We start from the raw sequence: 288,358 nt of genomic DNA, 5'->3' as shown, positions 1-288,358 counted from the left end.
AATAACACATATGGAATCATGTAGTAACCAAAAAAGTGTCAAATAGCCACCCTTTGCCTTGACAGCTTTGCACACTCTTGGCATTCTCTCAACCAGCTTCACCTGGAATGCTTTTCCAACAGTCTTGAAGGAATTCCCACATATGCTGAGCACTTGTTGGTGACTTTTCCTTCACTCTGCGGTCCGACTCATCCCAAACTATCTCAATTTGCTTGAGGTCAGGGGATTGTGGAGGTCAGGTCATCAGATGCACTACTCCATCACTCTACTTCTTGGTAAAATAGCCCTTACACAGCCTGGAGGTGTGTTGGGTCATTGTCCTGTTGAAAAACAAATGATAGTCCCACTAAGCCCAAACCAGAAGGGATGGCGTATCGCTGCAGAATGCTGTGGTAGCCATGCTGGTTAAGTGTGCCTTGAATTCTAAATAAATCACTGACAGTGCCACCACCAAAGCACCCCCACACCATAACACCTCCTTCTCCATGCTTTACGATGGGAAATACACATGCGGAGATTGTAACGTGTATGCTGGGAGTTGGGAACCAAGTAAAGGGAGGGCAAATGTAATAATAAATAAAACATAGTACAAAACACGAACAGTGTACAGACATGAAACAGAAACAGAGTCAATATTGCCTGAGGAAAGAACCAGGGGGAGTGACAAATATAGGGGAGGTAATCAGGAAGGTGATAGAGTCCAGGTGAGTGTCATGAGGTGCAGGTGCTGATGAGACAACTGGTGACGTTGAGCGCTGGAGAGGGGAAGCGTGAGTAAATGTGACAGAAATCACCCGTTCACCCACACCGCGTCTCACAAAGACACAGCAGTTGGAACCAAAAATGTGGACTCCAGACCAAAGGACAAATTTCCGCCGGTCTAATGTCCCATTGCTTGTGTTTCTTGGCCCAAGCAAGTCTCTTCTTCTATTGGTGTCCTTTAGTAGTGGTTTCTTTGCAGCAATTTGACCATGAAGGCCTGATTCACACAGTCTCCTCTGAACAGTTGATGTTGAGATGTGTCTGTTACTTGAACACTGTGAAGCATTTATTTGGGCTGACATTTCTGAGGCTGGTTACTCTAATGAACGTATCTTCTGCAGCAGAGAAAGCTCTGGGTCTTCCATTCCTGTGGTGGTCCTCATGAGAGCCAGTTTCATCATAGTGCTTGATGGTTTCTGCCACAGCACTTGAAGAAACTTTCAAAGTTCTTGATTTTTTTCTGTATTGACTGACCTTCATGTCTTAGTAATGACGGACTGTCATTTCTCTTTGCTTATTTGAGCTGTTTTACCAAATAGGGATATCTTCTGTATACCCCCCACCTTGTCACAACACAACTGATTGGCTCAAACGCCTTAATTTGTGGAATTTCTTTCCTTCTTAACTTTTAACAAGGCACACCTTTTAATTGAAATGCATTCCAGGTGACTACTTCATGAAGCTGGTTGAGAGAATGCCAAGAGTGTGCAAAACTGTCATCAAGGCAAAGGGTGGCTACTTTGAAGAATCTCAAATATACTATATATTTTGATTTGTTTAACACTTTTTTGATTACTTCATGATTCCATATGTGTTATTTCATAATTTTGATGTCTTCAGTATTATTCTACAATGTAGAAAATAGTAAAAATAAAGAAAAACCCTTGAATGAGTAGGTGTTCTAAAACTTTGGACCGGTAGTGTCCATCTGATATCCCCCACATTTGGTAATTATTGCTTGAGGACTCATATTAATACAATGATAAAAAGTAATCACTGTTTTCTTATCATTACCACTCTGACAATGGATTGTGTTCATTGCGGATATTAACATTTTTCAATTTCCGTCAGGTAGTATGTGTTGAATGCCCCTGCTCTGCCCGGTTTAATAGATCTCCAGGGGAAATTATACACAACAAAACAGCCATAGGGTGATGATTATACTCATTTGAGAAGCTCTCACCCTTTTTCTCTTCCTCACCACCCGCAGAATGAGAGCTCAGTGGGGGAAACCATTCAGAAATCATTCAGAGGCTGTGGTGTTTGTATCAACACTCAGAATTCTGCCAGTGCTCTTTTCCCGAAAATGCACAAAAGGAGGCAGGTTTGACATCCTTTGTTACTTCGGAGGCAAAGCAAGAAATGTATGGTTTTCTCGCTGTGATGATGTTTCCCAGAAGGCTTTGCAGGCGGCGAGAATGGGAGACGAGGTGTGACATTTGTTTATCAGTGACCTCTTGGCTTTTGTTACAGCTTGATTGTCAGAGTAGGCAGGTGGTGGTTGAGATGCTGCCACAGATACAGGCTTTTCTATCTTATCAGTGGTGAGTGTGTGGTGGGGGCGAGCGGGGTAGGCAGTAGTGCAGTCAGCTTGATCGGCACCGACGCTGTTGGTACAGTATGGCTGGTTTGGTACAGCGGGTCTTGTTACCTTTAGGACCAGACTGCCAGGCATGTTTTTGACCATTCTCTTTCGTGTGTAGTTTTGACACATACATCAGCATGCACACACATGCACGGTGTCAGATTTGTTTTTATTTCGAGACTTTGGGTTTGTTGAACATCATTGATTCGCAAAGGATATGGAGTGTGGTATGTACTTGTACTGCGCTCGTCATGCTTCAACGGAGGAGAGAACGGTGGAGAGACCAGCTCTCAAACTCTCAAAGTCAAATCAAATGTTATTTTTCACATGCACCTAGTACAACAATTGTAGACTTTACAGTGAAGTGCTTACTTCCGAACCCTTGTCCAACAACGCAGTTAAAAAGTAATAAATCAAAATAGGAAAAAAAGTAACAATATAACACTAACAGCAGTTAGGAGTGTTGGGCCAGTAACGAAAGGTTGCTGGTTCGAATCACCGAGCCGACTAGTAAACAAATCTGCCGATGTGCCCTTGAACAAGGCACTTATCCCTAATTGCTCCTGTATGTCGCTATGTATAAGAGTGTCTGCTAAATTACTAAAATGTCATGTAAATATATATACATGTAGGCATTGATCTGAAGCCGAAAAATAAATGAAATTCACAAGCACCACAATGCCTACTTCACTCATGCTTTTCCAACACACATCTTTGACCTACTACAGTAGCTATGTTGGTCTATTGTACTTCCAACAATGTGTAGGCAGGTTGCTTAGGATTCAAACCTTCTCAAACAGCCAAATACATATTCTTCATAGGGACAATGAACTTTACAGTGTCCTGCTATTAACTATCACGACTCAGGATATGACCCAGATGCAGACGAGGGAGGCGGATAGTACAGTTCTCAGATGATTTATTAGAAACACGGGGCAGGCAAAGGGCAGGTCGAGGGCAGGCAGAGGTTCGTGATCAGGTCAGAGTCAGGCAGGATACATTTTTGGAAAAAGCTGCATTCGACAGGATTACCAACACAGACTGACCAGCTCAAATAGACAGCAGCCTTCTATATGGCAGACCAATTCGAACTCCTCTCTCGGCCTGTCCAGCCCAGTAATTATCTCAGCCAATCATGGCAAGTGGGAAGGTTGCTGTCTTTTCAGTGGCTTAACCAACAAGGCTCATAATTTAACAATTGTATTAATATTTACAGATGGCATACACGTTTATTATGAAGGTACATGAAAGTTCACATGTTCCAGATGCCATTTCTGATAATTAAAAAAAAAAAAAATGTTCAAATGGCTCTCCTGTGAAGTCGTGACTTGCAACATACCCCTAGTTTCCTGAAACGGGTCACATTTAACCCCTTAGTTTCGTTGGCACAAAACTACCTCCATACTTCCATTAATTTGTATAGGTTACCTTCAGACGAGTCTTGTGACACTTGCGGGGTAGTGGAAAAAAAAAAGTGCAGAGCAAAACGTGAGCGTCTCATCTTTCCACTTTGGTCATATTAGTTTGTAGCCCAGACGGTTCGGACGCTACAGATGTTTTCATGAGAAGACTGATTTTCGGGATGTATCATGATCTGACAAACACCACTGTAGCTTGGCAACCTTCCATCGCAGCCCATGCAACAACAAAAAATATCTGTAGCTTAAACTGACGGATTTTGCTGTGTTTATTTTTTATTATGTTACTTAGATTCATGCACGTGTGCGTCAATAGACACCTTAATTTTAATCCTTGTATATACAGTATCATTAGGCTATGTATTTGTTAGATATAGGCCTATTGTAAATGTATATTATTGTAGCATCATCATCATCATCATCATCATCATAATTGCAAAAACAAATACATAGTAATTTGACAGAAGAATTGCAATTGATAAAACAGGACCATGTTTGCAAAACAAGTGGTTCTGAGCTTATGAAATGGTTCCAACTGTAAGTATGCATTTCACTCCCTGTTGTATTCAGCACATTTGACAAATACATTCGATTTTCATTTTATGTCAATATTACACAGGTAAGCTAATGGTTACATAAATCAGATATGCAGACCTCTATCTATATGAGTGACTGTCTCCAACACACCTCCACCTGTTTTTATGTTGGGCACCTACTGACCCAAAAATATGTTATGAATATTTATTTCTTATTTACATGTATTGTTAAAAAAAGGTTTAAGGAAATACAAGCAGGCAGCACATTACTAAAAGACAAAACAGCTCACTCAATCAAGCCAGACGGTCTTGTAAGTATAAAGGCAAAGCTTGGTTTCATATAGTTAAGATAAAGCTTAATGTGTAGAATGGGATAATGGCTTAGTGTGTGGTTAGAAGAATGCAATACCTTACCTTGTATGCAGTACAAATCACGTTATTGTGGGAGCACCTCCTCTCAGAGTATGAGTTATGCTGTTTGGTTAGGATTCAAACCTTCTCAATCTGTCTACACATTGTTGGAAGTACATAGACCAACATAGCAACTCTAGTAAGACGAAGCTGTGTGCTGGAAAACCTTGGTAGAGCATGGGTGAAGTAGGCATTGTGGTGCTCATCTGAATTTCCATAATTTTTTCAGCTTCAGACCAATACATACATTGAACAGCCCATTGTAACAGCCTGTAAGTGCCTTTACATGCATTCATAATGCATCACACATGCGTGGCTCCTAGAAAGTGTTACCCTTGTATGACGGCATCACCCACTTTGAGTCACTATGGTATCACTGACATTCCTTGAGTATTGGTACACACAAGGGTGGACTCATCGCTTCCAATAACTTTAAAGTAGAAGTGGATATCATCGTTGATGAAAAGGTGCAAGAGCAGGTGGAGAGAGAGCATTTCAAGAGAAAGGCAGAGAGGTTGTTAAGGCCAAGGTAATATATCTCGATACGAAGGCACTAGAAGCTCTCTCTCTCGCTCTCTCTCTCACTCTCCCTTCCTTTATTGAACGTGCTGGCTTGCCTTGAATGACTTGTCAGATTCACTAGCAAGTAACGCCTTAGCTCTATGTGAGTAAAACTGTAGTAGGCCACCAGGTATCTCCAGAGCCATACTGCAGTGTCCATGTCCACATTTTCACTAGCTACCTCATTGGAACTTGTTAGTGAGCCAAATATGTGGAAATAGCTTCTTTAGGCCATAACCCACCCACTACGGATCTACAGAGATAAAGCTTACATATCCATGCTTTTTTTTGTCCTGTCACACACACTTAGGCTGACTGATGAGACTTACTGAATCATGGATTAATTAAATTAGCATACATCTGTTACTTGGCCTCCATACCTGGCCATTCCATCTCTTGTTGACCGAGAGGTTGGAGGGAGGGAAAAACAGAGGGTGGAGGAGAGAAGAAAGCACACCCAATCCCAAATAGAACCCTAAACTCTACGCCCTATGCACTTGTGTAGATCTACAGTGAGAGGATTGGATTCGTGTAAGGAATATGGTGAAACTTCAACCTAGCCTATCAGAGGACAAGATTGCACCTGTCAAATCCTCTCAGATCTCCACAAGTGCATAGGGTGTACGGTTTAGTGGTCCGATTGGGACACTTAGTTTTTTGGCTGAAACTCTCAGACCCTTATGGCCCTGGCCTCACCTCATTGGCTGTTCGGAAGCCAAAAGGATTTCAGCACCACATTCACTGCTCTGTTTGAGGAGATGCTAGTCTGACACATCTATTTCTCAAGGTGATAAGCCAAGTAGCTAGCTAGCTAGCTAGCTAGCTAGTTATCGCAGCAGACACAGGACTGAAATTCTGGGTCTGTGAGGGTGTTCCAATTCGTATTTTGGTCTTCTGTTGGAGGGCAGCCTTTTTACGAGGGCTAATACACTCCATTTAGACACCTCTCAATTTGGAGAAAGTGCTCCACTGTGTGTTGGCCTATTTGCGTTCACATGTTGCAGTGAGAGAGAAAGAGAGAGAAATTGGGAGGTTGTGAAGTGAGGCTGAGAGACCGAGGGAGAAAGAGAGCAAGGCATGATACTGAGAGATTAGGAGAGAGAATGAGTGTTTGATGAGTCTGCGAGAGAGAGAATGAAAAAGAGAATAAAGGGAGCGGTAACAAGTGAAAGTAAAATGGAAGGGTGAAAATGAGAAGAGAAATAGAGAAAGGGACCTGGTTTGAAGACAGTTCATTCCACTAATCTACCGATTTTAATCAACTAATATTTTTCGGTCGACTGACAGCTTTACAACATTACTTATATCTACTCAGTCCTCTCTGATCTGTGAGCACCAAATGGGTAGGGGGCTAGCTGAAAAGGGCTTGTTTGGACTGGCCGAGGGACAACGAGAGGGGGATGAGGAGAGGTTATGTCCAGTCCAGAGGACCGAGCCGCTTTCGCTCTGCCAAATCACTCTCACTGCACCTGTGGGATCATGGTTAGTGGCTAAGTTCGTTCCAGTCTCGGTTCTGCAAACTGTTGGCTCTATCTGGATACTCTTCTTGATCATCATTCCTCCAGATTTAGGTTCGGAGAAAGCATACTAAATAGTTTCTTCTATTGACAATGATTCTATAAATGATTTACTAAACAGGTGCTACCTCTGTTACTGAAATGATCTACTTGGAGCTACTGTAATAAAGTATACATGTAGACTTCTGAAAGTGCAAATGCTTAGTACATCTATCACTATGAGGCACTAGGCGACACACATACTGCATAGCACTACCAAAATAATGTTAAATAAATTATAGTGTACGATAAACACATATATTTCATGCACAGTGTATGTAAATAGAATATGATTGACATGCTTCACACGGAAGCCTCACCAGGAGGGATAGCACAGGATTAAGGAACCACTGTTCCAGGGAAAATGTTCCTTTAGAGGTGTGTGTGTGTGCGCGCGCAGTGGGAAAAAGTACTCAATTGTCATACTTGAGTAAAAGTAAAGATACCTTAATTGAAAATGACTCAATTTAAAAGTGAATGTCACCCAGTAAAATCCTACTTGAGTAAAAGTCTAAAGGTATTTAAATATACTTAAGTATAAAAAGTAAATGTATTTTCTAAAATATACTTAGCCCTTGTTGTCTTAACCTGTTAGGGCTAGGGGGCAGTATAAAAAGTAAATGTATTTGCTAAAATATACTTAGCCCTTGTTGTCTTAACCTGTTAGGGCTAGGGGGCAGTATTGACACGGCCGGATAAAAAACGTACCCGATTTAATCTGGTTACTACTCCTGCCCAGTAACTAGAATATGCATATAATTATTGGCTTTGGATAGAAAACACCCTAAAGTTTCTAAAACTGTTTGAATGGTGTCTGTGAGTATAACAGAACTCATATGGCAGGCCAAAACCTGAGAAGATTCCATGCAGGAAGTGGCCTGTCTGAAAAGTTGTGTTTCATCTTGGCTCTTTTTATTGAAGACTGAGGATCTTTGCAATAACGTGACACTTCCTACGGCTCCCATAGGCTCTCAGAGCCCGGGAAAAAGCTGAACGATATCGAGGCAGGCTCTGGCTGAAACACTTTATCGCGTTTGGCAAGTGGCCGATCAGAGTACTATGGGCTTAGGCGCGTGCCCGAGTCGACCGAATGCTTTATTTTCTTTCGTCTGTTTACCTAAACGCAGATTCCCGGTCGGAATATTATCGCTTTTTTATGAGAAAAATGTCATAAAAATTGATTTTAACCTCTCTGGGCCAGTGGGACGCTTGTCCCACCCTAATCAACAGCCAGTGGAATCGCGTCATGCTAAATGCAAAACCTCATAAATGCTATAACTTCAATTTCTCAAACATATGACTATTTTACACCGTTTTATAGATACACCTCTCCTGAATCGAACCACGTTGTCCGATTTCAAAAAGGCTTTACAGCAAAAGCAAAACATTAGATTATGTCAGCAGAGTACCCAGCCAGAAATAATCACACAGCCATTTTCAAAGCAACTAGCATGCATCACAAATACCCAAAACACAGCTAAATGCAGCACTAACCTTTGACAACCTTCATCAGATGACACTCCTAGGACATCATGTTACACAACACATGCATTTTTTGTTCGATAAAGTTCATATTTATATATAAAAACAGCATTTTACATCGGCGCATGACGTTCAGAAATTATTTTGCCTCAAATGCTTCCGGTTTATTAGCGCTACAATTTACAAAATTACTATTCGAAAACATTGTTAAAATATAATATTGTCAGTCAAAGACTTATAGATTAACATGTCTTGAATGCCATCTCTTTGCCAGATTTAAAAATAACTTTACTGGGAAATCACACTTTGCAATAAACGACGTGGTATGCCCAGAAAAATAGTCTAGGCTATACATGTTTTGAGCCATCTTGGAACGATCAACCATCAAAAATACTATTGTAAATAATCCCTTACCTTTGATTATCTTTATCAGAAGGCACTTCTAGGAATCCCAGGTCCATAACAAATGTAGTTTTGTTCAAAGAAGTTAATAATTTATGTCCCAATAGCGTTAGCGCGCTCCGAAGGCTAGTGAAAATGAAACGTGTGCGTCTGACTTGTCGTCAGGAATGAGCAAAAAAAATATATAAGTTCGTTCAAACATGTCAAACATTGTATAACATAAATCTTTAGGGGCTTTTTCAACCAGGGCTTCAATAATATTCCATTGAGATGGTTGCATTGTCTTTCAAAACGTTTCGAAAAGGGAGAGTACCCATGGGCGCCGACGTCACAATGGTAATGGCCCATTTCCTGTGACCAAGGTAAACATCCTCTCTTTCAGTCAATTTTGATGGTAGCAGGCTCAAAACACTTTGTAAAGACTGGGGACATCTAGTGGAAGCTTTAGGAAGTGCTAAATGAATCGCAATCCACTGTGTGTTTCAATGGCAAATGTTTGAAGTGATATCCACACATCAGATTTCAGTTTCCTGTCAGGATTTGTCTCAGGGTTTTGACTATACTTTTGTTATACTCACAGACACCATTCAAACAGTTTTAGAAACTTTAGGGTGTTTTCTATCCAAAGCCAATAATTATATGCATATTCTAGTTTCTGGGCAGTAGTAATAACCAGATTAAATCGGGTACGTTTTTTTATGCGGCCGTGCAAATACTGCCCCTTAGCCCTAACAGGTTAAACAGCGGTTGACATGCTTCGAAGTACGGTAATGGAATATTTAGAAATGTTTTGTCACGAATTGCGCCATGCTCGTCACCCTTATTTACCCTTTCGGATAGTGTCTTGAACGCACGAACAAAACGCCGCTGTTTGGATATAACTATGGATTATTTTGAACCAAACCAACATTTGTTATTGAAGTAGAAGTCCTGGGAGTGCATTCTGATGAAGACAGCAAAGGTAATAACATTTTTCTTATAGTAAATCTGATTTTGGTGAGTGCTAAACTTGCTGGGTGTCTAAATAGCTAGCCCTGTGATGCCGGGCTATCTACTGAGAATATTGCAAAATGTGCTTTCACCGAAAAGCTATTTTAAAATCGGACATATCGAGTGCATAGAGGAGTTCTGTATCTATAATTCTTAAAATAATTTATGCTTTTTGTGAACGTTTATCGTGAGTAATTTAGTAAATTCACCGGCAGTGTTCGGTGGGAATGCTAGTCGCATGCTAGTCACATGCTAATGTAAAAAGCTGGTTTTTGATATAAATATGAACTTGATTGAACAAAACATGCATGTATTGTATAACATGATGTCCTAGGGTTGTCATCTGATGAAGATCATCAAAGGTTAGTGCTACATTTAGTTGTGGTTTGGTTACATTTAGTTAATGTTTTGCTTTCGTTGTAAAGCCTTTTTGAAATCGGACAGTGTGGTTAGATTAACGAGAGTCTTATCTTTAAAATGGTGTAAAATAGTCATATGTTTGAAAAATTGAAGTTTTTGCAAGCGTCCCACCTAGCCCATAGAGGTTAAGGGTAAAAAATGTCCTGCCACTATGTTTAACAGCAGAGAAAACACCCTAAATGATATTTTTTCAACTTGAAATTTGATGACTTTTCCTAAAGTGACCCCAACACTTTAGTGAAACATCGCCTTTGTTCATATTTCCATGAAAGCTGTATAGCACCAGGGTACAAAGATTGTCTTAGGGTCATTTTTGACCTGGCAGTTATAAAATCATTTACACACCACAAAAACACACACACACTCAATGAGAAATTTAGATTATGTTTGCTACTCATTGAACTCAGACAAAACTAAAACTTTCTTGTGCATGTGCAGCATCTCCACTCCAAGACCCCACACATGACTCAAGTTCACAGATCAGATTTTTTTCAGATGTCCAGGAGGAAAAAGAGAACAATGATTTAGAAGAGGAGGAGGTATCTGAAGAAGAACATGGGGAAGAATACAACCCAGAGCACGATGCATCATCTTCAGATGAAGAAGAACTCCCCCAAGCTGAAAGATACATTTTTGTCAAAGAACAGCAAAATAACATGGTCCTTGTCACCATATGACAACCAGGGCAGGATGGCAGCACAAAATGTCATAAGGATGACCCCAGGGCCCACAAGACATGCAGTTGCCCATGGCCAGGACATCGCTTCAGCATTCTACATGTTCATCACACCAGCCATTGAAAAAATCATCCTGGAGATGACAAATTTGGAGGGTTTCCGTAAATATGGAGACATCTGGAAAAGGATGGATGAGGTTGACCTGCGTGCCTACATAAGGCTGCTAATCAAAGCGGGTGTGTATAGGTCCCGAGGCGAGGCTACATGTAGTCTCTGGGATGCAGAGAGTAGAAGGGCGATTTTTCATGCCACGATGCCACTGAACGTCTTTCACACTTTCTCAAGAATGCTACGATTTGATAACCGTGAGTCAAGACCTGCAAGACGTGTGAGAGACAAATTGGTGGCCATAAGAGAGGTCTGGGAGAAGTGGGTGGCGCGTCTGCCATACCTACACAACCCTGGGCCTGAAGTAACAGTGGATGAGCAACTGGTTCCATTCAGAGGTACATTTTTATTTTCATATCTGTAATGTAAGTGATTTTCACTGTTACACAATACAATTATTGCTGTAATATCATTTATGTGATTGTTTTCTGTGACACTGATAGTAATTATTGATGAATTATTGATCTCTTTTTGTCAAAAGGTTGCTGTCCTTTCTGGCAGTATATGCCCAGCAAGCAGGCAAAGTATGGCATCAAGATATGGGTAGCTTGTGACGCACAATCCAGCTATGCTTGGAAGATGAAAGTCCACACAGGGAAGCCGACCAGTGGAGGCCCGGAGGAGAACCAGGGGATGCGGGTTGTGCTTGATGTGACAGATGGACTGAGGGGGCACAATGTCACGTGTGACAATTTCTTCACCTTTTATGAACTCAGCCAGCAACTACTGAAGAGGAAGATCACCATGGTTGGCACAGTTAGAAAGAACAAGCCTGAGCTCCCCCCTGCACTCCTCGCAACAAGGGGGCGAGAAGCCTTCTCATCAAAGTTTGCCTTCACCCCCACCACCACTCTAGTTTATTACTTCCCAAAGAGAAACAAGAATATGGTCCTCCTGAGCACACTGCACAAAATGGCTGAGATCAGTGATCGTGAGAACAGGAAGCTAGCCATCATCCTGGACTATAACCACAACAAATGAGGCGTGGACAACCTGGACAAGGTGATTGGAACTTACAGCTGTAGGAGGATGACTGCCCGCTGGCCCCTGGTCATCTTCCATAACATCATTGATGTGTCCTCATAACAATGCCGTCGTGATATGGAACAAGATCAACCCTACCTGGATGCCTGACAAGCAGAACAAGAGGAGGGTGTTCCTGGAGCAGCTGGGAAAGGCACCCCACACATTCAAATAATGGAGCTCCTCCCCCGTACAGCAGCCTCTGCAGCGCTTGTGAAAGCCGTTCGGGGGGCTGAATCTTGTCCTGATCCACATTGTTTCCTTTCAATAAAATGCATTCAAAACTACTTTCTGCACATTTCTGCTACTTTCTTAGGCTATACAAGTGCTATCTCTTGCAAAAAGGTATGTTTACACCTATGCAGTACCTTTAGCAATAATAATAATAATAAAAGACCTCTATTTTCTTTACTAAAGCATTAATGACAGGTGTGTTGTAATAAAAACGAGTGGTGTCCACTGATTAAATGCAGTCTTTCTGCATTGTGAAGATGCAAAACCCAGATATTCACAAAGTTTGTGATGAATGACAGGTTGTTTCTAAATGCAAAATAGATTTGGCGTTCAAAATTCAATTAAGCTGCTTTATTTTAGGGGTTTAGTGAAGGGGGGTCATTTTTGACCCTTAGGACAAGGGGAATATACAGAATGGCTACACAAGGGTTAAGTATTGAAAGTAAAAGTGTGAATCATTCAAAATTCCTTATAAACCAGACGGCACCATTTGTGTTTTTTCCATTTATGGATAGCCAGGGGTACGCTCTAACACTCAGACATGATTTACAAACGAAGCATGTGTTTACTGAGTCCGCCAGATCAGGCATCATTTACAAACGAAGCATGTGTTTAGTGAGTTCCCCAGATCAGAGGCAGTAGGGATGCCCAGGGATGTTCTCTTGATGTGTGTGAATTTGACAATTTTCCTGTCCTGCCAAGCATTCAAAATGTAATGAGTACTTTTGGGTGTCGGGGAAAATGTATGGAGTAAAAAGTACATTATTTTCTTTAGGAATGTAGTGAAGTAAAAGTTGTCAAAAATATAAATAGTAAAGTACAGATACTCCCAAAAGTTACTTAAGTATTACTTTCAAGTCATTTTACTTAAGTACTTTACACCACTGTGTGTACGTGTGTAAGAGAGAAGAAGAGAGAGAGAGAGAAGGAAAGAAAAAGAACGAGAGAGAGAGGGGGATACTTGGGAGACAGAAGTTTATCCCAAGTTGTTCTCCAACTGAAAGTTTTCTCACCGTTCTAAACAAATTAGATTTCACATTCAGAGAACACAGTGGCCATCTTACTAGCATAGAGATATCTAATAAGCTTACTCATTCAAAACAACCCTTGAAGAAGCGATTTCACAATGACAGCTGCTTTGATGTGTGTGTGTCTCGGTGTGTGTGTGTTTGGGACCCCTTCCGTTATTACATTTAGGTAACAATGCTGTTTATATTGGATTTGTACTATTCCAGACAATTTCTACTTTAACAAGACTTACAACCCCTGTCACTTAAGCAACGGCAGGACCCAACAACAATCCCCGTGTCAGTTGAACACGGGCAGGACATGCTAATGACTCCGAGAACACTCACCCAAAAAAGGTTACTTTGGACAATGACAGAAATCACGGCACAAGTCCTTTATCATTCTGTTCACACTTGCTTACTCCGGTCTCTCCTGCTACAATTTTTTTATCCTGATCCTCACCCGCTTTACCCCTGATTTGTATGCATATAACTACCTCAACTATCACTGATATTGTTATTGATATTGTTCGTGTACATACTGTATATTATTTTATTTATATTGACACTATCTATTTCTGATATTGCTACTATGTATGTAACCATTTGGCTGTACTGTTTACACCTTCTGTAGAGACCCATCCACTTAGCAAGATGTAGCTGGGGGTTATAGCATTTCTTTCGCATGACCCATCAATTTAGTCAAGTGTGTAAGCATACCTATGTTAGCAATTTCGTATACAAAAATAAAGTTAAACATCACACACAATGTAGAAACCTATTACAACTTGAGCAGGCCAACCCTGCTGAAGGTCTGATGGGTGTGTAGGGTTCCCAGAAATAATTATATGCATGTCAATCTCTCCTGGCTCAAAGTAGAGGAGAGATTAACTTCATCACTACTTGTATTTGTGAGAGGTATTGACATGTTGAAAGCACCGAGCTGTCTCTTTATACGACTAGCACACAGCTCAGACACCCATGCATACCCCACAGGACATGCCACCAGAGGCCTCTTCATAATCCCAAGTCCAGAACAGACTATGGGAGGCGCACAATACTACATAGAGCCATGACCACATGGAACTCTATTCCACATCAGGTAACTGATAAAAGCAGTAGAGTCAGATTAAAAAAAAAAAAAACATAAATATACTTTATTGAACAGCGGGGACTGTGAAGCAACACAAACATAGGCTCAGACACATGCATTCACACATACGATAACATAGGCACTATACACACACGTATACATGGATGACATAGACTGACCAGGTGAATCCAGATGAAAGTTACGATCCCTTTATTGATGTCACTTGTTAATCCACTTCCATCAGTGTAGATGAAAGGGAGGAGACCGGTTAAAGAAGGATTTTTAAGCCTTGAGACAATTGACACATGATTTGTGAATGTGTGCCATTCAGAGGGTGACTACAAAAGATTGAAGTGCCTTTGCATGGGGTGTGGTAATAGGTTCCAGGCACACCGGTTTGATTTCAAGAACTGCAACGCTGCTGGGTTTTTCAGGAAATTCACACACTCAAGAGAACATCCCCGGTCATCCCTGCTGCATCAGAACTGGCGGACTAACTAAACACAAATGCTTTGCTTGTAAATTATGTGTGTTGGATTGTGCACAACTGAGCAAGAGGACAAGTACGTTAGAGTTTCTAGTTTGAGAAACAGATGCCTCACAAGTCCTCAACTGGCAGCTTCATTAAACAGTACCCGCAAAACACCAGTCTCAACGTCAACAGTGAAGAGGTGACCCCAGGATGCTGGTCTTCTAGAGCCACCTTAAAAAAAAATCACATATACAGTGGCTTGCAAAAGTATTCACCCCCTTGGCATTTTTCCTATTTTGTTGCCTTACAACTTGGAATTAAAATGGATTTTGGGGGGTTTGTATTATTTGATTTACACAACATGCCTACCACTTTGAAGATGCAAAATATATTGTTTTGTGAAACAAACAAAAAAGACAAAAAACAGGAAATTTGAGCGTGCATAACCCCCCCCCCCCCCCCCAAAAGTCAATACTTTGTAGAGCCACCTTTTGCAGCAATTACAGCTGTAAGTCTCTTAGGGTATGTCTCTATAAGCTTCTCAATTGTATTGCGGTCTGGGCTTTGACTAGGCCATTCCAATACATTTAAACGTTTCCTCTTAAACCACTCCAGTGTTGCTTTAGCAGTATTCTTAGGATCATTGTCCTGCTGGAAGGTGAACCTCCATCCCAGTCTCAAATCTCTGGAAGATTGAAACAGGTTTCCCTCAAGAATTTCCCTGTATTTAGCCCCATCCATCATTCCTTAAATTCTGACCAGTTTCCCAGTCCCTGCCAATGAAAAACATCCCCACAGCATGATGCTGCCACCACCATGGTTCACCTTGGGGATGGTGTCTCGGGGTGATGAGAGGTTTTGGGTTTGAGCCAGACATAGCATTTTCCTTGATGGCCAAAAAGCAACATTTTAGTCTCGTCATCTGACCAGAGTACCTTCTTCCATATGTTTGGGGAGTCTTCCACATGCCGTGTTTGCTTATTTTTTTTCTTTAAGCAATGGCTTTTTTTCTGGCCAATCTTCTGTAATGCCCAGCTCTGTGGAGTGTACCGATTTAAAGTGGTCCTATGGACTGATACTCCAATCTCCACAGTGGAGCTTTGTAGCTCCTTCAGGGTTATCTTTGGTCTCTTTGTTGCCTCTCTGATTAATGCCCTCCATGCCTGGTTTGTGAATTTTGGTGGGCGGCCCTCTCTTGGCAGGTTTGTTGTGGTGCCATATTCTTGACATTTTTTAATAATGGGTTTAATGGTGCTCCGTGGGATGTTCAAAGTTTTAGATATTTTTTTTATAACCCAACCCTGATCTGTACTTCTCCACGACTTTGTCCCTGACCTGTTTGGAAAGCTCCTTGATCTTCATAGTGCTGCTTGCTTGGTGGTGCACCTTGCTTAGTGGTGTGGAAGACTGGGGCCTTTCAGAACAGCTGTATATATACTGAGATCACTTAGATTGCACAGAGGTGAACTTTATGTATCTAATTATGTGACTTCTGAAGGTTATTGGTTGCACCAGATCTTATTTAGGGGCTTCATAGCAATGTGGATGAATACATATGCACATGCCACTTTTCAGTTTTTTATCTTTTAGTATTTTTTGAAACAAGTCATTTTTTTCATTTCACTTCACCAATTTGGACTATTTTATGTATGTCCATTACATGAAATCCAAATAAAAATCTATTTAAGTTACAGGTTGTAATGCAACAAAATAGGAAAAATGCCAAGGGGGTGATTACTTTTGCAAGGCACTGTAGCTTAGTAGAACCCCCTACCCCAGCTTAGACAGGGCTTAGACTCTGATGGGTTGTTCAATTCAATCCAATTTTTCCACATTAAACCTTTTTAAAGTAATGTCCAGTCATTAACAAAAAATGATCATGTTTCTAATGTACATACTGGAGATGTGATTTTCTGTAGAAAAAAGGGGAAAACTTGCAACACAGTCATGCTTGATGTTGTACAAAGTAACACTATGTTAAAACCATCATAATGCTTGATAGGATCCCGTTACAAACAAACATAAGTGTACTTCAGAAACTACAAAAAACGGTTTCTCATTGTGTATATGGCATCAAGTGACTGTGAATTTTATCTTTTAAATAGATGCTAACGATGGTGGGCCTTTGTTAAACAAAACTTTGCCATTCACATACTTTAAATCCTTATACAATTTACATCCCTCTCCTCATTCCTCTGTTGCTAGGTGATGGGAAAACTGCAGTGGTTATAGATCAAGTCTGTGTGAATTTTACAGAGAAAATGAAAGGAAACATGCCTACAAATATAATAATGCACACACATTTGCACACCAGTGGAGGCACCTCAGAGCAGGAAGGGTAGGACCCTCCTCCTCAGTGAAAAATAAAAATAGTGAAACATAAAAAAAAGTGATAATTTTTAGATATTAGGTTTCCTCTGGTGGTGGTATCCTACAGAGTGCTGTTGAGGCTACTGTAGACCTTCATTGCAAAACAGTTTGTTGGCATCAATGAATTTACTGAGTTACAGTTATTATAAGGAAATCAGTCAATTGAAATACATTCATTATAACCTAAGGAAGGAAGGGGCGCAGCCATGGGTGGGCCTGGGAGGGTATAGGCCAACCCACTTGGGAGCCAGGCCCACCCACTGGGGAGCCAAGCCCAGCCCAGCCAATCAGAATTAGTTTTTCCCCACAAAAGGTATTTATTACAGACAGAAATACTCCTCAGTTTCATCAGCTGTCCAGGTGGTTGTGAGGCCGGTTGGATGTACTGCCAAATTCTCTAAAACGAAGTTGGATGCGGCTTAGGGTAGAGAAATTAACATTAACATTAAATGATCTGGCAACAACTCTGGTGGACATTCCTGCAGTGAGCATGTCAATTGCACGCTCCCTCAAAAACTTTAGACATCTGTGGCATTGTGTTGTGTGACAAAACTGCACATTTTAGAGTGGCCTTTTATTGTCCCCAGTACAAGGTGCACCTGTGTAATCATCTTCTTGATATGCCACACTTGTCAGGTGGATGGATTATTTTGGCAAAGGAGAAATGCTCACTAACAGGGATGTAAACAAATTTGAGCACAACATTTTAAAGAAATAAGCTTTTTGTACAAATGGAAAATTTCTGGGATCTTTTATTTCAGCTCATGAAACATGGGACCAACACTTTACATGTTGCGTTTATATTTTTGTTCAATATAATTTGTCACCGTGGCCGCTGGTGTAACTGCTTGCTAACTGTACATTGTACTGCATGATTGTAGCGGGTTTACTAACGCATTAGTTCTAGTAGCTACAGTATGTTGTTGACTTGAAGTTAGCTAATATGGTGACAATGATGAAGGCTGTATTTAGCGGTTATGATAGGAAGGTTTGGCTTGGAAAGGTTTTTTCACCGGCTCACAGACACCTTGATTTTTCAAATATCTCTTGACCTGTGCACCCTATGTTGTAAACTTTCATTCATAGGCTAGGTTGCAGCATCTTCATGATACAGTTGGAGTCAGAAGTTTACATACACCTTAGCCAAATTTATATTTAAACTCAGTTTTTCACAATTCCTGACGTTTAATCCTAGTAAAACATTCCCTGTTTTAGATCAGTTAGTATCACCACTTTATTTTAAGAATGTGAAATGTCAGAATAATAGCAGAGATAATTATTTATTTCAGCTTTTATTTATTTTAATCACATTCCCACTGGGTCAGAAGTTTACATACACTCAATTAGTATTTGGTAGCACTGCCTTTAAATTGTTTAACTTGGGTTAAACGTTTCGGTTTGTGAGCATCAGAGGTGAACCAGTTGCATACACAGCTCGAGCAAGACATTCATCAGCATTTCTCTGACTACGTTCCTCCATTGAGTCAAAAAGACTTCTGATTCCAGGAGGACCGTGAGCTGTTGCTATCGATAAGGTGTTTGATTCATCATTTTCACCTCGAATAGAAGTAGAGGGACTTTTGTCAGAGGTTGCTTGTTGTGAGCGCTGAGGGAACTTTATGCACTTGGCCAGATGATTCTGCATCTTTGTTGCATTCTTCACATATGATTTGGCACAGTATTTGCAAATGTACACAGCTTTTCCTTCTACATTAGCTGCAGTGAAACGTCTCCCCACATCAGATTGTGCCCGTGGCATTTTCCTGTCAAGATAATATTATTTTTTTTTTAAATAAATAAATACAATTCCATCTACTGGTAAATAGTTAGAATAAACAACTCCTTTGTACGATACATGTTTTAAAATGAAACCTGTATGGAAACAGGTGAATTAACACTCCTCAGTTAGGAGGCTGAAGCAAGCTAAAACCCATATGATAGCAAAAACTAACTAGCAGAAATTGTTAACAAGTTAGAAATGATTTAAACACACTTTGCTGTAGGCTACTATTTACTAATTAACAACAAATCATGGGTGTCATATAAAATATATTCACCCCACCCAGTATTGTAATCAAAACTTACCAGAAAGCATGTAGTCCTTGGCTCAGACAGTGTAGTAGTGTGGGCTCAATAGCATCTTATTAGTGTGCAAGATCTTGAGAATCAGCTGTACATGTGATGGAAGAGTGCACTGCAAATGTGATCGAAGAATGCACTGTGCATGCAGAGGGTTGCAATTCCATTGAATTGGGGAAAGTTTAACCAAAATATGCCACAAAACCTAGAATTGCCTTGTGTGTATCCCACGATAATGGTTTACTGTTATAAGCTAACTTCTTTGATGAATTTAAACAATATTCCCGGGCTTAACATCCCAGAATTTCCAGCAATTTACCGCATAGTTTTCCACCTGCACCGTACCATCCTCCGGGCCAACTAGCTGTGGGATGTTTACTCATGTCACAGTTCTGTCCTTCGCAACACCAGTAATCTCAGATAAAACGCTGCTTGATGAGGCCGAAGTACCAGTCGGGGGCAAACTTGGTGTGGACTGTGATCAGGAAGTGAAGGTCGAGACTGTGGTGCAGCTTGTGCATGGTCCGCCAGGCTCTAGCATCCATGGGAACAGAGAGGAGTTGAGTGGGGATACCTAATTCAGAAACTAGGGTAGTGTCCATAAAACTTTCATCCGCCCCAGAGTCAATGAGCACCCGGAGAGACTTAAACTGGTCTCCTCACAGCAGTACACAAAAAAGGGAGTGTGGGTGATGGGAATTAAAGGATTCCCAGTCTGGCTCACCAGAGTACTTGTACCTACTAAAGAAATAGGTGGCTATATAATGCCCCACAGTACAGACAACAGTTGGCGCTCAGCCTACAGGGACGTTCCCTAGGCGATAGTTCAGCTCTGTACAGTTGCATAGGCTCAGGGGTAAACGACTCACTCGTCGCCGATGATTCTTGAGGGAACTTGGGTGGCTTCGGCTCTCCTCGGAAGTGCACACTTCAGGGACTTCCGGATTCCTTCAGAGGTGAGCAGGCAGCAGCTGATGAACGAATGTTCCCGAGACCCGACCTCCTCTCACTCCAGCGTTCTCGTAGATGCATATCAATCCTAATCGTGAGGGCGATGAGGGAATCGAGGTCCAATGGTAACTCCCGCTCTGCAAGCTCATCTTCAATTTCCTCCGAAAGCCCGTGAAGAAAGGTATCAAATAGAGCCTCCGGATTCCAACCACTCTCGGCGGCCAATGTGCGAAACTCTACCGCGTAGTCTGCCACACTACCGGTGTTCTGATATATCTTCAGTAGTTTTTGGGCCGCCTCTCTCCCGGGCACCGGAGAATCGAATACCTTCCTCACCTCCGCCATGAAATCTTCCAGGTTATGGCAAATGGCGGATAGTGTTTCCCAAACGGCCGTCGCCTAGGAGAGCGCCCTTCCGGACATTAGCGTAATTAGTTACGCTATCTTCGATCGATCTGAAAGGAACGAAGATGGCTGTAGTTCAAACATGAAGGAGCACTGGGAAATAAATGCCCGGCAGGTTCCAGGATCGCCAGCATATCGCTCTGGAGGAGGTAAGCGAGGTTCTCGGGGAGCCAGGCTAGGCTGAACAAACCCACCACTAGTAGGGAAGTTTCTGAGTGGCTGGGAGGTCTCAGATGTGGCGTGCTGCTTGCGAGCTAATTCACAGAATTGCTCAGTCAACGCCGTGAACCACAGGTCGTGGCGTTCCGCCAGAGATCGGAACCCCTCCATCAGGTTCTGAAGTAGCTCCTCCTCTCTCTTAATGGTAGCTCCCTGCAGGGAGACAGTGTGACGTAGTTGGTCCAAGTCTGCTGAGTCACTCATGGCCAGATCGTACTATCATGACACAAGGCGAGACCCAGATGGAGGCAGATGGTTTGAGCTTTAGTATGTATTATAATCCAAGGGATAGACAAAAGGCAGGTTGGGGACAGGCAAGCTTTCATAGCCAGGGCGGAGTGCAAAACGGTACAGGGCGGCAGGCAGGCTCGAGGTCAGGGGCAGGCAGAGTGGTCAGGCAGGCGGGCTCAGAGTCAGGACAGGCAAGGAACAAAACCAGGAGGACGAGAAAGAGAGAGACTGGGAAAAATAGGAGCTGAGAGAAAAACGCTGGTTGACTTGACAAACTGGCACAGGCAGACAGAAAACACAGGTATAAATACCCAGGGGATAAGTGGGGAATATGGGCGACACCTGGAGGGGGGTGGAGCAAAGCACAAGGACAAGTGGAACAGATCAGTGTGTGACATAGGGTAAGGACTATGGTAAGGTTTAGGGCTAGGGTTAGGGTAAGGGTTAAATTTAGGGTAAGGATAAGGGTTAGGTCCAGGATGGTAAATGTTAATGTTGTTGACGGTTATTTTACGTCTACTGAACATCTACAAACCATCTACTTGGGACTATCCAAATAAAGTGTTACCTTATTTTCTCTCTCATTTATGCTATTTCATGTTTGTTGGATTCTCAATTAAGTTTCAATACATCTACTGTATTTGTCTTCAACCAAATACACCCCTTTCCTTACACTACGAGACTTCACATCTGTACAGGGCATGTAAAAGCCATGAATACACAAAGACATTACTCGCCAGGACCTTCGATATCTATGTAGAAATGCCATTACATTTTCATGCGATGTTTCAATAATGCACATACGAACCAGTTCTGTCTATCACCAACATCTGGAGCTTACATCCAGTGCTTGCTGAATATGCATGACAAGCTATACAGAAGGCAGAGTGGGAAAAACAACACTCCTAACAATCTAAAGTGCTTTGGAAATGAGGCGGTTGTGAGGCAGTCCTGACCGCACTATATGAGTGAAGTAATCAGCCAGGACTGTCGGTTACCAAGAGAGAGGTGACGAGAATCTCTCACCATTAGATTCTCTTTCACAAAGCCTCTGGCTGCTCCTGGCATGCTGGCAAGAACCGCAGTTAGGTTGTAGTATCTTTAGCAAGGTAGTTGGGCTTGGGAGTCAATGTGAGGTCAACGTGATGAGCTTTTAAAACTCGAGTAGAGTAACAAACATATAGTCTCTTCAAAGAATATAGCTAAACAATTAAGGTCAAAAAACAGATTACCACAAACAGAGCAATGTGCTTATTGCTTGTTGTATTGCTTATACCTATTCAATTTGTTCATATAGACAAGTGTGGGTGTATGTAGGGTTTCTAATAAGTAAGGCGACGTAAAACTTATCCAGATTAGCATTCAGACAGGAAGTGTCTTAATGCTAATCTTACCTAAACCTTCACTCTTCAGAACACATCATTAGTCAGTACAACGCAATTCCAAACAATTATTCAAATCATGGTGGCAATTTTAATAACTGAATGCTTACAGTATTTCTATGCTGAGTGAGAGAAATTATGAAAATGCACTTTAAAGACCGAAAATTGTTAAAATGCAATTTACGGACCATTCACAAGTTCAACCAAGTTAACACACTCTAACAGACAACTCTGCTGAGCATAAGGACCACTTACCAGCAGAATGGATATGAGAGGAATACAAAGTGATGTTTCTGCTTTCTTGGTTTTGAAAAACATCTAGTCCACACACTGTTGTTTCCACTTTTGTCCAAATCATATCCCTCTCTCTTTTATAGTTTGTGGTTGCTCTTTGGATGGGTGGTGATCGTTTGTGTGCAATAGATCAGTTGGAGCAAATGGATTGATTCATCCCCAGGTCTCGCCTAATGGGACATGGGACAAAGATGTAGTTGATTGGTTACTCTTTGATGGTGGCAAGGAAAACTCTCTAGAGTAAACCATTGCCCATTACATGGTTATGTGCGCTCTTTTGGTGTTTTTAGGCCAGGCTACAGTTCAATACTTTGTAATAAACTAAATCCCACTATCTCTGAATCTCACTTAGATAATACCTTTTGGATGATACCAGTGGTAGCAATACATAGTTATACCATCTACAGAAAAGACAGAAATGCCAATGGGGATGGTGTTGCGGTCTATATTCAGAACCACATTCCTGTAAAGCTTAGAGAGGGTCTCATGTTAAATTCTGTTGAAGTAATACGGCTACAGGTTAATCTGCCTCATCTAAATAAATTATTGTGGGAAGCTGCTACAGACCACCAAGTGCTAACAGTCAGTATCTGGATAATATGTGTGAAATTACTGATTGTCATTTGTGCTCCCTCTCCGGCCTCTAGGTCACCAGGCTGCTCATTATGGCGCACACCTGTCACCATCGTTACGCGCACCTGCGTGTCGTCAGACTCACCTGACTCCATCACTTCCCTGATTACCTTCCCTATATATGTCACTCCCTTTGGTTCCTTCCCCGGGCGTCATTGTTTCAGTTTCATGTCTGTGCGTTGTCCGTGTTTCGTATTATGTTTTGTTTATTTATTAAAACACTCACTTCCTAACTCTCAGCGCATGTCGTTACATTGATAATGTATGCGATATCAACAGAGAGGTATAATTTCTTGTTGATTCCAATATTGACTGGCTTTCATTAAGCTGCCCACTCAAGAAAAAGCTTCAAACTGTAACCAGTGCCTGCAACCTGGTTCAGGTTATCAGTCAACCTAGCAGGGTAGCTACAAACAGCAAAGGAATGAAATCAACATGTATTGATCACGTCTTTACTAATGCTGCAGAAATTGACTTTAAGGTGGTATCCAAGTCCATTGGATGTAGTGATCAAAATATAGTAGCCATATCTAGGAGTTCCAAAGTCTGGGCCTAATATAGTGTATAAGATGTCATAAAATAGGTTTTGTAGTGATTCCTATGTTGATGATGTAAAGAATATTTATAGGTCTGTGGTGTGTAATGAGGAGCAAACAGACAATGCACTTGACACATTTCTGAAATTGCTTATTCCAGTTACTAATAAGCATGCACCCATTAATAAAATGGTAAAACCTGTTAAATCCCCTTGGATTGATCAGGAATTTAAAAATGTAATGGGTGAGACGGATGAGGCAAAAGGAATGGCAAATAAGTCTGGCTGCAGAAGCGATTGGCAAACTACTATGAAACAAAGAATGATAGTAAAAAGCTTTGGAGCACCTTAAATTATGTTTTGGGCAAAAACGCAAACCTAGCTCCATCATTCATTGAATCAGATGGCGCATTCATCACAAAACTCACTGATATTGTAAACTACTTTAATGATTTTTTATTGGTAAAATTAGCAAACCAGCTGGCTGGTGTGTTTACGGACATATTCAATCAATCCCAATCCCAGCCTGCTGTTCCCACATGCTTCAAGAGGGCCACCATTGTTCCTGTTCCCAAGAAAGCTAAGGTAACTGAGCTAAACGAATATCGCCCCGTAGCACTCACTTCCGTCATCATGAAGTGCTTTGAGAGGCTACTCAAGGATCATATCACCTCCACCCTACCTGACACCCTAGACCCACTCCAATTTGCTTACCGCCCCAATAGGTCCACAGATGACTGCGTGGCCATGCACGCCTCCAACTCAATCATCAAGTTTGCAGACGACACTACAGTGGTAGGCTTTATTACCAACAATGACGAGACGGCCTACAGGGCGGAGGTAAGGGCCCTCGGAGTGTGGTGTCAGTAAAATAACCTTACACTCAACGTCAACCAAACAAAGGAGATGATCGTGGACTTCAGGAAACAGCAGAGGGAGCACCCCCCCTATCCACATCGACGGGACAGTAGTGTAGAAGGTGGAAAGTTTTAAGTTCCTCTGCGTACACATCACGGACAAACTGAAATGGTCCACCCACACAGACAGCGTGGTGAAGAAGGCGCAACAGCGCCTCTTCAACCTCAGGAGACTGAAGAAATTTGGCTTGTCACCAAAAACACTCAAACTTTTACAGATGCACAATCGAGAGCATCCTGTCGGGATGTATCACCGCCTGGTACGACAACTGCTCCGCCCACAACTGCAAGGTTCTCCAGAGGGTAGTGAGGTCTGCACAACGCATCACCGGGGGCAAACTACCTGCCCTCCAGGACACCTACACCCCCCGATGTCACAGGAAGGCCAAAAAGATCATCAAGGACAACAACCACACGAGCCACTGCCTGTTCACCCCGCTATCATCCAGAAGGCGAGGTCAGTACAGGTGCATCAAAGCTGGGACCGAGAGACTGCCTTGGCAGTAGCTAATTGGGATCCCTAATAAATACAAATATTTTTGGAAAAAAGGGTTCCAAAAAGGTTCTTCATCTGTCCTCATAGGAGAACCCTTTTTGGTTCTATGTAGAACCCTCTATGTAAAGGGTTCAACATGTAACTCAAAAGGGTTCTATCTGGAACCAAAAAGGGTTCTTCAAAGAGTTATCCTATGGGGACAGCCGAAGAACCCTTTTAGGTTTCAAAGAATGTAAACTACTATAACCAACACCTCTTTGGTCTGAGCACATACACGTTTCTCCATAGGAAGCCAATCTGGTCATCTTGTCCGTCTTCAGTAATGTTTTAGGTTATGGAAGAGATTAACTGGAAGAGATGAACTGAACTCCCACCCTCTCGTAGGCCTCTTTACCCTCTCCCTTCCCCTGTCTTGGTGTAGAGAAAAGTAGGATGAGAGAGAGGGGGGATGAGACATGCCCTTGTGTTCCTCAGCTCAGCCAGTGATAATCTCACATGATTTAACAAAATCCCCACTTCCAGTATGAGCGAGAGAAGAAAAAGTGAGGGAGGGAGAGAGAGATGCCAAAAACCGAACTATTTCACAGCTAAAGTAACACAAAAGTTAAGCTACTTAAAGCAGTTCCTATTGGAGTGAATGTGGGGGTTAGTGAGAAGTATATTGCTATTAAATTAGTCAATGGAAAATAAAAACTTTAGTTTAGACTGGTGCAGCAGTATCTTCACGTGGGGAATGGGGACTCTGGAGAGAGTCTTGGGAAAAAAATACACTGTATTGAACAGTGGGGACTGTGAAGAGACACAGACACACGCTTACACATACACATGATAAGACACACACTGTACACACACATGGATTTTGTATTGTAGATATGTGGTAGTATAGTAGTGGCCTAAGGGTACACACTTAATGTTTTGTGAAAAGTGTTATGAAATGTCATGTAATATTTTAAATTGTATATAACTGCCTTAATGTTGCCAAGGCAGCAGCTAATGGAGATCTTTAATAAATACAAATATGGCGCTGACTCTGCTAAATTGACTCTTTGCCGGGGCTGTTTTTGCCAGATTGGAAGAGATACAGCAGCTTCCCTAATGCTTGGTGTAATCCTTTCGGGGGGTTTGGAGAAATCTCTGCGTTTAAACAAATCGGTGTCTGTCTGCAGCAAATGTGTAAGTGTTGTTGGGGTGGAGTGTCCTGAGGCGAGAATGGAGAGCGAGAGAATAATTTAGATTTTTTTTTTTGAAAACTGTTTATTCAGTTTACACACATCACACACACTTAGATAACACAATATAAATAATATACTCAAAAAACAAATAAAAAATAAGACAAAAAAAACTATAAAGATACTATTCTTTAGACAAGTTAAATACACACTGGGCAAAAGGGTACAAAGGGCCATCTGTAGTTGAAACAATCAGCCGAGGGGTGGGGTGGAGAAATGCAACCACTCTCACATTCACAGACATTCATGGCCACAAAGACTGACCATCCACTGGACCAAAATGAAAGTTGACTTTTTTTTTTAAAGATTACATTGTTGACAAACAACGGAGCAAAACAAGCTCACGTGTTATGCTCTGAAGGGATACGAGGGCTAAGGCTTTCACAAGTAATATTCTTAAAGCATCAATGGGCACACATCAAAAATCTCAATGCCCCCACCTCCAAAAAACACTGAAAAAATATGTCCCCTCCAAGCAGTAAGTCACAGGGATGTAAAATACAGATTTATTTTTGTTTTAATAAGAATACCATCAGAGGGTGGACTGTTCAGAGTAAGACCGGTATGGAGCTCAAGTTTCATAAAACAGTTTGAAGTTCCCACGTGTACTGAATTACATTTTCTCTCATTTCAGAGAACACAACACATCTCCCACCCAATATGTATAATATGGGGGAACCATTTCTGGAGTATTGTAAGGGGAGACAGCCCTATGACAGTGCCATATACTGTATATCAGAGAAGCATTTAAATATGAATTCCCAGAAACCCAACAGTTTATTACAGTTCCAAAACATATGGAATAGTGTGGCTACTTGTTCAAACACAAGAAGAATCAAAATCAGAGAATATTATCCCAAATGTAGCCCTGGACCAGTGATCCACCTTGAATTGGATCTGGCTGTGTCTAGCTAAAAGAGGAAGAATGTTTCCTGTGCATCACAGATTCCCAGGTGTCATCCCCAAGTTCCTACCCCAAAATAATTTTCCCATAGTCTTTAAAGGCAAAAAAGATGGGTTCTGTAAGTAATTTATGATATGTCTGAAATTGCACCCTTAGGAAGCTTGTTTAATTCAAAAAAGCTCTCCATAGCTGTACTTGTATTCCTAATGGGAAATTGAAATGTGTTAGCTCTAACAAAGTTCCTTGTCTAGAGGGAGGAAGAAGTTGGATTGGGGGTGGTCGAAATTTTCCTGTAGCTGAGCAAAAGAGGCTAATTTATTATCAATGAATAATTGGGCTACTGAGGAGAGGCCAAGTGAATGCCTGATGCCAAAAGGCCCATAATTTAAAGATGGAGGAAATAAAATGTTCTGATTGATTGGACCTGACAGAGAAAAGCCTTTAAGGCTAAATGGAACTGATTCCAAATTTTAAGAGACTGTTTCACAATTGGGTTGACACACCTTTTGCCTAGGGCCACTGGGAGAGATGAGCACATGACAGAGGAAAGTGTAGCAGGTTTACATGAATCAGACTCGATCTGGACCAAGAGTGGTCTTAGGCCAGTAGGATCAGTCTGTAGCCAGTACAGAAGGACTCTGAAATGCAGCCCAATAGTATGTCTGAAAATCTTCTAGAGCTAAACCACCCAGTGCCTTAGGCTTCTGTAAATTGATGTTCTATCAATCCTTGGTAACTTGCCATTCCAAATAAAATACTGTACATTCATGTTTGATCCAGTAAATGAAAAAATTGTTTGGAATATAAATGGGGAAACAAAAAGAAAGAAGGACAAAGGCACTCTTAATATAATTAATGAAAATATCAAAGGAATCAAAGTTTAAAAACTGCAGCCGAATCGTGTCAGAGTTTTTAAACTTTGTTTCCATTGAACATGCCATACAAATAAAGGTATATGAATAAATGAAGAGTGCCTAGGTTCTCCTTTCTTTTTGATGACCAATTTACCCCTTTTACCAAAGAGCACCTTCTGTCTACCAAAATCTACTATGGTGTACCTTAGCAGCGCTTCCCTTCCACATTTTTTACTATAAATGGGTAAACATTGAAATAAAGATGAACATGTTGGCAACACATACATTTGAATGACATTAACCCTTCCAATAAGAGAAAGAGGGAGAGACTTCAAAAAGTAAAAGACTGTTTCAAACTATCTGCTAGAGCAACAATGTTTTCCTTAAACATATTGGAATATTTCCTTGTCACTTTAACTCCCATGTAAGTGTATTGATCCTGGACAACCCTAAACTCAAAGTTTGTTAAAGAGCACTTTAAAGCAGCCTGATTTACAGGACAAAGTTCACTCTTGCTTTTGTGCACTGAGATTGCTCCAAATTGCTTAACTTCTTCGGGCTAGGGGGCAGTATTCGGAAGTTTGGATGAATGAGGTGCCCAAAGTAAACTGCCTGTTACTCAGGCCCAGAAGCTAGGATATGCATATAATTGGTAGTATTGGATAGAAAACACTCTAAAAAACTGTTAAAATAATGTAACAGAACTGATATGGCAGGCGAAAACCCGAGGACAATCCATCCAGAATTTGTTTTGTTCCGCTCACCACTGATTACAATGGCTGGGAATGGGAATATAAAAGGAAGACCTCCCAGATTGCAGTTCCTAGGGCTTCCACTAGATGTCAACCGTCTTTAGAAAAAGTTTCAGGCTTGTTTTTTGAAAAATTAGCTAGAATTTGTAGTTTTTCTAAGTGGCTCCCATTTTGGCTGTAGTGTTTGTTGCGCGCTCCGGTGAGGGCGTGCACTTCGTTATTTATCTCCGGTAATGGTCTCCGGTATTCTCTGTCTAAAATGTTATCGTTTATTTACATATTAGTGTACCTGAGGATTGATTAGGAATGTTTTTGGAAGAACTTTATTGGTAACTTACAAGATTCATTTGTATGCATTTTGAACGAGGGAAACCGGTGGATTACTGAGTCAAGCGCGCCAATGAAAATTAATTTTTTGGGGATATAAAGAAGGACTTTATCGAACAAAAGGACCATTTGTTATGTAGCTGGGACCCTTGTGATTGCAACCAGATGAAGATCTTCAAAGGTAAGTGATTTATTTTATCGCTATTTCAGACTTTCGTGACGCCTCTGCTTGGTTGGAAATGTATGTAATGCTTTTGTGTGCGGGGCGCTGTCCTCAGATAATCGCATGGTGTGCTTTTTGAAATCTGACAAAGCGGCTGGATTAACAAGAAGTTAAGCTTTTAACTGATGTATAACACGTGTATTTTCATGAATGTTTAATATTACGATTTTTGTAATTTGAATTTGGCGCTCTGCAATTTCACCGGATGTTGGCCAGGTGGCACGGTAGTGTCCCAATGATCCGCAAGAAGTTAAGAATAGATAAGGCATGTAATAAGGAAGTTGGAAATAAACAAAAGAAGGTTGTCCACATAAAACAACGGCTACCCTGAGTATAACTTGATTAGCATCATTAGAGCGCAGTGTGATAGCGAGCGATAGCGGGAGAGTGGACAACCCTGTCTCGATCCGCAGTGCAAGGGAAAATAACCAGAGGACAAGTTGTTAGTCCGTACTGAAGCCATGGGAGATAAATAAATAATATTTTTCCACGCAATGAATTTAGGACTGAAGCCAAATCTATGAAGTGCGGCTGTTAGGTAGTCCCACTCAACGTGTTCAAAAGCTTTGCCAAGAATGTGCAAAGCTGTCATCAAGGCAAAGGGTGGCTACTTTGAAGAATCTCAAATATAACATATATTTTGATTTGTTTAACACTTTTGGTTATTTCATAGTTGTGATGTCTTCACTATTATTCTACAATGTAGAAAATAGTAAAAAATTAAGAAAAACCCTTGAATGAATATGTGTCCAAACTTTTGACTGGTACTGTATGTGCTTATCATAAACCATTAACCGTTTACAATGTCTGATTGATATAAGGCATGTGTTTACATTATGTGACGGAGATCATTGGCTGATTGTCACATTTCCTCCCATTTTACCTGATCAGAGTACTAACATTGCATTGCAGTAGGCCTACACAGGTAGAACACAAGAAGGAACAACATCACCTGAAACAATCAGAACTTGAATTCTGTATGATTGTTCATCTTGAACTTCACAGAACTTTACAGAAAACAGACCTTCACTGACATGCTTGGATGTTAAGGGTGTGTCCACCTTTTTTTGCATTGTCATCATTTGTAGCGCATGTGAGTCAGGTAAGCAATGTTCAGTTTCTACTTCCAGTACCCCAGCAGAACCCAGGACAGAGTCGGAGCCCTCTCCAGTGCAGTAAAGGCCATGGGAAGCTGGATAGCCATCATCTCCTCAACAGCATCAGAACCCTGCAGCTCCTCCATAGTCTTGGGCACCCCAGCCTGCAGCACTGCTGGTGTAGAACAAGGAAGCTCTGTGCACTCCTTTCCTTCAGTGGAAAGAAACACCGGAACCATCACCGGCTCAGGAACAGGCCCCTCCATTGGTAGCTCAGCAACATCACAGCACTGCAGCTCAGACTCACCACCAGCAGTGAACGGTAGATCATGGACAAGTAGACCAGGGACAGGTAGATCAGGGAACTCCCCAGTAGAAAGGGAAAGCTCATTCTCTCCTCCAGGAGTGGACAGCAGCACAGGGAACTCTGGAACCCACTCAGGAGAAGGCCAAGAGGGAAGCTCGGACATCGGAACAGCCTACGGCTCAGGAACAGCCCCCTCCAGCACCTCCACTAGGAATTGCTCGGACCTGGCCCAGCCTTGCCAATGGATTACTGGCTAGGTAGGCATCAGCCCAGCGCTTCCACAGCTGTGGGAAGTCTCTGATGATGCACTCCACGAGCTTAGCAGCCGCCCAGATCTGGTCATCTTCGGCGTTCAGTCAGCACAACCAGTAATTAGCCGCATCCTGCAACTCCTCTGTCACGTTGTCAACCTCCATCTTGTAGAATTTGCCTGCACTCACTGTGACAGTTTTTTCTGTAACTTCTGACACCATTTGTGAGTTTGACCATGCGGTTAGATTGGAACAGGAGGCATACAAGGTGTTTTATCTTGCCAAAGTGAGGCTTTTTATTAGCAGGTGAATAATTAATATAGCCGGCGACTGTACAAGTATTTACAAAAACAAGTAAACAGGACGATAAACAAAAAGTAGGCCTAATCGACTCAAACAAAAAGCCAGGCTTCGATCATTCCTGCACCTGACAGCATGCTGATCTTACCCTGTCTTGTCCCTATCTGTCTCTCAAACACAGAAATGACAGGGTTTGAATACCAATACCCATCATGCATTTGGCCATTGGGAAGAAGCCCTTTCACATCCTTTTCAATTAACATTTAACAGCATGAATTAACATCTAAACATCTTCAGATTCTACACACACATGAATAACCTTGAGCACACATATCAATAATGGTGCAAACATGCTTAGAGTAAATACAATCTGGCATATGAACATGTACGTCCACCCGGGATACGAAACTTCCTTTATCCCCGTACACTGAATAAATCATGCGCTCTTGAACACATCCCATTGCCTGTCAATTCTCTGACCAGGAAATTAACAGATAACCCTCTACAATCAATGAAGAAATACCAGGTAATAATTGACCAAAAGGACATCGCTAACCCCAGGTTATACCATATATAAATATGTGCTTATCATAAACCATTAACATTTTAAATGTCTGATTATTGAGAAAAGGAATGTCTTTAGATTATGTAACGTAGATCATAGGATGATCGTCACAGCCCCTTTGATGTTCCATGAAATGTACTTGATGATATTATATCGGCCACCCTGAGCACCCCTGTTATACACCCCTGTCATTAGAGCACAGAGTGAAAAAGCAATGAATACCCAAAACCCTCATGATAACTTGTCCCAGAGTAATAATGTAAGATACTTGGGAAAGTATGGAAAAAGAAACAAAAAAAAGGACAGAATGACAATATTAGAAATGAACAATTCACTCTCCAGTAAAATTACCAAAATCAAATTAGTTGGATGTTGCGTCAACATACAGCCAAAAACATGTCTGTGCAACGTTGAAAGTTTTCTGGGTATAAATGACGTTCAAACTGTACAACGTTGAAGTAAAGAATAAACAAAAAAATTTAGCCTCAGCACATTTTAAAACTGGAATATACTATCCTTCTCGGAGTTAAGGACATGGACAATATACATCTAGCTGGTTTTTCTATGCGTCGGCAGGACAGAACAGCAGAGTCTGGTAAAATGAGGGGTGGTGGTGAGCAATCTCTAATATTAGAATACTTCATGATAAGCTATAGACCATACTATTTACCAAGAGAGTTTTCATCTGTATTTTTCGTAGCTGTCAATTACTAAGAACGCACTCAACGAGTTGTATAGGATCATAAGCAAACAATAAAAAGCGGCGCCTCAGAAGCGGAGCTCCTAGTGGACATTGATTTTAATGCAGGAAAACTGCAATCCATTTTATCTAATTTCTACCAGCATGTCACCTGTATACAGTGCCTTGCAAAAGTATTCATCCCCCTTGGTGTTTTTCCTATTTTGTTGCACTACAACCTGTAATTTAAATTTATATTTATTTGGATTTCATGTAATGGACATACACAAAATAGTCCAAATTGGTGAAGTGAAATGAAAAAAACACTTGTGAATAGTTATGCACCCTCAAGTTTTCTGTTTTTTTGTCTTATTTCTTGTTTGTTTCACAATAAAAAAAAAAGTCATCTTCAAAGTGGTAGGCATGTTGGGTAAATCAAATGATACAAACCCCCCAGAAAACAATTTTAATTACAGGTTGTAAGGCAACAAAATAGGAAAAGTGCCAAAGTGGTGAATACTTTCACTAGCCACTGTTTCTAAAGGGATATAAACTCTAGATCACCCTTTCTCCACACACAGAGACGCATACAGAACTCTATCCTCCTGCTTACAAACAAAAACTCAAACATGAAGTACCAGTGACAGGCTCAATACGAAAGTGATGGTACGATGAATCGGATGGTAAGCTAAAGGACCACTTTGCTAGCAGAGACTGGAATATGTTCCGGGATTCACCCGATGGCATTGAGGAGTTTACCACACCAGTCACCGGCTTCATTAATAATGTGCATCGATGACGTTGTCCCCACAGTGACCATATGTACATATCCCAACCAGAAGCCATGGATTAAAAGCAACATCTTTCAAGGAGCATAACACTAATCCGGATGCTTATAAGAAATCCCGCTATTCCCTCCGACGAACCATCAAAAAGTCTAAATGCCAATACAGAATTAAGATCGAAACCTACTACAACGGCTCTGACACTCGTCGGATGTGTCAGGGCTTGCAAACTATCATGGTTTACAAAGGGAAACCCAGCTGAGAGCTGCCCAGTAACGCAAGCCTACCAGACGAGCAAAATGCCTTCTATGCTCGCTTTGAGGCAAGAAACACTGAACCATGCATGAGAGCACCAGCTGCTCCAGACGACTGTATGATCACGCTCTCCGTAGCTGATGTGAGTAAGACCTTTAAACAGGTTAACATTCTCACAAGACCGCAGGGCTAGATGGATTACCAGGACGCGTACTCAGATCATGCACTGACCAGCAAGTGTCTTCATTGACATTTTCAAACCTTTCTCTGACACAGTCTGTAATATCTACATGTTTCAAGCAAACCACTATAATCCCTGTGCCTACTAATGCCAAGGTAACCTGTCTAAATGACTCCCGCCCCATAGCACTCACATCTGTAGCCATTAAATGCTTTGAAAGGCTGGTTATGGCTCACATCAACACCATCATCCCAGAAACCCTAGACCCATTCCAATTCGTATACCGCCCCAACAGATCCACAGATGACACAATCTCTATTGCACTCCACACTGTCCTTTCCCACCTAGAAAAAAGGAACACCTGCGTGAGAATGCTGTTCATTGACTACAGCTCAGCATTCAACTCCATACTGCACTCCAAGCTCATAACTAAGTTAAGAACCCTGGGACTGAACACCTCCCTCTGCAACTGCATCCTGGACTTCATGATGGGCTGCCCCCAGGTGGTGGGTGTAGGCAACAACATATCCCCATGCTGATGCTCAACACGGGGGCCCCTCAGGGGTGTGTGCTCAGTCCCCTCATGTACTCCCTGTTCACCCACGAAGTCGGAAGTTCACATACACCTGAGCCAAATACATTTAAACTCAGTTTTTCACAATTCCTGACCTTTTAATCCTAGTAAAACTTCCCTGTCTTAGGTCAGTTAGGAATACCACTTTCTTTTAAGAATGTGAAATGTCAGAATAATAGTAGAGAGAATGATTTATTTAATATTTTATTTCTTTCATCACATTCCCAGTGGGTCAGAAGTTTACATACACTCAATTAGTATTTGGTAGCAGTGCCTTAAACAATTTAAACTTGGGTCAAACATTTCGGGTAGCCTTTCACAAGCTTCCCACAATAAGTTGGGTGAATTTTGGCACATTCCTCCTGACAGAGCTGGTGTAACTGAGTCAGGTTTGTAGGCCTCCTTGCTCACACATGCTTTTTCAGTTCTGCCCACAAAGTTTCTATAGGATTGAGGTCAGGGCTTTGTGATGGCCACTCCAATACCTTGACTTTGTTGTCCTTAAGCCATTTTGCCACAACTTTGGAAGTATGCTTGGGGTCATTGTCCATTTGGAAGACCCATTTGCGACCAAGCTTTAACTTCCTGACTGATGTCTTGAGATGTTGCTTCAATATATCCACATAATTTTCCGTCCTCATGATGTCATCTATTTTGTGAAGTGCACCAGCAGCAAAGCACCCCCAAAACATGATGCTGCCACCCCCATGCTTCATGGTTGGGATGGTGTTCTTCGGCTTGTAAGCCTCCCCCTTTTTCCTCCAAACACAACAATGGTCATTATGGCCAAACAGTTATATTTTTGTTTCATCAGACCATCAGACCAGAGGACATTTCTCCAAAAAGTACGATCTTTGTCTCCATGTGCAGTTGCAAACCGTAGTCTGGCTTTTTTATGGCGGTTTTGGAGCAGTGACTTCTTCCTTGCTGAGCAGCCTTTCAGGTTATGTCAATTGTTCAGCTATTAGCCCTCCTCCCAAACTTGCAACAAATAGCTGTTCCCATCTCATTCCTTTCCCTCTTCCACGCGTCATCATTCTGCTCCTGAGTGGCTCGCTTGTGGGTGTGCTGGCAGGATATGGCAGCATCTTCGGTTGTGCGTCAAGAATTCTGCATACAGTAGCACATTTGTATGAAGATGTAGTTATTCACAGGCAAATTGTTATATGCTATGGAGGTACATTTGTGTCTTTTAGTCGAGAGCAAAACCTTTTTTATTTTCAATCAAAAATAATTGTTCTGAAAGCAACTTTTTCCGACACAAAGGAAGTCAAAGCGGACACCTACGAAGATGGCATCTCAGGTAAGCAGCACTGGGCTGTATTGACGTATCCTAAAAATGACATCTGCTGCTTTTGATTGAACGGTCATATCTCAGTTTTTGCTTTCATATCCATAAAAAATAAGCTGTTTTCTTTACTTTCAAAGAGCGAGCTGATCAAGGGGTCGAACATTTAGATATTGCCAGATGTTCACTGTCCGAGAAACAGGCTTTGGAAGCTTTATTGCTGGCAAAAGTGTCCATAACCAGAGGTAATTAAACTGATCTGTGTTCTTTTTCTCCATCTCTGCCTGTCTTGTTGTACATGGAACCTGTCTCACATGCATTAATTAAAAAACCCTTAAGATGTCAGCTGCTAATTTTCAGATTTACACCACATGAACACAGTCATTTTCACTGGACTATCTGTTGCTGCCAAGTCACGATTTGGTGGTGAGACACATAGCCCTCTATATTTAAATGTTTCAGGTACACTCTGATAGGTGTCTGCGTCACATACAGTATCTTCTATTGACATTATGTTCTATTGTTTGTACTCGTGTCTGTTTTTCAGCATAAAGTACTCTGTAGCCATTTAGTGTGGACACCACACACACACAATAACAGTCTCTCTTCTTCACTTCATCCCTCTCCCCCTTCTCTTTAAATCCTCTAGGTTATATCAGCTGTTTTGGTGAACCCTTCCCGCGTCTGAACTGGCTGACAAAGAGGGCACAGCATGATCATAGGTGAGATGTCACTTGGTCGGGTCAACAGGAAGTATTATTAAAGAGATGCTTTACATTAAAATACAGACAGAGATGTAGTAGTCCTAGAGTTAATGATCCAAGGTCAGTTTTGCATTTCCATCCTGATTTAAGATGACTGACTGTGTTAGATTAAAAAAAACAAGGCTTAATCATGCTCTCTCATCTGCAGGTATGTTTTGATGTGAGAGAGGAAGCCAGTCCCGTCATCGCCACCTCACCCGCTCTTAAAATAACCTTCGGGCCAACTGGGGGTCTAAGGCTGGTTAGGAGATACCGCAATTGTGATGAACTGAGAGAATATTAGGGTAGCACTGTAATTCATGAATCATATGCTGTCTGCCGCTGTTCTTACCTCTTTCCCTTTCTGTCTTCTACACCTCTCTCCCCACCTCATCTTTCTTCCTCGTTTCATAATGCACACCATATGTGCATTGAAGTACAGATTGAACTTGTATTTATAATATTACAATTATCATAATTATAATGAATTTATGTATGTATAACACCTGGATAATGCGTTCAATAAAGCGTTTTACATTCTCCTCTGGTTGAAATTTAGTGTCTCATTGAAATACTATCCTGTGTCCTCAGATTAATGCAGATGAAGGGAGTTAGATATGCATCTTTTTTTTTCTGTATATATGAATTACAAATCAATCATGTTTCTAGTCTATTGCATAGTTACAATGTGTAATCATTGATGTCCCAGGAGCAGGATTGGTAAACACTGTTGAAGTGTATAATTGTAATACATACATGCAGACACACAGTTTAATATGACTGAAAAAGAATGTCTCAGAGATTCATACCTGAACCGCACCTTTATTTGCCAAGGAAGAGTACATGATCAGTGAATCTACACATCCATAGGCATACAGTTATTTTTATCCTCCACTGCACAATAAGCAAGTAAATAGTTAGCTAGCTATGTTACTTCATCTGCATTGCAAGGCAAGCTTATACAATTGTACATTCAATTTGCAGTAAATGCTTTAGCTTGCTAGATTCTTTACAGCCACTGTTTCACAAGACTACAGCCTGGTTTGCTGGTTTTCTCAGGAGTCCCTAAACATTAAACAACACGAATTACAAATTAATTCTCCTAACACTAGCTAGCTGGCTAATGTTAGCTAGTCAGATAACTTGCTAAATAGCGATTTTTGTAAATTAACTTCATGACAAAAAAATATGCACAAACGTTTGCCTCTACATTAACTAACATATTCCTCTCAATTGTACATTTTTTGCTTGACTCGTTATGACGTTATAACAACTGACATCTGGTTCCACCGTAATATTTTGTCAGCCATCTTTGTCAGCCACAAGGCAAGGGTGGCTCGAGGCAAAATTTGTCATTGGAACCACTCGATATGATTGGTCATATAAAAACCTTGGGACCCAAATGCATAATGAGTGCTCTAACTCCTCCTTGTGGTTGCAAGCTCGCAACTTTTAAAGGAGGAACCACTGTATATAGAGCATTATTAGAGCTTATATTAGAGCTTATCTTCTAACGTCATATTTTCACTTAGTCATGTATTGATGTCAATGGGAGAGAGACTAAGTGAAAATGTAGGATTCGTCTCAGTTGTTTTTTCTAAGTTGTTTACTCATAGTTTTTTACTCCTCCAAAGCTGAATTCGTCTGGCCTACTGACTATGCCCCGGAGTCCCACGTCCAGTGAGGATGAGATGGCCCAGAGCTGTTCTGACTACTCCGAGGACTCCGCCTCTGACAGCTCCCGTGAGGAGACCATCTACGAGACCATAAGTGCCACCGCTGAGCCGACCCCCAGACGCATGGACGACATACACACTCACTCCCTGGTTGTCCGCGTCCTCATCCCTGACCTGCAACAGACAGTGAGTGTGTGTGTGTGCGGGTGTGTGTGTGTGCGCGGGTGTGCTTGCCTATGTTTAATCAGGAACATGCAAAGGAGTTGTATGTTAATTTGAGTCAGAAGGTTACCTTTGGAGGGTTTTTTACACCCATTTTTCTTTTTAAAGGATAGAACTGTTTAATCCTAGATTCATAGACTGACTCAAAGGGTTTTAATGTCTGGATTGCAAAAGAAGTTCAAGTGATGAAGTCTTAGATTACACTTGTTAGCATCCTCGCTCTCATTTCCCTTTGATATAATACCTTTGATTTAAGCCAGCTCTGGCCATTCATTATCCTGGCTGTGTTGCATCCTTTCGCCTGGCGGAGAACACACGCTGTGTGAATGATCTGTGGGTGTTGACGTATAGACTTTTTCCTATAGGGGAAGCTTCTATCAACCCTTGTTTTGTAATAGAAAATATAAGGCACTGGGGTGTGTGTATCTTGCAAATTTATAGGGACATGCATATCGCTTTGCATTCCTCTCTTATTACCAGACCTGGGTTCAAATACTATTTGAAATAATTTCAAATACTTGAGCTGAGATTGATTGACATGCCTGTTGCAATGGAACCAATAGAATAACTGCAAAACTATAAGTCTGGCACTCCAGGCAGGTTAAAGCAAACGCTAAAAGTATTTTAAAGATTTCAAATAGCATTTGAAGCCAGTTCTGCTTAATATCTGCTTAATTATAGTTGTGTTTTTGTATTTTTGTGTTTCTTGTGCTCCCTCCTTTGATTTATGTAATTCTATCACTAACTCCTTATTTGCTGCTTTTTAAAAAAATCAATCTCTTTTTGACAGCATCCCTTTTGATAAAAAATTAATAATCCATACATGTTTGCCCATGAAGTGGTCGGAAATTGACTTTTTGGACATGAATGCCCAAAACTTAAGGAGATAAAGGTGCTCAAAGTTTACCCATTTTTCAACACTGGGAAATAAAAATGGATGAGTTTGATATCATTTAAAAGCTTATCAACAGGGTTGTCAAACTATTGTCTTGAAAAATAAGTAATGATTTGTTTTACCTTTAACCCTTTCACACGTACCATCACACGGGTGTGATCGTTCTACAGTGGTCCCTGAAGCGTACGATCACACCCGTGTGATTAGAACGCTCATTTAGAACAGCCAGTTTCGAATGACACAACAATCAGTATTTGAGCTGGCCACACTTTTTCAGAAACTATTTACACAAATACAGTCCTTACAAAGTTATGTCCAGAATGTGAGCAGTTTATTTTTGGATGCAATGTTCAGATATTCACAGAAGTATCTATAGCATAACACAATCATCCTAACCGGAAAAATGTAGGCTACATTTGTCCTAGCACTGAGGAAAGATTGACGCAACACAAGCGGTCATATTTTCTAACTCTCGGCTGACAAACTACATTATGAACTAGCTAATAGCAATTACTATGTATAATTAATCACATCACAGGTGAGCTCACCGTTGATCAAAATAATTGAGTAAAACACTTTCTAGAAATCGAAAGTAATCCGACGATGATTAGTTTCAGTGCGCAGCCAGGCTTTTTTCCCCTCACAGAAACCAGAGATAATAAGAGAAGACAAGATGAGTTTGGTCTGTTTATAGTATGCATGTTGAAGGGGTGTGTCGTCTACCATCGTTCATATCCCACATTCACTTCCTGAAGTTCTCAAAAATGAGTGAACCCATACTCACCTCATTTTGTTATAGCATCTTTGGTTCGACAGACGATCAAGTGAAACCCAGAATGCATTGTATGTCAACAAACATGGCTCCATATGTAAGTGTAAGTTCCGTCCCTCTCTTCGCCCCAACCTGGGCTCGAACCAAGGACCCTTGCGCACATCAACAACTGACACCCCATGAAGCATCGTTACCCATCGCGCCACAAAAGCCACGGCCCTTGCAACGCAAGGGGAAACCCTACTTCAAGTCTCAGAGCGAGTGACGTCACTGATTGAAACACTATTAGCGCACACCACCGCTAACTAACTAGCCATTTCACATCGGTTACACTCACCCCCCTTTTTGACCTCCTCCTTTTCCGCAGCAACCAATGATCCGGGTCACGGCACCCATGTAACAGTGTAGGTTCTGTCCCTCTCTTCGCCCCAACCTGGGCTCGAACCAGGGACCCTTGCACACATCAACAACTGACACCCACGAAGCATCGTTACCCATCGCGCCACAAAAGCCGCGGCCCTTGCAACGCAAGGGGAAACCCTACTTCAAGTCTCAGAGCGAGTGACGTCACTGATTGAAACACTATTAGCGCGCACCACCGCTAACTAACTAGCCATTTCACATCGGTTACATACACACACACAGCTGGAATTAGCTTAGCTCATCATAATCAGTACAACCTTCAAAAAAATATTTTACACACATACTATGTGCCCATTACAATCTATGCAAAAATCGGAATGCATATCACCGGTAATTGAAAAACATGAATAAAATAGTAAATATATCAATAATACCACACAAAACATTTCTGATAGTGATTTATTGATACAAATGGTGCGTGCAGGCAGTCACACGTAACCTCTCATTCCCACTCTGAGCCATTCAGTGTTGTTGTATATGTATGTAGCTAATGAGCTAAGCTGTAGCATTAGCAATGTTTTTCAAAAGGAGACAACTCAGAAATGCGGAAATTCTGGAGATTTAAAAAAATTCTAACAATGAGTCTGAAAGTCAGGAATCAGATTCTGACAGTGACTGAGGACCCCTTGTCCACTGACAAAGTCCCAGTTCCCTTTGAAGGTGGTGATGGAGGCAGACCGATAGTGGATGAAGTACAGGAGTTCTGTGGTAGCTGGAAGGCTGCCAGCCATTTCACCCCTCCTGGCCCTGCTGTTTGCTTTGATGAGTCCCAGTCTGGAGTGCAACGCCCCTTGCCATTTACATCTGAGGCAGAGTGCTTCAAGTTGTTTCTGACAGAGGAGCTGGTGGGAGACATTGTAGAGACCAACTTTGCCACCCTCTTTTCCCAAGACTGCTTTCTAGTTCTGCTGCTATGACTGCATTTCATCAACAACGCTACTGCCATCCTAAATGACCAAATGATACAAAATAAGAAATGTCAACAACTGGCAGTAAAGTGCCATGACAAACGAGACGTCCATGTCCTCTCCGCTGTCCATACAGCAACCATGTCGGCCACAGGGAAGGTGGACCACCTGACGGGAGAGAGAAACAAACCAGACAGAGAAACATCAAATTAGACTGCGTGCTTGACTATAACCTCAAAATGGGGGCAGTGGATAAGGCTGACATGATAAACAGCTTTGTGGAATGCACTCAGAAAACGCCCAAGTGGTAGAAGATATTTCTAAATTTTTCCAGGGTAGCTTCAAAATACAACATGCCAATACTTCTGATGCAATTAGCATTGTTTTACAGAGCTAATAGAATAATGTAGCTAGCTACATAAGGACGATTGAATATAACACCATAAAAGGTTATGACATGAGTAACGTTACCTCGCGTGTCCGCGGTTATAAGGAATATACACAAATAGAGTATGCTCCATACACACAGTTGGCTACAGTATAAACGGTATAACACGACATACAGAAACTATCATAACGTAATAAGGCACTTACTTTGATATAAACACAGTCTGGATTTGAAGATGGGTGTCTGTAGTGACACCTCTAGCACTGAGACGCTGTGCCACTTGGGAGTCATAAGGCCAGGGTAGTTTCAAAATACAACACATGCTAATACTTCCCTGACGCAATTAGCATTGTTTTCCAGAGCTAATAGAAGAATGTAGCTAGCTACCTAAGCATTGAGTATAACACCATAAATGTTATGAAATGAGTAACGTTATAAGGAATATACACAAAAACATTATTCTACAATAGAAACGACATGCAGAAACTATTAGAATGTAATAAGGCACTTACTTTGATAGAAACGCACACATTTCCAAAGTTATTATTGGTAATGAAAACAACTTTGATTGCGATGCTGGCAACAGATGGAAAATATGGACACGTGTATGCAGGACGGCAGATGAGCAAATGTCTGCAGACTTGAACTGCACAAACAATTGAGAAGTGTTTGGGGAATTCTGGCCGGGTCAGGAATGTCAGAAAAATTAATTGGTCCGCAAAAGTAAAAATGACTACTTTTATGTGAATGAATGACACGGAACACACCTCAATTCAAACTGTTATTAGAAAATAAAAAACTTGTTAGAAAATTTAAAATGGCCAAGTTGAAAACAGCCTATAAATAAAAACAGGCTGCGTGCCTTGGTTTTAGGGCAGCGCAGATTAAATGTACTGTTACGTAACAATCACATTCTGGAATGGAGAGAACGTTCTAATATCACGTGCATTAAAAATCTCCCGATGGGGCAACCGTTAGAGATATTTGGAACTCACGGAACTAACGTCAATTATCTAAAAACACATCAATTTAGATTTTTTTTCATATTTGCATATGTTGTAGTTTAGACCATACTTTTCATCATCTGACATTTTTGTGTTGTGGCCGCCATCGGTTGAGACACAACATGCTCTTAAATACAGTGTGGGTATAATTTTTGTACATTTATCAGCCAAAACATGACACCCACCCTGTATTCAAACGCATGTTGTCTCTCAACTGATAGCGGGCACAACACAAAAACCTCAAACGATGTAAAATAGGTTTTAAGCTACAACATATGCAACAACAAAAAAAGAGTTTGCCCGTTTTTAGATAATTTACTTTTAAATGTAAAAAAATGACATAGAAAAAGATAGTTTGGACAGCCCTATTTGTAAGCTTTTAAATTATATCAATCTCCACCATTTATCTTTTCCAGTCATGAAGACATGGATGTCTTCTGGCATGGTGGGGTTTGCAAAATAGGTCAACATTGAGCACCTTTATCTCTTGAGTGTTTTGGAATTCAGGTCCAAAAAGTAACTTTCTGAGTACCTCTACAATGGGCAAATATTTATGGAAGGTTTGTTCAAATCAAAAGGGGTGCTCTCAAAAAGTAATTGAATTAAAATGGATTTACCCAAAAGAGATAGTGATCTCAATGGGACTTCCCTGCTTAAAAATAAAGTTTAATTATTATTATACATTTTTTAATCAATGTAGGCATTAGCTCTTCTACTGGTCCAATGAAAGTAGTGGGGTAGGGAGATGGAAGTGATATACAGTACATGAGCAGAGAGATTGCATATTGAATTGAATGATTTTTAAGGCTAACTGTACGTCAAACCCTTAGTTGAACCCACACTGTCATAGAAAGCATGACATAACATATGAACTTAGATTACATTGGATTGTTAATCTTTAAATCTTACTGTATGTTAAATACTACGCTTTCATAACACATGACATTATATGATGACATTTCAAACTGGTATCTCATGGATCTAGAAGCGCTATTGAATGTTGGTGTCTTTCAAAGCAGATAGATTGAGTTTTTAGATGATATTTGTTGGTCGAAGTATTTGGGGGGTTCCAGTGATATTTGTGATTGTATATTCCCTTCAATATTCATCATAATTATGTAATAGATATTTCATACATGTCATACAAATTCATTGTAAATAATATGTATGTATGTGAAACACTGAACTATATATATTTGGAAGGAATTTGCTATATAAAAAAGTGAGTTTATTTGACTTGATTCCCTAGTCCTAAGGCATATTGTTGTCAAATTGTGAATGTTTTTTATTTATTTAGTGGCTAAGTGTTTTTTTATTTATTTTTTAACCACAGCAATGTGAATTGGAACAGTTCTCCGTAACAGACTATGTGTCCAGGATAGTGGGTATTCCTTTGATGGGTTTGAGAATTTCCTTGACAGGCAGGATAAAAGGCAAGCATTAGGCTACGTATTGATAGAGAGAGAAAGTGGGCACAGCAGGAAAGGGTGGCCACAGCACTCAAGGGAGTGATTGAAAAATCTTCATCCACTTTCCCCAACGCACAAGTGCTTATCGCCACCCTGCTACCACGAAAGACGTTCACCCTGCTACCATACAGAGGGTAAACGCAAGCATTTCCTGTGACTGTGCCTCAAAACCAAATGTTTACCTGGCCCACCATACCCCACCCTGGACTTGAACAGCCTTTATGACCAGGTCCACCTCTACAAACCAGCAGTCCCTACTTTTGCAAGGACCCTAAAAGACATTGCCCACAAACGCAGCCCCAGCACCTCACACAGGAGCAACAGAGCATCGGACAGCCCGCCCAGACCAGCGAGGCCCCCCCACCTGCACCTAGAGGACCCACACCAAGAGGACCTACATCCAGACCACAGCACCACCAATGACTTATCAGGGACCCAAGCCCTGCTCATATAATCCCTACCATTGTGTCACTGAGTTGTCGTAGTGCTGCTGCAAATGTACATTGGCTCAGGGGCATTGGCAGTCATAATGTAAATAACCTAATTTATGTTCCTCTAACTTCCCTGAATGCCCCTGTCAATCGTACAGCTATTGTATGCTGTTATCATGCGCCTATGAACCTAAGTTATACTGCAGAATACCTGACCACTGTGACTTACCCAAAATTAAGAAAATCCTTGACCATGTGCAGACTCAGTGAGCATAGTCTTGCTATTGAGAGAGGTCGCCACATGATAGGGTCACACATCAGACCTGGCTTTCGAGAGAAGACAGGCCATGTGCCCACTGCCCACAAAATGAGGTGGAAACTTAACTGCACTTGCTAACCTCCTGCCAAATGTATGACCACATTAGAGATACATAGTTCCCACAAATCACACAGACCACAAACAATTTGAAAACAAATCAAACATTTGTTCTCCCATCTCCTCTGTGGACATGGGAGAACCTTCCAGAAGGACAACTATCTCTGCAGCACTCCACTAAATCAAGCCTTTATGATAGAGTGGCCAGACAGAAGCCAATCCTCAGTAAAAGGCACATGACAGCCCGATTGGAGTTTGCAAAAAGGCACCTAAAGGACACTCAGACCATGAGAAACAAGATTCTCTGGTCTGATGAAACCAAGATTGAACACTTTGGCCTGTATGCCAAGCATCACGTCTGGAGGAAACCTTGCACCATCCCTACTGTGAAGCATGTTGGTGGCAGCATTGTGCTGTGGGGATGTTTTTCAGCTGCAGCGATTGGGAGACGAGTGAAAGGTGAACGGAGAAAAGTGCAGAGAGATTCTTGATGAAACCTCGGTCCAGAGTGCTTAGGACCTCAGACTGGGGCGAAAGTTCACCTTCCAACAGGGCAACGACCCTAAGCACATAGCCAAGACAACGCAGGAGTGGCTTCGGGACAAGTCTCTGAATGTCTTTGAGTGGCCCAGGCAGAGTCCGGACTTGGACCCGATCAAACATTTCTGGAGAGTCATGAAATTAGCTGTGCAGTGACCCTCCCAATCCAACCTGACAGCGCTTGAGAGGATCTACAGAGAAGAATGGGAAAAACTCCCCAAATACAGGTGTGCCAAGCTTGTAGCTTCATACCCAAGAAGACTTGAGGCTGTTAAGGCTGCCAAAGGTGCTTCAACAAAGTACTGAGTAAAGTGTCTGAATACTTATGTAAATGTTATTTTTCAGTTTTTAATTTGTATTAAATGTGCCAAAAAAATCGAAAAGCCTGTTTTTGTTTAATCATTATGGGATATTGTGTGTAGATTGATGAGGGAAAAAAATATATTTAATCTATTTTAGAAAAAGCCTGTAATGTAACAAAATGTGGAAAAAGTCAAGGGGTCTGAATACTTTCCGAATGCACTGTACACTCCCATATCTGTTAGGCTAAATACTGGAGTGTGCAATCACAGCACACTAGTGGAACACAAACAACATTGTCAATACTACCAATATTTGAATGTCTTTATATATTTTTTAAACCTTTTTGAGTGCAACGTTTACTGTTAAATTATAATATTTTTTGGTAGTGTTTTGTTTCTTCTCACTTTTGTTTCTTGTTTATTTCACTTGTGTTGGCAATGTAAATACATGTTTCCCATGCCAATAAATCCCCTTTGAATTGGAGGGAGAGAGAGAGAGAACAGCTACAATGAACAACTGTTTTTATGTCCCTCCACTACTCCACACTCTCTTGCATTTTCTTTGTTAGTCTCTTTGTAATCTTCTAAACTGTTTCTTTGTCTCCCTTTCTCCCTCTGTCTCTCCTCTTTATCTTTTCTCTATCTCTTTGTTCATTGCTATAAATGGGAAACGTGGTTGAACTATGGAACGGTTATGACTCTTTATGGTTAGGGATAGGTATAGAGTGGAGGGTTTATGGTAGGGGGTGAGTGGGCCACATAGTGGGTGGAAATCTTTGGGGTCAATTTGTGTTGACCTACATCAGAGCCTGATGCAATTGTGATGTAATTAACTTACAGTACAAGACCACCCACATAAGTACAGTACAAGACCAGCCACATAAGTACAGTACAGTACAAGACCACCCACATAAGTACAGTACAAGACCACCCACATAAGTACAGTACAAGACCACCCACATAAGTACAGTACAAGACCACCCACATAAGAGCTTCTGAAAGGAGGCGGTTTTGTACCCCATAGTGTTGAATAAATCAAAGTACTGGGATTAACTGTTCCTCCTCTCATATATATTCAAATGACTTAACTTACTTATTAGGTTGAATTACCATTCGTTCATTTTGAGTCATTATTTACTCATCATATTAGAATGGGCTTGTGGTGGCACTGGAGGATTTCGTTAGATCGGTTTACCGCTTGGTGACTGTAGTTGTAACATCAGTGGGCTGTGTGTGTGTTTTCGTGTTTGAGAGAGAGAGAGACAGAGAAGAAAAAGGCAACCAGTGAAGAACAAACACCATTGTAAAAACAACCCATATTTATGTTTATTTATTTTCCCTTTTGTACTTTAACTAATTTCCACATCGTTACAACACTGTATATAGCGATAATATGCCATTTGAAATGTCTCTATTCTTTTGGAACTTTTGTGAGTGTAATGTTTACTGTACATTTTTTGTTGTTTATTTCACTATTGTTTATTATCTATTACACTTGTTTTGGCAATGTAAACATTTGTTTCCCATCCCATTTAAGCCCTTAGAATTGAAGAGAGGATTACATGTATGTTGATGTATTTCCCAGTGACAAACAGCCTCTGTTCTTTCTTTCACTTCTTCCATCCCTGCTCGGGTTGCACTTCAAACCCATTTCAGCCATTTCACTGTCAGAGAGGCTTTCAAATAGCTACTTCACTGTTTCATAAAGTTTCCCGTTTCATTACATTTTTGTCATTTAGCATTCATCTTATCCAGAGTGACACAGTATTGAGTTCATGCTTTTTTTGGTACTGGTCTCTCGTGGGAATCGAACTTGTGGGAATTTTTTTTGACTTGATTTTTGATTTGAACCCACAACCCTGGCGTTGCAAGCGCCATGTTCTACCAACTGAGCCACACGGGACCACATAACAAAGTTTCTCCTGAAACTCAACCTTTCCATTTACTGCTCTGAGATGCACTCATGATGAAGCTGGAGCATAATGTAACATGATGGGAGATTTACTATTGAAGTAACATACTGTACTTGTTGGAATGGTCCTCAGCCAGGTGGAAACAGCCCATTATCTCTCCACAGACAGATGCCAGACATCTGTTCCTGTACACTATCCTTCCCTCCATCCCTCCATCTCCTCCTCACCTACTCGCTGCCAGCCAGGGGGTGTTATGGGTAGAGTTCAGAGTGTTCATCAGCCTCAGTCTTTATCACAGGCACAGGTCCACTATCACCAGCTGAGCAGCAGATCCGGAGGTAAACACACACACACACACACACACACACAAACAAACAAATACTGAATGCCACGGCCCGTGGCCCATAATCCTCTCTGATTCAGTCAGGTCTGGCAGATGCTGCTGTATTGTTTGTTTGTTCAGCTCGGAGGTAATCTGGCTGGGTGCAGGAGAGGGGTCAGTGGGGTGGTGTGGTGTGACTGTCATGCTGTACCTGCTCCATAGCTGAGGTTGTGGCACTGTGTGGCACTTAGAGAAGATGTGGGAAATGTGTTCGTATGGGCAAGTGTTTGTATGGGCAATGTTTTTTAAAGGGATAGTTCACCCAAATTACAAAATGATATTGGTTTCCTTACCCTATAAGCAGTCTATGGACAAGGTATGATAGCAATCCATACTTTGCTTTAGTTTCCCTGGCACTGTTTCCACATGCTAATGTTTTAGCATTTGTGGCACAAATCCCATTCAAGTTATGATATTAGCATTTTTTCAAATCGTCTATAAGTGAGTTTGTTGAGCTTCACAAACAATGTTAGATACTTTCGGATGATTTGGACATGATGAGCAAAAAATGCTAAGATCGGTCCCATGACTTGAATGGGATTTGTGCCACAAATGCTAAAATGTTAGCATGTGGAAACAGTTTCAGGGGAACTAAACCAAAGCATAGATTGCTGTCATACCTTGTCCATAGACTGCTTACAGGTTAAGGAAACAAATGTGTATTTTTTTTACTTGGGTGAACTATCCCTTTAAGTGTTTGTATGTATAAGTGTTTGTAGGGTAATGTTTGTAAGTGTTTGTAGAGGAAATGTTGGTGACGGTTTTGCCTGTGAATGCTCAAGCCCAGGCTCTTGGGCTACAACTGAAAGTCTGTGACCCGTTTTCTTTTACCATGATTCTCACTTTTCCCCTCTCTAACCCTACCCCTTTCAACACCCCTATTCCCAACCCCAACCCAAACCCCTCACGCAGAAATGTATGCGGTTCAACCCTAACGCGACTGTGTGGGTTGCCAAGCAGAGGATCCTGTGCACGTTGAGCCAGAGTCTGAAGGATGTGCTGAACTACGGCCTCTTCCAGCCCGCCATGAATGGACGTGATGGGAAGTTCCTGGATGAGGAACGCCTCCTCCTGGAATACCCACAGCCAATCAGCAAAGGAGTTCCAACTCTTGAGGTAGAGCGTCAGCCAATCACTGAACTTGTTACGTATTTAAAAAGGTGTGGTATTTCTATTTCTATGTATTATGGATCCCCATTAGCTGCGGCCAAGGCAGTATAATATCACCATACAAAAGTATAAAAAATATACGTGTGTGTAGAAGAAGTGTGTTAGTATGCGTGTGTCTCTTCGCAGTCCGCGTTGTTCCATAAGGTGTAGTTTATCAATTTTTTAAGTCTGATTTTATTGCTTGCATGAGTTACTTGATGTGGAATAGAGTTCCATGTAGTCATGGCTCTGTGTAGTATTGTGCATTTTCCAGAGTCTGTCCTGGACTTGGGCACTATGAAGAGACCCCAGGTAGCATGTCTTGCGGAGTATGCATGTGTGTCCGAGCTGTGTGCTAGTCGTACAAACAGACAGTTTGTTGCGTTTAACATGTCAATACCTCTCACAAAGACAAGTAGTGGTGCAGGCAATCTCTACTTTGAGCCAGGAGAGATTAGGGCTATAGCGGTATTGATGCACGGACCGGTTTAGGTTTTTACTTTACCTTCTATAAGCATATTTGAAAGTTTGGTTTATTAAATGCGATATGCCGTGTATAAGGTACATTTTTATAGTTTACTTCGCTACTTGAGTCATATCTCTCCACTTTCTCTCTTCATTGTAATTTGCCTATGTCCCTCTTTGTGGCACTTGACCATATGACTGGGCAGTAGTCCAGGTGTGACAAAACAAGGACCTGTTTTGTTGATAGCAAAGTCAAGAAATCAGCAGCACTTTATTACGGACAGACCTCTCCCCATCTTCGCTACCGTTGCATCAATATGTTTTGACCATGGCAGTTTAAAATCCAGGGTTACACCAAGCAGTTTAGTCTGCTCAACTTGTTCAATGTCCACATTATTCATTACAAGATTTAGTTGAAGTTTAGGGCTTAGTGAATGGTTTGTCCCAAATACAAGGCTTTTTTGTTTATATTTAGTTTATTACTTGCCACCCATTCCAAAACTGACTGTAGCTCTTTGCTAAGTGTTGCAGTGATTTAAATTGCTGTGGTAGAGTCATCAGCATACATACTGTAGATACACAGGCTTTACTCAGTGCCAGTGGCAGGTCATTAGTAAAGATTGAAAAAAGTAAGGGGCCCAGACAACTGGATTAGGTTGGAGAGGCTCCCATTAAAGAATACCCTCTGTGTTTTGTTAGACAGGTAACTCTCGATCCACGATATAGCAAGAGAGGTAAAGCCATAACACGTATGTTTTTCCAGCAGCAGATTCTAATCGATAATGTCAAAAGCTGCACTGAAGTCTAACAAAACAGCTCCCACAGTCTTCTTATTATCAGCCAATCATCAGTCATTTGTGTAAGTGCTGTACATGTTGAGTGCCCCTCCCTATAAGCATGCTGAAAGACAATTGTTAATTTGTGTACTGTGAAATAGCATTGTATCTGGTCAAAAACAATTTTTTCAAGAAGTTCACTAAGGGTTGGTAGCAGGCGGATTGGTCGGCTGTTAGAGCCAGTAAAGGGTGCTTTGCTATTCTTGGGTAGCAGAATTACCTTTGCTTCCCTCCAGGCCTGAGGGCACACACTTCCTGTAGGCTTAGATTGATGAGATGGCAAATAGGAGTGGCAATATCGTCCGCTATCATCCTCAGTCATTTTCCATCCAAGTTGTCAGACCCAGGTGGCTTGTCATTGTTGATAGACAACAATTATTATTTCACCTCTTCCACACTCACTTTACGGAATACAAAATTACATTGCTTGTCTTTCATAATTTGTTCAGTTATGCATGGATGTGTATGTTCAGAATTTGTTGTTTGTATGTCATGCCTACATTTGCTAATCTTGCCAATAAAAAAGACTATATCAGTGGGTTTTGTGATGAATGAGCCATTTGATTCAATGAAAGATGGAGCCAAGTTCGCCTTTTTGGTCAAAATCATTTAAGGTGCTCCAAAGCGTTTTATTATCATTATTTATATAATTTATCTTTGTTTCATAGTACAGTTTCTTCTTTTTGTTCAGTTTAGTCACATGATTGCTCAATTTACAGTACATTTGCCAATCGGTTGTGCAGCCAGACTTATTTTCCATTCATTTTGCCTCATCCCTCTCAATCATCCAATTTTTTATTCCTCATCAATCCACAGGGATTTAACAGTTTTTACAGACATTTTCTTAATTGGTGCATGCTTATTAGTAACTGGAAAAAGCAATTTCAGAAATGTGTCAAGTGGAGCGTCTGGTTGCTCCTCATTACACACCACGGACCAACAAATATTCTTTACATCAAAACATAGGAATCACTACAAAAGTTATTGTATGACCTACACTATATTAAGCCCATCCTTTGGAACTTTAGTTTTCCTAGATACAGTGGGGGAAAAAAGTATTTGATCCCCTGCTGATTTTGTACGTTTGCCCACTTACAAAGAAATTATCAGTCTATAATTTTAATAGTAGGTTTATTTGAACAGTGAGAGACAGAATAACAACCAAAAAATCCAGAAAAACGCATGTCAAAAATGTTATAAAATTATTTGCATTTTAATGAGGGAAATAAGTATTTGACCCCTCTGCAAAACATGACTTAGTACTTGGTGGCAAAACCCTTGTTGGCAATCACAGAGGTCAGACATTTCTTGTAGTTGGCCACCAGGTTTGCACACATCTCAGGAGGTATTTTGTCCCACTCCTCTTTGCAGATCTTCTCCATGTCATTAAGGTTTCGAGGCTGACGTTTGGCAACTCGAACCTTCAACTCCATCCACAGATTTTCTATGGGATTAAGGTCTGGAGACTGGCTAGGCCACTCCAGGACCTTAATGTGCTTCTTCTTGAGCCACTCCTTTGTTGCCTTGGCCGTGTGTTTTGGGTCATTGTCATGCTGGAATACCCATCCACGACCCATTTTCAATGCCCTGGCTGAGGGAAGGAGGTTCTCACCCAAGATTTGACAGTACATGGCCCCGTTCATCGTCCCTTTGATGCAGTGAAATTGTCCTGTCCCCTTAGCAGAAAAACACCCCCAAAGCATAATGTTTCTACCTCCATGTTTGACGGTGGAGATGGTGTTTTTTTGCCATCATTGTAATCCTGCCACAAACACACTATACGAAACATTTATTAAACATGAGAATGAGTGTGAGTTTTTGTCACAACCCGGCTCGTGGGAAGTGACAAAGAGCTCTTATAGGACCAGGGCACAAATAATAATATAATAATAATAATCAATAATTTTGCTCTTTATTTAGCCATCTTACATATGAAACCTTATTTGTTCATCAAAAATTGTGAATAACTCACCACAGTTATTCCAATGCAACCCAACTCTGCAATGTTGGGTTGCATTGGAGAGCGTCTCAGTCTTAAATAATTTTCCACACACAGTCTGTGCCTGTATTTAGTTGTCATGCTAGTGAGGGCCGAGAATCCACTCTCTTATAGGTATGTGGTTGCAAAGGGCATCAGTGTCTTAACAGCGCGATTTGCCAAGGCAAGAAACACTGAGGGCAGCCCTATCCAGAAATCTGGCAGTGGCTTCTGATTAAATCGATAAATCAATAAATAAAGAGGTGACTTTTTGAAAGAGTTTTACTTCCGAGTCCCAACCAATTAGCATGGCGTCTCTAGGGAGACTATTACCTTCTCATCCAATAAGAACAACTGTCATTGCTACATGACACCATGTCATGCATATCTGACTGGCCCAAATCCTATTTTTTTTCTCTATCCTCTTTTCCACAGTTCCGCTACAAGAGACGAGTCTACAGGCAGACCCATGTGGAAGAGAAGCAGATTGCCAAACTTCACACCAAGGTGAGTGGTGTGGACAAACTTCACACTCTCTCCTAACAAACAGCTGGGGTCTTACTGCACACATGCACTCACACAAACACAAACACACACTGTTGGGAGCAACAGAGATGCTGGAGTGTCACTTTATCTCACTGTCAGCACACAGGCCCACAAACATCTTCAGTTATGTCAGCTGTTATCACTGTGAGCCTCTGTAGTCTCTCTCTAGTATCCTGTCTGCATGTCTCTCTCTACTCTATACTCTCCTGTCCGCATGTTTACTCTTTACTTTCTGTAAGAGTTAAGGAAGCGAAAATATGGTGATATGGAGAGAGGAAGTTGGTAGTTATTTGCTCCACAGTAGTCAACCACAGAGAGCCTGATAATAGTAAAACCCTTGTGCAGTTCAATCATGTACTGTATGGAGTTAAATTACTGCCACCTACAGTACACTCTCATTTTTCAGAATAAATTATTAGGTTTGATTGTGTTGGGCTGGAGCATAAATGTGTAGCCTGAGAAGGCCCATATCTGGAACTGAAAACCCCTGTTTTAGGGGATGTTTGTCAAGGTGTGTGGCTCTAAGAGCCCTTGTTGTGGGGGACCAGTCCACCTGGGCTCTCTCTCTCTCTCTCTGCCTCCTGACAGGTGACATTTCTGGGTTAGGACTGGAGCAGCTCACCCCTAATGGTGTGTGTTAGAGAGAGAGAGCGAGAGAGAGCACCTATTGGAGTTAGGGATTAGCATGAGAGAGACACAGTGAAGGGAACCTGTCTCGTACCTTTTAAATGCCACGTCCAACACTGGCATTTCACACCTTATAACCACACTTAATTACACAAGGTTTTGCAGCAGTCTGAAATTGAACCAGTAGAAGGTGGAAGAAAGCCCCAAAAAATGTGGATATAAATCTAAGGTGCTGTTACGAAGGTCGTGGGTGGCATTATACAAGTCCATTAGGCCAACAAGCTTCTGAGGAAGTGTGAGAGACAAGTTCGTAATTGTGGTCCATTATCTGTTGGCGAGTTGAGTCAGGATGCCATGGCAAAGGTGGAATTGGCCTGTAAATTATTCAATGGACGTATATTTCATGTCTCGCCTGTGCCCACTTAACCTGGATCACTGTGCATGTGCTCACACATGCACGAACACACATAAGCACACAAAATACGCACTTTCCATATCTGCCGCTGGTAAATGTTCACTGACTGTATGAGGAAAAAATTATGAATACATGACATGTAATAATAATTAGTAAATGATAACTTGATGGTGTGTCATATTCCTTTCTAATTATGTCATTATAAATACATTTATGCTAAGGCAATACACACCTTTTTATTATGTGCCAATAAAGCATCACTGAATTGAGAGAGCAGTATCTGATCGAAAATGAAGGGAGGGTGATATAAAGAGAGTGTGGGAAGTGAGCACATGCTGGTTTCCATACTGGTGTACAGTTCCATGTACTGTATTTCTGACACATATAGATTGACTCTGATGGCGCAGATGAGGTCCACCCCCTACTATGTTCTGCTCTTTCCTCCTCCCTACATTTCTCTCTTTACCTCCGTCTCTTCAAAGATTCAAATTTTTGTCCCCTCCCTCCCTCCCTCCCTCCCTCCCTCCCTCCCTCCCTCCCTCCCTCCCTCCCTCCCTCCCTCCCTCCCTCCCTCCCTCCCTCCCTCCCTCCCTCCCTCCCTCCCTCCCTCCCTCCCTCCTCTACTTCTCCATATGTTCATCATCATTCTCTTCTCCTCTCTCTTCCTCCTCCCTTCCTCCTCTCCTCTCTTCCTATAGTGTTTAGGGAGCTGTTCTCTTATCTATTTATATCTGCCCTGGAAAGCAGATGAGAACACTCATCCCATCGTGCACTCTATGCTCCAATCAGCACACCCCAATCATTCAATCTATCTCTCTTTCTTTTGTTCTCTCTTCCCCTCTTGTGTCCCTGTTTTTCTCTGTCCTCTCTTTTTTCTAACCTTCTCCCCTTCATATCTCTGCCCTGCTCTCACACACACACACACACACACACACACACACACACACACACACACACACACACACACACACACACACACACACACACACACACACACACACACACACTCTCTCTCTCTCTCTCTCTACACTCTCTCTCTCTCCACTCTCTCTCTCTAACTCTCCTTTTTGTCTTGCTCTCCATCTCCAGGCCAACTTGAGAAAGTTTATGGACCTCATCCAGCACCATCAGGTGGAGAAAGTATCTAGGCTGCTGGAGAGAGGGCTGGACCCCAACTACCAGGATACAGAGACCGGTGGTAATACTACACACACACACACGCATGCACAAACACACACATCATGAACACGTGGTTTGACATAATCACAGAGCTAACAAGATAGATACTGCTGAGAAATACCCCCTTGGCACCTCACATTTAAATCCTGTCTGATAATTTCTCCCACCCACTACCAAGACAGCACAACCTAGCCCCGTGATCAATCCCATTGGTTTTTAAATTAACACACAGATCAATGGCAACTCTACTCAACTCTACTCAGAGATCCGTATCATTAGCATCGGGGAGAGTGGCCATAAGCCTCCCTGTGTGGTGTACACAGAGTTAGCAACAAGGGATAAGAACAGGGTAAGAGGGAGCAGGGATGAACATACAGAGCTTAGAAATATGTATATATACTCTATTAGAACTGCGCAAACTATTTTTGCTATTAGTCAAACCCAATGTACTCATGCTCCTATGAAGCATCATTGAACTGGCATTATGTACTGCCAGAATGTACTCCAACGCTCTGAGCATCAATTAACAAACACAGGAGGGTATTTGGAGGCTAAGAGGGGGGTTAATTGATGTGTTAAGGCAATCAATGAAGCTATTAGGGGTATTAGGGCTGTAAGGGTTCTAAAGATTTTCATGAGTTAGTTAGAGGTATTACGGCATTTTAAGAGCTGGGGACACAGTCAGCATTGTGTGAATAAAGTACTGGACAACCTGGATAAATGCAGAGCAAATGCAGCCTTGCAGTTAAGGCTTATAAAGAAGTACCTAAAGGAAAGGGCTCGTAGCAGAGAAATTGAGGGGGTATTAATGGGATATAAGGGTAATGGTAGATTAAGCCTTATTGCTGGGAGACTGAGGGATAAGAGCAGCTTGTAGAATAGCGCTCAATTATAGAACTCTGGCTCACTATTGATTTTGGTTGTAGAAGTGCACACACAGACATGGACATAGGCATAGTCAGGCACACACACACACACACACACACGTTCTGTTCTAAATCCCAAGCTAATTACATCACAATTACATAGGGCTCAGATGTAGGCTGACACAAATTGACCCCGAATATTTCCACCAACTGTGTCGCCCAGAATGTAGTCTCATACAACTATGTTCTATTCCATATTAATTTGAATTGTTTGAATTAATTTCAAGATCTCACAGAGGAATTGGTATCTTTGTATACCTGTCTTAGAAGTGCAATGTGTTATTGCTACATAAATTTTTTTTACTTTTGAATGATTGATATATAGCCATTGATTCTTGAAGAACCCCATCAGAACCCACAATATAACCCTGTTTTACTCCATTGTTTGTAAGAATGTAATTGTAAACAAACACTGTTATATATATTTTATATATATATATATTAAAAACTATCATTTTGATCTCATCGATGGTCAATCCTTGCATCCATAGCTCTGTCCATTCATTTGAGAGTGGTTACATTTCTCCAGCCATTCCTCAGGTTTTTACCAAAACAAGTGGCGGGGTGCCTGCTTTGTTGTTGTTTGTTTTGCAGATTGCCCCTTTAAATGAACACACTTTGCCATGATGACACTTTCATGAGTGCTGCAATATCATTCATAACAACCTTCTAATGCTGTACAGTAGAACATGGTCAAAGGCTGCTATATGGTTTTTCTATATTGTTAAGGTCTGTTAATAATACAGTAGAGTATGTTAAAGTCCAAGTGCAGTCAAAAACATGATTTATCTGTGTTTTACAGTGGAGGAAAAAAGTATTTGATCCCCTGCTGATTTTGTACGTTTGCCCACTGATAAAGAAAGGATCAGTCTATAATTTTAATGGTAGGTTTATTTGAACAGTGAGAGACAGAATAACAACAAAAAAATCCAGAAAAACGCATGTCAAAAATGTTATAAATTGATTTGCATTTTAATGAGGGAAATAAGTATTTGACCCCCTCTCAATCAGAAAGATTTCTGGCTCCCAGGTGTCTTTTATACAGGTAACGAGCTGAGATTAGGAGCACACTCTTAAAGGGAGTGATCCTAACCGCAGCTTGTTACCTGTAAAAAAGACACCTGTCCACAGAAGCAATCAATCAATCAGATTCCAAACTCTCCACCATGGCCAAGACCAAAGAGCTCTCCAAGGATATCAGGGACTAGATTGTAGACCTACACAAGGCTGGAATGGGCTACAAGACCATCGCCAAGCAGCTTGGTGAGAAGGTGACAACATTTGGTGCGATTATTTGCAAATGGAAGAAACACAAAAGAACTGTCAATATCCCTCGGCCTGGGGCTCCATGCAAGATCTCACCACGTGGAGTTGCAATGATCATGAGAACGGTGAGGAATCAGCCCAGAACTACACGGGAGGATCTTGTCAATGAGCTCAAGGCAGCTGGGACCATAGTCACCAAGAAAACAATTGGTAACACACTACGCCGTGAAGGACTTAAATCCTGCAGCGCCCGCAAGGTCCCCTTGATCAAGAATACATATACATGCCCGTCTGAAGTTTGCCAATGAACATCTGAATGATTCAGAGGACAACTGGGTGAAATTGTTGTGGTCAGATGAGACCAAAATGGAGCTCTTTGGCATCAACTCAACTCGCCATGTTTGGAGGAGGAGGAATGCTGCCTATGACCCCAACAACACCATCTCCACCGTCAAACACGGAGGTGGAAACATTATGATTTGGGGGTGTTTTTCTGCTAAGGGGACAGGACAACTTCACCGCATCATTTGACGGGGCCATGTACTGTCAAATCTTGGGTGAGAACCTCCTTCCCTCAGCCAGGGCATTGAAAATGGGTCATGGATGGGTATTCCAGCATGACAATGACCCAAAACACACGGCCAAGGCAACAAAGGGGTGGCTCAAGAAGAAGCACATTAAGGTCCTGGAGTGGCCTAGCCAGTCTCTAGACCTTAATCCCATAGAAAATCTGTGGAGGGAGCTGAAGGTTCGAGTTGCCAAACGTCAGCCTCGAAACCTTAATGACTTGGAGAAGATCTGCAAAAGGAGTGGGACAAAATCCCTCCTGAGATGTGTGTAAACCTGGTGGCCAACTACAAGAAATGTCTGACCTCTGTGATTGCCAACAAGGGTTTTGCCACCAAGTACTAAGTCATGTTTTGCAGAGGGGTCAAATACTTATTTCCCTCATTAAAATGCAAATCCTTTTATAACATTTTTGACATGCGTTTTTCTGGATTTTTTGTTGTTGTTATTCTGTCTCTCACTGTTCAAATAAACCTACCATTAAAATTATAGACTGATCATTTCTTTGTAAGTGGGCAAACGTACAAAATCAGCAGGAGATCAAATACTTTTTTCCCCCACTGTATATATATTTCCACACCATGAGGTTGGAATAATACTGTGAAATTGTGAAAAAGAGGATAATGCCATTTTAGTGTAAGAGCTATTTGAAAAAGACTGCCTGAAATGTTAGCCTGTTTTGGTGGGAGGGAGTTCTGGCCTACCTGGTGAAATCAAATTGGTTAATAGACCAATAAGACAGATATTTCCAAACCTCTGCCAATAACAGCTAGTTTTCAGTTTTCCCCACCCCCCTCAGACCACTCCAAGACAGTCCTAGCAAAATTCTTGCTTGAGAAATTGCTCTTTGCTAAGAAGCTATTTTTGTGTCTTTTTGACCATTTTAATCGAAAACAATCACAGGTTTCCATCCAATTTGTGACAGATTTTCAAGCAAATATAAAAAAATCTGCATAAAACAATAGGTGCATTCTCCTCCAGAAATGTGTTTTCATCAAACTGACTTTTTGCGGATCAAAGGCTGTGCGTATAAGTAGTGCACATAGAAATAACTTTTGCCGTTAAATTCCATGCCTTGAATGAAAAATACAAGTTAAATAGGTTTCCATCACATTTTCAATTCTGCTGATTGTTTTGTCACAAAAAATTATTGCATTATATAGCAAATGTTCCCACTCTGGTCTTGGCACATCCGCTTTAGTCAACAGCTCACAGATACAGTGCGGGGAGGCTACCTAAGTTATGAGATTATTATAAATAAAAGCGATATTATTTGTATTTGTCAAAAGGCAGCCAAGCATTGATCATCATTTCACCAGAATAAGACCCTCGATATTTATTTATTGGAAAGGAGCATCAAGCTCATCACCTTGCACATTCACCATCTTTTGAAGTTAATCATAACTTATTTAATCTGTAGTCTAATTAACCGAGTCGTAGTGGGAGCATATATCATGTATCACACAACATATCATGTGACTCCAAGTTTACTTTGATATGATGGTTATTATATCAATATTTGAGGCTAAAGCCTTTTCCACAAACATTTGTCGCATTATTCATTTCACCGTCACAAAAAGATCTCACCGTGTCGAACTAACAAATGATCTATCTGCATCTATCAAATTGTACCAGCATTTCATGTTTCCATCAGACCAGTCGTGACTTTTTTCATGCGTCAGGTAATTCATCCTCATGAAATGGTTGGAGGGAAACGTGGTTAGTAAGGTACTTAATTGTTACCCGGAAATGGTATTGAGATAAATAAAAATGGCTACATTGGATCTTTAACCAATGTGTCACTGCCACTGCCAGTATAAATCCACTTATTGACCAATGGACGGACATCAGTGTAGACGGATGAGTGGCCGAGTGTGGATGAATTTCGTGTGACTGCGGTGGTTGGATGATGAATGACACTGACAGCGGAGAGAAAAGTGAAGATGGACAATAGAGTGATGGGAGAACCCCATCACTGTTCTGTTCTTTTCTGTTCTGTTGTCTGTTCTCTTGTCTGTTCTGTCTTGTCCTGTTCTGTTCTGTTGGCTGTTCTGATCCTTTCTGTTGGCTGTTCTTTTCTGTTCTGTTGTCTGTTGTGTCTGTGTTGTGGTTCCTCTATGCAGTGGTGTAAAGTACTTAAGTACAAATATTTGGAAGTACTACTTAAGTAGTTTTTTGGGGTATTTGTACTTTACTTTGCTATTCATATTTTTGACAACTTTTACTTTTAATTCACTACATTCCTAAAGGAAAGTATGTACTTTTTACTCCATATGTTTTCCCTGACACCCAAAAGTATTCGTTACACTTCGAATGCTTAGCAGGACAGGAGAATTGTCTAATTCACACACTTATCAAGAGAACATCCCTGGTCATCCTTACTGCCTCTGATCTGGTGGACTCACTAAACACATGCTTCATTTGTAAATGATGTCTGAGTGTTGGAGTGTGCCCCTGGCTATCCGTAAAAAAAAAAGAATGGTGCGTCAGGTTTGCTGAATATAAGGAATTTGAAATAATTTATATTTTTACTTTTACTTTTGATACTTAAGGATATTTTAGCAATTACATTTACTTTTGATACTTAAGTATGTTTAAAACCAAATACTTATAGACTTTTACTCAAGTAGGAATTTACTGCGTGACTTTCACTTTTACTTGAGTCATTTTCTATTAAGGTATCTTTATTTTTACTCAAGTATGACAATTTGGTACTTTTTCCACCACTACCTCTATGCCCTATAATTCCTTTATGGTTCCATTTTGTCTGTTTTCTGTTCTTTTTCTGTTCCATTCTGACTGTGTTCCTATGTTATGTTGCATTCTGTGCTCTGATCCATCTTTGGTCCCTTCTCTGTTCTGTTCTCTTCTAATTTGTCTGTGGTGTTCTAACAGTACTCACAAACAGTTTGTTCACTGTGTCCATCCCGTTCAGAATCACCAAAATGAAAGCTGCTGTAGACAGGCAAGGAACATCGTAATTGTTGATAAAATGATGGATCGAGAGAATGTTAACCTCGTTCAACCATCGTAAACGAGCAAGCTTCCATTCTGAAACTAAATGAGAGTGCAGCAGTCAACATGGTGAATCAGTCTAACAGAATGTGGCCTCAGGCAAAATAAGGTAGAGACCCATGGTCTACACTTTATCCTGTCTATGTCATTCTACAGAGACCCCCCTGACATTTGCGGCCCACCTGGATAACGTGGTGGAGATTATAAAGGTTCTGAAGAACGGAGGGGCTCACCTGGACTTCAGGGCCAAAGATGGCATGACGGCCCTACACAAAGCTGCTAGGTCCAAGAACCAGGTTACTCTGACGGTACGGACACGCACACGTTGGTGTGGTACGGACACACACACACCAACTCACGCATGCGTACTCACATGCACATGAACACACACAACATTAACCCTGCCACTCTTAAGCTTACCCATATGTTGTATTGATAAGTATTGTATTTATTATGGATCTCCATTAGCTGCTACTCTTCCTGGGATCCAGCAAAATTAAGGCAGTTTATACAATTTTAAAAACATTACAATATATTTACAACAGATTTTACATCACATTAAGTGTGTGCCCGCAGGCTCCTACTCTACTACCACATATCTACAACACAAAATGCATGTTTACGTGTGTGTACAATGCATATATTATCGTGTGTGTGTCTGTGCCTGTGTTTGTGTCTCTTCACAGTCCCGCTGTTCCATAAGGTGTATTTTGATCTGTATTTTAAATCTAATGTCAATGTGTGTGTGCCTGCCTGCGTCTGTGTATGTGTGTGTGTGTGTTACAGACCCTGTTGGAGCTTGGTTTGTCTCCAGACTATAAGGACAGTCGGGGTCTGACTGCGCTCTATCACACAGCCATGGTGGGTGGAGATCCGTTCTGCTGTGAGTTGCTGCTACATGAACACGCCACCGTTTGCTGCCAGGACGAAAACGGCTGGCACGAAGTCCACCAGGTACACACACACACACACACACACACACACACACACACACACACACACACACACACACACACACACACACACACACACACACACACACACACACACACCCGCAGAGGCTGAGGAAAAACACACACACAGGCACACGCATGTACACACACATACTTTTTCCCTGTACGTGTGTGTACATGCGCGTGCATGTGTGTGTACTGATGGTTGATAGCTCTCCTAGACCCTCTCCCTTCCTGTTTTACTCTGATTGCTATCAGCTCTAGCCAGCAGTAATTCCTGACGTACTGACGTACTGTATTGTCTCTCCTCTAGAACACGGCACTGTCAGCATATCAAACACAACTCTTCTCTAGGTTAGCCTATCAGTTAACTATCATCAAAACGCATTCATTTTCATCCTCCGAAAACGAGCCTTGCCCATGGGCTACGGAAATGCCTCTTTCCTTTGCTCTCTCCTCCCTCGCTCCCTCACTGACTCTCTTTCACTCACTCTCTGTCAACCTGATACTATAAATGACTTTGGATCTATGTAGGTTTTCAAATTATACTTTGATACATGTTTCCTTATTTAGCACTGGTGTCTTTCTACATCTGTTCACTACACCCCCCTAGAATTGATTCTTCCATCTGATGACTGGGTTCAAACTAAGGGCGTAATATCACAAACTCCAAGGCCTCAGTGCTGCCTCTTCTGCCGAACACTGACATCTACTGGACGTGTCATGTAACTGCAGCCTGAATCTAGGGAAAAGTTATATACAGTCGTATGAAAAAGTTTGGGCACCCCTGACAATTTCCATGATTTCCATTTATAAATAATTGGGTGTTTGGATCAGCAATTTCATTTTGATCTATCAAATAACTGATGGACACAGTAATATTTCAGTAGTGAAATGAGGTTTATTGGATTAACAGAAAATGTGCAATACGCATCAAAACAAAATTAGACAGGTGCATAAATGTAGGCACCCCAATAGAAAAATCACATCAATATTTAGTAGAGCCTCCTTTTGCTAAAATAACAGCCTCTAGACGCTTCCCATAGCCTCTAATGAGTGTGTGGATTCTGGATGAAGGTATTTTGGACCATTCCTCCTTACAAAACATCTCCAGTTCAGTTAGGTTTGATGGTTGCCGAGCATGGACAGCCCGCTTCAAATCATCCCACAGATTCTCAATGATATTCAGGTCTGGGGACTGGGATGGCCATTCCAGAGCATTGTACTTGTTCCTCTGCATAAATGCCCGGGTAGATTTTGAGCAGTGTTTTGGGTCGTTGTCTTGTTGAAATATCCAGCCCCGGTGTAACTTCAACTTTGTGACTGATTCTTCAACATTATTCCCAAGAATCTGCTGATTTTGAGTGGAATCCATGCGACCCTCAACTTTAACAAGATTCCCACTACCGGCACTGGCCACACAGCCCCACAGCATGATGGAACCCCCACCAAATTTTACTGTGGGTAGCAAGTGTTTTTCTTGGAACGCTGTGTTCTTTTGCCGCCATGCATAACGTCCCCTGTTATGACCAAATAACTCAATCTTTGTTTCATCAGTCCACAGCACCTTATTCCAAAATAAAGCTGGCTTGTCCAAATGTGCGTTTGCATACCTCAAGCGACTCTGTTTATGGCGTGTGTGCAGAAAAGGCTTCTTCCGCATCACTCTCCCATACAGCTTCTCCTTGTGCAAAGTGCGCTGAATTGTTGAACGATGCACAGTGACACCATCTGCAGCAAGATGAGGTTGTAGGTCTTTGGAGGTGGTCTGTGGGCTGTTTTTGACCGTTCTCACCATCCTTCGCCTTTGCCTCTCCAATATTTTACTTGGCCTGCCACTTCTGGCCTTAACAAGAACTGTGCCTGTGGCCTTCCATTTCCTCACTATGTTCCTCACAGTGGACACTGACAGCTTACATCTCTGCGATAGCTTTTTGTAGCCTTCCTCTAAACCATAATGTTGAACAATCTTTGTTTTCAGGTAATTTGAGAGTTGTTTTGAGGCCCCCCATGTTGCCACTCTTCAGAGGAGACTCAAAGAGAACAACAACTTGCAATTGGCCACCTTAAATACCTTTTCTCATGATTGGATGCACTTGTCTATGAAGTTCAAGGCTTAATGAGCTCACCAAACCAATTGTGTGTTCCAATTAATCAGTGCTAAGTAGTTACAGGTATTCAAATCAACAGAATGACAAGGGTGCCCACATTTTTGCATAGCCTATTTTTCAAATCTGATTTAATTTCATACAACTTAATATTGCTACACTAAAAATATGTGTCTGGACAATACCCCAGAACTCAGCTTTTATTAGAAAATGAATGGCATGCCACTGTGATCATTTTCTGTGACGACAGAGTAAATTATTATGCAGCCTCAGAGGGGTGCACAAACTTTTTCATACGACTGTACCTTGTTTCACCATGTGTATCATATGTGGTATATTTAACCAATAAGGCACGAGGGAGTGTGGTATATGGCCAATAGACCACACTAAGGGCTGTTCTTACAGACAACGCAACGCGACCTGGATACAGTCCTTAGCCATGGTATATTGGCCATATTGCACAAACCCCTGAGGTGCCTTATTGCAATTCTAAACTGGTTACCAACATAATTAGACCAGTAAATAGTAATTTTTTGTCATACCCGTGGTATCTGTTTATAATTATAAAAAGGGTGGTTCGAGCCCTGAATGCTGATTGGCTGAACGCTGTGTTATATCAGACAGTATATCAAGGGTATGACAAAACACATATTTTTACTGCTCTAATTATGTTGGTAAGTATTCAGACCCTTTGCTATGAGGTTTAAAATTGAGCTCAGGTGTATCCTGTTTCCATTGATAATCCTTGAGACCTTTCTAGAACTTGATTGGAGTCCACGTGTAGTAAATTCAATTGATTGGACATTATTTGGAAAGGCACACATCTGTCTATATAAGGTCCCACAGTTGACAATGCATGTCAGAGAAAAAACCAAGCCATGAGGTCGAAGGAATTGTCCATAGTGCTCTGAGACAGGATTTTGTTGAGGCTCAGATCTGGAGAAGGGTACCAAAACATTTCTGCAGCATTGAAGGTCCCCAAGAACACAGTGGCCTCCATCATTATTAAATAGAAGAAGTTTGGAACCGCAAAGACTCTTCCTAGAGCAAACTGAGCAATCGGGTGAGAAGGGCCTTGGTCAGGGAGGTGACCAAGAACCCGATGGTCACTCTGACAGAGTTCCAGAGTTCCTCTGTGGAGATGGGAGAACCTTCCAGAAGTACAACCATCACTGCAGCACTCCACAATTACATTTACATTACATTTAAGTCATTTAGCAGACGCTCTTATCCAGAGCGACTTACAAATTGGTGCATTCACCTTATGATATCCAGTGGAACAACCACTTTACAATAGTGCATCTAAATCTTTTAAGGGGGGGGGGGGGGGTTAGAAGGATTACTTTATCCTATCCTAGGTTTTCCTTAAAGAGGTGGGGTTTCAGGTGTCTCCGGAAGGTGGTGATTGACTCCGCTGTCCTGGCGTCGTGAGGGAGCTTATTCCACCATTGGGGTGCCAGAGCAGCGAACAGTTTTGACTGGGCTGAGTGGGAACTGTGCTTCCTCAGAGGTAGGGGGGCCAGCAGGCCAGAGGTGGATGAACGCAGTGCCCTTGTTTGGGTGTAGGGCCTGATCAGAGCCTGAAGGTATGGAGGTGCCGTTCCCTTCACAGCTCCGTAGGCAATCACCATGGTCTTGTAGCGGATGCGAGCTTCAACTGGAAGCCAGTGGAGAGAGCGGAGGAGCGGGGTGACGTGAGAGAACTTGGGAAGGTTGAACACCAGACGGGCTGCGGCGTTCTGGATGAGTTGTAGGGGTTTAATGGCACAGGCAGGGAGCCCAGCCAACAGCGAGTTGCAGTAATCCAGACGGGAGATGACAAGTGCCTGGATTAGGACCTGCGCCGCTTCCTGTGTGAGGCAGGGTCGTACTCTGCGAATGTTGTAGAGCATGAACCTACAGGATCGGGTCACCGCCTTGATGTTAGTGGAGAACGACAGGGTGTTGTCCAGGATCACGCCAAGGTTCTTAGCACTCTGGGAGGAGGACACAAGGGAGTTGTCAACCGTGATGGCGAGATCATGGAACGGGCAGTCCTTCCCCGGGAGGAAGAGCAGCTCCGTCTTGCCGAGGTTCAGCTTGAGGTGGTGATCCGTCATCCACACTGATATGTCTGACAGACATGCAGAGATGCGATTCGCCGCCTGGTTATCAGAAGGGGGAAAGGAGAAGATTAATTGTGTGTCGTCTGCATAGCAATGATAGGAGAGACCATGTGAGGATATGACAGAGCCAAGTGACTTGGTATATAGCGAGAATAGGAGAGGGCCTAGAACAGAGCCCTGGGGGACACCAGTGGTGAGAGCGCATGGTGCGGAGACAGATTCTCGCCACGCCACCTGGTAGGAGCGACCTGTCAGGTAGGACGCAATCCAAGCGTGGGCCGCGCCGGAGATGCCCAACTCGGAGAGGGTGGAGAGGAGGATCTGATGGTTCACAGTATCAAAGGCAGCAGATAGGTCTAGAAGGATGAGAGCAGAGGAGAGAGAGTTAGCTTTAGCAGTGCGGAGAGCCTCCGTGACATAGAGAAGAGCAGTCTCAGTTGAATGCCCAGTCTTGAAACCTGACTGATTAGGATCAAGAAGGTCATTCTGAGAGATATAGCAGGAGAGCTGGCCAAGGACGGCACGTTCAAGAGTTTTGGAGAGAAAAGAAAGAAGGGATACTGGTCTGTAGTTGTTGACATCGGAGGGATCGAGTGTAGGTTTTTTCAGAAGGGGTGCAACTCTCGCTCTCTTGAAGACGGAAGGGACGTAGCCAGCGGTCAAGGATGAGTTGATGAGCGAGGTGAGGAAGGGGAGAAGGTCTCTGGAAATGGTCTGGAGAAGAGAGGAGGGGATAGGGTCAAGTGGGCAGGTTGTTGGGCGGCCGGCCGTCACAAGACGCGAGATTTCATCTGGAGAGAGAGGGGAGAAAGAGGTCAAAGCACAGGGTAGGGCAGTGTGAGCAGGACCAGCGGTGTCGACGAGGATCGGATATCGCCAACCATCCGCAGAGAGGGAGGAGGGGGGGGAGGGGGAGGAGGATTCAGGAGGGAGGAGAAGGTAGCAAAGAGCTTCCTAGGGTTAGAGGTAGATGCTTGGAATTTAGAGTGGTAGAAAGTGGCTTTAGCAGCAGAGATAGAAGAGGAGAATGTAGAGAGGAGGGAGTGAAAGGATGCCAGGTCCGCAGGGAGGCGAGTTTTCCTCCATTTCCGCTCGGCTGCCCGGAGCCCTGTTCTGTGAGCTCGTAGTGAGTCGTCGAGCCACGGAGCAGGAGGGGAGGACCGAGCCGGCCTGGAGGATAGGGGACAGAGAAAATCAAAGGATGCAGAAAGGGAGGAGAGGAGGGTTGAGGAGGCAGAATCAGGAGATAGGTTGGAGAAGGTTTGAGCAGAGGGAAGAGATGATAGGATGGAAGAGGAGAGAGTAGCGGGAGAGAGAGAGCGAAGGTTGGGACGGCGCAATACCATCCGAGTAGGGGCAGAGTGAGAAGTGTTGGATGAGAGCAAGAGGGAAAAGGATACAAGGTAGTGGTCGGAGATTTGGAGGGGAGTTGCAATGAGATTAGTGGAAGAACAGCATCTAGTAAAGATGAGGTCAAGCGTATTGCCTGCCTTGTGAGTAGGGGGGGGAGGTGAGAGGGTGAGGTCAAAAGAGGAGAGGAGTGGAAAGAAGGAGGCAGAGAGGAATGAGTCAAAGGTAGACGTGGGGAGGTTAAAGTCACCCAGAACTGTGAGAGGTGAGCCATCCTCAGGAAAGGAACTTATCAAGGCATCACGCTCATTGATGAACTCTCCAAGGGAACCTGGAGTGTGATACATGATAAGGATGTTAAGCTTGAAAGGGCTGGTAACTGTGACAGCATGGAATTCAAATGAGGAGATAGACAGATGGGTCAGGGGAGAAAGAGAGAATGTCCACTTGGGAGAGATGAGGATTCCAGTGCCACCACCCCGCTGGCTCGATGCTCTAGGGGTATGCGAGAACACATGGGCAGACGAAGAGAGAGCAGTAGGAGTAGCAGTGTTATCTGTGGTAATCCATGTTTCCGTCAGCGCCAGGAAGTCTAGGGACTGGAGGGTAGCATAGGCTGAGATGAACTCAGCCTTGTTGGCTGCAGACCGGCAGTTCCAGAGGCTGCCGGAGACCTGGAACTCCACGTGGGTCGTGCGCGCTGGGACCACCAGGTTAGAGTGGCAGCAGCCACGCGGTGTGAAGCGTTTGTATGGCCTGTGCAGAGAGGAGAGAACAGGGATAGACAGACACATAGTTGACAAGCTACAGAAGTGTTGTTTCTTGTATTATTGTCTCTTGTGTCTTTAGAGAACTGTTTCACTTTGATATCCTTTTTCTTCTGTCCTGATTTTCTCTTTCTTTTCTTCTGTTAACTAGATATTCTTTGTTGTTCTTCGTTAGCTAGCTAGCTTCAATTCAGACCTTTATGGTAGAGTGGCCAGACGGAAGCCACTCCTCAGTAAAAGGCACATGACAGCCTGCTTGGAGTTTGCCAAAAGGCACCTAAAGGACTCTCAGACCATGAGAAACAAGATTCTCTGTTCGGATGAAACCAAGATTGAATTCTTTGTCCTGAATGCCAAGCATCACGTCTGGAGGAAACCTGGCACCATCCCTACGGTGAAGCATGTTGGTGGCAGCATCATGCTGTGGAGATGTTTTTTATTGGCATTGACTGGTAGACTAGTCAGGATCGAGAGAAAGATGAACAGAGCAAATTACAGAGAGCTCCTCGATGAAAACCTGCTCCAGAGCACCCAGGACCTCATACCTGGGCAAAAGTTCACCTTCCAACAGGACAACAACCCTAAGCACACAACCAAGACAACGCAGGAGTGGCTTCGGGACAAGTCTCTGAATGTCCTTGAGTAGCCCAGCCAGAGCCCGGACTTGAACCTGATCGAACATCTCTAGAGAGATCTGAAAATAGCTGTGCAGCGATGCTCCCTATCCAACCTGACAGAACTTGAAATAATCTGCAGAGAAGAATGAGAAACTCCCCAAATAGAGGTGTGCCAAGCTTATTGCGTCATACCCAAGAAGACTCGAGGCAGTAATCACTGCCAAAATTGCTTCAACAAAGTACTGAGTAAAGTGTCTGAATACTTATGTAAATGTGATATTTCAGTTTAAACTGTTAATTAAATGTGAAAAAAAGAAAGACAAATGTTTTGCTTTATCATTATGGGGTATTGTGTGTAGATTGATGAGGGAAACATTTTTAAATACATTTTAGAATAAGGCTGTAACGTAACAAAATGTGGAAAAAGTCAAGGGGTCTGAATACTGTATATATACTGTATATGTGTATCTAAAAGTGATTAAATTGTATTTTTTTCCTACAGATCTACACAACCTGCTCCACATTTTCGAAGTGAAAGAAAAAGTATAGAACATTTTCTAAATGAATAATATATATTTTTAAACGAACATGTCTTGATTGCGTATGACTCTACCAGCTCAAGACAACTCTTAGGGCAACATATATCCATTGTTTTTGGCAAAATTGCTCGAGCTCAGTAAATTTGGTTGGGAATCATTGATGGAAAGTGATATTCAAACCTTGTCTCGGATTTTCAATCAGATTTAAGTCAGGACTGAGACTTAGGAACACTGAACTCCTCTTGGAAAGCCAATCTGGTGTGTCATTGGCATTAAAATTGCGACAAGCATACACACATACCATGACGATGCCCAACCACATTACTTGAAAATACAGATGGTTTCACTCTGTGTGTTTTATTGGATTGGAAGTTTTTATTTTAAGCCAAAAAGTTAATTTCCTTCTCATTTTGTCTTGCAATATTACTTAAGGACCTTTTTGCAAACATAATGGAGGATTTAAAATAAATGTTTTAACACAGACTTCCTTTTTTTCACTTTGTCATACAGGCCAGTAACGTGGAGAGAATGCAATGTTGTGAAACCCATTTTCTAGTATTTTTGTTTTTGTATTTATTAGGGATCCCCATTAGTTCCTGCCAAGGCAGCAACTACTCTTCCTGGGGTCCAAACACATTAAGGCACTTACATTACATATAAAACAGTACATCATATAACATTATTACACCACTACATATCTACAATACAAAATGTATAATACCACCATACAACAATATCACAATGTATGTGTGTGTAGAGTGCGTGTGCTAGCGCTTGTGTGTGTATGCGTGTGTCTGTACCTTTGTGCGCGTCTCTTCACAGTCCCCACTGTTCCATAAGGTGTATTTGTACCTGTTTTTTAAAATATGATTCTACTGCTTGCGTGTGTTACCTGATGTTGAATAGAGTTCCATTTAGTCATGGGTCTACTGTATGTAGTACTGTGCGCCTCCCATAGTCTGTTCTGGACTTGGGGATTGTGAAGAGACCTCTGGTGGCATTTCTTGTGGGGTATGCATGGGTGACCGAGCTGTGTGCTAGTAGTTTAAACAGACAGCTTGGTACATTCAGCTTGTCAACACTTCTTACAAAAACAAGTAGTGATGAAGTCAATCTCTCTTCCACTTTAAGCCATGAGAGATTGACATGCATATCATTGTTAGCTCTCTGTGTACTTTTAAGGTCCAGCCATACTGCCCTGCTCTGAGCCAATTGTCCCTCTTTGTGGCACCTGATCACACTACTGAACAGTAGTCCAGGTGCGACCAGACTAGGGCCTGTTGGACCTGCATTGTTGATAGTGTTGTTAAGAAGGCAGACCAGGACTTTATTATGGACAGACTTCTCCCCATCCTAGCTACTGTTGTATCAACATGTTTTGACCATGGCAGTTTACAATCCAGGTTTACTCCAAGCAGTTTAGTCTCCTCAACTTGCTCAATTTCCACATTATTAATTACAAGATTTAGTTGAGGTTTAGGGTTTAGTGACTGATTTGTCCCAAATAAAATGGTTTTAGTTTTTGAAATATTTAGGACTAACTTATTCCTTGCCACCCATTCTGAAACTAACTGCAGTTCTTTGTTAAGTGTTGTAGTCATTTCAGTCACTGTGGTAGCTGACGTGTATAGTGTTGAGTCATCCGCATACATAGACACACTGGCTTTACTCAAAGCCAGTGGCATGTCGTTAGTAAAGATTTTAAAAAAGTAAGGGGCCTAAACAGCTGCCCTGGCGAATTCCTGATTCTGCATGGATTATGTTGGAGAGGCTTCCATTAAAGAACACCCTCTGTGTTCTTTTAGACAGGTAACTCTTTATCCACAATATAGCAGGGGATGTAAAGCCATAACACATACATCTTTCCAGCAGCAGACTATGATCGATAATGTCAAAACAGCCCTCACAATCTTTTTATTATCAATTTCTCTCAGCCAATCATCAGTCATTTGTGTAAGTGCTGTGCTTGTTGAATGTCGTTCCCTATAAGCGTGCTGAAAGTCTGTTGTCAATTTGTTTACTGTAAAATATCATTGTATCTGGTTAAACACAATTTTTGGTGGTGGCAACATCATTTTATGGGTATGCTTGTCATCACCAGCAGGGACCGGGGAGTTTGTCAGGTTGAAAAGAATTACAGTTAAAATGTTAAAGGAAAACCTGCCTCAGTCTTCTGAATACCTAACCCTGCGATAGAGTTTTATTTTTCAGTGGAACAGTAACACAAATATTAATGAACACACATAATGCCTTTTCAGTAGGTGTGGTGTGTTCCCAATGGGTCCAGTCTCAGTCCTGACTTTAAATCTGCTTGACAAGGTCTGAATATTGCTGTCAATCCATAATTCCCAACCAAATTTACTGAGCTCGAGCAATTTTGCCAAAAACAATGGATATATGTTGCCCTAAGAGTTGTCTTGAGCTGGTAGAATCATCCAAACAATGATTTACAGTTGTAATTGCTGACAAAGGTGATTCCACCAAGTATTAAGTCTGGGGTGTGAAGACATACGCGATCTTCATTTTAAATGTTCGATACTTTTTCTTTCAAATTGAAAATGTGCAGCAGGTTGTGTAGCTCTGTAGGGGGAAAAAAATGTAATGTAATCCTTTTTTCGATTTAGAATGTGACAACTGTGAAAGCGGTGTGTTGACTTTCACTAGGCACTGTATAATAAATATAGAATTTATAATAAACATTTATTGTTTTCTCTGTGTGTGTGTGTGTGTTTGTGTGTGCATCTGTACAGGCTTGTCGGAATGGCTATGTCCAGCACCTGGAGCATCTGCTGTTCTACGGGGCGGACATGAGCGCACAGAACGCCTCAGGGAACACAGCGCTGCACATTTGTGCTCTCTACAACCAGGTGAGGTGTGTGTGCGTGTGTTTGTTTGTTTGTTCATACAAGTATAACTGCCCTTCTTCCATCTGGTTTGATTGTGTAGGCCTGGAGGTCTCCCTGATGTCTCTCTGTTAACCTATTCTACTTGTGGTAAAGTCTGTAAGTGTCTGAGTGAATGAACTGAACACACCACCACTCATCATTGACCTTACACACATACACACACACACACATCTGCTTCTCGTTCCGTTCGTATGAGATTTAAGTAAATCTACAATTAAACGGCAGTTATTCTCATTTACATAATTATTTTCCCGCAATTAAGAGAAATTGGAGGAGAGGATCATGGTGGATAATGAGTGACAGGGGGTTAAGTCTGTCTCTCATTCCCACCATTCAGCTCTCCTCCTACTCTAGACTCAATGAGACCCCAGATTTGTACATGTTCATTAGCTAAATGTATTCTATTGAACATCAAATCTTACATCGTAGCATTTCTTAAATGCATTTGAGTCCTGACCCCGCTCTTGCTTGAAAAGCTTTTCACATCTCAACCCACTTGTTTCTCAACTCTCCCACTGTATCCTTATTCAGAATCATCTGACTCAATTAGCACTATGGTCTAGAATAGAATAGATGTTGCACACACTGAAAACATAGAGGACATTAACACATTCACTTACAACCGACCTCTGTCCCAACTGCACTGGATAGATAAGACATATACCGATAAAATTTACTTTGCATTTAGTAGTCCAGCACAAGGAACGAACGAATGAACAGCACAAGGAACGAATGAATGTTTCTGTCTCTGTCTCTTCTTCTCTCTCTTTCTCTTCATCCCTTTCACATTTGGGGATTTTTCTGCAAACTGTTGAGGCGGAATCCCCATGTCTCCTAATGTTCGGTAGTTTAGTGTCTGTACACATACACTGTTCCCCTGGTATTTAAACCTTCATGTCGTATTATCCTGTGACAGGGCTACAATTAGAGATGGGGGGGAGGGGTCAGAGTGAGAGAGACAGTGGGAGAGAAAGAGGACGGGCAGAATGAGAGAGAGAGGGGGGTTTACACGTCATCCATTTCTATTTACAAATAAGCTTCAAAGCAAATGGAGGGTATAAAATGCCAATACATGGGATTGTTAGTTTGTGGAACGTGTCAAAATATAGAGAGCATATTATGCACTCTACAAATGCCAGAATTCCCATCCTTCATGTTAGTTACTTTGCAAACTTGCAAAAGTACAGAATTGATTGTGTGTGTGTTAATGTGTGTGTTTCTGTATACAATACTGTTCATGCGTGGTTGAGCACTCTGTGGGCGAGTTGTGCTGCACATTCAGACCCTTTAACTGTCTCTCTCTTTCACACTCTTTCTGTTCCACAGCTTTTTTCCTTTCCTTCACACAGAATCTCCCTTCATACAGGTAGCAGTCTCTCTCTCTCTCTCTCTCTCTCTCTCTCTCTCTCTCTCTCCTCTCTCCTTTTTGTTTTTAAAAGTTGGGAGTTCAAAGGAGGACCTATGTTGCTTTTTTCCACTCTACTTGTTACTGCTAGTTCAAATAATCGAAAACTGGCTTCTGGACTATTCTGGTTACTGTACAAGTGTTCTGTCTAGTCTTTGTGATACAGGGTGTCGTATGGGAAGCATGGGACTAATAGAGATTGATCATTCCCAAGAAATTCAGAGCCTTTCCTCAAATTCAGAGCCTTTTCCCAGGATAACTGTGCCAGGGTGCTGCTGGTCCGTGGAGCCAACAAAGAGGTGAAGAATTACAACAGCCAGAGTCCCTTTCAGGTGAGACCCGTAATACATCCTTACTTCCTTCATGGGCTACATAGTTTATCCAATATACAGAATATATACTGAATGTGTTTTCAGTAAGTCACCCACTGGGAATAAAAATGTCAGCTAAAATGGCCATAATCACCGCCATCGTAACCGTGTCAACTAGGATAGGTCAGGGTCATTTTCTGCCTGTTAGCTAACGGCTTAAATGTCCTCCAATGTTCCTTCTACATTCAGCTAATGCGCTCATAGTCTTATGACGTTGGTTCAGATGGAGAGAGAGAATGAGTACCGTCTCACACTTCTTCCATGTGCTGCTGTGGGGAAGTTTTCTTGTCAGCAGGTGAAACCTGGGTCAGAGATGGCAGTGTGAATGGGACTCTGTTGATCAAAACACACATTTCAAGTCCCAAGTAATACCAAGGATGCATCTCAATAGTCTGAAGTGGCTTCCTCTACTGTACCTAACTCCTCTACTTGACTCCTCTCCTGTATCTGCATCTGAAAAGCAAGTGCTGAAGGGAATGGGTTGAGTCTTACTAGGCTACATAGTTGTGTGTTTGACGCAGTTGTAGACATCTTACAAAGTTGCGTATGTCCATGGGTTAGCTAGATATTTTGCGTGTGTCTTGCAGAGATAATATGTAATTGCTTGAATACACAGAAGGCAGTGCAGCTGACATTATTGATTCCAATGAGAGTCCTGCATGAGTCACGTCTGAGTCACAACGGAGCGTTTTGAAACAGGCTTTTATGTACAGTAAGGCAGTCCTCGGATCCTCGATGGCCCTCCACAGGCACTTCAGTGGCCCTCTTAATTACTCTGGCCTTCATCAGTGGGGTTGGCCCCAAAAGTTTAACTTGTCTAATTGTCTCCTATTCTTTTCCAATTGCACTGGTCTTTTATACTTGAAAGATCTAGAGGAGAGAAGGAAAAGACACAAGCAGAGGATGGCTCAGTGGATTAGAACATGGTGCTCCCTATACCATGGTTGTGGGTAAAATTCCCGTATGGGTCCCAGAAACTGAATATAGGTGTCTCTGCCAATGTTGCCAGTTAATTGATCAAGTATTGTCCCTTATTGGGGCAGAGTTCAACGGAGTGGAAATGATACTGTGTGTCTCCACTGCTCTGCCTGCGTATCTGTAGCTAAAAATAGCAGCACAATGAGATCATCAATTAGAGCTCTGCTGAGTGACTCAAAATCCCTCCCACTCCTCTGTTGGCCCTAGACTCTGTATATAGGTGTTTCACAAGATTCTTATATTCAGCGTTTGCCAATTTCAACCTTACTCTCTATCTCCCCCGTTCCCTCTCTTGCTCCCTTCTTCCCAGATGTGTCCTTTATCCCTTTCACATTTTTTCCTCCCTCTCTCTCTCTCTCTCTCTCTCTGTCTCTCTCTGTCTCTCTCTGTCTCTCTCTCTCTCTCTCTCTCTCTCTCTCTCTCTCTCTCTCTCTCTCTCTCTCTCTCTCTCTCTCTCTCTCTCTCTCTCTCTCTCTCTCTCTCTCTCTCTCTCTCTCTCTCTCTCTCATTTGATTCTTTCTTCACTATTCCCTTTCTCCTTTATTCCTTTTCTTTCTCATTTCCTCTCCCTCAGCTTCATTCTCTTTAAATGTTCTGCTTCCTTGTCTTTTCTTTCTCCCATTTATTTTCCCCTTCTCTCTCTTTCCATCTCTCCCTCTTTCTTTCTGTCAGCAGTGGAAAGTGAGTCAGTTTCTTTCACTGTGTTGCATTCAGATGAGATTGGAATCCCACTGGGCACACACTGGTTGAATCAACTTTGTTTCCATGTAATTTAATGTAAATTACGTTGAACTGTCTGTGCCCAGTGGGATGTGGAATAAGAAACTGGAATGAGATGAAACACTGGAATCAGTGAAACATGCAGAAGTGTTCAACACTATACTGAAGCTCCAATCGCTATTTGTCTCTCAGCGAAAGTCTACCCTTTTAGCCCAGGGTATGGGCTGATGTTTATCAGTATTGAGAAACTCATGATGAGAAACAAGAACATGCAAATTCAAGAGCGAGGGGAACGGAAAGAGAGTATTTCTGCTCTCTGTCTCTGTATCTCTAACAATCCCTCCTTTCCCATCTCCTTTCCAATCTCCTCCTGTCTTCTCCATCTTCCCTACTCGCGTTCTCCTATGTGCCTGGCCCTTTAAGGATTCTCTCTGGTCTTGAATCAGAATGAATTTCCTCCCTGAGTTGTTGGATGTAGTTTCAGGCACAATTCTCCACCCATTCCTCCTCCCCTACCTCATTCGCTTCCTCCTCCTCCTCTCATCCACCACCATAGAAAACAATGTGTCTTCATGGAAACAAGGGGTCATTCCCAGCATGTTTATGCTGTGGGAACATGAGGGAGTGAAGGAGGGGGTGGCAATCAAGGCATTAGTGGGCTGTTTTCCCCTATACAAGGCTGTGCACTACACTACAGCCGTGTGGGTTAGATGTGGTGTTTAGACTTTAAACTACGCTACAGCTATACACTGAGAAAAAGGTTTCAAAAAGAGTTCTGCAGTTGTCCCCATAGGAGAACCCTTTTTGGTTCCAGGTAGAACTCTTTTGGGTTCCATGTATAACCCTCTTTGGAAAGGGATCTACATGGAACGCAAAAGGGGTTCTTCAAAGGGTTCTCATATGGGGACAGCCGAAGAACCATTTTTGGTTTAGATAGCACCTTTTTTTATCAGGTGTAGGCTTCATTCTGTACCTTCCATCGCCTCAGTGCTATCGCTCTCAGTTTACCAGTGTTCAGTTATGATACCCAGTGACCTGAAATCGGTGTTATACCTATCACAACGGCTCATAAGAAATGAGGGCATGTTATGTTTAAGCGTAGAATGTTTGTATTTTGTTATTAAGTGTCGTTCAAAAAGACTGCAGTAAACCCCCCACTTACCCTCCTCCTCCTCCCCACTCTCCCCCCTACTCCCCCCTACACCCTCTCCCAGGAATGAGTTCTCCTGTATGGAATCAAAGCGCTGTCCCTCTCACTGTACACTATATGTACATCCACTGCACCCTGGGGATACTATGATATTGCGCCCTTTCCTCCAGTGGGTGAGACTGAGGGTGACTTGTCACCAACCCATAGATGCCCATGCTGCCATGTTGACCAGCTGACAGTGGCGCCGTGGTGCCAAAAGCCTTAAAAACTGTCATGGCTGCTTGCTGCTATATTTACATTTGTTTTTGTCCTCTGATGGAGAAGTGGTAAGGTAATGAAGAGAAAGGGAAGAGAGAAGGGGAGAACAATGCACGTGTGTGTGTGTGTGTGTGTGTGTGTGTGTGTGTGTGTGTGTGTGTGTGTGTGTGTGTGTGTGTGTGTGTGTGTGTGTGTTCCGGTCATGCTAAAAGGTCAGGATTTGTAACAGGTTGCAGATGGTTAAATCCAGATAAGAATTTAGTGGAATCATGTCCAGATTACTACACAGACAGACACACACACACACAATGAATTGTTTGAATTTGTAGGGCAATGCAAAGGCTGTTTTGCAGAAAACTTAATGGGGCCCTCAAATTGCAATCCTCCTGATCCCCCCTCTCTCTCACAGGTGGCCATCATTTCGGGGAACTTTGAACTGGCCGAACTGGTCAAGAACCACAAAGAGACAGATATAGGTGAGTAACCATGGTTACCCTCCTCTTTTACACCTCCCTTCCCAATGTCTGAAATGGAGATATTATTGGATAATAGGTTGTTCATCTTTTCTTGTGTCTGTATGTGTGTGCGTCTGCCCTTCTGCAAGTACGCTCGCCATCATTTTTATTTTATTTTTCCTTTATTTAACTAGGCAGGTCAGTTAAGAACAATCCCCCCCCCCCCCCCCCCCCCCCCGTGGGATTACCCTATCACACTGGGGAATCCAGGATCCCTCAGGTGGCATACGAGAGAAGGGTTAGGGAGGGATAGAATGGGGGAGAGATATTTCCACAGACTCTCTACTAAATCCCCGCCAAAAAAAGGGTTTCTTTCTTCCAAAGGAATTTAAAAACAGATTTCTACTTTCTCTGTGGGTTTATCTGCCATGCACCCCACACCCCCCACGGCCCGACAACAGCATCATCTTTCTTAATTAAACTATTTCACATGGAGGGAAAAAGGTTAAGCGGGAGGGATTACCATCCCCAGACAAATGAAATAAAAATGTAATAAATAAATAGAAAAAGAGTGAATAGATAAATAAATAAAATAATCTAAAAATGTAATCCACGATTGTTGTCCCCCGAGCGAGATTCCCGAGGCCTCACAGCTGCAGCGAGGGCTAGATGAAATGCAGCGCTGCAGGATTACCCCGCGTCTCTCACATCTGCTGCCATCGTTCCCGCTCCCCCTCTCAGACCCCCCATCCCGCTCCCCACGTTCAACATGGACCCTCTCACACCGGGACGCCGTCGCACCTCAACTCTGGTGGGGCCATGAGAGCCTGCCACGCCCGAACTCTGCCATTGACCATTAGATGTTGCTAATGGAATGAAAAGTCCCGGATAACTGTCCTCTGTTACAGTCCTCGTTGCTTTTTCTTTCTCTCTATCTTTCGGCTCACTGTCAGTTTGTGATGGGATATTGGCGATGCTGGATTATCGGCGATGGGTTCTGCATGTTGCAAAGCAAAGAAAGGTGGGTGCTCTGAAGCTCAACCACCCCCCTCCTACCTCCTCTACCCTCCTACCCTCTGCCCTGTCCAGCCATCCCTAGTCCCCTTCTCATCCGCTCCAGGTGGGTGGTAGCTTGCTATGTTGGGATACAGGTAGAATTGTGTTTCTGCGGTATGGTGGGTAGTTGTCTATCCTGCCTGAGCTGAGGCATTACCCTGGCATGAGTACAGAATTGATTGTGTGTGTGTGTGTGTGTGTGTGTGTGTGTGTGTGTGTGTGTGTGTGTGTGTGTGTGTGTGTGTGTGTGTGTGTGTGTGTGTGTGTGTGTGTGTGTGTGTGTGTGTGTGTGTGTCTGTACAGTATTTAGAATGTGCACTAAAGAGCATTAGCCCATAAAGAGTAATGAGTCAGTAGCACTATGGGTCATTAAGACTCACACACCTTCTCTCCCTCTTTCTCCCTACATCCTTCTAGCTCCCTTGTTCCCAGATGTGTGATGGACACTGTCAGTGACTTTATGGTCTATCTCTCTCTCTGTCTTTCTTTGTGTTGGAGTTTGATTAGAAGATAGGCATGAATTTAATCCTGTACAAGAGAGCACAGAGCACTTCAGCTAACCCTGACACTGCCTAGCCTTGTAACCCAACTCAAGGTTCTCATGAATCAGTGTATTATTTATTTATTATCATGGTATGTCCCAACACTCATATTCAATTAACTAGACTGTTATTCAATCTCTGTATTAGACCCATAGAAGATACCAGAGAATCAGACCAAAGCAGTAGAAATGATTGGATAGATTATGGTGGATGGGTTATATTGCCATATAATGTATGTTTAGGTTTTTGGACTGGGTTAGCGAACACAAGGCTAATATATGAATAATAAAGTAGATGAATTAGGGATGGATAGAGCGGAAATGAATCTCCTCGGAGGACGAGGCGTCATTCTCTAGCTCAGCCTATAGTGAGAATTCCCGTGTGTGTGTGTGTGTGTGTGTGTGTGTGTGTGTGTGTGTGTGTGTGTGTGTGTGTGTGTGTGTGTGTGTGTGTGTGTGTGTGTGTGTGTGTGTGTGTGTGTGTGTGTGTGTGTGTGTGTGTGTGTGTGTGTGTGTGTGTGTGTGTGTGTGTGATCTACATCCATAGTAATGACACAGATAATGGCGGGAGTGATGAGAGGTGAGTCTCGCTGTGTTCATCTCTTTGAGTCAGCTGACTCTTGCTCCTAGTGAAAGCAACACACTCCTGACCAGCAAACAGGTTACCATGGCATCAGAGCCTGTGTGCTAATCATTAAAAGACTATGGCATCTGGCTGATGCCCCAAATGGTAAGGGAACTTTGGGCAGAGGTACAATTCCCAGTTTGAAGGAAAGTTATAGAGAGGGGATAATTGGAGATAAAGGAGGGGTGGTGGAGAGATGTTGTAGAAAGAGAAGTATAGTTGGAAAGGGGTAATACTGTACAAGGGGAAAAAATCTCTCCATGCGCCCTTGAGCAAGGCACTTAACACTAATTGCCCCAGGGTCGCTGGATAATGAGCACTCTGGCTGTGACCCCATTCTCAGAGGGTTTCTAAGGGAGAGTTGGGATATGCCAAAAACACATTTAGGACAAAGTTAAGCACCCATCCATATCCTTATATCACTCTGACACAGCAACATGGTCAGCCACAGAGCAAGCACCCCAGGAGAAGTTTAGCAGAGAGGGGTGGCAAATAAAGATGGTGAGGGCTATAAGTAGATATAGGGGGTAGTAAGTAGACGTTAAATTGACATAGGAGTTAGTGTGCAATGTGTCCAATCGATCAGTGCTTTAGTAACTAGGCGTGACTGAATGTGTCCAGACACTCTGCTTTGGTAGATAGGCTAGTAAATCTGTTTCTTAAATCCAGTTAGTTTTTTCCCATTCTGCCGGTAAGCCTCTCTAAGAATGATTGGCAGATGTGTGTATTAGACATCACGCTGCAAGAGCGTGATAATCCGACATGGGGGCCAAATCAAACACACAGATACACAATGTGCGCACCATACACAAACATGCACACAGAGACACGTGCACGCAAACACTCAACACACTCAACTTAGCACACAAATGGCCATCCAAAACAAACACTACACTAAACACCCAGACAACCAAACACCCACTCGACCAATGCTCAGCGACAACATGGCATACTCTTGCAGGACTATGACATAATTTAATAAGGCACTTTTTAGCAGTTCAAATAAGTCATATGTCTCCTCCTTAGTGTACCATGGTAATGAATTATTGTCTTAATGTCACTGACTAGCTAATCCAGTCTGCCTAATAAAAGAACAAACGCAGCCTGCGTGGCTCTGAGTAGCTGGTCACACGGTTCACTGCAGCCTGTTCTACACAGCTTTTGATGAGACAGCCAGAGAGCACCCTTTAGTGATGGGATTTAGAGGAGACTAAAAACAGGCAGCCAGCGGAAGATGAAAAGAAGTGAGGGAGCGACTTCCTGCTGTTGAGGGGAAGGTTGAGTAGTGTTGTGGCATATATTGTGTGTCCTAGTTTGCTGCGGTGGAACGTGTGTGGTGGGTGTGGATTAGGGTTTAATGGCGGAAACAGGGTTACCGAGATTTACCGGGATTTCCCGCCAAAACCCATTCACTTTTCCCAATAAAGTAAAATGTAAATTTAAATAAACATTTACCTGTTGCATTTGTTACCATTCATTAGCATTAGTTAGCCAAAACAATCTATGGTAAGCCTATTTCTAGCAATAAAGTAACACTTTAATTTAAATAAATATTTTAAAACAAAACATGGAGAAATCATAATCAACCAATTTTCCTTCCCGAGAAAATAGCAAGAAATTAACGGTCTTTCCAGTAATCCCATTCAAACCGGAAGTGCTATTTAAAAGCAAATAATTCCATTGAAAATGGAATCACCGGGAGCACACTGCCTGCCCTCCAGGCCACCTACAGCACCCGATGTCACAGGAAGGCCAAAAAGATCATCAAGGACATCAACACACCGAGCCACGGCAATAGGTAAAAGCGAACATTTACCTATTGCATTCATTAGCATTAGTTAGCCAAAAAAATCTATGGTAATCCCATTTCTAGCAATAAAACACAATTTAGATTTCCATTTTAAAACTAATGTTTTAACATTAGTATTTACAGTTGAAGTTGGAAGTTTACATAAATTTAGGTTGGAGTCATTAAAACTCGTTTTTCAACCACTCCACAAATGTCTTACTATAGTTTTGGCAAGTTGGTTAGGACATCTACTTTGTGCATGACACAAGTCATTTTTCCAACAACTGTTTACAGACAGATTATTTCACTTATAATTCACTGTATCACAGTTCCAGTGGGTCAGAAGTTTACATACACTAAGTTGACTGTGCCTTTAAACAGCTTGGAAAATTCCAGAAAATTATGTCATGGCTTTAGACGATTCTGATAGGCTAATTGACATAATTTGATTCAATTGGAGGTGTACCTGTGGATGTATTTCAAGGCCTACCTTCAAACTCAGTGCCTCTTTTCTTGACATCATGGGAAAATCAAAATAAATCAGCCAAGACCTCAGAAAAAAAAATTGTAGACCTCCACAAGTCTGGTTCATCCTTGGGAGCAATTTCCAAATGCCTGAAGGTACCACGTTCATCTGTACAAACAATAGTACGCAAGTATAAACACCATGGGACCACGCAGCCGTCATACTGCTCAGGAAGGAGACACGTTCTGTCTCCTAGAGATGAAGGTACTTTGGTGCGAAAAGTGCAAATCAATCCCAGAACAACAGCAAAGGACCTTGTGAAGATGCTGGAGGAAACAGGTACAAAAGTATCTATATCCACAGTAAAACGAGTCCTATATCGACATAACCTGAAAGGCCGCTCAGCAAGGAAGTAGCCACTGCTCCAAACCGCCATAAAAAAGCCAGACAATGGTTTGCAACTGCACATGGGGACAAAGATTGTACTTTTTAGAGAAATGTCCTCTGGTCTGATGAAACAAAAATAGAACTGTTTGGCCATAATGACCATTGTTGTGTTTGGAGGAAAAAGGGGGAGGCTTGCAAGCCGAAGATCACCATCCCAACCGTGAAGCACAGGGGTCGCATCATCATGTTGTGGGGGTGCTTTGCTGCAGGAGGGACTGGTGCACTTCACAAAATAGATGGCATCATGAGGAAGTAAAATTATGTGGATATATTGAAGCAACATCTCAAGACATCAGTGAGGAAGTAAAAGCTTAGTCGCAAATGGGTCTTCCAAATGGAAAATGACCCCAAGTGTACTTCCAAAGTTGTGGCAAAATGGCTTAAGGACAACAAAGTCAAGGTATTGGAGTGGCCATCACAAAGCCCTGACCTCAATCCCATAGAAAATTTGTGGGCAGAACTGAAAAAGCGTGCGTGAGCAAGGAGGCCTAGAAACCTGAGTCAGTTACACCAGCTCTGTCAGGAGGAATGGACCAAAATGCACCCAACTTATTGTGGGAAGCTTGTGGAAGGCTACCCAAAACGTTTTACCCAAGTTAAACAATTTAAATGCAATGTTACCAAATACACATTGAGTGTATGTATACTTCTGACCCACTGGGAATGTGATGAAAGAAACAAAAGCTGAAATAAATCATTCTCTCTACTATTATTCTGACATTTCACATTCTTAAAATAAAGTGTTGATCCTAACTGACCTAAGATAGGGAATTTCTACTAGGATTAAATGTCAGGAATTGTGAAAACTGAGTTTAAATGTATTTGGCTAAGGTGTATGTAAACTTCTGACTTCAACTGTACCTTTAAATGTTATTTTATTGCTATAAATAGGCTTACCATAGATTTCTTTGGGCTAACTAACGAATGCAATAGGTAAATGTTCACTTTTATGTCAAATATAACCTACCTTAGAATGGCATATGATTTATGGCGGGTTTCGATTCATGTACAATTGATCAACCACAGCGCTATCCATGGTATTGAGTATTTTTGATTAGCAGAAAATTGGATATGTTCCTTCTGACAAGATCACCACAATAAAAAAATGTCAAACAGCAACAACCTTCCCAATTCCCTCGATGGCCAGGTGCAAGGGGAGAAAAAAGGACAAAGCTGCATCTTTCAGTAAGCTAAAATGAATGTAATTTTCAATAGACTCTAAACTCATAATAGTTTAGCAATTGGCCAACAGTGCTTCATAGGCCAGTTTAAAACTAGACTACATCAACAAAATAGTGCAGTGACTTTGAGAGAACTTTGACTTGATTAATTTGCAAGAAATACAACAAGAAACCGTTCGATTCATGTGTATATTTCTCCATTTACATATCAAATCATATGTTATTGTTCACAAACACACATTTAGCAGTTGTTTTTGTGGGTGTAGTTAAATGCTTGTCTTCCTAGCTCCAGCAGTGCAGTAGTATCAAAAAATACAACAATACACACAACTCTTAGAGTAAAATAATGGAATTAAGAAATATAAAAATATTAGGATAAGCAATGTTGGAGTGACAATGACTAAAATACAGTAGTTTAGAATACAGTATATACATATGTAACGAGTAAACCAGTATGCAAACATTATTAAAGTGACTAGTGTTCCATTATTAAAGTGACCAGTGATTCCAGGTCTATGTACATGGGGCAGCAGCCTCTGAGGTGCAGGGTTGAGTAACTGGGTGATACCCAGTTATTAACAGTCTGATGGCCTTGAGCTAGAAGCTGTTTTTCAGCCTCTCGGTCTCAGCTTTGATGCACCTGTACTGACCTTGCCTTTTGGATGGTAGCGGGGTGAACAGGCCATGGCTCGGGTGGTTGATGTCCTTGATGATCTTTTTGGCCTTCCTGTGACATCGGGTGCTGTAGGTGTCCTGGAGGGCAGAAAGTGTGCTCCCGGTGATGCGTTGGGCAGTCCGGACCACCATCTGGAGAGCCCCCCAGTGGTTTAATCATGTCAGATTTTTTTCGCTGGTATTATTTGCTTTTAGATAGCATTTCCAGTTTGAACGGGAATACTGGAAAGACCGTTCATTTCTTGCTATTTCTCGGGAGGAAAATTGGTCGATTCTGCAGAAAATATTGAACCCAAGTGTGTAAGTGTCGGAGTCTGTAAATGGTAGTGTTGGAAAAAATACTCAAATGTCATACTTTAGTAAAAGTAAAGATACCTTAATAGAAATGACTGGAGTAAAAGTTAGTCACCCAGTAACATACTAAGTCTAAAAGTATTTGGTTTTATATATATAAAGTATGTAATTGCTAAAATATACTTAAGTTTCAAAAGTAAAAGCATAAATAATTTAAAATTCCTTATATTACGCAAACCAGAAAGCACAATTAAAAAAATAAAAAATTCCGGATAGCCAGGGGCACACTCCAACACAGACATAATTTACAAGTCCGCCAGATCAAAGACAGTAGGGATGACCAGGGATGTTCTCTTAATAAGTGCGTGAATTTGTCTATTTTCCTGTCCTGCTAAGCATAAAAATGTAATGAGTATTTTTGGGTGTCAGGGAAAACGTATGGCGTAAAAAATACAATATTCTTTTTATGAATGTTGTGAGGCTAAATCTGATTATTTTGTAACCGCTCTTTCAGATTGTAATGGGAACCCAATTCAATTCAGGGAAAACTGTCAAATTCCTAAAGTGTTCTTCTTCCTCCTCTCTGCCACTGCTAAAGTGTGCAAAGCTGCAATCAAGGCTTTAATCAAGGCAAAGGGTTGCTACTTTGAAGAATCCTAGATATAAAATATATTTTGATTTGTTTAACACTTTTTTGGTTACTACATGATTCCATATGTGTTATTTCATAGTTTTGATGTCTCCACTATTATTCTACAATGTAGAAAATAGTACAAATAAAGAAAAACCCTAGAATGAGTAGGTGTGTCCTAAGTTTTGACTGGTACTGTATGTTATAATATCGTCTTCGTATCTCAAAAGCATTGTAATGTGGTTAACATTAAAAATAGAAATGAAAATTATTAAAATCTAAAAGATCAAATTTAACCAGAGAGCACCCTTAGATCATGACGAAAGGCCGTACTCCACACTCTTGCACTCCAGATTGAATTTACATACACACTCTAGATCTACAGCTCTCCGACCTAAGGATCACTGGCGTCATGATTTGACCTCGTATTTTCAGAGTTCCCAGTCTTGAAAGCGCTATAAATCTCATGGTAGGCTACCCTTCGTCAGCTCATATCTGTGTGAAGCTGGATTCAGTGCTCTTGTCTGCATTAAAACCAAATATCGATCCAGGTTGGATGTGACAGCAGCGGCGCACTGTCGACCACACCCCCTGACTTTGAAAAGCTCCAACGCGACGTATCAAGCAGTGGAGGCTGGTGACTTGAAAAATTTAAGAGGATGTGAGACCCACGGTATAGGCGCGGAACACACGGAGACGACAAAGTGTTTCAAAAATCGTCAAAGACTAATTATTTTAACCTAAAGCATTTAATAAAGACATTTCTAGTACAATATTATGGGGAATGGGAGGGCTACTTACACCGTGTTGGAAAGGGATCACAGCAGTGATTGAATGAGGGTATGAGGCATGAGTTGAAGTGTTCAGAGGATTGACCAGTGCAGGACAGGATTTGACTGGGAAGACAAAAAACAATAACACAACACACTGCACAGTTAGACAAAATAGCTAAGAATTACTTAGTCTTAGCAAGGAGTAAAATCAGTGATGTGTAATAATGTGATTGTGTATGTGATTGACTCTAAATACAGTAATGAGAGACAATTGACAGGGGTACACACAGTGCTTGGAGGGAAAACATTCAATGTGCCAGTGGATGAGCGGGCACATGAGATGTGGCTTCAGTTCATGTCAGGAGAAAGTTGACAATGGTAGTGGAATGGAGTAGTCATCACCTCTTAATCAGGGAACAGGAGGTGACTTAGCTGTAAATACAAATAGCAGATACGTTTCATTATAGCTGCACCATCATAGGTTTGGACAATGAGTTTCTCTATGAACTTAAACTGAGACATCTCAAAATTCATGAAGTCAAACACAGACTGCGCATCTCGCCCTCTTAACACATCAAAGTATCCCAAGAAACGTTCCTGAATAAAGCCCTGATCATCCACATACCTGACAACTGCAAGCAGACTGGTGGCACCATAGGTCCCAGAGCAGTGGGGCAATTTTTACCCCCTGGGGCCTGGTTTTTCCTTATATGTTAACCTAACTAGGAAAACTCTGGACCCTATAAGCTATGACAGTGATTAATCAGTTGTAAAAAGGTTTGATATGGGCTATGATGGGACCAGTTTTTCCTAATCAGGTCACATGGTTTTAAAAAAACTCCTGAAAAACTCCTGGCCCTGGGTGGGATGAAAACCCTTTCAAACTGCAGCTACCTTATATTTGTTGATATACATTATATTTAGACTAGATTATGAGTGGGATTTCCTCTAACCATTCATATAGACAACAACTGATAGTAGAGCTCACAGGGCAGAGCTCGCTTTATGCATGTTAGCATCATGCAGGCCTATGCAACTGTAGACCTTATAAAAAATGTACTCAATTTTGAATATATTTAGAATATTTCTCCTGACACACAAATAGACTATAAATACATAACGTTACCAATTAGTTTACCCTGACCAGATGGACAGGGCGCATAGGCTGTACGCAGCTGCTCTTATTAGTAGCCTATGTGTTATCATCTTTGCTAAATAAATACTGGAGGAAAGTGAAAAGCCTACTTGAGGGGATGCAAAAAAATGCACTGGTCAACCTCTTTAATCATTTAATGGATGATGTGATGGAAGCTATCAAATCATTCAGAATTGACAGTCGATAGTTTGAAATGTTCAGCAAGTAAAGCATCGTAACGTGCAATTACCTCTGCAACCTCCTTGTAGTTGCCCTTGTCGGTGGAACTTTCCCTCTCGTCGTGTCCTCTAAAAGCAAATTATTGCATGCCCAAAAACGCAGTGCTGTTGATACAGTGGCTTGCGAAAGTATTCACCCCTTGGCATTTTTCCTATTTTGTTGCCTTACAACCTGGAATTAAAATGGATTTTTGGGGGGTTTGTATCATTTGATTTACACAACATGCCTACAACTTTGAAGATGCAAAATAAGACAAAAAAATTGAAAACTTGACTGTGCATAACCCCCCCCCCCCCAAAGTCAATACTTTATAGACCCACCTTTTGCACCAATTACAGCTGCACGTCTCTTGGGGTATGTCTCTATAAGCTTGGCACATCTAGACACTGAGATTTTTGTCTTTTCTTCAAGGCAAAACTGCTCCAGCTCCTTCAAGTTGGATAGGTTCCGCTGGTGTACAGCAATCTTTAAGTCATACCATGGATTGAGGTCTGGGCTTTGACTAGGCCATTCCAAGACATTTAAATGTTCCCCCTAAAGCCACTCGAGTGTTGCTTTAGCAGTATGCTTAGGGTCATTGTCCTGCTGGAAGGTGAACCTCCGTCCCAGTCTCAAATCTCTGGAAGACTGAAACAGGTTTCGCTCAAGAATTTCCCTGTATTTAGCGCCATCCATCATTCCTTCAATTCTGACCAGTTTCCCAGTCCCTGCCGATGAAAAGCATTCCCACAGCATGATGCTGCCACCACGCTTCACTGTTGGGACGGTGTTCTTGGGTGATGAGAGGTGTTGGGTTTGTGCCAGACATAGTGTTTTTCTTTATGGCCAAAAAGCTTGATTTTAGTCTCATCTGACCAGAGTACCTTCTTCCATATGTTTGGGGAGTCTCCCACATGCCTTTTGGCGAACACCAAACCTATTTACTTTTTTTTTCTTTAAGCAATGGCTTTTTTTCTGGCCACTCTTCTGTAAAGCCCAATTCTGTGGAGTGTACAGCTTAAAGTGGTCCTATGGACAGATGCTCCAAACCCTGAAGGAGCTGCAAAGCTCCACAGCAGAGATATCTTTGGTCTCTTTGTTGCCTCTCTGATTAATGCCATCCTTGCCTGGTCTGTGAGTTTTGATGGGCAGCCCTCTCTTGGCAGGTTTGTTGTGGTGCCATATTCTTTCAGTTTTTAATAATGGATTGAATAGTGCTCCGTGGGATGTTCAAAGTTTCTTCTGTACTTCTTCACAACTTTGTCCCTGACCTGTTTAGAGAGCTCCTTGGTCTTCATGGTGTCGCTTGCTTGGTGGTGCCCCTTGCCTAGTGGTGATGCAGACTCTGGAGCTTTTCAGAACAGGTGTACATATACTTCGGCAGCGTTGTCCATTCTATCATTTTGGCAGAGAAAACTGCACACTCGTGCTGGTAGCTAGCTACCTATTGAAGTTAGCAAGGCACATCTAAATAAATTGCACTGACTGGACACAAAAATGAAGTTCTAAAACCAAGAAACAATTTATAATATACCTCCTCCATCTCCTGTAATTTGAAAAACTAATTTGAATTGAATAATATCCCAAAAATGCTCAACTATCACTTTTAACTCTTAATCTCTATCCAACAATGTCACCAAGCTTCTCAACACATCGAACCCCCATAATGCTCTGTGGCACGATCCCAATACAACTCACTAGGTTCATTCTCTGATCCTAATTCCATGATTGGATGGATAACATGTTAGTTCATGCTGAAAAAGCTTTGATTGGTTGGAGGACGTCCTCTTGAAGTGGTCATAATTACTATGGAAGGGGGTGAGGCCTACGAGCCTCCTAGGTTTTGTATTGAAGTCATTGTAGCCAGACTGGGGTAGCACCATGGGGTAGCACCATGGTGCTACCCCAGACAGTGCTATTGAAGTTACTGTAGACCGGTGTATTTTAATCAATTATTTGGTGACATATGAATGTATTTAATATAGTTTTATCTAAAAAGATTAACTTTTTTAATGTTTGGTCCTGCCCTTCCTGCTCTGAGGAGCCTCCACTGGTATCAAGCACACCCATTAATGTTGGTGAGACATTACGTCAGACTAATTTGCAATTGACTGTCATAGTCCCACATTAAAAGTATGTGATGGTGAGTTGAGAAGACAATCAGAAATAGTGTTAGAATGTTTTTCAATTGACTGCCAAAGCCCCAAATAAAAAAGTAAACATTTGCTGTTAATTACATCATTTTTTTCACATGGATGGGGTCGAGAAAATTTTCAGATATCAAAATGGGTCTTGGGCCCAAAAAGTTTGGGAACCCCTAGCCTAAGCCTTGTACTTGGCAGGGTGAATGAGTTGAGCAATTAACAGTATATTAGTTGATAAACAGTAAATGAACAGATAAGTTGTGTTTATGGTCGTTCCATATGATTTCAATCACTTTCTGACTGCACCCCTTTTTATTTTAACGAAATCTTCCATACATGTTTGCCCATGGTAGAAGTGGTCAGAAAGGGAATTTTTGGACCTGAATGCCAAAATATTCAGGAGACAGGGGTGGTCAAAGTTGACCCATTTTGCATACCCCACCCTACCATGTCGTCACCCAAAAAGCTCTCACAGTCTCACACAAGAATAAGACATTCATCCATGTTTCTCAAACGTAAAATTTCGAAGTTGTTCCAAATGTCAAATGTTAAAATGTTTGGTTACTTTTCTGTATCATTCCAAGGTTACATTTAGGAATTAACTCCAAATTCTTAAGGTTAGGCATTAACTCAGAATGGTTAAGGTAAGGGTTAAGGTTTGGGATAGGCTTAAAGGGATACTTCAGGATTTTGGCAATGAGGCTCTTTATCCACTTCCCCAGAGTCAGATGAACTCGTGGATTCAATTTATATGTCTCTGTGTCCAGTATGAAGGAAGTTAAAGGTAGTTTTGCCAGCCAATTCTAACTAGCGTTAGCGCAATGGCTGGAAGTCTATGGGTGTCTGCTAGCATTTGTGCAACTACCTCTAACTTCCTTCATACTGGACACAGAGACATAAAAATGGTATCATGGAGCTTATCTGCCTCTGGGGATGTAGATAAAGGCATTGCTAAAATCCGGAAGTATCCCTTTAAAACAAAAATGTATAAAAAAATATATATTGCTGGATAGACAACTTTGATATTTTTGTTTTGAAGGGATACTTCAGGATTTTGTCAATGAGGCATTTTATCAACTTCCCCAGAGTCAGATAAACTCGTGGATACCATGTTTATGTCTCTGTGTCCGGTATGACAGAAGTTAAATGTAGTTGCACAAGCATGCTAGCAGATACTCATAGACTTCCAGTAAGCGTCTGCCTCTGGTTCCAAAGGTTGCATGTTCAAATTGTTGGGTTCTAAGGTTCTGATAATATGAAATATACTTATTCATGCCACTGAGGGAGTGCTGAGGTTTAGAGGGTCTACACCAGAAGTTAATGGTTATCTGCAGGGAGAAGGTATATAGTGTGGGCAATTAAGCTTGGAATGTGTTGAGTGCAGGCAAGCAATCACATGTGGCAGGAATTGATAAGGGGAGAGAGCCATGGATTAGTGATGAAGGGGGGTTGAGATCAGGTCAGGTCACGTTAAGGGAGAAATAAAAGTTTATGGCCCGTATCACTTAGTGTCCTGTCTAGCAGTAAAGATACAATGTTTGTACAGATGTGTAGGAGGAGACTCGGAGGAAGGGTTAAATATCAGTGCTTGTGTGAAAATGTTTTTGTCTAATGCAGCTGTATTGACCCTCTCGGAAGAATAAACTTGGTTAAACTTTCATAGTGTTGATTCGTTTTTTTACTCTGAGAATTAGAACCTAACAGAATCCAGTGATAAAAAGTTGTTTTGGATATTTTTGTTTTAAAGGGATACTTCAGACTTTCCCATTTCAAGTTGACATTCGACAGTGGGTGGACCGGCGGCCATCTTTCTGGTAGTAATTGGAAGTTAAAGTTTCAATTCAATTTAAATGTTAATGGTGTACCCGCTGAATTGCAGGGCTCTGAAGCGATAGGTCCATTCTATGAATTATATTTCTATGATTGAAATGACACCCACCATGTATTCAAGAGGATACTGTGTCTCAACCAATGACTGGCACAACACAAACACTTCAGATGATGTAAAATAGAGTCTAAGCTACAACAAGCTTAAGAAATTAAGTAGTTGTTTAATTAAAATAATATAATAGTTTGACAACCCTGTTTGTAAGCTTTCACATTATATCAAGCTCAACCGCATATATTTTTCAGTGATGAAGACATGGATGTCTCATGGTAGGATAGGGTATGCACAATGGGTCAACTTTGAGCACCTCTATCTCCTGAATGTTTTGTCATTCAGGTAACCTTCTGGCCACTTCCACCATGGGCAATTATGTATGAAAGGTTTCGTTCAAATCAGGAGTGCAGTCCGAAAATGATTGAAATCATGTGGGATGATCTTTTAATGAATTAACAACATCAGTCAATTTAACATTGTCAAGTTCACCTTAAAATCCTTATATTTCCAACTAGTCTTAGAGAGAGAGAGAGATGGATGAGTGGCGGTATGGCAGTGAGTGTGCTTTCACACCTCTGCCAGGTGGGGTCATGTGCGCTGTGCTCGGGCTCCCAATTTCCAGCAAGCTAAACTCCATCGGTCGCTGTCCGTCGTACCTGCCGCTACATTCTTCAATTACCACAGTGAAAGTCTTCATTTTTTCCGTGCTGTTTTAAAAGGTGCACTGATTATGCAGGTATTGTGAACATTGGAGTAACATAAAAAGGGGTGAAAATGAAGTCTTTTCTCAATGCCTTAAAAAAGGAAGGTAGGTCTATCATCTTTACGAGTCTGGGTCCAAGTTTTATTTGCTTTTGACTCATAAATAGATGTAATTCTCTACCTTTGCTACTGCGTGTTCATTTTCAACTTTCTCAGGGGGTATTTTTATCCCTGCGTGGCACAAGTTCAATTATTTCATCTGCTCCAGAAAGTAATTCTACATGGGTTTTTTTGAATGTGACGAATATAGCTAGGTCTTTGCGTTGTGGATTCATGCATGCAATTGTCGTCCTAATTTAAACTAGCAGTACCTATAAAAGGAGATGGTTTTACATGGGTCGTTCTTTTTGGGCTAGAGGTTCTTTAACATGCAGGATAGATTGTAGGTTATGTCATAGATTAAATGTTGGCACACATTTGAATAGTTTCCAAATAAATGTGTTATGATTCAGTCTTCTACAAAAGGTATTTATAGTCTCCTTCACCAATCACCTACCGTATGTAGATTTTAGCCAGCGAGAGGGCACACGGTGTATCTGTCGTTCTCCTGGTCCACGGGGGAGAAAACACACCCACCAAAATGAGTGGATGACTTACGTCACCAAAATGGCTCTGCCGGGTGCATTATGGATCCATCTGACTGTGTGTGAAAACAGTTGATTCCTTAACCCTTTACTTCCAACTGAGAGACTACTTCTCAATGAGATTTATTCAAAATGGATATATGAGTACAGCATTTTTTACTTTTATTTCAAAGCTTGGTATAGTTCCATTGGTAGGCTACATGATGTCAAATCCCTTGGTTGCAAGACACTGACCAGAGCTGATCACTCATTGCCCTTTGACATTACTTCTCTTAGTATTAGGGAGCAGCAGTAAATTATATAGATCACACTTATTGCTTTCCTCTCTTATATAAGACAGCTCTGGCTGTTTGTCATCTTCTTTTCCTTGCTTCTCTATTCCTGCAGAGGGAATGTGTGCTTATTACATGCCACAATTGAGAGCACAATTAACCTCTCTGGGCCAGTGGGACGTTTGCGTCCCACTCTATTCAACAGCCAGTGGAATCTCGTGGCGCGAAATACAAATACCTCAAAAATGCTATAACTTCAATTTCTCAAACATATGACTATTTTACACCATTTGAAAGATAAGACTCTCGTTAATCCAACCACGTTGTCCGATTTCAAAAAGGCTTTACAGCGAAAGCAAAACATTAATTATGTCAGGAGAGTACCCTGCCAAACATAATCACACAGCCATTTTCAAAGCAAGCATATATGTCACAAAAACCAAAACCACAGCTAAATGCAGCACTAACCTTTGATGATCTTCATCAGATGACACTCCTAGGACATTATGTTATACAATACATGCATGTTTTGTTCAATCAAGTTCATATTTATATTAAAAAACAGCTTTTTACATTAGCATGTGATGTTCAGAACTAGCATACCCACCGAAAACTTCCGGTGAATTTACTAAATTACTCATGATAAACGTTGACAAAATACATAACAATTATTTTAAGAATTATAGATACAGAACTCCTTTATGCAAACACTATGTCAGATTTTAAAATAGCTTTTCGGCGAAAGCACATTTTGCAATATTCTGAGTACATAGCTCGGCTATCACAGGCTAGCTAATTTGACACCCACCAAGTTTGGGGCAACCTAAACTCAGAATTACTATTAGAAAAATTGGATTACCTTTGCTGTTCTTCGTCAGAATGCACTCCCAGGACTTCTACTTCAACAACAAATGTTGTTTTGGTTCCAAATAATCCATAGTTATATCCAAATACCTCCGTTTTGTTCGTGCGTTCAGGTCACTATCCGAAAGGTAACGCGCGAGTGCATTTCGTGACAAAAAAATTCAAAATATTCCATTACCGTACTTAGAAGCATGTCAAACGCTGTTTAAAATCAATTTTTTGCTATTTTTCTCGTAAAATAGCGATAATATTCCAACCGAACAACGTTGTATTCATTCAAAGACTGAAAGAAAAAAATTGAGAAGTCTCGTGAACGCGCATCTCAGTCTCACTGTCCCCAGGCATGCCACTTACAAACTCTGCTGCTGTACTTTGCCCAGAGACAGGAGACACGTCATTCCGCTTTCTGAACGCTTTAGAGAGCCAATGGAAGCCTTAGAAAGTGTCATGTAACAGCACAGATGCTGTAATTTCGATAGAGATGCAACAGAAGGACTACAAATTGTCAGACAGGCCACTTCCTGCATGGAATCTTCTCAGGTTTTTGCCTGCCATATGAGTTCTGTTATACTCACAGACACCATTCAAACAGTTTTAGAAACTTTAGAGTGTTTTCTATCCAAATCTACTAATTATATGCATATTCTCATTTCTGGGCAAGAGTAGTAACCAGTTTAAATCGGGTATGTTTTTTATCCGGCCGTGAAAATACTGCCCCCTAGTCCCAACAGGTTAAGAGCTGTATGTGTGTGCATGTTCGTGTGTGTATGTGTGCATGTGTGCACGCATATGTCTGCATACTTGCATGTATAGTGCCTTGCAAAAATATTCATCCCCCTTGCTGTTTTTCCTATTTTGTTGCATTACAACCTGTAATTTAAATAGATTTTTATTTGGATTTCTTGTACCGGACATACACAAAATAGTCCAAATTGGTGAAGTGAAATGAAAAAAATAACTTGTTTTTAAAAAATGCTAAAACATTTAAAACAGAAAAGTGGTCCGTGCATATGTATACACCCGCTTTGCTATGAAGCCCCTAAATAAGATCTGGTGCAACCAGTTACCTTTAGAAGTCACATAATTAGTTAAATAAAGTCCACCTGTGTGCAATCTAAGTGTCACATGATCTGTCACATGATCTCAGTATATATACACCTGTTCTGAAAGGCCCCAGAGTCTGCAACACCACTAAGCAAGGGGCATCACCAAGCAAGCGGAACCATAAAGACCAAGGAACAGGTCAGGGACAAAGTTGTGGAGAAGTACAGATCAGGGTTGGGTTATAAAAAAATATCCAAAACTTTCAACATCCCACGGCACACCATTAAATCCATTATTAAAAAATGGAGAGAATATGTAACCACAATTAACCTGCCAAGAGAGGGCCGCCCACCAAAACTCACAGACCAGGCAAGGAGGGCATTAATCAGAGAGGCAACAAAGAGACCAAAGATAACCCTGAAGGAGCTGCAAAGCTCCACAGCAGAGATTGGAGTACCTGTCCATAGGACCACTTTAAACCTCTTACATCTAGACGTTCCGCTAGCGGAACATCTGCTCCAATGTCCAATGATAGGTGTGGCGCGAAATACAAACTCCTCGAAAATCCGAAAACTTCAATTTTTCAAACATATGACTATTTTACATCATTTTAAAGACAAGACTCTCCTTTATCTAACCACACTGTCCGATTTCAAAAAGGCTTTACAGCGAAAGCAAAACATTAGATTATGTCAGCAGAGTACCCAGCCAGAAATAATCAGACACCCATTTTTCAAGCTAGCATATAATGTCACAAAAAACAAAACCACAGCTAAATGCAGCACTAACCTTTGATGATCTTCATCAGATGACACTCCTAGGACATTATGTTATACAATACATGCATGTTTTGTTCAATCAAGTTCATATTTATATCAAAAAACAGCTTTTTACATTAGCATGTGACGTTCAGAACTAGCATTCCCACTGAACACTTCCGGTGAATTTACTAAATTACGTTCACAAAAAACATAACAATTATTTTAAGAATTATAGATACAGAACTCCTTTATGCAATCGCGGTGTCCGATTTTAAAATAGCTTTTCGGTGAAAGCACATTTTGCAATATTCTGAGTAGATAGCCCGGCCATCATGGCTAGCTATTTTGACACCCACCAAGTTTGGTACTCACCAAACTCAGATTTACTATAAGAAAAATTGGATTACCTTTGCTGTTCTTCGTCAGAATGCACTCCCAGGACTTCTACTTCAATAACAAATGTTGGTTTGGTTCAAAATAATCCATAGTTATATCCAAATAGCGGCGTTTTGTTGTGCGTTCAAGACACTATCCAAGGGTAAAGAAGGGTGACGCGCTCGGCGCGTTTCGTGACAAAAAAATTCAAAATACTTCGAAGCATGTCAAACGCTGTTTAAAATCAATTTTTATGCGATTTTTCTCGTAAAAAAGCGATAATATTCCGACTGGGAGTCGTTGTTTTCGTTGAAAGACTGAAAATAAAAACATGGAGTCGTCTCATGCACGCGTGCGCCAGTCTCATTGTTCTCAGATCGACCATCTACCAAATGCGCTACTGTTTTTCAGCCATGGCCTGCAAAGTCATCATTCAACGTTCTGGCGCCTTCTGAGAGCCTATGGGTGCGTTAGAAAATGTCACGTTATAGCAGAGATCCCCTGTTTTGGATAGAGATGATCAAGAAGGCCAAGAAATGGTCAGAGAGGGCGCTTCATGTTTGGAATCTTCTCAGGTTTATGCCTGCCAAATGAGTTCTGTTATACTCACAGACACCATTCAAACAGTTTTAGAAACTTTGGAGTGTTTTCTATCCAAAGCTAATAATTATATGCATATTCTAGTTTCTGGGCAGGAGTAATAGTCAGATTAAATCGGGTACGTTTTTTATCCGGCCGTGAAAATACTGTCCCCTATCCATAACAAGTTAAGCCATACACTCCACAGAGCTGGGCTTTACGTTAAAGTGGCCAGACAAAAGCCATTGCTTAAAGAAAAAAATAAGCAAGCATGTTTGGTGTTCGCCAAAAGGCATGTGGGAGACTCGCCAAACATATGGAAGAAGGTACTCTGGTCAGATGAGCCTAAAATGTAGCTTTTTGGCCATTAAGGAAAACGCTATGTCTGGCACAAACGCAGCACCTCTCATCACCCGAGAACACCATCGGGCAGGGACTGGGAACCTGGTCAGAATTGAAGGAATGATGGATGGCTCTAAATAAAGGGACATTCTTGAGGGAAACCTGTTTCAGTCTTCCAGAGATTTGATACTGGGACAGAGGTTCACCTTCCAGCAGGACAATGACCCTAAGCATACTGCTAAAGCAACACTGGAGTGGTTTAAGGGGAAACATTTAAATCTTGGAATGGCCTAGTCAAAGCCCAGACCTCAATCCAATTGAGAATCTGTAGTATGACTTAAAGATTGCTGTACACACTGATCCCTATGTTTTTCCAGAATAGTAACTTTAGACCATGGTCTGATAAGGGGATCACTCTTCTGGAACACTGTTATGAGGAGGGAGTTCTTATGTCTTTTGATCAGCTGAAACAGAAATACCACTTGTCTAACAGGGACTTCTTTAGCTACCTACAGCTACGAAACTTTATTAGGGTGACTCTCAAGGGACAATGGAACCTACATAAGATGTCACCTATTGAACAACTCTGCCATGCAGACCAACCACTATTCAAGACCATTTCCCGTGTTTACGATGCTCTTATGTCAGGACTAACGCTGCCTGAGCTAGATAAACCCCGACGTAGATGGGAAAAAGATCTGGGTATTGATCTTGATGAGGGTCTATAGAGTGACCTATGCAGGGATGGTGTTACATCCACATTGAACTCCAGATACAGACTTATCCAGTTTAATTTCCTCCATCAGCTCTATATCACCCCATCTAGACTGCACAAGTTCAACCCTGATATCTCCTCCCCATGTTTTAGATGTGGCTCAGATGAAGGAACATTCCTCCATTCCACTTGGCAGTGTTCAAAACTACACGGTTTCTGGCAGGGAGTATGCGATACCATATCCTCAATTCACGGGGTTGCATTCCCTTTAGACCCGGAGGTCTGTCTACTGGGTAACTTTACTAACACCAATCTTAGGCAAAGCCATACTATAAAGCTAACATAAATATTGCTAGCGATTGCCAAGAAATGTATTGCCTTGAAATGGAAATCGGATTCCTCCCTGCCAGTTGCAATGTGGCTATCGGAAGTTAATAGTTGTATCCCACTGGAGAAAATCACTTACTGCTTGAGGAATAAGTTAAAGACATTTTACAGAATTTGGCAACCTTTTATTGACTATATGGAGAATCTCCCCCCACATCACATTGATTGAATCTCTAGATAATCCTTATATAATGTTTCACACGTAATGTATAATATGTAGCTTACGACAGGTGATCCAATGTCTCATTATTATTATTTTAATTTTACTCTTTATTATGACTTTTATGTATTATGTATGGTTGTATATCTAAAAACAAATTACGCTCGTCTGTTACCGTCACTTTGTCCTATTGTTGTCTAATATCTTTTCACTTTTGTTTTGAGTGTGCTTAATTGGAAAATGCAAAAATAAAATATATTTTAAAAAAAGATTGCTGTACACCAGCAGAACCCATCCAACTTGAAGGAGCTGAAGCAGTTTTGCCTTGAAGAATGGGCAAAAATCCCAGTGGCTAGATGTGCCAAGCTTGTAGAGACATAGCCCAAGAGTCTTGCAGCTGTAATTGCTGCAAAAGGTGGCTCGACAAAGTATTGACTTTGGGGTGGTGAATAGTTATGCACACTCAAGTTTTCTTTTTTTGTTTTGTCTTATTTCTTGGCTCCTTCCTGCTACTTCCTCCACTGCTTTAATTTCGAGTGGAGACGAAAGTGCCGCAGTTGCCCACTTGTCAGTGTGATATTATACTCTAATGCTGAAACTCCACTGGGAAATAAGCCCTGCCCTCCATTATGGTTCAATCACACCATTGCTAGAGGGGCAGAGGAGCTCAGCTGTACTTGGTGCAATAATCATCATCATACTGGGATCATAATGACTTGGATTTTTATGAGAGGGCCAGACAGGGCCATCAAATAATGCAGAGCAGACATCCCCCAGGCAAGGGTGTGTGTGTGTGTATGTGTGTGTGTGTGTGTGTACGTGCATGCAAGTGTGTGTGTTTCAACTGTTTTACAATAAGGGATAGATGAACGCCTTTGGGAAAAATATTGTTCTTGACTGATTCCCATCAAGAAAATCAATCAGACACATCGCCCTACAGGTAGTGATTGATATTCTATGTTCATGTGTCCGCGTGCTCGTTAGTAAGCAAGTAAGTGCATAAGTACGAACATGCTTGTATCTGTGCTTGTGTGAATTTGAGTTAATCGCAGGGCAATAAATTAATTATTGAAGGTTATCTCTTGGAGTGCTCTCCATTTCATTCTCTACCTATCAGGTAGGCTAGTCCCAGAACAGTAGATGGAAAGGAAAGGGAGGAGTGCTACTCTTGTTCCTCACGTGTCTCTCCACCACAAAGTCTAGCTCTCTAAGACATGAACATGAACAGAGAGTGAAATCAGACACAGACACCTATTTGCAAGGGTCAGGTAGAACTGGTTTATCAGATAATCAATGAATGGCCCTCTCTCTTGCTCTTTCTTTCTGTCTCTCATACCTAGTGCCTTTCCACGAGGCCCCGGAATACTCCAAGCGGCGTCGGGTCCCTCCCTCTACCAGCAGCAGCGGTAGCTCCCTGGCGGCCGCCCAGGTCCTGCTGCGCTCCAACAGTGATAACAACCTCACAGTGAGCCAGGGGCCTCCCCAGGACTGGTCCCAGCCCCAGGGACCCCCCCAGCACCACGGATCCCAACACAGAGGGGTCGAACCCCCAACTTCCACCTCTCACCGTAGCCTCTCTCCACAGCTGCTCCAGCAGATGCAGGGGAACCCCAATGGCACTGTGAGGACCATGGGCCAGAGGTCCCGCAGTACCAGCGTGGGGGTGGTCCCGCGGAGTCGGTCCCCGTCCCTCAACCGGCTGGGAGAGGAGGCCTGCAGGCCACAACCGCAGACACATGTACAGACACAGCAGACTCAGCACAGACAGCCCAGGTCAGTAGGAGGAGGAGAAGCAGCAGAGAGACAGAGACACACAGCCATGTACGTAGGCACACACTCTTTACCCACACATGCATGCATATGTACATATGTGTGTGGCTGTATGTTTGTTTGTGTGTGTGTGCGTGCGTGTGTGTGCGCCCTGCGGATTAGACACTGAAGGCTTTATATTGCTGGTGACGTAACCTTGGATCTGCACAGTACTGATTAAGACACCATGCTCCCTGTCCTCCTTGACAGATTAATACAGACATATGGCACTGTCTTTCATCCACACACTGTCGATCACACTCCTTCTTTCTGGGAGGGAGGGAGGGAGGGAGGGAGGGAGGGAGGGAGGGAGGGAGCGATAGAGCGAGACAGAAGGAAAGGGTGAAAGAATGAGAACAATTAAGAGCTTGACAAAGAGAAACAATGGCCGAGAGGGGGGAATATAGGGAGGAGAAAAAACTTACTGAGTGAAGGAAAACAAAGGAAAGTAAAAAGGGAATGAGGGGATAAGTGTGTCTTTTGCCCTTACATGATGACAGCCATGTCATTTTCCTATTTTGGATGTTTAACACTGCAACCCAGGATGGGTTGGACATTGGAGTTTCACTTCATCCTCCCCTCCAAATCCTTCCCAATCCCATGTCCATCTCGCCTCTGGTCCTCTCCACTTCTTCATCTCCTTCAATCCCTTCTTCTTCCATCCATCAGCTTTCCCTCCTTCTTTCTTCCCTCTTACCACTCATTCCATCACTTTCCTCTCTGCTCTCAGTCCATCCTCCACCTCCATTTCCCCTTAAGGCGTCAGCATGCTTCAGTTCGGCTGACACCTAGCCGAACCGATCGACTGTGCTCGAATACTCCCTTAAAGACCTTAGATTGAAAAACAAGAAAAAAGCGAAAATAGTACAATTTGTCAATTGTAAGACACCGTACCAAGTATACAGTTCCTCAAAATAGTCCGAATTTAACTAAAATAACTCATTAAACTCATTCATCTTTAATTTTAACGTTTTTTGCCAAAGAGATCTTAGTCACGCAATTAACTAAGCTGTTTGGTGTAGTATTTTTCTAGGATTTTTATTCATGAAAACGAGTAGTATCTTGTTGAATGACAACAAAGACTTTATTGAAGAATCCCTACTGTTGACCAGTCACCGACGAAGGGGCGTAGACTTCGGCTCCAAACTTCAGCTTGCCTCCAGAAACATGTTTGTGTGCCCGAACAGACGGGGAAAAAAACTCACCGAAGTTCAAAACGAACAAAAACGTCACAAAATCTCATGGTAATATATGCACAAACTCTACCAAACTGTTTCGGCAGGGAAGCATTTATTCTGTCCTCTGCCCATTCCCTCCATCCTACCTCTTCCCCTATTTTCATCAACTCCCTCCCTCGTTTCTCTTCTCCCTCTCCTCTCCCCTTTTGTTAACCCTCCTCTATCTTTCCATCCATCCTCTCACCTCTATTTTTCCCCTTTCCCTCTCTCCTCTGACTTTTTTGCTCTAGAAAGAAAACTCAACGCATAGCTGAATCAGAAACTATGGCGACGGGTCCTCTTCCTATAGCCTGAGTTTGTGCCTAATTCACATACTCTCCAGAGAGTCTAGACAAATCCAATCAGATTCCCTCTCTCCTGCAAGAATTTTCTTACCCAAGACTTTCCAATACAGAAATACGATGTGGACTAAAAGATAAAATAAGATCAGTATTTGCTTAGTATGGTGTGTGTTGTAACCTTAACTGAAACCTGAAGATGCATATTAGCTGCCTTGGGCTATGGCTTGGAAGGCTAAGGTAGTCTTCAGCCACCAAAATGACCCAGAATCGTTTCTGCAATCAATTGGGACAAAAAAGGAGCAGCCAACTCTGTTGAACATAACCAACGATGATTTAATCAGGTAAGGTTTTATTTTGTGTGGACGATCCCTTTATACTGAAAATCAGTGTCAATCTGTGTCAAGACAAGTCTCTCTCTCTCTCTCTCACTTTTTCTCTCTCTCTGAGGGCATCATTGACTAACAGAGTGAACTTACACAGGAGGTTTTAGTCAACACTGATTATGTGCCCAATCATCTGGAGGAGACACTCCTTCGTTTTTTCTCTTTTTCCTGTCCTTTCCCATTGTTGTTACTGATCTAGAGGGATCAATGGAGTTGGTGAAAGCAATATGATGGACCCTTCTTGGCCCATATTTCCCAAATGTAGCGTTTAGAACTGACGCCATTTGGAAGTCTTTGCATTTGATCGGTACATTCTTTATTTCTATTTATGGTTTGGAAAGTCATGCCCCCTATTTTCTTTATACAACCCTGGCTTTCCCCTAAGTGTGTGTGTGTGTGTGTGTGTGTGTGTGTGTGTGTGTGTGTACTTCTTTTTCTTCCCGATCAGCACCCCAATTTCCTAACAATTCACTCTCATTCTATCCCACCCTCTCACTGTCTCTTTCTCTCTGTATGGCTGTTTGAATACTTACAATGCTGCTGTTGCTGGAGCTTACCACCAAGTGGCGCTCCAATACAATACTCTAACAGATCAACCCAGACGCCAATGGATACACAACATTAGGTCCATCTCAGTAGTGTAGTAAACTTATGTTTTCATCTGTAGTTGGACTCAAGCAAATGTACACGTGTGCTTGTTCTTCTCCTTTGGTTATGCTGGTGGGGTTTTGGCGGGTACACTCGCAAAAAAAGAAAGATCTGAGACTTTCTGTAGGAAATGTCAATTGCGTCTCAGAAAGGTAAGGACAGACTCACTCTCTCTTTTCCCTGTGTTGGGATGTCTTTCTGCTTGTGTGGTGGGTGAACCCAATGTCCTCTCTTCCCTACTCAGAGGACACTGCAGGGATCCGCGATACTTTATGTGTCAGCTTCCATCCTGCCCCATTTACAAGCTCCATAAATCAGACACTTCCGTTTCTGTTAAGGACAGCGGTGTAACTTAAGAGTTTGCAGTATATACTGTGTATACTGTGGTACTCTGTCAAATGTGGCATGTACTAATATGCACTACTCCTCTATCTACCTAGTTAAATAAATGTTAAATAAAATAAATACAAATAAAATATACCTCCTATCTCCTCTTCTCTCTCACCCCTCTTCCATCTCCTCTCCTCTCTTCCCTCTCCTCTCGTCCCTCCTTCCCACCTCTCTGTCCCCACCCTCAGCCCCAGTGGTAGTGTGAAGGTGGTGGTGCAGCGGAGGAAGCTGTACAGTGCTGTGCCAGGTAGGCACTTTGTGGTGGTCCATTCCTACCATCCACAGGCCGAGGGAGAGATCACCCTCTACAAGAACGACAGGGTTAAAGGTGAGACATTAGGGAGTGTTAAGGAGAGAACATACAGATACAATTGTATTATGCTTAACACTGCTCTACCATTGGATACATTTGTGACACAAATGGAAATGAGCTGTGTATGTAGCTAAATCTGGTTCAACATTTGTTGCACATGTGGTCCCTGAGAAATAAACTAACAGAGAGCAATAATAATGGGATCTTTTTGTAAGCACTAACTCCACCATGGCTTGTTGGCCAAAGCATATGGGGGGGGGGGGGGGGGGGGGGGGGGGTTGGAGGGGTTTTTGGAACACGTTTTGTTCAATGAGATCATCTTCATCAGCTGAAGCATTTATGTATTGTAACAATGGCGTAACAATGGCGCCGGAGAAGAAGGCTGACGCTTTAAGTGTCCCCAACCGATTGTGTTTTTTGTTTGTTTATTTGCATTGTTTGTAACTTATTTTTTTACTTATTTTGTACATAATGTTGCCGCTACAGTCTCTTATGACCGAAAATAACTTCTGGACATCAGGACTGCGATTACTCACCATGGACTGGCAGAATCCTTTTTTTCCTTTAACGAGGCTGATGAACCCGACGCGAAAGATATACTGTTTTCTCAGGAACAGACCCAGATCCCCGTGATTTGCGTGAAGAGGAGGTGGAGAAAAAGGGGCCAGAGGGCGGGCTGCCTTCTGAGAATTCGTAGGCAATCGAATAAACCCCCACTTCCTTCCATTCTGCTAGCAAACATGCAATCTTTGGAGAATAAAATCGATGATTTTGGAGAATAAAATCGAGATTAAACTACCAACGGGACATTCAAAACTGTTATATCTTATGCTTCACGGAGTCGTGGCTGAACGATGACACTATCAACATACAGCTGGCGGGTTATACGCTGTACCGGAAGGGTAGAACAGCGCCGTTTGGTAAGACAAGGGGCGGCAGACTATGTATTTTTGTAAATAACAGCTGGTGCACGATATCTAAGGAAGTCTCGAGCAATTGTTCGCTTGAGGTAGAGTATCTCATGATAAGCTGTCAATACAGGACTAAGATCGAATCGTACTACACTGTTTCTGACGCTCGTTGGATGTGGCAGGGCTTGCAAATTACAGACTACAAAGGGAAGCACAGCCGAGAGCTGCCCAGTGACATAAGCCTACCAGACAAGCTAAACTACTTCTATGCTCGCTTCGAGGCAAATAACACTGAAACATGCATGAGAGCACCAGCTGTTCCGGGAAGACTGTGTGATCACGCTCTCCGCAGCCAATGTGAGTATGACCTTTAAACAGGTCAACATTCACAAGGCAGCAGGGCCAGATGGATTACCAGGATGTGTAATGCGAGCATGCGCTGACCAACTGGCAAGTGTCTTCACTGACATTTTCAACCTCTCCCTGTCCAAGTCTGTAATACCAACATGTTTTAAGCAGACCACCATAGTGCCTGTGCCCAAGAACACTTAGGTAACCTGCCTAAATGACTACCGATCCGTAGCACTCACGTCTGTAGCCATAAAGTGCTTTGAAAGGCTGGTCATGGCTCACATCAACACCATTATCCCAGAAACCCTAGACCCACTCCAATTTGCATACCGCCCCAACAGATCCACAGATGATGCAATTTCTATTGCACTCCACACTGCCCTTTCCCACCTGGACAAAAGGAACACCTATGTGAGAATGCTATTCATTGACCACAGCACAGCATTCAACACCAAAGCTCATCAATAAGCTAAGGACCCTGGGACTAAACACCTCCCTCTGCAACTGGATCCTGGACTTCCTGACGGGCCGTCTCCAGGTGGTAAGAGTAGGCCACACTGATCCTCAACACTGGGGCCCCTCAGGGGTGCATGCTCAGTCCCCTCCTGTACTCCCTGTTCACTCATGACTGCACGGCCAGGCACAACTTCAACACCATCATTAAATTTGTCAATGACACAACAGTGGTAGGCCTGATTACTGACAACGACGAGACAGCCTATAGGGAGGAGGTCAGAGACCTGGCCGTGTGGTGCCAGGACAACAACCTCTCCCTCAACGTGATCAAGACAAAGGAGATGATTGTGGACTACAGGAAAAAGGGGACTGAGCACGCCCCCATTCTCATCGACGGGGCTGCAGTGGAGCAGGTTGAGAGCTTCAAGTTCCTTGGTGTCCACATCACCAACAAATTAACATGGTATAAGCACACTAAGACAGTCTTGATGAGGGCACGTCAAAACCTATTCCCCATCAGGAGACTTGGCATGGGTCCTCAGATTTGGCATGGGTCCTCAGATCCTCAAAAGGTTCTACAGCTGCACCCTCGAGAGCATCCTGACTGGTTGCATCACTGCCTGGTATTGCTCGGCCTCCGACCGCAAGGCACTACAGAGGGTAGTGCGAACGGCCCAGTACATCACTTGCGGTGTCAGAGGAAGGGCCTAAAAATTGTCTCCAGCCTCCCTAGTCATAGACTGTTCTCTCTGCTACCACATGGCAAGCGGTACTGGAGCACCAAGTCTAGGTCCAAGAGGCTTCTAAACAGCTTCTACTCCCAAGCCATAGGACTCCTGAACAGCATTGCCCCCCTCCCCTCCCCCTCTTTTACACCACTGCTACTCTCTGTTGTTATCATCTATGCATAGTCACTTTAACCTCTTACATCTAGACGTTCCGCTAGCGGAACACCTGCTCCAATATCCAATGATAGGCGTGGCGCGAATGACAAATTCCTCAAAAATACAAAAACTTCAATTTTTCAAACATATGACTATTTCACAGCATTTTAAAGACAAGACTCTCCTTTATCTAACCACACTGTCCGATTTCAAAAAGGCTTTACAGCGAAAGCAAAACATTAGATTATGTCAGCAGAGTACCAAGCCAGAAATAATCAGACACCCATTTTTCAAGCTAGCATATAATATCACAAAAACCCAGAAGACAGCTAAATGCAGCACTAACCTTTGATGATCTTCATCAGATGACACACCTAGGACATTATGTTATACAATACATGCATGTTTTGTTCAATCAAGTTCATATTTATATCAAAAAACAGCTTTTTACATTAGCATGTGACGTTCAGAACTAGCATACCCCCCGCAAACTTCCGGGGAATTTGCTAACAATTTACTAAATTACTCACGATAAACGTTCACAAAAAGCATAACAATTATTTTAAGAATTATAGATACAGAACTCCTCTATGCACTCGATATGTCCGATTTTAAAATAGCTTTTTGGTGAAAGCACATTTTGCAATATTCTAAGTACATAGCCCATGCATCACGGGCTAGCTATTTAGACACCCGGCAAGTTTAGCACTCACCAATATCAGATTTACTATTATAAAAGTTTGATTACCTTTTGTTGTCTTCGTCAGAATGCACTCCCAGGACTGCTACTTCAATAACAAATGTTGGTTTGGTCCAAAATAATCCATCGTTATATCCGAATAGCGGCGTTTTGTTCGTGCGTCCCAGACACTATCCGAATGGTAAAGAAGGGTCGCGCACATGGCGCAATTCGTGACAAAAAAAATCTAAATATTCCATTACCGTACTTCGAAGCATGTCAACCGCTGTTTAAAATCCATTTTTATGCCATTTTTCTCGTAAAAAAGCGATAATATTCCGACCGGGAATGTCCATTTAGCTAAACAGAGGAAAGAAAACAAAGCTTTCGGTCGACGCGGGCACGAGCCTGAGTCTCACAGTACTGTAACCAGCCAATACCCAAACTCGCTATTTTGTTTCAGCCAGAGCCTGCAAAGCCACGATTCAGTATTTTGCCGCCTTCTGAGAGCCTATGGCAGCCGTAGGAAGTGTCACGGGACAGCTAAGATCCTCACTCTTCAATAAACAGAGACAAGAAGAACGACACCTTGTCAGACAGGCCACTTCCTGCATGAAATCTTCTCAGGTTTTTGCCTGCCATATGAGTTCTGTTATACTCACAGACACCATTCAAACAGTTTTAGAAACTTTAGGGTGTTTTCTATCCAAAGCCAATAATTATATGCATATTCTAGTTACTGGGCAGGCGTAGTAACCAGATTAAATCGGGTACGTTTTTTATCCAGCCGGAAAATACTGCCCCCTAGCCATAACAGGTTAATACCTCTACCTACATGAGAGCTTCAAGTTCCTTGGTGTCCACATCACCAACAAACTAGAATGGTCCAAACACACCAAGACAGTCGTGAAGAGGGCACGCCAAAGCCTATTCCCCCTCATGAAACTAAAAAGATTTGGCATGGGTCCTGAGATCCTCAAAAGATTCTACAGCTGCAACATCGAGAGCATCCTGACTGGCTGCATCACTGCCTGGTACGGCAATTGCTCAGCCTCCGAGCACAAGGCACTACAGAGGGTACTGCGTACGGCCCAGTACATCACTGGGGCTAAGCTGCCTGCCATCCAGGACCTCTACACCAGGCGATGTCAGAGGAAGGCCCTAAAAATTGTTTAAGACCCCAGCCACCCCAGTCATAGACTGTTCTCTCTACTACTGCATGGCAAGCGGTACCGGAGTGCCAAGTCTAGGACAAAAAGGCTTTTCAACAGTTTTTACCCCCAAGCCATAAGACTTCTGAACGGGTAATCAAATGGCTACCCGGACTATTTGCATTGTGTGCCCCCCCACCCCTCTTTTACGCTGCTGCTACTCTCTGTTTATTATATACGCACAGTCACTTTAACTATACATTCATGTACATATGTACATACTACCTCAATTGGCCCGACCAACCAGTGCCCCCGCACATTGGCTAACCGGGCTATCTGCATTGTGTCCCGCCACCCGCCACCCACCACCCGCTAACCCCTCTTTACGCTACTGCTCTCTGTTCATCATATATGCATAGTCACTTTAACCATATCTACATGTACATACTACCTCAATCAGCCTGACTAACCGGTGTCTGTATGTAGCCTCGCTACTTTTATAGCCTCACTACTGTATATAGCCTCGCTACTGTTTTTCACTGTCTTTTTACTGTTGTTTTTATTTCTTTACTTACCTATTGTTCACCTAATACCTTTTTTGCACTATTTGTTAGAGCCTGTAAGTAAGCATTTCACTGTAAGGTCTACCTACACCTGCTGTATTGGGCGCACGTGACTAATACAATTTGATTTGATTTATTCAAAACAAGCACATAAACCACATGAAGGCTTCATAATTCTTAAACATAATGTTAACTGGCTGATATTATCTCATACAACAAAACGTATAAGCCTAAACCTGTGTTAACCTCAGATCTTATTTTTGGCATTTATCCCAAAACCCCATTCTTTCCCTATTCATAGGAATGGCTGAACGAACCAGAGGTAATTAATTTTAAAGAATTAGGACTACAAGCTGGCGAGCTCTATAAACACAGGTACCATGCGTTCCGCGAGTGACATTTATTACAGTACATGTGCTGCGTATAATGATTCGCTCTCTCTCTCTCTCTCTCTCTCTCTCTCTCTCTCACCACACTCCCCCTCCCCTCTCTCCAGTTCTGAGTATCGGAGAAGGGGGGTTCTGGGAAGGCAGTGCCCGGGGCCAGGTGGGCTGGTTTCCTGCGGAGTGCGTGGAGGAGATTCCTGCCAAGCCCAGCGAGGAGAGGACGCGTAAGTCATTAAGCATGCTGACCCAGATATTTGGGAATTTGGGAATAGGAGAGTTGGAAAGAGTGGTTGGGGAGCTCTGTGGAGGAGGAGGGATGATTTCTGATGGCATCCTAGGGCACTGAGACCCAGTTTTCCACCCAGTAGATGGGCTCAGCACAGAGACTGATCCGTGTGTACAGATCCAAAATATTTGGATTGGTGTAATGTGGAGGAATATGGAGGAAAGTCCCCTAAGCCCAATTAACACACTAGGTGGAGCCATCAGCATTTGACTGCCTACCAAAGGTGTGTAGGGGCTCGGGCAGACCTAGGCAATTCCAGTCCTCGGGGGCCTGATTGGTGTCACACGTTTACCCCATCCTTAGCAAACACAGCTGATTTAAACTTAATTGCATTTTTAATTGAAGATCATGATTGTTGATTATTGGAGTCAGGTGTGTTACCTCGGGCTGGGGAAAAAGTGTGACACCAATCAGGCCCCCGAGGACTGAAGTTGCCCAGCCCTTGGCTAAGGGGTCTTTCCAGGCTGACAGGTAAGATGAAAGGGAAGAAAGAGAGGTAGAGAGCGAGAGACGGAGGAGGGAGGGAGTTGTCTGGTCAAAAAGACTAAGACATTGTTGCCGCCCGTAGCATTGAATGCAAGGGAAGCCAGTGAGCATTTGGCATCTCTTTATATTTTTTTTAATAAAACAATAGCTAATCAGCGTTGAGCTAAACTGAGTGAGCTTAATTGTGAATGGTCCTGGTGCACCAAAAAAAAGTGTCAAGGGAAGTCAGTTTGGATTTGGCTTCACACCAACGACATCACATCAAAAGCAAAACTTAATTTACAAAATAAAACTTGAATTGTAGCATTTCGTTGTGTTTTTGTTCTCTGGTGGCTAGATAGCTAGCTAAAATCGTCCCTTTCTTAAATTAACTATGGAGGGAGATAGGGATTTGGACTTTACTTTTACTTAATTCTAGATACTAGCCAATGATTATAATGGCGATTCTGATCCAACCATAAATGCATACATTGTGCCCCTGGCCTGAGAGGAGGTAAGTTCAATGTAGCTAGCTAGATGTAATAGGCTAATGTTAACTTGCTGGGCTTGCACATCGTTGCCCATGAAAGGAAGTTAGGATAGCAAGCAAGCATTTTAGCCAGGTAGCCTAGGATAACAAAAACTTAAAGTGTGTACTGTATGACAGACAGACAGTTTCGGCAACATGAAAGAGAGGAGGATGTCATTGGTGTTTCTCTAGAAGTAGGGTGAGTCAACATGTTTTTTCTACTGGCACGCATGGACACACACACACACACAAATCAGTAACATGGACAGCCACATCATATTTAGCTTACGTTGATTGGACTAAATAGTTTTTGGTGTCTTTTAGTTGTCACTGTATTAGACCAAGCATAGGTGATTTGATGATGAATTTGAAATGGTGTTGGAATACACGAGGCAGCTACTGTTTTCTTTTCGACTTGCGGTAACTCTCTGTGGTTCTAAATCAATGGTTGTTTATTAGTCCAAAAATGTTATAAAAATGAACTTTCTGGACCATGCTATAGGTCATGTAACTGTTTGCTACATGCAATATGCTTTGTGGACTTCAGAGGTTGCTCTCTGGTTTTGTGATGAAACAAAGGTGTGGTTGACTTTATTCTGCCATTGTCTTCTTATTGTCTAGGCTTATATACCACGGTAGCAAGGCATATGAACCAGTGGAGGCTGCTGAGGGGCGGACGGCTCTTAATAGTGGATGGAATGGAGCCAATGGAATGGCATCAACCACATGGAAACCATGTGTTTGATGTGTTTAATATAATTCCATTGACTCCATTCCAGCAATTATTATGAGCCGTCCTCCCCTCAGCAGCCTCCACTGGTATTAACTAACAGGTTATAGAGCAAACAATGCAATTATCACAACACATAGGTTGTAATATGGCTTTCTTTCCCTGACTTGGCTTCCCCAGTGATTTTATCTATGCACCGCTACTAGGCTTTGAGCTAGGGTGTTCACTGCTGTGTCATCAAAGGCCCTTGAATATATTTGCCAGCTTTGTAATGTATGATCTGCCTCATGCCCTTTAAAGCAAGTGGTCTTCTGGGGATTATACACTGGCATGCTGGCACAAGTGTGACATCACTCATGTATGTCATGGTTGTCATTCTATTGCTGATAACCATAATAATTTCTGGAGGCATAGCTTGGGTTCCTTCCCATTCCCATGCTATTGGTCAATAACCAAGTTAGGCTCCAGAGTGGCGCAGCGGTCTACCCTGGCGGCTCCGGTGGCTCCGGGCTGGCGGGCGGCTCCGGCGGCTCTGGGCTGGCGGGCGGCCTCGGCGGCTCCGGGCTGGCGGGCGGCCTCGGCGGCTCCGGGCTGGCGAGCGGCCCTGTCGGCTCCGGGCTGGCGGAAGGCCCTGGCGGCTCCGGACAGGCGGGCGGCTCTGGCGGCTCTGGCACAGGACTCACCAGGCTGGGGAGACATGAAGGAGGCCTGGCCCTGGGTGCAGGCACATGACTCACCAGGCTGGCGGGCGGCTCTGGCTGCTCCGGGCCGGCGGGCGGCTCTGGCGGCTCCGGACAGGCGGCGGCTCTGGCAGCTCCGAACTGGCAGGATGCTCTGGCGGCTCCGGACAGGCGGGCGGCTCTGGCGGCTCCGGACAGGCGGGCGGCTCTGGCGGCTCTGGCACAGGATTCACCAGGCTGGGGAGACATGAAGGAGGCCTGGCCCTGGGCGCAGGCACAGGACTCACCAGGCTGGCGGGCGGCTCTGGCTGCTCCGGGCCGGCGGGCGGCTCCGGACAGGCGGGCGGCTCTGGCGGCTCTGGCACAGGATTCACCAGGCTGGGGAGACATGAAGGAGGCCTGGCCCTGGGCGCAGGCACAGGACTCACCAGGCTGGCGGGCGGCTCTGGCTGCTCCGGGCCGGCGGGCGGCTCTGGCGGCTCCGGACAGGCGGGCGGCTCTGGCGGCTCCGAACTGGCGGGCGGCTCTGGCGGCTCCGAACTGGCAGGATGCTCTGGCGACTCTGGACAGGCGGGCGGCTCTGGCGGCTCCGGACAGGCGGGCAGCTCTGGCGGCTCTGGCCCAGGATTCACCAGGCTGGGGAGACATGAAGGAGACCTGGCCCTGGGCGCAGGCACAGGACTCACCAGGCTGGGGAGACATGAAGGAGGCCTGGCCCTGGGCGCAGGCACAGGACTCACCAGGCTGGGGAGACCCACAGGAGGCCTGGTCCTGGGAGGAGTCACAGGACAGACCAGGCTGGAGAGATTCACTGGAGGCCTGGTCCTGGGAGGAGGCACAGGATAAACCAGGCAGGAGAGACCCACTGGAGGCTCCGGGCTGAGGAGCGTCTCTGTCGGCTCCGGACTGTCGGCCGTCTCTGTCGGCTCCGGACTGTCGGTCGTCTCTGTCGGCTCCGGACTGTAAACTGTCGCCGGAAGCTCAGGACGGGGAACTGTTGCCGGAAGCTCAGGACGGGGAACTGTCGCCGGAAGCTCAGGACGGGGAACTGTCGCCGGAAGCTCAGGACGGGGAACTGTCGTCGGAAGCTCTGGACGGGGAATGCGCACTGTAGGCCTGATGCGTGGGACTGGCTTTGGAGACGCCAGACTAGTAACACACACCTTCAGGCTAGTGCGGGGAGCAGGAACAGGACGTACTGGAGAGAGAGAGTGCGAGAGGCAGGCACCTGAAAAGCATGGGTAGTTGACTCAGGCCTCACCCCTGGTCCAGCCGAACTACCCGTGTGCCCCCCCCCCAAAAAAAATGTTGGGGCTGCCTCTCGTTCTTCCCGGGTAGGCTCCGATATCTTTCGATCACCTGGCCCCATGTCCAGTCTTTCCTCCCCAGCCACTCCTGACGAGACCAGGTGTCCATCTCCTCCCAACCACGCTGCTTGATCCAGTTGTGGTGGGTAGTTCTGTAACGATCGTCTGGAAGAGGGGACCAAGATGTAGCGTGGTAAGTGGTCATAATGATTTTTAATGAGACACTTCAAAAACAAACAGGGAAAACGAAAGCCAACAGTTCTGCTAGGTGAACACACACAAGACAGAAAACAACTACCCACAAAACCCCAAAGGAAAACAGGCTGCCTAAGTATGATTCCTAATCTGAGACAACGATAGACAGCTGCCTCTGATTAGGAACCCTACTCGGCCCAAAACAAAGAAATACAAAAACATAGAAAAAGGAACATAGAACGCCCACCCAATGTAATACCCTGGCCTAACCAAAATGAAGAACAAAAAACCCCTCTCTATGGCCAGGGCGTTACAGCTACCCATAGCACTGGAATGGTCTTAGCAAGAGCTAACTTGCAATCCTACTTCTGTTAGCCATAGCAAAGGATCACTAACATTACAATTACAATTTTCAGACTCAGTGTAGGCTAAATGTACTAGCTAAAGGTGAAGTGATGTCAAGGAAGGCAGTGATAGTGTGTGTTAGCCTCTCTCTGTATCTCTGTCTCCCTCTCTTTCTACATGTACATGTGCTCCACGTGAATGGGCCCTGTCTCTCTGTTCTCTCTTCTCTCTGCTACGCTAGGCTAAGTGCTACACTGCGCTGCTAAATCAGCTGTGTTCTAATGTCCTCTGGGCTGCAGGGGAATGAACACATCATACTCCATCCCCTTCTCTCTCTCTTTCTCAAGCTCTCTTTCAAATGGACCATTTATTCTATCTATGCCCACTTTCTCTCTCTCTCACTTTCTGTCACCTTACTCTCTCTGTCTATGTCAATATTCCTCTGTTGTTTTCTTTTATCTACTCTCTCTCGCTCTCAATTAAATTCTATTAAATTGTGCTTTGTTGGCATAATTGCATAATACAATATGCATTATCTCTTACCCTTCCTAGCTACTTCTCTCTCTTTGTCTGTGTGTGTGTGTGTGTATATATATATATATATATATATATATATATAGTCACGTGTGCTCCCTCTCCGGCCTTTAGGTCACCAGACTGCTGATTATTGCGCCCACCTGTCACCATCGTCACACGCATCAGCGCCTAATGACACTCACCTGGACTCCATCACCTCCTTGATTATCTGCCCTATTTATGTCACTCCCTTTGGTTCCTTCCCCAGGCGTTATTGTTTCTGTTTCATGTCTGTGCGCTGTTCGTGTTTTGTATTATGTTTCGTTAATTTATTAAATTATTCACTCCCTGAACTTGCTTCCTGGCTCCCAGCGCACACGTTATAGAATAACGCCTCATCAAAGGGAAGCATCAGGGAGTGTTTTTTTGTTTTTGTGTTGGAGGTGATGTCGGGTCCGGGTGTCGGTACAGCAGCTACCAGGGAGGCCTCAGCCGGTTTTGTCGGACTCTCATGCCTCAGCTGGCTTGACATGTTCCCATGCCTCAGCGGGTTTGACGGGTTCCCCTGCCTCAGCTCGCGCTGCCCGCCCAGCGGGGACGGGCTCCCTGCCTCAGCGGCCGACAGTCGCCTCATCGGGTTCGATAGGCTCTCATGCCTCAACTGGTTCGATAGGCTCCCATGCCTCAGCTGGCTTGATAGGCTCTCATGCCTCAGCGGGTTTGATAGGCTCCCATGCCTCAGCGGGTTCGATAGGCTCCCATGCCTCAGCGGGTTCAATAGGCTCCCATGCCTCAGCTGGGTGAACAGGTTCCTGTGCCTCGGCCGAAGCAACCGGGGAGGTCTCAGCTGGCTCATCAGGCTCTCACACCTCAGCCGGTTCGTCAGGTTTCTGCGCCTCAGCGGAGATGACCGGTCTGCTCCTGATCCCCAGGATCGTCCCTTTGGTTGGCGTCCTGCGGCTGGAGCTGCGCACCGTGGAGGGGGTACTGTCACATATGCTCTCTCTCCGGCGCTCTGGGTCGCCATGCTCCCATGCCTCAGCCATATCGACATGTTCCCGTGCCTCAGCAGAGGTGACCGGTCCACTCCTGATCCCCCGGGATCGTCATTTTGGTCGGCGTCCTGCGGCTGGAGCCACGCGTTGGGGAGGGGGTACTGTCACGTGTGCTCCCTCTCCGGCCTCTAGGTCACCAGACTGCTGATTATTGAGCACACCTGTCGCCATCGTCACGCACATCAGCGCCTAATTACACTCACCTGGACTCCATCACCTCCTTGATTATCTGCCCTATTTATGTCACTCCCTTTGGTTCCTTCCCCAGGCGTTATTGTTTCAGTTTCATGTCTGTGCATTGTTCGTGTTTCTTGTTTTGTATTATGTTTAATTAATTTATTAAATTATTCACTCCCTGAATTGCTTCCTGTCTCCCAGCGCACACATTACATATATATACAGTAACAGTCAAAAGTTTGGACACACCTACTCATTCAAGAGTTTTTCTTTATTTTTACTATTTTCTACATTGTAGAATAATAGTGCAGACATCAAAACTATGAAATAGCACATATGGAATCATGTAGTAACCAACAAAGTGTGAAACAAATCAAAATATATCTGAGATTCTTGAAAGTAGCCACCCATTGCCTTGATGACAGCTTTTGCACACTCTTGGCATTCTCTCAACCAGCTTCATGAGGTAGTCACCTGGAAGGAATTTCAATTAACAGGTGTGCCTTGTGAAAAGTTAATTTGTGGAATTTCTTTCCTTAATGGGTTTTTACCAATCAGTTTTGTTGTGACAAGGTAGGGTTGATAGTCCTATTTGGTAAAAAACAAAGTGCCTATTACGGCAAGAACAGCTCAAATAAGCAAAGACAGTCCATCATTAGTTTAAGATATGAAGGTCAGTCAATCCGGAAAATGAACAGATCTCTGCATGTGTGGTTCCCACCGTGAAGCATGGAGTAAGAGGTGTGATGGTGTGGGGGTGCTTTGCTGGTGACACTGTCAGTGATTTATTTAGATTCCAAGGCACACTTAACGAGCATGGCTACCACACCATTCTGCAGCGATACCGCATCCCATCTGGTTTGCACTTAGTGGGATTTTCATTTGTTTTTCAACAGGACAATGACCCAACACACCTCCAGGCTGTGTAAGGGCTATTTGACCAAGAAGGAGAGTGATGGAGTGCTGCATTAGATGACCTGGCCTCCACAATCACCCGACCTCAACCCAATTGAAATGGTTTGGGATGACTTGGACCGCAGAGTGAAGGAAAAGCAGCCAACAAGTGTTCAGCATATGTGGGAACTCCTTCAAGACTGTTGGAAAAGCATTCCAGGTGAAGCTGGTTGAGAGAATGCCAAGAGTGTGCAAAGCTGTCATCAGGGCAAAGGGTGGCTACTTTGTAGAATCTAAAATCTAAAATATATTTTGATTTGTTTGGTTACTTTTTTAGTTACTACATGATTCCATATGTGGTATTTCATAGTTTTAATGTATTAACTATTATTCTACAATGTAGAAGAAATAGTAAAAATAAAGAAAAACCCTTGAATGAGTAGGTGTGTCCAAACTTTTGACTGGTACTATATATATATGTATATATATATATATATGTATATATATATATATATATATATATATATATATATATATATATATATATATATATATATATATATATATATATATATATATATATATATATATGGGCAGTAAGGGGGCAGATGGGGCACAGCATACCCTTATTTCCTGTCTGGCTGTTCTCACCCCATCCCGCTGACACCCCTTTTGAACCAGCACTGGAGCAGAGAGATCTTGTCTCACACATTGCCAGATCAGAAGTACCTTAGGGTTGCCCCAAGAATGCCTGTCAGAAAAGGGGAACACAGTATGGTAGTAGCTAGCTAGCACAAACCCTTGCAAGTGCGGGCCTTGGCCTTTCATGTGTTCATTGCGAATGCATGGATAGCAGGACTTGTAAGTGTGAAGATTGGGCCTGATTGTTTACCTTACATGTACTTACTTATTACTCTTCTTTATTTTTAAAGGCAACACTTTTTATATTGGAAAATCATTAACTACCCAGCTTAAAATTCTAGGGAGAGAGAATATTTTTGTAATGTTTCCCTTAATGTTCCCTAATGTTTGAGTTTCCAGTTTTTCGTTAGTTAGAGGAACATTCTATCTATGTGAGCAAAAACCTTCTGTGTAACACCTTGATCTGTTTCACCTGTCTTTGTGCTTGTCTCCACCCCCCTCCAGGTGTCGCCCATCTTCCCCATTATCCCCAGTGTATTTATACCTGTATTCTATGTTTGTCGGTTGCCCTTTCGTTTTGTTCGTCAAGCCTACCAGCATTTTTTCCCCTTGCTCCTGACTGTTTCTAGTTCCTGTTTTCTAGTTTTCCCGGTTTTGACCAATACTGCCTGCCCTGACCCTGAGCCTGCCTGCCGTTCTGTACCTTGTCACATCACACTGGATTATTGACCTCTGCCTGCCCTGACCCTGAGACTGCCTGCCGTTCTGCACCTTTTGGACTCTGATCTGGATTACCAACCTCTGCAACGCCATCTCCTCCCAAGGAACCACCATTGGAAGGCACGTGGAGTTGCTTCGTGGTCTGATGAAAGGGTTCCAGACCTTGGCCGAACGCCATGACAGAGCATTGAACACATTGCTGGAGCAATTCTGCGAGTTGTCTGTTAGGCAGCCTACCACGACGGTAACCTCCCCGGACCCTAAGTAACCCAGCTGATAGTAGCGCCGCCACGCCGGGTTTCCCCGAGAACCCCGCTTACCTCCCTCGGAGCGCTTCGATGGAGAGTCGGGCACCTGTTGGGCATTTCTCGCTCAGTGTTCAAGCTGCATCATCGAGCTGCAGCCCTCCTCCTTCCCCTCGGACCGCTCAAAGATAGCGTACCTCATCACGCTAATGTCCAGGGCTACGGCAGTAGCTAACGCCTGGGCTACGGCAGTATGGGAACAACAGCCGCCGTATGCTTCAGTCTGGAGGAGTTTGTGGCAGAGGTATAGAACGTCTTTGATGCTCCATTGTCCATGAGAGAGGCTGCCCGGAAGTTACTCCAGCTTCGGGCAAGACTCCCGCAGTGTGGCAGACTATGCGGTGGATTTCTGTACGTTGGCAGCTGAGAGTGCCTGGAACCCGGAAGCGCTGTTTGACATGTTCCTGTACGGAGTTTTTGAGGAAGTAAAGGACGAGCTGGGCATCCCCACTCAGCCCCTCTCCATTCCCATGGACGTTAGAGCTCTGGACGAGCGCTCTATAGGCTGGGTCACCCACTATACCACCCCCATCAACCTACGTGTGTCAGGGAACCACAGCGAGATGATCCAATTCCTGCTCATTAAGTCTCCTCAGGTTCCCGTGGTATTGGGATTCTCTTGGCTCCAGTGACACAATCCCCTTATTGACTGGTCTGCTGGTGCCATCATGGGCTGGAGCCCATTCTGCCACGCTCATTGCCTGAAGTCAGTGCAGCCTGCCCCGGGATGTCTTCCTGGGGGCTTGGAAGTTGTCCCGGACCTCTCCGCCATTCCCATGGAGTACCAGGACCTCCTGGAGGTGTTCAGTAAGGCCCTGGCCACTTTGCTTCCGCCGCACAGACACTATGACTGCGGGATTGAGCTTCTCCTAGGCACCACTCTGCTGTACTCTCTGTCGCGTGACTGTACTCTCTATTGGGTCCAGAGACCAAGGCTATGGAGACCTATACTACCGTTCAAAAGTTAGGGGTCACTTATGTCCTTGTTTTTGAAAGAAAAGCAAATGTTTTGTCCATTTAACATAACATCCAATTGATCAGAAATACCGAGTAGACATTGTTAATGTTGTAAATTACTATTGTAGCTGGAAACGGCAGATTTTTTTTCATGGAAAATCTACATAGGCGTACAGAGGCCCATTATCACCAATCATCACTCCTGTGTTCCAATGGCACATTGTGTTAGCTAATCCAAGTTTATAATTTTAAAAGGCTAATTGATCATCAGAAAATCCTTTTGCAATTATGTTAGCACAGCTGAAAACTGTTGTTCTGATTAACCTCCCTGGGCAAGGTGGGACATTTCAATTATTGTGTTAAAGAAGCAATAAAACTGGCCTTTTTTATTCTAGCTGAGTATCTGGAGCATCATCATTTGTGGTTTCGATTACAGGCTCAAAATGGCCAGAAACAAAGGACTTTCTTCTGAAACTCGTCAGTCTATTCTTGTTCGGAGAAATTAAGGCTATTCCATGCGAGAAATTGCCAAGAAACTGAAGATCTCTTACAACGCTGTGTACTACTCCCTTCACAGAACAACGCAAACTGGCTCTAACCAGAATAGAAAGAGGAGTGGGAGGCCCTGCTGCACAACTGAGCAAGAGGACAAGCATATTAGAGTGTCTAGTTTGAGAAACAGACGCCTCACAAGTCCACAACTGGCAGCTTCTTTAAATTGTACCCGCAAAACACCAGTCTCAACGTCAACAGTGAAGAGGCGACTCCGGGATGCTGGCCTTCTAGGCAGAGGTCCTCTGTCCAGTATCTGTTCTTTTGCCCATCTCAATCTTTTCTTTTTATTAGCCTGTCTGAGATAGGTTTTTTTCTCTGCAACTCTGCCTAGAAGGCCAGCATCCCAGATGCCAGCATCTCTTCACTGTTGACATTTGGGATTTTTTTTGTGCAGTTTTCCTAAAATGGCCTTATAAATAAGAATGTACCAGTGTTTGAGCCTGTGTGTTGCTAGTGATGTCCACCCAATAGTATTGTAGAGATCACAATGGTGAATTAGACGTCTGATTGGTGACAGAACGACTGGCTGCATGATACAGAGTATCATTAGTATCACCGTAGTCCAACACAGAGAGAAAAGTACAACAAATCAACTCTTTTCTGGCAGCAAAGGAAAAACAAGCTTTGTGCCGGTAATAAAACCCAATACACAGCTTCAATTTCCTGACAAGGTACTCTACATGGTTCAGTGTCGCTTCGAGGCATGACAGCACCAACTGTGCCGGAGGACTGTGTGACCACGCTCTCCTTAGCCTCTGCAAGTAAGACCTTTAAACAGGTTAACATTCATAAGGCCGCATGGCCATACAGATTATCAGGATGCGTACTAAGACCATGCGCGTCCTCAGACCGTACTCAGACCATTGACATTTTCAACCTCTCCCTGACCCAGTCTGTAAAGCCTACATGTTGTAAGCAGACCACCATAGTCCCTGTGCCCAAGAATGGCAAGATAACCTTTCTAAATTACTATCGCCCATAGCACTCACATTTGTAGCCATGAAATGCTTTGAAATGCTGGTCATGGCTCACATCAACACCATCATCCCAGACACCCTGGACCCACTCTAATTCACATACCGCCCCAACAAATCCACAGAATATCTATTGCACTCCACACTGTCCTCTCTCACCTGGACAAGAGGAATACCTATGTGAGAATGTTGTTCATTGACTATTGCTCACCTTTCAACACCATAGTGCCCTCCAAGCTCATCACTAAGCTAAGGACCCTGGGACTGAACAGCTCCCTCTGCAACTGGAGCCTGGACTTCCTGACGGGCCACCCCCAGGTGGTGAGGGTAGGCAACAACACATCCGCCAAGCTGACCCTCAACACTGGGGCCCCTCAGGGGTGTGTGCTTAGTTCCCTCCTGTATTGCCTGTTCACCCACGACTGCGTGGTGGTGCACGACTCCAACGCCATCATTAAGTTTGCTGATGACACGACGGTGGTAGGCCTGATCACTGACGACGATGAGGCAGCCTATAGGGAGGAGGTCAGAGACCTGGCTGTGTGGTGCCAGGACAACAACCTCTCCCTCAACGTCAGCAAGGCAAAGGAGCTGAGTGTGGACTACAGGAAATGGAGGGTCGAGCACTCCCCCATTCACATCGACGGGGCTATAGTGGAGCGAGTCGAGACCTTCACGTTCCTTGGTGTTCACATCACGAAGGATCTATCATGGTCCACATACACCAAAACAGTCGTGATGAGGGCACGACAATGCCTCTTCCCCCTCAGTAGACTGAAAAGATTTGGCATGGGCCCTCAGATCCTCAAAAGTTGTACAGCTGCACCATTGCGAGCATCTTGGCTGGCTGCATCACCGCTTGTTATGGCAACTCCTTGGCATCTACATAGGGTAGTCCATACAGCCCAGTACATCACTGGGGCTGAGCACCCTGCAATCCAGGACCTCCATACTAGGCGGGGTCAGATGAAGGCCCTAAAAATTGTCCAGCCACCCAAGTCATAGACTTTTCTCTCTGCTACCACACGGCAAGTGTTAGTTACATTGTTAGTTAAATATTTAGTCTGTGTAGCTATTTGATTAACTATTTAACTATCTGTATTGACCCTTTTTTGACTCATCACATATGCTGCAGCTGCTGTTTATTATCTATCCTGTTGCCTAGTTACTTTATTCCTAGTTATATGTACATAATTTAAGTAGATATGTACGTACCTTGTACCCCTGCACATCGACCCGGTACTGGTACCCCGTGTATATAGCCAAATTTTCGTTTCTCATTGTGTATTTATTATTACTTTTATTATGTGTTATTGCTTTTCTATTATTTCTCTATTTTCTGTCTCTCAGAATTTTTGGGAAGGGCCCGTAAGTAAGCACGTCACTGTTAGTCTACACCTGTTGTTTATGAAGCGTGTGACAATTCTTTTGGGATTTGATACATAGGTGGGGAAGCTCAACTTCTCATGCTCTTTGCATACATCCTGGAATGCTTTATGGAAGTAAGAAAATACTAATTCAACATCAGGGATGATTTCAACTCATCAATGTTAAGAACATAATGTAAAGAACCCTGAGTATCAAACTGCTTCTAGCATGAAATTATCCCCAATTTGGTAGTGGGTGGATACACACAGACACACACACACACACACACACCCACACACACACACACACACACACACACACACACACACACACAAAGCCATAGTAAAACTGAAATGTTAGTAGATCACTACCTGTGACAATGAACTCTTAAATTCTGGTTCCTGGAAAGAGGGACATTTCATGGAATCATCTGAAGTGGGGTTAGCACTTAATGCCATCATCAGTAGCAAACTTACCATCAGGCAGAAGAGCCAATTGCCTCAGGCCTCACATCTTCAAGGGGCCTCATGAGCTGTGTATAATTAAATAAATAAATAATACTCGTAATCATTTTTAATATATGTATTTTCTAATAGTATTAACAAGTGTCATTAATCACCCACAGACTGGTTCATAATAAAGGACTATTCAACCCTGACAAAGTTCCTGTGCATTGTTTCACGCGATATGATTGCAAACGTGACTTTCATTGAAATGAAGTTGCAGCAATGAGGCACTTTCAGATCGGGGTAGAGAAACGAAAAAGAAAGAAGATTACATTTGAACAGAAAAATGGCCTACACTACCAGTCAAAAGTTTTAGAACACTTACTCATTCAAGGGTTTTTCTTTATTTTTACTATTTTCTACACTGTACACATCAAAACTATGAAATAACACATATGGAATCATGTAGTAACCAAAAAAGTGAATATTATATATTTGAGATTGTTCAAATAACCACCCTTTGCCTTGTTGACAGCTTTGCACACTCTTGGCATTCCCTCAACCAGCTTCATAAGGTAGTCACCTGGAATCCCTTTCAATTAACAGGTGTCTTGTTAAAAGTTAATTTGTGTAATTTCTTTCCTTCTTAATGCGAGAGAGAAAGACACACACACATGCAGGTGTTTCTTTGAGAAGGAGAATGCCGCACAGACAAAGGTCCTTATTCTCTATTTTATATTTCAATTGTTTGGATGGGTTATTTTCATTTTCTCCTCTATTTGCAAGACAGTTAAATATAGTATTGGCATGTCTGTGTTTCTGTTTGTTTCAGAACTTCAATCATATAGTTGTTGTGCCTTTGCTGTATAAGCCCTCAAATACTTTAAACCCTGCTAAGTTTATTTATTACTCATAAGTCATTTTTTATTTGTCTTGCTCATTTTGTGTCCTTTTCATTCCCCCAAACTATGTAAGTTGAGTGTCAGTAGGAGGGAGGGAACAAAGGAGGGAGAGATGTGGGGGGAAAAGTAGAAAATAGGGAAATGCAGGTCAACAAAGACCCCCCTTCACATTGAACTGTAACCAAATCAGTAACCGCCCCCCCTCTTCCACACACACACACACACACACACACACACATGCACGCACACCCTTCAATTATTCTACCACTCCCCCTGCACACCCACACATTCAGATGTAGACACACACACACACTAAGGAAAACTTCACAGCGACCACACATGCACGTCATGTACCTTCTCCATTGATCGGTGGTCATGGAAACAAACTCCATACAGTACACCGGTGGTTGCTATGGAGTGGGCCTGTTGTGATGTAGTATGTATCTCTTTCACCTCCCTCCTCTCTTTATTCTCGCTCTTCTCCTTTACATTATGTTCTCTTCTCAGCAGTAACCACAGAGCTTAACCCAGATTATATCCTTAACGCTCAGTGGGACTGCCTGTCTGGTTTTCGGGCTTTTCTCTAGACACTGTGGATTTGGGCATTTCTGGACATTCCAGGCATGTCCCTGCCACTGATTGCATCTGAAAGAAAGGGAGAGAGAGAAAGAGGAAGAGTGAGGGAAAGACAGAGAAAGAGTGTCTGAAAGAATGAGAGTGATAGAAAGACGGTGTATGTGAAAGACATAAATTGAGGGAAAGAGAGGTAAGAGACATTTAGGAATGCAAATGGAGAAAACTGGCTCTATCGGGAGGAAAGTTTGTTTTGGAGGTAACTGTGTGTGTGTGTGTGTGTGTGTGTGTGTGTGTGTGTGTGTGTGTGTGTGTGTGTGTGTGTGTGTGTGTGTGTGTGTGTGTGTGTGTGTATAGATCTGGAATGGGGTAGATCTCCATAGGCTCAGGTTGCTTGAGTTGATTTATTGCTTAAGTGTTGTTGTTTTTTACCAAAGGAGATTGTAGTTATTTGCGTTACAGTGGCGCACACTTCTGCAACTTGTTGTTGTCATTGTCACCTTATCCAATCCTTTCAGTTACATACTTGAAGTGCCTATAGGGTGGTAGGGGTTGGGGTTCGATTTGTAATTCGTTCTGTACCCTTAGAATGAAAACTGGAGCATGTCCATATGTCTATGGTTGTTTGCACAGTTGACTGGATTGCAGAGCTGCACTTTCTTGTACAGGAGTTTCACAGTTTGCATGTTGCTGTTGTTTGTTTATCTCTTTCTATTAGGGATGATGAATTGATTTCTGTAGCCATGCATGCGGTCGGTGACTGGTGTGGCCAATGACTGTTGGTCCTCCTGTTCTTCCACAGACACAAGAGCTGACCGCTCGGACAGGAGGAAACTCTTCAGACACTACACTGTGGGGTCCTACGATAGCTTTGATGCCTCCAGGTAAGGTTACTCAGATGCCTGTATACAAACACACACACGCATACACACACAAACACACAGGGTGATAAGCTAAGTGGAAGTTTATGTGAAGTGGTAGCTTTACATGTAATGTAATGTAATGTAATGTTGTCTCAGAGCAGTGTTTTGTTTCTGCTCTAGTTTTCAGTTGTTATCATTACATTTTTCTCCTCTTCTTCTTCTCTCTCATTGTCTTATCCACTCCCAGTCACAGGCTTACTTTCCAAGGTGTTGGATATGACCACTAGGCAATTTTAGACCACTAATCACAGCATGTAGTGTAATATAGGCATATCTCCCATAAGGGGCCGTTCGAAAATGACTGTGGAGGACAGAGATAGGAGAGGGGGGTGCAAATCTTTTCTTTGGGGAGGGTTGTGTAGTTTTTTATTGGGCACACTACAGTGGAGGGTATAGTGCATTTTCTCCTATTTACATTCACTGTTTTGGCAGGTTTTCCTATATTCCATCCTAGCCAACTTTCCCATCTAATTACATATGCCTCCACTATGGAACCTGTGGTTCAACCAATAGAACATGTTCTATGGGACACCTGTTTTGCCACTGACAGGCCGTGCACTGCAAGCCACAGGTTCGTTGTGTGAATGAATTAATGGATTTCCCTCTGTTCTGTATAGGCTACGTTTATAATGCATCAATGCTGCAATATATCAATTTCTCACCGCCAGATCACATCCCACCAGAGCTACATGTAGCCTACGCTCTCGCCATTCAATCTTCCCCACCAGTTCATTTTGATTGCCTATTTTATATTCAGCAAGCAAGAGTGCTTCTTCTCCTCAAATAAAAATAAAAAATGCTCAAAATTCTTTTTTTTATTTAAAAACATATTACAGACTAAACTATAGGGCTATGTTGCTATTCTTGGACTCGCATTGGGCTAGGCTAGTCATTGAATTGCCCATTCATAGACGCTAACTACCTTTAGCGCCTATTGATGATAGTAACTTCTGGCCGGGAGAGTTTTATTAAGAGCCCGACGTTTGCTCTAAACGTTAAGACGTTGGTAGCTAGCTGTTGCTAAATATCTCAAACTAAAAATATAATTTTTGGAACAAATCAGTCCCTCAAGCCTTATCCTTATCTGGATCTATTATTTAATAATTTGGCTATTGAGCATGTTGAAGAGACTAAACTGCTGGGTGTCACCTTAGATAGCAAGCTATCATGGACGTGACCCGCCAAACTGCGCTTCTTATCACCCGCCTGCTTAACCAGGAAGCCAGCTGCACCAGTGTGTCAGAGCCTGCAGGTCCCCGGACCACCCCAAGGAGTCGCTAGAGCCCCCCCGGCCAAACCCTCCCCTAACCCGGACGACTTTGGGTCAATTGTGCGCCACCCTATGGGACTCCCGATCACGGCTGGTTGTGATACAGCCCAGGATCGAACCCAGGTCTGTAGTGATGCCTCTAGCACTGCGATGCAATGCCCTAGACCGCTGCGCCACTCGGGAGGCCCTAGGAAAGTATCTTTCATAATTATTTTCTAAAAACGAAAGGTTAAATTACTACACACCTTTATCGGGTTAGGGTTCCCACACGCACCATATTTCCATGTCACAGCGCTTGTTTACGGAAAACAGACGTTAGACAAAGTCTACTACCTATGCTGATTAGCTATATGTGTCTCTGAACACCTGTGTGTAAATGGAAGACGGACGCAACAAACGTGTTGTCACTGAAAAATACTGTTGGCTGCAACTGTGTTAAAACAGCATAAAACAGTATACAGTAAGTGTATATTTTGCATTTGTCAAACTGTCAAATTATTTTGATGTGATATGAAAGTAGAGGGCTTAATATATCTAGAACCGCATCACCATTGAGAATCGATTCACGTTTAGATGGAGTATATGGCTGTTTTGGCTGCCAGAGCCAATTTGCCTATAAACAGAACGTGTAAGGTCCTTGGACTATAAGGAGTAACGTAAGCTCCTTTAGTCCATCATTGGCCTAGTCGTTCAAGAGCAATAAAGAATAGAGAAAGGAGAGGGTGAGAGGAGAGTCTGTGGAGATGCCAGCGGAGAATTGCACAAGAAGGGAACAGTGAAGTCAGAAAGATATATAGACTAAATTAGAAGTTAAGCTAATTAATATAGGCCTATTAATGCATAATTAGTATGATAGCCTATATATACTGCTCAAAAAAATAAAGGGAACACTTAAACAACACAATGTAACTCCAAGTCAATCACACTTCTGTGAAATCAAACTGTCCACTTAGGAAACAACACTGATTGACAATAAATTTCACATGCTGTTGTGCAAATGGTATAGACAACAGGTGGAAATTATAGGCAATTAGCAAGACACCCCCAATAAAGGAGTGGTTCTGCAGGTGGTGACCACAGACCACTTCTTAGTTCCTATGCTTCCTGGCTGATGTTTGGTCACTTTTGAATGCTGGCAGTGCTTTCACTCTAGTGGTAGCATGAGAAGTGGCTCAGGTAGTGCAGGTAGTGCAGCTCATCCAGGATGGCACAACAATGCGAGCTGTGGCAAGAACGTTTGCTGTGTCTGTCAGCGTAGTGTCCAGAGCATGGAGGCGCTACCAGGAGACAGGCCAGTACATCAGGAGACGTGGAGGAGGCCGTAGGAGGGCAACAACTCAGCAGCAGGACCGCTACCTCCGCATTTGTGCAAGGAGGAGCAGGAGGAGCACTGCCAGAGCCCTGCAAAATGATCTCCAGCAGGCCACAAATGTGCATGTGTCTGCTCAAACGGTCAGAAACAGACTCCATGAGGGTGGTATGAGGGCCCGACGTCCACAGGTGGGGGTTGTGCTTACAGCCCAACACCGTGCAGGACGTTTGGCATTTACCAGAGAACACCAAGATTGGCAAATTTGCCACTGGTGCCCTGTGCTCTTCACAGATGAAAGCAGGTTCACACTGAGCACGTGACAGACGTGACAGAGTCTGGAGATGCCATGGAGAACGTTCTGCTGCCTGCAACATCCTCCAGCATGACCGGTTTGGTGGTGGGTCAGTCATGGTGTGGGGTGGCATTTCTTTGGGGGGCCGCACAGCCCTCCATGTGCTCGCCAGAGGTAGCCTGACTGCCATTAGGTACCGAGATGAGATCCTCAGACACCTTGTGAGACCATATGCTGGTGCGGTTGGCCCTGGGTTCCTCCTAATGCAAGACAATGCTAGACCTCATGTGGCTGGAGTGTGTCAGCAGTTCCTGCAAGAGGAAGGCATTGATGCTATGGACTGGCCCGCCCGTTCCCCAGACCTGAATCCAATTGAGCACATCTGGGACATCATGTTTCGCTCCATCCACCAACGCCACGTTGCACCACAGACTGTCCAGGAGTTGGCGGATGCTTTAGTCCAGGTCTGGGAGGAGATCCCTCAGGAGACCATCCGCCACCTCATCAGGAGCCTGCCCAGGCGTTGTAGGGAGGTCATACAGGCACGTGGAGGCCACACACACTACTGAGCCTCATTTTGACTTGTTTTAAGGACATTACATCAAAGTTGGATCAGCCTGTAGTGTGGTTTTCCACTTTAATTTGGAGTGTGACTCCAAATCCAGACCTCCATGGGTTGATAAATTGGATTTCCATTGATTATTTTTGTGTGATTTTGTTGTCAGCACATTCAACTATGTAAAGAAAAAAGTATTTAATAAGATTATTTCATTCATTCAGATCTAGGATGTGTTATTTTAGTGTTCCCTTTATTTTTTTGAGCAGTGTATTTGGCTTTGATAAACTACCACAAGGAATTTAGGCAACCACCTGTGATATGCAAGACAGACAAAAAAACATTTGAACATATCAATAAGTGGTTACACAGACTTAGATATTGTATAAGTCTACACTCATTCAGATTTAAATGTGGTGTCAATTGAAGCACCAATTGCTTCACAAAAACTAGGATATGGACAGGTTGCATGTTGTTTCTATTTATCTTATGGTTGTCAATTTCGTCTTCATAGACAATTATTGTATAAATGTCTCTCTCCCAATCCCCTTCAAACTTGCCTTGTCAATTGAGATGAGCTGATAGCTTAGATTGATGTGTCCTTTTGATGGGTGTGTGTGTGAGTTCGCTAATTCTCTCTATGTCCATTCAAAAATGTAGGTATGTCATGATGATCAGCATATACAGTACCAGTCAAATGTTTGGACAAACTTACTCATTCAAGGGTTTTTCTTTATTTCAATATTTTCTACACTGTAGAATAATAGTGAAGACATCAACACTATGATATAACACATATGGAATCATGTAGTAACCAAAAAAGTGTTAAACAAATGAAAATATATTTTGGATTTGAGGTTCTTCAAAGTAGCCACCCTTTGCCTTGATGGCAGCTTTGCACACTCTTGGCATTCTCTTAACCAGCTTCAACTGGAATGCTTTTCCAACAGTCTTGAAGGTGTTCCCACATATGCTAAGCACTTGTTGGCTGATTTTCCTTCACTCTGTGGTCCAACTCATCCCAAACCATCTCAATTGCGTTGAGGTCAGGTTTTTGTGGAGGCCAGGTCATCTGATGCAGCTCTCCATCACTCTCCTTCTTGGTCAAATAGCCCTTACACAGCCTGGAAGTATGGGGTCATTGTCCTGTTGAAAAACAAATGATAGTCCCACTATGGATGGCGTATCGCTGCAGAATGCTGTGGTAGCCATGCTGGTTAAGTGTTCCTTGAATTCTAAATAAATCACTGACAGTGTCTCCAGCAAAGCACCCCCACACCATCACACCTCCTCCTCCATGCTTCACGGTGATAATCCATTCACGTACTCTGAGTCTCACAAAGAGACAGCGGTTGGAACCAAAAATCTAAATTTCGGACTCATCAGACCAAAGGACAGATTTCCACCGGTCTAATGTCCATTGCTCGTGTTTCTTGGCCCAAGCAAGTCTCTTCTTATTATTGGTGTCCTTTAGTAGTGGTTTCTTTGTAGCAATTTGACCATGAAGGCCTGATGCACGCAGTCTCCTCTGAACAGTTGATGTCTCTTTGCTTATTTGAGCTGTTCTTGCCATACTATGGACGTGGTATTTTACCAAATAGGGCTATCTTCTGTATACCAACCCTACCTTGTCACAACACAACTGATTGGCTCAAATGCATTAAGAAGGAAAGAAATTCCACCAATTTACTTTTAACAAGGCACACCTGTTAATTGAAATTCATTCCAGGTGACTACCTCATGAAGCTGGTTGAGAGAATGCCAAGAGTGTGCAAAGCAGTCATCAAGGCCAAGGGTGGCTACTTTGAAGAATCTCAAATATAAAATATATTTTGATTTGTTGAACACTTTTTTGGTTACTACATGATTCCATATGTGTTATTTCATAGTTTTGATGTCTTAACTATTATTCAACTTCTGACTGGTACTGTATGTGTGAGGACTGATGACAGGTGCCAGTTTTGTATTTCCTCTCTTATTAAATGGGAGGAAGTGAAGCAAACGCTCCTGTCATAATTTAATAATCTTGTAATATTTTTTGTAACCTCCATTATTTCTCTCCATTAGCCTCTCTAACCACTTTAAACAACATATTGTAATGAAAATAGTAGGGAGAGTGAGCTCGCCCGCCGAAGTGGTGGGTGGACCCTCAACTTTCTATCCCATAGCCCAGCATGGCATCAACTGTGCCACAAAACCAAGCTTAAGTGTCAGAGTCGATATCCGCGCTTAGAAACACAGGATTGCTACACTATTGCCAAGGCAGTTACTGTTGTCTTAATCATTATTAAGTTAATTAAACAAAAGTGGAGGGTAATATAATTTTTTTCAAGTATAAGGTGAGGGTCAGGTGAAAATATTTTTTGATGTTGGGCAGGGAGGTAAAAAAAATCATGACAACTCGAGTTGGACCCCTCCTCCCCCCTAATCATTTTTGAATGGTCCCTAACTCGACCAGATAGTCAGACCCTTTGACTTTTTCCACATTTAGTTACGTTACAGCCTTATTCTAAAATGTATTAAATACATTTAAATCCTCATCAATCTACACACAATACCCCATAATTATAAAGTGAAACAGGTTTTAAAAATGTATGCACATTTATGAAATATAAAAAAATAATGGACCTTATTTAAATTAGTATTCAGACCCTTTGCTATGAGACTCGATATTGAGCTCAGGTTCATCCTGTTTCCATTGATCATCCTTGAGATGTTTTTACAACTTGTTTGGAGTCTACCTGTGGTAAATTCAATTGTTTGGACATGATTTGGAAAGGCACACACCTGTCTATATAAGGTCCCACAGTTGACAGTGAATGTCAGAGCAAAAATCAAGCCATAAGGTCAAAGGAATTGTCCGTAGAGCCCAGAGACAGGATTGTGTCGAGGCTCAGATCTGGGGAAGGGTACCAAAACATTTATGCAGCATTGAAGGTCCCCAAGAACACAGTGGCCTCCATCATTCTTAAAGGCACAGTCAACTTAGTGTATGTAAACTTCTGAACTGCTGGAATTGTGATACAGTGAATTATAAGTGAAATAATCTGTCTGTAAACAATTGTTGGAAAAATGTTGTGTGTCATGCACAAAGTAGATGTCCTAACCGACTTGCCAAAACTATAGTTTGTTAACAAGACATTTGTGGAGTGGTTGAAAAACAAGTTTTAATGACTCCAAACTAAGTGTATGTAAACTTCCGACTTCAACTGTAAATGGCTCTGCCTGTAACAAGAAAGGACAATTTAGGTATTTTGGTATTTGGTATTTTATTAGGATCCCCATTAGCTGTTGCAAAAGCAGCAGCTATTCTTACTGGGGTCCACACAAAACATGACATAATACAGAACATTAATAGACAAGAGCAGCTCAAGGACAGAACTACATCAATAAAAAATCAACTTAAAAAAGGCATACGTAGCCTACATATCAATACCGGTCATTTGGTTCGACATTTGAATTAGTGCAGTGGTCACATCACCAGGACTACAATGTGTTGATATCCCACAGAAGCCTATTGCGGGATTGGGTTCTGGCCTCATAATGTATACGTTTTGACACTTGTATCTGTTATTGTCACTCGGGTGGTTGGATAGAGATGATTCAATCGATAACATGCAAACTCTCCTCTGTCAAACCATAGGAAGTTGTTAAATCAACAAAGCGGCGATGTTTCAGGTGATAACGGTGCGATTAATGTCATTGACCACTGGACTCCATGTCTGACAGTTCATGGGCGATAACCTCATGGGCTATTTTTAATGTGTGATCGTATTGCTTTTGATCTTGCTGATTATCCTGACAAGTTAAAGTGACTAGGTGTTTTGAATAAAAGTTATTTAAATAAAAAGATGTATTATTACTATAATAATAATACCAAAAATAATATAACCAGTATTTTGTCATTTTTTTCTAAACAGATTGCGTTGCTTAGGAAACTCTGCATTTGCTGCTCTGTTGCTAGGAAGGCAGTTGCAGCTCTCTATCTCTCCTCTCATCCCTCACCATGCCTATTTAATGTGTCTCATATCTCATCCACTGTCTGGGTGAATTTTACTGTTTTTTTACCCCTCATTTGCAATTGTAGAGTACACACACACACACACACACACACACACACACACACACGCACACACACGCACACACACGCACACACGCACACACAGAGCTTCTTGGGAGCCATGGTGTGAAGGAAGGATAAAATGAGGGAGATTGTGAGATTTACTGCCAATTGAAAGTTCAATAGGTGCCTTTCATTCCCCCCTAATCCCAGCTCTTATGGCAGATAAACGTTAGCAAATGTGTATGCCACACTAGTCACACTGTCTATGTGCCTATATATACTGCTCAAAAAAATAAAGGGAACACTTAAACAACACATCCTAGATCTGAATGAAAGAAATAATCTTATTAAATACTTTTTTCTTTACATAGTTGAATGTGCTGACAACAAAATCACACAAAAATAATCAATGGAAATCCAATTTATCAACCCATGGAGGTCTGGATTTGGAGTCACATTCAACATTAAAGTGGAAAACCACACTACAGGCTGATCCAACTTTGATGTAATGTACTTAAAACAAGTCAGAATGAGGCTCAGTAGTGTGTGTGGCCTCCACGTGCCTGTATGACCTCCCTACAACGCCTGGGCATGCTCCTGATGAGGTGCCGGATGGTATCCTGAGGGATCTCCTCCCAGACCTGGACTAAAGCATCCGCCAACTCCTGGACAGTCTGTGGTGCAACGTGGCGTTGGTGGATGGAGCGAGACATGATGTCCCAGATGTGCTCAATTGGATTCAGGTCTGGGGAACGGGCGGGCCAGTCCATAGCATCAATGCCTTCCTCTTGCAGGAACTGCTGACACACTCCAGCCACATGAGGTCTAGCATTGTCTTGCATTAGGAGGAACCCAGGACCAACCGCACCAGCATATGGTCTCACAAGGGGTCTGAGGATCTCATCTCGGTACCTAATGGCAGTCAGGCAACCTCTGGCGAGCACATAGAGGGCTGTGCGGCCCCCTAAAGAAATGCCACCCCACACCATGACTGACCCACCGCCAAACCGGTCATGCTGGAGGATGTTGCAGGCAGCAATTCTCCACGGCGTCTCCAGACTCTGTCACGTCTGTCACATGTGCTCAGTGTGAACCTGCTTCATCTGTGAAGAGCACAGGGCGCCAGTGGCGAATTTGCCAATCTTGGTGTTCTCTGGCAAATGCCAAACGTCCTGCACGGTGTTGGGCTGTAAGCCCAACCCCCACCTGTGGACGTCGGGCCCTTATACCACCCTCATGGAGTCTGTTTCTGACCGTTTGAGCAGACACATGCACATTTGTGGCCTGTTGGAGGTCATGGCAGTGCTTCTCCTGCTCCTCCTTGCACAAAGGCGGAGGTAGCGGTCCTGCTGCTGGGTTGTTGCCCTCCTACGGCCTCCTCCACATCTCCTGATGTACTGGCCTGTCTCCTGGTAGCGCCTCCATGCTCTGGACACTACGTTGACAGACACAGCAAACCTTCTTGCCACAGCTCGCATTGATGTGCCATCCTGGATGAGCTGCACTACCTGAGCCACTTGTGTGGGTTGTAGACTCCGTCTCATGCTACCACTAGAGTGAAAGCACCGCCAGCATTCAAAAGTGACCAAAACATCAGCCAGGAAGCATAGGAACTGAGAAGTTGTCTGTGGACCCACCTGCAGAACCACTCCTTTATTGGGGGTGTCTTGCTAATTGCCTATAATTTCCACCTGTTGTCTATTCCATTTGCACAACAGCATGTGAAATTTATTGTCAATCAGTGTTGCTTCCTAAGTGGACAGTTTGATTTCACAGAAGTGTGATTGACTTGGAGTTACATTGTGTTGTTTAAGTGTTCCCTTTATTTTTTTGAGCAGTGTATATATATGCAATATATATACACAATATATATAAACGCAATATATATATACACTACCGTTCAAAAGTTTGGGTTCACTTAGAAATGTCCTTGTTTTTGAAAGAAAAGCACAGTTTTTGTCCATTAAAATCACATCAAATTGATCAGAAACACAGTGTAGACATTGTTAATATTGTAAATGACTATTGTAGCTGGAAACGGCTGGAAACACCAGACTTAACGGCAACAGTGAAGAGGCGACTCTGGGATGCTGGCCTTCTTGGCAGAGTTGCAAAGAAAAAGCCCTATCTCAGACTGGCCAATAAAAAGAAAAGATTAAGATGGGCAAAATAACATAGACACTGGACAGAGAAACTCTGCCTAGGCCAGCATCTCGGAGTCGCCTCTTCACTGTTGAAGTTGAGACTGGTGTTTTGTGGGTACTATTTAATGAAGCTGCCAGTTGAGGACTAGACACTCTAATGTACTTGTCCTCTTGCTCAGTTGTGCACCTGGGCCTCCCACTCCTCTTTCTATTCTGGTTAGAGCCAGTTTGGGCTGTTCTGTGAAGGGAGTAGTACACAGCGTTGTACGAGATCTTCAGTTTATTGGCAATTTCTCGCATGGAATAGCCTTCATTTCTCAGAACAAGTATAGACTGACGAGTTTCAGAAGAAAGTTATTTGTGTCTGTCTCTTTGCTTGACATCATGGGAAAATCAAAAGAAATCAGCCAAGACCTCAGAAAGAAAAATTGTAGACGTCCACAAGTCTAGTTCATCCTTGGGAGCAATTTCCAAACGCCTGAAGGTACCACATTCATCTGTACAAACAATAGTACACAAGTATAAACACGATGGGACCACGCAGCCGTCATACCGCTCAGGAAGGAGACATGTTCTGTCTCCTAGAGATGAATGTACTTTGGTGCGAAAAGTGCAAATCAATCCCTGAACAACAGCAAAGGTCCTTGTGAAGATGCTGGAGAAAACAGGTACAAAAGTATCTATATCCACAGTAAAACGAGTCCTGTATTGACATAACCTGAAGGCCACTCAGCAAGGAAGAAGCCACTGCTCCAAAACCGCCATAAAAAAGCCAGACTAGGGTTTGCAACTGCACATGGGGACAAAGATCGTACTTTTTGGAGAAATGTCCTCTGGTCTGATGAAACAAAAATAGAACTGTTGGCCATAATGACCATCGAAATGCTAGGAGGAAAAATGGAGATGCTTGCAAGCCAAAGAACACCATCCCAACCGTGAAGCACGGGGGTGGCAGCATCATGTTGTGGGGGTGCTTTGCTGCAGGAGGGTCTGGTGCACTTCACAAAATAGATGGCAACATGAGGAAGGAAAATTATGTGGATATATTGAAGCAACATCTCAAGTCATCAGTCAGGAAGTTAAAGCTCCTCTTGCCGCTCACATCCCGTTAGAGGGATCAACAGCCAGTGAAAAAATCAGAGCGTCATATTCAAAACCAAATCTAATAATTTCTATTATAGGACTAAACATAGGACTATTTTACACCATTTTATAGATACACTTCTCCTGAATCGAACCACGTTGTCCGATTTCAAAAAGACTTTACAGCGAAAGCAAAATATTAGATTATGTTAGGAGAGTACATCGACAAAAACAACCACACAGCCATTTTCCAAGCAACTAGCATGCATCACAAATACCCAAAACACAGCTAAATGCAGCACTAACCTTTGACGATCTTCATCAGATGACACTCCTAGGACATCATGTTACACAATACATGCATTTTTTGTTCGATAAAGTTCATATTTATATATAAAAACAGCATTTTACATCGGCGCGTGACGTTCAGAAAATATTTACCCTCAAATACTGCCGGTGAATCAGCGCCACAATTTACAAAAATACTTGTCATAAACATTGATACAAAATTAAACTGTCATTCAAGGAATTATTGATGAACATCTCCTTTATGCAAACGCTATGAAAGATTTCAAAAAAGCTTCACGAGGAAAGCACTCTTTGCAATAATCTGAGTACTGAGCTCAGAAAAATACACTAGGCTATACAGATAGCCGCCATCTTGGAGTCATCTAAAATCATACATTGCATTAGAAATATTCCCTTACCTTTGATGATCTTCATCAGAAGGCACTTCCAGAAATCCCAGGTCCACAACAACTGTTGTTTTGTTCGATAAAGTCCATAATTTATGTCCAAATAACTCCTTGTTGTTCGTGCGTCCAGTAAGCTACTCCAAGTGTAGAAAGCACGCGGACGATGTTGCGACGAAAAGTTAAAAAAAGTTGTATTTACGTTTGTTCAAACATGTCAAACGTTGTAAAACATCAATCTTTAGGGCCTTCAGAACGTGAAGATTCAGTAATATTTCAACCGGACAGTTCCTGTGTCTTGAAAAAGGTTTTGGAACGGGAGGATCCATCCTCATGAACGCGCGCCAAGAAGTGATGTCACCCCCTGCCTCAACAACTTCCCCTCCTTGTCATTCGGTCTCTGTTCATCGTAGACGCTTCAAACAACTTTGTAAAGACTGTCGACATCTAGTGGAAGCCGTAGGAAGTGCACAATTATTACTACCTCACTGTGTATTCAATAGGAAACGACTTGAAGAGAGCCCATGCATCCAGATTTCCACTTCCTGGTAGGATTTCTCAAGGTTTTTGCTTGCCATATGAGTTCTGTTATACTCACAGACACCATTCAAACGGTTTTAGAAACTTCAGAGTGTTTTCTATCCAAATCTACGAATTATATGCATATCCTAGCTTCTGAGTTTGAGTAGGAGGAAGTTTAATATGGGCACATATTTTTTCCGAAATTGTCAATACTGCCCCCTATCCTTAAGGAGCTGTAAGATATATTATTAATTAAAGCTTGGTCGCAAATGGGTCTTCCAAATGAACAATGACCCCAAGCATACTTCCAAAGTTGTGGCAAAATTACTTAAGGACAACAAAGTCACGGTATTGGAGTGGCCATCACAAAGCCCTGACATCAATCCCATAGAAAATTTGTGGGCAGAACTGAAAAAGTGTGTGCTAGCAAGGAGGCCTACAAACCTGACTCAGTTACACCAGCTCTGTCAGGAGGAATGGGCCAACATTCACCCAACTTATTGTGGGAAGGATGTGGAAAGCTATCTGAAAAGTTTGACCAAAGTTAAACAATTTAAAGGCAATGCTACCAAATACTAATTGAGTGTATGTAAACTTCTGACCAACTGGGAATGTGGTGAAAGAAATAAAAGCTGAAATAAATTATTCTCTCTACTATTATTCTGACATTTCACATTCTTAAAATAAAGTGGTGATCCTAACTGACCTAAGACAGGGAATTTTTACTAGGATTAAATGTCAGGAATTTAAATGTAAATGTATTAGTTTAAATGTATTTGGCTAACTGTATGTATGTGTATATATATATATATATATATATATATATATATATATATATATATATATATATATATATATATATATATATATATATATATGCACATAGACAGTATGACTAGTGTGGCATACTAATTTGCTAAAGTTTATCTTGTAGAGAACTAGGAATAGATATAGCCCTTGGTTCACTCCAGACTTTACTTGCACTTGACCAGCACAAATACATCCTGTGGTGTACTGCATTAGCATCGAATAGCCCCCGTGATATTAAACTTTTCAGGGAAGTTAGGAACCAATATACACAGTCAGTTAGGGAAGCAAAGACTAGCTTTTTCAAACAGAAATTTGCATCCTGTAGCACAAATTCCAAAAAGTTTTGGGACACTGTGAAGTCCATGGAGAATAAGAGCACCTCCTCCCAGCTGCCCGCTACAATGAGGCTAGGAAACTCTGTCACCACCGATAAATCCACGATTATCGAGAATTTCAATAAGCATTTTTCTACGGCTGGCCATGCTTTCCACCTGGCTACCCCTACCCCGGCCAACAGCTCTGCACCCCCCTCGGCAACTTGCCCAATAGATTAGATGTGGTCTATCACAGTGCCATCCGTTTTATCACCAAAGCCCCATATACTACCCACCACTGCGACCTGTATGCTCTCGTTGGCTGGCCCTCGCTTCATATTCGTTGCCAAACCCACTGGCTCCAGGTCATCTACAAGTCTTTGCTAGGTAAAGCCCCACCTTTTCTCAGCTCACTGGTCACCATAGCAACACCCACCCGTAGCACGTGCTACAGCAGGTATATTTTACTGGTAATTTCCAAAGCCAATTCCTCCTTTGGCTGCCTTTCCTTCCAGTACTCTGCTGCCAATGACTAGAACAAATTGCAAAAATCACTGAAGCTGGAGACTTATATCTCCCTCACTAACTTTAAGCATCAGCTGTCAGAGCAGCTTACCGATCACTGCACCTGTACACAGCCCATCTGTAAATAGCCCACCCAACTACCTCATCCGCATATTGTTATTTATTTTGCTCTTTTGCACCCCACTATCTCTACTTGCACATCATCACCTGCACATTTATCACTCCAGTGTTAATGCTAAATTGTAGTTATTTTGCCACTATGGCCTATTTATTGCCTTACCTCCCTAATCGTACTACATTTGCACACGCTGTATATAGATTTTTCTATTGTGTTATTGACTGAACGTTTGTTTATCCCATGTGTAACTCTGTGTTGTTGTTTTTGTCGCATTGCTTTGCTTTATCTTGGCCAGGTCGCAGTTGTAAATGAGAACTTGTTCTCAACTGGCCTATCTGGTTAAATAATGGTGATTTTTTTTATTTTTATAAAGATAATACATCTGCCATAAGAGCTGGGATTAGGGTGGAATGAAAGGCACTAGACACTTATCTCACAATCTCCCTCATTTTATCCTTATATATAGTATATAGATAGACTGAATGGTTCCAGCAGCAGATGTGGCAGGTAAAGGGTCTATAGCAGTACTGCTGGTAGCCTGGTAGCCCTACTGTGGCGTTGATGGGGCTGTATTGCTTGGACCACGTCATTGCTGCTGGTAGATGTTTTTTTTTTCTGGAAGTTATAGAGGTGAAGAGATGTCTGAGAATTGAATAGCCTGATTGAATGTGGCTGTGACTGACGTGGTGGCATTCTGTTTTTGGAGTATGAGTGCACAGGTTGGAGTTATCACCTTTGTTCCCAATCGCATTTGGAGTCAGGCTGAGGAAAGAGTATCCAACAAAAATCTATTTTATAAAAACTATATCAACGCCCCATCCGTTATTTTAAACCACGACAATCAAAATGAAAGAAACATAATTACCTGAATATCTTTCCCTCCCTGTCTGTTTCGCTCATCACGTTGCTTGGGCGCATCTGTCGCTTTGGATTACATGAATGAAAAATGTCATGCAATCGCATGCGGGCTGCGCCCCTCTCTGTGTCATCCACCGCCACCCCACGCCACTGAGTGAGAGGACACCCACCTCTCGACTTGCGTGAAAGGGTCAATCACTCACGCATGGCCTCCTGTCATCGTGCCCGCGCACTGCCATGATGGTCACACTCTCTCTTTTCTCTCATCCGTTGCGCGCACTCCTCGCCTAGGACTATTTTAACTGCCTGCCACCCTCCGTTCCGTTTCTCTCCCCCTCCTCCGCGCCAAGCCACGCTTTCGTCATCATTTATTTAGTCGGTAATGCTGCTTCTATCCGACGTCACGCTTCGACTTAGTCGCCAGCTCTGGCCCCCGCTTGTCGCTCCCCCGAGTGGTTTTTGGCGGCAGAGGATAGGAGAGGAGCGGCGGCGGCTTTTCTGGAGATGCGGGCGCCGGACTGCCACTGCCAGCGTTGTCGCGCACTTCATTTGAGCTAAAAGGGGCCGAGGCAAGGAGCCCCTCCATCGGGGGCTGCCCAGAGTAGCTTACCGCGATGAACCTGCACTCGGTGCGGGCGGCTGTGGCCATGATGCGGATGATGGGCTGTAATAACGGGCGCTTTGCGCGGCATTTTCTCCACAGCGACTGCGTGGTCGACGAGAAGACGGTGGTCTTGACCAAGAAGGAGAATGAAGGCTTCGGCTTCGTGCTGCGAGGGGCCAAAGGTAAGAGGCTACCCTGGTGTCTCCCACCTTCTCCTTATCCCTTTCTCATGGTCACTGTATATGTAGGCACTGCACATTTAAATAAGATAATATAGCAGCCTATGTATTTGAGCTATGTCTCTATATGATAAAACGTTAATGAGATTAAAATGGTTTTGCCCACCTGATGTAACCACAGGAACCCCTCCACTCTGTATGGCGGTCACCTATAGCCTAGTGTATAATGTAAACAACTCTGTCTGTCTGTCTGTCTGTCTGTCTGTCTGTCTGTCTGTCTGGCTGTCTGTGTATGTGACCAATAAAATGTGATTTGATTTAAAGCGCAAGGAAGAGGGGGTAGAGAGAGGTGACGCTCTAGCAGGGGCCGTTCTGTGTGTGTAGGCTACTTTGAGTGTGAGTGAGTGACATGGGAACAGGGAGGAGGGAGGGGGAGACAGCAACCAACTAAGCCGTGTGCTGTAGTAAACTAATTGCTGCCATAGCTAAGTTATTTATCATCCAATATGATTCTGAGTACCTGTCTTGACTGCATTAAACTGGGTGAATCTACTTAAGCTTGCTAGCTAGCTAGTCTAATTGAGGCTTCAAGCACTTTCTCATTTTACACAGTTACAAACAACAACAACTCCATTCAGAATATAAAGTAGTAGCCTACCTGTTGGCTCTTGGTAATTGTAACCTATTCTTCTCCTTTAACTTTTAATTCCATCACTTTAATTGCATCTTCCATTGATTAATATCTCATAACTTATGGCCCACATGGAGGCTCTATGACTGTAGCCTATTGCCGCGTTGATGACTTATGATTGGCCAACAGTTGCTACATGCGCCACTCTGGTGAAAATCAAAGAGCAGAAGGATAAATTATACAAAATGTCTCTCTCTCTACTGCAGCAGTCACATTCAGATCTATATGGGTCCTTCCTGACAAGTCTGTCAAAATTACACATACCCGAGACCCGTGACAATCATATCAGATCCTACCAGACCCTTGACATTATTTAGAATTCTGGATCTCGGGTGTTCGGGTACAGGTGGATCTGTGAAGACCTCTAATCTAGAGCACACACTCGCAAATGCACATAATTGCAAATGCACACACACACACACACACACACACACACACACACACACACACACACACACACACACACACACACACACATCAATATCAGCCTGCGTTTAGGACATGTTGTCAGGACATTAGTGCGATTGTCCACACATAATTTGATATTCCACCCCTCATGTGATGCTGTCTAAAAATAGCCCGCTGAGCGGCTGTTTTGGTTTCTATGACGATTACAGCCATGTCATAATCCACACTGTCAAATGCTGCGAGGTGGCATATTCTCATTGGTCTGCACTGTCGAGAGGTACATTTTATTTTTTAGAGACATGGATAGAGGAAGAAAGTGACAGAGAGAGGAAGAGAGAGAGGAGAGTAATTTAGCATAAAAAAAACAACAAGCCGAATGTACTAGAGTTGTTCTGACACTGCCATCACCCAAGGGAACTGAGCCAGCCCTCTTTATCCTCTGGCACTGTGCACTTCACACACTCTGATGCTCACAAACACACACACACAGACACACAATGCACCCACTCTCACATAAAATCACAAATGAATGCTTGCGCATACACGCAGGGTGATGATAGGGAGATGGGGAGAGAAAATAGACAGGAGTATAGGAGATGGGAGAAAGAGATCTTACTGGCCCCTACCACCAGAGCAAACCTTGTGTCTAGACACACACACACACACTGCCATGCATAGACATTAGGACAGCAGTAATCTAATCTGGCTGTAATGATGACAGCACAGTGTCTGCAGCCTTCCACCTTATTGAATTGGCAATGACCTTTGTGGGTTTATTGGTGATGAATGGATTCTCTCTGCTTGTCTCTGGTGAACATTAAGATGTTTGTTTTGTTTGTTTGTATGTTTGTCTGCCGACCACAAAGCCAATGCTAAACCCTGTCATTTTGTCTCCCCATCCACCCTAAAAATGTCATGTAAATAAAGGTGTGTGTGTGTGTGTGTGGATCTGGAATGGGGCTAGATCTCCATAGGCTCAGGGTTGAGGAAGGGAGTGGTGTCCAGGATAAGGTGACCCACTTACCTTCTCTTTCTCGCTTTCTCTCCCATAGCGGACACGCCCATCGAGGAGTTTACTCCCACCCCTGCCTTCCCAGCCCTCCAATACCTGGAGTCGGTGGATGAGGGAGGAGTGGCCTGGCAGGCGGGGCTTAGGACCGGGGACTTCCTCATCGAGGTAAGTGTGTGTGTGTGCGCATGCATGCATGTGTGTTCATGTATGCGCTTTTATGTGAGAGTGTGTGTGTGTGTGTGTGTGTGTGTGTGTGTGTGTGTGTGTCATACTACTCTTCACTTCCTGTCTCAAACAGAGTTCTTTCTTCCTGCTGCTAGAAGCAATGAGATTAGTTGTAGAGATCCTTTTTGGGATGAGTGAGAGCTGATTGGTGATATTTGTTGGCACTTGATCTTAGGTCCCTCTTTATTTTTCAGACCGCTATTTACCTGGCATTTACTTACAAAGAACACGATGGTATGATAAGTATGCAATAATAATGTTATAATTAAATGTTGTTTCTTTAGGATTAATTACAACAAGCCCAACTTTGCAGCTTTTGATACCAGGTAGTTACCACTTGTCCTGTTTCTGCTCAATTCTTTGAGTTTTGGAGTGCTTTTGGATCAGATCAGTGATTCCCAAACTCTGGGTCAGGATCCACCACTAAGTCAAGGGTAGTTCCATGTCTGGTGGCAGATGAAGATGTGATTGTGTCCAGTAGCATTGGTTTGATTATTTGTGGTGAAAAGCTACATCCAGGTAGTGATAGCCAGCTTAGGCTATCATCACACAATAACATTCCTGAGACCCGAAGTACTGTTTTTGTGGGTACTTTTTGTGTTCTGTTTTTGTGGGATAGTGGTTATGATGGTGCTGTTTGATAATTGTTATGAACATGGTTGTGAATCCCCGTTGGGCTGCATGCACTCTGTATGTGTGTGTAACGAGTGCAAACAGTGCAACTGTAATCAGTGCAGTGCTGTGGTTGGGGTTTGTCTTGGCTCTTGCTAAATGGAGCAGCAAATGATGAGAGAAAACTGCATCTATTTGCAACTCTCCCTCGCTCTCTGCCTCCATCTCTAGCTTTCTCTCCTCTCTCTCCCTCACTCCTCTCTCATGAGCTGTTACACACACTGCCCCCTCTCTTTCCCCTCATCTCTCTATTACAGCATCTTAAAACACAGATTACCCACTAGGCAAAAACTGGTTGAATCAACATTATTTCCACATCATTTCAAAAAATCAATGTAAGGATGTTGTGATTAGATTTGCAAAAAGTCATCAATGTTAGGGCATTTCATATTTTTTTTAACCTAAATCCAATGACATGGTGATATTTTATTATTATAATTTTTTATAACTGGTTGACCAGGCTGTGAAAGTCGGCGATGAGGGCCAGGTCCAGGATGTCCTTAGCAAGGACCCAGCACCTCTCCTCCGGGCCATAACCCTCCCAGTCAACCAGGTACTGGAAACCCCTGCCCCGACGTTGAACCCTCAGGAGACGTCTCACCGTGTACGCCGGATGGCCATCGATGAGACGGGAGGTGGGGTGGGCCTGGAAACAGGAGACAAAGGACAGTGAGACAAGGCTTAATCCTGGACACATGAAAAGTGGGATGTATACTAAGGGTATGGGGCAACAGAAGACGAACAGCAGTGGGACTAAGGACTTTAGAGATGGGGAAAGGACCAATAAAACGGGGGGAAAGTTTACAGGACTCCACCCGGAGGGGCAGGTGCCGCGTAGACAGCCATACCCTCTGCCCGAGATGATAGTTGGGAGCCGGAGTCCAGTGGCAGTCAGCTTGTCGACGATACCTGGAGGTGGCCTTGAGAAGAGCAGACCGGGCTCTCTTCCAGGTACATCGACGGTGGTGGATGAACATCTGGACCGAGGGTATGTTGACCTCTTCTTCTTGCTCTGGGAAGAGCGGGGGCAGATATCCCATGGAACACTCAAAGGGCAAAAGCCCAGTGGCTGGGCAGGGAAAAGTGTTCCGGCGTACTCCACCCACACAAGTTGCCGGCTCCAGGTGGTGGGGTTGGTTGAGACAAGGCACCTAAGCTCAGTCTCCAGGTTTTGATTGGCTCGCTCCGCCTGGCCGTTGGACTGGGGATGAAACCTGGAGGACAGGCTGGCCGATGACCCAATGAGGCTGCAGAACGCCTTCCAGAATCTGGATGAGAATTGAGGACCAGCATCAGAGACAATGTCAACAAGGAGTCCATGGATTCAGAAGACGTGCTGCACCATGAGCTGGGCCATCTCCTTGGCTGAAGGTAACTTGGGGAGAGAGATGAAATGGGCGACTTTAGAGAAACTATCCACTACTGTCAGGATAGTGGTGTTGCCATCAGACGGAGGAAGCCCAGTGACAAAATCCAGGGATATATGGGACCAGGGGCGATGAGGAACAGGCAGTGTGCTGAAGGAGGCCAGCCGGAGCCTGCTGCAGAGTCTTATTCTGAGCACACAGCGTTCATGTGGTGACGAAGGCTGAGATGTCAGAAACCATAGTGGGCCACCAGAAGCGTTGTCAGAGGAAGGCCAGAGTTTGACAGGAGCCGGGATGGTGAGCTTGGAGGAATGAGCCCATTCCAGGACCTATGCTCGGGCCGAATCAGGGACAAACATTCGTACTCCTCCATGACCTTGGTCTCAGGGCCAGACGGAATATAGCCACCCACGAGGCAGTGTTGTGCCCGGGAGCAGATTAATAGCGCAATCGTAGGGACGATGCGGAGAGAGAGAGGGAGGTGGTGCGAGCCTTGCTGAACACCTCCAGGAGGTCCTGGGATTCCGTGGGAACAGCGGAGAAATCCGAGGTTTTACCAGAGCCTGCAGGAGGATATCCCAGGACAGGCTGAGCCGCCTTCAGGCAATGTGAGTGGCAGAACGGGCTCCAAACCAGGATAGAACCAGTGGTCCAGTCAATAACGGGATTGTGTCTCTGGAGTCATGAAAATCCCAAAACAACAGGAACATTGGGAGATTCAATGAGAAGAAGCTGTATGGACTCACTGTGATTGCCCGACACACAGGTTAATGGGCACCGTACTGACCCTGCCTATGGTGTTTCCGTCCAGTGCTCTGGAGCCATAGGAAGGGAGAGGGGTTGTGTGGAGATACCAAGCTCTGATACCAGAGTAGCGTCCATTAAACGCTCATCAGCTCCAGAGTCAATGAGCCCTCGGAGAGATTTAGACCGGTCACCCCACAGCAGGATAACATGGAAGAGAGAATGAGTAATGTGAGTTAGAAAACTCCCATTATGACCCTCCATGGTACTCTTACCTAGCTGATGAGTCTGGTCTTTTACTGGACAGACGGATTTGTAATGCCCTCTAGCACCACAATACAGGCAATTGTTGGAGTTAAGCCTCTGTCGTCGTTCCTGAGGTGACAATCTAGCTCTACCCCATTGGGTAAGCACTGTAGAAAATGAGTCGCTCATTCCCGATGATTCCCAAGGGGACTCAGGTGACTTCGTATCCTGTCAATGTCAAAGGTTAAAGGTGGCAGATTTACTGCAGGCTGCTGGTGACATGAAATACACACAGTTCACCAGGGCCGAGTTCACCAAGCTGCTTTTGGAGATGAGGGATCTCCTCCCCTCTCTTCTCCTCCCCTCTCCTCTGTTAAACTGTCTGTAATGGCGAGACCCCTTGCTGTTAGAACACTGTTTATGTCTGACCTCTTGTTCCTCAGACACTGCAGTTTTTGGCAAATGACTGTGCCCTTAGTTGATGGGCTGGACTGCATCCAAAATGGAACCCTATTACCTTTTATAGTGCACTAACTTTTACCAGGGTCTTGAACAGGATGCGCAATATTCCAAAACACACTTTTTATCCCCAAAATGATTTGGCAGTTAATGCCAAAAGCATATTTTTCATTGAACTTCCATTTCTTTCCAAGAGGCTGAATGTCTCTTGCCTATTCAGTCTATAAAGACTACGGCTTAGGAACCAGTGGCTTACTAATTTTAAGTGGAGTGTATGGCCCAAAGTATGGAGTGATTTCAGTGCCAACGGAAATTGTATTTCATTTCCATAATTTAGAAGTTGTATTATATTGAATTTTAATTTTATATTTTTTTATTTGTAATACACAAATGAAATCATTGAATTCATAAACTGAACTTGTATTTAATGATTTGAAACTAATTTCAATGAATATTGCATTCTGTTTTTTACATTTCTTGAATATTCAAATTCAATATTTACATATTTATTTTCAATATGGTAGCTATTGCATTCAATGTCTGTGAATCGAGTTTACAAACTATAATTTCAAGTTTATCAAAGTTTAAAATATTCAAGTTCTCAGATGCATTCAGATTCCGTTTTCAATTTCAGTTCTCCAAATTCTGATTCAAAACCAGAGACAACATCCTGGTACTTTGCCAGCCAGGAACGGAGGAGAACAAATAGAAGCAAATGCTCTCTGTGGTAAAATAACATTTTAAGGAGAGAAATTGTTGAAATAGGCAGGGTTTATGAATTTGTGGTTGTGGTAACTACTGAAATCGCTAAAATACAAGTTTAGTATTTTGGGTATACTGTACTGTAAGTGACTGCCACAGCAGTTTGAGGACCATAGTTATCTACAGGGGTGCTGACTAAGTAAGATTGTGGTGGTTAGCCCAGATCAAGACTGTTAGCAGATTGCTACAGTACATAGTAATTTCTCAAATGTAGCAGCTCCCCCCTCTCACTTTCTCGCTCTCTCTTCCTCTCTAACTCTCCTACAGCAGTTCAAGGAGATCTCTGGCATCTGTGGTGGCTAATTTCTGCATTACCAAATGAGGAGAGTTACAAACTTCACACACAAGTCAGAGTTATACTTAAAACTACATCTTTAATAATTAAGATTATTTTCCAAAAGCACTTGACCTTCAATGAACCATTGAAAAGTGATTACACAAAAGTACAAAGATCTTTTATACCCAAGACCCACCCCTCTCAACGTACATGACGAACAACAGATCTTAGGAACAGTTCACAAAGGTTAAGTTTTGTATGAAAGATATCTATAAAACATAGCAGACAGCAACTGCTGTATCAACAGTGTTCATTGTATAGACCAGTATCTGGTCCTCCTACCCCAAACTGGAACCGTCTCTCCCTGGTACGGTATAGAACAGAACCATTAGCTCATCCAATGGCATAAATCAATTGACAACTCAAGATACTCCCATCTCAAGTAAACCCCCTCTTGACTCCACTCCTGGACAAGCTCACTGAGGGGAGTGACTTGCACACAGACATTGTGGAGACAAATAATTGGTTCCCCATTAATCACGCCATCCCTTCACATGGTTTAACAATACATTCACATATGACAAGTATCTCACATAAGCATATTATGCAAATAAAACATCTTAATTATCTATGTTACCCAACTAATTCTGATTCATCCACCACATTCCCCTCTCAAGGGACACAGAATCAGAACAGTAACGTTACAGGAGAACCAGTGTCTAAACACAGGCTTCATCACAACAGAAAAGACAGTCATCTCTCTGTGTCCCCTCTCAACTTAAATGAAAATCACAAGATTTAAGAACATTCATTCACATAGAAAATACATATATTCTACATAAAACAATAAGTTAATGCATGGGGTTCCTCCACATGACCAGCTTCCACAACACTAACTCAGCCTCATTCAAACCCCCAACACATTTTCTAAACACTCTAGCAATTTGTCTGGGAAGGTTATGATAACATTCACCTGCACGAACCCATGAAGAAAAACAAAAAATGCATACAGTTTATGAGATTCAAAGCTATATTTTCCATAGACAGTGAAAAGCACATAATTCATGCATAATGCAGTGCATGCAATAATGGAGTTTAATAAAATAATCTTTAGTTATCTATCACACTCCAATGGATCAGCATAGTATGTTGGACATGACTATTTCCATCCCAGAAACTAAAATTAGCATATCTTGTTGTACAAATCCAGGTAGTGACTCCTAGTTAAAATAAAATGTATCCCCTTGGTGCCTAATGAACATGACCCAAGACAAGCATCATGATTCCACTATTTATAAGGCAATGCCTATAGATCAAATAGATTAGAATCATTTACACTCTCCAGATCAGAGTTCACCCATGGCAGTCACCATGGCATGCTTATAATTGCGTAAACATCCTTAGTTCATAACAACAATCAAAACAATCAATCCCTAATACATTAATTTCTTCACTCATATAGATATTAACATACTCAAATCAATCCTTCAGTTTTAAAAATCATTCAATTTCCAAATAAAATCATAATTAGAACCCAGTTAATTATCCAACCAAAATTTTAGAATGACAGTACCAATTTGAATCACTGAGCAATATCACTTAAAGTAAAAAACTACATTTAACAAACATCAACATTAGCAGAATGTACATTTATATTAACATCCAGTATAATGATCCCATAATTCTACTATTAACTTTTTTATCACAATTATTATACAGATCAGTATCTCAATGCATTCTTAATCTAAATTACTATAATTTTAAGTGGTGTAGACCTCTACAATCAACCTCATACCCCAAAAGTCTAAACAGTTTTGGGCACAGTTGACCAACCCCTCCTCCAGGCACTGATTCTTATGGCATCCTTTTCGTTCTTCTTCAGATAGCTTTACAGTTCGAAGTGAATGTCCCATTATAATGTCCCAATTTCAATGTTTCACCTTAGACGCCCATTATGTCTTGTCCATTCGTCAACCAGTATACCAGCAACATAAGAGAAGTTTAGAACAGCACCTTTCCCCATGCTCACTCCACGTGCACTCCTCTCACAAACATGAGAGAAAAGCAGTTGATAGCTTAGATCGGATACTGTACACCGGTTGCTGGCTCGGCCATTTTTCTCGGTAGAAATGGTACGGACAGGGCCATATTCAACGCCTGTCACGTCCTGACCAGTAAGAGGGGTTATTTGTTATTGTAATTTGGTCAGGACGTGGCAGGGGGTGTTTGTTTTATGTGTTTCGGTTTTTTTTTGGTTAATGTTCTATGTTAGTATATTTCTATGTTCGTTCTAGTTTTTCTATTTCTATGTTTAGTTTATTGGGTTGCCCTTCAATTGGAGGCAGCTGTTCCTCATTGCCTCTAATTGAAGATCCTATTTAATAGGGGTGTTTTTTCCATTGGTTTTTGTGGGTAGTTGTTCCATGTATAGCGTGTTGCCTTACAGGACTGTCCTTCGTCAATTGTTTGTTATTTTGTTAAGTGTTCACGTTTCCTTCTAAATAAAAGAAGATGAGTATACACATTCCCGCTGCGTTTTGGTCCACTCAATCCGACGAACGTTACAACGCCTTTGTCACTCTTCTTCAGCCAGTGAGAGGGGATTTGAGGTACACACACTGTTCGGTCCAATTATCTCTTCCATGCATTAAGATACTGTCTGATGTCACTTTTCATGATAACCTCGATAGAACAGATCAGAACAACAGTTCAGTTCATTAACTACATGATAAATTACTTTTACCAATTATTCTTAATACAAATGTCTAAACATATTTCAAAGAGAATAACACATTCTTATTGAAACTATTCTTTCAAAATTGGCTTATACTTCCCATCACAATTTCAACTTCATCGCCGAGCCAAAAGATCAGGAAGTTAGACCTATAACCTATCTGGAATAGAACAGAACAAACAACACAACAATACACTCCTTCACATATCACTCAAGGTGTGTAAACTTCAATCCAAAACGTCAAAGAACTGTATCCTCCCCCATTTTGAACACATAACTCTCCATGAGAGTAATGTATAAAAAAAAAACACTACTACTGGTCAAAAGATAAAACAAAATTTCAAATAACATAATCAAATGAAAATCACAACTCTGAAAACCTCCACAAAGAACAATTATTGTACCCATTTAGTCATAGGAAAATAGACTTAAAGCAGCCTACCCTTAGTTAAAGGCAATGCCCTCTATCACATAGGTCCAAATTACAAATATGTCTAAGAACTTTAAACTCCATCATAATTATCAATTTCACGAATTACCTTGAAATCAGTATAACAAATGACCTAAAATTCATTATCCAAATGGCTTTCCAATGAGGGTGATCAGGCCACAAGGAAAAGTCATGATACGGGTCATAGGTCATACAAACCCTTCACGGAAATGTTTCTTACTATTTTAGACAAATTAAAGAAAATAGTCAAACAGTTCCTTAATGTTGTATCTCAGGTTTCCAGAACATTTTTTTATCAAAAGAATACACATGTTTAATTAAAACTCAGAAAATAAAAACTTCAAAAAATTCCATGTGTGCATACCCCTTTAAGATATCTTAGCACTAAGTGAAATGGAAAACTTACTAAACCCAAAGGAAATTAGAAAAATAAATCAAACATACTATTTTAAAAACACCAACAAATAGTAATAACAAATGTGTTGTGTGTGGGTATTTGCAAACCTTAAGGTAAAAACAAACAAAAGGGGGGAACAAAATGGCGCCCTAGAGAGAACACGGTGTTTCAGCGAGCTCACGCGGTATTCGTAAATTTATATTCTTACATTAATCTCCTAGCTTGAAAAAGCGGTAGAATTGGCTAAATAAGTTACCCTACAATGAGTCTTGGCGACTATTTCTCAAAAATCTCCGACAACATGCCCAACAGAGCTACTAAGAAGTCGACCAAAACCGCCATCCCTGTAGATGTGCAGGAGGAGCTAGCTAACGTTAGCGAATCTAACAACATTGCGGATCCAGGCACAATGGACCTGGTGATTCAAAGGATGACGGATAACATTACTAAAGTGATCGATGTTAAGATAAGAACGGTCCTGGAAGCAATAGCAGGCTATTCAGCTGAACTACAGAGGGTTGTCAAACGTGTTGATGAGGCGGAAGGAAGAATTGCTACTGTGGAAACTTCAACTACATCCATGGACACTAAGATAAAAGCACTTGAGAAACAGGTGCGCGAAATGGCGGAACACATTGACGACTTGGATAATCGAGGACGCAGATGCAATATCCGTGTTGTGGGACTCCCGGAAAATTCTGAAGGGACGCATTCAGTAACATTTTTGGAGGAATGGATCCCTGGCTACCTACAAATGGACACTAAGGCTGGTCGTGTGAAGCTAGACAGAGCACATCGCTCTCATGCACCGATACCCGGTCCCAATCAGCGCCCACGACCAGTGGTTATAAAGTTCCACAACTTTACCGACAAGCAGCGCGTCTCATTCTTCAATGATTATTCCACAGCGGTTGTAAGAAGGCGCAAAGTGTTTGATGAGGTGAAGGCTCGACTCAAGAGAATGAAGATCGACTACGCACTGCTGTACCCGGCCACATTGAAGATTATGGTCAACGGATCGCCTAAAAAAAACTCTACACACCTGAAGAGGCTGCTGCGTTTATTGACTCTCTCGGGTAAATAACCTTAAGCTGCACCTCCGCAGCATTGGATAACGTCTTATTTTATTTTGAATCTGATCATGAAACAGTGGTGTAAGTACTCATGTGCTCCTGTTCAGTAATATTCGTATCGTTATTATTTTTCTTGCTAAAGTAACTGCCGCCGTAGCTCAGACTGAGATATGTGTGAACCTATAGTGGTGCCCAGGCTTGGTTTTAGGTGGAAGAGCCTCAATCTTCTTCTATTGATTTTAATTTCCACATATATAAAGGATGAGGCTATTGAGTGGCAATGCGGACTTAAGAGTCTACATTGGAAAGTTGAAATCCCCTGCATGTTAGCTAGTGGGAAAACCCCCTTTTGGATCTTTACATGTTTAATTTTTGGGTTTAGTATAGTTCGAGTTCAGGGTTCATATCGTTTGTTTACGCTCAGTGAGATAGAGGAGAGTTCAACACATGGAAAAAGGTACCACCCCATTTTTACAGTAGGATTCAGTCTGGATATTGAATGGTCAAAGCGCAATGGCAGGTAACAGACTACGTGTATGTACATGGAACATTAGAGTGAGCCATAACCCCATTAAAAGGAAGAAGGTACTGTCCTTTTTGAAAAAAGAAAAAGAAAATATTGATATTGCCCTGTTACAAGAAACTCATTTGAATGATAAGGAGCATCTGAAATTACAACAAGGGGGGTTTAGTCAAGTGTTTTTCTCATCATTTACATCCAGAAGTAGAGGTGTAGCAATTCTTGTGAAAAAGAACCTACCACTTAAGGTCTTGAAGTGTGTGAAAGATAAATTGGGTCGCTTTGTTATAATTAATGGTACTTTACAAGGGCAGAGCATTTCCATAATGAATATTTACTTCCCCCCTGCCCACCCCCCTGACTTCCTCACTAAGGTATTTCTAGACTTTTCAGAATTAAACTCAGACACTGCAGTGGTTGGAGGAGATTTTAATTGTTTGTTGAACCCCCTTATTGATAAGCTTCCCAGTGGGATAGCCTCACTCTCTCCTCAAGCTAAGTCACTTATAGCTATTTGTGATGATCTGGGGTATGCTGATGTTTGGAGAGCTTTTCATCCCTCCAACAGAGAGTTCACTTTTTTCTCTGCACCTCATGGATGTCAGACTAGAATAGATTACTTTTTTATGCCCAGGACGTCGCTGCAGTCTGTTTTATCCGCTAGGATAGGAAGCATAGTCATATCTGATCATGCGGAGGTGATCCTGGACATAAAACTCAACGGGGCATTCAATCAGTCAAGACATTGGAGGTTGAATACAACCATTCTTAAAGACCATACATTCACATCATATTTTATTACAGAGTTTAAAGCATTTTTCTCTATTAACTCTCAATCAACAGATAACCCCTCACTCCTTTGGGAAACCTGTAAGGCGTACGCCAGGGGTCTGATTATGTCATACACAGCCACTAAGAGGCGGAAAAGGCGTGAAAAGCAAAAAACACTAGAGGGTGAATTAGGAACTAAAGAGAAGGACTACATTAAAACTCCCACTCCTGCCCTATTAAAGGAAATATCAGTCATTAGATCAACGTTGGACTCCCTCCTAACACAGGACGCTGAAAAGAAAATTAGATTTGTCAAGCAAAAGCTATATGAACATGGCGATAAGCCAGGAAAGTACTTGGCGTACCTAGCTAAAAAGAGAGCTGACTCACAGTCAATTGCAGCTATTACTGATTCTGATGGCAATCATTTATATGAAAATAAATTGATAAATGACTCATTTAAAAAAAATTATGCAAATCTTTACGCCAAATGACGCACCCAAGTTAATGGAGAACTTATTTTCTAAGATTGAGCTCCCTACTATCTCCGAAGAACAGAAGTCTCTCCTTAATGCCCCTTTTACTGAGGAAGAGATAATGTCCGCAATTAAGAATCTGCAAAATGGTAAGGCCCCAGGACCAGACGGGTTTTGTAGTGAGTTCTATAAAGAGTTCCATGGCCTGATCCTTGAGCCATTGCGTGATATGTTTAACCACTCATTTTCAAATGACCAGCTCCCCCAAACGCTGCGAGAAGCCAACATATCACTTATTCTCAAAAATGGAAAATGTCCGGAGTCTTGTTCCTCGTACAGACCAATTTCCCTTCTGAATGTGGATAGAAAATTGCTTTCTAAAATTCTAGCCACAAGATTAGAGGACTCACTGCCACTAATTGTGAAAGGAGACCAAACTGGCTTCATTAAGGGACGTAGGTCATGTAACAATGTCAGACGGCTTCTTAATGTAATTGAAGTCTACCAACGAAGTGCTATGGATGGTCTTGTGCTCTCCCTAGATGCTGAGAAAGCATTTGATCGTGTGGAGTGGTCTTACCTATTCTTTGCTCTAAATAAATTTGGTCTGGGGGACAACTTTATAAAATGGGTGAAAGTTTTATATGATGATCCTCAGGCTGCTGTCCTTACTAATGGACTACGGTCAAATAGCTTCTCTATACACAGAGGTACCAGACAGGGCTGTCCTTTGTCCCCCCTCCTATTTGCACTTGTTATGGAACCACTGGCCGAGGCCATCAGGGTAACGCCTGCTATACAGGGGCTGCTCATTGGTGATGTTCACCATAAAATAAGCTTGTATGCTGATGATGTCCTGATATTCATTTCTAATCCCGAGACTTCAATCACATCTCTTATTAATATTATTGAGTTATTCAGCGAATTCTCAGGCTACAAGATTAACCTAACTAAATCAGAGGCTATGCCACTTGGTAACCTTCACTCTGTACCTAATACTTCTCCCCCATTCCCTTTTAAATGGTCTCCCTCAGGTTTTATCTATCTGGGTATATTTGTAACTCCTAAATTCCAACAAATGTACAAAGCCAATTTTGTTCCCTTGTTCGACACAATAAGACAGGATCTGGAGCACTGGAACTCTCTTCCGATTTCATGGTTGGGTAGAATATCCCTCTTGAAAATGAACATTTTACCTAGGCTACTTTACCCAATCCAAATGATCCCAGTATTACTCTCCAATAAGGTAGTAAAGGATGTAAATGGATGGCTAAGTTCCTTTATATGGAGTAAACGCAAGCCAAGACTTAAGATGGCAATATTGCAGCTGCCAAGTTCTATGGGTGGCTTGGATCTGCCCAATATCAGGTTCTATCAGTGGTGTGCCCACCTATGTTATATTTCAGACTGGATCACAAACGATGACTCCTATTTGGTTAGACATTGAGACTTCTCTTTCAAAATACCCTTTACAGGATCTTTTGTTTTTCACAAGTTTCAAGTCTGTAAAAGATCACTGTAACAACCCCATTACACTTAACACACTCAAAGTATGGAGGTCAGTTCAACGTTTCCTGGGAAGGTCCAAACTAACCTCTGCTCTTACCCCAATTCTTAACAACCCAGATTTTGCCCTAGGATTGCTGGATGCTGGCTTTAACGTTTGGCTTAATAAGGGCATACGCAGACTAAATGACTTATTTGCGGATAAGATTTTATTGTCATTTGAGCAGATGGTCGAGAAATATCAACTCCCAAAGCAGGACTTTTTCCATTTCCTACAAGTAAGACATTATATTCTGAAGAGCACCACCTTAATTGGCAACCCTGATATGTCTGTCATTGAAAGAATGCTTTTTTCCCCATAAAAGAAAATGTCTGTAAGTCTGTTTTATGATGCTTTAAGGTCCTTTTCCGCTGTCGACACACAGAGGGTGAAACAAGTGTGGGAGAAAGAACTGTCTGTTACTATTGACGAAGAGATGTGGGAGGACATTTGGAAATATGCAAAAACAATATCTATATGTAATTGTACTAGAGCAATTCAATTAAGAATAATACACAGATTGCATATATCCCCAAATCGCAGACATGCTTTTAGCCCCTCTTCCTCCTCTCCTCAGTGTCTTTAATGTAAAACTGATACAGGCACCCTAACACATTGTTTATGGTCATGTTCCAAAATACAAAGATATTGGTCTGGTGTTCTGCAAGAAATTGAAAAGATCCTAGGGGTCGATCTAGAATTGGACCCAGTTTCTCTACTGTTAGGTCTCCCTAGTAGGCATGTAACTTCTGTGGGTAAGAGGAGGCTTTACAACATCCTCACCTTCGCAGCGAGGAAAAACATACTTTTACAGTGGATTAGTGATAAGGTTCCCTCTATTAAAGATTGGCATAAGATACTATTTGAATGTGTGCCGCTGGAATATCTGACATGTACATTGCATTCTAAGACAGATCAGTTCTACAAAGTATGGGAACCTTACCTAAATTACCTAGAACCTGAAGTATCAGCTATTATTCTGCAAGGATTCTCTTAGAATGGTGATCCTATGTATTTCAGAATTATACTGTACGGTCCATGTGGGGAACTCAACTTCTTGGTTAAACTGAGCTTTTTATTTTTTATTTTTTTAATTTCTGTTTATGTTTGTTTAAAATGTATGTATTGAGAGACGCAATGAGGGGGATGGGGTGAGAGAAGCGCTGAGCGGGGAGAGGAAAATGGTGTGTGTGTGTGTACGTGCGTGCATACATACATATGGATATGTGTAAGTGAGTGCTGTTTTTTTTGCCTTGTCTTTGTTGTTGTATCTCTTAAACCTCTTACATCTAGACGTTCCGCTAGCGGAACACCTGCTCCAATATCCAATGATAGGCGTGGCGCGAATGACAAATTCCTAAAAAATACAAAAACTTCAATTTTTCAAACATATGACTATTTCACAGCATTTTAAAGACAAGACTCTCCTTTATCTAACCACACTGTCCGATTTCAAAAAGGCTTTACAGCGAAAGCAAAACATTAGATTATGTCAGCAGAGTACCAAGCCAGAAATAATCAGACACCCATTTTTCAAGCTAGCATATAATGTCACAAAAACCCAGAAGACAGCTAAATGCAGCACTAACCTTTGATGATCTTCATCAGATGACACACCTAGGACATTATGTTATACAATACATGCATGTTTTGTTCAATCAAGTTCATATTTATATAAAAAAACAGCTTTTTACATTAGCATGTGACGTTCAGAACTAGCATACCCCTCGCAAACTTCCAGAGGAATTTGCTAACAATTTACTAAATTACTCACGATAAACGTTCACAAAAAGCATAACAATTATTTAAAGAATTATAGATACAGAACTCCTCTATGCACTCGATATGTCCGATTTTAAAATAGCTTTTTGGTGAAAGCACATTTTGCAATATTCTAAGTACATAGCCCAGCCATCACGGGCTAGCTATTTAGTCACCCGGCAAGTTTAGCACTCACCAATATCAGATTTACTATTATAAAAGTTTGATTACCTTTTGTTGTCTTCGTTAGAATGCACTCCCAGGACTGCTACTTCAATAACAAATGTTGGTTTGGTCCAAAATAATCCATCGTTATATCCGAATAGCGGCGTTTTGCTCGTGCGTCCCAGACACTATCCGAAATGGTAAATCAGGGTCGTGCGCATGGCGCAATTCGTGACAAAAAAAATCTAAATATTCCATTACCGTACTTCGAAGCATGTCAACCGCTGTTTAAAATCCATTTTTATGCCATTTTTCTCGTAAAAAAGCGATAATATTCCGACCGGGAATGTCCATTTAGCTAAACAGAGGAAAGAAAACAAAGCTTTCGGTCGACGTGGGCACGAGCCTGAGTCTCACAGTACTGTAACCAGCCACTACCCAAACGCGCTACTTTGTTTCAGCCAGAGCCTGCAAAGCCACGATTCAGTATTTTGCCGCCTTCTGAGAGCCTATGGCAGCCGTAGGAAGTGTCACGGGACAGCTAAGATCCTCACTCTTCAATAAACAGAGACAAGAAGAACGACACCTTGTCAGACAGGCCACTTCCTGCATGAAATCTTCTCAGGTTTTTGCCTGCCATATGAGTTCTGTTATACTCACAGACACCATTCAAACAGTTTTAGAAACTTTGGAGTGTTTTCTATCCAAAGCCAATAATTATATGCATATTCTAGTTACTGGGCAGGAGTAGAAACCAGATTAAATCGGGTACGTTTTTTATCCAGCCGTGAAAATACTGCCCCCTAGCCATAACAGGTTAATATGGGTGAAAATTGTGAAACTCCAATAAAAAATACTGGTACAAAAAACAAACAAAAATGTGCCATGCCTTTTCCATTTTGGTCGTTTACAGCCTCAATCTCACTCACCCAAGATTATAGCTCCAGGAAACATTCAAAAGAGAGACAATGAAATCCCCATTCTCCCAAAGAAAAAACACAAAACACTTCGTTAGCATTCATTATACTACACCAATTCAGAAACCCAAAAGTTAACTACAAACAAAACCTAATAATAATTCCACTGTACTCCCTCAACTCATTAATCATTAGTTTTCATCTACATCAATGTATATGCATGCTTAATTGAACATGCATTACCCTTAGATACAATTATCCTGGTATCATTACTAGACCAATATCCAACAAATATGTGATAGCTTTTTCTCCTTTGGATTGTTCCTGTTACCCCACTAAATGTAAAAACAATTCTGTAAAAAATGTAGTACATTTCTCAGCGTAAGGAATCAGCAATATTTAATCCCAGGCATTAAATAAAATGTTGTATGAGACGTGTGCTCCCATGTCTCTTTTAACATACATACTTTAGTTGACTTCCATCCGTCCCCGAAAGAACGAATCCTACTCAAACACATCAGATAATACAATGTTTAATGAAGTGAAATCAACACCCAAAATAAACAATAAACAGTAAACAATAAACAAACCCATAACCTCTTTCCAGCAATCAAATCATTTCAACCTGTTGCATAAATTTAGTAAAAACAAACCTTGTCGTTTAACAAATCTAAAACCTTAAAAAAGTTTGTGCTGTCTCATCACCGTACGAATCAAAACGAACTTTTATCCACTCATAATATACAATGTTTTCATTCCCCAAAGGTCAATACTGTTCAGCTCGTACATTAATGATCTTCCTTCTGTCTGTACAGGGTCTGATGTTCCAATGTATGCAGATGATACAGTGATCAATGCATGCAAATAACAAACAACAAGCTACACAAGAACTCACTACTGTAATGGTTCAGATGACAAAGTTGCTCAGAGACTCATGTTTGCATCTCAATAAAAAAAAACACAGTCTGCATGTTCCTCACAAAGAAAACAACTGATGCCCCTGAGACAGATGTCTATGTATCAGGGGAAAAGCTCCAGGTGATATATGATTTTAAGTTCCACAGCATCATACTTGATTCCAACCTCTCTTTTAAAAACAAATGAAAAAGGTCATTCAAATAACCAAATTCAACCTAGCTAATTTCCAAAACATATGAAATTGTTTAACCATAGAGGTAACAAAACTATACTTCAAATCTATGGTACACACTGTTTGGGGAATTAACATACTACTTTACTAGTTTGGCCCAAGCTTGCTTTGCAACATTAAAACCCATTCATTCTGTCAGCAAACAGGCTCTCCTTCCACTCAGTACTTTTGTTAAACAGAAAACCCAAACCTTATGGCAGCAGAAGGTCCGCCATGAGCGATGACTGTATAGTTCCCATAAGGAAAAGCACCTTTAGTCAATCTGCTTTCAGTGTGAGAGCTTCCCATGTCTGGAATACCCTGCCATTAGACACACACACAACTGTGATGAATTCGCACTGTCCCTGTAAAATAAAATTAACTCTACCTGCAATTCACTTTACTGACCTGCCATTGTTCCACGTAATGGAAACAGATTATAATGTATTAACTTCCTGTTCAAATTCACTGGTGTTACCTAAACATTCAAACCAAGAATCAATAACCAGAAACTATCACAAACCTTTTACGATTCAACTATCCAGACCTGAATAGCTTACCGCCTAATATAGCACAGCGCTCACAACCAACTCTCCTATTTCTTTACCCGTAAGCAAAAATATGTATCGTAAGATTAAAACCAAACTTTACAACTTCCTCTTCTCTTTTGGCTTCACACTTATGAAATGTCCAAGACTGTAAAAATAACATGTATATCGCCAAATTTATAAAATACTTCATTCAACTCTTTTAAACTAAAAAACACTTTTCGGTTGGCCCAACTCTTGCAATTACCTCTCCGCTCATTATAATTCATTAGATTTAGGTAACTGTCTCTTCCTTGATTCAGTTATTTAAATACGACTCCATACTCTATATGTTATTCCAGCAACAGACAACGTATTATATAAAAATTGCCTCGCTATTATTTTGAATGAATTAGTCTTTCAATTTAAACTAAACAAACTATCAACATTTTCAGTTTATATCTTCAACAAACACTAGTGACCGTATCTTTCCAGGCAAAACATATCAATAGTTGAATTACAATCAGAAACACAGATTTTAGTCCATTACCGCATTCGCCGGGAAACGAACCCAGGCCTCCTGCATGGCAGGCGAGAATTCTACCACTGAACCACTAATGCTATTTAAATGAACAAGACTTCCCGCAAATAAACCCACTTTACAATTGTCCGTAGTCGTAAAATCAGGCACGTACTACCGAGACAATTCCCAGAAAATAGCCCTAATTTAAAGGTCCAAGCTTTACTCCGGCGATGATTCTCACATGCCAAATGAATAGATTTGCAGTCAAAGGGTAAAATCGACATTCATAGACTAGGAAACAGATCTTGCGCCTTTTAATAAAAGTAGATTGTTTTCTCAACTTATTTCAATTACTTTACTACATCACATCAATCACGCAATGATAATTAGTTTGATGGATACCCTAGACTTTGTACGACATTATAAATTACATCGAGATTCAATCTTAATTCGCTCTAACTTTATGTAAAAAACAGTTTGTTTCAATAAATCCAGCAACTCCTCTCATACTGGGAGGAAAAAATAAAACAGTTACAGACCTTAAGGACAGTTTTATTTCAACTGTTGTACCCAGACGGAAATAATCCAATATGCATTTATAGTTACATCGTTAGGGTAAGATAACCAAAAGTGGACACACTCCAATCAGTTTCTAGAGCACAATTTCCCAAACATTGTAGACAGTTTAATATCGCTTAAAACCTCATCTTTATCAAATTATCCATTAAAGATACCAACTCAAAACCTACGTACGTCTACGAATGGGTGGTTTAAATTGTATCTAATTATATTCTCAGCATTACTTTATCAAATCTCTAGTAATCGATTATACACACACATACAATTTATCATATTTTCATATATTCACAGAATCCATATAAAACGTTAGAAATTCTTAGGTACTCACACAGAACTTTAAGGATCACCCACACAGGATTGGCCAAATACTCACACAGAACTGGTCAGATGTCCACACAGAACCTCAGAACATAATTGAAAGGTTACCCACACAGAGTAAACCTACCCCGCTCACACAAAACGCTCCTACAAAGATTACCTAGTGGTAACTTTAACAAAATACTCACACAGAGTAACCCAGGGCATACCTGGCTAGCACATTTTAAATAATTGGAATTCACCACTTCTGAGGGTCACTTAGACAGTCACACAGACAATTTCAGAATGGTTCTTATTCCAACAGGGCTTCACCAAGTACCATGTTTCACACAGAACACACAGTCACCCTGGCCCAAGATGTGGTATCCACTCGGCTCGCTGCCTCTCAGATCAAAGATGGGTCCATCTGCTTCGTTCCCGAAGTGTGGTTTCCCTGAGATCCCAAGTTTGAGGGATCCCTCGTGCACGATTTGCCCAGATCGTCAGGCGCGGTCACTGAGTGAAGATTCACATCCCATCCTCGTCGCCAAATGTGGTGGCTAATTTCTGCATTACCAAATGAGGAGAGTTACAAACTTCACACACAAGTCAGAGTTATACTTAAAACTACATCTTTAATAATTAAGATTCTTTTGCAAAAGCACTTGACCTTCAATGAACCATTGAAAAGTGATTACACAAAAGTACAAAGATCTTTTATACCCAAGACCCACCCCTCTCAACGTACATGACGAACAACAGATCTTAGGAACAGTTCACAAAGGTTAAGTTTTGCATGAAAAATATCTATAAAACATAGCAGACAGCAACTGCTGTATCAACAGTGTTCATTGTATAGACCAGTATCTGGTCCTCCTACCCCAAACTGGAACCGTCTCTCCCTGGTACGGTATAGAACAGAACCATTAGCTCATTCAATGGCATAAATCAATTGACAACTCAAGATACTCCCATCTCAAGTAAACCCCCTCTTGACTCCACTCCTGGACAAGCTCACTGAGGGGAGTGACTTGCGCACAGACATTGTGGAGACAAATAATTGGTTCCCCATTAATCACACCATCCCTTCACATGGTTTAACAATACATTTACATATGACAAGTATCTCACATAAGCATATTATGCAAATAAAACATCTTAATTATCTATGTTACCCAACTAATTCTGATTCATCCACCACACATCCAAGACAATGAATATGGTACAGTACAGTACATGGATGTTCTTGCTGTATCTCTCTGCCTGAGTGTGTTTGACTAGAGATTGCGAGATCGGGAGGAAGACTGTTATATAACGCTCCTCTTTCCCGGGTCAGGAGAGTGCTGTGTGTGACCACTGTATGTATGCAAAGGCAGCTGCTCCCCTCAACCCCCAGGTGTGTGTGTTTGTTTGTGTGTGTGCGCGTGACAGTCAGCTCTCTTCCCCACTGCTGCATATTCTGAGCATTTTACTGTCAATCTAGTGGTACACAAATACAGCAGATGCAAATACAAAGTCTCCTACCAAACCATAATTCTACCAGTGGACTGATAATGCTCTCTCTTTCCCCAGTTAGTTACAACAAACCAGTAAAGCTAAGTCTTCGTCATTTTAGCGCATTGCTAATAAACACATTGCTGTGTGATATTCTAGCACTGTAAAAATGCTACGTTGCTAGCTAGCTCAGTTCCATGCTATTATAGCAGTCAACCATGCTTTCCCAACACCCCCAGGTCTGTGCTCAGTGATATTGATGGGATTACAACCATTGCCCTTGACCCCATTATGCCTGAGTGTGTGGCCAATTTTCTCTCTGACAAGCAGTATTGTGTTGATAGCTAGAGGTTCTGTAATAACTAGCGCTGCAACCTGTTAACTTGTAATCTGCATCCACTTAAGCGCTATGGATATGCAGTGTTCAGCAGACTATGTTGGAGATTTAGAATGCTAGAAGAAGGCACTATAGCCCTATTCAGGCGGGATTAGTTTGACTTTGGGAGGTCAGGTAATGTATTACATGCACGAGCACAAAACACCACATCTGTAATTTTTGTCCCGTCTTAATCTGCCATGTCAGTAATTTTCACATGGTGGGAGAGTTTATTTGTTTATTCACATTCCCATTAGATTTTGTCGAAGCAAAAGTGGTCCACACAAAAACATAAAACACGACAAGTAACAAAACACTGATAGACTAGAACAGTCACACAAATTTAAAATGCAACGATATACAAACAATACAACTAAAGAATAACGTGTGTGTACTGTAGATTGTGTGTGTTTTTGTGTAATTTCACAGCCCCTATTGTGCCATGAGATGTTGTTTTATAAAAAGAAATGAGGGAAATAATGCTGTTTGCGTGATTAATTGGATCATGGCTCTGTATATAATACTGTGCGTTGCCGTGAATTCGTTTGGAGACTGTGAAAAGACCCCTGGTGGGATTTCTTGTGGGGTATATATGGATGTCTGAGCTGTATGTTATTTAATTATGCAAACAATCTGGAATTTTCCTCACAGTAATATTTCTCATAAAAACTAGAAGAGAAGCAGTTAATCCCTCATCAACCCTTAACCAGGAAAGACTGGCATGCAAGTTGTTGATGTTGCTTCTGTATGTGCAGGTAAAGGCATGGTGTGCTTTTTTTTTGAGCCAGCTGCAGCTTTGCTAGGTCTTTCTTTGCTGCAATTGACTATATTACCAGACAGTAATCAAGATGGGACAAGACCAGAGCCTGAACAATTAGTACAGTTGATTTCTGTCAAAAACGCAGGACATCTGTTTATAACAGACGTACCTCTCCCCATCTTCACACCAACTTTATGAATTAGAATTTTATTTAATAGGGATCCCCATTTGCTGCTTCCAAGGCAGCAGCTACTATTCCTGGGGTTCAAACTCATTAAGGCACTTACCCATAAAACAAGATAAGAAGGTACATCATATAACATTTTTGCAACACAACATACAGTGCCTTGCAAAAGTATTCATCCCCCTTGGAGTTTTTCCTATTTTGTTGCATTACAACCTGTAATTGAAATAGATTTGTATTTCATGTAATGGACATACACAAAATAGTCCAAATTGGTGAAGTGAAATATTTTTTTTTACTTGTTTTAAAAAATAGGAAAAGTGGTGCGTGCATATAAACTCAGCAAAAAAAGAGACATCTTCTCACTGTCAACTGCGTTTATTTTCAGCAAAGTTAACATGTAAATATTTGTATGAACATAACAAGATTCAACAACTGAGACATAAGCTGAACAACTCCTACAGACATGTGACTAACAGAAATGGAATAATGTGTCCCTGAGCAAAGGGGGGGGGGGGGGGTCAAAATCTAAAGTAACAGTCAGTATCTGGTGTGGCCACCAGCTGCATTAAGTACTGCAGTGCATCTCCTCCTCATGGACTGCACCAGATTTGCCAGTTCTTGCTGTGAGATGTTACCCCACTCTTCCACCAAGGCACCTGCAAGTTCCTGGACATTTCTGGGGGGAATGGCCCTAGCCCTCACCCTCCGATCCAACAGGTCTCAATGGGATTGAGATCCGGGCTCTTCGCTGGCTATGGCAGAACACTGACATTCCTGTCTTGCAGGAAATCATGCACAGAACGAGCAGTATGGCTGGTGGCATTGTCATGCTGGAAGGCCATGTTAGGATGAGTCTGGAGGAAGGGTACCACATGAGGCGAGAGGGTGTCTTCCCTGTAACGCACAGCATTGAGATTGCCTGCAATGACAACAAGCTCAGTCCGATGATGCTGTGACACACTGCCCCAGACCATGACGGACCCTCCACCTCCAAATCGATCCCGCTCCAGAGTACAAGCCTCGGTGTAACGCTCATTCCTTCGACGATAAACGCGAATCCGACCATCACCCCTGGTGAGACAAAATCGCGACTCATCAGTGAAGAGTACTTTTTGCCAGTCCTGTCTGCTCCAGCAACGGTGGGTTTGTGCCCATATGCGACATTGTTGCCGGTGATGTCTGGTAAGGACCTGCCTTACAACAGGCCTACAAGTCCTCAGTCCAGCTTCTGTCAGCCTATTGCGGACAGTCTGAACACTGATGGAGGGATTGGGCATTCCTGGTGTAACTCGGGCAGTTGTTGTTGACATCGTGTACCTGTCCCGCAGGTGTGATGTCCGGATGTACCGATCCTGTGCAGGTGTTGTTACACGTGGTCTGCCACTGCGAGGATGATCAGCTGTCCGTCCTGTCTCCCTGTAGCGCTGTCTTAGACGTCTCACAGTACGAACATTGCAATTTATTGCCCTGGCCACATCTGTGGTCCTCATGCCTCCTTGCAGCATGCCTAAGGCACATTCACACAGATGAGCAGGGACCCTGGGCATCTTTCTTTTGGTGTTTTTCAGAGTCAGTAGAAAGGCCTCTTTAGTGTCCTACGTTTTCATAACTGTGACCTTAATTGCCAACCGTCTGTAAGCTGTTGAGTGTCTCAATGACCGTTCCAAAGGTGCATGTTCATTAACCTCTATGGGCTAGGTGGGACGCTAGCGTGCCACCCGTGGTGCACTCCATCAACAGCAGGTGCATTTCAAGAGCGGCAAATTTGAATCCAAATAAATGTCAAAATTCAAATTTTTCAAAAATACAACTATTTTACACCATTTGAAAGATAAACATCTCCTTAATCTAACCACGTTTTACGATTTCAAAAAGGTTTTACGGCGAAAGCATAAATTTAGAGTATGTTAGGACAGTACATTTACAAGAGTTGTGTGTAATGTTTTGTCAAGTCAAAGACAGGGTCACCAAAACCATAAAACCAGCTAAAATGATGCACTAACCTTTTACAATCTCCATCAGATGACACTCCTAGGACATTATGTTAGACAATGCATGCATTTTTAGTTCTATCAAGTTCATATTTATATCCAAAACAGCGTTTTACTATGGCATTGATGTTGAGGAAATCGTTTCCCTCCAATAACCGGCAGTCAAGTCAGCGTCACAAATTAAATAATTAAAATTAGAAAACATTGGTAAAATATTATATTGTCATTTAAAGAATTATAGATTTACATCTCTTGAACGCAATCAACTTGCCAGATTTAAAAATAACCTTACTGGGAAATCACACTTTGCAATAATCTGAGCACTGCGATACAGACTAGACGTCATGTTGGGGAGATCTAAAATCGAAAATACTATGTAAATAATCCATTACCTTTGATTCTCTTCATCAGATGTCACTTCCAGGTATCACAGGTCCATAACGAATGTAGTTTTGTTCAAAAAAGCTCATCATTTATGTCCAAAAATCTCCGTCTTGTTAGCACATGATCTAAGCCAGCCGGACTTCTCGTCATGAACGAGGGGAAAAAATATATTTACGTTCGTTCAAACATGTCAAACGTTGTATAGCATAAATCATTAGGGCCTTTTTTAACCAGAACATGAATAATATTCAAGGTGGACGAATGCATACTCTTTTATAACGTATTGGAACGAGGGTACCCAACATGAACTCGCGCGCCAGGTGTCTAATGGGACATCATCGTTCCATGGCTCTTGTTCGGTCAGATCTCCCTCCAGAAGACTCAAAACACTTTGTAAAGGCTGGTGACATCTAGTGGAAGCAATAGGAAGTGCCAAAATATTCCTCAGCCCCTGTGTTTTTCAATGGGATAGGTTTAAAGTCAATACAACACATCAGGTATCCACTTCCTGTCAGAAAATGTCTCAGGGTTTTGCCTGCCAAATGAGTTCTGTTATACTCACAGACACCATTCAAACAGTTTTAGAAACTTTAGAGTGTTTTCTATCCATATATAATAAGTATATGCATATTCTAGTTACTGGGTAGGATTAGTAACCAGATTAAATCGGGTACATTTTTTTATCCAGACGTGCAAATGCTGCCCCCTAGCCCTAACAGGTTAATTGTTTATGGTTCATTGAAGCATGGGAAACAGTGTTTAACCTCTTGAGGATACCCTAGGATAGGGGGCGCCACAGCGCATTTTGAAAAAAAATCGTTCCCATTTTCAACGGCCTACTAATCAAACTCAGAAGATAGGGCATGCATATACTTATTATATATGGATAGAAAACACTCTAAAGTTTCTAAAACTGTTTGAATGGTGTCTGTGAGTATAACAGAACTCATTTGGCAGGCAAAACCCTGAGACATTTTCTGACAGGAAGTGGATACCTGATGTGTTGTATTGAGTTTAAACCTATCCCATTGAAAAACACAGGGGTTTAGGAATATTTTGGCACTTCCTATTGCTTCCACTAGATGTCGCCAGTCCTTTCACAGTGGTTTGAGCCTTATAGAGTCAAAACTCAGTGAATGACAGGAGTTTGAAATTGGTCACAGGGGATGGGCCATCACCATTATGACGCCGGCAGCCATGTCTGCCCCCACCTTTGGAAACGGTTTTAACCTGTTAGGGCTAGGGGGCAGCATTGACACGGCTGGATAAAAAACATACCCGATTTAATCTGGTTACCACTCCTACTCAGTAACTAGAATATGCATATACTTATTACATATGGATAGAAAACACCCTAAATTTTCTAAAACTGTTTGAATGGTGTCTGTGAGTATAACAGAACTCAAATGGCAGGTCAAAACCTGAGAGATTCCTTTACAGGAAGTGGCCTGTCTGACCATTTCTGGAACTTCTTTGCCATCTCTATCATTTACTAAGGATCTCTGCTCTAACGTGACACTTCCCACGTCGTCCATAGGCTCTCAGAGCCCGGGAAAAAAGAGAATGTCGTCATTCCAGCCCCAGGCTGAAACACATTATCGCCTTTCTCAAGTGGCCCATCAAGAGACACTAGCTTATGCGCGTGACCCCGACCGCCCCCGCCTTTGGGATTTTTTCCTCTGTTTGCCGAAAAGGAGATTCCCTGTCGGAATTTTATCGCTTTTCTACGAGAAAAATGACGTAAAAATTGATTTTAAACAGCGGTTGACATGCTTCGACGTACGGCAATGGAATACTTTGAATTTTATTGTCAGGAATTGCGCCAAGCGCGCGACACTTCTTTACTATTTCGGATAGTGTCTGGAACGCACGAACAAAACGCCGCTATTCGGATATAACGATGGATTATTTTGGACCAAACCAACATTTGTTATTGAAGTAGACGTCCTGGGTGTGCATTCTGACGAAGACAACAAAAGGTAATGACATTTTTATAATAGTAAATATGATTATGGTGAGTGCTAAACTTGCCGGGTGTCTAAATAGCGAGCCCGTGATGCCTGGGCTATGTACTTAGAATATTGCAAAATGTGCTTTCACCAAAAAGCTATTTTAAAATCGGACATATCGAGTGCATAGAGGAGGTCTGTATCTATAATTCTTAAAATAATTGTTATGCTTTTTGTGAACGTTTATCGTGAGTAATTTAGTGAAATGTTAGCGAATTCCCCGTAAGTTTGCGGGGGGTATGCTAGTTCTGAACGTCACATGCTAATGTAAAAAGCTGGTTTTTGATATAAATATGAACTTGATTGAACAAAACATGCATGTATTGTATAACATAATGTCCTAGGGTTGTCATCTGATGAAGATCATCAAAGGTGAGTGCTGCATTTAGCTGTCTTCTGGGTTTTGGTGACATTATATGCTGGCTTGAAAAATGGGTGTCTGATTATTTCTGGCTTGGTACTCTGCTGACATAATCTAATGTTTTGCTTTCGTTGTAAAGCCTTTTTGAAATCGGACAGTGTGGTTAGATTAACGAGAGTCTTATCCTTAAATGGCTGTAAAATAGTCATATGTTTGAGAAATTGAAGTAATAGGATTTTGAAGATTTTGAAAATCGCGCCACAGGCTGGCAGTGGCTGTTACGTAGGTGGGACGAATTCGTCCCGCCGGTCCCATAGAGGTTAAAGGCAATGAAATCATCCCCCTCGAATCTTATTGGCTCTCTTGGTGTTAGAGGCCCTGAACATTTATTTTATACAACGTTTGACATGTTTGAACGAACCTACATGCGCGAGGATTGCTTTCAGTATGAAGTGCAGAGCTGCGTTTGGAGAGAGCCATAGGACGCGCTACCAACATCAGGCTAATGGAACGTGAAGTATGGACTTTTTGACCGAAAATACATCTGTTGTGGACCTGGGATGCTTTCTGATGAAGACAACTAAAGGTAGGCGATTATTGACAATATTATTGAAGATGAGATGGTTCATACTGTTGCGTCCAAGATGGCGCCGAGCACTGTATATTAGCTGATTTTCTGAGTATCGCATCTCCTTTTATCGCAAAGTGTGATTACCCAGTAAAGTTAATTTAAAATCTGGTATGACGGGTGTTCTCAAGAGATATTCATCTATAAATGTTAGATTGACAATATACATTTAAAAAATCGTTATAGTATAGCAATTTATTGAAACGTAGCATTGTTTACCGGGACGCTTTTGAGGGGAAATTAGGTAGTCAACGTCAGACAGAGATGTAAAATGCTGTTTTTATATATAAATATGACCTTTATTGAACAAAAGAATGCATGCATTGTATAACATGATGTCCTAGGGGTGCCATCTGATGAAGTTTGTAAAAGGTTAGTGCTACATTTAGCTGTTTATTGATAATATGTGATGGAAGTGGTTGGTCGGAAAATGGCTATGAAGCTGCTTTTTACGATGGACTCATCTAATATAATCTAATGATTTGCTTTTCCTGTAAAACCTTTTTGAAATCGGACGACGTGGGTCGATTCAGGAGAGGTGTATCTATAAAAAAAAAAAATATATATTTTTTATTTTTGTAAAAAATTATGCTAATTTTTTAATGCTAATTGGCGATATGATTTTTCGCTGGATTTTGATCCCGCTAACGGGATCAGATGCTCAAGAGGTTAAATCCTTTACAATGAAGATCTGTGAAGTTATTTGGATTTTTACGAATTATCTTTGAAAGACAGGGTCCTGAAAAAGGGACGTTTCTTTTTTTGCTGAGTTTATATTCACCCCCTTTGCTATGAAATCCCTAAATAAGATCTGGTGCAACCAATTACCTTCAGAAGTCACATAAATACAGTCCACGTGTGTGCAATCTAAGTGTCACATGATCTGTCCCATGACCTCAGTAAATATACAACTGTTCTAAAAGGCCCAGAGTCTGCAACACCACTAAGCAAGGGGCATCACCAAGCAAGCGGAACCATGAAGACCAAGGAGCTCTCCAAACAGGTCAGGGACAAAGTTGTGGAGAAGTACAGATCAGGGTTGGGTTATAAAAACATATCCAAAACTTTCAACATCCCACGGAGCACCATTAAATCCATTATTAAAAACTGGAAAGAATATGGCACCACAACAAACCTGCTAAGAGAGGGCCGCCCACCAATACTCACGGACCAGGCAATGAGGGAATTAATCAGAGAGGCAGCAAAGAGACCAAAGATAACCCTGAAGGAGCTGCAAAGCTCCACATCGGAGATTGGAGTATCTGTCCATAGGACAACTTCTAGCCGTACACTCCACAGAGGTGGGCTTTACGGAAGAGTGGCCAGAAAAAAGCCATTGCTTAAAGAAATAAATGAGCAAACACGTTTGGTGTTCGCCAAAAGGCATGTGGGAGACTCCCCAAACATATGGAAGAAGGTTCTCTGGTCAGATGAGCCTAAAATGGAGCTTTTTGGCCGTTAAGGAAAACGCTATGTCTGGCACAAACCTAGAACCTCTCATCACCCGAGAACACCAGTGAAGCATGGGGGTGGCAGCATCATGCTGTGGGGATGTTTTTCATTGGCAGAGACTGGGAAACTGGTCAGAATTGAAGGAATGGTGGATGGCACTAAATACATGGAAATTCTTGAGGGAAACCTGTTTCAGTCTTCCAGAGATTTGAGACTGGGACGGAGGTTCACCTTCCAGCAGGACAATGACCCTAAGCATACTGCTAAAGCAACACTGGAGTGGTTTTAGGGGAAATATTTAAATGTCTTGGAATCCAATTGAGAATCTGTGGTATGACTTAAAGATTGCTGTACACCAGCGGATCCCATCCAACTTGAAGCAGCTGGAGCAGTTTTGCCTTGAAGAGTGGGCAATAATCCCAGTGGCTAGATGTGCCAAGCTTATACGTAGAGACATACCCCAAAGACTTGCAGCTGCAATTGCTGCAAAAGGTGGCTCTACAAAGTATTGGCTTTGGGGGAGTGAATAGTTATGCACACTCAAGTTTTCAGTTTTTTGTCTTATTTCTTGTTTGTTTCACAATAACAAATATTTTGCATCTTCAATGTGGTAGGCATGTTGTGTAAATCAAATGATACAAACCCCCCAAAATTCCATTTTAATTCCAGGTTGTAAGGCAACAAAATAGGACAAATGCTAATGGGGGTGAATACTTTCGCAAGCCACTGTATCTGCAATACAAAATGTATAATACCACCATACAACAATATTACAATGTACATGTGTGTGTGCTAATGCGTGTGTGCATGTGCATCTCTGTACCTGTGTGTATCTCTTCACAGTCCCCGCTGTTCCATAAGGTGTATTCTTTTTTTGTTTGTTGATCTGATTCTACTGCTTGGATCAGTTACCTGATGTGGAATAGAGTTCCATATTGTCATGGCTCTGTGTAGTACTGTGAGCCTTCCATAGTGTGTTCTTGACTAGGGGATTGTGAAGAGACCTCTGGTGGCACGTCTTGTGGGGTATGCATGGGTGTCCAAGCTGTGTGCTACTAGTTTAAACAGACAGCTCGGTGCATTTAGCATGTCTACACTTACGAAAACAAGTAGTGATGAAGTCAATCTCTCCTCCACTTTGAGCCATGAGAGATTTACATGCATATGATTAACGTTAGCTCTCCATGTACAATTTAAGGGCCAACCGTGCTGTGCTGTTCTGAGCCAATTGTAATATTCCAAGGTCCCTCTTTGTGGCACCTGACCACACATCTGAACAGTAGTCCAGGTGCGACAAAACTAGGGCCTGTAGGACCTGCCTTGTTGATCGTGTTGCTAAGAAGGCAGAGCAGCGCTTTATTATGGACAGACTTCTTCCCATCTTAGCTAATGTTGTATCAACATGTTTTGACCATGACAGTTAACATTATTCCACATCTGTTGTTTTTATAAAAATAGATTTCATTAAATAGTTTTTAACTCCAGTCACGAACTCAGATACCTCCTGCGCCTCGACCTGTTGTTTCGGCCTGTTGTTTCCGAAGTTTTATTAGGTTTATTTTTATTTTGTTCATAAGTACACCAGCGGATCCCATAAGTACACCTGCTACCAACTAGCCAGCTAGCTAGCTAGCTAGATTGCAATGGAGCCCGCTTTGCCTGGATACCTAACAACTGTTTCGAGCGCTGTAGAAGCTGTGTTTATTACTCTCTGATCCAGGACAATATTGACAATCTGGAGTTCAAATGTGGCAATTGTTGGCTTGCGGAGGATTACAGGAATAAGGTGGCTATCCTTAGCAAGCACATTTCAATTCTGTGCGAACTAATGGGGAAAACGTAAATTGGAACTTTCTGGTTCTCAACTCCTGTGGCTGGACGCCGCTCGTGTCTGATGGGTGTATCCCCACCTTGTCATCTGTCCCTATCCGAATGGCCTGTGCTACCTGGAACGTGCCTGCCGAGGAAGTCGTCTCCATCTGCTTTTCCTCCTCCATCTTGTAGTGGAGTAGACGGAGAACAGCAAGAGAATTATCCCAGTCAGTGCTGGTCCCATGTCACAAGTCGTGTTTGACACAAGGAATAGCTTCGCCGCACTGGTACCTGATCTTCCTGCGCCTTCATCGCTGGGATTGCCTGTGTCTGCGATGACTGTGCAATTACGCTTACTCCAGCAGTGGCTTCGTCGTTGAGTTCGGCTCCTTTCCCTCTCTCAAGATCTGACGGGGCACTGCCTGCTGTGGGAGGTCTGGACCATCGCCGAGAGCAGCGGGCATATGCTATGCTGCTCCTCGGGGGCCTGTGAAAGATTCAACGAATTGTGTGAGGTGTAGGAATGGGCAGATTTCTCCATCCCCTTCTCCGGCCATTGTATTGGGCAGATCAGTGGTGAGAAATGTCTCAGTCCCTGGAGCAAAAACCTTGTGCTATCCAGGATCACGAGTACATGAAATCAATAAGCTGCTCACAAACATTTTAATTGAGCATCAGGAAATGTAGTCTAGCATAGTTCATATGGGATTCAATTACATTATGAAAGGCAGCTCAGAACAGCTGAAGATGGATTTGAAAGAACTGATTGAGTCTCTGCTTGACACCAACAAACACCCTCCATTTTTACATTTGAGTCATTTAGCAGACGCTCTTATCCAGAGCGACTTACAGTAGTGAATGCATACATTGCATACATTTCATTATTATTTTTTTTGTACTGGCCCCCCGTGGGAATCGAACCCACAACCCTGGCGTTGCACACACCATCCTCGCGTTGCAAACACCATGCTCTACCAACTGAGCCACAGGGAAGACCATGGCTACAGACTATTGCAGGTCTGGGGTTGTAACATTTAATTACAATTAATTACAATTTTGATACCTTTTGGAAACAAAGCTCATTTTATAAGGAGGTTGAGATCCACCCAAATCATGTTGAGGATGGGATCAACTAATTTATGTCCCCCTAACTGTATGCAGTAATCTTGTGCCTATGAACCAAAGTTATACTATTAGCCCTGTGGCGGTGTGCTCTAGTAGGAAGTCCACTGTGTGCAGCTCACCCTGCATGAATATAAATAACATGAGCATGTCTACTTCTGCTAAGCTTCCCAGTAAAGCAATGACAACAATCAAGCATCCCTGAAAAGTGTTAAAAATAGCCCACGTTAACATATGTAGCTTAAGAAACAAGGTTCATGAAATCAATAATTTGCTCGTTACAGATGACATTCATATTATGACAATCTCTGAAACTCACTTAGATAATATATTTGATGATTCAGTGGTAGCAATACATGGTTATAAGATTTACAGAAAATACAGAAATGCTAAAGGTGGTGTGGCTGTTTATATTTAGAACCACATTCCTGTAAAGCTTAGAGAGGATCTCATGATCTTCCCTGTGGCTCAGTTGGTAGAGCATGGTGTTTGCAATGCCAGCATGGTGTGTGCAACGCCAGTACAAAAACAAAAAAAAGAATGAAATGAAATGTATGCATTCACTAATGTAATTCGCTCTGGATAAGAGCGTCTGCTAAATGACTCAAATGTAAATGTAATGATAAATACTGTTGAAGTAATATGACTACAGGGTCATCTGCCTCACCTAAAGCCCATTCTGGTGAGAAGCTGCTTTAGACCACCAAGTGCTTACAGTCAGTATCTGGATAACATGTGTGAAATGCTTGATAATGTGTGTGATATAAAGAAAGAGGTATATTTTCTGGGTGATTTAAATATTGCCTGGCTTTCATCAAGCTGCCAACTCAAGAAAAAGCCTCATGGTTCATATATACATTTATTGAACATTGTTTCTTAGGCTACATATGATAATGTGGGCTATTTTTAGCACTTTTCTGGGATGCTTCATTGTTTTTATTGCTTTACTAGGAAGCTTAGCAGAAGTAAACATGCTCATGTTATTTATGTTTGAGTTGATAGTGCAGGCTCAGCTGCACACAGTGGACTTCCTACTAGGACACACCGCCTCAGTGCTAACAGTATAACTCTGGTTCATAGGCAAATGATTACTGCATACAATAGCTGTAGGATCAACAGAGGCATTCAGGGCAGTTAGAGGTACATAAATTTGGTTATTTTCATTGTGTCTGCCAATGCCCCTGGGATAATGTACATTTGCTGCAGTATTATGACACCTCAGCGACACAATGGTAGGGATTAACTGAGTTGGGCTTGGGTCATTAATAAGTCATTGTCTTAACACAGAGTTGAAATGCATGGACAGAGTCCAGGAGCCAAGATAATTCAGATGGACCATTATTCCTATAGAGCATCTTCTGTTTCCAGAAGGTTTCAACGTTATCTATAAAAGTGATTCCAACAGAGCTACTGTAATCTTTTAGCCAGGTGTGTAATGCCGGTAGCCTGAATCTTTCACACCCGCGGCCCAACAATGGTACCAGACCTGAAATAATTGGCCGCTTTTTGGATTCTTTCAGTGCTAGAATCAGCTCTTTAAAATACATTTTTAGAAGTACCGAGCTAGCCCTCCTAATGTCGTTTGACCCCACATGGACGACGACAGCGTCAGCTCCCTGCAGCTGTCATAGAATAGTCAGAAGCAGCCTTTTAATGTCCTGTACTCGTGCTCCAGGATATCACAAGGTTTTTGCCCCGGGAACCAATGATGTCTCATCATTGAGCAGCTCATTATAGACTCTTGCGAGAGAAAAAAGGGGCGAATTTGTGAAAACTCCATTGACGAAAAACCCAGATTGTCAACCCAACCCCTTTAATAATAAATGGTACTTGCCCTTTTTTCATACAGCAACACCGCACTCCCACATAGAACGGTTACGCAGTACAGCAGTCATCTAGCAACCATCGGTGCATTGTGCCTGCATTAATAATGCTGATGATAGTGATGCACACAGAGGGAGAAGCCTTCTGAGCATGTGCGTCAGACAGACACTCTGGTATCGGCAGAGAGCACAGGAATCAAACCTTATTGGTCAGGTCTGAAACCCTGGGTTCAGAGGAAGGAAATAATGGCGGAGTAGGCAAAAGTTATGTCACGTCAGTCCAAACTTTGTTTGTTGTGTATCACTACACCTTTTATTCACAGGAAGTTGGTGGCACCTTAAATTCGGGAGAAGAGGGTTGTGCTAATGACTGGAGCGGAATAAGTGGAATAGTATCAAATACATTAAACACATGTTTTCCAGGTGTTTGATGCCATTCCATTTGCTCCGTTCTGGACATTATTATGAGCCGTTCTCCCCTCAGCAGGCTCCTGTGCTTTTATTATAGATAATTGTTGGCTGATAGTTCAATAACTTATTATCATTACAGAAGGTATGGTCTTTGCTTTGGTACCTGATACCTGATGTATTTTAATGAATAAGTACAAATCTGTAAGAATTCTAAAGCATTGATTAAAATCCATATTAAAGGCATCCTGATGTATAGTGTAATGAAACTACAATGTTTCACCCTCATCACGATGTTCCTTCCTCAAGAATATTGAAAGTGTGTGTATATATATATAGTTGAAGTCGGACGTTTACCTACACCTTAGCCAAATGTATTTAAACCCAGTTTTTTACAATTCCGAACATTTAATCTGAGAACAATTCCCTGTCTTAGGTCAGTTAGGATCATCACTTTATTTTAAGAACATGAAATGTCAGAATAATAGTAGAGAGAATGATTTATTTCAGCTTTTATTTCTTTCATCACATTCCCAGTGGGTCAGAAGTTTATATACACTCAATTAGTATTTGGTAGCATTGCCTTTAAATTGTTTAACTTGGGTCAAACGTTTTGGGCAGCCTTTCACAAGCTTCCCACAACAAGTTGGATGAATTTTGGCCCATTCTTTCTGACAGAGCTGGTGTAACTGAGTCAGGTTTCTAGGCCTCCTTGCTTGCACACGCTTTTTCAGTTCTGCCCACAAATGTTCTATAGGATTGAGGTCAGGGCTTTGTGATGGCCACTCCAATACCTTGACTTTGTTGTCCTTAAGCCATTTTGCTACAACTTTGGAAGTATGCTTGGGGTCATTGTCCATTTGGAAGACTCATTTGCGACCAAGCTTTAACTTCCTGTCTGATGTCTTGCGATGTTGCTTCAATATATCCACATAATTTTCCTTCCTCATGTTGCCATCTATTTTGTGAATTACACCAGACCCTCCTGCAGCAAAGCACCCCCACAACATGATGCTGCCACCCCCGTGCTTCACAGTTGGGATGGTGTTCTTCCCCATTTTTCCTCCAAACGTAATGATGGTCATTATGGCCAACAGTTCTATTTTGGTTTTATCAGACCAGAGGACATTTCTCCAAAAAGTATGATCTTTGTCCCCATGTGCAGTTGCAAACCCTAGTCTGGCTTTTTTAATGGCGATTTTGGAGCAGTGGCTTCTTCCTTGCTGGGTGGCCTTTCAGGTTATGTCGATATAGGACTCGTTTTTACTGTGGATATAGATACTTTTGTACCTGTTTCCTCCAGCATCTTCACAATGTCCTTTGCTGTTGTTCTGGAATTGATTTGCACTTTTCACACCAAAGTACATTCATCTCTAGGAGACAGAACGAGTCTCCTTCCTGAGCGATATGACGGCTGCGTGGTCCCATGGTGTTTATACTTGCGTACTATTGTTTGTACAGATGAATGTGGTACCTTCAGGCGTTTGGAAATTGCTCCCAAGGATGAACCAGACTTGTGGAGGTCTACATTTTTTTCTGAGGTCTTTGCTGATTTCTTTTTATTTTCCCATGATGTCAAGTAAAGATGCACTGAGTTTGAAGGTAGGCCTTGAAATACATCCACAGGTACACCTCCAATTGATTCAAATGATGTCAATTAGCCTATCAGAAGCTTCTAAAGGCATTACATAATTTTGGGAATTTTCCAATCAAAGGCACAGTCAACTTAGTGTATGTAAACTTCTGACCCACTGGAATTGTGATACAGTGAATTATAAGTGGTCCCGTGTGGCTCAGTTGGTAGAACATGGTGTTTGCAACGCCAGGGTTGTGGGTTTGATTCCCACGGGGGACCAGTACGGGGGGGAAATGTATGAAATGTATGCATTCACTACTGTAAGTCGCTCTGGATAAGAGCGTCTGCTAAATGACTAAAATGTAAAAATGAAATAATCTGTCTGTAAACAATTGTTAGAAGAATTACTTGTAGATGTCCTAACTGACTTGCCAAAACTATAGTTTGTTAACAAGAAATTTGTGGAGTGGTTGAAAAATGATTTTTAATGACTCCAACCTAAGTGTATGTAAACCTCCGACTTCAACTGTGTGTGTGTGTGTGTGTGTGTGTGTGTGTGTGTGTGTGTGTGTGTGTGTGTGTGTGTGTGTGTGTGTGTGTGTGTGTGTGTGTACTCATCCTTTGATAGTTCCGTGCTCAGCAGCATGATTCATCAGAATCCAGATTCTTCTATCTGGAGATGTGCGTCATCACTACAAGCACACTCATTCAGACACAGAAAGGTCCCCATAAATACACAAACAAATAAACCACGATGCATACTCACCAAACATTTACACACATAATTTCTCTCCCTTATGCACACAAACACACACTGATGCACTCGCACACGGTGGAGAGCAGGTAACGTTTAATGAGCCTGCTTTGAAGTTTCCCTGTTCGCACTTTCATCAAGGGAATACACACAAACACACACCACAAGACAAGAGGCTGTGCTTCTAATCTTCCACAAATGTACAGCCCCTCCACTGTGGGATTAACAAGTAACCTGCCTGCGTTCAACATAAAAGCCCCTCTTACACGACACACTCATATATTCACACACACACACACACACACACACACACGCACACACACACACTCTCTCTTTCTCCCTCCCTCCCTCACACACACACACACACAGCTCCCTCACTTGTTATCCAAAGCCAGTTCTGTAGTGTGTATGCTTTTCTGTACGCTCTCATTGACTACGAGTACTCGAGTACTCGAACGGACGTTAAAACTAGATCTTTAACCAGAGATCCCTTTTTTTGTATACTGTAAAACTGTTTAGTGGAATGTGATTTGTTGCTGCTTGAACGGGTAAGTTACATTTTGTCCACAAAATAAAAATAAATGTTGTCTTGAAGACATTGTTAATTTGCTTTTACTCTAGGTTTCCATTTGTACATGTGCATTTGCAGGGCACAACAAAAAATAAACCAATCCAAGCACTAAACAGTTGTTCTCCCTAAATTCCCTTTCCCGTCTGTGTCTTACTCACTCCATCGCGTTCCAACCGCTCCCTCTACACACACGCGTGTGCTGAGTGTGCACACAAGCTCCCATTTGGCCTACAGAAATAAATGCCAATAAAATGTACCTGATGGGATACTACACAAGCTACATTCCTTGACAATGATGTCAGTTTTATCACATTCAAAATGTATTGGTTGATTGAAGTAGGGAAATACAGTATGTGTTCTAACAACGATCTGCAGTTTGGAAATAATTAAGTCCCGTCTATTTTCCTCTTAGGCTACTTTGCGAACTGCTAGTGTCATTTAGAATTGGTTAGCCTTGGCCAGGGATGGGCAACTGGTGGCCCCTTTGTAGGCCTGCAGACCAATTTAAAACATAAAAATATATTTATTTATTTTAATTGGGGGGTGGACTCAGTCGGGGTCTCAACTTACTGTTGAGAGTTAGAATAATAGAATACACAAGGTGCAATTTCGAAGTTTGGTTGTGCATCAGCAGTCACTCAATTATCCAATGTCAGCAAAAAAATCTTTAGATTGGTAAATTAGTCTAGCGGCCAGCTATTGAAACTTTTAGTAAGCATGGTCAATTTATTGACCGGGGTGGGGCTCATTGATCATCAGTTATCATATTAAAAACTGCAAACATTTGCCTCCACCTTTTGAATAAATCTGTAAAATTGCAGGAAATTATCTGTAAAACTGCTAATTTTTCTCTACGCCCCATGACAAAATGAGCAGAATTGCATGAAATGAGTTATAAAACTGCTAAATCTTCTCTCAGACCCATGGAAAAATGTGTAGAATTGCACAAATGTGCTTTAAAATGACAATATTTTCTCTATGCCCAATGGCAAAATTTGCATAATTGCAGGAAATTCACTTTAAAAATATATTTTTTGTCTTCGCTGTCACGACGGGCCACTAAAATGTTTTGGCACTGTGGCCCCTCGTAATAAGGCCTCCACCTCCATCAGAGTTGCCCATCTCTAGCCTAGGCTATAACCCCCTAAATATAAACAGGTTCCACGCTGAAAAAATGCAAAAACATTGGTTTGATAAAGGCAAAGAGCGTATTTTCATGAGAATCATTAAGCCTAGGCCTCCCGAGCTGCGTGATTGGGAGTCCCGTAGGGCAGCCCACAATTGGCCCAGCATCGTCCAGGTTTGTCCGGGGTAGGCCGTTATTGTGAATAAGAATTTGTTCCTAACTGACTTGCCTAGTTAAATAAATGATAAATAAAAAAAATAGACCTTCTCACCAAACTGATGTTGTGGCTGTAATACATCACCATGCAGTGTTTAATGTGGAATTGTTAATCCATTTGGAAAATTCAAAAGAACAGGCAGAATAAACTAAGTCAATATTTTTTATTTAGTTTATTCTGTATATCGAAAAGAATACCCCCCCAAAAAAGTTAGCTTGCCAAATTGAGCCCTGTTTCAAATTATCACTGTTCCAGACACGAAATGCGCATCACTTCGCACTGGCAACTTTATACATTTAGAAAAATATTCTGTTATATTTTATTCTGTTACATTACATTATGTTTTTTACTATAACATAGTTGTGTCTTAACTGTGATAAGGGCTCTGGAAATAAGAGTATCCTGTCTGCTAAATTAACAAATCAAGGCTGTCATTGCACAGCCATAGGCTTCTACAAGCAAGCCCCACTGCTGAGGTTACTGCTGAGGTTACTGCCTTTTTGAAGATTGTGTTCTATGATATAGTATAACCAGTTGATATTACGGTTTCAATAAATTTATCTTAAATGGCACTTGTTTTTTTATTGACTGAATATATATATATGGGACAATTTAGCAATTAGAATTTGTTATCTGTAATGGTTATGATAAATTAGGCATTGCTGTGCACTGTTGGCATATAGATAAATGCGAGATAAAAAAATTCCAGAGCAAACCTTGTGTTAAAAAAAATTATAATGCGAGTACTCAAATTGTCCCTATGCCCCCGCCCTGTTCTTCATTTACAATTGGTGATTACATAATTATGCATTGTTCGCTTCCCCGCGTTCATCAACTCACCTATTCTCCCCCATAAAGTCCAGGACCCAGTTGCACAGGGCGGGGTTCAGACCCAGGGCTCCGAGCTTAAAGCTTGGAGGGTACTATGGTGTTGAATGCTGAGCTATAGTCAATGAACAGCATTCTTACGTAGGTATTCCTCTTGTCCAGATGGGATAGGGCAGTGTGCTTTGCAATGACTATTATTATTATGACTATGATTTCTTTCCTGGGCTGTTTGTAAATACCCTGGTAGGTTGACTGATAACCTGAACCAGGTGACAGGCACTGGTTACAGCCCAACACGGGCCAGCCCATACCAAGCCCACACCAGCCCAACACAGGATAGCGTACACCAACCCATCACAGGATAGCCCACACCAGCCCAAGATGGGCCAGCCTACACCAAGCCCAATGCGGGTTAGCCCACACCAAGCTCACACCAGCCCGACACGGGTTAGCCTAGAATAGCCAGACACAGGCTAGCCCATATCAGCCCTACACAAGCCAGCCCACACCAAGCCCAACAGGCGTTAGCCCACACCAAGCCCAGCACAGGATAGCCCACACCAAGCCCAGCTAGAGGTGGGCGCTCATTCTAATATTTGGGGTCGTGGTTTGCACACAGTTCTTCTTGTGCAACCGTTACTGAGAATGTTGTTCCAGTTTTAGTATTTTGTGATCCCCATTTGTTTAAATTTTGAAAAACGCAACAGTTTCTCTTGTAAAAATATATGTATGATAGTAACAACTTCCCTAAATACCACTCTTTCTCTCTCTCTCTCTGTGTGTGTGTGTGTGTGTGTGTGTGCGTGCGTGTGTGTGCGTGTGTGTGTGTGTGTGTGTGTGTGTGTGTGTGTGTGTGTGTGTGTGTGTGTGTGTGTGTGTGTGTGTGTGCTCTGGCATTACATGATTTCACTCTGGAATATCTGAATGGATTAGGTTCCTTGGTTACTGGACCAAATTCACACTGTCATAACTGTAGTGTGTGTGTGTGTGTGTGTGTGTGTGTGTGTGTGTGTGTGGGGGGGGGGGCTTAGTATCACATGTGGTCTGTGCTCTGGCATTACATGATTTCACTCTGGAATATCTGAATGGATTAGGTTCCTTGGTTACTGGACCAAATTCACACCGTCATAACTGTATTGTGTTATACTGTTGTGTGTGTGTGTGTGTGTGTGTGTGTGTGTGTGTGTGTGTGTGTGTGTGTGTGTGTGTGTGTGTGTGTGTGTGTGTGTGTGTGTGGGGGGGAGAGCACAGATATATAAATATGTGTATTGTAAGAGTGTGTGTTGTGTGTGTTGTTAGGTGAACCAAGAGAATGTGGTGAAGGTGGGCCACAGGCAGGTGGTCAACATGATCCGTCATGCAGGGAACAGCCTCATCATCAAAGTGGTAACGGTCAGCAGGAATATGGACCCTGAGGATACCGCACGTAAAAAAGGTACTACACCCCTACACCACTTCATGTTATGGTAGAAAAAGGTACGCACCACCTCAGTAGCAGCACAATGCTGTCCCAACAACCATCGCTCATGCAAAATGTATTTTGGGTGTTGAAATGTGCCAATAAAGGCCAAATTCCAAATGTATTTTTCTCTCGGCCTCTCTCTCTTCCTCTTAGCCCCCCCACCGCCAAAGAGAGCCCCCACCACCGCCCTGTCTATGCGCTCCAAGTCTATGACCTCTGAACTGGAAGAACTAGGTAAGGGGCAATCTGATAGGCTCTCACAAAGGAGTCACTGAGACGAGACTCTCTAACCACGCCCTCTTTTCGATCTTTCCCTTCTGTCCCAATTGGTTTGTTATTTATCTCCCATTAGTGGAAATCAGTAAAGGTAAGGAGTGGAGCTGAACATACACTATGTTGCATACTGGTGTGGGAAGTGCATCTAATATTCAACATATTCAACATGCTGATTCATTGACGTTTTATTCATCTTTTGAACCTGTGAAGCTAAGCTGTAGTGTCAAGCCCATCGGTTCAAACCAAAACATGCCGTTAATTATGTTAACCATGTATTATTTTAGATTGTAATATTTTTGCTATTATTTATCACTGGGATTTCTCAGTGATTTTCTGCATCATTTCATGAGAAGCGGTCGTTTGTGAAAATACCTCCACAGATTTGTTTTGTGTAACTACCATGGGAACGAGAAGCTGGCATGTTGTAAAGATGGCATTAGAGTTGCATTAGTGTCTTTGAGTGGAAGCGAGATGGGGCCGACAGAGATGGTCGCCTCGCTTCGCGTTCTTAGGAAACGATGCAGTATTTTGTTTTTTAGGTGTTATTTCTTACATTGTTACCCTAGGAAATCTTAAGTATTTATATGTACATATTATTATTCATCCCTTTACACTTGTGTGTATGAGGTAGTTGTGAAATTGTTAGATTACTTGTTAGATATTACTGCACTGTCGGAACTAGAAGCACAAGCATTTCGCTACACTCGCATTAACATCTGCTAACCATGTGTATGTGACCAATACAATTTGATTTGAGTAAGAAACACAGACACGGTTGTGAATGTGTGTCTGTGTGTGAGAGCGTGCATCTGCTTCTGTGATTATGCTTCTCCGTTTGTGAGTGTGTGTATGCACATGTGAATGGGTGTATGTGTGTTGGGCCAAGATCTCATTTGAGGGCCCGTGTGTGCAATGGGAGCGCAGTGTGGTGGTAATGTGTTCTGACAGAGGGAACAGTCAGCGCTTCTGAGAAGGGTTGCTCTAGACCACCGGTGAGAGGAGGAGGAACTGGTGGGTAGCTAGGGACGCACGCTACGCTATAGCACCACCATTCTATCTCAGGTAGGGGAAGGAGAGATGAAGAGAGATCAAATACAAGGAATAGGGAGAAAGAGAGAAACAGAGAGAGAAAATGGGAGGGAACCAGGGAGAGAGAAAAGAGAGAGAAGACTGGGAGGAAAGACAGGGAATAGGGAGAGGAAGTGAGAGAAACAGAGAGAGGGTGAATGGGGATGAAACTTGTGGTGTTAATTTTGGCTTCTATTTTCAATGTATTTTTAGTCTTAGTCACATTTTAGTAATTTCATCCTTTGATAGTTTTAGTTAAATTTGGGACAATTTGTGTGTAGTTTTAGTCATAGCCATTTTAGTCACATAATAGTCAGTGCATTTTTTTTCTATTAAAGCTGCAATATGTAATTTCTTCGGTTACCTGACCAAATTCACATAGAAATGTGAGTTATAGATTGTTCAGTCGCTTTGAAAGCAAGTTTAAGAAGCAGTAGATATGTTCTATGTTGGCTATTTCTATGCTTCCCGTTCTTAAGTTTAGTTTTTGCATATTTTACTTAAAGTTTTGTACACCAGCTTCAAACAGTAGAAAATACAATATTTTTGGTTATGGAAAAGATATTTCACAGCGTTTTAGATGATACAATGATTCTCTACACTATGCTTGTTTTTGCAACCAGGAAATGGCATACAGTGGTTACTCCTTTAAAAGTTGCGTCATACTGCAGGAGACCTTGTGGGCTGCTGCAGCATTCTGTGGCACATTATCTAATTGTCACCCATTGTTTCTGTGCAAGTTATTGCTAGTTTGACCACCAGAGGGCATCTTTGATAAGCATTTGATAGTCTTCCATATTGACATTACCAGAGAATTTAAAAACTTTTTTTGTAATAACAACATAGTATATGGGATTGATTTTAAGAAATTTGGCTTAATTAATTTGATTAATATTATGGTGTTTTATTCCGAGAAAAACGAAACCCTCTAGGTTTCCATTAGGATGAAATGGCAAATATGGCACTGTAAAACGTGACGGTCGGGAGTAGGCTACAGCATAACTATTCTAAATTGTTTGCCTTCATTAGACAACTTTGTTCCAATATTTCTGTAAATCAGTGATATTTATTCCCATAGTAATTCGTTACGGATTCATAACTAAATTAACATCTGTATTTTGAAAAAGTATTTTTTTTCATTATTTTGTTAACCTGTCTGGGCCAGTGGGACGCTTGCGTCCCACCCTAATCAACAGCCAGTGGAATCGCGTCGCGCGAAATGCAAAACCTCATAAATGCTATAACTTCAATTTCTCAAACATATGACTATTTTACACCGTTTTATAGATACACCTCTCCTGAATCGAACCACGTTGTCCGATTTCAAAAAGGCTTTACAGCAAAAGCAAGACATTAGATTATGTTAGGAGAGAACCCAGCCAGAAATAATCACACAGCCATTTTCAAAGCAACTAGCATGCATCACAAATACCCAAAACACAGCTAAATGCAGCACTAACATTTGACAATCTTCATCAGATGACAATCTTAGGACATAATGTTACACAATACATGCATTTTTTGTTCGATAAAGTTCATATTTATATATAAAAACAGCATTTTACATCGGCGCGTGAGATTCAGAAAATCTTTTCCCTCAAATGCTTCCGATGAATCAGCGCTACAATTTACAAAATTACTATTCGAAAACATTGTTAAAATGTAATATTGTCATTCAAAGACTTATAGATTAACATGTCTTGAATGCCACTGCTTTGCCAGATTTAAAAATAACTTTACTGGGAAATCACACTTTGCAATAAACGACGTGGTATACCCAGAAAAATAGGCTAGGCTATACATGTTGGAGCCATCTTGGAATGATCAACCTTAAAAAATACTATTGTAAATAAAACCTTACCTTTGATTATCTTTATCAGAAAGCACTTCCAGGAATCCCAGGTCCATAACAAATGTAGTTTTGTTTGAAAAAGTTAATAATTTATGTCCCAATTGTTAGTGCGCTCCGAAGGCTACTGAAAATGTACCGTGCTGAGTAGGACTTGTCGTCACGAATGTACCAAAAAAATAATATTTAAGTTCGTTCAAACATGTCAAACGTTGTATAACATAAATCTTTCGGGCCTTTTTCAACCAGAGCTTCAGTAATATTCCATGGGGACGTTTGCATTGTCTTTCAAAACGTTTCGAAAGGGGAGGGTAGCCATGGGCGGCGGCGTCATAATGGTAAATGGCCCTCCACCTGTGACCACTTTCCACAGCCTCTCTTTCAGTCAGTTTTGATAGTAGGAGACTCAAACCACTTTGTAAAGACTGGGGACATCTAGTGGAAGCCTTAGGAAATGCTAAATGATTCATAAGCCCCTGTGTGTTTCAATGGCAAATGTTTGAAGTGATATCCACACATCAGATTTCAGTTTCCTGTCAGGATTTGTCTCAGGGTTTTGACTGCCATATGAGTTCTGTTATACTCACAGACACCATTCAAACAGTTTTAGAAACTTTAGGGTGTTTTCTATCCAAATCAAGTTACTGGGCATATTCTAGTTACTGGGCAGGAGTAGTAACCAGATTAAATCGGGTACGTTTTTTATCCGGCCGTGCAAATACTGCCCCCTATCCCCAACAGGTTAACGAAAGCATAAAGATGCTGATGAAGAAATACAGTATTGTACAGTATATGCTTTTACATTTGAATAATAAAGCATTTAATGCATTTTGAAGATATAAGCCACCTGCATTTGTTTATTAGGTTACTGTTCAGTCTGACAAGTAAACATAGCCTACAATGCATACTGTAGTAAACATGGGAAAGTGCCTAATTCCTTACATAAGGGGGAGCAGGCCATGTCTGTACTACAGAATGCGGGAGAGCGGGGTTCAATTCCCCGATGGAGAGGAAGGAGTAGGCTGTCCTTGTAAATGTTCTTAACCTGTTAGGGCTAGGGGGCAGCATTTGCACGTCTGGATAAAAAAATGTACCCGATTTAATCTGGTTACTAATCCTACCCAGTAACTAGAATATGCATATACTTATTATATATGGATAGAAAACACTCTAAAGTTTCTAAAACTGTTTGAATGGTGTCTGTGAGTATAACAGAACTCATTTGGCAGGCAAAACCCTGAGACATTTTCTGACAGGAAGTGGATACCTGATGTGTTGTATTACCTTTAAACCTATCCCATTGAAAAACACAGGGGCTGAGGAATATTTTGGCACTTCCTATTGCTTCCACTAGATGTCACCAGCCTTTACAAAGTGTTTTGAGTCTTCTGGAGGGAGATCTGACCGAACAAGAGCCATGGAACGATGATGTCCCATTAGACACCTGGCGCGCGAGTTCATGTTGGGTACCCTCGTTCCAATACGTTATAAAAGAGTATGCATTCGTCCACCTTGAATATTATTCATGTTCTGGTTAAAAAAGGCCCTAATGATTTATGCTATACCACGTTTGACATGTTTGAACGAACGTAAATATATTTTTTCCCCTCGTTCATGACGAGAAGTCCGGCTGGCTTAGATCATGTGCTAACAAGACGGAGATTTTTGGACATAAATGATGAGCTTTTTTGAACAAAACTACATTCGTTATGGACCTGTGATACCTGGAAGTGACATCTGATGAAGAGAATCAAAGGTAATGGATTATTTACATAGTATTTTTGATTTTAGATCTCCCCAACATGACGTCTAGTCTGTATCGCAACGCGTATTTTTCTGGGCGCAGTGCTCAGATTATTGCAAAGTGTGATTTCCCAGTAAGGTTATTTTTAAATCTGGCAAGTTGATTGCGTTCAAGAGATGTAAATCTATAATTCTTTAAATGACAATATAATATTTTACCAATGTTTTCTAATTTTAATTATTTAATTTGTGACGCTGACTTGACTGCCGGTTATTGGAGGGAAACGATTTCCTCAACATCAATGCCATAGTAAAACGCTGTTTTTGGATATAAAAATGAACTTGATAGAACTAAAAATGCATGCATTGTCTAACATAATGTCCTAGGAGTGTCATCTGATGGAGATTGTAAAAGGTTAGTGCATCATTTTAGCTGGTTTTATGGTTTTGGTGACCCTGTCTTTGAATTGACAAAACATTACACACAACTCTTGTAAATGTACTGTCCTAACTTACTCTAAATTTATGCTTTCGCCGTAAAACCTTTTTGAAATCGTAAAACGTGGTTAGATTAAGGAGATGTTTATCTTTCAAAGGGTGTAAAATAGTTGTATGTTTGAAAAATTTGAATTTTGACATTTATTTGGATTCAAATTTGCCGCTCTTGAAATGCACCTGCTGTTGATGGAGTGCACCACGGGTGGCACGCTAGCGTCCCACCTAGCCCATAGAGGTTAACTGTTTTCGTATGTGTTATTTCATAGTTGTGATGTCTTCACTATTGTTATACAATGTAGAAAATATTTAAAAAATAAAGAAATCCAGGAATGAGTAGGTGTGTCCAAACTTTTTACTGGTACTTGCTTAATTAATTTGATTAATATTATGGTGTTTCTATTCCAATAAAAACCCTCTGGGTTTCCGTTAGGATGAAACGGAAATATGGCGCTGTACAACGTGGCGGTCAGCAGTACAGTACTGGGCTATTTAGCTAAAGAATCTGTGTCATGCGGGCAAGGCACGCAGGAGACCGGAGCTCAATTCCCGGACGAGGAGGAAGGAGTAGGCTGTCCTTGTAAATAAGAATATGTTCTTAACTGTCTTGCCTAGTTAAATAAAGGTTACACTAAGAGCATAACATTTCTGCACCCTAATTTTCTAATTCTAGTCAAACCAATACCCAAATGGAGATTAAGTGAAAATAAAAATGTCATTGATTTATCAAGACCAGTACCCATGCTTCTCTCAGAGCAGCGCGAAACGGTGCTAAAATAGCTGTAGGCTTTTGCTTCAAATCCTATTGCTTCTAACTTCAGTATGCTCTTTAAATAAATAAGACACACCACTTTTAACAGCACATTACTCAACACTAGTGAGACTCATTTTGCCTATGGTAGGCCTACAGTATATCTAAATATATTTTTTTTCAATGACTTGACTCTCTGCCAATAATTACATTTAGAGGATTGGAGGATTCTAAATGAATATCTAATGGGCATTTCCCGTTAGATATTCTAAGATATTCTCACAGATCCTAAGGGGAATTTATATAATTCTAAATGAATTAATAATAATCGCTTTGTTTGAAAAGTAACGATATTTTAGAGATTTCGTTTTCATTTAACCTAGAGTGAGTGAGAAAAAGGCAATTCTTGAACATGGGGTGAGACATTCTCACTAATTTGTAAATAAAGCCAGTTTGTTATCTTGAATTATTTATTTCTGGAGAAACCTAACTTGATTATGTAGCAGACATCACTTATATTCAGTCAACACATATCTTAAGAATATAATTTAACATTTGCTTCTCCATGCTTGTCTCAGAGCAGCACGAAACGGTGCTGAAATAGACGCCCACAGCGGGAAGGCTATATATATATATATATATATATATATATATATATATATATAGCCTTCCCCCAAAACAATATTTTGGAGATTATTTTGTTTTCAAAAAAATGACAGTGAGCGATTGTAATCTGAATAAAGGTCAAAATAATATTTATATAGGCCAAAATATAGCCTATTTCCCATGATGTCAAGCAAAGAGGCACTGAGTTTGAAGGTAGGCCTTGAAATACATCCACAGGTACATCTCCAATTGACTCAAATTATGTCAATTAGCCTATCAGAAGCTTCTAAAGCCATGACATAATTTTCTGGAATTTTCCAAGCTGTTTAAAGGCAGAGTCAACTTAGTGCATGTAAACTTCTGACCCACTGGAATTGTGATACAGTGAATTATAAGTGAAATAATCTGTCTGTAAACAATTGTTGGAAAAATGTCTTGTGTCATGCACAAAGTAGATGTCCTAACTGACTTGCCAAAACTATAGTGGTTGAAAAACAATTTTTTATGACTCCAACTTCAGTGTATGTAACTTCCGACTTCAACTGTACGTGCAGACACAGCATCATTCAAAGAATGGAGTTTGATACACCTGGTTTTGGATATGACTGAAAAAAAACCTTGTTAAAACCTGTTGGGGATCTGAACCCGGTATTGGGATTAATTGTCAAGAGACCATGGCGGGAAATTCAAAACTGCAAGAATCTAATAATTTCAATTTCTCAAACAATCAACTATTTTTCACCATTTGAAAGATAAACATCTCCTAAATCCAACCACATTGTCAGATTTCAGAGGCTTTACGGCGAAAGCATAAAGTTAGGTTATGTTAGGAGAGTACATTGAAAATAGCTGTGTGTAATGTTTTGTCAATTCAAAGACAGGTGTCACCAAAAGCAGATAACCAACTAAAATTATGCACTAACCTTTGACAATCTTCCTCAGATGACACTCCTAGGACATTATGTTATACAATACATGCATTTTTTGTTCCATCAAGTTCATATTTATATCCAAAAACAGCATTTTACAGTAGCGGTGAAATTCTGAATTTTTTTCCCCTCAAATGCTTCCGGTGAATCAACGTTACAATTTACAAAATTACTATTCGAAAACATTGGTAAATTATAATATTGTCATTCAAAGAATTATAGTTTAACATTTCGTAAACGCTACTGCATTGCCAGATTTCAAAATAACTTTACTGGGAAATCACACTTTGCAATAAACGGGGTGCTAAGCTAAGAACAATAGGCTAGGATATACAGGTTAGCACCATCTTGTAACCATCTAATATCAATAATACTATTGTCAATAATCCCTTACCTTTGATTATCTTCATCCATTGGCACTTCCAGGAATCCCAGGTCCACAACAAATGTGGTTTCTTTCGACAAAGTTCATAATTTATGTCCAAATAACTCCAAGTTGTTCCATGTTGTTAGCGCTTCGGTAGGCTACTCAAAAGTAGGGGGGGGGGGGGGGGGGTCACGACGAAAAGTAAAAAAAAGTATCTATTTACGTTCGTTCAAACATGTCAAACGTTTAGCATCAATCTTTAGGGCCATTTTTAACGTGAAACATCAGTAATGTTTCAACCCGACCTCTCCTGTGTCTTGAAAAACGTTTTTGAAAAATGTCTCGCCTCACATGAATGCGCAGGTGCGTGCAATAATGAAGTGACGACATCCCAGGGATGTCAACTTCTCTTCCTTGTCATCTGGTCTCTGTTCATCATAGACGCTTCAAACAACTTTATAAAGATCGTTGACATCTAGTGGAAGCCGTAGGAAGTGCGAAATGAATCCTTTGTCACTGTGTGATCTATTAGCAATGACTCGAAAATAGTACAGCCACAAAATTCTCATTTCCTGGTTGTATTTTTCTCAGGTTTTTGCCTGCCATATGAGTTTTGTTATACTTACAGACACCATTCAAACAGTTTTAGAAAATTCAGAGTGTTTTCTATCCAAATCTGTTAATAATATGCATATCCTAGCGTCTGAGTTGGTGTAGGAGGCAGTTAAAAATGGGCACATATGTTTTTCAAAATTCTCAATACTGCCCCTAGCCCCAACAGGCTATGTAGCGATTTTCGTAAATTAACTTTATGACAAAAAAATATGCACAATCGTTTGTCTCTACTTTAACTTACATATTCCTCTCAATTGTACATTGTTTGCTTGACTCGTTATGACGTTATAGTTACTGACATTTGCTTCCACCGTAATGTTTTGTCAGCCATCTTTGCTGAAGAAAGTCGCAAGCGACAGGTGGCTCACGTCAAATTCGTCATTGGAACCACTAGATATGATTGGTCATATTAAAACCTTGGGACCCAAATGCATAATGAGTTCTCTAACTCCCCCTTGTTGTGGTCTGGAGCAATGAAGCCGTGACGCTGGGTACCTCTAAGTCCCGCGGTGTAAGCTCGCAACTTTTAACCTCTATGGGCTAGGTGGGACGCTAGCGTCCCCCCCGTGATGCACTCCATCAACAGCAGGTGCATTTCAAGAGCGGCAAATTTGAAACCAAATAAATGTCAAAATTCAAATTTTTCAAACATACAACTATCTTACACCCTTTGAAAGATAAACATCTCCTTAATCTAACCACGTTGTCCGATTTCAAAAAGGTTTTACGGCGAAAGCATAAAGTTAGATTATGTTAGGAGAGTACATTGACAATAGCTGTGTGTAATGTTTTGTCAATTCAAAGACAGGGTCACCAAAACCATAAAACCAGCTAAAATGATGCACTAACCTTTTACAATCTCCATCAGATGACACTCCTAGGACATTATGTTAGACAATGCATGCATTTTTTGTTCTATCAAGTTCATATTTATATCCAAAAACAGCGTTTTACTATGGCATTGATGTTGAGGAAATCGTTTCCCTCCAATAACCGGCAGTCAAGTCAGCACCACAAATTAAATAATTAAAATTAGAAAACATTGGTAAAATATTATATTGTCATTTAAAGAATTATAGATTTACATCTCTTGAACGCAATCAACTTGCCAGATTTAAAAATAACCTTACTGGGAAATCACACTTTGCAATAATCTGAGCACTGCGCCCAGAAAAATACGAGTTGCGATACAGACTAGCCGCCATGTTGGGGAGATCTAAAATCGAAAATACTATGTAAATAATCCATTACCTTTGATTCTCTTCATCAGATGTCACTTCCAGGTATCACAGGTCCATAACGAATGTAGTTTTGTTCAAAAAAGCTCATCATTTATGTCCAAAAATCTCCGTCTTGTTAGCACATGATCTAAGCCCGCCGGACTTCACTTCATGAACGAGGGGAAAAAATATATTTACGTTCGTTCAAACATGTCAAACGTTGTATAGCATAAATCATTAGGGCCTTTTTTAACCAGAACATGAATAATATTCAAGGTGGACGAATGCATTCTCTTTTATAACGTATTGGAACGAGGGTACCCAACATGAACTCGCGCGCCAGAGTCTAATCGGCCATCACCGTTCCATGGCTCTTGTTCGGTCAGATCTCACAGTAAAAGACTCAAAACACTTTGTAAAGGCTGGTGACATCTAGTGGAAGCAATAGGAAGTGCCAAAACATTAATCAACCCCTGTGTGTTTCAATGGCATAGGCTTAAAGGTAATTCAACACATCAGGTATCCACTTCCTGTCAGAAAATGTCTCAGGGTTTTGCCTGCCAAATGAGTTCTGTTATACTCACAGACACCATTCAAACAGTTTTAGAAACTTTAGGGTGTTTTCTATCCATATATAATAAGTATATGCATATTCTAGTTACTGGGTAGGATTAGTAACCAGATTAAATCGGGTACGTTTTTTTATCCAGCCGTGAAAATACTGCCCCCTAGCCCCAACAGGTTAAAGGAGGAACCACTGTAGTGCATCTTTAAATAATGAATATTTAGGCTACCTCTAACTTCCATCATGTGCACATTCAGAAAGTGTTGTCCAACTAGATCTACTATCCACTTGTATACCTTAGCTGGCAACATTGAAATTGTGGCAGATTGTAACCAATGCCATTCATAATTAACCATGTAGGCTTAAAAGCCTTCGCTAGAGGTTAAACAATTTACAGCTCAGATTTTTTTCTCCATCATAACTGTCAAGGTGGTAAATAGAAGCAGTTTCCTTGAAAAGGGGAGAATTTGAGCTTTACAAAAATGCCAGAAGTATTACTGTTCTCCTAATATTCAACAAATAGCATTAATTTTTCCCATAGGAAAAAAGCAACCGCAACTCGAATGTGCAGACCGTGTCACAAGAGCTGCAGCACAGATGGGAAAATAGAGCTTCTAACGTGATCGAAGCAAAAATAGCCTCCATGAAAGTAAGAGAGAGTGTAAAAATTGTATCTAGTTGAGGTTAGTTACAAGTGAAGTGTCCTGGCTTCGCATCAGTTCAAAAGATTGACTAATGACTGAAGTGACCGCCTGGGAGCTGTGTGGGAGAGTCAGGCAGATCAGCTCAATCAGACCGGGCAACTGAAAGATATTAATTCTGCCAATGAGGGGATTGCATCAAATATTATGCAGGCACGTTTAGGATTGGACATAACAGTTAAAAACAAACTTCATGTCAAATTAAATGTCCATTAATCTCACATGGAATTCTCATCACATTTTCATCACTGAAATGAAAAGTAACTTATATTTTTTTCCCAGGGCCTTTCATCTTATTATTGTCATAGGTTTTGTCAGGAAAAATAGGTAGTTGACAAGTGTTTTTCATCATAGTTATTGTTGACGAAATTAACACTGTGTGCAAGGTAGAAAACAGGAGAAACACTTTACACATCAATAACATTACTGAAGGAACACAGTGGGAGGAAAGGAAGAGAGAGATTGAGATAAAGAGGAGGAGATAAATCAAGGCAGAGGGGAGAGGCTGGGGATAGAGATAGAGAGAGAGAAAGGGAGATCTTGCTGAACTGAAAAATGTCAGGCCAATGTCACTATTGTATGTTATGTCCCTGATCTCAGTTGACACATGCATGAATTCTACTACTAATTTTACTGTTCACTGTTTGCTATTTTAATACTGTCTTTTCTTGCTGTATAGGATAGAGAATGTCAAAGTGTATTATCTCTATGGCTGCTCATTACAAATTTGGTATTTTGCTTTTCGTGCATATACGTTTACAAAAAAGTATGTGGACACCTGCTTGTCGAACATCTCATTCCAAAATCATGGGCATTGATATGGAGTTGGTCCCCCCTTTGCTGCTATACCAGCCTCCACTCTTCTGGGAATGCTTTCCACTAGATGTTGGAACATTGCTGTGGGGACTTGCTTCCATTCAGCCACAAGAGTATTAGTGCGGTCGGGGTCTGATGTTTGGCGATTAGGCCTGGCTCGCAGTCTGCATTCCCATTCATCCCAAAGGTGTTCGAAGGGGTTGAGGTCAGGGCTCTGTGTGGGCCGGTCAAGTTCTTTCACACCAATCTCGACAAACCATTTCTGTATGGACCTCGCTTTGTGCACGGGGCAGTGTCATGCTGAAACAGGAAAGGGCCTTCCCCAAACTGTTGCCACAAAGTTGGAAGCACAGAATCGTGTAGAATGTAATTGTATGCTGTAGCATTAAGATGTCCCTTCACTGGAACTAAGGGGCTTAACCCAACCATGAAAAACAGCCCCAGACCATTATTCCTCCTCCACCAAACTTTATAGTTGGCACTATGCATTCTGGCAAGTAGAGTTTTCTTGGCATCAACCAAACCCAGATTCGTCCATAGGACTAACAGATGGTGAAGCGTGATTTATCACTCCAGAGAACGCGTTTCCACTGCTCCAGAGCCCAATGGCGGCAAACCTGTCAGCAACGGGTGTGGCTGAAATAGCCAAATCCACTAATTTGAAGGGATGTCCACATACTTTTGGCCATGTAGTGTACTTTTCATCAGACCCGGGTCAAATACACATATCAGATACAGAGCATTCTTTCTCTATCCCTCCCAAGCTACACTAAGGAAAAAGAACGGTGGTAAGTTACGTAGGCATGTTTCACACAAAGTACAGTATGTTGTATGGATGACTTGAGGACTAACCCACAAATCACTGACTTGTGTATTGGTTTTATTGACTGTATTAACAATATTTTTTAAATTATATTTACAAAGTGTCTTTGTATCATTTACAAAATGTGTTTACCCCTGAGAAACATACCTACTTAGTATGTCATTGTCTGGTAATATTTGCATGATAAAGTCAGTACAACAAGCAGGGTTGGGGTCAGTTCCATTCAAATTCCGGTCAATAGACCCAGTCGGTATTAGATAGAATGATCCTGCCCGCCTGTGAGGAAAACAACCTGTGGATACTTAGGTTACCCCACAGCAAAAACTTTACCTTTTTCAGATGCAATATTCTTGGTGTCTGCTTGTTTTAGTCAATTACAAAACTACATTTAAGAAAAGTACATGTCTAAAGATTACTTTTCAACATTGCCTGCCTTGTAGCGTTCTCACTACTTAGAAAAACTTCCCTCATGCACCTTTTCATGACGATGCTAGCAGCCACTTGAGTGAGTTAGTGCTAACTAGCTACCAACCGGAACATTAAGCTAGCCGAGACCAACAACACAAACAAACGGACTATACAGCTACAAGTAGTGGGTGGAGTTACAGACTGTACTAAACAAGTTAAATGTCTTACCTGTGATTCAATGTTTTCCGCACACATAGCTACGTGTAGCCTACTTGGACACCTCGTCTCCACATTACCCACTGTCCCACACTGAATAGCCTGAAGCCATAGGGCTCTTCTCGTAAGCTCTATTTCCCTATGTGGGAGCATTGCGAACGTAGGTCGGGATTTTTTACCTGTCTACATGTACTTTGAACAACACAGCAGCTTTTCAGCATGTTTTATTATTTCTTGTATAACAGAAAATCTATAACGAAGTTGTCTCTTTTACAATGGGGGTCAATAGGAAAGTATGTTGGTTTTCCACAACTTGTGGCCGTGGTCGAGGGGAATTCCTTATTATTACGTGAATACCAACTGTCACTATTCAGAAAGTAAACAATATTCCAATTCCGAATATCAGTTCACTTCCGGAATTGACTGGAAATGAAATGGAATTGACAGTAGTAAATTGATTTGTCATTGAATGTAATTGTTTGCACCAATGAGAATGCATGATTTTATTCCAGTCAATTCTCTGTGCATACTGAATGGACATCACAGACTCAATAACGTGATAACATGGTATTATATTTCAAACATTACTTACGTCAGACGCATAGTCACATAGGTGAAAATTTAAACTTTGGTTTATTCAGGTAACTCAAGAGCTATTTAATGGATAGTTCACCCCAAAATCAAAGTTTGTAAGAGGTTTTCATATCTCAAAACTAGTTCATGCCATCTGTTTTATTGATCCTGCTACATGAATTAGGTGCACAATTGGCAGTGTCGTCCAGGTTTGTAAATAAGAATTTGTTCTTAACTGACTTGCCAAGTTAAATAAAGGTCAAATAAAACAATAATATAAAAAAAATTAATTAGAATAAATCTGCAATTCAATCCCATATGAATGGAAAGATTGGCAACAGATTAACAATACTGTTAAATAGCAGGATCTACACGGCATAATAGATTGTATGGAATATGGATGAATTTGGAGTGGTTTCATTTACTGAAGTGGCATCGGAAACAGAATCTATACACATCATGCCTCAGAAAATGGCCAGATAGAAGAAGTCTCCCATAGTGTCAGAATATGTGTGTATGTTCGTATGATTCTGTGTGTGTGTGTGTGCGCATTTCTTTGTGCGTATGTGTGTATTAGAGGTTGTTACTAATCTAAGTCCTGGTTAAGGCTGAATCCACTCTCTTCCCTCTGTGTGTAGATGGTCAGAAGAAGAGGATATGTTTTCAAGTCACTCTAAGTACAGTAACATCTCCAAATGCATGGAGCCTTTCCAAAAATGAATACAACTAAATATTACATAATATAAGCTATATAAGGCTTGCAATATAAGGCTTGCACGGCTTCCAAGGCTGGCCTCTTCCCAAAATTACATGTTTTTTAATGTAATTTTATTGTTTTTCTTTTTTCTCTGTTTCAGCCTCAGTTTAGTTTGGAAACTGAGGAAGGGGTCATGAAAATGACTGGCTTGCAAACGCATTTGGCCCATGACATATTTACGCTTAAGGAAGTCCTGCCCTATTTACCCTGTCACTCATAGGGGGTGGGGTTTGTCTTGCAGATAAAGTGGACGAGGTGTCACCTTCCCAGAAGGCCGTGGACATGAAGGTGGCCACCATTAAGCCACGCCCCTCCAGCCGCTGTTTGGTCACGCCTACTGACATGAATGTGAGTTACTCCACACAGTATAATATATGCCATTTAGCAGACGTTTATATCTAAAGCAATGTACAGTACGGTACTGGTAAATACTCAGTGTTTTGTGAATATGTCAAACTCTAACCCTACCCAACTCTGCTTTACAGTCCATGTACGACCGCCAGGGTGGAGTGGCAGTGGTACCACCCACTGTGCCAGGCAGTCCTAGAGGGGGGGCATTCCTGGGCATACTTGCCAAGGGTGGCACCATGAGGAGACAGAAGTCCATAGGTATGTGTGTATGTGTCTAATGTCTAATGTACTATGATTACCGTTTCCAGAGAGTTCACTTCAGAGAGTAACTGGCTTCATTAAGTGTGATAATGGACAAATTAGAGTGATACACTTGCCAAATTGTGCTCCGAGGCGACAATATTATACCCCATTACCCATACACTGAAACCACAGTCTATGATTAAGCAATAGTATTTAATAGAAACAAATTATATTAATGGTCCATCCAATTCATCACGCCACTCAGAGCCAATAGTAGCCCAAAGACAGGTCTGTGTGTTATGACTGCAATAGCTACAGTAGCTTGTAACTTCAGTATATGTTTTGGTGTTCCAAGATGGCGTAGCAGTGTGTTTGTCTTGTTCCATGTAATTAGTCTGTTTCTTCGGGTTTTTTCGTATATATTTTAATCTCACTTTCCATCTGCGAACTAAATATACTTTCCTGCAACCCGCCTCACCCAATGTGGTACGGATCTGCTATTTTTATACTTTATAACTGGAACCTCCATCAGATGCTAGCCAGTTAACTAGCTACTAGCTATTAGTCATTGTTAGCCACTGCTAGCGGTCTTCACCTTTAGCTCGGACACCAGCCAGCTTTAGCTCGGTCAATACCTTCCAGTCTGCACAGCGCGATATCAACCCAGAGCATATCGGACTGCTTTTCTCTAACACATCACCGGATTACTGCCGCAAGCTCTGGACCATTACACCGGATCATCGCAGCTAGCTAGCTGCAACCGAGTGGCTATTGTTGGCTAACGCCCCTGTCCTGAAGCAAGCACCAGTTAGCCTTGAGCTAGCCGCGAGCTAGGCCCATCTTCCGTCTAGCCGACGAAGTATACCAGCTAATTCTTGGGCTACAATACCTCTTTTGCCAATTGGCCTGGACCCTTTATTGTCGACACGGAGCCCCGCAGGTCCATTACAACTGGTCTGCCGACGTAATCGTCCGATGTGGTTTCAACAGGCTTTTCCGTTGCAATGTCGCCAAAGACCCATCTGCTTGCTCCGGCCCGCTAGCTTTCTGAACGCCGTGTCTCCCGCTCACCTAGCGTAGTAGCGACTACCGAACGGCTCCCTGACATTTTGCTGCTCATTGGATCCTATGATCACTCGGCTACACAGCTGATGCCTGCTGTACTGTTAATTTACACGGTACCTCATTTTGTTTATCTGTCGGCCCCAGCTTGAACTCAGGTCCTGTAAAAGACCCTCTCTGCCCATTCATCGCCATTTGCTCGTTGTTGTCTTTAGCTCTGCTGATCAACATCTGCCATTGCTTTATGCCTCTCTCTAATGTCAATATGCCTTGTCTACTGCTGTTTCGGTTAGTTCTTATTGTTTTATTTCACTGTTGAGCCCCCAGTCCCGCTCAACATGCCTTAGATAGCGCTTTTGTCCCACCCCCCACACATGCGGAGACCTCACCTGGCTTAACTGGTTCCTCCAGAGATGCAACCTCTCTCATCGTCACTCAATACCTAGGTTTACCTCCACTGTACTCACATCCTACCATACCCTTGTCTGTACATTATGCCCTGAATCTATTCTACCATGCCCAGAAATCTGCTCCTTTTATTCTCTGTTCCCAATGCACTAGACGACCAGTCCTTATAGGCTTTAGCCGTACCCTTATCCTACTCCTCCTCTGGTGATGTAGAGGTTAACCCAGGCCCTGTAGCCCCCAGTACTACACCTATTCCCCAGGCGCTTTCATTTCATCTGGACCCTCTCTTTCTAAAATTGTTGCAATCCCTATTACATATTTGTCGCCAGACCCACTGGCTCCAGGTCATCTATAAGTCTTTGCAAGGTAAAGCCCCGCCTTATCTCAGCTCACTGGTCACCATAGCAACACCCACCCCTAACACGCGGTCCAGCAAGTATATTTCACTGGTCATACCCAAAGCCAACACCTTCTTTTGCCACCTTTCCTTCCAGTTCTCTGCTGCCAATAACTGGAACGAATTGCAAAAATCACTGAAGCTGGAGACTTATATCTCCCTCACTAACTTTAAGCATCAGCTGTTAGAGCAGCCTGTACACAGCCCATCTGTAAATAGCCCACCCAGCTACCTCATCCCCATATTGTTATTTATTTTGTTGCTCTTTTGCACCCCTGTATCTCTACTTACACATCATCGTCTGCACATCTATCACTCCAGTGTTAATCCTAAATTGTAATTATTTCGCCACTATGGCCTATTTATTGCCTTACCTCCCTAATCTTACTACATTTGCACACACTGTACATAGATTTTTCTATTGTGTTATTGACTGTACGTTTGTTTATCCCATTTGAAACTCTGTGTTGTTGTTTTTGTCGCACTGCTTGGTTTTATCTTGGCCAGGTCGCCTTTGTAAATGAGAACTTGTTCTCAACTGGCCTACCTGGTTAAATAAAGGTGAAATACATTTTTTTTTTAAATAAAAAAATATGCAGTAGCTTGAGCATACATTTATAATATATGGAACATAGAAGGAAATCCTCACACCTGACCCATAGACAACTTCCTAAAACTTTAACAGAATTTAAAAAGTTTAGTGAAGAATGTATCTCAAAAAATGTTTCTCAATAAGAAAGGTGAAATGGAATAGAATCACACATGTAAAATTGACAGATATGTCTTTCTCTCTCTCTCTATCTCTCATTCTCTCTCTTTATTTCTGTCTCTCTCAGGTATAACAGAAGAGAAGGCGCTCCTCACCCCTCCCCCACTCAAGTTCACCCGCAGCCTCTCCATGCCCGACACGTCCGAAGACATCCCCCCTCCTCCGGCCATCTCCCCCCCATCTCCCCCCTCCTCCTACAACTCTCCCTCTGTCTCCCCCATGCCACAGGGCTACGGCACCACCCGACCGGGCCTCACCCTCAACTCCGCTGGAAAATGTTCCAACGCCACTACCCTTGGCAACCGCACGGTAGATGTAGGGACGCTAAGGCGAGGTTATCATCGCCAGAGCTCAGAACAGTACGATAGTAGAAGCCGAGGACGGGCGCCCGTGCCAGAGAACCCGTACTCGGAGGTGGGCAACAAGGCACTGTACGTGCCCGCCAAGCCGGCAAGGAGGAAGGGCATGCTGGTCAAGCAGCCCAATGTGGAGGACAGCCCAGAGAAGACCTGCTGCACCCCGCCCTCAGGCGCCATTTCCATGCCGACCACACCCACTGAGAGGACCTTCTCGTCCATTCCCATCCCCACCATCATCGTCAAGGAGCCGTCCACCAGTAGCAGTGGAAAGAGCAGCCAGGGCAGCAGTATGGAGATCGAGCCAACCACGCCCGAACACCCACCCTTAACGCCCGGGGCAGGGGACAGGGGGCTAAGGCCTGAAGACCCCATTGTCAACAACCCCTTTGCGGCTGCCATCGCAGGGGCAGTGAGGGACCGGGAGAAGAGGCTGGAGGCGCGGAGGAACTCGCCTGGCTTCCTCTCCACCGATATGGAAGATGAGGACTTGGGAGACCCCACCCCGGCCCCGCGGCTACGCCAGTCCAAGTCCATCGACGAGGGTATGTTCAGCAACGACGAGCACCTGCGGAGGATAATGGCACCCCCGCCGGCCACCACCCTGCTGCGGTCCCAAGAAGGGGGTGACCGTGGCGGTAACGTGACAGACTTCAACACCCCTGAGCCCACCCAGGTGGTGAGGGAGCCTCTGACCGCACGTACCGGCCAGTACCCCAACCTGGACAGCCCTGTCAGTCTCCCGGCCACCACGCCCAAGACCTACAGCTCAAACGGAGGAGGGGGCTACCTGCACCCCATCACGGGTAACGCCCTGGAACCTAACTCGCCCCTCGCCCTGGCGCTGGCGGCCCGGGACAGAGCCATGAATGAGCAGACGCAAATGGCCATGGCGACGCAAGCCCCACCCCCTTCTCAACCGAGCCCCAAGAGCGATGCCCCCCAGTCCCTCCCCCCCAACCCCCACAAACCTGGCCTCAATCAGCCCCTCTTCATCGATACCAAGCTCCGCTCCAGCATTGAGCCAGGCTTCGTGACCTCCACGACAACCATGGGGCGAGGCATAGGGGGGGGCCTGAAGAGGCAGATAACTGAGCAGAAGTACGAGTCTGACGGAGTGAGGGAGGAGAGGCAGCAGGCGGCGGAGGATGGGAAGAGCATACAGATCGACGTTGTGGACAAGTCACAAACGCAGAAAGTGGCCGGTCTGCTGATGGTGCACTCCAAAAACAGCCCAGAGGAGGAAGACAGGGGACAGGAGAACACACCAGCCCAGGACAACAGCATCCCCAGCGAACTGAGAGACCAGCCAAACCCCCCCACCAACAGCCACAGTACCAAGCCCCTGCCCCCCGTGCCGCGGGGGAAGACCATCACGGCTGGGGGTTCGGTGGACGAGCCAGTCAAGCTACCCTTCCGCATGCCCCCTCCCCCGCTGGCCTCGGTGGACATTGAGGAGGTGGAGGAGTTTGTCTTCTCCGAGCCCCTGCCACCGCCGCTGGAGTTCGCCAACAGCGTCGACATCCCTGAGGACCAGGCAACGACCATCGCTGAGTTGCTCAAGCAACGGGACCAAGAGAGACGCAATGGAATGGGAACCAGGGGGCCACATCCACCCCCCTACTACACTCACGCCCCGACCCCTGTCGGCCAGTTCAGACGAGGGAGCGGGATGTCCAATTGCATGCCCCCACCCTTCTATCCCCCTCCGCCCCCCGACGTTGGCTTTGAGCAAGGTGTCACTGACTCAAGCATCGAGGAGGTAGACAGTCGCAGAAGTGGAGACCCCCATATAGAGACTACCAGCACCGTTTCCACAGTTTTGAGCATCTCTGTACTGTCGTCAGAGGGCGGGTACAACAGCGCCCTGGAAAACACTTCTATGGTCTATACTGACGGCCAGGCTTACCTCGACGACCGACCCCCCGTTCCCCCCAAGCCCAAAAACAAGCCCGTCATCAACAAGAACACTGCACTTTACCACAACGTCCTCATGGAGGAATCCCTGGACTCCTTTGGGGCGCCCCCTCCTGTCCCTCCCCCTCCACCCGGGTCCATATCCCCCCCAGAACTCCCCAGGACCCCCCCCCATCGGTTGTCCAAGTTGTGGGGCGAGCCCCCGGAGCTAAGGAGCCCACCCACGCCCGACCCCAAGGCCACGGTTATCAACGAGCTGAGCTCCATCTTATCACAGATGCACCGGCCCAAACCGGGGGACTCCCTGGACTCACCCACCACAGGGGCCAGGGGCGGCTTTGGAACCAGGTAACACATAAATCTACCTTCCCTTTGACCTTTACCACTTACTCCGAAACCTCTCACCTTTGACCTTTAAACAAACCCCTACCCTCCATCTCCAAAGAGCCAAGCTGCGGGCATTAATTAAGAATGTTAGTTGGTCTATATTTTCTATTTTTATATATCCATCTGCTGATCAAATATTCCCTCTCAAACTTGGTCCTGGACCCTCCCCCCCGGGGGGAAAGTTTTGGTTGTTTCCCTAGCACTACTCAGCTGATTAAAATAACCAACTCATCATCAAGCTTTGATTATTTGAATCAGCTGTGTAGTGCAAGGGCAAAAACCAAAACGTGCACTCAAAGCGTGCCCCAGGACCAAGTTTGGAAAACCCTGCTCTAGCCCATCCTCACGTAAATTATTCAAATTTCTGGTATATTTCTTCAGATAGCCCTAATGATGCAGTTATTTGTCACATGCGCTGAATACAACAGGTTTAGACCTTACAGTGAAATGCTTACTTACAAGCCCACCAACAATGCAGTTTTAAGAAAATCCCCCCCCCCAATGTTTTTAAAAGAAATATAAATAACAAATAATTAAAGAGCAGCAGTAAAATAACTATAGCGAGGCTATATACAAGGGGGTACTGGTACAGAGTCAATGTGCGGGGGGGAACCGGTTAGTGGAGGTAATTGAGGTAATATGTACAGTTATGGGACACCTCAGACACTTGCTACCTGGTCATTCCACCAATAGAGTGCCTTTTGGGTAGTGTAATTTAGGAAAATGTTTTTATTAAATGTGTATTTCTAATTTTATCATTCTGTCATAAGGAGTGCATGTTCAACTTCATAAAAAACTTGTTCCCATCTCAAGAAAAAAAAAATATATATTACTAGAGTTAGTGCCAATTAAGTGCCAATTAACGTAACTGGGTTAAATATTTAATCTTAACTCAGCTATAAATCCCTTTGAGACAGGAGGAAGGGAAGCGTGATGTGTGCAACAGGGAGGGGCAATTGAATGCAAGCACCACAAAAATATGAAATTGTGAACACATTTCTAGCATTCAGTTTTCTACCACAAAAAAAAAGTGGGTTAAAATCTTCCTAGAAGTCGGAAAAACATGGACAATGCTGTTTTTTTGTACTTTAGCAAGCCTTTATTCATAATACAGTGAGGGAAAAAAGTATTTGATCCCCTGCTGATTTCGTACGTTTGCCCACTTACAGAGAAATGATCAGTCTATAATTTTAATGGTAGGTTTATTTGAACAGTGAGAGACAGAATAACAACAAAAAAATCCAGAAAAACGCATGTCAAAAATGTTAGAAATTGATTTGCATTTTAATGAGGGAAATAAGTATTTGACCCCCTATCAATCACAAAGATTTCTGGCTCCCAGGTGTCTTTTATACAGGTAACGAGCTGAAGGGAGTGCTCCTTATCTCAGCTTGTTACCTGTATAAAAGACACCTTTCCACAGAAGCAATCAATCAATCAGATTCCAAACTCTCCACCATGGCCAAGACCAAAAAGCTCTCCAAGGATGTCAGGGACAAGGTTGTAGACCTACACAAGGCTGGAATGGGCTACAAGACCATCGCCAAGCAGCTTGGTGAGAAGGTGACAACAGTTGGTCCGATTATTCGCAAATGGAAGAAACACAAAAGAACTGTCAATCTCCCTCGGCCTGGGGCTCCATGCAACATCTCACCTCGTGGAGTTGCAATGATCATGAGAACGGTGAGGAATCAGCCCAGAACTACACGGGAGGATCTTGTCAATGATCTCAAGGCAGCTGGGACCATAGTCACCAAGAAAACAGTTGGTAACCCACTACGCCGTGAAGGACTGAAATCCTGCAGCGCCTGCAAGGTCCCCCTGCTCAAGAAAGCACATATACATGCCTGTCTGAAGTTTGCAAATGAACATCTGAATGATTCAGAGGACAACTGGTGAAAGTGTTGTGGTCAGATGAGACCAAAATGGATCTCTTTGGCATCAACTCAACTCGCCATGTTTGGAGGAGGAGGAATGCTGCCTATGACCCCAAGAATACCATCCCCACCGTCAAACATGGAGGTGGAAACATTATGCTCAAGAGGAAGCACATTAAGGTCCTAGAGTGGCCTAGCCAGTCTCCAGACCTTAATCCCATAGAAAATCTGTGGAGGGAGCTGAAGGTTCGAGTTGCCAAACGTCAGCCTCGAAACCTTAATGACTTGGAGAAGATCTGCAAAGAGGAGTGGGACAAAATCCCTCCTGAGATGTGTGCAAACCTGGTGGCCAACTACAAGAAACGTCTGACCTCTGTGATTGCCAAGGGTTTTGCCACCAAGTACTAAGTCATGTTTTGCAGAGGGGTCAAATACTTATTTCCCTCATTAAAATGTAAATCACTTTATAACATTTTTGACGTGTTTTTCTGGATTTTTTTGTTGTTATTCGGTCTCTCACTGTTCAAATAAACCTACCATTAAAATTATAGACTGATAATTTCTTTGTCAGTGGGCAAACGTACAAAATCAGCAGAGGATCAAATACTTTTTTCCCTCACTGTATAAATCAGATTTTTCCATGTTGTTTATATTAACGGGCACTATATATAATATTACAGGCTTTTAAAATTCAATATTGGTGCAAATGTTCTACTTAAAACCTCTTCAGCGTCTCGTCCCGTCAGCGGGATCAAAATCCAGCGAAAAATCATATCGCCATTAGCATAACAAAATGTAATAATTATTATTTATATTTTTTTTCAAATTATATCGTTTTATAGATACACCTCTCCTGAATCGACCGACGTCGTCCGATTTCAAAAAGGTTTTACAGGAAAAGCAAATCATTAGATTATGTTAGAGGAGTCCATCGTAAAAAGCAGCAACATAGCCATTTTCCGACCAACCACATGCATCACAAATAACCAAAAAACAGCTAAATGCAGCACTAACCTTTTACAAACTTCATCAGATGACACACCTAGGACATCATGTTACACAATGCATGCATTCTTTTGTTCAATAAAGTTCATATTTATATATGAAAACAGCATTTTACATCGGTGCGTAACGTTGACTAACTATTTTCCCGTCATATGCAATCCGGGGAAACAGAGCTACAATTTACTGAATTACTATTCGAAAACATGTTTAAAATGTAATATTGTCATTCTAAGATTTATAGATGAATATCTCTTGAAAGCACCTGTCATACCAGATTTAAAAATAACTTTACTGGGTAATCACACTTAGCGATAAAAGGGGATGCGATACTCAGAAAATGAGCTAGTAAATACAGCTCGGCGCCATCTTGGAACAATCGCATATCACATCTAATGTTGTATAATATTGTCAATAATCCCTTACCTTTAGTTGTCTTCATCAGAAAGCACTTCCAGGAATCCCAGGTCCACAACAGATGTATTTTCGGTCGAAAAAGTCCATCCTTTATGTTCCATTAGCTTGCTGTTGTTAGTGCGTCCGAAGGGTGTATCCAACTACTCTGCCGAGCGCGCCACAGCAGTTTCGAAACATGTTCGTTCAAACATGTCAAACGTTGTCTAACATAAATCTTCAGGGCCTGTTTCAACAAGAGAGCCAATAAGATTCGAGGGGGATGATTTCATTGTGTTTCAAAACGTTTCCAAAGGTGGGGGTAGACAGGGCCGCCGGCGTCATAATGGTGATGGGCCTCCCCCTGTGACCAATTTCCAACGCGTCTCATTCACTGAGTTTCGACAGTAGAAGGCTCAAAACACTTTGTAAAGACTGGCGACATCTTGTGGAAGCAATAAGAAGTGCTCAATGAACGATATCTCACGGTGTGAATAATAGGCGACGACGTGAAGTTGAGTCCACAATTCAGAATTCCACTTCCTGGTTCAATCGGTCTCGGGGTTTTGACTGCCATATGAGTTCTGTTATACTCACAGACACCATTCAAACAGTTTTAGAAACTTTAGGGTGTTTTCTATCCACAGGTATTAATTATATGCATTTCATAGCTTCTGAGTCTCATTAGTAATGGGCACGAATTCTTTCCAAAATGCGCTGTGGCGCCCCCTATCGTAGGGTAACGTCAAGAGGTTAAATTATCAAAGGCACTCAAAAGGCACTCTATTCTTGGAACTACTGTACCATATCTACTATATCTACTGATAAGGTTAGATTTAGCCCAATGCTAGCAAAATTATATTTGTAATGCACTAGATGGTTTCAGCTGCAATACAAGCTAAGTCCTCTGAATTGTGCATGGAACGTTAACCACAATGCTACACTAGCTAAGTGCAAACTACATTTCAAGGGAGCCACAATGATAGCTATGGCTAGATTTAGATTTATGCCATAGGTCATGCATGCATTGTGTATGTTATGTTTTAATTTTTTATTTAACCTTTATTGAACTAGGTAAGTCAGTTAAGAACAAATTCTTATCTACAATGAGGGCCTACCCCGGCCAAACCCTAACCCGAATGACGCTGGGACAATTGTGCACCACCCTGTGTGTGTGTGTGTGTGTGTGTGTGTGTGTGTGTGTGTGTGTGTGTGTGTGTGTGTGTGTGTGTGTTCAGGTAGCTCATGCTTTTTTAAACTGCCCTTCCTCTTGCGTAATGAAGAATAAAAAAATATGTTAAATTATTCACGGCTCACATGCATTTTGTATGAAACGGACCATCCTTCATATATATATCTATATATGTATATATATATGTGTGTCCTCCTTTCTCTTTATCTCTCTCTCCTCTTCCCCCTGTCTCTATCTCATTAAGAGGAGGATGGGAGGGGGTGGAAGTATTTAAGTAAGAGGGCTTGGCTCTGTTCTATTTCTAAGAGGAGGTTAGAGGTGAGTTTCTGTTCTACTTGTGTTGACAGCCTGGAATCAAACCAGGGTCTGTAGTGACGCCTCTAGCACTGAGATGCAGTGCCTTAGACCGCTGCGCCACTCAAGAGCACGTTGTTGGACCTCCATTAAGGGGCATTAGGCAAGTTGTCAAATGGGCAGAAAGACTACGTTTTCAATGGTCTTATTGAGGAGGGAGCATAAACATGCTGTGCCAGCTGGAGCTCTGGCCATTGCCAATATGGTTTTATTTTCTATTTATTTCACCTTTATTTAACCAGGTAGGCTAGTTGAGAACAAGTTCTCATTTACAACTGCGACCTGGCCAAGATAAAGCAAAGCAGTGTGACACAGACAACACAGAGTTACACATGGAGTAAACAATAGACAAGCCAATAACACAATAAACAAGTCAATGACACAGTAAAAAAAAAAGAAAGTCTATATACAGTGTGTGCAAAAGGCATGAGGAGGTAGGCAATAAATAGGCCATAGGAGCGAATAATTTCAATTTAGCAGATTAACACTGGAGTGATAAATGAGCATATGATGATGTGCAAGTAGAAATACTGGTGTGCAAAAGAGCAGAAAAGTAAATAAAATAAAAACAGTATGGGGATGAGGTAGGTAGGTTGGGTGGGCAATTTACAGATGGACAATGTACAGCTGCAGCGATCGGTTAGCAGCTCAGGTAGCTGATGTTTAAAGTTGGTGAGGGAAATAAAAGTCTCCAACTTCAGCGATTTTTGCAATTCGTTCCAGTCACTGGCAGCAGAGAACTGGAAGGAAAGGCGGCCAAATGAGGTGTTGGCTTTGGGTATGATCAGTGAGATATACCTGCTGGAACGTGTGCTACGGTTGGGTGTCGTTATCATGACCAGTGAACTGGGATAAGGCGGAGCTTTACCTAGCATAGACTTATAGATGACCTGGAGCCAGTGGGTCTGGCGACAAATATGTAGCGAGGGCCAGCCGACTAGAGCATACAGGTCGCAGTGGTGGGTGGTATAAGGTGATTTGGTAACAAAACGGATGGCACTGTGATAGACTGCATCCAGTTTGCTGAGTAGAGTAATGGAAGCTATTTTGTTGATGATATCGCCGAAGTCGAGGATCGGGAGGATAGTCAGTTTTACTAGGGTAAGTTTGGCGGCGATGCCATAGTTGATGTAATGGTGGCAGTAGGCTTAGTAGTGTTAAATACAAGGCCTTCCACAGCAGAACCCAGCCAATGGTCATGCCATGGTGTGGATTGCTGCTGGGTTTTACATTATCTTGGATTTTGTTTTGTCAATTTGAGAGGGGAAGATGTTTAGTAGACATCACAACAAGGTGAGCTTCATAGCTCATTTTCATTTTATTGAGAAGTCATTGAAAATAGATTAATTGGAATTTCAGTTTGCTTCCTGAATTGACAGCCTTCAATTCAAATTGACCCCAGTCCTAGTGTGTGTGTGTGTGTGTGTGTGTGTGTGTGTGTGTGTGTGTGTGTGTGTGTGTGTGTGTGTGTGTGTGTGTGTGTGTGTGTGTGTGTGTGTGTGTGTGTGTGTGTGTGTGTGTGTGTGTGTGTGTGTGTGTGTTTCAGGTAGCTCATGCTTTTTTAAACTGCCCTTCCTCTTGCGTAATGAAGAATAAAAAAATATGTTAAATTATTCATGGGTCACATGCATTTTGTATGAAACGGACCATCCTTCATGTATGTATGTATGTATGTATGTATGTATGTATGTATGTATGTATGTGTCCTCCTTTCTCTTTATCTCTCTCTCCTCTTCCCCTGTCTCTATCTCATTAAGAGGAGGATGGGAGGGGGTGGAAGTATTTAAGTAAGAGGGCTTGGCTCTGTTCTATTTCTAAGAGGAGGTTAGAGGTGAGTTTCTGTTCTACTTGTGTTGACAGGAAATGGTTGCCTGATGGCTTAAAATGAATTATTCCACTGTGTTCTATGTTTGCTACATAATTCACTCTGAGACTGCTATCATTGAAGCAAATGGTGACGTCACAATGAGGGATGTTGTACAAACAAAGTCATCAACGATTGGATCATCTCTAACCAATCAGTTTCAAAGCCATCTCGTTCCAAAATCATGGGCATTAATATGGAGTTGCCCCCCCCCCCCCCCTTTGCTGCTATAACAGCCTCCACACTTCTGGGAAGGCTTTCCACTAGATTTTGGAACATTGCAGCTGGGACTTGCTTCCATTCAGCCACAAGAGTATTAGTGAGGTCGGGCACTGATTTTGGGCGATTAGACCTGGCTCGCAATCGGCGTCCCAAGGATGTTCAATGGGGTTGAGATCAGGGCTCTGTGCAGGCCAGTCAAGTTCTTCTAAACCCAGATTTGTCCATCTGACTGGTAATGCTCGGCCATGGAATCCTATTTCATGAAGCTCCCGACGAACAGTTATTGTGCTGACGTTCCTTCCAGACGCAGTTTGGAACTCGGTAGTGAGTGTTGCAATCGAGGACAGACAAGTTTTACACGCTACATGCTTCACCACTCGGCGGTTCCTTTCTGTGAGCTTGTATGGCCTACCACTTTGCAGCTAAGCCGTTGTTGCTTCTAGACGTTTCCACTTCACAATAACAACACCTACAGTTGACCGGTGCAGCTCTAGCGGGGCAGAATTTGACGAACTGACTTGTTGGAAAGGTGGCACCCTATGACGGTGCCATGCTGAAAGTCATTGAGTTCTTTAGTTAGCCCATTCTACTGCCAATGTTTGTCTATGGAGATTGCATGTCTGTGTGCTCCATTTTATACACCTGTCAGCAACGGGTCTGGCTGAATTAGCATCAAAATACAATAATCACATTAAAGTACACATTCATACAAACATTAAAATACACGTTATTGTACACAACAGTACACGTAAAGCAAAATAAATTTAAAAAACAAATAAAAAACAAATCACATTCTTCAGTAAAAAGGTCTCCAAACAACCGTCTGAAATGCCCTATTCCTCCAATTATAAAGTGCATTGTAGATCATTCCACACGGAAGGCACAAGGAAACCAAAGACTGATCTACCTAACTCTCTAAACACCAAAGGAGTCTCCAGAGTTAACCAACCCTGTGAACGGGTTTGATAACATTTTAAATCTTAACAGGAATGTAATTCGGAAGTTTGTGGAGCAGGGTTTTGTAAACAAAAATAGCGTAATGACGTGATCGAATCAAATTTTATTTGTAAAATGAGCTTTACAGTGAAATGCTTACTTACAAGCCCTTAACCAACAATGCAGTTTTAAGACAAATGAAGTGTTAAGAAAGTATTTACGAAATATACTGAAGTAAACAAATAAATACAAATAAAAATGAAGAAAAAAAAAGAAAATAGAAAGAGCAACAATAAAATAACAGGAACGAGGCCATATACAGGGGGTATCGGTACAGAGTCAATGTGCCAGGGCACAGGTTAGTCGAAGTAATTGAGGTAATATGTACGTGTAAGTAAAGGTCAAGTGACTATGCATAGATAATTAACAGAGTAGCATTAGCGTATAAATGGGGGGGTTAGAAGCTGTTATGAAGCCTTTTGGACCTAGACGTGGCGCTCCGCTTCTACTTGCTGTGTGTTAGTCAATGACTAGGGTGGCTGGAGTCTTTGGCAATTTTTAGGGCCTTCCTCTGACACCGCCTGGTATAGAGGTCCTGGATGGCAGGAAGCTTGGCCCCAGTGATGCACTGGGACGTACGCACTACCCTCTGTAATGCCTTGCGGTCGGAGGCCGAGCAGTTGCCATACCAGGCGGTGATGCAACCAGTCAGGATGCTCTTGATGGTGCAGCTGTAGAGGATCTGAGGACCCATGCCAAATCTTTTCAGTCTCCTGAGGGGGAATAGGCATTGCCATGCCCTCTTTATGACTGTCTTGGTGTGTTTGGACCATGACAGTTCGTTAGTCATTTGGACACTAAGGAACTTGAAGCTCTCAACCTGCTCCACTACAGCTCCGTCGATGAGAATGGGGGCGTGCTCAGCCCTTCTTTTCCTGTAGTCCATGATCATCTCCTTTGTCTTGATCACATTGAGGGAGAAGTTGTTATCTTGGCACCACACTGCCAGGTCTCTGACCTCCCTATAGGCTGTCTTATCGTTCTCGGTGATCAGGCCTACCACTGTTGTGTCGTCAGCAAACTTAATGATGGTGTTGGAGTAGTGCTTGGCCATGCAGTCATGAGTGAACAGGGAGTACAGGAGGGGATTGAGCATGCACCCCTGAGGGGCCCCCATGTTGAGGATCAGCGTGGCAGATGTGTTGTTACCTCCCCTTATTACCTGAGGGCGGCCCGTCAGGAAGTCCAAGATCCAGGTGGGAAAGGGCAGTGTGGAGTGCAATAGAGATTGCGTCATCTGTGGATCTGTTGGGGTGGTATGCTAATAGAAGTGGGCCTAGGGTTACTGGGATAATGGTGTTGATGTGATCCATGAACAGCCTTTCAAAGCATTTCATGGCTACAGATGTGAGTGCTACAGGTTGGTAGTCATTTAGGCAGGTTACCTTGGTGTTCTTTGGCACAGGGACTATGGTGGTCTACTTGAAACATGTTGGTATTACAGACTCAGTCAAGGACAGGTTGAAAATGTCAGTGAAGACACTTGCCAGTTGGTCAGCGCATGCTTGAATTACACGTCCTGGTAATCCATCTGGTCCTGCGGCCTTGTGAATGTTGACCTGTTTAAAGGTCTTACTCACATCACACAGTCGTCTGGAAACAGCTGGTGCTCTCATGCATGCATCAGTGTTGTTTGCCTCGAAGCGAGCATAGAAGTAATTTAGCTCATCTGGTAGGCTCGTGTCACTGGGCTGCTCGTGGCTGTGCTTCCCTTTTTTAGTCCATAATAGTTTGCAACCCCTGACACATCCGACGATAGTCAGAGCCGGTGTAGTAGGATTCAATCTTAGTCCTGTATTGATGCTTTGCCTGTTTGATGGTTCGTCCAAGGACATAGCAGGATTTCTTATGTGTCCGGGTTAGAGTCCCGCTCCTTGAAAGCGGCAGCTCTACCCTTTAGCTCAGTGCAGATGTTGCCTGTAATCCATGGCTTCTGGTTCGTGTATATACCTACGGTCCCTGTGGGGACGATGTCATCGATACACTTATTGATGAAGTCAGTGACTGATGTGGTGTACTCCTCAATGCCATCGAAAGAATCTTGGAACATATTCCAGTCTGTGCTAGCAAAACAGTCCTGTAGCTTAGCATCGGCGTCATCTGACCACTTCCGTATTGAGCGAGTCACTAGTACTTCCTGCTTTAGTTTTTGCTTGTAAGCATGACTCAGGAGGATAGAGTTATAGTCAGATTTGCCAAATGAAGGGCGAGGGAGAGATTTGTACATGTCTCCGTGTGGAGAAAAGGTGTTCTAGAGTTTTTTTTCCTCTGGTTGCACATTTAAGTTTCCCTGCATTAAATTCCCTTGCCACTAGGAGAGCCACCTCTGGATGAGCATTTTGTTGTCTACGTGACTTAAAAGAGGTCCAGCCAACCTTTTGGTAAAGAATACAATGATGAGTAATAAAACTGTCTCCTGTGATAAAACGAATGGAGCTATGAAAAACGTCATCCAGAGGTTTAAGAGTAGAGGCAGCTGCACTTTGATAAATAGCATCCCCATAATCAAGAACAGGTAGAAAGGTTGACTGCACAATCTGCTTCTTGCTGTCTAGAGAGACAAGATATTTGTCTGTTGCCTATGAGAATTCCATTCAAATAAATTTCAATTCAAGAAGCTTTATATATTTATTGGCACGTGTTAGATTTTTATTATGACAGATAAGACAAGAGGGTGCCCTGTAGCTTTGAGGTATTTCTGGGAGCTGTTTGGTCTAATAAATTAGAGCCCTCAGTCTTTGACTATGGAATGTGTTAGAGCCAGAAGGGAGAGAGTGGCCTATATAGTTACCTGGTTGGAAAAAAATGTATCCCTTAGCCTAGTGCAGTTAATTCTCCAGTGTTTGTATTTTTGTTTTTTTTGTTTTTTTTAGGGGGTAGATCAGCATTAATATTACAGATGGACTGTGGCTTCTATCAATGTAATTGTCTGCATCATTTCCATTTCCCCATATATATTTGTTTGTATATGTACAGTACCAGTCAAAGGTTTGGACACACCTACTCATTCCAGGGTTTTTCTTTATTTTTGCTATTTCCAACATTTGTCACGTCCTGACCATAGTATGTTGTTATTTTCTATGGTAGGGTGTGACAGGGGGTGTTTGTCCGTTTTTGTATTTCTATGTTTAGTTTCTAGTTTTGTATTTCTAGGTTGGTTTTTGTTTGGCATGATTAGAGGCAGCTGGTTGTCGTTGTCTCTAATTGGAGGTCATATTTAAGTTGGTTTGTCCCACTTGTGTTTTGTGGGTGATTATCTTTTGAGTAGTGTGATTTCCTCTCTGTGTCACGGTTTGCTGTTTTTGTATTTTCAAGTATTTGGTGTTTTTGCAACGTTTCACAATAAATATAAGTATGTGGAACCACAACCATGCTGCGCGTTGGTCCGATCATTCAGACAGCCGTGACAGAATAACCCACCACAAGAAGGCCAAGCAGCGTGCGCTGACTGGGAAGACGAGCTGGACCGGGGAGAATCAACAACAGAAGCCCGAGAGGCAGCGGCAAATTGTTTTGGGGGGGGGGCACACAGGGAGATTAGCGAAGGCTAAGACCTGAGCCAACTCCCCGTGCTTACCGTGGGGAGCGAGTGACCGAGCAAGCACCGTGTTATGCGGTGAAACGCACTGTGTCGCCAGTGCGTACTCATAGCCCGGTGCGCTCGGTGCAAGCTCCTCACCGTTGCCGTGCTAGAGTTGGCCGGCAGCCAGGAAGAAGTGCGCCGGCTCAGCGTATCTGGCCTCCAGTGCGTCTCTACGGCCCAGGTTATCCTGCGCCTGCTCTACGCACGGTACCCCCCATTCATCAGCACAAACCTGTTCGTCCTGTACCAGCGCCCAGCCCTTGCTGGGCTACAGTGACCATCCAGCCAGGACAGGGTGTGCCAGCCCTGAGCTCCAGACCTCCAGTGCGCCTCCACGGCCCAGTGTGCCCTGTGCCCGCTCTGCGCACCCAGTCTCCTGTGCTTCTCCCCAGTCTGGTGAGACCGGTTCCAGCTCCCCATTGGAAGCCTCCAGTGATGATCAATGGTCCGAAGCCTCCAGTGATAATCCATGGCACGAAGCCTCCAGTGATGATCCATGGCCCGGCGCCTGTAGTGATAATTTATGGCGCGAAGCCTCCAGTCATGATCCATGGCCCGGAGCCTGCAGGGATGATCCATGGCACGAAGCCTCCAGTGATGATCCATGGCCCGGAGCCTGTAGGGGTGATCCATGGCGCGGAACCAGTAGTGATGATCCATGGTACGGAGCCTGCAGCGAAGGTCCCCAGTCTGGAGCCTCCAGCGACGCTCTCCAGTCTGGAGCCTCCAGCGACGCTCTCCAGTCTGGAGCCTCCAGCGACGCTCTCCAGTCCGGAGCCTCCAGCGACGGTCCGCAGCCCCGAGCCTCCAGCGACGGTCCGCAGCCCCGAGCCTCCAGCGACGGTCCGCAGCCCCGAGCCTCCATCGACGGTCCGCAGCCCCGAGCCTCCAGCGGCGGCCCGCAGCCCCGAGTCCCCAGTCTCCAGCGGCGGCCCGCAGCCCGGAGTCTTCAGCGGCGGTCGGCAGTTCAGAGCCTCCGGCGCTGATCCACGGTCTGGTTCCTCCAGCGACACAGAAGCGGGGGGATCAGCGGGCGGTGTGGGGGCTACGCCCCGAACCAGAGCTGCCACCATGAGTAGATGCCCACCCGGACCCTCCCCTATAGTTTCAGATTTGCGGCCGGGAGTTCGCACCTTTGGGGGGGTACTGTCTCGCCCTGACCTGAGAGAGTCGTTTTTCTCTGTTTGGTTAGGTCAGGGTGAGACATGGGGTGGGCAGTCTATGTGTTGTATGTCTATGTTGTTTTTTCTTTATTGGCCGAGTATGGTTTCCAATCAGAGGCAGCTGTCATTCATTGTCTCTGATTGGGAATCATACTTAGGCAGCCTTTTCCCCACCTGTGTTTGTGGGTTATTATTATTTCTGTGTGTGTTGTGTGTATACGCCACAGTTGCGTTACGTTTCTTGCTGTTCACCTGTTTATTGTTTTGGTTCGGTTTTCTTCAAATAAAGATGCGGAATTACCGGCACGCTGCGCCTTGGCTCATATATGACAGGGAATTTGAAGATAGAGAACGTGACAACATTGTAGAATAATTGTGAAGACATCGAACTATGAAATAACATGTATGGAATCATGTAGTAACCAAAAAAGTGTTAAACAAATCAAAATATATTTTATATTTGAGATTCTTCAAAGTTGCCACCCTTTGCCTTAATGACAGCCTTGCACACTCTTGGCATTCTCTCAACCAGCTTCACCTGGAATGCATTTCAATTAACAGCTGTGCCTTGTTCAAGGTTAATTTAATATGTTTGAGCCAATCAGTTGTGTTGTGGCAAGGTAGGGGTAGTATACAAAAAATAGCCCAATTTGGTAAAAGACCAAGTCCATATTATTGCAAGAAAAACTCAAGTAAGCAAATAGAAACGACAGTCCATCATTACTTTAAGACATGAAGGTCAGTCAATCCAGAACATTTCAAGAACTTTGAAAGATTCTTCAAGTCACAAAAACCATCAAGCGCTATGATGAAACTGGCTCTCATGAGGACCGCCACAGCAGAGGATAAGTTCATTAGAGTTAACTGCACCTCAGATTGCAGCCCAAATAAATGCTTCTCGGAGTTAAAGTAACAGACACATCGGAACTGTTCAGAGGAGATTGCATGAATCAGGCCTTCATGGACGAATTGCTGCAAAGAAACCATTACTAAAGGACACTAATAATAAGAAGAGACTTGCTTGGGCCAAGAAACAAGCAATGGACATTAGACCGGGGGAAATCTGTCCTTTGGTCTGATGAGTCCAAATCTGAGATTTTTAGTTCCAACCGCCGTGTCTTTGTGAGACGCAGAGTAGGTGAACGGATGATCTCCGCATGTGTGGTTCCCACCGTGAAGCATGGAGAAGGAGGTGTGATGGTCTGGGGGTGCTTTCCTGGTGACACTGTCTGTGATTTATTTAGAATTCAAAGCACACTTAACAAGCATGGCTACCTCAGCATTCTGCAGGGATACGCCATCTCAACTGGTTTGAGCTTAATGGGACAATGACTCAAAACACACCTACATGCTGTGTAAGTGCTATTTGACCAATGAGAGTGATGGAGTACTGCATCAGATGACCTGGCCTCCACAATCACCTGACTTCAGCCCAATTGAGATGGTTTGGGATTAATTGGACCGCAGAGTGGAGGAAAAGCAGCCAACAAGTGCTCAGCATATGTGGGAACTCCTTCAAGACTGTTGGAAAAGCATTCCTCCTGAAGCTGGTTGAGAGAGTTAAGCTCTCATCAAGGCAAAGTGTGGCTACTTTGAAAAATCTCAAATATATTTTAATTTGTTTAACACTTTTTTGCTTACTACATGATTCTATATGTGTTATGTCATTGTGTTGATGTCTTCACTATTATTCTACAATGTAAAAATTAAGAAAAATCCTTGAATGAGTAGGTGCGTCCAAACCTTTGACTGGTACTGTATATATATATATATATATATATATATATATATATATATATATATATATATATATATATATATATATATATATATATACACACACACATTGTTTAAAAAATAATATATTTATATTTTCCTTCTTTATTATTTTCCCCTAACACCCCTTCCATAATTGGAGTAGACTAATGGACAACAATACATAGGCTTCTACTTTTACGGACACAGTATATTTTACATTAGTTATCTTTTTTTGTTTTAGTCCCTCCCTCCAGCTACCCTCAACCCCTCCCATATATCTCTGAAGACCATCTATTTATGATTTCTAATTACCATATATTTTTCAACTGTGCTGTGATGTTTCACAAAAGTTCTGAACCTTTCTATTTTCATAGTTTATACAGATTGTAAATTTAAGATTTTTGCTAAGAGTGTTATTATATTATTGATCAATTATCTATGACTTTTCAAATCAACCAGCAGTGCTATTTGCAGAGTTAGCTCGAGGTAAATGTTGCAATTCTTCAGCCATTCCTGGACCTGCAACCAAAAACAAGCATATGGCCAGTACCAAAACAAGTGATATTATCACGTTTAGGAGAAGACCCAGACGCAGACAGTGTCGAAGTAACAAAAGTTTATTACTAGAACAGGGGGTAGGCAAAACGACAGGTCAAGGTCAGGCATAGGTCCGTAATCCAGATCAGAGTCAAAAGGTACAGAACGGCAGGCAGTCTCGGGGTCAGGGCAGGCAGAGGTCAATAATCCAGGTTGGTGTGACAAGGTACAGAACGGCAGGCAGGGTCAGGGTAGGCAGAAATGGTCAAAACCTTAAACTAGAAAAAGACAGGAGCAAGGGGTAAACCGCTGGTAGGCTTGACGAACAAAACAAACTGACCACAGACAAACAGAGAACACAGGTATAAAAATACTGGGGATAATGGGGAAGATGGGCAACACCTGGAGGGGGTGGAGGCAAGCACAAAGACAGGTGAAACAGATCAGGGTGTTACAGATATAATGATTCTGTCTCTTCACAGCAAAATTTGCAGAGCTGGGATGGTTATATCCCCCATATATAACATTCTATTGGTTGCAAGAATTTTGTATAATAATAAAACATTTAGAAACTTGGAACTGTTGAATCCAGCGTTGTTTTGTGTATCAGTTCATAAACCCTATGTCATGGAATCGGTTCATCGAAAATCTCTTCCAAACTACTTTGCAACCTGTATGGCGCAGCTGTATTTCTTTGGTCCTTAAATGAAACTGGTATACTTTTTTATTTATCACAATTTTCTTTGAACAATTTTGGTCTTTAATGGAGGGCCAACAGACAAGTTCCTTACCATCTCCCCCTTCCACTTGTCTCCTCCATTTTTGCAGTAATGCTGCAATCAGTTGGTTGTAATTTGGATAGAGCAGACATTTCCATATATTTTTGCTAACCTGTCATATTTATGATATCATTTACAAAGATTATGCAGTTGTCTTTTTTCATTCAAAAATGTTTTTATCAATTAGTATATTTGACTTTAACCATAATATTTCTTGTAATATTTGTTCTGTCTTTTCTGGTGGATTAAAGTGCAATTGCAACCAGCTTTCTATGACTTGTTTTAAAAATAGCGATATTTTGGGGATGATTTATTTTTCAAATAACCAAAAGTGAGAGGGAGTCATCTGAATAAAGGGAAAAAGCCCATTCTTGAACACGGGGTAAGCCATTCTTACTAATCTGCTGGAGAACCAGTTTGGATTTAAGTATAGCTTTTGTATGACTGAAGCCTTTAGTGAGAGGTCAAATGCTTTAATATTTAATCATTTCTGCCCTCCGAGTTCATATTCATTATATAAATAGGCCTGTTTAATTTTGTCTGGCTTGCTGTTCCAAATAAAGTGGAATATTTTTTGCACATATCATTTCAAAAAGTCATTAGGTGTAGGCAGGGCCATAAGTAAATAGGTAAACTGGGATATGAAAAACGAGATCATATAGAACAGTTGAAGTGAGCAAGTGTGTGAGGGATTAGGTAGCAGAAGGGGCAAGGTGCCATGTAGCTGAGCACATGGAGCAGATGGATATGAAAGAGAGGGTGGCCTATATTCTCTCTCTCGCTCTCTCTCTGTCTCATTCTCGGGCCTTCCATCTCTTTTTATTTCTCTGTATCTTTCTGTCTGTTTCTTTCTGTCTCAGTTTCTCCCCCCCTCTCTAACTTAGACAGGTTCATAAGAAACAGTCTCTCTCCGTCTTCAGCGTTGAACGCTACGACATGAGTGATTTGCTCTTTCTCCTTTTTAGCATTCTTAAATGTTTTCCTTTCACTTTTATCCCTGTCTTTTAGGTTCACAGATTAGTGCGCCAGTGAATGAAAGGAGTTGATGAGAGCAGCCTCGAGGCCTGCTGGAGTGATGTCGGGGGGGGGGGGGGGGGGGCGGCATGTGTTTGTCAGGCCTAACCGTAGAGTTCAGTGTCATCACAGTGTGCAAATCCACATCACGTGCAACCTCCTTTACTAGGCCACGGTTGCATAACATATACGAGTCTGTGTGAGACTAAGTGTGTGATTGTATGTGTGTGTGAGTGCATGCAGGCATGCGTGCATGTGTGAGGCTGTGTGGTGAGATGGAGAAAGAGTCTCATGACTGTTTTTGTGTGTGCATTTGTGTGTGTATGCGTGTGTACTAGAGGTCGACCGATTTATGATTTTTCAACGCCGATACTGATTATTGGAGGACCAAAAAAAACGATACCGATTAATCGGCCAATTATTATATTTATTTTTTGTAATAATGACAATTACAACAATACTGAATGAACACTTAACTTAATATAATACATCAATACAATCAATTTAGCCTCAAATAAATAATGAAACATGTTCAATTTGGTTTAAATAATGCAAAACAATGTGTTGGGGAAGAAAGTAAAAGTGCAATATGTGTCATGTAAGAAAGCTAATGTTTAAGTGCCTTGCTCAGAACATGGGAACATATGAAAGCTAGTGGTTCCTTTTCACATGAGTCTTCAATATTTCCAGGTAAGAAGTTTTAGGTTGTAGTTATTATAGGAATTATAGGACTATTTCTCTCTATACGATTTGTATTTCATATACCTTTGACCATTGGATGTTCTTATAGGCACTTTAGTATTGCCAGTGTAACAGTATAGCTTCCATCCCTCTCCTCGCTCCTACCTGGGCTCAAACCAGGAACACATCGACAACAGCCACCCTCGAAGCAGCGTTACCCATGCAGAGGAAGGGAAACAACTACTCCAAGTCTCAGAGCGAGTGACGTTTGAAACGCTATTAGCGTGCACCCGGCTAACTAGCTAGCCATTTCACATCGGTTACACCAGCCTAATCTTGGGAGTTGATAGGCTTGAAGGGGTGGGTATAATTTGTGGAACGTTCCAACAGGAATCTGTTCCAAAAAACGTAAAGTAAAAGGTTGCCAACCAACAACGCATACAAAGTAGCAACGCATACAAACCTAGCTAACTAGCTGCCGAATAGGCATCAACTCACCACGTAGCTTATTCTTAATGTTTGTCCATAGGCGGACAGACATTTTTCAGAATAAACGTGATGAGTGAAAAACGCAATGAAATAGACCACTCCCTACCCGGTATCTTATTCTGCCGCTATACAACTTTGTATGCGTTGTTTTTTGGAAACCTTGTTATTTACGAAGTTTTTGGAATAGATTCCTGTTGGAACGTTCCACAAATTATACCCACCCAGGTTGAAGTCATAAACAGCGCAATGCTTGAAGCACAGCGAAGGGCTGTTTGAATGAATGCTTACGAGCCTGCTACTGCCTACCACCGCTCAGTCAGACTGCTCTATCAAATCATAGACTTAATTATAATATAATAAACAAACAGAAATACGAGCCTTAGGTCATTAATATGATCGAATCCGTAAACTATCATCGCGAAAACCACCGTTTTTTTCTTTCAGTGACATACGGAACCGTTACGTATTTTATCTAACGGGTGGCTAAGTCTAAATATTCCTGTTAGGCATTGATGTTTATGGTTAGGTACATTGGTGCAATGACAGTACTTTTTTCGCAAATGCGCTTGTTAAATCAACACCCGTTTGTCGAAGTAGGCTGTGATTCAATGAAAATTAACAGGCACCGTGTCGATTATATGCAACGCAGGACACGTTAGATAAACTAGTAATATCATCAACCATGTGTAGTTAACTAGTGATTATGTTAAGATTGATAGTTTTTTATAAGTCTAATGCTAGCTAGCAACTTACCTTTGCTTCTTGCTGCCCTCGCGTAACAGGTAGTCAGCCTGTTAATCCTTGTGGAGTGCAATGTAAGGCAGGTGGTTTGAGCGTTGGACTGGTAACCGAAGGTTGCAAAAACGATTCCCCCCTGAACAAGGCAGTTAACCCCCGTTTCTAGGCCGTCATTGTAAATAAGAATGTGTTCTTAATTAATCTGACTTGCCTAGTTAAATAAAGGTGTAAAAAAAATTCAAAAAATATCTGCAAATCGGTGGCCAAAAATACAGATTACCGATTGTTATGAAAACTTGAAATCGGCCCTAATTAATCGGCCATTCCGATTAATCGGTCGACCTCTAGTGTGTACAGTACATTATATCTATAATGGTTAAATTCACTGCACTAAGTTGAAGCATCCAGTACTAACTCTGTAGAAAATGGCTCAGATGATGTTGTGTATGCTCTCTAATGACACGGTCAAAGCAGACCCATTTATACACAGTAAACCATTCAGCTTCTGGGCTGTTACATCTACTATAGAAGGAGCAGAAGGTTGGTCATTAAAGCAAGCAAGTCAGAAGGTATAATTTCTACTTTCATTGCTGGATAATGTTTGTCAATGTGTTGTCCAGGGTGTGTTTTGCTCTGTCACGGTATGGTATTGACACCCTCATTCATCCCTCTCCCACCTCGTCAGCATGATGGTATTGATTGTGATCACAAGTTCAACAGCAAGGTATTGTTCAGTTAGAAATGGATCGGTGTGTCAGATAACGAAGCATCAACTTTTATAACTTTTATAAGTGCATTCATGGGGCAGGTACAGTACATGGGCATGCACAGTATATGTGAAATAGACCAGACTATGACTGTTAGAGGAAATTACGAGATTTCTGTTCTGTGAAGTGAATTTTTTAAGTCCCATCTTCCCAAGCAGGTTATCACGTTGGAGTGAGTTGTCAGTTAAGAAGGACAGATGTTCTTTCTTCACTACATTTTGTCCGATTTTCTGTTCCACTTTTTCCCCCTTTTTGTGTGTGTGTTCGTGCGTGATAGAGGGTTTGTGTCTCTCCATGTGTTTTGTTGTTGTCTCATCTTTTCATGTGTCCTCTGTTTCACTCCATCTCTCACTCCATCACGATGACTTCCTGTGGAAAAGCTGGTGCTGAGAAAACAAGCTGTAAGTTTTACCCATGGTGCAAAGTGCTACAGGTCCAAAGGGGGGACTGAGTGCTTTCACATTGGTCCAATTCAATTTGGGACAAATAATGCCCTTGTGTTCTTCACTTCCCCTCCCTAACTTCCCTCAGGTTTATCCATATAGTACGAGGGAAAGAAGGGACAACCAACCCGGGCATCAAGGGCTGCTGTGTCTTCTGGTTTTGTCCATACTTAGGAGTGTAATTACAGTATACAGTGGCAAGAAAAAGTATGTGAACCTTTTGTAATTACCTGGATTTCTGCATAAATTTTTGACAAATGGTCCAAAATACCTCCTGACTGTTGTGCAGAAAACTACAGAAAACATTTGGTTGAGGTTATTGTTGCCATAGGAGGGTCAACCAGTTATTACATCCAAGGGTTCACATACTTTTTCCACCCTGCACTGTGAATGTTTACACGTTGTGTTCAATAATGACATGAAAACGCATAATTGTTTGTGCGTTATTAGTTTAAACAGACTGTGTTTGTCTATTGTTGTGACTTAGATGAAGATCAGATCAAATCTTATGACCAATTTATGCAGAAATCCAGGTAATTCCAAAGGGTTCACATACATTTCTTGCCACTGTATTTAATGACTGCTACACATATATTAGTCGACGAATTAGCAGGCATTGCAGCCCTTCATAGCCCGATCAGTATGGTACCACCGAAGGAGGTTTAGAGGCGGAATTGAATGAGGGTGTTAATCTGAATGGAATGGAGCATAGTTGTGTGTGTTTTTGGGGGAGGTGATGGGTTTGCCCTGTGTGTCCCTGCTCTCACTCCATACGCCTCTTCATCCATCTCCCCATCAATCCATCACTCATCTCACCACTCCATCTGGTGCTGCACAAATCTCTGTGGTCTGTGGGGGGTTGATATGTACACTACACTGTTCCTAAAAAATGTATATTTACATTAGATTGCAAACCAGATCTAGGTTCTCTCTTCCGTCCCTCTAGTGTTGAGTGTCAAGCCCACTGCATGTTTGTGTTAGGTATATATTTTTGTGAGTCGAGGATACTGTGATGCTGAAGCCAGATGGTCAAATGGTATTCTTCTGGAATTAACTGCTGGATATGACAGTAATAATCACTTCGTAATGATTATTCTCAGCTGAGCTGACCTCAAATACTGTATAATCCTCTTCCTCGATATGTTGCATTGTTGTTCTATGTACAGTTCAACTACCAAAAGACATACTTGTATGAACGCATGCACATAGATGTACTCTCTAACACGCACACACGCACATACTCAGAGATAGAGAGTGGATCACATTAGGACATGCTCTGTGGACTTAATGCTGCAAGCTTCTCTCCGGCCTCTGTGCACGCTGAGTTGTTTTTCTACATTCAATGAAGTGTGTGTGTGTGTGTGTGTGTGTGTGTGTGTGTGTGTGTGTGTGTGTGTGTGTGTGTGTGTGTGTGTGTGTGTGTGTGTGTGTGTGTGTGTGTGTGTGTGTGTTTCCTGGTTATCTGCGTTCTTCTCTTAAACAGTCTGTCACTGTTACTGTTACTGTTTTGTTAGACTTCAGTGCGGCTTTTGAAATTATCGATCATAGTCTCCTGCTGGAAAAACGTATGTGTTATGCCTTTACACCCCCTGCTATAGGTCAGGTGCCACAGAGGGACTTAGGAAAATTACAATTGGCTCAGAACAGGGCAGCACAGCTGACCCTCAAATGTACACAGAGGGCTAACATGAATAATATGCATGTAAATCTCTCATGGCTCAAAGTGGAGGATAGATTGACTTCATCACTACTTGTTTTTGTGAGAAGTGTTGACAAGCTGAATGCACCGAGCTGTTTATTTAAACTACTAGCATACAGCTCGGACACCCATGCATACCCCACAAGACATTCCACCAGAGGTCTCTTCACAGTCCCCAAGTCCAGAACAGACTATGTGAGGCGCATAATTCTACATAGAGCCATGAATACATGGAACTCTATTCCACATCAGGTAACACATGCAAGCAGTAGAATCAGATTTAATAAACAGATAAAAATACACATTATGGAACAGCAGGCACTGTGAAGAGACACACACACAGGTACAGACACACGCATACGCACACAAACGCTAGCACACGCACTCTACACACACGTACAGTACATTGTAATATTGTTGTATGGTGGAATTATACATTTTGTATTGTAGATATATAGTGGTGTAATAATGTTATATGATGTACTGTTTTACCCTTTGTTAATATGTTTTGACCCCAGGAAGAGTAGCTGCTGCCTTGACAGCAGCTAATGGGGATCCCTAATAAATACAAATACTGTATTGTGAACCTTAGAGGGAATGCCAGCTGAAATATGCAATGGTGAAAATCACATATGGTTATTTCAATTTAAATGAATTCCCCAGTCAAATACTGTTCACTGTTTAAATTTTGAACGCCACGTCCAAATGACAAAGTGTTTGTACCAATGATGTATATAAACCCTGAATTGAGGATGCTAAGTATTGGCCATTAGAAGGCTTTGAAGTCACCCATATTGCCACACCCGCAGAAGGAGCTGTCTTCCATAGGAATGAAAAGGACAAAATTGCATTCAAATATAATTGTTGTTGTTGTACTGTGGACAGTAACATTAGCAGTCTCAAAAAAAGTATATTTTAAGGATAAAAAAAATATATATATATATATTTTTTTACTATGTTTAGCTCACATAATATACTTTAAAAGTATGTATTAAGGTGTCTAATAGAATAAATGTGGCCAAAATGAATGTAGTCATTAATAAATGAATTTATATAGCTTCCAAAATATTTGTTTTAATGGTGAGGGAGTGCCAAGATGTAGGCACGGTGGCTTCAACACAGCGCCCCCTACAGTCATCTAGTGTACAGTGCATTCGGAAAGTATTCAGAACCCTTGACTTTTTCCACATTTTGTTACGTTACAGCCTTATTCAAATATGTATTAAATTAAAAAAATTCCATATCAATCTAGACACAATACCCCTTAAAGACAAAGTGAAAACTGGTTTTTGGACATTTTTACAAATGTATAAAAAATATACACTACCGTTCAAAAGTTTGGGGTCACTTAGAAATGTTGTTGTTTTTGTAAAAACGCATTTTTTTTTGTCCATTAAAATAACATAAAATTGATCAGAAATACAGTGTAGACATTGTTAATGTTGTAAATGACTATTGTAGCTGGAAACGGCAGATTTTTTTATGGAATATCTACATAGGCGTACAGAGACCCATTATCAGCAACCATCACTCCTGTGTTCCAATGGCATGTTGTTAGCTAATCCAAGTTGATCACTTTAAAAGGCTAATTGATCATTAGAAAACCATTTTGCAATTATGTTAGCACAACTGAAAACTGTTGTTCTGATTAATGAAGCAAAAAACTGGTCATCTTTAGACTAGTTGAGTATCTGGAGCATCAGCATTTGTGGGTTCGATTACAGGCTCAAAATGGCCAGAAACAAATAACTTTCTTCTGAAACTCATCAGTCTATTCTTGTTCTCAGAAATGAAGGCTATTCCATGCGAGAAATTGCCAAGAAACTGAAGATCTCGTACAACTCTGTGTAGTACTCCCTTCACAGTACAGCGCAAACTGGCTCTAACCAGAATAGGAAGAGGAGTGGGAGGCCCCGGTGCACAACTGAGCAAGAGGACAAGTACATTAGAGTGTTTAGTTTGAGAAACAGATGCCTCACAAGTCCTCAACTGGCAGCTTCATTAAATAGTACCCGCAAAACACCAGTCTCAACGTCAACAGTGAAGAGGCGACTCCGGGATGCTAGCCTTCTAGGCAGCATTCCGGAGTAACGTTAGCTAGCGAGCCAGCCAGCTAACGTTAGCTAGTTAAACAGCAATGAACATTGTGCCAACTCATGACGTTACTACGCCTTGCATGAATCTGCTGGTAGTGGTAGAAAACCAACCAGGTTCAATGTTAGCTAGCTAAAGTGGGGGAGTGGCAATCTTTACCAAGGATCACCTTCAGTGCTCGGTTGTCTCCACCAAGACTATCCCCAAACAATTTTATTTTCTGGTTTTAAGCATTAAACCAAGCATTCGTTGACTGTTGCTGCGTGTTATCGTCCTCCATCAGCACCAGCCTGTACCCTACCTGCCCTAGTTACTCTCCTGGCCCCTTACACTAAGTCTGAATTTGTCCTGCTAGGTGACCTTAACTGCGATCTCCACCTGACCATGTCCTAAAGCAATGGGACTCCCTAAATCTTTCTCAGATTATTACCAATCCCACAAGGTATGACTCCAAACACCCAGAAAAGACTACTCTCCTCGATGTTATCCTCACAAATAATCCTGATGGGTATCAGTCTGGTGTTTTCTGTAATGACCTTAGTGATCACTGTTTTACAGCCTGTGTTCATAATGGCTGCTCAGTGAAATGACCTGTCCTGATTTGTCATAGACGTTTGCTAAAAGACTTTAATGAGAAAACCTTCCTTCATGACCTGGCCTCTGTAAATTGGTATAGAATCAGCTTGATCCCCTGTGTCGAAGACGCTTGGACATTCATTTTTGATATTTTCAGTGATATTGTTATTAACAAACATGCCCCCATAAAGAAAATTTGAATTTAAAAATAGGTTCAGCAGAGTTACTCCACCTCAAGAATTGCATTTGGCAAAAGGCTTGGCACACGCATACTCAGCCTGACTGACTCTTGTTCAGGCAAATTATAAATAAGTGCACTCAGGCTATCCGGAAGGCCAAAGTTAGTTACTTTATGGAGCAGTTCTCTCTCTGTGGGTCTAACCCCAAGAAGTTCTGGAAAACGGTTAAAGACCTGGAGAAAAAACCTTCCTCCTCACAGCTACCCATTTCCTTTAAAATTGATGGTGTGGTTGTTACTGACAAGAAGTACATGGCTGAGCTTTTTAATTACCACTTAATTAAAAAACTTCTTACGGATCAAATCCCTTTAGCGGGATTGATTTGACAACAGCCAGTGAAAGTGCAGGGCGCCAAATTCAAACAACAGAAATCTCATAATTAATATTCCTCAAACATACAAGTATTATACACCATTATAAAGATAAGATTCTCGTTAATCCAACCACAGTGTCCGATTTCAAAAAGGCTTTACAGCGAAAGCACACTAAACGATTTTGTTAGGTCAGCACCTAGTCACAAAAAAACATACAGCCGTTTTCCAGCCAAAGAGAGGAGTCACAAAAAGCAGAAATAGAGATAAAATGAATCACTAACCTTTGATGATCTTCATCAGATGGCACTCATAGGACTTCATGTTACACAATACATGTATGTTTTGTTCGATAAAGTTCATATTTATATAAAAAAAATCTCAGTTTACATTGGCGCGTTATGTTGAGTAAGGTTTTGCCTCCAAAACCTCCGGTGATTTTCCAGAGAGCCACATCAATTTACAGAAATACTTATCATAAACTTTGATAAAATATACAAGTGTTATGCACAGAATTAAAAATACACTTCTCCTTAATGCAACCGCTGTGTCAGATTTCAAAAAAGCTTCACGGCGAAAGCACACCTTGCAATAATCAGTACAGCGCTCAGACACCAAAACAAGCCATATAGATACCCGCCATGTTGTGGAGTCAACAGAAGTCAGAAATAGCGTTATAAATATACACTTTGATGATCTTCATTGGAATGCACTCCCAGGAATCCCAGTTCCACAATAAATGTTTGTTTTGTTCGATAAAGTTCATCTTTATGTCCAAATACCTCAATTTTGTTTGCGCGTTAGGTTCACTATTCCAAATGCACAAGGCGTGCGCTTACTAAGTCTAGGCGAAAAGTCAAATAAGTTATACTACAGTTTGTAGAAACATGTCAAACGATGTATAGAATCAATCTTTAGGATGTTTTTTATCATAAATCTTCAATAAAATTCCAACCGGACAATTCCTTTGTCTTTAGGAATGAAGAGGAACTCAGCTCGCTCCCAAGGCCACGCGTGTTACTGAGCTCATGCCTTTTTTCCAGACACCTGATTCCAACAGCTCTTATTCGCTCCCCATTCACAGTAGAAGCCTGAAACAACGTTCTAAAGACTGTTGACATCTAGTGGAAGCCTTAGGAAGTGCAATATGACCCCATTTACACTGTATATTGGATAGGCAATCACTTTGAAAACTACAAGCCTCATATTTCCCACTTCCTGGTTGGATTTTTCTCAGGTTTTTTTCGCCTGCCATATGAGTTTTGTTATACTCACAGACATCATTCAAATAGTTTTAGAAACTTCAGAGTGTTTTCTATCCAGATCTATTAATAATATGCATATCCTAGCTTCTGGGCCTGAGTAGCAGGCAGTTTACTCTGGGCACGCTTTTCATCCGGACGTGAAAATACTGCCCTCTAGCCCAAAGAGGTTAAGTCAGGATTCCTATTTGTCTCAGCCATGCCTCCTTGCCCGTCCAACATTTCCTCATCTCCCACCCCTTCTAACGCGACTAGCCCCGATGCTCCTCCCTCTTTTTCCCCTGACCCGCTACAAAGTTTCTCCCTGCAGGCAGTCACTGAGTCCGAGGGGCTAAAGGAGCTCCTTAAACTTGACCCCAAAAAAACATCTGGGTCAGATGGTTTAGACCCTTTCTTCTTTAAGGTTGCTGCCCCTATAATCGCCAAGCCTATCTCTGAACTTTTTTACCTGTCTCTCCTCTCTGGGGAGGTTCCCATTGCTTGGAAGGCAGCCACGGTTTGTCCTTTATTTAAAGGGGGGAGATTAAGCTGATCCTAACTGTTATAGATTTGGCATGGGTCCTGAGATCCTCAAAAGTTTCTACAGCTGCAACATCGAGAGCATCATGACTGATTGCATCACTGCCTGGTACGGCAATTGCTCGGCCTCCGACCGAAAGGCACTACAGAGGGTAGTGCGTACGGCCCAGTACATCACTGGGGCAAAGCTGCCTGTCATCCAGGACCTCTACACCAGGCCCTAAAGATTGTCAAAGACCCCAGCCACCCCAGTCATAGACTGTTCTCTCTACTACCGCATGGCAAGCGGTACCGGAGTGCCAAGTCTAGGACAAAAAGGCTTCTCAACAGTTTTTACCCCCAAGCCATAAGACTCCTGAACAGGTAATCAAATGGCTACCCGGACTATTTGCATTTTGTGCCTCCCCCAACCCCTCTTTTACGCTGCTGCTAGTCTCTGTTTATCATATATGCACAGTCACTTTAACTATACATTCATGTACATATGTACATACTACCTCAATTGGCCCGACCAACCAGTGCTCCCGCACATTGGCTAACCGGGCTATCTGCATTGTGTCCCGCATTGTGTCCCGCCACCCGCCGCATTGTGTCCCGCCACCCACCAACCCCTCTTTACGCTACTGCTACTTTCTGTTCATCATATATGCATAGTCACTTTAACCATATCTACATGTACATACTACCTCAATCAGCCGGACTAACCAGTGTCTGTATATAGCCTCGCTACTTTTATAGCCTTGCTACTGTATATAGCCTCACTACTGTTTTTCACTGTCTTTTTACTGTTGTTTTTATTTCTTTACTTACCTATTGTTTACCTAATACCTTTTTTTGCACCATTGGTTAGAGCCTGTAAGTAAGCGTTTCACTGTAAGTTCTACACCTGTTGTATTCGGCGCACGTGACAAATAAACTTGGATTTGATTTATAGGCCTATTTCTATTTTGCCCTGTTTATCAAAAGTGTTGGAAAAACTTGTCAATGATCAACTGACTGGCTTTCTTGATGTCTATAGTATTCTCTCTGGTATGCAATCCGGTTTCCGCTCAGGTTATGGATGTGTCACTGCAACCTTAAAGGTCAATGATGTCACCATTGCCCTTGATTCTAAGCAATGTTGTGCTGCTATTTTTATTGACTTCGCCAAAGCTTTTGATACGGAAGACCATTCCATTCTTGTGAGCCGGCTAAATAGTATTGGTGTCTCTGAGGGGTCTTTGGCCTGGTTTGCTAACCACCTCTCTCAAAGAGTTCAGTGTATAAAGTCAGAACATCTGCTGTCTCAGCCACTGCCTGTCACCAAGGGTGGACACCAGGGCTTGGTCCTAGGCCTCACACTCTCCTCAATTTACATCAACAACATAGCTCAGGCAGTAGAAAGCTCTCTCAATCATTTATATGCAGATGATACAGCCTTATACTCAGTTGGCCCCTCCCCGGAGTTTGTGTTGAACGCTCTACAACAAATATTTTTTAGTGTCCAACCAGATTTCTCTGCCCTTAACCTTGTTCTGAACACCTCCAAAACAAAGGTTACGTGGTTTGGTAAAAAGAATGCCCCTTACCCCACAGGTGTGATTACTACCTCTAAGGGTTTAGAGCTTGAGGTAGTCACCTCATACAAATACTTGGGAGTATGGCTAGATGGTACACTGTCCTTCTCTCAGCACATATCAAAGCTGCAGGCTAAAGTTAAATCTAGACTTGGTTTCCTCTATCGTAATCACTCCTCTTTCACCCCAGCTGCCAAACTAACCCTGATTCAGATGACCATCCTTACCATGCTAGATTACGGAAGACATAATTTATAGATCGTCAGGTAAGGGTGCTCTCGAGCGGCTAGATGTTCTTTACCATTCGGCCATGTGATTTGCCACCAATGCTCCTTATAGGACACATCACTGCACTCTATACTCTTCTGTAAACTGGTCATCTCTGTATACACGTCGCAAGACCCACTGGTTGATGCTTATTTATAAAACCCTCATAGGCCTCACTCCCCCCTATCTGAGATATCTGCTGCAGCCCTCATCCTCCACATACAACACCCGTTCTGCCAGTCACATTCTGTTAAAGGTCCCCAAAGCACACACCTCCCTGGGTTGCTCGTTTTTTTCAGTTCACTGCAGCTAGCAACTGGAACGAGCTGCAACAAACACTCAAACTGGACAGTTTTATCTCAATCTCTTCATTCAAAGACTCAATCATAGACACTTACTGACTGTTGTGGCTGCTTTGTGTGATGTATTGTTGTCTCTACCTTCTTGCCCTTTGTGCTGTTGTCCGTGCCCAATAATGTTTGTACCCTGTTTTGTGCTTCTACCATGTTGTGATGCTGCCATGTTGTGTTGCTACCATGTTGTTGTCATGTTGTGTTGCTACCATACTGTGTTGTCATGTGTTGCTGCCATGCTATGTTATTGTCTTAGGTCTCTCTTTATGTAGTGTTGTGTTGTCTCTCTTGTCAGGATCTGTGTTTTGTCCTATATTTGTATTTATTTTATTTTTATTTTTAATACCTGCCCCCGTCCCCGCAGGAGGCCTTTTGCCTTTTGGTAGGCCGTCATTGTAAATAAGAATTTGTTTTTAACTGACTTGCCTAGTTAAATAAAGATTACATTTAAAAAAAATCTAAATGGTTACCCTTAGTATGAAGATGTAATCCGGAGATCTCTTTAGCTATCATACTCTAATTCCACTGATTTCAAAACTCGATCCTTCAGATAGTGGAGATCAATATTTATGCAGCTCCACTATACGATACAAAAAAAATCAGCGTTCGACAGGATTACCATCACAGACTGACCGGGGAGCAGGAGGGTGACCAAGAACCAAATGGTCACTCTGAAAGAGCTCCAGAGTTTCTCTGTGGAGATGGGAGAACCTTCCAGAAGGACAACCATCTCTGCAGCACTCCATCAATCAGGCCAGGTAGAGTGGCCAGATGGAAGCCACTCCTCAGTAAAATCCACATGACAGCCCGCTTGGAGTTTGCTAAAAGGCACCTAAATGACTCTCAGACCATGAGAAACAAGATTCTCTGGTCTGATGAAACCAAGATTGAACTCTTTGGTCTATATGCCAAGTGTCACGTCTGGAGGAAACCTGGCGCCATCCCTACGGTGAAGCATGGTGGTGGCAGCCTCATGCTGTGAGGATGTTTTCAGTGGCAAGGACTGGGAGACTAGTCAGGATCGAGGGAAAGATGAACGGAGCAAAGTACAGAGAGATCCTTGATGAAAACCTGCTCCAGAGCGCTCAGGACCTTACACTGGGGTGAAGGCTCACCTTCCAACTGGACAACGACCCTAAGTACACAGCCAAGACAACGCAGGAGTGGATTTGGGACAAGTCTCTGAATGGCCTTGAGTAGCCTAGGCAGAGCCTGGACTTGAACCCGATCGAACATCTCCGGAGAGACCTGAAAATAGCTGTGCAGCGACGCTCCCCATCCAACCTGACAGCGCTTGAGAGGATCTGTAGAGAAGAATGGGAGAAAATCCCCAAATACAGGTGTGCCAAGCTTGTAGCGTCATACCCAAGAAGACTCAAGGCTATAATCACAGCCAAAGGTGCTGAATACTTATGTAAATGTGATATTTACGTTTTTTTATACACTTGGACAATTTCTAAAAACCTGTTTTTGCTTTGTCATTATGGTGTATTGTGTGTAGATTGAAGAGAGGAAAAAAACGATTTAGTCCATTTTAGAATAAGGCTGTAACGTAACAAAATGTGTAAAAAGTCAAGGGGTCTGAATACTTTCCAGATGCACTGTAACTAGCTACCAAGAAGCCATTTCAGGCTTTCGATCAAGTTAGAGTAGCTAGCTTGTCTAACTATCTTAGCTGGCATGCCTGCTGACAAGGTTGATAGACTTTAGAAAAGCAAGCAATTACTAAATGTACTGAATAAGACTCACATTCCTATAAATATTTTACCCAGATTTGAGCAGAGATGCAAAGAAGCATATTTAGTTTCTTTAAAAAAATACATCAGGAGGATACAGACAGCTCAAGAGGTCTGCTTAAATATGCAGAAAAATAAACATATTTTTTACACAAAATTAAGCATAATGATTATGGCTCTAGATTGCAGGGAAAAAAAGCTTTTTCAGGTGTTTGAAAAATGCTAAATATGGATAGCCTACTTGTTAAATAGTGGACTGTAAAATACCAGTGAAGTAAAGTAAGGTTTAGGTAAAAATCCACTCACAACACTGCACCCTAGTGGCTCTTTCAAGTATTTCAGTAGAATTCTGTGCTTAGATCAGTAAGATACTGAATGTTCATGAACTTCATGTTTATTTAGAAAGCTCTAGGTGAACCCCACTTCCACACCAAGCCCCAGCAGGTTTGCCACACGTCAAGGTCAGCGAACACTAGCCAGGTCTGAACACACACACACACACAACCACACACGCATGCTGTAGTGGGGGGATGTGAGTCACATGTGGAGGGGGAGGAGTCTGCTTCGTGGCGGAGGTTTCTATCTGGCCAAGTTTCTCTAGGTTGGCATGGTCTTCTTTGGTTGCTATGTTCTAATCATTATGGTCTGGATTAGTTTGTACAGCCACTCTATACCATAGTTCATCACTGTGCCATACATATGTTAGGTTCTCATGATCTCTCTTTTCTCCCTCTCTATTTTCTCTTTCTCTCTCTCTTTCTCTCTCTCCAGCTCTCCAGCCACAGGAAGCCAGCGGAACTCCACCGTGTCTTTCAGCCTGCCCCCCTCCTCCTGCACCCCTCCTTCGAGCCTGCCCCCTCACCTCTGCAGCCCCCCGGACACCTCGTCCCTCTCCTCGCCCCCCTGCCCCTCCTCTTTAACCCACTCTTCCTCACCCAGCCTTAGCGACCTTTTCGGCCTGCCCACCCTGCCCATGGAAAGTGTGAGAGGCTTCGGCAGCATGGGCGGTAGCCTTGGTGGAGGGTCCTCGTGCGGTGGCTCGCGCTCCCCCTCGCCGCTCACCCTAATGCAGGCCATAGCCACCTCGGGCAAGCCCTTTGCCTCCAAGCCCGTGGAGCTGTGGAGCAAGCTGGACGTGGCCGACTGGCTGGACAGCCTGAATCTGTCGGAGCATAAAGACGCCTTCCTGGACAACGAGATCGAGGGCGCCCACCTGCCTTCGCTGCAGAAAGAAGATCTGATTGACCTGGGGGTGACGCGGGTGGGCCACCGCATGAACATCGAGAGGGCCCTCAAAATGCTGCAGGACAGATAAAGCCAGGGGGTGTGGATTTATCTGGAACACTCTCTCTCCTACCTGTTTTCCTTCTCAGTCTTGGAAAGTCTGGGACGATTTAGGAATCGGCCTCTGACTACTCCCTTCTTGCCTCGCCTCTGTGGCGTGTTTGTGTTTGATCGCTCCCATTCTGCTTCCCGAGTATCAGGGGATGTCAGAATCCTGGAGGAACTGCTGGGAATAGCCTGGAGAAAGGCGGCGTTCCCGAATCCAGAATGGGGAAAGACTGGAAAAAATCCTGCATCTTTTTAAGGATGCTCATGATACAAAAGACCACACTTTGGAATACTCTTGAAACGTAGCCCTCAAACACTTTGAAATACTGATAGAAATCAGTGTTGGAATACTCAATTCTTTTTCAAGCTCCCCCAGTGCGGGTGTTTGGAACCAGCTGAGCTGGTTGGCGCTCCTTTTCTATCTTTGCTAGAGTTTCTTCAGAGAATATTTCTTCACTAGAGTAAAACCGTGGGTTATGTTTATGGATGCATCTGACGTTGTAGAGACATTTGAAAAGCAGACCTTTGAAAAACATTAGAAACGAGAACCTTTGCAGAAATGTTTAGCTGAATCCTAAACCATATCACTCGCTGCAAGCAAATACGCACACGCGCACACACACACACGCACACACAGATCCGACGATGGCCTTCTCCTGGGAGAGAGAAACATGATGATGTGTTAGTCACTCTAATGCATGGCTGGAGGGGCTCCACTGTAGCAGGCGCCACTGTCCCCTTCACATCCCTGTTCACTGTGGAAGATGTGTGTATTTGCATTTTGTCAGAGACATGTTTGTGACGTACGTGTGTGTGTGCGCGCGCTGTGGGAGGTTTGTTAAATGTGTTTTTAGAAAGACATGAGTGAGAGTGCAAGGTCTAGATTCTGTCAGCCTATTCAAGGTGCATATTGCATCTCACATTCCAGTGTTCGAACTTGTAAACAGGGCTGCATGGGATTTATCTTAATGCGACTCCGTGCAGCCAAAATCAATGTCCGTTTTAGGTATAATGCTGGGAGCCGCTTGTGGATTTGACAGCTCTAACACAGTTCCACCTCCGACACCGCAAAAACAACAGCTACGCGGGTGTTGGATGGCATGAATCTGATAGAATCTAGCCCTAAGTGTTGGCATCGTGTGTTGTCATCATCTTCCACACACTTGACAGCGACCCCGACAGGAGTGGGATGCCACCCCCCTACACCCTACTGCCCAACCAATCTCCCTTCAGGCCTATAACAGAAAAAATCCACCTATCACAACAACTTGGGGAAACACATTTTTCTGCCATAATATCGCCATCTCTCTCTTTGTTCAGCCATCTTTAATCATTTCTAGTGATTCCTTTCGCAAATCCCATTTTGAAAGGATGAGCGCAAAACAGACGTTACTTGGTGATCTCTGTTAACGTAGGACACTGGTTGACTATGTGCTTGTTTTTAGACAGCTCACCTACAGTATACTGTGTAGTGCAGGGGCCAAGAATAATATGAATAATATTCATTCACTCAAAACTCAAAAATGTGGGCTCCTGAGTGGCGCAGCAGTCTAAGGCACTCCATTTGAATCCAGGCTGCATCACATCCGGCCGTGATTGGGAGTCCCATAGGGTGGCGCACAATTGGCCCAGCCTCGTCCGGGTTAGGCCGAGGTAGGCCGTCATTGTAAATAAGAATTTGTTCTTAAATGACTTGTCTAGTTAAATAAAGTTACATTAAAAAATATATAATAATAATAATAATAAATCTACTACCCAGACATTCACACAATCACTGAAGAGGATTTAAAAAAAGATTTATAGGAACGTTTACAAAGTTTGTGTATAATCAGTGTTTGCATCGTCGATGAATCACAGAACGTCATTATTGACAAGAAGAGGTGTTAATCCTACCTGGTGTTTCCAGAGGGAAGAAAATAGGTGTGACACAGCAGCACTAACCGAGCAGGCTTTAGATTATGCATTTGGTCCCTGTTCATTTGAGAATGAGAGGGCGAGTCCTCAGTAACACTTTACTTAAGCATGCAGGTATAACCATTTTGTAAGGCTTGCTTATAAAAAGTTTTAACGTATTATTACTACATACAGGCTTCAAGTAAAGTGTTACTGAGTCATTTTCTCAACACCAGTGATAAGCTCTCACACCAATGAGCTGGTAGAACAAGCGTGTCTTTTAATCAGACCTCTCATCTGACAGCCAATCAATTGTCTCCCTCCCTTTTCATGAAACACCATTACTTCTATGTTAATATGAGAACTGCTGATAGGTGAATACCGAGGAAGTGTTTGGTGGCATTGATTTTAGGTAAATAGAATATATTTATTGCTTTGAATGTGTATAAAGGAATGATTTAAAGAAAATAGAATAATTATATGTATAATATTTCTTAAAGGTTTAGAGAGAGAATTTCTATGAAAGAATATGACCATTGCATCCACCCTCAGAACTTATTTCCTTGTCACTTTATCCCTGTTTTGTTTTTGGATAGTGCCTCAAATAGCTCATTATTCTCTACATAGTGCCCCATTTCTGGCCTTTATGCCTCTGAACTAGATTAGAACTACCCCATAATGCACTGCAAAGAGAAGTGTGGAAGCCAAGTATTCTACTGTACCCAGATGACCTATATATTATAACATATCACTAAAAAGTGAACAGTATGTGTGATCATTTGAGACATATCCATGATTCTATCAGTTCACAGGGATGTTCTATGAACATAACCATGATTGTTTGGATTCTCTGCAATTTAGGGTCTCCTGTTGGACCAAAAAAAAAGCTACCTTGGTGAGATTCCTTTCTCTCTCTCCCTGTCTCTGTGTGCAACTGTATGATGATGAAGGGAAGACAAAGGGATGTTAAAAAAAGGGAATACCTGGCCAACAGAAAGAGAGGACTTGCAGGAGTTATAACGCTGCTATAATCCATTCATTATTTTAAAAGAAACAAAAGAGTGACATAGAAAAAAGCACAGTATTTTTTATGATTATATAGAATTATATGGAATTTTCTAAAAGACATTAGGAGAAAAATGTTCAACTCTGAAGTGTGGTTTGCCAAAAAGTAAAAAAAAAAATATATATATATATATATTATATATAAATATTAATTAATATAAATTAATATTATCAGATTTATGAGGAAATTAAGAAGCAATATTTTTACTGAATGGATCTCCTTGGTTGTGGTTTTTCCCAGTCTTAAGATGAACTATCATGATATATTATCACCTGTTGATGTTATGAACACTGATAGATGGAGTGGACAGAAGACATTTGTCCAATCAAAATGTACTTTATATACTATCCTCTGGCCATCACCTGCCTATCTTGAATATTGTAATTTTTGACAATTCCAATCACTTAGTCTGTGTATAATGTGTGTATAAATGACTGAAACGCTTTAAATGTATAAATAACCTCACAGTCCGCTGGATCGAAAACTGTCCCGATGACACTTTTATGCTCAACTTACGTAGACACGTACAATAAAAGACTAGTTGTGACTGTTGACTTCACGGAAAAAACAACATATCACTAAGCTAATTTATTTGCAGAATCATAGAACTGAGTAGTCGTATTAAGATGCTATACAAACCATCACTGTGTGACTATAAGGCTATGCTACATAAGGACTGGCATGGCTCACTATCATCACTACCATCACAACACAGTCCTTCACTTACCCATCGGCAACTATTTTGATACTTTTGTTATTTTCTCTTTTGGTTTAATTATTATTATTTATTTTTTTCTACATAATTACGAAGACGTTTCCGGCTCTTTTGTGTATATTTGTGTTCATGTTCTATATGTTGTAATTCCGCATATTTAGAGTCAACTATCTAATTATCAAAATGAAAAAGAAAGAGAAGTTCCTTGTAACTGCACTCTTCCTTCCCCCCAAATCCTCAATACTTCTTGTATGGCAACCAAAAGTTACTGTAAGAAATAAATATAACATTGCACTATGGTTGTATTAATTGAATTCCTGATGTGCCTATTTTTGTGTTTCAAGCGTCTCGCTTCTTTGGATCCGTATCGAAGGACCATGAAAAAGAGCGCCACCTCCCAAATCAACAACAAGGTATCCCAGTCATGACACCACTGTAAAGGGGGTCAAGCTGCTGCTGACAGTATACTGTAGCTTCCGTCCTCACGAGCCCTTACTACTACACTTGAACACCCTCTCACTACAAATGAACACCCTGTCGACAACTGCCTTAGCCAGCTAAGCCACCGAAGAGCTAGCAATTTGATGGCACGGGTGGTGGCATTGCAAGCGAGGTTAACCAATTCAACTCAGTTGCACTTGTTAGCAGTTGATTATACTCTTCAGTAACACAGACCCCAAAGCAAATCAGGGGGAGAAAAATAGGTTTATTCAAAGAGGACAAATCATAGATGTTATGCTGAGAGGTAGATGTTCATTCTCCCCTGTCCTCAGTGATTCTCTCCACAGAACAAAGGGAGAGGATGTAGTTTTATAACCCAACCCTAGCCTGTGGTTGACTAATTAGAATTCATTGTAATTATACTGGGCCAATATTCCAATAACAAGTATCCTATTTCATGCTCAATAAACAATTTGGACCAATGAGAACTTGCCATGTAGCTATGAGTCCCGGACTGAAATTCCTCCCATGTCTCTGACCCATTGATCATTAATCCCCTATTACAGAAAAAACTATTTCTATTGATCGTTAGTACTCTATTGACTTTTAGTCCTCTTGACCTTTAGTCCTCTGTGTTGTGTATTTATCTTCAAATATTCTTACACAATAGCACTGTTTTTCAATAGTTGTTGGCAAACTGGGTGTCCAATAGACTGATACTGCCAACATGTTGATATAAACTACTACATATAAACTACAACTACATGTTTGCGCAAACATTGCCTACAATGCCACAAGGGCCTGATTCCGACCCGAGCTAAGCTTGTGTAAATGGAATGGAATTCCTTTTTTATATGCTTTTCTCTCTATGCGTATTCTCACCTTGAACTTAAGGATGAGAATCGGGTGCTATACACCTGCTATTCGTTTTGGTTTGGAGATCGAATACATGAAGGTGTGGCGGTGTGTCTGTCAAAAGATATGCCATATACTGACCTTTACTTAATTCCCTAATAATTCCACCACCTTTAAATCAAAATCAAATGAAATTGTATTGGTTGAATACACATATTTTGAAGATGTTATTGTGAGTGTAGTGAAATGCTTGAGTTCCTAGTTCCAACAGTGCAATAATATCTAACAATACACAATAAAACACACAAAGCAAAAAAAACAAAAAAAAGCAAAAACTAATGGTATTAAGAAATATAGAAATATTAGGAAGAGCAATTTCGGAGTCCGTAGTGTGTGCATGTACAGTTGATGTCGGAAGTTTGCATACACTTCGGTTGGAGTCATTAAAACTCTTTTTTCAACCACTCACAAATATCTTGTTAACAAACTATAGTTTTGGCAAGTCGGTTAGGACATCTACTTTGTGTGCATGACACAAGTCATTTTTCCAACAATTGTTTAGAGACAGATTATTTCACTTATAATTCACTGTATCACAATTCCAGTGGGTTAGAAGTTTACATACACTAAGTTGACTGTGCCTTTAAACAGCTTGGAAAATTCCAGAAAATGATGTCATGGCTTTAGAAGCTTCTGATAGGCTAATTGACATCATTTGAGTCAATTGGAGGTGAACCTGTGGATGTATTTCAAGGCTTACCTTCAAACTCAGTGTCTCTTTGCTTGACATCATGGGAAAATCAAAAGAAATCAGCCTCAGGAAGAAAAAAAAAAACTCAGGAAAAAAATGTAGACCTCCACAAGTCTGATTCATCCTTGGGAGCAATTTCCAAATGCCTGAAGGTACCACGTTCATCTGTACAAACAATAGTACGCAAGTATAAACACCATGGGACCACGCAGCCGTCATACCACTCAGGAAGGAGACGCATTCTGTCTCCTAGAGATGAACGTACTTTGGTGCAAAAACTGCAAATCAATCCCAGAACAACAGCAAAGGACCTTGTGAAGATGCTAGAGGAAACCGGTACAAAAGTATCTATATCCACAGTGAAACGAGTCCTATATCGACATAACCTGAAAGGCCGCTCAGCAAGGAAGAAGCCACAGCTCCAAAACCACCATGAAAAAGCCAGACTACGGTTTGCAACTGCACATGGGGACAAAGATCGTACTTTTTAGAGAAATGTCCTCTGGTCTGATATAAATAAAATAAAACTGTTTGGCCACAGACTTCATAATTGTCAAATTACACCACACTGAATATTATGTTACTATTATCTCCATCCTCACTTCCAGGGACAAGAACTACACAAAAGTACCTGCCCTATCCAGAATCGCCTACTCTCTCACTTTGATAGTTGGGGCTGCTATACTTTCACCCTCCTCCATGGCTGTTAGCTAGCTACCTACAAATTAATTTTGAGTTTGTTTTTAACAGTGATAAATGCATCAAGATAGTTAGCTAATATGAAGTTAGCTAAGTGAAATAAATATCACCAGCTAACTATCTATACAGTATGTGAAGTTGGCTAGATAGCTAGCTGTGTGTCGCTTAGGCCGCCCATTGTGACTCACTTGTGGGCGTGCTGGCAGCGTATAGCAGCATGTTCGATTGTGTGTCAAAAATTTAGCATAGCAAGTTTGTATGAATGTCTGGTTATTAAATGGGTACATAGTTCAATAGTAAAATCCTCTAAAACACTCTGGTGACAAACACACTGCTGCGCTGTTTCCAATTGTCCACATGGCTGGGAGAACCTATTCAAGTAAGTAAATACATTTCGAAAATGTAAAAGAAAAATGATGTATTATTAGCTAACTAGCTACAGTGCAGGCTAACTCAAAAAGAGCTAGCTAGTTGCCAACCCAAAACTGTGGCCCACAATATTCACCCTTCCTGAGTTCCCCACAGTCCTGCAGTGTAAATGCAACCAACAGAGTGAAGATTTCCACTCTCCCACTCATCAAAGTTTTATTTGATACCATATGCACATATACTTGTCTGTTAACTGTTAGCTTGCTTGCCCCGGTCTGCTAACTGCTAGCTTGTTTAGCCCTGGCCTACTAACTGTTAGCTTGTTAGCATTGGCCTGCTAACTGTCTGAATCGCCGTGTCCCCAGTCAGCCCAACCACTCACTGGACCCATATGTTCACTTGGCTACACATGCTTCTCTCTAATATCAATATGCCTCGTCCATTACTGTCTTGGTTAGTGATTACTGTCTTATTTCACTGTAGAGCCTCTAGCCCTGCTGAATATGCCTTAACCATCCATGTTGTTCCACCTCCTACATATGCGATGACATCACCTGGTTTAAACGTCTCTAGAGACTATATCTCTCTCATCATTACGCAATGCCTAGGTTTACCTTCAATGAACTCACATCCTACCTTACCTTTGTCTGTACACTATGCCTTGAATCTATGCTATCGTGCCCAGAAACCTGCTCCTTTTACTCTCTGTTCCGAACGTGCTAGACGGCCAGTTTGTATAGCCTTTAGCCATACCCTTATCCTACTTTTCCTCTGTTCCTCTAGTGATGTGGAGGTTAATCCAGGTCCTGCAGTGCCTAGCTCCACTCCCACTCCCCAGGTGCTTTCATTTGTTGACTTCTGTAACCGTAAAAGCCTTGGCTTCATGCATGTTAACATTAGAAGCCTACTCCCTAAGTTTGTTTTACTCACTGCTTTAGCACACTTTGCCAACCCGGATGTCTTAGCCGTGTCTGAATCCTGGCTTAGGAAAACCACCAAAAACCCTGAAATCTCCATCGCTAACTATAACATTTTCCGCCAAGATAGAACTGCCAAAGGGGGCGGTGTTGCAATCTACTGCAAAGATAGCCTGCAGAGTTCTGTATTACTACCGAAGTCTGTACCCAAACAATTCGAGCTTCTACTTCTAAAAATGCACTTTTCCAGAAACAAGTCTCTCACTGTTGCCGCTTGCTATAGACCTCCCTCTGCCCCCAGCTGTGCCCTCAATACCATATGTGAATTGATTGCCCCCCATCTATCTTCTGAGCTCGTGCTACTAGGTGACCTAAACTGGGACATGCTTAACACCCCGGCCATCCTACAATCTAAGCCCGATGCCCTTAATCTCACACAAATGATCAATGAACCTACCAGGTACAACTTCAAATCTGTAAACACGGGCACCCTCATAGATGTCATCCTAACTAACTCACCCTCCAAATACACCTCTGCTGTTTTCAATCAAGATCTCAGCGATCACTGCCTCATTGCCTGCATCCGTAATGGGTCTGCGACCAAACGACCACCCCTCATCACTGTCAAACGCTCCCGAAAACACTTCTGCGAGCAGGCCTTTCTAATCGACCTGGCCGGGGTATCCTGGAATGACATAAACCTCATCCCGTCAGTAGATGATGCCTGGCTATTCTTTAAAAGTGCCTTCCTCACCATCTTAAATAAGCATGCCCCACTCAAAAAATGTAGAACTACGAATAGATATAGTCCTTGGTTCACTCCAGACCTGTCTGCCCTTGACCAGCACAAAAACATCCTGTGGCGTTCTGCATTAGCATCCAATAGCCCCCGTGATATGCAACTTATCAGGGAAGTTAGGAACAAATATACACATGCAGTTAAAAAAGCTAAGGCTAGCTTTTTCAAACAGAAATTTGCATCCTGTAGTACTAACTCAAAAAAGTTCTGGGACACTGTAAAGTCCATGGAGAATAAGAGCACCTCCTCCCAGCTGCCCACTGCTCTGAGGCTAGGAAACACTGTTACCACCGATAAATCCATTATAATTAAGAATTTCAATAAGCATTTCTCTACGGCTGGCCATGCTTTCCACCTGGCTACACCTACCCCAGTCAACTGCCCGGCACCCTCCACAGCAACCCGCCAATGCCCCCACCATTTGTCCTTCACCCAAATCCAGATAGCTGATGTTCTGAAAGAGCTGCAAAATCTGGACCCATACAAATCAGCCGGGCTAGACAATCTGGACCCTCTCTTTCTAAAATTATCTGCCGAAATTGTTGCAACCCCTATTACTAGCCTGTTCAACCTTTCTTTCGTATCGTCTAAGATTCCCAAAGATTGGAAAGCTGCCGCGGTCATCCCTCTCTTCAAAGGGAGTGACACTCTAGACCCAAACTACTACAGACCTATATCTATCCTACCCTGTCTTTCTAAGGTCTTCAAAAGCCAGTTAACAAACAGATTACCGACCATTTCGAATCCCACCGTACCTTCTCCGCTATGCAATCTGGTTTCAGAGCTGGTCATGGTTGCACCTCAGCCACGCTCAAGGTCCTAAACGTCATCATAACCGCCATCGATGAGACATTACTGTGCAGCCGTATTCATCGACTCTGTCAATCACCACATTCTTATTGGCAGACTCGACAGCCTTGGTTTCTCAAATGATTGCCTCGCCTGGTTTACAAACTACTTCTCTGATAGAGTTCAGTGTGTCAAATCGGAGGGCCTGTTGTCCGGACCTCTGGCAGTCTCTATGGGGGTGCCACAGGGTTCAATTCTCGGGCCGACTCTCTTCTCTGTATACATCACATACACCCAATTTGTAAGTCGCTCTGGATAAGAGCGTCTGCTAAATGACTTAAATGTAAATGTAAACATCAATGATGTTGCTCTTGCTGCTGGTGATTTTCTGATCAACCTCTACGCAGACGACACCATTCTGTATACTACTGGCCCCTCTTTGGACACAGTGTTAACTAACCTCCAGACGAGCTTCAATGCCATACAACACTCCTTCCGTGGCCTCCAACTGCTCTTAAACGCAAGTAAAACTAAATGCATGCTATTCAATCGATCACTGCCCGCACCTGCCCGCCCGTCCAGCATCACTACTCTGGACGGCTCTGACTTAGAATACGTGGACAATTTCAAATACCTGGGTGTCTGGTTAGACTGTAAACTCCCCTTCCAGACTCACATTAAGCATCTCCAATCCAAAATGAAATCTAGAATCGGCTTCCTATATCGCAACAAAGCATCCTTCACTCATGCTGGCAAACATACCCTCGTAAAACTGACCATCCTACCAATCCTCGACTTCGGTGATGTCATCTATAAAATAGCCTCCAAAACTCTACTCAACAAACTGGATGCAGTCTATCACAGTGCCATCCGTTTTGTCACCAAAGCCCCATACTTCATACTCGTCGCCAAACCCACTGGCTACAGGTTATCTACAAGTCTCTGCTAGGTAAAGCCCCGCCTTATCTCAGCTCACTGGTCACCATAGCAGCACCCACTGGTAGCACGCGCTCCAGCAGGTATATCTCACTGGTCACCCCCAAAGCCAATTCCTCCTTTGGTCGTTTTTCCTTCCAGTTCTCTGCTGCCAATGACTGGAACGAACTGCAAAAATCTCTGAAGCTGGAGACTCATATCTCCCTCACTAGCTTTAAGCACCAGCTGTCAGAGCAGCTCACAGATCACTGCACCTGTACATAGCCCATCTGTAAACAGCCCATCTATCTACCTATCTTATCCCCATACTGTATATATTTATTTATCTTGCTCCTTTGCACCCCAGTATCTCTACTTGCACATTCATCTTCTGCACATCTACCATTCCAGTGTTTAATTGCTATATTGTAATTACTTTGCCACCATGGCTTATTTATTGCCTTAACTTATCTAATTTGCACTCACTGTATATAGACATTTTGTTTTCTTTTGTTCTACTGTATTATTGACTGTATGTTTTATTTATTCCATGTGTAACTCTGTGTTGTTGTATGTGTCGAATTGCTATGCTTTATCTTGGCCATGCTATGCTTTATCTTGAGTAAAAATGGACCATACAATATATGTGACTATCCAATGAAGTGGGAACATTCTTTAAAAATCAAGAGCTTTACCTGTGCATATGTGTGTTTGTGTCATAGGTGACTAATGATGTGGAGCTATTTGGGGGCGTGTCTGCTACACCACTTTTGAACCATATTTGTCAACATATGCTCATTGGTCATGAATTTGAAACAAACTGTCACTTTTCTTATTCTGACGAAATTGCCTGGTATTATTTCAACAACATCTCAACTACAGTTTAGTTGCACTTCCCCCAGCTCCACGATCACAGGTAAAACCTTGCTGAGATGATCAATGTATTTGTTGCAATGTATCGTCAGTTTCTCAAGCCAAAACATCTTGATGACCTTCACCAGTTCATCTTTGCCCGTAGGCTTGGCAGAGTTACGGATGAATGTTTTCAGTTGATGCCAAACAAGTTAAACCGGGTTTAAATCAGGAGACCTACATGTATAGATGAAAATAAAAACATTTTTAGATATACTTTAGGCCTATCGTAGGCGAGGTGAGGCTCACTAGTGTTGAGTAGTGTGCTGTGAAAATGTGTTGTACTGTAGGTCTACTTACTCTGCTGGTGTCTTGACACAGTTTATGCCCTCATTTGCAATGCACGGCAGTGTGTTTTGGGTCATTGTCTACATTTGAGAGAGATCGCTCATTATCATAGCTACAGTATGTGCTACAGCATAATCAAAGTGAGGACAGTGGGAGGTCTGATGTATACTTATGGCTGAATTGTAACCTGGAGACATACATTTCCAGTACTCCTCACCCCACCCTAAACTCCACCCTTAACACAGTTACCATTAAAAAAATGATTTTTATCTCTGAATGTTTTCATTGAGACCAAAGAGAACAGACGGAATGATCATAGTTTTCAGCAAGCCAGCTTCTTTCTATGGCGCTACCGGCACGTGTTGAAGAGGGCGAGGGACGAGATGATGGAGTCACAATCCATGCAAGGCACATCTGTGAGGTCTGGAGATCCACCTCCAACAGGCAGAGGCAACAATCGCGGCGGGTTCGTCGGGTCGTCAGTTCACCCTGACATTTCCAATCCTCTTCTGACATCAGAACTTGACACACTGCTCACCATGAGTGATACCACGAGTGGACACAGAATACCAACTGAGATGGAACCCGAGGCAAATTTGGCTTACCAGTGAACCTCAGAGTATTCATCATGAATACTGTGTTTCAGAAGTTTCTGTCCATGAGTGATGCAACCCAAAGAAGCATTAAAGACAGAGTTAATGAGTACTTGAGGTGGTGGAGAAAGTCTGGACATGGCCTGCTCTCCCTTATCTAAGAAATTAAGCATACAGTAAATGTAGGCTACAGTAAACATCTCATTGTCCTGTTGGTATTTGGCACACTGCACAGTAGCCGAATAAACATGCATTTTGAAACAGTTTTGAAAATAAAAACAATCTAATTCAATAATATGTCTACCACTGGGGTGATGACATGCACAAATGCATGAATGATTGATTGATATATATTGAAGTAGTCCTTTAGGCCAGTATGTAAGTTACTGTATGTTAAGACAGCTGCAGTAAACAGGACTCATAGTCCTACAGCTCCATGTCATTTCAATAAAAACCTTGAACCCACCTATCCCTGAATTTACCGAAATATGTGTATTTTACACTCTAGCAGTAGGCCTACATTAAGATAAATATCATAAAAGACAAAAACTTAACTGAGCATTTCATCCACAAAACACCATGAAGGTCTGATGTATGGTATGTATATTAACAGCAGAATAGCCAGGACTCAATAGCCGCCAGTCTAATAAATCAGTTTAATATACACAATCACAAAGAAATCCATTAATATTTTACTTAGGAAGATCGTACAAAAAAAAAACATGACACTAAGCCAAAATAACAGAATAGCATGTTTTAAGATGTATTTCGCTGTGCTATAGTAGCTGAAGGCTACACTGAAAAAAATATTGCTTTGAATTGACTTAATTAAAATGTGTACATCGGTTCCACATAAATGAAACATGTTAGATAAACACCATTTTTTCTTTTTCAGTTTACTTATTTTCTTTTTGTCAAGCAAATATAATTGTTCAAGTTAATGCATTGTAATGGAATAGAATCAATTTAACATGATTTGGTTAAGCTAATTTTATTTCGATTAAAATGTGTAGCTTCAAATGGATTTGATCATGTTCCCTAAACCTGATCACTACTTAATAATTAACATTATTTTATTGATGATATTACTCATAATTATGTAGAAGGTTCTACATAATTATTCATATAAGCACAAGATGAAATGCTGCCATTTTCTACCTTAGTGTTTGTATTTACACAAATGAATAGGGAAATAAAAAGTACATGCTAAAGATGTGGAACCAAGGAGCAAGAGACCATTTGCATCAGTGACAATGAAGGCAAAAGGCATGTGTTTCAAAAATTCTACTGTATTACTTTGTAACGTTTCAGCTTTTTGGAACGACAAATGTCCATTCACTGACATTCTGTGTTCAATGAATTGCACAGGTCTAAATCCCAGTGCTGTAGGTTATATATATATATGTATTTTTTTTTTTTTTAAAGCGTTGTCCTAATAATGATTGGGCACTCTCTCTAATACATTTTGTTACAGAATGAGGTAGTTATTTTTCATACAGAGTAACAGACAAAGAATGTGGTAGGTATGTGTGCATGTTCATTCTTTTGACTAAAAGTCACTAAAGTGAAACTGATCTACTCAAAACACCATACAAAATATCTAACAAAATCACGATAGCTCCATATTTGGACATGCTCATTCTGTTGGGAGTTTTTGTGAACAATCTAACAAGTTCAACAGAAGTCAAACAGCGTGTGAAACACAACATACAGTCTGAAACAGCCTGTTTTTAAATGTAACAGCTTTGTTAGAAAGATTGTTCCCATTCAGTTCCATAAAAACCTTCCGAAAGACTTCAAAGGTGTAGCGGAGCTCAGTAGGGTAACTGAGGTTCATGGCATACATGAGGCTGAACAGCATTGCAACAGCAAACGCTACGTTGCCCAGATCCTGCAGCACCTTGACGCCTTCAAGGACAAACCCAGTGTCCTTTGGTTCCTCACTCGCGACATGGTCTTTGATAGTGTAGATCCCCCACAGTAATGTCCTCAATGGCTGCCTTGGTGGACTCTTCATCCATGCCCTGAACAAGACACAAAGGCATAACTTGTCAATCATGTGTTTACAGTTAGGGACTCTAGATTGCAAAAAGTATAGCTCATGAAGCACAAGAGCATGATACAGACAAAGTCAACTAAATCAAGAACTGCTGGTAATATTTGAACACCGCCTATTACAAGGCTAAAATTAAAAGTGGTTCTAACAAAGATTTCCATTCTATTCAGATTACATTTGAGACATAGCCAATTTGATCACTGTATTCAGCATTCATGCAAACAAAAAAAGACATGGAGTCTATAATCTGAATTATACAATTCTGAATAAAAAAAAATAGAAAGTGCATCTAACCGCAGCCAATGAATTAAGATGGAAGACAGAGGAGATGACACAGGGATAGAATAGCTAGTGATAGAATATGTTGGTGACACGGAACAGGAGAGTAAGAAAAAGGAAGGAAGGAAGGAATCACTTCAATCTATTAACATACCACATATAAGGTTTTCTGGGCCTTCACCCATATACACACACACTCCCTTTATGATGCACTCTCGTCCGACATCTATGTTGCTATTCTAAGAAAAGAGAAGAAGGATTTTTTTTTATTTGAAGTCAACTTTTGGTGTAGAACCACATATGAATGTGTCTTTTGAAGCATAAGGAATTCTTACATCAGCCATAGGTGCAATGATTGATGTGACTCTTCTGCCCAGCTGTCCTCCTCTTCTTTGGAACAACTTCAGGTGGTTATCTGAGTGTATATCAAGTTGAGAAAGAAATTTGGACTGGATTGGGGTTGTGGTGATTCTCTTCAACTCAGCATTGACCTGAAAATAGTAATTAAACAAATTAGATTAAAAACTGCAGAAAGGAAAATATCCTGGAGATGATCACACAAGCAGCAAACTAGAGGGTTCTCTATAGGGAGAGAAATAACTAGGCAGTCAGCACAAATGGTGATGACTCTGAATAAGGCTCACTTATGTGGCAAGCTGAGGGAAAATAATCTTCTACCTTCACCAACAAATCCCAGATAACATTCCCAATAGATCAACAATAAGACAATCATGGCTAACTTACCTCAATGAGCGCATGCCATCTTGCCATGAAGTCCTCTACCATGGGTGCGTCACGGACAACTTCATGTCTCCCGTATGTAAACATCTTCTCCATTTTGAACTTCACTGTCTCTTTGTTGTCCCTTTTTCTTCACATCGGACAGTAGAGCTTTCCGCATGTCCTCGAGGATCTCTTCTGTTTCTCCTGAGGGATATGTGGGGAAAAAGTTCACTTCTGCTCTCTTTGGCTTTTTAACACCATAGGCTGCACTTGACTTCCCTGCAGGTTTGTGCTTCAAGGAGTTTATCATCACCTCTGGACATCCCAGTCTTCTCAGGCGAGTGAGATAGTTTCCCAGTTTGTATTTCTAACTGGTTTTCCATCCTCCACACACAGTGAAGGAACACTTCTCAGTCAGATTTTTAGTACCCTCTATTGAGTGGACTTTACTTTGGTGCACAATTAAGGCATTCCAGGTCTTAAATTCATATGGACAGTCAATGTATGTACATGGGTATAGGACAGTACGGCCGTAATGTGGGTGCTTTAATGCTTTAACTTGTAATGATGCAAAAGTTGGGACATACTTAACATCAATCCTGAACACCCCTTACACTTCCACATTAACACAACACTGAAAAAAAGAGAACAGAAATACCATAAGACCTAAAGAGTGACATTCAGACAACATTCATTTGTTGTTGTTGCTATTAAAACAACCTCTGATAACAGTACTCACAAACCCTATATAGCGTTTGAATGGGTAGACAAAGCAGCACAAACGTAGTAGGCAAACATGGACCTGTAGATATACATTTTGTTCATGAAATTATTACTTTTTTCATTATGAAATGTGGAAGTGAAGTGGCCCGGGCCTTACTGAACACCTCTCGGAGGTCCTGTTACTCAGCAGGAATGGGCGGAGAGGTCCAGGGCAACTTCCGAGCCCACAGGAAGGCTGCGTTGACTTTAGGCAATGGGCGTGGCAGAACGGGCTCCAGCCCATGATGGCACCAGCAGTCCAGTCTATGAGGGATTGTGTTGCTGGAGCCAAGAGAATCCCAATACCACGGGAACCTGAGAAGACTTAATTAGCATGAATTGGATTGAGTGGTTCCCTGACACTCGTGGGTTGATGGGAGGGGTATTGTGGGTGACCCGGCCTATAGAGCGCCCATCCAGCTCTCTAACGTCCATGGGAATGGAGAGTGGCTGAGTGGGGATGCCCAGCTCGGATGACAGGGTAGCGTCCATAAAACTCTCATCTGCCCCAGAGTTGATGAGTAAACAGAGAGATTTCAACTGGTTCCTCAACAGCAGGATGGCATGGAAAGGGGTGCAAGTAAGGGGAGAGGAAAGGTTCTCCGTATGGCCCACCAGAGTACTCATCCCTACTGGTGAGCCTGGTCTTTTAGTGGACAGGAGGACAGAAAATGACCAGTAGTTCTGCAATACAGGCACCTCTTTGTGTGAAGCCGATGTAGACTTTCGGCTGGGGACAGCCTACCTCTGCCTAGTTGCATCGGCTCGGGAAGAGGTGAATCGGCAGACTTCGGAGACTCTCAAGGAAACTCGGGTAGCCTCGGGTCCTCTCGGCCAAGGAGACGTCGGGGACTTCGGGGATGCCTCGGAGACGAGGTGGAATTGGACCTCCTCTCCCATAGCCACCCATCGATCCGGATGGTCAAGGCAATGAGCGAGTCGAGATCCATCAGTAGTTCCCGGGCTGCTAGCTCGTCCTTCACATCCTCCGATAATCCGTGCAGGAAGGTGTCAAACAGCGATTCCGTTTTCCAGACACTCTCAGCTGTCAACGTGCGGAAATCCACCCCATAGTCTGCCACACTGCGGGAGTCTTGCTGAAGCTGGAGTAACTTCCGGGCAGCCTCTCTCCAGGACAATGGAGAACTCCAGTGTCACGTCCTGACCATAGTAAGATGTTATTTTCTATGGTAGAGTTGGTCAGGGCGTGACAGGGGGTGTTTTGTGTTTTTCTATGTTTTGTAATCTATGTTTAGGTTCTAGTTTTTCTATTTCTATGTTGTTGTTTTTTGGGATGATCTCCAATTAGAGGCAGCTGGTCCTCGCTGTCTCTAATTGGAGATCATACTTAAGTAGGTTTTTTTCCCACCTGTGTTTGTGGGTAGTTGTCTTCTGTTTAGGTTATGTACCTGACAGAACTGTGCACTTTCGTTTTTTCTCTTTGTTATTTTTCCTTTAGTGTTTTGAGTTATTCATCATGAGCAATCAACACGCTGCGCTTTGGTCCCCTCTCTACGACAGCCGTTACATCCAGACTGAAGTATACTGCCGACTGTTGTTCTCACGTGGCCGTAGCCCAGGCGAGAGCCCTCCCGGACATCAGCGTGATGAGGTACGCTATCTTCAAGCGGTCCGAGGGGAAGGAGGAGGGCTGCAGTTCGATGAAGAGAAAAGACTGCGTGAGAAATGCCCGACAGGTTCCTGACTCTCCAGCGAAGCGTTCCGGGGTAGATAAGCGGGGTTCTCGGGCAACCGGGGTGGCCGGGGAGGCCGTGCTGCTAACAGCCGCGTTACTGAGGGGGCAAGAGGTTACCATCGTGGTAGACTGCCTGACAGACAACCCGCGGAATTTCTCCAGCAATGTGTTCAACCCGCAGTCATGGTGTTCGGCCAAGGTCTGGAACCCCTCCATAAGACCATGAAGCAAATCCTCATGCCTTCCAATGGTGTCTCCTTGGGAGGAGACGGCATTGTGGCGCTGGTCCGAGTCTGCTGGGTCCATCATGGCCAGTTCGTACTGTCAAGACTCAGGAGTAGACCCAGACAGTTTCAAAATAACAAAAGTTTATTACAAAAACGGGGGCAGGCAAACGACAGGTCAAGGGCAGGCAGAGGTCAGTAATCCAGAGCAGAGTCTGAAAGGTACAGAATGGCAGGCAGGCTCAGGGCAGGCAGAGGTCAGTAATCCAGGGTGGTGTGACAAGGTACAGAACGGCAGGCAGGGTCAGGGTCAGGGCAGGCAGAATGGTCAAAACTGGGAAAACTAGAAAACAGGAACTAGAGAAAGACATGAGCACAAGAAAAACGCGGGTAGGCTTGACGAAACAAAACGAACTGGCAACAGACAAACAGAGAACACAGGTATAAATACACTGGGGATAATGGGGAAGATGGGTGACACCTGGATGGGGTGGAGACAAGCACAAAGACAGGTGAAACAGATCAGGGTGTGACAACCCCATACATTTTCCCTGACACCCAAAAGTACTCATTACATTTTGAATGCTTAGCGGGACAGAAAGTGGTCCAATTCACACACCTATCAAGAGAACATCGCTGGTCATCCCTACTGCCTACGATCTGGCGGACTCACTACACACAAATGCTTTGTTTGTAAATTATGTCTGAATGTTGGGGTGTGACCCAGGCAATCTGTAAATTTAAAAAACAAGAAAATTGGTCCATCTGGTTTGCTTAACGTAAGGATTTTTTATTATTCATGCTTTTACTTTTGATACTTAAGAATATTTTAGCAATTACATTTACTTTGATACTTAAGTATATTTAAAACCAAATACTTTGACTTTTACTCAAGTAGTATTTTACTGGGTGACTTTCACTTTTACTTGAGTCATTTTCTATTAAGGCATCTTTACTTTTACTCAAGTATGACTTTTGATGGTCTACTGATAGTGGTTAATATTTAACATGAAAGAAATAGGCAGTGGTGGAAAAAGTACCCAATTACTTATTAATTACTGTTAAATATTAACCACTATCAGTAGACCATCAGTAGGCCTAATAACTGTTATGTTCATGTTTTAAGTATCCCTATATTAGAGGTAGACCGATTATGATTTTTCAACGCCGATACCGATGCCGATTATAGGAGGACCAAAACCCGATACCGATTAATCGGCCGATTTGTATTTATATTTGTAATAATGACAATTACAACAATACTGAATGAACACTTTTTTTAAACTTAATATAATACATAAAATCTATTTAGTCTCAAATAAATAATGAAACATGTTTAATTTGCTTTAAATAATGCAAAAACACAGTGTTGGAGAAGAAAGTAAAAGTGCAATATGTGCCATGTAAAAAAGCTAACGTTTAAGTTCCTTGCTCAGAACATGAGAACATATGAAAGCTGATGGTTCCTTTTAACATGAGTCTTCAATATTCCCAGTTAAGAAGTTTTAGGTTGTAGTTATTATAGGAATTGTAGGATTATTTCTCTCTATACCATTTGTATTTCATATACCTTTGACTATTGCATGTTCTTATGGGCACTATAGTATTGCCAGCCTAATCTCGGGAGTTGATAGGCTTGAAGTCATAAACAGCGTAATGCTTGAAGCACAGCAAAGAGCTGCTGGCAAACGCAGGAAAGTGCTGTTTGAATGAATGCTTATGAGCCTGCTGCTGCCTACCACCGCTCAGTCAGACTGCTCTATCAAATATCAAATCATAGACTTAATTATAATATAATAAACACACAGAAATACGAGCCTTAGGTCATTAATATGGTCAAATCCGGAAACTACCATTTCGAAAACAAAACATTTATTCTTTCAGTGAAATACGGAACCGTTCCGTATTTTATCTAACGGGTGGTATCCCTAAGTCTAAATATTGCTGTTACATTGCACAACCTTCAATGTTATGTCATAATTATGTAAAATCCTGGCAAATTAATTACGGTCTTTGTTAGGAAGAAATGGTCTTCACACAGTTTGCAACGAGCCAGGTGCCCCAAACTGCTGCATATACCCTCACTCTGCTTGAACAAAACGCATGAGAAGTGACACAATTTCCCTAGTTAAAAGAAATTCATGTTAGCAGGCAATATTAACTAAATATGCAGGTTTAAAATAATATATACTTGTGTATTGATTTTAAGAAAGGCATTGATGTTTATGGTTAGATACACATTGGTGCAACGACAGTGCTTTTTTTGCGAATGCGCTTGTTAAATCATCACCCGTTTGGCGAAGTAGGCTGTGATTCGATGAGAAATTAACAGGCACCGCATTGATTATATGCAACGCAGGACAAGCTAGATAAACTAGTAATATCATCAACCAGGTGAAGTTAACTAGTGATTATGTTAAGATTGATTGTTTTTATAAGATAAGTTTAATGCTAGCTAGCAACTTACCTTGGCTCCTTGCTGCACTCGCGTAACAGGTGGTCAGAGAGAAACTTTTTCAAACTTTGACAGTGTTACTAGAGACATTTCAGTTGCAATGACTAACTTCATAATTGATTTTGAACAGAGGTACTATAGGATGCACAAGTAGGATGTGGTTCTCCCGAATGCAGTGTTAGCTTTCAAGTTGCTAGATACTGCCTGTCTGGATGGTAGGGAGAAACAGTTGGCTTTGACTGTTTGTACTGTGCTGTCTTTTGCGTCAATGAAGTAGGCACTAAAAAAGATTTTGGGTGAAAAGACTGTTGCGCCAATAACAGATGGAATGCAAGTGAGTGACGTGGCATATTACACTGAGCAACAGAGAAAAAACGCCAACAAGTCACATTCAAGACAACCAGACGAGGGCGCTATTGCCCGGCACAAATCCACTGGACTGGTATGTCAGGCACGCCACAGGAGTCACTAGTGCGCGATGGGACAGGAACATCCCTGCCGGCCAAACCCTCCCCTAACCAGGACGACGCTGCGCCGTCCCGGTCGCGGCCAGAGCCTGGACTCGAACCAGGTTCTCTAGTGGCACAGCTGGCACTGTGATGCACCGCGCCATTCGGGAGGCGGCAGTTGTGAGACATGCCAGAAATAAAGCAAACCTAAGCCCAGACCAGCTGTTGTTTTGCCACTGGCTTCCAAGTACAATGAAACAGTGGCTGTAGATCTACATGAGCTAGGACCAAGTGTGTGGTACCTTCACATAATCGACCACTTCACACGCTTCAGTGCTGGAAGCATTGTGAATACAAAGAAACCCAGTGAAATCATCAAGCACTTCATTCATTCCTGGATAAGTGTGCACGGCCCGCCCCAGAAATTGTACAGTGACAATGTTGGAGAATTCAATAATAATTAAATAAGAGAAATGGCAGAGAAATTCAACATGGAAGTAAAGACAACTGCTGCATACAGTCCACGTAGCAATGGACTTCTGGAGAGACATAATCAAACACTCACAGAGATCATGCTGAAAGTGAAGCAAGACAATGGATGTTACTGGAATACAGCTCCTAGATTTGGCTTTGATGGCAAAAAACTCAATGCACAATGTTCATGGCTACAGCCCATGCCAACTTGTATTCGGGCAGAACCCTAATCTTCCCTCTGTACTGATTGACAAGCCATCAGCACTAGAAGGGACCAGTGTGAGTGCATGGGTGGGACAGCACCTTTCAGCAATACATGCAGCGAGAAGTCTTCAGAGAGAATTCTCAGGGCTCTATGTAAACAGCTTCAACCCACAGATGAGAAGTATGAGACTGGAAACAAAGTGTACTACAAACGAGTTGACTGTCAAGAGTGGAAAGGACCAGGAGTAGTCACTGGCCAAGATGGTGTGGCAAGTTCTGTGAGGCACGGAGGCACCATTGTCAGGGTGCATCACTCAAGATTGCAGAATGTAAATTATCAACAAGATGGAGGGGCTGTTGCTGAGAATCAGCCTCCTACTAAAAAGGACACATTAACAGACACAAACATACCAGATGTCACATCCAATGATATGGACACTGAAACTGACACAGGAAATGGAGCAGAGACCTTCAACCATGACACAGGTCATACTGTTGAGGGTTCAAATTAGGAAAATGTTCACCATCAGCCACATGTGTTAAGACAACATGGTTGTTCCAATCTGACAACTGGACAAACTGTTAAATACAATGGACAGAGAAGGTGCTATTCCACACACAGTCATTGGAGGAGCAGGAAAAGCCAAAGGAAAACACCAGAACTGGTACAACTTGCAGTACTCTGAACCGGCTACACTTTCTGGTCATCTGACCTGTCACTTGTAGATAATCGCAGAATTGAACCAATGGAAAATCGAGAAAACAGAATGACATTCAAAATTATGTACTTGACTCAGCTAAACTAGATGAGCTCAGTAATTGGAGGAACGATTGAGTGTTTGAGGAAGTCAAAGACATTGGCCAAAAAATGTGTCTCAACAAGGTGGGTGTGTACCCTTAAAGAATCCTTAACTGGAATAGTGCCTAAAGCACGTCTAGTGGCTAGAGGTTTTGAGGAGCTGGCTGCTAAACAACTCCCAAGACTCACCGACATGCATCTCAGAGTCACTCAGATTGCTGCTGACAGTGATCTGACAGAAAAAATGGAAACTTCATTCCATAGACATAAAATCTGCATTTTTGCAGGGAACAGAGCTGTCAAGGGACATTCACATACGACCTCCGCCTGAAGCTAAGAGCGAAGGAACACTGTGGAAACTAAAAAAGTGTGTGTATGGCCTGGCAGATGCATCACTCTACTGGTACAACAAAGTCAAGGCAACAATGCTGAGTACAGGTGGGAAAATGTCACAAGTGGATCCTGCCGTCTTCTATTTGCTTGATCAAAACAGCAATGTGACTGGAGTACTTGTCTGTCATGTTGATGACTTAATCTGGGGTTGTTTACAGAACTTTGCTTCAACTGTGATTCCACACCTCAAAGCTGTTTTCCTGGTCGGCCACAAAGGAACATCTTGCTGACTAAAAAGGGAACATCCGGTCTTGTGCTCCTAAAGGCACTCAGTAATGGAAAGTGTCAGCTTATGTAATACAAATAAAACTTTGTCACACACCCCATTTGTAATGGGGAACTTAAATAATACCTGGGACATTTAATTATTTTGTTGATGTTTTATTTGTCTTTAAAGAGAAGTGGGAGATTGTTAAAATTCATGCTTTAAGTATCCCTATATTTCTGTTATTATGGTGCCATCACTCGGTTATTAGTACGCCTGGGCAGTAGTCTCACTGGTTGATGGACCTGGTTTGAGTGTGATGGCGACTATGTACTGTGGTTTCACAGTGAAGTAAACATTGTTAAACTGGAACCTAGTCGTTGTGTCATTTTGAGTTAACAATAACACATATTCAACTGCCAATTTACTGTTGTTCCCTTCAGTTGGTATACATTATCGTTATCATTCCATTTAATTACATTGTTTTGTTTACCTTAATTTGCTTCCTCTGTAAACGCCGTCACTGCCAGGTGCTTGTTGCTGAGGATCATTAGTAACAGTTGATTCAAAAAATAAAAATACACATATGCTAATTAAATTGTTTAGGAGTGGAGAGCAGTCCAAGCAGTAACAGTTTAAACGCGAAGCATGGCGCAACACTTGGCTGTGTCATCGCAGAGTTCCATGGTTAGCGCACATAGACGAGGGTATAGCCTACCATTGTACACAATTCTCCCTATTATAATTATACAGTTGAAGTCAGAAGTTTACATACACCTTAGCCAAATACATTTAAACTCAGTTTTTCACAATTCCTAACATTTAATCAGAGTAAAAATTCCCTGTCTTAGGTCAGTTAGGATCACCACTATATTTTAAGAATGTGAAATGTCAGAATAATAGTAGAGAGAATGATTTATTTCAGCTTTTATTTCTTTCATCACATTCCCAGTGGGTCAAAAGTTTACATACACTCAATTAGTATTTGGTAGCATTGCCTTTAAATTGTTTAACCTGTTAGGGCTAGGGGGCAGTATTGACACGGCCGGATAAAAAACGTACCCGATTTAATCTGGTTACTACTCCTGCCCAGTAACTAGAATATGCATATAATTATTGGCTTTGGATAGAAAACACCCTAAAGTTTCTAAAACTGTTTGAATGGTGTCTGTGAGTATAACAGAACTCAAATGGCAGGCCAAAACCTGAGAAGATTCCATGCAGGAAGTGGCCTGTCTGACAAGTTGTGTTTCATCTGGGCTCTTTTTATTGAAGACTGAGGATCTTTGCTCTAACGTGACACTTCCTACGGCTCCCATAGGCTCTCAGAGCCCGGGAAAAAGGTCAACGATATCGAGGCAGCCTCTGGCTGAAACACATTATCGCTTTTGGCAAGTGGCCGATCATAGTACTATGGGCTTAGGCGCGTGCCCGAGTCGACCGAATGCTTTATTTTCTTTCGTCTGTTTACCTAAACGCAGATTCCCGGTCGGAATATTATCGCTTTTTTATGAGAAAAATGGCATACAAATTGATTTTAAACAGCGGTTGACATGCTTCGAAGTACGGTAATGGAATATTTAGAATTTTTTTGTCACGAATTGCGCCATGCTCGTCACCCTTATTTACCCTTTCGGATAGTGTCTTGAACGCACGAACAAAACGCCGCTGTTTGGATATAACTATGGATTATTTTGAACCAAACCAACATTTGTTATTGAAGTAGAAGTCCTGGGAGTGCATTCTGACGAAGACAGCAAAGGTAATAACATTTTTCTTATAGTAAATCTGACTTTGGTGAGTGCTAAACTTGCTGGGTGTCTAAATAGCTAGCCCTGTGATGCCGGGCTATCTACTGAGAATATTGCAAAATGTGCTTTCACCGAAAAGCTATTTTAAAATCGGACATAGAGTGCATAGAGGAGTTCTGTATCTATAATTCTTAAAATAATTGTTATGCTTTTTGTGAACGTTTATCGTGAGTAATTTAGTAAATTCACCGGCAGTGTTCGGTGGGAATGCTAGTCACATGCTAGTCACATGCTAATGTAAAAAGCTGGTTTTTGATATAAATATGAACTTGATTGAACAAAACATGCATGTATTGTATAACATAATGTCCTAGGGTTGTCATCTGATGAAGATCATCAAAGGTTAGTGCTGCATTTAGCTGTCTTCTGGGTTTTTGTGACATATGCTAGCTTGAAAAATGGGTGTCTGATTATTTCTGGCTGGGTACTCTGCTGACATAATCTAATGTTTTGCTTTCGTTGTAAAGCCTTTTTGAAATCGGACAGTGTGGTTAGATTAACGAGAGTCTTGTCTTTAAAATGGTGTAAAATAGTCATATGTTTGAAAAATTGAAGTTTTTGCATTTTTGAGGTTTTTGAATAACGCGCCACGGGATTACACTGGCTGTTACGTAGGTGGGACGATTTGGTGCCACCTACCCTAGAGAGGTAAACTTGGGTTAAACGTTTTGGGTAGCCTTCCACAAGCTCCCCACAATAAGTTGGGTGAATTTTGGCCCATTCCTCCTGACAAAGCTGGTGTAACTGACTCAGGTTTGTAGGCCTCCTTGCTCGCACACGCTTTTTCAGTTATGCCCACAAATTTTCTATGGGATTGAGGTCAGGGCTTTGTGAAGCCACTCTAATACCTTGACTTTGTTGTCCCTAAGGCATTTTGCTACAACTTTGGAAGTATGCTTGGGGTTATTGTCCATTTGGAAGACCCATTTGCGACTAAGCTTTAACTTCCTGACTGATGTACTGAGATGTTGCTTCAATATATACACATAATTTTCCTTTCCTCATGATGGCATCTATTTTGTGAAGTACACCAGTCCCTCCTGCAGCATAGCACCCCCACAACATGATGTTGCCACCCCCATGCTGCACGGTTGGGATGGTGTTCTTCGGCTTGCAAGCCTCCCCCTTTTTCCTCCAAACATAACGATGGTCATTATGGCCAAACAGTTCTATTTTTGTTTCATCAGACCAGAGGACATTTCTCCAAAAAGTACGATATTTGTCCCCATGTGCAGTTGCAAACCCTAGTCTGGCTTTTTTTATGGCGGTTTTGGAGCAGTGGCTTCTTCCTTGCTGAGCGGCCTTTCAGGTTATGTTGATATAGGACTCGTTTTACTGTGGATATAGATACTTTTGTACCTGTTTCCTCCAGCATCTTCACAAGGTCCTTTGCTGTTGTTCTGGGATTGATTTGCACTTTTCGCACCAAAGTACATTAATCTCTAGGGGACACAACGCGTCTCCTTCCTGAGCGATATGACGGCTGCATGGTCCCATGGTGTTTATACTTGCGTACTATTGCTTGATGAACGTGGTACCTTGAGGCGTTTGGAAACTGCTCCCAAGGATGAAACAGACTTTTTCCTGAGGTCTTGGCTGATTTATTTAGATTTTCCCATGATGTCAAGCAAAGAGGCACTGAGTTTGAAGGTAGTCCTTGAAATACATCCACAGGTACACCTCCAATTGACTCAAATGATGCCAATTACCCTATTAGAAGCTTCTAAAGCCATGATATCATTTTCTGGAATTTTCCAAGCTGTTTAAAGGCATAGTCAACTTAGTGTATGTAAACTTCTGACCTACTGGAATTGTGATACAGTGAATTACAAGTGAAATAATCTGTCTAAACAATTGTTGGGAAAATTACTTGTGTCATGCACAAAGTAGATGTCCTAACCAACTTGCCAAAACTATAGTTTGTTAACAAGAAATTTGTGGAGTGGTTGAAAAACGAGTTTTAATGACTCCAACCTAAGTGTCTAAACTTCTGACTTCAACTGTATGTACACCAATCTTCCAACATCACCATGGGTCAAAGAACTGAATGTAATTTTCAGAAAAAAATCAAACCACTTCTCTTTCATGCATAAAAGGCTCTCAAAACCTTTATGATTCATGAATACTTTCCTAACCCTAAATAAATATACAAGATCAGAGTATTTTGAAATCTACCAATTGGTGCTGGAAGAGACAAATATGCATAAATTCAGATGGATTTCATTCATTGACCCCTAATATTCTAAACCCATTCTCTCGATATATTCCATTGAGTCTGCTGCCAAAATTCGAAAAAAATAAAATAAAAAAAAGGTACACTATATATAAAGGAATGGCTTAAGATAAATGTACTGAAAACCCTATTGAATGAAAACTCCACAAGTGGGAGGCTTTCAGTGGTTGAATTACATTTATTCAGCGCGCGCAAGGGAACCATGCCTGCAAAGCCCATTATGCACCTTCATAAGGTTGAGGATGTGTTATACAGAAGCTGTTCATTTCAGGATGTAGATAGCAGATGTAAAGACGAAGCGAAGTAACCAAAATACTATCCATACATTGTTTATTTAAACTATTTACTTACAAAAAAAAGAACAAGCAGGTAATGTGGTGACTTGAGCAAGCAGAAGTACAGATAAAAAGAAACAAATATAAAGGTCACTTTATTATTATAAAACCCCAAAGAATTTATTTGATGAGATCCCATCCCCACTCACTCACACACCTACTGAAGCTACACTACTGCATTAGATCGCCGTGACGTTGGGGTGAGATTGATTATTTTAACCGATGACACTCTGCGTTTTAGAAACAATCACAGTCAAAATCCCCCTTATAGCTCAATATTGTTACTGAGTATTATTTTAGTACTTATAGCCACCTATAGATAAATATCACTCTGCAGTCACTCAGTCAACAGTACATGTTGGTCATGATACGGATGTCAATGTGGCCCCAGACATAATAATATACCAAGTCCCACATACAGTACATGAACACACTACAGACATGACATAGAACACATGACAGACTCCTGTCACAGGCAGCGTAACATCACACCTGTGACAAAATATACAGGTCTTGTCTACATCGAACACGCAGCGAGGGCAGGGATTTGAAATACAGATTATTTTTCTACTCAATATATTTCCCAGAGCATCATAAAAACATGTTTGTTTCTGTACATCATTTACTTTCAGCATCCTATCTGACATGATCTACCGCAGGACTATGGGCGGGTGATTAAAAAGAAAGACAGCTACATTATTTATTTTCTTCTACTGATTTCTGGTGTCTTCTTTCATGACAATGAGAAAAGGAGGAGACTAGAAGCAGCAACAGAGGTTCACAACATCTACGTTGATCGTATTTGCCCCTTGATTAAGCAAATGCAGGCGTTACACCAAAAATGTGGGTAACCCTAAGCAAACTTACTGTTTTCAATAACACATCCTCAAAAACATCCCTAGTCGGTTTCTTAGTGTTATCTGATCTCCGCTGACTAAAGCAAACAACAGTGTTCCAAAGAGAAAGAAATCACCGCAGCTCAGAGTTCTCTCCGAACCAGCTACACAAATTCAGTTACACACCAATCAATTCACTACTGGTCTGTACTATTACCAAACTGAACCAAAGTGCTAGCACACCAATCATCGTCAAACCACTTCTAGAAGTGCCATTTTTTTATCAAAACATAATACATTTCCAGTGTTCTGTCATCATGCTAGTTCCAAACTTGGTCTAAAAGTTACTTTAAGCATTCTTAAAAAGAGGACCACAACATCACTATATGCACATAAAGCATGGGGTTAATTTCTACGTCATCTCTGTGATCTCCATCTTTGGTGATGTTAATATCTATACTGCGAGTGATACTGTAGCAGCCAGGTCTCAATCGATACCGTGGAAGTTTGAATACATGTCAAAGTAAATTTAAAGTAAATGAACTAACTGGTGCAAGTGGGGCAAAGCAGCAAGAGTGCCTGGCATCTTATAGAAAATCAAGAATATAACTAGCCATTATAATGGGAGTAGTGTTTTTCTGATGACTTGCTTTACCATGAAAGGCCTTTCTGTCATAGCAGGGCTCACCCGCTCACTCTCGTTATCTCTCTCGATTGCGTAGCAGAGCCAGGGTGAGTGTTTGTCCGTGAATCTTCTTTTATTCTGAGTCCTTTATCAGGCTGAAGCCTCCTCCCAAGGAGAGGAGCGAGAGAAAGGAGAAAGACAGGGACAGCTGAAAGACCTGAGAATGTCGAGCACACTTGAAAGAAGCACCGTGATCAACAGAATGACAGAGCGCGAGAAAAAGAGAAGAATCAGAAGAGATGGAGGGATGGGGAGAGAGACTGTTTGGTGTAGTATACGGGCTCATTGCCGAACCTCAACGTAATTGGCTGGGAAGAGGCCGTAGGCACCCCGGCACACACCCCTCCACCAGCCCTCGTCAATCATCTCAATGTTAGTGATGATGTCATCAGGGTCGAAGGAGATCTCGTCATCACCAGCTGGAAGGCAGACATTCCATATCAGTTGACTTTACATTCCATTGCCCTCATATTATAAAGAATGTCAAAAGGGTTTGTGTATATCATGAATGTGTCCAAATTATTGTATTTTTGGGGTAATTATGAGATATTGATTTTAAAAATTAGAGCTTTGATAGATGTGATGATCAAAGTATAGACAATAGAGGGCTTGCCTCCACTCACCTGCTTGGTAGTCATACAGGGCCACTGCGGTTAACCCCAAGTCCTCACCGTACTCATATGTCTGGGCGTCTGCAGGGAAAAGACAAAACACAAGGGGAGATTGTCAATTGGGAAAAATGTGGTCCTCTCCTTGACTCCTCCGTCCTCCTCTCCCTCATGACCCGGAAACCGATAAGTGGTCGCCATATGTAGGAGTGTCAATTCATTAATAGTTGAACAGAGGAGTATGCGCCTCTCCTTGATAGCATTTTGCAGCCGAGGATACTTAAGTGAATCCTATCGGGACAAGTGTTGTAATGCGCCACACCCTCTTTGAATCAGCTGTTGTTTTCACGTAGGATGAACGAATGCACACCATAAAAAAAATACTGTAGTAATCTTTTTGTCAATAAAATGTCTGGCACTAGCTCTCCTGTTTTTACTACCTTACACATATTTTGGGATTCCTCCTCTGTAAATGTAATTTGCCTGAATACGCACTACTGTAGAAGGAGAGTCATTTCATGCATTTCTTACCACGTTTCCTCTCTTCCCCTCAGGTCAAAGGTAATCGAGGAGAGGACGCAAGGAACTGAGCGAATCCAATCAAGATTCTCCCAATGGCTCAATCGCTTAAAATTATGTCCTTTTCTCATCATCTCCCCTTAATTTGCAGTGATTGGAAAGACTTGACAGGTGAAAAAAGAAGCTCATCATTAGGCTGGCTTTCACCTGGTCAGTTCTTTCAGACCATTACAATGGAGGGGACATATTTTTTTTTAACGAGAAACAGCCAAGTTAGAAATGGAGTTCACAGTGACTCAGCATATGGCATGTCCTACTCCTCCCCTCTCGTTCACACTCATTCTCTCACCTCCTGTCTCGTCAGGACTCTGGTAGAGTGCCTCCTCCTGGGCTGGAGGCTCCTCATACGTCTGCTCGGCAGAGGGCCGGGAGATGGGCTCCGCCTCATACAGCTCTTCCCCATTCTCCGCTGCTGTAGGATCCTCGTACACACCAGAGTCCTGACACAGCCAGCAGAGACACAGTCAGATAACAGCTCCTAACCCCTGGGTCAATTCAAATTCCTCCTTAACTATGAGTTTTTCTATTTTTGGGACTTTACCTTATTTTTCTTCCTCTATGAAATATCACAGAAAGCATGGTAAGGAAGGAAGGAAAGTCAAAGTCACAAAGTAAAAGCGAGAAGAGGACTGCAGCATTGGGGGAAAAAAATCAGACCATCCTTGTTCACGCCAATGTCACTTAACTGCAAGAAGGACTGAGTCATCCAATTTTGAAGGATGTACTCATCCATATTTTACTCAGCAAACTAACTCCTAGCAAAAAAGTGATGTGCATGTTGGCATGTTAAGCAAACAGGCATTTGTGGGAGTGCAGTGATTGGTGGAACCGGTTGTCATTCACCTGGTGGACTGGGTCGGCGGCTGCAGGTACACACGAAGGTGAGGCTTGCTTGGCAGGAGGGGTAGGGCTAATGGTAGGGATGGTCTCAGAAGCCGGGGAGGCAGGCTTAGCCTTAGCTGTCTCCTCTATCTTGCGCCGCGCTTCCGCTTGCTCCTGCTTCTCCTTGGCCTGGCGGCGGGTTCTCTCCTCCTCCGCCCGCTTCTTGTCCTCCTCCTCATTCTGCTTGGCGATGTTCTCGAAGCGGGCCTTGATGCTGCCCGTGCTGCTCCCGGCTAGGGAGGGATGACACAGGGAGGGCAGATCATAATCAAACCAGTGGTTCAAGTTCCTATTCTGCAATGATCTTGACAAACATATCACGCATTTACACACACACACGCTGATTTTGTGGTTACTTACCAGTTTCCACAGGCTTGGTCCTCTGGTAGGCAGGTCTTGGTTTCTCCACATCTTCAAAGTTACCTGCACTCTGCCATTCAAACGAGAGGGAGGAGAGTAACTACACACAATAGATGAGAAATCCCCTGTCTTCAGATATTAGGTATAGAGACAACGTACCTTATCCATTCTGTCCTTCTGGATGCCAAACTTCCCTCCAAACCCATGGGAGTAGTCTGTAAACAGCGGAGAATAAATAGTGTGCCTTTTATTCACAGATTCAAGTGATAGATCACTTTACAGGTGAACTTTTTTTTTTTTTAGGGAACCATCGCTTAAATTTAAGAAAAGGGATAAAGTAAAAAAGGAATGAAGCGCATGGCATGCAGACCTGTGAAAAGGGGATCAAATAAAATGAAAAAAAAAGAAGCTTAGAATGGAGGAAGGGTAGGGCCGGGCAATACATTGTGTATTTGTTGGTATCGCGAAATAGTGCACTGATTAGTATTTTGCCAGTTGTCAGTATTCCACAATATTCACACTACCTCTCTTCTGCCAAAATCTGTAGCCATTGTTGCCTACTTGGGTTTATGTTAAAATTTCTGAATAGGGGTTATGTTACCATACAATAGGAATGTATTTATATGCATTTATAATACTAATTATATCCTAGGATCCTACAAGATTATGTTCTATCTATAGACATACAAAAGTATGTGGACATCCCTTCAAATTAGTTGATTCAGCTATTTCAGCCACACTCATTGCTGACAAGTGTATAAAATCAAGCACAGTCATGCAATCTCCATAGCAAATATTGACCACAGAATGGTCTTACTGAAGAGCTCAGTGACTTTCAACGTGGCACAGTCATAGGATGCCACCTTCCCAACAAGTCAGTTCGTCAAATTTTTGCCCTGCTATAGCTGCCCCGGTCAACTGTAAGTGCTGTTATTGTGAAGTTGAAACGTCTAGGAGCAACAAAGCTCAGCTGCAAAGTGGTAGGCCACACAAGCTCACAGAAAGGGACCGCCGAGTGCTGTAGCGTATAGTACATAAAAACCATCTGTCCTTAGCTGCAACACTAACTACAAAGTTCCAAACTGCCTCTGGAAGCAACATCAGCATAAGAACTGTTCATCTGGAGCTTCATGAAATGGGTTTTCATGGCCGAGCAGCCCACACAAGCCTAAAATCACCATGCGCAAAGGCCAACCATCGGCTGGAGTGGTGTAGGGCTCGCCGTCATTGGATTGGGGATCAGTGGAAACACGTTCTCTGGAGTGATGAATCACGCTTCACCATCTGGCAGTACGAGAGATGAATCTGGGTTTGGCGGATGCCAGGAGAACGTTACAAGCCCCAACGCATAGTGCCAACTGTAACGTTTGGTGGAGAAGGAATAATGGTCTGGGGCTGTTTTTCATGGTTCGGGCTAGGCCCCTGTGAAGGGAAATCTTAACGGTACAGCATACAAATTACATTCTAGACAATTCTGTGCTTCAACTTTGCGGCAACAATTTGGGGAAGGTCCATGGCAGTTCCAGCATGACAATGCCCCCGTGCACAAAACGAGGTCCATTCAGAAATGGTTTGTCGAGATCGGTGTGGAAGAACTTGACTGGCCTGCACAGAGCCCTGACCTCAGCCCCATTGAACACTTTTGGGATGAATTGGAATGCCGACTGCAAACCAGGCCTAATCACCCAACATTAGTGCCTGACCTAGATAATGCTCGTGGCAAAACGGAAGCAAATCCCAGCAGCAATGTTCCAACATATTGTGGAAAGCCTTCCCAGAAGTGTAGAGGCTGATGTAGCAGCAAGTGGGGGGGACCAACTCCATATTAATGCCCATGATTTTGGAAAATTGATATTTCGGCAAGAAGGTGTCCTCATACTTTAGGTCAAGTAGTGTGTGTGTTTAACTATGCACGTGTATATGTATTTATGTGTATATGTATGTCTGCCTGTCTATGTACAGTACCAGTGAAAAAAGTTGACAATCATTCAAGGGTTTTATTACATTTTAAAAATGTTCTACATTGTAGAATAATAGTGAAGACGTCAAAACTATGAAAAATAGAAAACAGCTTTTCACCCTTCGCATTCTCTCAACCAACTTCATAAGGAATGCTTTTCCAACAAACTTCAAATCAAAATCAAATGTTATTGGTCACATACTCGCAATAACATCTGCTAACCACATGTGTAGCGAAATGCTTGTGAAGGAGTTCCCACATATGCTGAGCACTTGTTGGCTGATTTTCCTTCCTCCACGGTCCAACCCATCCCAAACCATCTCAATTGGGTTGAGGTCGGGCGATTGTTGAGGCCAGGTCATCTGATGCAGCACTCCATTGCTCTCTTTCTTGGTCAAATAGCCCTTGCACAGCTTGGAGGTGTGTTCGGTCATTGTCCTGCTGAAAAACAAATAATAGTCCCACTAAGCACAACCAGATGGGATGGCATATTGCTGCAGAATGTCTTGAATTCTAAAATCACAGACACTGTCACCAGCAAAGCACCCAGCAAAGCACCACCACACCTCCTCCTCCTCCTCCATGCTTCACGGTGGGAACCACATATGGAGATCATCCGTTCACCTACGCTGCGTCTCACAAAGACACGGCGGTTGGAACCAAAAATCTAAAATTTGGACTCAGACCAAAGGACAGATTTCCCTTTGCTCGTGTTTCTTGGCACAAGCAAGTCTCTTCTTATTATTGGTGTCCTTTAGTAGTGGTTTATTTGCAGCAATTCGACCATGAAGGCCTGATTCACGCAGTCTCCTCTGAACAGTTGATATTGAGATGTGTCTGTTACTTGAACTCTGTGAAGCATTTATTTGGGCTGCCATTCCGGAGATAGGTAACTCTAATGAACTTATCCTCTGCAGCAGTGGTAACTCTGGGTCTTCATTTCCTGTGGCGGTCCTCATGAGAGTCAGTTCATCAAAGAGCTTGATGGTTTTTGCGACTGCACTTGAAGACACTTTCAAAGTTCTTGAAATGTTGGGCATTGACTGACCTTCATGTCTTAAAGTAATGATGGACTGTCGTTTCTCTTTGCTTATTTGAGCTATTCTTGCCATAATATGGACTTGGTCTTTTACCAAATATGGCAATCTTCTGTATATCACCCCTACCTTGTTACAACACAACTGATTGGCTCAAAAGCATTAAGAAAAAAATCCACAAATTAACTTTTAACAAGGAACACCTCTTAATTAAAATGCATTCCAGGTGACTACCTCATGATGCTGGTTGAGAGAATGCCAAGAGTGTGCAAAGCTGTCAAGGCAAAGGGTGGCTACTTTGAAGAATCTCAAATATAAAATATATTTATTTGTTTAACAGTTTTTTGGTTACTACATGATTCCATATGTGTCATTTCATAGTTTTGATGTCTTCACTATTATTCTACAATGTAGAAAATAGTAAAAATTAAGAAAAACCCTGGAACGAGAAGGTCCAAACTGGTACTGTATATTATTGCGATTGGTGATTAATTTATTTTGTGTCAATATCTTCCAGTCCTGGGGGTAGGTTTGCACAGTAGGGGTGATGTTTTGAAGGGGGACTAAGATGGGTAAAGGGCAAAGGCGCTTTAGACATTCCAAAACAGTGCTAGGGCAAAAGGAAGGAGAATAAACTTTGGAAAGAAAACGAGGGATGGTGTGTTCTGTGCCTTGCTGAGACTCGTGCTTGGCCAGCCTCTCCTTGTGCTCATAACCCAGGGCACATTGGTCTTGCTTCTCCACCTCTACCCCATACTGCCCTCCGAACCCACGCTTATAGTCTGAAACAATACAAAACATATAGAGACATACAAACTATATATACACATACACAGATAGATACACACACACAGACAGATATACACACAAATATATATATACATACATATTTTCTTCATATCTACATCTATAGATATACATATATAGATAGATACACACAGACAAATATATACACACACACACACCACACACACACACACACACACACACATACATACTGCTCAAAAAAATGAAGGGAACACTTAAACAACACATCCTAGATCTGAATGAAAGAAATAATCTTATTAAATACTTTTTTCTTTACATAGTTGAATGTGTTGACAACAAAATCACAAAAATAGTCAATGGAAATCCAATTCATCAACCCATGGAGGTCTGGATTTGGAGTCACACTCAAAATTAAAGTGTAAAACCACACTACAGGCTGATCCAACATTGATGTAATGTCCTTAAAACAAGTCAAAATGAGGCTCAGTAGTGTGTGTGGCCTCCACGTGCCTGTATGACCTCCCTACAACGCCTGGGCATGCTCCTGATGAGGTGGAGGATGGTCTCCTGAGGGATCTCCTCCCAGACCTGGACTAAAGCATCCGCCAACTCCTGGACAGTCTGTGGTGCAACGTGGCATTGGTGGATGGAGCGAGACATGATGTCCCAGATGTGCTCAATTGGATTCAGGTCTGGGGAACGGGCGGGCCAGTCCATAGCATCAATGCCTTCCTCTTGCAGGAACTGCTGACACACTCCAGCCACATGAGGTCTAGCATTGTCTTGCATTAGGAGGAACCCAGGGCCAACCGCACCAGCATATGGTCTCACAAGGGGTCTGAGGATCTCATCTCGGTACCTAATGGCAGTCAGGCTACCTCTGGCGAGCACATGGTGGGCTGTGCGGCCACCCAAAGAAATGCCACCCCACACCATGACTGACCCACCGCCAAACCGGTCATGCTGGAGGATGTTGCAGGCAGCAGAACGTTCTCCACGGCGTCTCCAGACTCTGTCACGTCTATCACGTGCTCAGTGTGAACCTGCTTTCATCTGTGAAGAGCACAGGGCGCCAGTGGCGAATTTGCCAATCTTGGCGTTCTCTGGCAAATGCCAAACGTCCTGCACGGTGTTGGGCTGTAAGCACAACCCCCACCTGTGGACGTCGGGCCCTCATACCACCCTCATGGAGTCTGTTTCTGACCGTTTGAGCAGACACATGCACATTTGTGGCCTGCTGGAGGTCATTTTGCAGGGCTCTGGCAGTGCTCCTCCTGCTCCTCCTTGCACAAAGGCGGAGGTAGCGGTCCTGCTGCTGGGTTGTTGCCCTCCTACGGCCTCCTCCACGTCTCCTGATGTACTGGCCTGTCTCCTGGTAGCGCCTCCATGCTCTGGACACTACGCTGACAGACACAGCAAACCTTCTTGCCACAGCTCGCATTGATGTGCCATCCTGGATGAGCTGCACTACCTGAGCCACTTGTGTGGGTTGTAGACTCCGTCTCATGCTACCACTAGAGTGAAAGCACCGCCAGCATTCAAAAGTGACCAAAACATCAGCCAGGAAGCATAGGAACTGAGAAGTGGTCTGTGGTCCCCACCTGCAGAACCACTCCTTTATTGGGGGTGTCTTGCTAATTGCCTATAATTTCTATAATATATATAAAAATCTCTTTTTCCATTTTTTATAATTAAAATATACCTTCCGGCAACCCGCCTCACCCAATGTGATACGGATCTGCTATTTTAAGACCTTATAGCCAGAACATCCATCAGAAGCTAGCCATCAGAAGCTAACCAGCTAATTAGCAACTAGCTATTTAGACATTGTTAGCGGCCTTTACCTTTAGCACAGACACCAGCCGCTTTTAGCCTGGATAATACTTGCCAGCCTGCCAATCTGAGCATACCGGACTGTTTTTCTCCACGACAACACCGGATTCCTGCCGTAAGCCCTGGACCATTACTCCAGATCATCGCAGCTAGCTAGCTGCCACCGAGCGGCCCAGCCCCGAAGCTAGCCTTGAGCCAGGCCCATCTCCCGGCCTGCTCAGTGGACCCTATGATCACTCGGCTACACAGCTGATGCCTCTCGGACTCCTCACTAACATGACTAGAATCCACGACACCACCGGATTCTTGCCGTAAGCTCAGGACATTTGCATCGGATCATCGCTGCTAGCTAGCTGCTAACGCCCTTGTCCCATCTCCCGGCTAGCAAACGAAATTACTCCAGCTACAATAGCTCTTTTGCCAACTGGCCTGGACCTTTTGTCAACACGGAGCCCCGCCGTTCTATCACGACTGGTCTGCCGACATAATTTCATCCGCTTTGCCCTCAACTGGACGTCGGAGCAGACGCATCTACTAGACCCGGCCTGCTAACTTTATTTTTTAACGCTGTGTCTCCTGCTTGCTAGTGTAGTAACGACTACCTAGCGGCTTCCCTGTTTCGTCTATTGCTGTTCACTGGACCCTATGATCATTTGGCTACATAGATGATGCCTGCTGGACTGTTCATTAATCACGGTACTCCATTTTGTTTATCTGTCGGCCCCAGCCTCGAACTCAGGCCCTGTGTGTAGTTAACTGACCCTCTGCCCATTCATCGCCATTTTACCTGTTGTTGCTGTCTTAACTGATTAGCTGTTGTTGTCTTACCCGTTGTCTTAGCTAGCTCTCCCAATCAACACCTGTGATTGCTTTATGCCTAAACGTCATCATAACCACCATCAATCTTCATCGACCTGACCAAGGCTTTCGATTCTGTCAATCACCGCATTCTTAAAATCGGCAGACTCAACAACCTTGGCTTCTCAAATGACTGCCTCGCCTGGTTCACCAACTACTTCTCAGAGTTCAGTGTGTCAAATCAGAGGGCCTGTTGTCTGGACCTCTGGCAGTCTCTATGGGGGTACCACAGAGTTCAAATCTCGGGCCGACTCTTTTCTCTGTATATATCAACGATGTCACTCTTGCTGCTGGTGACTCCCTGATCCACCTCTTACGCAGACGACACCATTCTGTATACATATGGCCCTTCTTTGGACACTTAAACCTCCAAACGAGCTTCAATGCCATACAACACTCCTTCCGGGGCCTCCAACTGCTCTTAAATGCTAGTAAAACTAAATGCATGCTTTTCAACTGATCGCTGCCCGCACCTGCCCGCCCGACCAGCATCACTACTCTGGACGGTTCTGACTTAGAATATGTGGACAACTACAAATACCTAGGAGTCTGGCTAGACTGTAAACTCTCCTTCCAGACTCATATTAAACACCTCCAATCCAAAATGAAATCTAGAGTCGGCTTCCTATTTTGCAACAAAGCATCCTTCCCTCACGCTGCCAAACATACCCTCATAAAACTGACCATCCTACCGATCCTCGACTTCGGCGATGTAATTTACAAAATAGCCTCCAACACTCTACTCAGCAAACTGGATGCAGTCTATCACAGTGCCATCCGTTTGGTCACCAAAGCCCCATATACCACCCACCACTGCGACCTATATGCTCTCGTTGGCTGGCCCTTGCTACATATTCGTCGCCAGACCCACTGGCTCCAGGTCATCTATAAGTCTTTGCTAGGTAAAGCTCCACCTTATCTCAGCTCACTGGTCACCATAACAACACCCACACGTAGCACGCGCTCCAGCAGGTATATCTCACTGGTCAACCCCAAAGCCAACACCTCCTTTGGCTGCATTTCCTTCCAGTTCTCTGCTGCCAATGACTGGAATGAATTGCAAAAATCACTGAAGTTGGAGACTTATATCTCCCTCACTAACTTTAAGCATCAGCTATCTGAGCAGCTTACCGATCGCTGCACACAGCCCATCTGTAAATAGCCCATCCAATCTACCTACCTCATCCCCATATTGTTTTAATTTACTTTTTTGCACACCAGTATTTCTACTTGCACATCTTTCACTCCAGTGTTAATTTGCTAAGTTGTAATTACTTCGCTACTATGGCTTATTTATTGCCTAACCTCCTCACACCATTTGCACACACTGTATATAGACTTTTTCTATTGTGTTATTTACTGTACGTTTGTTTATTCCATGTTTAACTCTGTTGTTTGTGTCGCACTGCTTTGCTTTATCTTGGCCAGGTCGCAGTTGTAAATGGCCTACCTGATTAAATAAAGGTGAAATAAAAAAAATTCAAAAATCAAAATATATATATATACACATATACACACACACACAGTTGAAGTCGGAAGTTTACATACACTTAGGTTGGAGTCATTAAAACTCATTTGTCAACCACTCCACAAATTTCTTGTTAACAAACTATAGTTTTGGCAAGTCAGTTAGGACATCTACTTTGTGCATGACACAAGTCATTTATCCAACAATTGTTTACAGACAGATTATTTCACTTATAATTGACTGCATCACAATTCCAGTGGGTTAGAAGTTTACATACACTAAGTTGACTGTGCCTTTAAACAGCTTGGAAAATTCCAGAAAATTATGTCATGGTTTTAGAAGCTTCTGATGGGCTAATTGACATCATTTGGGTCAATTGGAGGTGCACCTGTGGATGTATTTCAAGGCCTACCTTCAAACTCAGTGCCTCTTTGCTTGACATCATGGGAAAATCTAAATAAATCAGCCAAGACCTCAGAAAACAAAAATGTGGCCCTCCACATGTCTGGTTCATCCTTGGGAGCAGTTTCCAAACGCCTGAAGGTACCACGTTCATCTGTACAAACAATGGTACACAAGTATAAACACCATGGGACCACGCAGTCGTCATACCACTCAGGAAGGAGACGCGTTCTGTAACATAGGATAGAGATGAACATACTTTGGTGCGAAAAGTGCAAATCAATCCCAGAACAACAGCAAAGGACCTTGTGAAGATGCTGGAGAAAACAGGTATAAAAGTATCTATATCCACAGAAAAACAAGTCCTATATCAACATAACCTGAAAGGCCGCTCAGCAAGGAAGAAGCCACTGCTCCAAAACCGCCATAAAAAAGCCAGACTACGTTTTGCAACTGCACATGGGGACAGAGATCTTACTTTTTGGTGAAATGTCCTCTGGTCTGTTGAAACAAAAATAGAACTATTTGGCCATAATGACCATCGTTGTTTGGAGGAAAAAGGGGGAGGATTGCAAGCTGAAGAACACCATCCCAACCGTGAAGCACAGGGGTGACAGCATCATGTTGAGGTGGTGCTTTGCTGCAGGAGGGACTGGTGCACTTCACAAAATAGATGGCATCATGAGGAAAGGAAAATTATGTGGATATATTTAAGCAACATCAAGACATCAGACAGGAAGTTAAAGCTTGGTCGCAAATCGGTCTTCCAAATGGACAATAACCCCAAGCATACTTCCAAAGCTGTGGCAAAATGGCTTAAGGACAACAAAGTCAAGGTATTGGAGTGGCCATCACAAAGCTCTGACCTCAATCCAATAGAACATTTGTGGGCAGAACTGAAAAAGCGTGTGCGAGCAAAGAGGCCTACAAACCTGACTCAGTTACACCAGCTCTGTCAGAAAGAGTGGGCCAAAAATCACCCAACTTATTGTGGGAAGCTTGTGGAAGGCTACCCGAAACATTTGACCCAAGTTAAACAATTTAAAGGCAATGCTACCAAATACCAATTGAGTGTATGTAAACTTCTGACCCACTGGGAATGTGATGAAAGAAATAAAATCTGAAATAAATAGTTCTCTCTACTTTTATTCTGACATTTCACATTCTTAAAATAAAGTGGTGATCCTAACTGACCTAAAACAGGGAATTTTTACCAGGATTAAATGTCAGGAATTGTGAAAAACTGAGTTTAAATGTATTTGGCTAAGATGTACGTCAACTTCCTACTTCAACTGTGTGTGTGAGATGTATATAAAAACTGAGTTTAAATATATTTGGCTAAGATGTACGTCAACTGTGTGTGTGAGATATATATAAAAACTGAGTTTAAATATATTTGGCTAAGATGTACGTCAACTTCCTACTTCAACTGTGTGTGTGAGATGTATATAAAAACTGAGTTTAAATATATTTGGCTAAGATGTACGTCAACTTCCTACTTCAACTGTGTGTGTGAGATGTATATAAAAACTGAGTTTAAATATATTTGGCTAAGATGTACGTCAACTGTGTGTGTGAGATATATATAAAAACTGAGTTTAAATATATTTGGCTAAGATGTACGTCAACTTCCTACTTCAACTGTGTGTGTGAGATGTATATAAAAACTGAGTTTAAATATATTTGGCTAAGATGTACGTCAACTTCCTACTTCAACTGTGTGTGTGAGATGTATATAAAAACTGAGTTTAAATATATTTGGCTAAGATGTACGTCAACTTCCTACTTCAACTGTGTGTGTGAGATGTATATAAAAACTGAGTTTAAATATATTTGGCTAAGATGTACGTCAACTTCAACTGTGTGTGTGAGATTATATATATATCATATATATATATATATATATATATATATATATATATATTTAAACTCAGTTTTTATATATATCTCACACACACAGTTGAAGTAGGAAGTTTACGTACATCTTAGCCAAATATATTTAAACTCAGTTTTTATATATATATATCTCACACACACAGTTGAAGTAGGAAGTTGACGTACATCTTAGCCAAATACATTTAAACTCATATACATACATACATACATACATACATACATACATACATACATACATACATACATACATACATACATACATACATACATACATACATACATACATACATACACACACACACACACATATATATATATACACACACACACACATACATATATATATACACACACACACACATACATATATATATATATACACACACACACACACACACATATATACACACACAAAGGCACAAACAGACAAACAAGTACACGGGTCCAGGCCTAACACACATACACACACAAAGACGTATGCGCACACACACATAGCGATACTGCATTACTACATACAGTATATAAAAGCACACACATACAGAATAGAAACATATAGAATTACAGTATATAATACACACAGCAAATGAAAAACTTTGTCAACTTAAACCAAAAGAACCAAGGTGCTTTGCACATCCAGTAAATCCAGCCTGAGTGCTGGACTGATCAGTCCTCCTTATGTCTAGCTCTATCTGTTCTCACTTCCTCTATTATAATCCTGTGGCAGATGCCATGCCACCAGACAAAGGAAGTACTTTAACCTCATTGACTCAATAGTAAAACCACAAAATGACCACCATAGTAAAAAGTGAGTGTTGGGTGGGTTAGGATGTGAACACAATTCCTCTGTGTGTTTTCCTGCTACTAAGGCTAGGTGGAATAAAATGCATGTAATGACAGGTCAAACACGGGTACCTTTCTGCGACTCGTGGAGCTGCAGTTTCTCCTGGTGGTCCCATCCCACGGCTGACTTGTCCTGTCTGTCCGTCTGCACACCAAACTTGCCACCAAAGCCCTTCACGTAATCTGTCAAGGGCACAGAGAATATTAGCATGGATACTAAAGCGCAACGTAGGTAGGCCCAAATTGGATAATTCCAATGGCTGATTGTCATACAGTACAATACCGGATAACATATATGATACAATTCTACACTACAAAATGGCTACTGTGGAGGCACTCTGGGACACATGTCAGAGCCACCATCTCAACACCTGGGCTGTAAATACTGCCTTGGTGCAGTTTGGGTAACAATGGAAGGTCACCTGTCCCTCCCTCTGATACCAGCTGATACCTTCAGCCTGGGATTGCGTAATCAGGGAGGAAAAGCTAATGATAAGGCAACATGTTTCCAGGCCTTCGGGAGAGCTTGAAAACAAGATCCTACAAGCAGAACTATTTAGCTATTAGGATATTTGGGGCACTGTAGGAGAGAGGGAAACAAGTCTGATCAGAGCTGAAGGGGGCGTAGTACATACTTGTCAGATATCTATGACCCCACACTGTCTTGCCTCATCCCACTTGTTACACAGGCACAATAGAAAATAAAGTGTGTATGTGTGTGTGCTTAAGGCTTCGGGAGGTACAGGATGATTTTTCAATATCATTGAATCTATTTGTGCTTTAATAAATATGAATATTTGGGGCTTTATAAATCCATTTGATTGATCACATTCTTCATTTCACCTGTCACAATCTTTCATTATGAAGCTTACCAGTAGTCCCGAAGTCACGTGGTGTTTGTTTACAAGCACAGAACAACGAGATCGGCGCCTTGTGAGTCACTCACTGTTGTGCAGCATGCTCCAGGTGATCTAATTACAGTATGGAATTCATAACTAAATGTTTGCCAGCTAGAAATTTTGATAACTATTAAGTTAACTCTCTAAAATATGCTAAATGCTCTGCAGTTGTGCATTGAAAGTGATAATTTAGCTATCTGGCTAACTTATTCCAAAATCAAGCAGTCACTTGGTAACAGCAGAGAATCACCACCTGGATCAAGAGCCCTGCTGTCTAATATTTGTTTTGTGGGTGCAGCAAACTGAGTAGCATTTTTTTGTCACTTGTATAGTTTAGGTCAAAGTTCGCAATGTGCTTGTTAGCATTTAGTTAGCATTCTCTATGGGATTTTACATGTACTTGTTAGCATTTCTAACCTTTCGGATTACAGAGTATCAGTGGGGTTTGAAAACAGTGCTCCTTGTGTTCAGTGCTGGTATTACTGAATATCCTGGTATGGCACAATATATGACAAACTGGATACCGCCCAAGCCTAGTATATGCGTGACAAAGGAGGACACACCTTTCTGAGACTCGTGCTTCTCTGTTTTGCCCTGGTACTCAAAGCCCAAGGCACTCTTGTCCACCTTGTCCGTCTCCACTCCGAACTTCCCGCCAAAACCTTTGGTGTAATCTGTTGATACCCGGGAAAATGTTTGGGAAAATAGCAGATATAGTTAATCATAGGGGGGAAAAAAATAGTTGGGCTTACCCCAAGGCAGACAATTCAGAGTTCAGTCAAGGTATCATCTGGATACCCATTCTATATCCTATATACACAGGCAAGTGTTATCACTGACATACAGTCCAAAAACCATGTTTAGCTGGAACTGCAAGGCAGCTGATCAAGCTAAAGCACAACAAAGCCATGAATTTGGCAGCCTAATGTTTAGCAAGAACACTGCAACACTGTAAACCAGTGGGCTTCAACCCTGGTTGAGAGAACTACAGGATGTGCAGGTATTTGTTCCAGCCCAGCACTAAATGGGGCCGGAAACTAAAGCCTGCACACCCTGTCAGGTTTTTCCACAAAATAAGTGCCTATTAAGTAGATATTGTGCACAAATATTGAATTTTAAAAGCCTGTTATATTAAATGAAGTGCCCTTTAAAATAGACCACATGGACAATTAAATTAATACTTTAATAAAGGCTTCAATTAATACATTTTTTGATATGAATAAAGGCTTGCAAAAGCGCCAAATTCAGACTTTTGATATGTCCCACCGTCAACCCTGTCACTTCTAGGAAGATTTAAACCCACTTAAAATAAAAATGTACCAAAGTTTCACCATCACTGTAGTCCTCGTCATTTTGTTGCTTTGACAAAGTAATTTCTGAAGATAATTTATTTCATGTGATTAGTCATTAAATGTACAGTACCAGTCAAAAGTTTGGACACACCTAATCATTCCAGGGCTTTTCCTTATTTTCTACATTGTAGAATAATAGTGAAGACATCAAAACTATGAAATAACACAAATGGAATCATGTACTAACCAAAAAAGTGTTAAATCAAAATATATTTTATATTTCAGATTCTTCAAAGAACTTGGAAAGTTTCCTCAAGCGCAGTTGCAAAAACCATAAAGCGCTATGATGAAACTGGCTCTCATGAGGACCACCACAGGAAAGAAAGACCCAGAGTTACCTCTGCTGCAGAGGATAAGTTCATTAGAGTTACCAGCCTTGCTGCAAAGAAACCACTACTAAAGAACACCAAAAATAAGAATAGACTTGATTGGCCCAAGAAACACGAGCAATGGACATTAGACCGGTGGAAATTGGTCCTTTAGAAGATGAGTCGAAATTTGAGATTTTTGGTTCCAACCGCCGTGTCTTTGTAAGATGCAGAGTAGGTGAACGGATGACCTCCGCATGTGTAATTCCCACCGTGAAGCATGAAGGAGGTGGTGTGATGGTGCTTTGCTGGTGACACGGTCTGTGATTTGTTTAGAATATTTAGATGGCACACTTAACCAGCATGGCTACCACAGCATTCTGTAGCAATACGCCATCCCATCTGGTTTGAGCTTAGTGGGACTATCATTTGTTTTTCAACAGGACAATGAACCCAAACACACCAAGATTTGGCATGGGTCCTGAGATCCTCAAAAGGTTCTACAGCTGCAACATCGAGAGCATCCTGACCGGTTGCATCACTGCCTGGTACGGCAATTGCTCGGCCTCCGACCGCAAGGCACTTCAGAGGGTAGTGCGTACGGCCCAGTACATCACTGAGGCAAAGCTGCCTGCCATCCAGGACCTCTACGCCAGGCAGTGTCAGAGGAAGGCCCTAAAAATTGTCAAAGACCCCAGCCACCCCAGTCATAGACTGTTCTCTCTACTACCGCATGGCAAGCAGTACCGGAGTGCCAAGTCTAGGACAAAAAGGCTTCAACAGTTTTTACCCCCAAGCCTTAAGATTCCTGAACAGGTAACCAAATGGTTACCCGGACTATTTGCATTGTGTGCCACCCCCCACCCCTCTTTTACGCTGATGCTACTCTCTGTTCATCATATATGCATAGTCACTTTAACTATACATTCATGTACATAATACCTCAATTAGCCCGACCAACCAGTGCTCCCGCACATTGGCTAACCGGGCTATCTGCATTGTGTCCCACCACCCGCCAACCCCTCTTTTTACGCTACCGCTACTCTCTGTTCATCATATATGCATAGTTACTTTAACCATACCTACATGTACATACTACCTCAATAAGCCTGACTAACCGGTGTTGGTATGTAGCCTTGCTACTGTTATTTTCAAATGTCCTTTTACTGTTGTTTTATTTCTTTACTTACCGACACACACACACACACACCTTATTTTTCGCACTATTGGTTAGAGCCTGTAAGTAAGCATTTCACTGTACGGTCTACATCTGTTGTATTTGACACGCGTGACAAATAAACTTTGATTTGATTTGTAAGGGCTATTTGACCAAGGAGAGTTATGGAGTGCTGCATCAGATGACCTGGCCTCCACAATCACCCGACCTCCACGCAATTGAGATGGTTTGGGATGAGTTGGACCGCAGAGTGAAGGAAAAGCAGCCATCAAGTGCTCAGCATGTGAGAACTCCTTCAAGAATGTTGGAAAAGCATTCCTCATGAAGCTGGTTGTGAGAGAACGCCAAGAGTGTGCAAAGCTGTCAAGGCAAACGGTGGCTACTTTTAATAATCGCAAATTTGAAATTACATTTTGATTTGCTTAATAGTTTCTTGGTTACTACATGATTCCATGTGTTATTTCCTAGTTTTGATGTATTATTCTACAATGTAGAAAATAGTAAAAATTAAGAAAAACTCTGGAATGAATAGGTGTGTCCCAACTTTTGACTGGTACTGTACGCCTGTCCCTCATTTTAAGGTTAACGCCATTCCGTGAAGAGAACTCTCGTTTTAATATGGTGAAACTATTCATTTTTTTAAAAGGAACACTAAACATCCAATAGTCACGTCAACCCTGTTACACAGACAGGCCAGAAATCTTTTAACAATGTCATTTATTTTGGTGAAGCTTGCATTCAATTTCCCCTCTCCGTTGCACATAAGCTTCCATGTTGCGGTCAACCCTGTTGCGGTCAACCCTGCTACTTTATTTGACACTTAATATAGTCATTTTTTTATGTAACCTCTTGAGATGGGAAAACGTATTTGTTATTAAGTTTAACGTGTGTTTTTTTATGACAATGTTAAAATGAGGTGAAATCAAAAACACACTGAATTGTTGGAACGACCATGTAGCTCTCCAGGACCAGGGTTGCTGACCACCGCTGTAAAATAATGTAACCAAGGAGTAAAAAGCTCAGTCATCAACGTGCCTGGCCTTGACCTGCACACAAACACACAGAGCGTGGGCGGGTGTTTGCGTGGGTAGGGGGGGTACAGCAAGGCAATGATACATCCTCTGTAGCAGGTTTTGCCTTTATAAACAGTGTGTGTGTGTGTGTGTGTGTGTGTGTGGTGTGTGTGTGTGTGTGTGTGTGTGTGTGTGTGTGTGTGTGTGCGAGACACCAGGACAGACTGCATTTCCCTGCTTTGCCCTCAGTGCGTGTGTGTGTACTCCTTTTATGCTACACAAACCTTTCTGGAACTTACATTCGTGCACAAAATGGCAAAAGTTATGTGTGGGTGTGTCCATGCACAAATGGTGTGTGTATTACTCGCTACACAAACCTTTCTGGGAGTCGTGTTTCTCTGTTTTGCCCTGGTATTCAAAGCCCATTGCAGTCTTGTCCACGCGGTCTGCCTGCACCCCATATTTCCCCCCAAACCCTGTGGAGTAGTCTGCACATCAAAGCAAGGGGAGGGGTCAAAGGTCAAGAAAGAAGCAGGGATAGGTGGCTGCAGTGATGAATGCGCAATCCAAAATCAACCCCTAGTCCATACCATCTAGGCACTTCATGTACAGTAGGTCTGGTGTAAAATTCAGAATCAGAGTGTTTAATAGAATAGGTGTGAGCAATATGGGTAAAGCCTATCAGAGGGCAAGGTGGAGCTGTCGTCATCTTGCTTACACTTATGTAGTCATTTTAGATCAAGTGTCTTAGGCAGTAGGAGGTAGGGGTTCATTTGGAATTGAGCACATAGCGCTATCAACTAAAGGGGGGTGAGGAACAATAGTGGTCACAGCATGGAATCACAGGAGTGCAGCTGGAGTGGGGAGCACTGAGAGCCAACAGCATACTCACTCACACAGCATCGGATGCCACTCACACCCATCCTTATACCATAAAGGTCTGGCTGGGCCAGATACTATTACATCCAGATGGTTTACAGAGCAGACAGTTCTGAACTATGTGAAGTGTCTAAACAACTAGGTTGTACTCAGAATGCTCAGGTCAGTTTGGCCTTTTACCCCCGGATGGATACGGTTAGGACTTGTGGGGACTAAGGATCGTGAGCTGATCTTAGATCAGAGCTAATTGTGCAACTTCTACCCAGAGTTATAAAACATTGACCTGTTCAACTTGTGTTGTTTGCCCGTTTTAACAGACCGTGTAAAATCACCTTTCTGCGACGCGTGTTTCTCAGTCTTCCCGGCATAGTCAAACCCGACGGCGGACTGAAAAGGGAGAGATCTCCATGTTGAAGTTAACAAAGTAATCAGCCAAAGGAGAATGCAGCATTACTCAGCACCATCATACAGTATCTTTTCATGCTATTCAAGTATTCTCATCTAAATGACATAACTTGAGAGATGGGCACTAACTCAAATTGTATTATTGTTAAGTTAGCATTCAGACCTAAAATCGCTGTGTGGTGATGAGTTGGGTCAGGAGTTTTTTTCCTGACCATGTGACCTGACCATGAGAACCCAATGTGACTGTGATGAGCGTACCTTGTCGACGCGGTCGCCCTGTACTCCAAACTTCCCCCCGAAGCCTTTGGATGTGTCTGTCTGAGAGCAGTGCTTGGACAGCTTACTCTGGTACTCATGGCCCACCGCAGACTTGAGAAAGAGAGATGGACAGAGGGAGAGAGGGGTGAATAAATGCAAACAGTGTGAGGCTGACTGCTGGGTATGCAGTAGTTTGATCAGGTGTTGACAGCTGAGTCACACACAGACACAGAGTGGGGTAAACAGTGATGGGTCATAACATTCACAACACACTGACCAGTGTGCAGGCAGAGTGAGAGAGAGGGGGGGGGGGGGGGGGGGGTCAAATGGCCCCCTGCCTGCTCACCGTCACACCCTGTTCACTCACACACACACACACACACACACACACACACACACACACACACACACACACATATACATATATATATATATATATATATATATATATATATATATATATATATATATATACGCACACACAAACAGTAAAACAGTGCACACAAACAGAGAGAGAGAGATAGTTAGAGAGGGCTAGAGCATTGTGGATAACAAGACTCAAACAGCAATGATTAGCTCAGCTGCTTTTGCCACAAATCACAGTCAACGCACAGCAACATTTCTGTGTGTGTGTGTTTGTAAATGTTAACATATCAGTAGAAGACAAATGCAATTGCCAATGTTATGCCAATCAGGTTAAATTAATTCCATTCCAAAATAATGTTCCCACGCTCCCTCTGGAGCCTATTGTAATAGTGATCAGCTGTTGGTCCTGGGCTTTGAATCATTGGATAAGAAGCTTTTCTACAGATGTGGTCACCAAAATAAAAATATAATCAAATTGCTGTGATCTGAGGGGCATTTTCCGTTCTAGTAATTCATTACTATGGTCACCATTCACCTTGTCCATGCGGTCCTGCTGCACCCCAAACTTGCCCCCATAGCCGTCCGAGGCTTTGGGCATGGCGGCCTGCTCCTTCTGCCTAAGGTCACTGTGCTCCGACGACACGTTCTCACGCAGCTTGTGGATACTGGAGAGGGGGTAGGAGGGAAAAGATGGGGAGGAAGGAGAGAAATAATGGGGTAAAAATGACTGTGGGCTCCACTGTGGTTTACTGACCATCCTAAAAAAAAACTTTTTTTAAGGTTAACTGAATAATGAAATGACCAAAGATGAAAAATCATCGACAGGTAGACAATGTGAAGATCATGATTACAATGAAGTTGAAATGATCATGTTTGAAATGGTACTGAAGCTGATTATGAAAACTGTTGTTGATGATAAGGATGATGAAGGCAGCAGTAGTACTCACTTAATGTGTTCCTGGTGACCGGAGCCTTCCACCGTCTTGGCCCCCCACCGCTGCTCCTTCTCTGAAACGTCATTCTGTTAGCACGGAAACAAGGAGCAAGGGGTCACCGGGAAGGAGAGGAAAGAGGGAGGGAAAGAGAAAGGTATAATGGGGAAAGAGGGGAGGCAGAGGAATATGGAGAAGAGGAGGAATAGTCAAAGAAAGAGATTTAGTGGGCACAGGGTAAGGAGAGGAGATGGTGAGGTGTTAATAAAATAGCAGAAACAGGTGAAAAAAAATCCGTTGCTCTGGACTGAAACCGGACTTCATTACCATGGTTGATTTACCTCAAAGTCTGGGTCTGTCTCCCAGTCGTCACCTCCGTCATCCACTGCCACGGTGACGGACTGACCTGCTGCTGCCTTCCACATCTGGGGAGAATACACTGGTTATACTGGCTCGCACGCTCAAACATACACACACTTAGCTACTTATGTCCGATAATGTGACAGCTGGAAATGATCGCCCCAACTTTCCTGTGAGCTGTTAGTTTCTAACATTTTGTTGGTATATCGATATTCTAATCTTCCTATGAATTTGATAGGACCTGAAACCCATCTGAATGTCATAAAACATCAGCAGACAATTGAATAACCTAATAATAATCATCAACCAGTAAGACGTTTTTCAAATGCTGGGATGGGGCTTTTTTGAGGTTGCCTTTGGCCAAAATCCAGCACCCAAGTCTCAGCGAGAAGGGCCACTTTTAACTAAGACCTAACTCAGCACAAGACTGTGTTCAATGATCTGTGTTCAATGAGCTGGTAGTACACGATGTGGCTCCATTCATTCCGAGAGGGAAAAAGGAGGGAGGATGCACCCCGTTACAACATGGGACTCTCTCTGTAACAACATAATGATGGTCTTCCGTCTGCCACAGTTGTGACATACCACACCCCATATATAGCAAAGCCCCTTAAAAAAAACGTATAAAATAAGAAAGGGGTGTGGCCATAGACGGGTTAGTTGTTTTAGCTACAAAACCGACGTGTGCACAACTATGGGGCAAAACAGACGGGGTTGGCTTAGAATGTTGACAACATGTAAATGATATCGTCTCCAATGTTAGTTGAAAACATAAATACATTGCACAATGAACACTTGTTTCTCACATACATCGTTACAGTTGTTGGTTAGCTAGGTAGCGAATTTTAGCCATTGTACTGATGTGAAATCCGTCCAAATACCTCAAAACAAGACATGGTATCAAGTCGAGGACAATATGAAACTAGCTGAAACGAGCCACTTAGGATTCCCCACATGGCAGTTTCTTGTTGGCGATCTGTCCTTCCAGCATCAAAACTATTTGCGGATTTCGGACCCATTGAAACGTGCGCATTGTTTTCGTGATGTCAGCTAACCAATCTATTCTAGCTATTACAAAAGTCCCTTCTTGTATTGCACACTGATGATGAGTAGTAATAGTATTGAAGGCTGTCAGCACCACCACACACGTACAGTCGTGGCCAAAAGTTGAGAATGACACAAATATTAATTTTCAAAGTCTGCTGCCTCAGTTTGTATGATGGCAATTTGCATATACTCCAGAATGTTATGAAGAGTGATCAGATGAATTGCAATTAATTGCAAAGTCCCTCTTTGCCATGCAAATGAACTGAATCCACCTAAAACATTTCCACTGCATGTCAACCCTGCCACAAAAGGACCAGCTGACGCCATGTCAGTGATTCTCTCGTTAACACAGGTGTGATTGTTGACGAGGACAAGGCTGGAGATCACTCTCTCATGCTGATTGAGTTCGAATAACAGACTGGAAGCTTCAAAACGAGGGTGGTGCTTGGAATCATTGTTCTTCCTCTGTCAACCATGGTTACCTGCAAGGAAACACATGCCGTCATCATTGCTTTGCACAAAAAGGGCTTCACAGGCAAGGATATTGCTGCCAGTTAGATTGCACCTAAATCAACCATTTATCAGATCATCAAGAACTTCAAGGAGAGCGGTTCAATTGTTGTGAAGAAGGCTTCAGGGCGCCCAAGAAAGTCCAGCAAGCGCCAGGACCGTCTCCTAAAGTTGATTCAGCTGCGGGATCGGGGCATCACCAGTACAGAGCTTGCTCAGGAATGGCAGCAGGCAGGTGTGAGTGCATCTGCACGCAGTGAGGCGAAGACTTTTGGAGGATGGCCTGGTGTCAAGAAGGGCAGCAAAGAAGCCACTTCTCTCCAGGAAAAACATCAGGGACAGACTGATATTCTGCAAAAGGTACAGGGATTGGACTGCTGAGGACTGGGGTAAAGTCATTTTCTCTGAATCCCCTTTCCGATTGTTTGGGGCATCCGGGAAAAAGCTTGTCCGGAGAAGACAAAGTGAGCGCTACCATCAGTCCTGTGTCATGCCAACAGTAAAGCATCCTGAGACCATTCATGTGTGGGGTTGCTTCTCAGCCAAGGGAGTGGGCTCACTCACAATTTTACCTAAGAACACAGCCATGAATAAAGAATGGTACCAACACATCCTCCGAGAGCAACTTCTCCCAACCATCCAGGAACAGTTTGGTGACGAACAATGCCTTTTCCAGCATGATGGAGCACCTTGCCATAAGGCAAAAGTGATAACTAAATGGCTCGGGGAACAAAACATCAATATTTTGGGTCCTTTGCCAGGAAACTCCCCAGACCTTAATCCCATTGAGAACTTGTGGTCAATCCTCAAGAGACGGGTGGACAAACAAAAACCCACAAACTCCAAGCATTGATTATGCAAGAATGGGCTGCCATCAGTCAGGATGTGGCCCAGAAGTTAATTGACAGCATGCCAGGGTGGATAGCAGAGGTCTTGAAAAAGAAGGGTCAACACAAATATTGACTCTTTGCATCAACTTCATGTCATTATCAATAAAAGCCTTTGACACTTATGAAATGCTTGTAATTATACTTCAGTATTCCATAGTAACATCTGACAAAAATATCTAAAGACACTGAGGCAGCAAACTTTGGAAATTAATATTTGTCTCATTCTCAAAACTTTTGGCCATGACTGTAGATTGGGCGTTTAGTTCGAAAAGCTACGTCCATGATACAAATGCAAGACAATTGGTTAGCTAGAAGAAAGATACAAAAATAAATAATCAGGCAGCTGTGTATTCATAATGTAGTTAACTAGTATTTCCGCGTTCTGTAGCTGGACTGGACAACTGTACAGGGACAATGCAGCAGCAACAGCCATTCAAATGTGCTGCCTTGTCAAAGGCACATGTGAGAGATTACAAACAAATAACATGGACATAGCTTGTAAAGTAGCTACATTATTAGCATTTACTTGATTGCTGATCTTTACCAAACCTTGCGACATATTTTAATTTGCAGTAGTTTAACAGTGTAATCAGAAAAGACGGTACAGGGAACGAGATATTTCTATTAGAAAATGACACAAGTGAAGCACATCGTAGCTAGATTATAGTTACTAAACATAAAATAGTAATAGTATTTCCTGTTCCAGTTAGCTAGCTGTGGCTTGTCTCGAAAATGACTTAGCCACAGGCACTAGTCAAGCTCGAACTGTTTTTTTAAATTCATCCTGCATTCCATCCTGCAAAGAGCTCGAGCGCGTATATGTTTATCTCAATCACTTACTTTTATGAAAACTCCCTGCTATCAAAAATATATTTCAGATGTGAAAATAATGCACCTCTTGACAGTCCTCGGGGTGTGATAGAATATTCCTTTTGGCGAGCTCTCTTCCGGCTTTCCCAATATCCCACTTCCTGCTTGGGGAGTGACGCAGCTTTCATAGAGCTGGACAGAGGACTCATCTTTTGCCGACAATTTTGTCCCCAAATGCAATACATTTTTACTTGAAATCCAATATTTTATAAGATCTCTAAAATGTGTCAATAACAACAACAAAAACACTGTATGCTTACAACTCTGTCATAGCTTTGTACAACTGAAACCCCTTAATGTTATTTTATGTTTCTTCAGAGAAAATATACGTGTAGTGATGTCCTGTGTTTTTATGTTGTTATTATATTGTAATTTGAAATGTTATAATATATATATATATATATATATATATATATATTTTTAAATACTCTTATTTTGC

The 288,358-nt window shown here is 42.4% G+C and overlaps 2 protein-coding genes and 1 long non-coding RNA gene across 7 annotated transcripts; 1 reads left to right on the top strand and 2 right to left on the bottom strand.

Moving 5' to 3' along the window:
• Positions 1–40,996: 40,996 nt before the first annotated feature.
• LOC123730757 (uncharacterized) lies at positions 40,997–42,794 on the bottom strand. Its single transcript, XR_006762186.2, has 2 exons — positions 42,420–42,794; positions 40,997–41,687 (listed from the first exon to the last, which is right to left on the bottom strand). It is a non-coding gene; the product is annotated as an uncharacterized LOC123730757 (long non-coding RNA).
• A 6,295-nt stretch (positions 42,795–49,089) lies between these two features.
• LOC106587060 (SH3 and multiple ankyrin repeat domains protein 2) lies at positions 49,090–238,526 on the top strand. Its single transcript, XM_082969923.1, has 20 exons — positions 49,090–49,440; positions 53,188–53,259; positions 55,430–55,538; positions 61,450–61,601; positions 62,080–62,247; positions 72,483–72,599; positions 74,298–74,375; positions 77,930–77,996; positions 100,019–100,596; positions 103,551–103,755; positions 109,232–109,345; positions 124,545–124,626; positions 139,928–140,010; positions 142,159–142,283; positions 181,915–182,050; positions 182,231–182,311; positions 197,097–197,203; positions 197,341–197,464; positions 200,153–202,706; positions 233,981–238,526. Exons 1-20 carry the CDS (start codon positions 49,243–49,245, stop codon positions 234,522–234,524), a joined length of 5,694 nt encoding a protein of 1,897 aa, XP_082826049.1. The 5' UTR covers positions 49,090–49,242; the 3' UTR covers positions 234,525–238,526.
• Positions 238,527–261,619: 23,093 nt separating this feature from the next.
• LOC106587066 (src substrate cortactin) lies at positions 261,620–288,028 on the bottom strand. Of its 5 annotated transcripts, none has more exons than XM_082969344.1 (16): positions 287,945–288,028; positions 284,584–284,667; positions 284,258–284,331; positions 283,846–283,975; positions 282,945–283,055; positions 282,614–282,668; positions 281,780–281,890; positions 278,116–278,226; positions 276,726–276,836; positions 269,260–269,370; positions 265,751–265,806; positions 265,592–265,661; positions 265,193–265,464; positions 264,639–264,789; positions 263,786–263,854; positions 261,620–263,581 (listed from the first exon to the last, which is right to left on the bottom strand). In XM_082969344.1, exons 2-16 carry the CDS (start codon positions 284,665–284,667, stop codon positions 263,445–263,447), a joined length of 1,653 nt encoding a protein of 550 aa, XP_082825470.1. In that variant the 5' UTR covers positions 287,945–288,028; the 3' UTR covers positions 261,620–263,444. The 5 variants fall into 5 exon arrangements, with proteins under 5 accessions (XP_082825470.1, XP_014030443.1, XP_082825471.1 ...); XM_014174968.3 differs by having other exon boundaries at positions 287,890–288,026; XM_082969345.1 differs by lacking the exon at positions 269,260–269,370 and having other exon boundaries at positions 287,890–288,026.
• Between the last annotated feature and the right edge of the window lie 330 nt (positions 288,029–288,358).

The sequence above is a fragment of the Salmo salar genome, chromosome 26, assembly GCF_965601325.2.
Source record: "Salmo salar chromosome 26, fSalSal1, whole genome shotgun sequence".
Taxonomy (NCBI): domain Eukaryota; kingdom Metazoa; phylum Chordata; class Actinopteri; order Salmoniformes; family Salmonidae; genus Salmo; species Salmo salar.
This window is presented reverse-complemented; position numbering and strand designations above follow the sequence as displayed.

Coding starts and splice junctions, on each gene's coding strand:
- LOC106587060 (XM_082969923.1), top strand. CDS start 49,243: ATGCGGTTCAACCCTAACGCGACTGTGTGGGTTGCCAAGCAGAGGATC. Junction 109,346..124,544: donor GCCCAGCGAGGAGAGGACGC/GTAAGTCATTAA, acceptor GTTCTTCCACAG/ACACAAGAGCTGACCGCTCG. Junction 182,312..197,096: donor CTCTGAACTGGAAGAACTAG/GTAAGGGGCAAT, acceptor TTTGTCTTGCAG/ATAAAGTGGACGAGGTGTCA.
- LOC106587066 (XM_082969344.1), bottom strand. CDS start 284,667: ATGTGGAAGGCAGCAGCAGGTCAGTCCGTCACCGTGGCAGTGGATGAC. Junction 278,227..281,779: donor GAAACACGACTCCCAGAAAG/GTTTGTGTAGCG, acceptor GGGTATCAACAG/ATTACACCAAAGGTTTTGGC. Junction 263,582..263,785: donor CCTGTATGACTACCAAGCAG/GTGAGTGGAGGC, acceptor TCTGCCTTCCAG/CTGGTGATGACGAGATCTCC.